The sequence below is a fragment of the Dendrobates tinctorius genome, unplaced genomic scaffold, assembly GCF_039654945.1.
Source record: "Dendrobates tinctorius isolate UK_male_01 unplaced genomic scaffold, ASM3965494v1 ptg000019l, whole genome shotgun sequence".
NCBI classification, from domain to species: Eukaryota; Metazoa; Chordata; class Amphibia; order Anura; family Dendrobatidae; genus Dendrobates; species Dendrobates tinctorius.
In genome coordinates this window covers 58,728,121-59,015,298 of record NW_027361687.1, presented here as the reverse complement: position 1 = coordinate 59,015,298, position 287,178 = coordinate 58,728,121, and the positions used below count along the sequence as shown (strand labels likewise).

The window sequence follows — 287,178 nt, the reverse complement described above, 5'->3', positions numbered from 1 at the left end:
GAATAAGTAACAGCTATTTTTCAGGGGTTAAATGCCTTTGGGCCACTGATCTAACAACTGATTTACATACCTACTGATGCCCCACATGAAATCCATGTCACTCCAGCCTGGCACAAATGGGTTCTGGGCATCAAAACTGGCATCAAAGTGGGCAAATCACCCATTTTCACAGATTTGAATAAGTAACAGCTATTTTTAAGGGGTTAAATGCCTTTGGGCCACTGATCTAACACCTGATTTACATACCTACTGATGCCCCACATGAAATCCATGTCACTCCAGCCTGGCACAAATGGGTTCTGGGCATCAGAACTGGCATCAAAGTGGGCAAATCGCACATTTTCACAGATTTGAATAAGTAACAGCTATTTTTAAGGGGTTAAATGCCTTTGGGCCACTGATCTAACACCTGATTTACATACGTACTGATGCCCCACATGAAATACATGTCAATCCAGCCTGGCGCAAATGGGTTATCGGCATCAAAACTGGCATCAAAGTGGGCAAATCACACATTTTCACTGATTTGAATAAGTAACAGCTATTTTTAAGGGGTTAAATGGCTTTGAGCCACTGATCTAACACCTGATTTACATACCTACTGATGCCCCACATGAAATCCATGTCTCTCCAGCCTGGCACAAATGGGTTCTGGGCATCAGAACTGGCATCAAAGTGGTCAAATCACCCATTTTTACAGATTTGAAGTAACAGCTATTTTTAAGGGGTTAAATGCCTTTGGGCCACTGATCTAACACCTGATTTACATACGTACTGATGCCCCACATGAAATACATGTCAATCCAGCCTGGCGCAAATGGGTTATCGGCATCAAAACTGGCATCAAAGTGGGCAAATCACACATTTTCACTGATTTGAATGAGTAACAGCTATTTTTAAGGGGTTAAATAGCTTTGGCCCACTGATCTAACACCTGATTTACATACCTACTGATGCCCCATATGAAATCCATGTCTCTCCAGCCTGGCACAAATGGGTTCTGGGCATCAGAACTGGCATCAAAGTGGTCAAATCACCCATTTTCACAGATTTGAAGTAACAGCTATTTTTAAGGGGTTAAATGCCTTTGGGCCACTGATCTAACACCTGATTTACATACCTTGTGATGCCACACATCAAGTTCATGTCAATCCAGCCTGGCAAAAATGGGTTATGGGCATCAAAACTGGCATCAAAGTGGGCAGAGAACCAATTTTCACACATGTGAATAAGTAACAGCTAAATTTAAGGGGTTAAATGGCTTTGGGCCACTGATCTAACACCTGATTTTCATACCTACTGATGCTCCACATGCAATCCATGTCTCTCCAGCCTGGCACAAATGGGTTCTGGGCATCAGAACTGGCATCAAAGTGGACAAATCACCCATTTTCACAGATTTGAATAAGTAACAGCTATTTTTAAGGGGTTAAATGGCTTTGTGACACTGATCTAACACCTATTTTACATACCTACTGATGCCCCACATGAAATCCATTTCACAGCAGCCTGGCACAAATGGGTTCTGGGCATCAGAACTGGCATCAAAGTGGTCAAATCACCCATTTTCACAGATTTGAAGAAGTAACAGCTATTTTTAAGGGGTTAAATGCCTTTGGGCCACTGATCTAACACCTGATATACATACCTACTGATGCCCCACATGAAATCCATGTCACTCCAGCCTGGCACAAATGGGTTCTGGGCATCAGAACTGGCATCAAAGTGGTCAAATCACCCATTTTCACAGATTTGAATAAGTAACAGCTATTTTTCAGGGGTTAAATGCCTTTGGGCCACTGATCTAACAACTGATTTACATACCTACTGATGCCCCACATGAAATCCATGTCACTCCAGCCTGGCACAAATGGGTTCTGGGCATCAAAACTGGCATCAAAGTGGGCAAATCACCCATTTTCACAGATTTGAATAAGTAACAGCTATTTTTAAGGGGTTAAATGCCTTTGGGCCACTGATCTAACACCTGATTTACATACCTACTGATGCCCCACATGAAATCCATGTCACTCCAGCCTGGCACAAATGGGTTCTGGGCATCAGAACTGGCATCAAAGTGGGCAAATCGCACATTTTCACAGATTTGAATAAGTAACAGCTATTTTTAAGGGGTTAAATGCCTTTGGGCCACTGATCTAACACCTGATTTACATACGTACTGATGCCCCACATGAAATACATGTCAATCCAGCCTGGCGCAAATGGGTTATCGGCATCAAAACTGGCATCAAAGTGGGCAAATCACACATTTTCACTGATTTGAATAAGTAACAGCTATTTTTAAGGGGTTAAATGGCTTTGAGCCACTGATCTAACACCTGATTTACATACCTACTGATGCCCCACATGAAATCCATGTCTCTCCAGCCTGGCACAAATGGGTTCTGGGCATCAGAACTGGCATCAAAGTGGTCAAATCACCCATTTTTACAGATTTGAAGTAACAGCTATTTTTAAGGGGTTAAATGCCTTTGGGCCACTGATCTAACACCTGATTTACATACGTACTGATGCCCCACATGAAATACATGTCAATCCAGCCTGGCGCAAATGGGTTATCGGCATCAAAACTGGCATCAAAGTGGGCAAATCACACATTTTCACTGATTTGAATGAGTAACAGCTATTTTTAAGGGGTTAAATAGCTTTGGCCCACTGATCTAACACCTGATTTACATACCTACTGATGCCCCATATGAAATCCATGTCTCTCCAGCCTGGCACAAATGGGTTCTGGGCATCAGAACTGGCATCAAAGTGGTCAAATCACCCATTTTCACAGATTTGAAGTAACAGCTATTTTTAAGGGGTTAAATGCCTTTGGGCCACTGATCTAACACCTGATTTACATACCTTGTGATGCCACACATCAAGTTCATGTCAATCCAGCCTGGCAAAAATGGGTTATGGGCATCAAAACTGGCATCAAAGTGGGCAGAGAACCAATTTTCACACATGTGAATAAGTAACAGCTAAATTTAAGGGGTTAAATGGCTTTGGGCCACAGATCTAACACCTGATATACATACCTAGTGATGCCCCACATGAAATTCATGTCACTCCAGCCTGGCACAAATGGGTTCTGGGCATCAGAACTGGCATCAAAGTGGTCAAATCACCCATTTTCACAGATTTGAATAAGTAACAGCTATTTTTAAGGGGTTAAATGCCTTTGGGCCACTGGTCTAACACCTGGTTTACATACCTACTGATGCCCCACATGAATTCCATGTCAATCCAGCCTGGCACAAATGGGTTCTGGGCATCAGAACTGGCATCAAAGTGGTCAAATGACCCATTTTCACAGATTTGAATAAGAAACAGCTATTTTTAAGGGGTTAAATGCCTTTGGGCCACTGATCTAACACCTGATTTGCATACCTACTGATGCCCCACATGAAATCCATGTCAATCCAGCCTGGTACAAATGGGTTCTGGGCATCAGAACTGGCATCAAAGTGGGCAAATCACACATTTTCACAGATTTGAATAAGAAACAGCTATTTTTAAGGGGTTAAATGCCTTTGGGCCACTGATCTAACACCTGATTTACATACCTACTGATGCCCCACATGAAATCCATGTCAATCCAGCCTGGCACAAATGGGTTATCGGCATCAAAACTGGCATCAAAGTGGGCAAATCGCACATTTTCACTGATTTGAATAAGTAACAACTATTTTTAAGGGGTTGAATGCCTTTGGGCCACTGATGTAACACCTGATTTACATACCTACTGACGCCCCACATGCAATCCATGTCTCTCCAGCCTGGTACAAATGGATTCTGGGCATCAGAACTGGCATCAAAGTGGTCAAATCACCCATTTTCACAGATTTGAATAAGTAACAGCTATTTTTAAGGTGTTAAATGCCTTTGGGCCACTGATCTAACACCTGATTTACATACCTACTGATGCCCCACATGAAATCCATGTCAATCCAGCCTGGCGCAAATGGGTTATCGGCATCAAAACTGGCATCAAAGTTGGCAAATCACACATTTTCACAGATTTGAATAAGTAACAGCTATTTTTAAGGGGTTAAATGCCTTTGGGCCACTGATCTAACACCTGATTTACATACCTACTGATGCCCCACATGAAATACATGTCATTCCAGCCTGGCGCAAATGGGTTATCGGCATCAAAACTGGCATCAAAGTGGGCAAATCACACATTTTCACTGATTTGAATAACAGCTATTTTTAAGGGGTTAAATGCCTTTGGGCCACTGACCTAACACCTGATTTACATACCTACTGATACCCCACATGAAATCCATGTCTCTCCAGCCTGGCACAAATGGGTTCTGGGCATCAGAACTGGCATCAAAGTGGTCAAATCATCCATTTTCACAGATTTGAAGTAACAGCTATTTTTAAGGGGTTAAATGCCTTTGGGCCACTGATCTAACACCTGATTTACATACCTTGTGATGCCACACATCAAGTTCATGTCAATCCAGCCTGGCGCAAATGGGTTATCGGCATCAAAACTGGCATCAAAGTGGGCAAATCACTCATTTTCACTGATTTGAATAAGTAACAGCTATTTTTAAGGGGTTAAATGGCTTTGAGCCACTGATCTAACACCTGATTTACATACCTACTGATGCCCCACATGAAATCCATGTCTCTCCAGCCTGGTACAAATGGGTTCTGGGCATCAGAACTGGCATCAAAATGTTGAAATCACCCATTTTCACAGAATTGAATAAGTAATAGCTATTTTTAAGGCGTTAAATGCCTTTGGGCAACAGATCTAACACCTGATTTACATACCTACTGATGCCCCACATGAAATCCATGTCAATCCAGCCTGGCACAAATGGGTTCTGGGCATCAGAACTGACATCAAAGTGGTCAAATCACCCATTTTCACAGATTTGAAGAAGTAACAGCTATTTTTAAGGGGTTAAATGCCTTTGGGCCACTGATCTAACACCTGATTTACATACCTACTGATGCCCCACATGAAATCCATTTCACAGCAGCCTGGCACAAATGGGTTCTGGGCATCAGAACTGGCATCAAAGTGGTCAAATCACCCATTTTCACAGATTTGAAGAAGTAACAGCTATTTTTAAGGGGTTAAATGCCTTTGGGCCACTGATCTAACACCTGATTTACATACCTACTGATGCCCCACATGAAATCCATGTCACTCCAGCCTGGCACAAATGGGTTCTGGGCATCAGAACTGGCATCAAAGTGGTCAAATCACACATTTTCACAGATTTGAATAAGTAACAACTATTTTTAAGGGGTTAAATGCCTTTGGGCCACTGATCTAACACCTGATTTACATACCTACTGATGCCCCACATGAAATCCATGTCACTCCAGCCTGGCACAAATGGGTTCTGGGCATTAGAACTGGCATCAAAGTGGTCAAATCACACATTTTCACAGATTTGAATAAGTAACAGCTATTTTTAAGGGGTTAAATGGCTTTGTGCCACTGATCTAACACCTGATTTACATACCTACTGATGCCCCACATGCAATCCATGTGTCTCCAGCCCGGCACAAATGGGTTCTGGGCATCAGAACTGGCATCAAAGTGGTCAAATCACCCATTTTCACAGATTTGAATAAGTAACAGCTATTTTTAAGGGGTTAAATGCCTTTGGGCCACTGATCTAACACCTAATTTACATACCTACTGATGCCCCACATGAAATCCATTTCACAGCAGCCTGGCAAAAATGGGTTCTGGGCATCAGAACTGGCATCAAAGTGGTCAATTCACCCATTTTCACAGATTTGAAGAAGTAACAGCTATTTTTAAGGGGTTAAATGCCTTTGGGCCACTGATCTAACACCTGATTTACATACCTACTGATGCCCCACATGAAATCCATGTCACTCCAGCCTGGCACAAATGGGTTCTGGACATCAGAACTGGCATCAATTTGGTCAAATCACCCATTTTCACAGATTTGAATAAGTAACAACTATTTTTAAGGGGTTAAATGCTTTTGGGTCACTGATCTAACACCTGATTTACATACCTACTGATGCCCCACATGAAATCCATGTCACTCCAGCCTGGCACAAATGGGTTCTGGGCATCAGAACTGGCATCAAAGTGGTCAAATCACACATTTTCACAGATTTGAATAAGTAACAGCTATTTTTAAGGGGTTAAATGCCTTTGGGCCACTGATCTAACACCTGATTTACATACCTACTGATGCCCCACATGAAATACATGTCAATCCAGCCTGGCGCAAATGGGTTATCGGCATCAAAACTGGCATCAAAGTGGGCAAATCACACATTTTCACTGATTTGAATGAGTAACAGCTATTTTTAAGGGGTTAAATAGCTTTGGGCCACTGATCTAACACCTGATTTACATACCTACTGATGCCCCATATGAAATCCATGTCTCTCCAGCCTGGCACAAATTGGTTCTGGGCATCAGAACTGGCATCAAAGTGGTCAAATCACCCATTTTCACAGATTTGAAGTAACAGCTATTTTTAAGGGGTTAAATGCCTTTGGGCCACTGATCTAACACCTGATTTACATACCTTGTGATGCCACACATCAAGTTCATGTCAATCCAGCCTGGCAAAAATGGGTTATGGGCATCAAAACTGGCATCAAAGTGGGCAGAGAACCAATTTTCACACATGTGAATAAGTAACAGCTAAATTTAAGGGGTTAAATGGCTTTGGGCCACTGATCTAACACCTGATTTTCATACCTACTGATGCCCCACATGCAATCCATGTCTCTCCAGCCTGGCACAAATGGGTTCTGGGCATCAGAACTGGCATCAAAGTGGTCAAATCACCCGTTTTCACAGATTTGAATAAGTAACAGCTATTTTTAAGGGGTTAAATTGCTTTGTGACACTGATCTAACACCTATTTTACATACCTACTGATGCCCCACATGAAATCCATTTCACAGCAGCCTGGCACAAATGGGTTCTGGGCATCAGAACTGGCATCAAAGTGGTCAAATCACCCATTTTCACAGATTTGAAGAAGTAACAGCTATTTTTAAGGGGTTAAATGCCTTTGGGCCACTGATCTAACACCTGATATACATACCTACTGATGCCCCACATGAAATCCATGTCACTCCAGCCTGGCACAAATGGGTTATGGGCATCAGAACTGGCATCAAAGTGGTCAAATCACCCATTTTCACAGATTTGAATAAGTAACAGCTATTTTTCAGGGGTTAAATGCCTTTGGGACACTGATCTAACAACTGATTTACATACCTACTGATGCCCCACATGAAATCCATGTCACTCCAGCCTGGCACAAATGGGTTCTGGGCATCAAAACTGGCATCAAAGTGGGCAAATCACCCATTTTCACAGATTTGAATAAGTAACAGCTATTTTTAAGGGGTTAAATGCCTTTGGGCCACTGATCTAACACCTGATTTACATACCTACTGATGCCCCACATGAAATCCATGTCACTCCAGCCTGGCACAAATGGGTTCTGGGCATCAGAACTGGCATCAAAGTGGGCAAATCGCACATTTTCACAGATTTGAATAAGTAACAGCTATTTTTAAGGGGTTAAATGCCTTTGGGCCACTGATCTAACACCTGATTTACATACGTACTGATGCCCCACATGAAATACATGTCAATCCAGCCTGGCGCAAATGGGTTATCGGCATCAAAACTGGCATCAAAGTGGGCAAATCACACATTTTCACTGATTTGAATAAGTAACAGCTATTTTTAAGGGGTTAAATGGCTTTGAGCCACTGATCTAATACCTGATTTACATACCTACTGATGCCCCACATGAAATCCATGTCTCTCCAGCCTGGCACAAATGGGTTCTGGGCATCAGAACTGGCATCAAAGTGGTCAAATCACCCATTTTTACAGATTTGAAGTAACAGCTATTTTTAAGGGGTTAAATGCCTTTGGGCCACTGATCTAACACCTGATTTACATACGTACTGATGCCCCACATGAAATACATGTCAATCCAGCCTGGCGCAAATGGGTTATCGGCATCAAAACTGGCATCAAAGTGGGCAAATCACACATTTTCACTGATTTGAATGAGTAACAGCTATTTTTAAGGGGTTAAATAGCTTTGGCCCACTGATCTAACACCTGATTTACATACCTACTGATGCCCCATATGAAATCCATGTCTCTCCAGCCTGGCACAAATGGGTTCTGGGCATCAGAACTGGCATCAAAGTGGTCAAATCACCCATTTTCACAGATTTGAAGTAACAGCTATTTTTAAGGGGTTAAATGCCTTTGGGCCACTGATCTAACACCTGATTTACATACCTTGTGATGCCACACATCAAGTTCATGTCAATCCAGCCTGGCAAAAATGGGTTATGGGCATCAAAACTGGCATCAAAGTGGGCAGAGAACCAATTTTCACACATGTGAATAAGTAACAGCTAAATTTAAGGGGTTAAATGGCTTTGGGCCACTGATCTAACACCTGATTTTCATACCTACTGATGCTCCACATGCAATCCATGTCTCTCCAGCCTGGCACAAATGGGTTCTGGGCATCAGAACTGGCATCAAAGTGGTCAAATCACCCATTTTCACAGATTTGAATAAGTAACAGCTATTTTTAAGGGGTTAAATGGCTTTGTGACACTGATCTAACACCTATTTTACATACCTACTGATGCCCCACATGAAATCCATTTCACAGCAGCCTGGCACAAATGGGTTCTGGGCATCAGAACTGGCATCAAAGTGGTCAAATCACCCATTTTCACAGATTTGAAGAAGTAACAGCTATTTTTAAGGGGTTAAATGCCTTTGGGCCACTGATCTAACACCTGATTTACATACCTACTGATGCCCCACCTGAAATCCATGTCTCTCCAGCCTGGCAGATATGGGTTCTGGGCATCAGAACTGGCATCAAAGTGGTCAAATCACCCATTTTCACAGATTTGAAGTAACAGCTATTTTTAAGGAGTTAAATGCCTTTGGGCCACTGATCTAACACCTGATTTACATACCTTGTGATGCCACACATCAAGTTCATGTCAATCCAGCCTGGCACAAATGGGTTATGGGCATCAAAACTGGCATCAAAGTGGGCAGAGAACGAATTTTCACACATGTGAATAAGTAACAGCTAAATTTAAGGGGTTAATGGCTTTGTGCCACTGATCTAACATCTGATTTACATACCTACTGATGCCCCACATGCAATCCATGTCTCTCCAGCCTGGCACAAATGGGTTCTGGGCATCAGAACTGGCATCAAAGTGGGCAAATCACCCATTTTCACAGATTTGAATAAGTAAAAGCTATTTTTAAGGGGTTAAATGCCTTTGGGCCACTGATCTAACACCTGATTTACATACCTACTGATGCCCCACATGAAATCCATGTCAATCCAGCCTGGCACAAATGGGTTCTGGGCATCAGAACTGGCATCAAAGTGGTCAAATGACCCATTTTCACAGATTTGAATAAGAAACAGCTATTTTTAAGGGGTTAAATGCCTTTGGGCCACTGATCTAACACCAGATTTGCATACCTACTGATGCCCCACATGAAATCCATGTCAATCCAGCCTGGCATAAATGGTTTCTGGGCATCAGAACTGGCATCAAAGTGGTGAAATCACCCATTTTCACAGATTTGAATAAGTAACAGCTATTTTTAAGGTGTTAAATGCCTTTGGGCCACTGATCTAACACCTGATTTACATACCTACTGATGCCCCACATGAAATACATGTCACTCCAGCCTGGCACAAATGGGTTCTGGGCATCAGAACTGGCATCAAAGTGGTCAAATCACCCATTTTCACAGATTTGAATAAGAAACAGCTATTTTTAAGGGGTTAAATGCCTTTGGGCCACTGATCTAACACCTGATTTACATACCTACTAATGCCTCACATGAAATCCATGTCAATCCAGCCAGGCGCAAATGGGTTATCGGCATCAAAACTGGCATCAAAGTGGGCAAATCGCACAATTTCACTGATTTGAATAAGTAACAGCTATTTTTAAGGGGTTAAATGCCTTTGGGACACTGATCTAACACCTGATTTACATACCTACTGATACCCCACATGCAATCCATGTCTCTCCAGCATGGTACAAATGGATTCTGGGCATCAGAACTGGCATCAAAGTAGTCAAATCACCCATTTTCACAGATTTGAATAAGTAACAGCTATTTTTAAGGGGTTAAATGGCTTTGGGCCACTGATCTAACACCTGATTTACATACCTACTGATGCCACACATGAAAACCATGTCTCTCCAGCCTGGCACAAATGAGTTCTGGGCATCAGAACTGGCATCAAAGTGGTCAAATCACCCATTTTCACAGATTTGAAGTAACAGCTATTTTTAAGGGGTTAAATTCCTTTGGGCCATTGATCTAACACCTGATTTACATACCTTGTGATGCCACACATCAAGTTCATGTCAATCCAGCCAGGCACAAATGGGTTATGGGCATCAAAACTGGCATCAAAGTGGGCAGAGAACCAATTTTCACACATGTGAATAAGTAACAGCTAAATTTAAGGGGTTAAATGGTTTTGGGCCACTGATCTAACACCTGATTTACATACCTACTGATGCCCCACATGCAATCCATGTCTCTCCAGCCCGACACAAATGGGTTCTGGGCATCAGAACTGGCATCAAAGTGGTCAAATCACCCATTTTCACAGATTTGAATAAGTAACAGCTATTTTTGAAGGGTTAAATGCCTTTGGGCCACTGATCTAACACCTGATTTACATACCTACTGATGCCCCACATGAAATCCATGTCACTCCAGCCTGGCACAAATGGGTTCTGGGCATCAGAACTGGCATCAAAGTGGGCAAATCGCACATTTTCACAGATTTGAAGAAGTAACAGCTATTTTTAAGGGGTTAAATGCCTTTGGGCCACTGATCTAACACCTGATTTACATACCTACTGATGCCCCACATGAAATACATGTCATTCCAGCCTGGCGCAAATGGGTTATCGGCATCAAAACTGGCATCAAAGTGGGCAAATCACACATTTTCACTGATTTGAATAACAGCTATTTTTAAGGGGTTAAATGCCTTTGGGCCACTGACCTAACACCTGATTTACATACCTACTGATACCCCACATGAAATCCATGTCTCTCCAGCCTGGCACAAATGGGTTCTGGGCATCAGAACTGGCATCAAAGTGGTCAAATCATCCATTTTCACAGATTTGAAGTAACAGCTATTTTTAAGGGGTTAAATGCCTTTGGGCCACTGATCTAACACCTGATTTACATACCTTGTGATGCCACACATCAAGTTCATGTCAATCCAGCCTGGCGCAAATGGGTTATCGGCATCAAAACTGGCATCAAAGTGAGCAAATCACTCATTTTCACTGATTTGAATAAGTAACAGCTATTTTTAAGGGGTTAAATGGCTTTGAGCCACTGATCTAACACCTGATTTACATACCTACTGATGCCCCACATGAAATCCATGTCTCTCCAGCCTGGTACAAATGGGTTCTGGGCATCAGAACTGGCATCAAAATGTTGAAATCACCCATTTTCACAGAATTGAATAAGTAATAGCTATTTTTAAGGCGTTAAATGCCTTTGGGCAACAGATCTAACACCTGATTTACATACCTACTGATGCCCCACATGAAATCCATGTCAATCCAGCCTGGCACAAATGGGTTCTGGGCATCAGAACTGACATCAAAGTGGTCAAATCACCCATTTTCACAGATTTGAATAAGTAACAGCTATTTTTAAGGGGTTAAATGCCTTTGGGCCACTGATCTAACACCTGATTTACATACCTACTGATGCCCCACATGAAATACATGTCAATCCAGCCTGGCGCAAATGGGTTATCGGCATCAAAACTGGCATCAAAGTGGGCAAATCACACATTTTCACTGATTTGAATAAGTAACAGCTATTTTTAAGGCGTTAAGTGGCTTTGAGCCACTGATCTAACACCTGATTTACATACCTACTGATGCCCCACATGAAATCCATGTCTCTCCAGCCTGGCACAAATGGGTTCTGGGCATCAGAACTGGCATCAAAGTGGTCAAATCACCCATTTTCACAGATTTGAAGTAACAGCTATTTTTAAGGGGTTAAATGCCTTTAGGCCACTGATCTAACTCCTGATTTACATACCTTGTGATGCCACACATCAAGTTCATGTCAATCCAGCCTGGCACAAATGGGTTCTGGGCATCAGAACTGGCATCAAAGTGGTCAAATCACCCATTTTCACAGATTTGAATAAGAAACAGCTATTTTTAAGGGGTTAAATGCCTTTGGGCCACTGATCTAACACCTGATTTACATACCTACTAATGCCCCACATGAAATCCATGTCAATCCAGCCTGGCGCAAATGGGTTATCGGCATCAAAACTGGCATCAAAGTGGGCAAATCGCACAATTTCACTGATTTGAATAAGTAACAGCTATTTTTAAGGGGTTAAATGCCTTTGGGACACTGATCTAACACCTGATTTACATACCTACTGATATCCCACATGCAATCCATGTCTCTCCAGCATGGTACAAATGGATTCTGGGCATCAGAACTGGCATCAAAGTAGTCAAATCACCCATTTTCACAGATTTGAATAAGTAACAGCTATTTTTAAGGGGTTAAATGGCTTTGGGCCACTGATCTAACACCTGATTTACATACCTACTGATGCCACACATGAAAACCATGTCTCTCCAGCCTGGCACAAATGAGTTCTGGGCATCAGAACTGGCATCAAAGTGGTCAAATCACCCATTTTCACAGATTTGAAGTAACAGCTATTTTTAAGGGGTTAAATTCCTTTGGGCCATTGATCTAACACCTGATTTACATACCTTGTGATGCCACACATCAAGTTCATGTCAATCCAGCCAGGCACAAATGGGTTATGGGCATCAAAACTGGCATCAAAGTGGGCAGAGAACCAATTTTCACACATGTGAATAAGTAACAGCTAAATTTAAGGGGTTAAATGGTTTTGGGCCACTGATCTAACACCTGATTTACATACCTACTGATGCCCCACATGCAATCCATGTCTCTCCAGCCCGACACAAATGGGTTCTGGGCATCAGAACTGGCATCAAAGTGGTCAAATCACCCATTTTCACAGATTTGAATAAGTAACAGCTATTTTTGAAGGGTTAAATGCCTTTGGGCCACTGATCTAACACCTGATTTACATACCTACTGATGCCCCACATGAAATCCATGTCACTCCAGCCTGGCACAAATGGGTTCTGGGCATCAGAACTGGCATCAAAGTGGGCAAATCGCACATTTTCACAGATTTGAAGAAGTAACAGCTATTTTTAAGGGGTTAAATGCCTTTGGGCCACTGATCTAACACCTGATTTACATACCTACTGATGCCCCACATGAAATACATGTCATTCCAGCCTGGCGCAAATGGGTTATCGGCATCAAAACTGGCATCAAAGTGGGCAAATCACACATTTTCACTGATTTGAATAACAGCTATTTTTAAGGGGTTAAATGCCTTTGGGCCACTGACCTAACACCTGATTTACATACCTACTGATACCCCACATGAAATCCATGTCTCTCCAGCCTGGCACAAATGGGTTCTGGGCATCAGAACTGGCATCAAAGTGGTCAAATCATCCATTTTCACAGATTTGAAGTAACAGCTATTTTTAAGGGGTTAAATGCCTTTGGGCCACTGATCTAACACCTGATTTACATACCTTGTGATGCCACACATCAAGTTCATGTTAATCCAGCCAGGCACAAATGGGTTATGGGCATCAAAACTGGCATCAAAGTGGGCAGAGAACCAATTTTCACACATGTGAATAAGTAACAGCTAAATTTAAGGGGTTAAATGGTTTTGGGCCACTGATCTAACACCTGATTTACATACCTACTGATGCCCCACATGCAATCCATGTCTCTCCAGCCCGACACAAATGGGTTCTGGGCATCAGAACTGGCATCAAAGTGGTCAAATCACCCATTTTCACAGATTTGAATAAGTAACAGCTATTTTTGAAGGGTTAAATGCCTTTGGGCCACTGATCTAACACCTGATTTACATACCTACTGATGCCCCACATGAAATCCATGTCACTCCAGCCTGGCACAAATGGGTTCTGGGCATCAGAACTGGCATCAAAGTGGGCAAATCGCACATTTTCACAGATTTGAAGAAGTAACAGCTATTTTTAAGGGGTTAAATGCCTTTGGGCCACTGATCTAACACCTGATTTACATACCTACTGATGCCCCACATGAAATACATGTCATTCCAGCCTGGCGCAAATGGGTTATCGGCATCAAAACTGGCATCAAAGTGGGCAAATCACACATTTTCACTGATTTGAATAACAGCTATTTTTAAGGGGTTAAATGCCTTTGGGCCACTGACCTAACACCTGATTTACATACCTACTGATACCCCACATGAAATCCATGTCTCTCCAGCCTGGCACAAATGGGTTCTGGGCATCAGAACTGGCATCAAAGTGGTCAAATCATCCATTTTCACAGATTTGAAGTAACAGCTATTTTTAAGGGGTTAAATGCCTTTGGGCCACTGATCTAACACCTGATTTACATACCTTGTGATGCCACACATCAAGTTCATGTCAATCCAGCCTGGCGCAAATGGGTTATCGGCATCAAAACTGGCATCAAAGTGAGCAAATCACTCATTTTCACTGATTTGAATAAGTAACAGCTATTTTTAAGGGGTTAAATGGCTTTGAGCCACTGATCTAACACCTGATTTACATACCTACTGATGCCCCACATGAAATCCATGTCTCTCCAGCCTGGTACAAATGGGTTCTGGGCATCAGAACTGGCATCAAAATGTTGAAATCACCCATTTTCACAGAATTGAATAAGTAATAGCTATTTTTAAGGCGTTAAATGCCTTTGGGCAACAGATCTAACACCTGATTTACATACCTACTGATGCCCCACATGAAATCCATGTCAATCCAGCCTGGCACAAATGGGTTCTGGGCATCAGAACTGACATCAAAGTGGTCAAATCACCCATTTTCACAGATTTGAATAAGTAACAGCTATTTTTAAGGGGTTAAATGCCTTTGGGCCACTGATCTAACACCTGATTTACATACCTACTGATGCCCCACATGAAATACATGTCAATCCAGCCTGGCGCAAATGGGTTATCGGCATCAAAACTGGCATCAAAGTGGGCAAATCACACATTTTCACTGATTTGAATAAGTAACAGCTATTTTTAAGGCGTTAAGTGGCTTTGAGCCACTGATCTAACACCTGATTTACATACCTACTGATGCCCCACATGAAATCCATGTCTCTCCAGCCTGGCACAAATGGGTTCTGGGCATCAGAACTGGCATCAAAGTGGTCAAATCACCCATTTTCACAGATTTGAAGTAACAGCTATTTTTAAGGGGTTAAATGCCTTTAGGCCACTGATCTAACTCCTGATTTACATACCTTGTGATGCCACACATCAAGTTCATGTCAATCCAGCCTGGCACAAATGGGTTCTGGGCATCAGAACTGGCATCAAAGTGGTCAAATCACCCATTTTCACAGATTTGAATAAGAAACAGCTATTTTTAAGGGGTTAAATGCCTTTGGGCCACTGATCTAACACCTGATTTACATACCTACTAATGCCCCACATGAAATCCATGTCAATCCAGCCTGGCGCAAATGGGTTATCGGCATCAAAACTGGCATCAAAGTGGGCAAATCGCACAATTTCACTGATTTGAATAAGTAACAGCTATTTTTAAGGGGTTAAATGCCTTTGGGACACTGATCTAACACCTGATTTACATACCTACTGATATCCCACATGCAATCCATGTCTCTCCAGCATGGTACAAATGGATTCTGGGCATCAGAACTGGCATCAAAGTAGTCAAATCACCCATTTTCACAGATTTGAATAAGTAACAGCTATTTTTAAGGGGTTAAATGGCTTTGGGCCACTGATCTAACACCTGATTTACATACCTACTGATGCCACACATGAAAACCATGTCTCTCCAGCCTGGCACAAATGAGTTCTGGGCATCAGAACTGGCATCAAAGTGGTCAAATCACCCATTTTCACAGATTTGAAGTAACAGCTATTTTTAAGGGGTTAAATTCCTTTGGGCCATTGATCTAACACCTGATTTACATACCTTGTGATGCCACACATCAAGTTCATGTCAATCCAGCCAGGCACAAATGGGTTATGGGCATCAAAACTGGCATCAAAGTGGGCAGAGAACCAATTTTCACACATGTGAATAAGTAACAGCTAAATTTAAGGGGTTAAATGGTTTTGGGCCACTGATCTAACACCTGATTTACATACCTACTGATGCCCCACATGCAATCCATGTCTCTCCAGCCCGACACAAATGGGTTCTGGGCATCAGAACTGGCATCAAAGTGGTCAAATCACCCATTTTCACAGATTTGAATAAGTAACAGCTATTTTTGAAGGGTTAAATGCCTTTGGGCCACTGATCTAACACCTGATTTACATACCTACTGATGCCCCACATGAAATCCATGTCACTCCAGCCTGGCACAAATGGGTTCTGGGCATCAGAACTGGCATCAAAGTGGGCAAATCGCACATTTTCACAGATTTGAAGAAGTAACAGCTATTTTTAAGGGGTTAAATGCCTTTGGGCCACTGATCTAACACCTGATTTACATACCTACTGATGCCCCACATGAAATACATGTCATTCCAGCCTGGCGCAAATGGGTTATCGGCATCAAAACTGGCATCAAAGTGGGCAAATCACACATTTTCACTGATTTGAATAACAGCTATTTTTAAGGGGTTAAATGCCTTTGGGCCACTGACCTAACACCTGATTTACATACCTACTGAAACCCCACATGAAATCCATGTCTCTCCAGCCTGGCACAAATGGGTTCTGGGCATCAGAACTGGCATCAAAGTGGTCAAATCATCCATTTTCACAGATTTGAAGTAACAGCTATTTTTAAGGGGTTAAATGCCTTTGGGCCACTGATCTAACACCTGATTTACATACCTTGTGATGCCACACATCAAGTTCATGTCAATCCAGCCTGGCGCAAATGGGTTATCGGCATCAAAACTGGCATCAAAGTGGGCAAATCACTCATTTTCACTGATTTGAATAAGTAACAGCTATTTTTAAGGGGTTAAATGGCTTTGAGCCACTGATCTAACACCTGATTTACATACCTACTGATGCCCCACATGAAATCCATGTCTCTCCAGCCTGTTACAAATGGGTTCTGGGCATCAGAACTGGCATCAAAATGTTGAAATCACCCATTTTCACAGAATTGAATAAGTAATAGCTATTTTTAAGGCGTTAAATGCCTTTGGGCAACAGATCTAACACCTGATTTACATACCTACTGATGCCCCACATGCAATCCATGTCAATCCAGCCTGGCACAAATGGGTTCTGGGCATCAGAACTGACATCAAAGTGGTCAAATCACCCATTTTCACAGATTTGAATAAGTAACAGCTATTTTTAAGGGGTTAAATGCCTTTGGGCCACTGATCTAACACCTGATTTACATACCTACTGATGCCCCACATGAAATACATGTCAATCCAGCCTGGCGCAAATGGGTTATCGGCATCAAAACTGGCATCAAAGTGGGCAAATCACACATTTTCACTGATTTGAATAAGTAACAGCTATTTTTAAGGCGTTAAGTGGCTTTGAGCCACTGATCTAACACCTGATTTACATACCTACTGATGCCCCACATGAAATCCATGTCTCTCCAGCCTGGCACAAATGGGTTCTGGGCATCAGAACTGGCATCAAAGTGGTCAAATCACCCATTTTCACAGATTTGAAGTAACAGCTATTTTTAAGGGGTTAAATGCCTTTAGGCCACTGATCTAACTCCTGATTTACATACCTTGTGATGCCACACATCAAGTTCATGTCAATCCAGCCTGGCACAAATGGGTTATGGGCATCAAAACTGGCATCAAAGTGGGCAGAGAACCAATTTTCACACATGTGAATAAGTAACAGCTAAATTTAAGGGGTTAAATGGCTTTGGGCCACAGATCTAACACCTGATATACATACCTAGTGATGCCCCACATGAAATTCATGTCACTCCAGCCTGGCACAAATGGGTTCTGGGCATCAGAACTGGCATCAAAATGGTCAAATCACCCATTTTCACAGATTTGAATAAGTAACAGCTATTTTTAAGGGGTTAAATGCCTTTGGGCCAATGACCTAACACCTGATTTACATACCTACTGATGCCCCACATGAAATCCATGTCAATCCAGCCTGGCGCAAATGGGTTATCGGCATCAAAACTGGCATCAAAATGGGCAAATCGCACATTTTCACTGATTTGAATAAGTAACAGCCATTTTTAAGGGGTTAAATGCCTTTGGGCCACTGATGTAACACCTGATTTACATACCTACTGATGCCCCACATGAAATCCATGTCTCTCCAGCCTGGAACAAATGGATTCTGGGCATCAGAACTGGCATCAAAGTGGTCAAATCACCCATTTTCACAGATTTGAATAAGTAACAGCTATTTTTAAGGGGTTAAATGCCTTTGGGCCACTGATCTAACACCTGATTTACATACCTACTGATGCCCCACATGAAATCCATGTCTCTCCAGCCTGGTACAAATGGATTCTGGGCATCAGAACTGGCATCAAAGTGGTCAAATCACCCATTTTCACAGATTTGAATAAGTAACAGCTATTTTTAAGGCGTTAAATGCCTTTGGGCCTCTGATCTAACACCTGATTTACATACCTACTGATGCCCCACATGAAATCCATGTCAATCCAGCCTGGTACAAATGGGTTATCGGCATCAAAACTGGCATCAAAGTGGGCAAATCACACATTTTCACAGATTTGAATAAGTAACAGCTATTTTTAAGGGGTTAAATGCCTTTGGGCCACTGATCTAACACCTGATTTACATACCTACTGATGCCCCACATGAAATACATGTCAATCCAGCCTGGTACAAATGGGTTATCGGCATCAAAACTGGCATCAAAGTGGGCAAATCACACATTTTTACAGATTTGAATAAGTAACAGCTATTTTTAAGGGGATAAATGCCTTTGGGCCACTGATCTAACACCTGATTTACATACCTACTGATGCCCCACATGAAATACATGTCAATCCAGCCTGGCGCAAATGGGTTATCGGCATCAAAACTGGCATCAAAGTGGGCAAATCACACATTTTCACTGATTTGAATAAGTAACAGCTATTTTTAAGGGGTTAAATGGCTTTGGGCCACTGATCTAACACCTGATTTACATACCTACTGATGCCCCACCTGAAATCCATGTCTCTCCAGCCTGGCAGATATGGGTTCTGGGCATCAGAACTGGCATCAAAGTGGTCAAATCACCCATTTTCACAGATTTGAAGTAACAGCTATTTTTAAGGGGTTAAATGCCTTTGGGCCACTGATCTAACACCTGATTTACATACCTTGTGATGCCACACATCAAGTTCATGTCAATCCAGCCTGGCACAAATGGGTTATGGGCATCAAAACTGGCATCAAAGTGGGCAGAGAACGAATTTTCACACATGTGAATAAGTAACAGCTAAATTTAAGGGGTTAATGGCTTTGTGCCACTGATCTAACATCTGATTTACATACCTACTGATGCCCCACATGCAATCCATGTCTCTCCAGCCTGGCACAAATGGGTTCTGGGCATCAGAACTGGCATCAAAGTGGGCAAATCACCCATTTTCACAGATTTGAATAAGTAAAAGCTATTTTTAAGGGGTTAAATGCCTTTGGGCCACTGATCTAACACCTGATTTACATACCTACTGATGCCCCACATGAAATCCATGTCAATCCAGCCTGGCACAAATGGGTTCTGGGCATCAGAACTGGCATCAAAGTGGTCAAATGACCCATTTTCACAGATTTGAATAAGAAACAGCTATTTTTAAGGGGTTAAATGCCTTTGGGCCACTGATCTAACACCAGATTTGCATACCTACTGATGCCCCACATGAAATCCATGTCAATCCAGCCTGGCATAAATGGTTTCTGGGCATCAGAACTGGCATCAAAGTGGTGAAATCACCCATTTTCACAGATTTGAATAAGTAACAGCTATTTTTAAGGTGTTAAATGCCTTTGGGCCACTGATCTAACACCTGATTTACATACCTACTGATGCCCCACATGAAATACATGTCACTCCAGCCTGGCACAAATGGGTTCTGGGCATCAGAACTGGCATCAAAGTGGTCAAATCACCCATTTTCACAGATTTGAATAAGAAACAGCTATTTTTAAGGGGTTAAATGCCTTTGGGCCACTGATCTAACACCTGATTTACATACCTACTAATGCCCCACATGAAATCCATGTCAATCCAGCCTGGCGCAAATGGGTTATCGGCATCAAAACTGGCATCAAAGTGGGCAAATCGCACAATTTCACTGATTTGAATAAGTAACAGCTATTTTTAAGGGGTTAAATGCCTTTGGGACACTGATCTAACACCTGATTTACATACCTACTGATACCCCACATGCAATCCATGTCTCTCCAGCATGGTACAAATGGATTCTGGGCATCAGAACTGGCATCAACGTAGTCAAATCACCCATTTTCACAGATTTGAATAAGTAACAGCTATTTTTAAGGGGTTAAATGGCTTTGGGCCACTGATCTAACACCTGATTTACATACCTACTGATGCCACACATGAAAACCATGTCTCTCCAGCCTGGCACAAATGAGTTCTGGGCATCAGAACTGGCATCAAAGTGGTCAAATCACCCATTTTCACAGATTTGAAGTAACAGCTATTTTTAAGGGGTTAAATTCCTTTGGGCCATTGATCTAACACCTGATTTACATACCTTGTGATGCCACACATCAAGTTCATGTCAATCCAGCCAGGCACAAATGGGTTATGGGCATCAAAACTGGCATCAAAGTGGGCAGAGAACCAATTTTCACACATGTGAATAAGTAACAGCTAAATTTAAGGGGTTAAATGGTTTTGGGCCACTGATCTAACACCTGATTTACATACCTACTGATGCCCCACATGCAATCCATGTCTCTCCAGCCCGACACAAATGGGTTCTGGGCATCAGAACTGGCATCAAAGTGGTCAAATCACCCATTTTCACAGATTTGAATAAGTAACAGCTATTTTTGAAGGGTTAAATGCCTTTGGGCCACTGATCTAACACCTGATTTACATACCTACTGATGCCCCACATGAAATCCATGTCACTCCAGCCTGGCACAAATGGGTTCTGGGCATCAGAACTGGCATCAAAGTGGGCAAATCGCACATTTTCACAGATTTGAAGAAGTAACAGCTATTTTTAAGGGGTTAAATGCCTTTGGGCCACTGATCTAACACCTGATTTACATACCTACTGATGCCCCACATGAAATCCATGTCAATCCAGCCTGGCGCAAATGGGTTATCGGCATCAAAACTGGCATCAAAGTGGGCAAATCACACATTTTCACAGATTTGAATAAGTAACAGCTATTTTTAAGGGGTTAAATGCCTTTGGGCCACTGATCTAACACCTGATTTACATACCTACTGATGCCCCACATGAAATACATGTCAATCCAGCCTGGCGCAAATGGGTTATCGGCATCAAAACTGGCATCAAAGTGGGCAAATCACACATTTTCACTGATTTGAATAAGTAACAGCTATTTTTAAGGCGTTAAATGGCTGTGAGCCACTGATCTAACACCTGATTTACATACCTACTGATGCCCCACATGAAATCCATGTCTCTCCAGCCTGGCACAAATGGGTTCTGGGCATCAGAACTGGCATCAAAATGGTCAAATCACCCATTTTCACAGATTTGAATAAGTAACAGCTATTTTTAAGGGGTTAAATGCCTTTGGGCCACTGATATAACACCTGATTTACATACCTACTGATGCCCCACATGAAATCCATGTCAATCCAGCCTGGCGCAAATGGGTTATCGGCATCAAAACTGGCATCAAAGTGGGCAAATCGCACATTTTCACTGATTTGAATAAGTAACAGCTATTTTTAAGGGGTTAAATGCCTTTGGGCCATTGATGTAACACCTGATTTACATACCTACTGATGCCCCACATGCAATCCATGTCTCTCCAGCCTGGTACAAATGGATTCTGGGCATCAGAACTGGCATCAAAGTGGTCAAATCACCCATTTTCACAGATTTGAATAAGTAACAGCTATTTTTAAGGCGTTAAATGCCTTTGGGCCACTGATCTAACACCTGATTTACATACCTACTGATGCCCCACATGAAATCCATGTCAATCCAACCTGGCGCAAATGGGTTATCGGCATCAAAACTGGCATCAAAGTGGCAAATCACACATTTTCACAGATTTGAATAAGTAACAGCTATTTTTAAGGGGTTAAATGCCTTTGGGCCACTGATCTAACACCTGATTTACATACCTACTGATGCCCCACATGAAATACATGTCAATCCAGCCTGGCGCAAATGGGTTATCGGCATCAAAACTGGCATCAAAGTGGGCAAATCACACATTTTCACTGATTTGAATAAGTAACAGCTATTTTTAAGGGGTTAAATGCCTTTGGGCCACTGATCTAACACCTGATTTACATACCTACTGATGCCCCACATGAAATACATGTCAATCCAGCCTGGCGCAAATGGGTTATCGGCATCAAAACTGGCATCAAATTGGGCAAATCACACATTTTCACTGATTTGAATAAGTAACAGCTATTTTTAAGGGGTTAAATGGCTTTGGGCCACTGATCTAACACCTGATTAACATACCTACTGATGCCCCACATGAAATCCATGTCTCTCCAGCCTGGCACAAATGGGTTCTGGGCATCAGAACTGGCATCAAAGTGGTCAAATCACCCATTTTCACAGATTTGAAGTAACAGCTATTTTTAAGGGGTTAAATGCCTTTGGGTCACTGATCTAACACCTGATTTACATACCTTGTGATGCCACACATCAAGTTCATGTCAATCCAGCCTGGCACAAATGGGTTATGGGCATCAAAACTGGCATCAAAGTGGGCAGAGAACCAATTTTCACACATGTGAATAAGTAACAGCTAAATTTAAGGGGTTAAATGCCTTTGGGCCACTGATCTAACACCTGATTTGCATACCTACTGATGCCCCACATGAAATCCATGTCAATCCAGCCTGGCATAAATGGTTTCTGGGCATCAGAACTGGCATCAAAGTGGTGAAATCACCCATTTTCACAGATTTGAATAAGTAACAGCTATTTTTAAGGGGTTAAATGCCTTTGGGCCACTGATCTAACACCTGATTTACATACCTACTGATGACCCAGATGAAATCCATGTCAATCCAGCCTGGCGCAAATGGGTTATCGGCATCAAAACTGGCATCAAAGTGGGCAAATCGCACATTTTCACTGATTTGAATAAGTAACAGCTATTTTTAAGGGGTTAAATTCCTTTGGGCCACTGATGTAACACCTGATTTACATACCTACTGATGCCCCACATGAAATCCATGTCTCTCCAGCCTGGTACAAATGGATTCTGGGCATCAGAACTGGCATCAAAGTGGTCAAATCACCCATTTTCACAGATTTGAATAAGTAACAGCTATTTTTAAGGCGTTAAATGCCTTTGGGCCACTGATCTAACACCTGATTTACATACCTACTGATGACCCACATGAAATCCATGTCAATCCAGCCTGGCGCAATTGGGTTATCGGCATCAAAACTGGCATCAACGTGGGCAAATCACACATTTTCACAGATTTGAATAAGTGACAGCTTTTTTTAAGTGGTTAAATGCCTTTGCGCCACTGATCTAACATCTGATTTACATACCTACTGATGCCCCACATGAAATCCATGTCCCTCCAGCCTGGCACTAATGGGTTCTGGGCATCAGAACTGGCATCAAAGTGGTCAAATCACCCATTTTCACAGATTTGAAGTAACAGCTATTTTTAAGGGGTTAAATGCCTTTAGGCCACTGATCTAACTCCTGATTTACATACCTTGTGATGCCACACATCAAGTTCATGTCAATCCAGCCTGGCACAAATGGGTTATGGGCATCAAAACTTGCATCAAAGTGGGCAGAGAACCAATTTTCACACATGTGAATAAGTAACAGCTAAATTTAAGGGGTTAAATGGCTTTGGGCCACAGATCTAACACCTGATATACATACCTAGTGATGCCCCACATGAAATTCATGTCACTCCAGCCTGGCACAAATGGGTTCTGGGCATCAGAACTGGCATCAAAATGGTCAAATCACCCATTTTCACAGATTTGAATAAGTAACAGCTATTTTTAAGGGGTTAAATGCCTTTGGGCCAATGACCTAACACCTGATTTACATACCTACTGATGCCCCACATGAAATCCATGTCAAGCCAGCCTGGCACAAATGGGTTCTGGGCATCAGAACTGGCATCAAAGTGGTCAAATGACCCATTTTCACAGATTTGAATAAGTAACAGCTATTTTTAAGGCGTTAAATGCCTTTGGGCCACTGATCTAACACCTGATTTACATACCTACTTATGCCCCACATGAAATCCATGTCACTCCAGCCTGGCACAAATGGGTTCTGGGCATCAGAACTGGCATCAAAGTGGTCAAATCACCCATTTTCACAGATTTGAATAAGAAACAGCTATTTTTAAGGGGTTAAATGCCTTTGGGCCACTGATCTAACACCTGATTTACATACCTACTGATGCCCCACATGAAATCCATGTCAATCCAGCCTGGCGCAAATGGGTTATCGGCATCAAAACTGGCATCAAAATGGGCAAATCGCACATTTTCACTGATTTGAATAAGTAACAGCTATTTTTAAAAGGTTAAATGCCTTTGGGCCACTGATGTAACACCTGATTTACATACCTACTGATGCCCCACATGCAATCCATGTCTCTCCAGCCTGGTACAAATGGATTCTGGGCATCAGAACTGGCATCAAAGTGGTCAAATCACCCATTTTCACAGATTTGAATAAGTAACAGCTATTTTTAAGGCGTTAAATGCCTTTGGGCCTCTGATCTAACACCTGATTTACATACCTACTGATGCCCCACATGAAATCCATGTCAATCCAGCCTGGCGCAAATGGGTTATCGGCATCAAAACTGGCATCAAAGTGGGCAAATCACACATTTTCACAGATTTGAATAAGTAACAGCTATTTTTAAAGGGTTAAATGCCTTTGGGCCACTGATCTAACACCTGATTTACATACCTACTTATGCCCCACATGAAATCCATGTCACTCCAGCCTGGCACAAATGGGTTCTGGGCATCAGAACTGGCATCAAAGTGGTCAAATCACCCATTTTCACAGATTTGAATATGAAACAGCTATTTTTAAGGGGTTAAATGCCTTTGGGCCACTGATCTAACACCTGATTTACATACCTACTGATGCCCCACATGAAATCCATGTCAATCCAGCCTGGCGCAAATGGGTTATTGGCATCAAAACTGGCATCATAATGGGCAAATCGCACATTTTCACTGATTTGAATAAGTAACAGCTATTTTTAAAAGGTTAAATGCCTTTGGGCCACTGATGTAACACCTGATTTACATACCTACTGATGCCCCACATGCAATCCATGTCTCTCCAGCCTGGTACAAATGGATTCTGGGCATCAGAACTGGCATCAAAGTGGTCAAATCACCCATTTTCACAGATTTGAATAAGTAACAGCTATTTTTAAGGCGTTAAATGCCTTTGGGCCTCTGATCTAACACCTGATTTACATACCTACTGATGCCCCACATGAAATCCATGTCAATCCAGCCTGGCGCAAATGGGTTATCGGCATCAAAACTGGCATCAAAGTGGGCAAATCACACATTTTCACAGATTTGAATAAGTAACAGCTATTTTTAAGGGGTTAAATGCCTTTGGGCCACTGATCTAACACCTGATTTACATACCTACTGATGCCCCACATGAAATACATGTCAATCCAGCCTGGCGCAAATGGGTTATCGGCATCAAAACTGGCATCAAAGTGGGCAAATCACACATTTTCACAGATTTGAATAAGTAACAGCTATTTTTAAGGGGATAAATGCCTTTGGGCCACTGATCTAACACCTGATTTACATACCTACTGATGCCCCACATGAAATCGATGTCAATCCAGCCTGGCGCAAATGGGTTATCGGCATCAAAACTGGCATCAAAGTGGGCAAATCGCACATTTTCACTGATTTGAATAAGTAACAGCTATTTTTAAGGGGTTAAATGCCTTTGGGCCACTGATGTAACACCTGATTTACATACCTACTGATGCCCCACATGAAATTCATGTCTCTCCAGCCTGGTACAAATGGATTCTGGGCATCAGAACTGGCATCAAAGTGGTCAAATCACCCATTTTCACAGATTTGAATAAGTAACAGCTATTTTTAAGGCGTTAAATGCCTTTGGGCCACTGATCTAACACCTGATTTACATACCTACTGATGACCCACATGAAATCGATGTCAATCCAGCCTGGCGCAAGTGGGTTATCGGCATCAAAACTGGCATCAAATTGGGCAAATCACACATTTTCACAGATTTGAATAAGTAACAGCTATTTTTAAGGGGTTAAATGCCTTTGGGCCACTGATCTAACATCTGATTTACATACCTACTGATGCCCCACATGAAATTCATGTCTCTACAGCCTGGCACAAATGGGTTCTGGGCATCAGAGCTGGCATCAAAGTGGTCAAATCACCCATTTTCACAGATTTGAAGTAACAGCTATTTTTAAGGGGTTAAATGCCTTTGGGCCACTGATCTAACACCTGATTTACATACCTTGTGATTCCACACATCAAGTTCATGTCAATCCAGCCTGGCACAAATGGGTTATGGGCATCAAAACTGGCATCAAAGAGGGCAGAGAACCAATTTTCACACATGTGAATAAGTAACAGCTAAATTTAAGGGGTTAAATGGCTTTGGGCCACTGATCTAACACCTGATTTTCATACCTACTGATGCCCCACATGCAATCCATGTCTCTCCAGCCTGGCACAAATGGGTTCTGGGCATCAGAACTGGCATCAAAGTGGTCAAATCACCCATTTTCACAGATTTGAATAAGTAACAGCTATTTTTAAGGGGTTAAATGGCTTTGTGCCACGGACCTAACACCTGATTTACATACCTACTGATGCCCCACATGCAATCCATGTCTCTCCAGCCTGGCACACATGGGTTCTGGGCATCAGAACTGGCATCAAAGTGGTCAAATCACCCATTTTCACAGATTTGAAGAAGTAACAGCTATTTTTAAGGGGTTAAATGCCTTTAGGCCACTGATATAACACCTGATTTACATACCTACTGATGCCCCACATGAAATCCATGTCACTCCAGCCTGGCACAAATGGGTTCTGGGCATCAAAACTGGCATCAAATTGGGCAAATCACCCATTTTCACGGATTTGAATAAGTAACAACTATTTTTAAGGGGTTAAATGCCTTTGGGCCACTGATCTAACACCTGATTTACATACATACTGATGCCCCACATGAAATCCATGTCTCTCCAGCCTGGCACAAATGGGTTCTGGGCATCAGAACTGGCATCAAAGTGGTCAAATCACCCATTTTTACAGATTTGAAGTAACAGCTATTTTTAAGGGGTTAAATGCCTTTGGGCCACTGATCTAACACCTGATTTACATACCTACTGATGCCCCACATGAAATCCATGTCACTCCAGCCTGGCACAAATGGGTTCTGGGCATCAGAACTGGCATCAAAGTGGTCAAATCACCCATTTTCACAGATTTGAATAAGAAACAGCTATTTTTAAGGGGTTAAATGCCTTTGGGCCACTGATCTAACACCTGATTTACATACCTACTGATGCCCCACATGCAATCCATGTCTCTCCAGCCTGGTACAAATGGATTCTGGGCATCAGAACTGGCATCAAAGTGGTCAAATCACCCATTTTCACAGATTTGAATAAGTAACAGCTATTTTTAAGGCGTTAAATGGCTTTGTGCCACTGATCTAACACCTGATTTACATACCTACTGATGCCCCACATGAAATCCATGTCAATCCAGCCTGGCGCAAATGGGTTATCGGCATCAAAACTGGCATCAAAGTGGGCAAATCACACATTTTCACAGATTTGAATAAGTAACAGCTATTTTTAAGGGGTTAAATGCCTTTGGGCCACTGATGTAACACCTGATTTACATACTTACTGATGCCCCACATGAAATACATGTCAATCCCGTTTGGCGCAAATAGGTTATCGGCATCAAAACTGGCATCAAATTGGGCAAATCACACATTTTCACAGATTTGAATAAGTTACAGCTATTTTTAAGGGGTTAAATGCCTTTGGGCCACTGATCTAACACCTGATTTACATACCTACTGATGCCCCACATGAAATACATGTCAATCCAGCCTGGCACAAATGGGTTATCGGCATCAAAACTGGCATCAAAGTGGGCAAATCACACATTTTCACTGATTTGAATAAGTAACAGCTATTTTTAAGGGGTTAAATGGCTTTTGGCCACTGATCTAACACCTGATTAACATACCTACTGATGCCCCACATGAAATCCATGTCTTTCCAGCCTGGCACAAATGGGTTCTGGGCATCAGAACTGGCATCAAAGTGGTCAAATCACCCATTTTCACAGATTTGAAGTAACAGCTATTTTTAAGGGGTTAAATGCCTTTGGGCCACTGATCTAACACCTGATTTACATACCTTGTGATGCCACACATCAAGTTCATGTCAATCCAGCAAGGCACAAATGGGTTATGGGCATCAAAACTGGCATCAAAGTGGGCAGAGAACCAATTTTCACACATGTGAATAAGTAACAGCTAAATTTAAGGGGTTAAATGCCTTTGGGCCACTGATCTAACATCTGATTTACATACCTACTGATGCCCCACATGAAATACATGTCAATCCAGCCTGGTACAAATGGATTCTGGGCATCAGAACTGGCATCAAAGTGGTCAAATCACCCATTTTCACAGATTTGAATAAGTAACAGCTATTTTTAAGGGGTTAAATGCCTTTGGGCCACTGATCTAACACCTGGTTTACATACCTACTGATGCCCCACATGAAATCCATGTCTCTCCAGCCTGGCACAAATGGATTCTGGGCATCAGAACTGGCATCAAATTGGTCAAATCACCCATTTTAACAGATTTGAAGTAACAGCTATTTTTAAGGGGTTAAATGCCTTTGGGCCACTGATCTAACACCTGATTTACATACCTACTGATGCCACACATCAAGTTCATGTCAATCCAGCCTGGCACAAATGGGTTATGGGCATCAAAACTGGCATCAAAGTTGGCAGAGAACCAATTTTCACACATGTGAATAAGTAACAGCTAAATTTAAGGGGTTAAATGGCTTTGGGCCACTGATCTAACACCTGATTTTCATACCTACTGATGCCCCACATGCAATCGATGTCTCTCCAGCCTGGCACAAATGGGTTCTGGGCATCAGAACTGGCATCAAAGTGGTCAAATCACCCATTTTCACAGATTTGAATAAGTAACAGCTATTTTTAAGGGGTTAAATGGCTTTGTGCCACTGATCTAACACCTGATTTACATACCTACTGATGCCCCACATGCAATCCATGTCTCTCCAGCCCGGCACAAATGGGTTCTGGGCATCAGAACTGGCATCAAAGTGGTCAAATCACCCATTTTCACAGATGTGAATAGTAACAGCTATTTTTAAGGGGTTAAATGCCTTTGGACCACTGATCTAACACCTATTTTACATACCTACTGATGCCCCACATGAAATCCATTTCACAGCAGCCTGGCACAAATGGGTTCTGGGCATCAGAACTGGCATCAAAGTGGTCAAATCACCCATTTTCACAGATTTGAAGAAGTAACAGCTATTTTTAAGGGGTTAAATGCCTTTGGGCCACTGATCTAACACCTGATTTACATACCTACTGATGCCCCACATGAAATCCATGTCACTCCAGCCTGGCACAAATGGGTTCTGGGCATCAAAACTGGCATCAAATTGGGCAAATCACCCATTTTCACAGATTTGAATAAGTAACAACTATTTTTAAGGGGTTAAATGCCTTTGGGCCACTGATCTAACACCTGATTTACATACCTACTGATGCCCCACATGAAATCCATGTCACTCCAGCCTGGCACAAATGGGTTCTGGGCATCAGAACTGGCATCAAAGTGGGCAAATCGCCCATTTTCACAGATTTGAATAACTAACAGCTATTTTTAAGGGGTTAAATGCCTTTGGGCCACTGATCTAACACCTGATTTACATACCTACTGATGCCCCACATGAAATCCATGTCAATCCAGCCTGGCGCAAATGGGTTATCGGCATCAAAACTGGCATAAAAGTGGGCAAATCACACATTTTCACAGATTTGAATAAGTAACAGCTATTTTTAAGGGGTTAAATGACTTTGGGCCACTGATCTAACACCTGATTTACATACCTACTGATGCCCCACATGAAATACATGTCAATCCAGCCTGGCTCAAATGGGTTATCGGCATCAAAACTGGCATCAAAGCGGGCAAATCACACATTTTCACTGATTTGAATAAGTAACAGCTATTTTTAAGGGGTTAAATGGCTTTGAGTCACTGATATAACACATGATTTACATACCTACTGATGCCCCACATGAAATCCATGTCTCTCCAGCCTGGCTCAAATGGGTTCTGGGCATCAGAACTGGCATCAAAATGGTCAAATCACCCATTTTTACAGATTTGAAGTAACAGCTATTTTTAAGGGGTTAAATGCCTTTGGGCCACTGATCTAACACCTGATTTACATACCTACTGATGCCCCACATGAAATCCATGTCTCTCCAGCCTGGTACAAATGGATTCTGGGCATCAGAACTGGCATCAAAGTGGTCAAATCACCCATTTTCACAGATTTGAATAAGTAACAGCTATTTTTAAGGCGTTAAATGCCTTTGGGCCACTGATCTAACACCTGATTTACATACCTACTGATGCCGCACATGAAATCCATGTCAATCCAGCCTGGTACAAATGGGTTCTGGGCATCAGAACTGGCATCAAAGTGTTGAAATCACCCATTTTCACAGATTTGAATAAGTAACAGCTATTTTTAAGGCATTAAATGCCTTTGGGCCACTGATCTAACACCTGATTTACATACCTACTGATGCCCCACATGAAATCCATGTCAATCCAGCCTGGTACAAATTGGTTCTGGGCATCAGAACTGGCATCAAAGTGTTGAAATCACCCATTTTCACAGATTTGAATAAGTAACAGCTATTTTTAAGGTGTTAAATGCCTTTGGGCCACTGATCTAAAACCTGATTTACATACCTTGTGATGCCACACATCAAGTTCATGTCAATGCAGCCTGTCACAAATGGGTTATGGGCATCAAAACTGGCATCAAAATGGGCAGAGAACCAATTTTCACACATGTGAATAAGTAACAGCTAAATTTAAGGGGTTAAATGGCTTTGGGCCACAGATCTAACACCTGATATACATACCTAGTGATGCCCCACATGAAATTCATGTCACTCCAGCCTGGCACAAATGGGTTCTGGGCATCAGAACTGGCATCAAAGTGGTCAAATCACCCATTTTCACAGATTTGAATAAGTAGCAGCTATTTTTAAGGGGTTAATGGCTTTGTGCCACTGATCTAACATCTGATTTACATACCTACTCATGCCCCACATGCAATCCATGTCTCTCCAGCCTGGCACAAATGGGTTCTGGGCATCAGAACTGGCATCAAAGTGGGCAAATCACCCATTTTTACAGATTTGAATAAGTAAAAGCTATTTTTAAGGGGTTAAAAGCCTTTGGGCCACTGATCTAACACCTGATTTACATACCTACTGATGCCCCACATGAAATCCATGTCAATCCAGCCTGGTACAAATGGATTCTGGGCATCAGAACTGGCATCAAATTGGTCAAATCACCCATTTTCACGGATTTGAATAAGTAACAGCTATTTTTAAGGGGTTAAATGCCTTTGGGCCACTGATCTAACACCTGGTTTACATACCTACTGATGCCCCACATGAAATCCATGTCAATCCAGCCTGGCACAAATGGGTTCTGGGCATCAGAACTGGCATCAAAGTGGTCAAATGACCCATTTTCACAGATTTGAATAAGAAACAGCTATTTTTAAGGGGTTAAATGCCTTTGGGCCACTGATCTAACACCTGATTTGCATACCTACTGATGCCCCACATGAAATCCATGTCAATCCAGCCTGGCACAAATAGTTTCTGGGCATCAGAACTGGCATCAAAGTGGTGAAATCACCCATTTTCACAGATTTGAATAAGTAACAGCTATTTTTAAGGGGTTAAATGCCTTTGGGCCACTGATCTAACACCTGATTTACATACCTACTGATGCCCCACATGAAATCCATGTCACTCCAGCCTGGCACAAATGGGTTCTGGGCATCAGAACTGGCATTAAAGTGGTCAAATCTCCCATTTTCACAGATTTGAATAAGAAACAGCTATTTTTAAGGGGTTAAATGCCTTTGGGCCACTGATCTAACACCTGATTTACATACCTACTGATGCCCCACATGAAATCCATGTCAATCCAGCCTGGCACAAATGGTTTCTGGGCATCAGAACTGGCATCAAAGTGGTGAAATCACCCATTTTCACAGATTTGAATAAGTAACAGCTATTTTTAAGGGGTTAAATGCCTTTGGGCCACTGATCTAACACCTGATTTACATACCTACTGATGCCCCACATGAAATCCATGTCACTCCAGCCTGGCACAAATGGGTTCTGGGCATCAGAACTGGCATCAAAGTGGTCAAATCTCCCATTTTCACAGATTTGAATAAGAAACAGCTATTTTTAAGGGGTTAAATGCCTTTGGGCCACTGATCTAACACCTGATTTACATACCTACTGATGCCCCACATGAAATCCATGTCAATCCAGCCTGGCGCAAATGGGTTATCGGCATCAAAACTGGCATCAAAGTGGGCAAATCGCACATTTTCACTGATTTGAATAAGTAACAGCTATTTTTAAGGGGTTAAATGCCTTTGTGCCACTGATGTAACACCTGATTTACATACCTACTGATGCCCCACATGCAATCCATGTCTCTCCAGCCTGGTACAAATGGATTCTGGGCATCAGAACTGGCATCAAAGTGGTCAAATCACCCATTTTCACAGATTTGAATAAGTAACAGCTTTTTTTAAGGCGTTAAATGCCTTTGGGCCACTGATCTAACACCTGATTTACATACCTACTGATGCCCCACATGAAATCCATGTCTCTCCAGCCTGGCGCAAATGGGTTATCGGCATCAAAACTGGCATCAAAGTAGGCAAATCACCCATTTTCACAGATTTGAATAAGTAACAGCTATTTTTAAGGGGTTAAATGCCTTTGGGCCACTGATCTAACACCTGATTTACATACCTACTGATGCCCCACATGAAATCCATGTCAATCCAGCCTGGCGCAAATGGGTTATCGGCATCAAAACTGGCATCAAATTGGGCAAATCACACATTTTCACAGATTTGAATAAGCAACAGCTATTTTTAAGGGGTTAAATGCCTTTGGGCCACTGATCTAACACCTGATTTACATACCTACTGATGCCCCACATGAAATACATGTCAATCCAGCCTGGCGCAAATGGGTTATCGGCATCAAAACTTGCATCAAAGTGGGCAAATCACACATTTTCACTGATTTGAATAAGTAACAGCTATTTTTAAGGGGTTAAATGGCTTTGGGCCACTGATCTAACACCTGATTTACATACCTACTGATGACCCACATGAAATCCATGTCTCTCCAGCCTGGCACAAATGGGTTCTGGGCATCAGAACTGGCATCAAAGTGGTCAAATCACCCATTTTCACAGATTTGAAGTAACAGCTATTTTTAAGGGGTTAAATGCCTTTGGGCCACTGATCTAACACCTGATTTACATACCTTGTGATGCCACACATCAAGTTCATGTCAATCTAGCCTGGCACAAATGGGTTATGGGCATCAAAACTGGCATCAAAGTGGGCAGAGAACCAATTTTCACACATGTGAATAAGTAACAGCTAAATTTAAGGGGTTAAATGCCTTTGGGCCACTGATCTAACACCTGATTTTCATACCTACTGATGCCCCACATGCAATCCATGTCTCTCCAGCCTGGCACAAATGGGTTCTGGGCATCAGAACTGGCATCAAAGTGGTCAAATCACCCATTTTCACAGATTTGAATAAGTAACAGCTATTTTTAAGGGGTTAAATGGCTTTGTGCCACTGACCTAACACCTGATTTACATACCTACTGATACCCCACATGCAATCCATGTCTCTCCAGCCTGGCACAAATGGGTTCTGGGCATCAGAACTGGCATCAAAGTGGTCAAATCACCCATTTTCACAGATTTGAAGAAGTAACAGCTATTTTTAAGGGGTTAAATGCCTTTAGGCCACTGATATAACACCTGATTTACATACCTACTGATGCCCCACATGAAATCCATGTCACTCCAGCCTGGCACAAATGAGTTCTGGGCATCAAAACTGGCATCAAATTGGGCAAATCACCCATTTTCACAGATTTGAATAAGTAACAACTATTTTTAAGGGGTTAAATGCCTTTGGGCCACTGATCTAACACCTGATTTACATACCTACTGATGCCCCACATGAAATCCATGTCTCTCCAGCCTGGCACAAATGGGTTCTGGGCATCAGAACTGGCATCAAAGTGGTCAAATCACCCATTTTTACAGATTTGAAGTAACAGCTATTTTTAAGGGGTTAAATGCCTTTGGGCCACTGATCTAACACCTGATTTACATACCTACTGATGCCCCACATGCAATCCATGTCTCTCCAGCCTGGCACAAATGGGTTCTGGGCATCAGAACTGGCATCAAAGTGGTCAAATCACCCATTTTCACAGATTTGAATAAGAAACAGCTATTTTTAAGGGGTTAAATGCCTTTGGGCCACTGATCTAACACCTGATTTACATACCTACTGATGCCCCACATGAAATCCATGTCAATCCAGCCTGGCGCAAATGGGTTATCGGCATCAAAACTGGCATCAAAGTGGGCAAATCACACATTTTCACAGATTTGAATAAGTAACAGCTATTTTTAAGGGGTTAAATGCCTTTGGGCCACTGATCTAACACCTGATTTACATACTTACTGATGCCCCACATGAAATACATGTCAATCCAGTTTGGCGCAAATAGGTTATCGGCATCAAAACTGGCATCAAATTGGGCAAATCACACATTTTCACAGATTTGAATAAGTTACAGCTATTTTTAAGGGGTTAAATGCCTTTGGGCCACTGATCTAACACCTGATTTACATACCTACTGATGCCCCACATGAAATACATGTCAATCCAGCCTGGCACAAATGGGTTCTGGGCATCAGAACTGGCATCAAAGTGGTCAAATCACCCATTTTCACAGATTTGAAGTAACAGCTATTTTTAAGGGGTTAAATGCCTTTGGGCCACTGATCTAACACCTGATTTACATACCTTGTGATGCCACACATCAAGTTCATGTCAATCCTGCCTGGCACAAATGGGTTATGGGCATCAAAACTGGCATCAAAGTGGGCAGAGAGCCAATTTTCACACATGTGAATAAGTAACAGCTAAATTTAAGGGGTTAAATGCCTTTGGGCCACTGATCTAACACCTGATTTACATACCTACTGATGCCCCACATGAAATACATGTCAATCCAGCCTGGTACAAATGGATTCTGGGCATCAGAAGTGGCATCAAAGTGGTCAAATCATCCATTTTCACAGATTTGAATAAGTAACAGCTATTTTTAAGGGGTTAAATGCCTTTGGGCCACTGATCTAACACCTGGTTTACATACCTACTGATGCCCCACATGAAATCCATGTCAATCCAGCCTGGCACAAATGGGTTCTGGGCATCAGAACTGGCATTAAAGTGGTCAAATGACCCATTTTCACAGATTTGAATAAGATACAGCTATTTTTAAGGCGTTAAATGCCTTTGGGCCACTGATCTAACACCTGATTTGCATACCTACTGATGCCCCACATGAAATCCATGTCAATCCAGCCTGGCATAAATGGTTTCTGGGCATCAGAACTGGCATCAAAGTGGTGAAATCACCCATTTTCACAGATTTGAATAAGTAACAGCTATTTTTAAAGGGTTAAATGCCTTTGGGCCACTGATCTAACACCTGATTTACATACCTACTGATGCCCCACATGAAATCCATGTCAATCCAGCCTGGCGCAAATGGGTTATCGGCATCAAAACTGGCATCAAAGTGGGCAAATCGCACATTTTCACTGATTTGAATAAGTAACAGCTATTTTTAAGGGGTTAAATGCCTTTGGGCCACTGATGTAACACCTGATTTACATACGTACTGATGCCCCACATGCAATCCATGTCTCTCCAGCCTGGTACAAATGGATTCTGGGCATCAGAACTGGCATCAAAGTGGTCAAATCACCCATTTTCACAGATTTGAATAAGTAACAGCTATTTTTAAGGCGTTAAATGCCTTTGGGCCACTGATCTAACACCTGATTTACATACCTACTGATGCCACACATCAAGTTCATGTCAATCCAGCCTGGCACAAATGGGTAATGGGCATCAAAACTGGCATCAAAGTTGGCAGAGAACCAATTTTCACACATGTGAATAAGTAACAGCTAAATTTAAGGGGTTAAATGGCTTTGGGCCACTGATCTAACACCTGATTTTCATACCTACTGATGCCCCACATGCAATCCATGTCTCTCCAGCCTGGCACAAATGGGTTCTGGGCATCAGAACTGGCATCAAAGTGGTCAAATCACCCATTTTCACAGATTTGAATAAGTAACAGCTATTTTTAAGGGGTTAAATGGCTTTGTGCCACTGATCTAACACCTGATTTACATACCTACTGATGCCCCACATGCAATCCATGTCTCTCCAGCCCGGAACAAATGGGTTCTGGGCATCAGAACTGGCATCAAAGTGGTCAAATCACCCATTTTCACAGATGTGAATAGTAACAGCTATTTTTAAGGGGTTAAATGCCTTTGGACCACTGATCTAACACCTATTTTACATACCTACTGATGCCCCACATGAAATCCATTTCACAGCAGCCTGGCACAAATGGGTTCTGGGCATCAGAACTGGCATCAAAGTGGTCAAATCACCCATTTTCACAGATTTGAAGAAGTAACAGCTATTTTTAAGGGGTTAAATGCCTTTGGGCCACTGATCTAACACCTGATTTACATACCTACTGATGCCCCACATGAAATCCATGTCACTCCAGCCTGGCACAAATGGGTTCTGGGCATCAAAACTGGCATCAAATTGGGCAAATCACCCATTTTCACAGATTTGAATAAGTAACAACTATTTTTAAGGGGTTAAATGCCTTTGGGCCACTGATCTAACACCTGATTTACATACCTACTGATGCCCCACATGAAATCCATGTCACTCCAGCCTGGCACAAATGGGTTCTGGGCATCAGAACTGGCATCAAATTGGGCAAATCGCCCATTTTCACAGATTTGAATAACTAACAGCTATTTTTAAGGGGTTAAATGCCTTTGGGCCACTGATCTAACACCTGATTTACATACCTACTGATGCCCCACATGAAATCCATGTCAATCCAGCCTGGCGCAAATGGGTTATCGGCATCAAAACTGGCATCAAAGTGGGCAAATCACACATTTTCACAGATTTGAATAAGTAACAGCTATTTTTAAGGGGTTAAATGACTTTGGGCCACTGATCTAACACCTGATTTACATACCTACTGATGCCCCACATGAAATACATGTCAATCCAGCCTGGCTCAAATGGGTTATCGGCATCAAAACTGGCATCAAAGTGGGCAAATCACACATTTTCACTGATTTGAATAAGTAACAGCTATTTTTAAGGGGTTAAATGGCTTTGAGCCACTGATATAACACCTGATTTACATACCTACTGATGCCCCACATGAAATCCATGTCTCTCCAGCCTGGCTCAAATGGGTTCTGGGCATCAGAACTGGCATCAAAATGGTCAAATCACCCATTTTTACAGATTTGAAGTAACAGCTATTTTTAAGGGGTTAAATGCCTTTGGGCCACTGATCTAACACCTGATTTACATACCTACTGATGCCCCACATGAAATCCATGTCTCTCCAGCCTGGTACAAATGGATTCTGGGCATCAGAACTGGCATCAAAGTGGCCAAATCACCCATTTTCACAGATTTGAATAAGTATCAGCTATTTTTAAGGCGTTAAATGCCTTTGGGCCACTGATCTAACACCTGATTTACATACCTACTGATGCCCCACATGAAATCCATGTCAATCCAGCCTGGTACAAAAGGGTTCTGGGCATCAGAACTGGCATCAAAGTGTTGAAATCACCCATTTTCACAGATTTGAATAAGTAACAGCTATTTTTAAGGCGTTAAATGCCTTTGGGCCACTGATCTAAAACTTGATTTACATACCTTGTGATGCCACACATCAAGTTCATGTCAATCCAGCCTGGCACAAATGGGTTATGGGCATCAAAACTGGCATCAAAATGGGCAGAGAACCAATTTCCACACATGTGAATAAGTAGCAGCTAAATTTAAGGGGTTAAATGGCTTTGGGCCACAGATCTAACACCTGATATTGTGACGGGAGTGTTCTCCAGAGCAAGGAGGGACAACAGGCCTGGGAACGATCCAACAGATTTATTGACCAGAACACAGGAACAACACGAAGGTAATTTGCAGAGTCCCAAAATAAGTCCACAGGAAACTGATTCGGGGGCACCTCCCGACAATCCTTGTGCCAGATCACAAAACCATAGTCCTTTTAGAGTCCCAGAAATCCGCCACGATCACACTAAGGCCGAGGCTTCCTCAGACAGCCTCGCCCTTCTCTTTCAGCATCCAACTCACATCTGACTGAGTTGCACAGGGATCTAGTGTCTCTGCTCCTGGATCAGCCCATGTGTGTAGTGGAGGAGGGTTCCACTCCTCCTATGCAATGGTTTGGCCCACAGCAAGGCACCGCTGTGTCTAGGAGAATGTGCATTGTGAGTCCTCCCCCTGCTGAGGAGAACAATGGTGATTCCCCTAGCTGTGTTGACCCAAGCCTGAATTCAATTATGGTCTAGATACACAAGTCTTGTGGAAAGGAGACAGGTTACTTACATAATTACATTATAGTCCCAGAGACACAGGCAATGGGGGAAGGAAACATATTGTTACAGGTACACACAAGACATTGCAAAGTATTGGGGAAAAATACATATCATGACAGATATACATACCTAGTGATGCCCCACATGAAATTCATGTCACTCCAGCCTGGCACAAATGGGTTCTGGGCATCAGAACTGGCATCAAAGTGGTCAAATCACCCATTTTCACAGATTTGAATAAGTAACAGCTATTTTTAAGGGGTTAATGGCTTTGTGCCACTGATCTAACATCTGATTTACATACCTACTCATGCCCCACATGCAATCCATGTCTCTCCAGCCTGGCACAAATGGGTTCTGGGCATCAGAACTGGCATCAAAGTGGGCAAATCACCCATTTTTACAGATTTGAATAAGTAAAAGCTATTTTTAAGGGGTTAAATGCCTTTGGGCCACTGATCTAACACCTGATTTACATACCTACTGATGCCCCACATGAAATCCATGTCAATCCAGCCTGGTACAAATGGATTCTGGGCATCAGAACTGGCATCAAATTGGTCAAATCACCCATTTTCACGGATTTGAATAAGTAACAGCTATTTTTAAGGGGTTAAATGCCTTTGGGCCACTGATCTAACACCTGGTTTACATACCTACTGATGCCCCACATGCAATCCATGTCTCTCCAGCCTGGTACAAATGGATTCTGGGCATCAGAACTGGCATCAAAATGGTCAAATCACCCATTTTCACAGATTTGAATAAGTAACAGCTATTTTTAAGGCGTTAAATGCCTTTGGGCCACTGATCTAACACCTGATTTACATACCTACTGATGCCCCACATGAAATCCATGTCTCTCCAGCCTGGCGCAAATGGGTTATCGGCATCAAAACTGGCATCAAAGTAGGCAAATCACCCATTTTCACAGATTTGAATAAGTAACAGCTATTTTTAAGGGGTTAAATGCCTTTGGGCCACTGATCTAACACCTGATTTACATACCTACTGATGCCCCACATGAAATCCATGTCAATCCAGCCTGGCGCAAATGGGTTATCGGCATCAAAACTGGCATCAAAGTGGGCAAATCACACATTTTCACAGATTTGAATAAGTAACAGCTATTTTTAAGGGGTTAAATGCCTTTGGGCCACTGATCTAACACCTGATTTACATACCTACTGATGCCCCACATGAAATACATGTCAATCCAGCCTGGCACAAATGGGTTATCGGCATCAAAACTGGCATCAAAGTGGGCAAATCACACATTTTCACTGATTTGAATAAGTAACAGCTATTTTTAAGGGGTTAAATGGCTTTGGGCCACTGATCTAACACCTGATTTACATACCTACTGATGCCCCACATGAAATCCATGTCTCTCCAGCCTGGCACAAATGGGTTCTGGGCATCAGAACTGGCATCAAAGTGGTCAAATCACCTATTTTCACAGATTTGAAGTAACAGCTATTTTTAAGGGGTTAAATGCCTTTGGGCCACTGATCTAACACCTGATTTACATACCTTGTGATGCCACACATCAAGTTCATGTCAATCTAGCCTGGCACAAATGGGTTATGGGCATCAAAACTGGCATCAAAGTGGGCAGAGAACCAATTTTCACACATGTGAATAAGTAACAGCTAAATTTAAGGGGTTAAATGCCTTTGGGCCACTGATCTAACACCTGATTTTCATACCTACTGATGCCCCACATGCAATCCATGTCTCTCCAGCCTGGCACAAATGGGTTCTGGGCATCAGAACTGGCATCAAAGTGGTCAAATCACCCATTTTCACAGATTTGAATAAGTAACAGCTATTTTTAAGGGGTTAAATGGCTTGGTGCCACTGATCTAACACCTGATTTACATACCTACTGATGCCCCACATGCAATCCATGTCTCTCCAGCCCGGCACAAATGGGTTCTGGGCATCAGAACTGGCATCAAAGTGGTCAAATCACCCATTTTCACAGATTTGAATAAGTAACAGCTATTTTTAAGGGGTTAAATGCCTTTGGGCCACTGATCTAACACCTGATTTGCATACCTACTGATGCCCCACATGAAATCCATGTCTCTCCAGCCTGGCACAAATGGGTTATCGGCATCAAAACTGGCATCAAAGTGGGCAAATCACCCATTTTCACAGATTTGAATAAGTAACAGCTATTTTTAAGGGGTTAAATGCCTTTGTGCCACTGATCTAACACCTGATTTACATACCTACTGATGCCCCACATGAAATCCATGTCTCTCCAGCCTGGCGCAAATGGGTTATCGGCATCAAAACTGGCATCAAAGTAGGCAAATCTCCCATTTTCACAGATTTGAATAAGTAACAGCTATTTTTAAGGGGTTAAATGCCTTTGTGCCACTGATCTAACACCTGATTTACATACCTACTGATGCTCCACATGAAATCCATGTCAATCCAGCCTGGCGCAAATGGGTTATCGGCATCAAAACTGGCATCAAAGTGGTCAAATCACCTATTTTCACTGATTTGAATAAGTAACAGCTATTTTTCAGGGGTTAAATGGCTTTGGGCCACTGATCTATCACCTGATTTACATACCTACTGATGCCCCACATGAAATCCATGTCTTTCCAGCCTGGCACAAATGGGTTCTGGGCATCAGAACTGGCATCAAATTAGGCAAATCACCCATTTTCACAGATTTGAATAAGTAAGAGCTATTTTTAAGGGGTTAAATGCCTTTGGGCCACTGATATTACACCTGATTTACATACCTACTGATGCCCCATATGAAATACATGTCACTCCAGCCTGGCACAAATGGGTTCTGGGCATCAGAACTGGCATCAAAGTGGTCAAATCACCCATTTTCACAGATTTGAATAAGTAACAGCTATTTTTAAGGGGTTAAATGGCTTTGAGCCACTGATCTAACACCTGATTTACATACCTACTGATGCCCCACATGAAATCCATGTCTCCCCAGCCTGGCACAAATGGGTTATCGGCATCAAAACTGGCATCAAAGTGGGCAAATCACCCATTTTCACAGATTTGAATAAGTAACAGCTGTTTTTAAGGGGTTAAATGCCTTTGTGCCACTGATCTAACACCTGATTTACATACCTACTGATGCCCGACATGAAATCCATGTCTCTCCAGCCTGGCGCAAATGGGTTATCGGCATCAAAACTGGCATCAAAGTAGGCAAATCTCCCATTTTCACAGATTTGAATAAGTAACAGCTATTTTTAAGGGGTTAAATGCCTTTGTGCCACTGATCTAACACCTGATTTACATACCTACTGATGCCCCACATGAAATCCATGTCTCTCCAGCCTGGCGCAAATGGGTTATCGGCATCAAAACTGGCATCAAAGTAGGCAAATCTCCCATTTTCACAGATTTGAATAAGTAACAGCTATTTTTAAGGGGTTAAATGCCTTTGTGCCACTGATCTAACACCTGATTTACATACCTACTGATGCTCCACATGAAATCCATGTCAATCCAGCCTGGCGCAAATGGGTTATCGGCATCAAAACTGGCATCAAAGTGGTCAAATCACCTATTTTCACTGATTTGAATAAGTAACAGCTATTTTTCAGGGGTTAAATGGCTTTGGGCCACTGATCTATCACCTGATTTACATACCTACTGATGCCCCACATGAAATCCATGTCTTTCCAGCCTGGCACAAATGGGTTCTGGGCATCAGAACTGGCATCAAATTAGGCAAATCACCCATTTTCACATATTTGAATAAGTAAGAGCTATTTTTAAGGGGTTAAATGCCTTTGGGCCACTGATCTTACACCTGATTTACATACCTACTGATGCCCCACATGAAATCCATTTCACAGCAGCCTGGCACAAATGGGTTCTGGGCATCAGAATTGGCATCAAAGTGGGCAAATCGCACATTTTCACAGATTTGAATAAGTAACAGCTATTTTTAAGGGGTTAAATTTGCCTACTTTGATGCCAGTTCTGATGCCCAGAACCCATTTGTGCCAGGCTGGAGAGACATGGATTGCATGTGGGGCATCAGTAGGTATGTAAATCAGGTGTTAGATCAGTGGCCCAAAGGCATTTAACCCCTTAAATTTATCTGTTACTTATTCACATGTGTGAAAATTGGTTCTCTGCCCACTTTGATGCCAGTTTTGATGCCCATAACCCATTTGTGCCAGGCTGGATTGACATGAACGTGATGTGTGGCATCACAAGGTATGTAAATCTGGTGTCAGATCAGTGGCACAAAGTCATTTAACCCCTTCAATACCATACCTCAGTGCCCACTTTTGTGCCAGCCTTCTATTTTTTTTATGTTTTTAAGTGTATTCACAAAAGGACACATGATTGCATATTATTATTTAGAATGTTTTATTTTTATTGAAAAACCTGAAAAAAAACAGAAAATAAAAAATAGCCGAATAAGAAACCAACTTCAGCATCGTCTCTTGGTGGGTATACTCTGATCATGCAACATTCGAGGGGGAGGACTAAAGGCAGCAATAGCTACAGAAATCAAGTACTAAACTGGTAGTCATGCCCAGATTATAAGTACAGCCGGGAAAATAACCTGGAGACACAGGATGTCTATACCCAGCATGATCCGTATATAGCAGAGTGAGGAGTGATATCATGTATATAGACCTGTGGTACAGGTTAAGTATACAGCACAGGAATAGAGCCTTTACACATATACCACATATATAGTGAGTAACCTGGTTACACGGGATCTGCACACCTAGCATCAAAGTATGTAACAGAGATGAGGTCACATACAGATCATCAGACTCCATAACTGGGAAGGGGGGTAATCCGCACACAGCAGGGTCAGTATACAGTGCACTAACATGAAGTGCAGCCTCTCATCATCATACATATACCATCCCCCGACTGCCCCTCTCACCAGTGTCTCTAATACATGTGACTGCCCCGCTCCACCATAGTAATGGCAGACACTGCATGTGTCCCTGCTCTGTCCTATCATACATAAACCCAGAACTCATGAAGACTCTGTATAATACAGCAGTAATGTGGTATATCAGAAATGTCCGCAGGGAGGTCACACAAACGCTGCCTCTGCAATAAGTGAGGGAACATGGCAGCTAAATGAATTACTGAGGTAATCTTGATCCCAGATATGATGTAGGAGCTGATACTACCCTAGTACACACTACACAATGTCTGAGGTGAATGCAGAGTAGTATATGAAACATGTCTGCAGGGAGGTCACACAGAAGCTCACAGTCTGTGAGGAAAAATGCAGCATGCACATGAGGGACATGGCAGCTGCATGAATTGCTGAGGTAATATTAATCCCATACATAATGTAGGAGCTGATACTACACTAGTACATGATGTCTGAGGTGAATGCAGAGTAGTATATGAAACATGTCTGCAGGGAGGTCACACAGAAGTTGTCTCACAGTCTGTGAGGAAAATGTAGCATGCACATGAGGGACATGGCAGCTACATGAATTGCTGAGGTAATATTGATCCCATACATAATGTAGGTGCTGATACTACACTGGTACAGGATGTCTGAGGTGAATGTGCTCCTATCATCTGTCGTGTGAGGTGATAACCCCAATATTATACTCCCTGAAACTGCAGACATGCTTCCTCCTGTTCATCCTGTGTAAGAAAGAGGAAGAGACACAGATTTCCTGCTCTATATAAGCCCCACCCTCCTCACAGTAACCCCCCAGGCACAGACATACTGGGCTTATTACTCTGAAAGCAACATCCCTCGTGCTTAAAAATCTACACCACTATACGAAAAAAAGCTGCAGGAGTAAGGCTAAGTGCACACGTACCGGAACTCTCGCGGAAATTACCGCGAGAATTCCGGAATTCCAGTCCGCGGGAAAATCGCATTTTAAATTCCCGCGATTTTCCCGCGGAAAAACTAGCATTTTGCAAGCGTAATTAGCTTGCAGAATGCTATCGTTTTCCAAGCGATCTGTAGCATCGCTTGGAGAACTGATTGACAGGTTGGTCACACTCGTCAAACATAGTGTTTGACGAGTGTGACCAACTTTTTACTACTGAGGCCGCCTTTGCAGCATCAGTAGTAAAAGATAGAATGTAAAAAATAATAATAAAAAAAATATATATTGTTATTCTCACCTTCTGACGTCCCGCGCAGCCTTCCCGCCTCTCTCCACGCTCCCGGTCCCAGTAATCCTTTGCGACAATTACCGCGATGATGTCCGTTCTCGCGGGATCGAGACGTCTCGCAGTCATTCGCGATGACGTCGCGCGAATGACCGCGAGACATCGCGATCCCGCGAGAACGGACGTCATCGCTCGCAAAGGCTTACTGGGACCAGGAGCGTGGAGAGAGGCGGAAAGGCTGCGCGGGACGTCGGAAGGTGAGAATAACAATATTTTTGTTATTCCGCGGTAATTTCCGTGAGAGTTCCGCTACGTGTGAACCCTGCCTTACACCTGAACACACTAGTCCCTACTACTGTTCCATCATCGGCTCATGCTGTCACTGTAGCAGGTATAGCCAGATGGGACTAGTAGTCCCATCAGATGATGCCTGCCTACACACAGACACACACACACAGCCCCGCAGACCCCCGCACATGCGGACACATACACCGCACACAGACCCGCCCACACACAGTCTTCCCACATACTCTTCCTCCTCCTGATATGCAGCATTTTTAGCACCCACATCTGCAGCAAAACCGCAGATCTTTTTTAAACTTGCGGTTTTGATGCAGATGTGCCTGACTCAATGGTAGTCAATGGGTGCAGAAACGCTACAGATCCACAAAAAGAATTGACATGCTACAGAAAAAAAACACTGCAAATCCGTGCGTATTTTTCTGCAGCATGTGCACAACAAATCTCTATTTCCCATAGATTAACATTGGTAGTGCACTACACCGGATTTGATGCAGTTCCTCACGTCCACAAACGCTACGGAAATGCGTCTAAATCTGCAACATGTGCACATAGCCTAAGAATTTGGCATCTTAGCAAAGGACAATTGCAGAAGTCAACAGCAGCCTCCAGTGGTAATGAATTAAATTGCAGCATAATTATTAAGGTGAACAATAACAGCCACTAGTGGTCAAACTGTAGAATGACAACATGAATCCTGACTCCTCTACACCAGGGAGCATGCCTGAGATGTTAACTTCACAACTACACATGACCTTAGACCATGCCTGCAATGTTCACCTCTCTACATCAAGGACCTTGCGTAAGGTGTTTACCTCTCCATACCTAGGACCATGCCTGACATCTTGACCCCTCAAAAACTGGGACCATGCCTGAGATGTTCACCCCTCCACACCATAACCCATTCATGCAATGTTCACCCCTCCACAAAAGGGACCATGCCTGACATGTTCACCCTTTCACAATTGAGGCCATGCCTGAAAAGCTGACTTCTCCACACAATGGATCCTGCCTAAAATGTGATCACCCACAACACTATGGATCATGCTTGAGATGTTCACATCTCTATATTGGGGCCCATGCCTGATATATTCACCCCTGCACACCACACCAGGGACCATGCCTGAGATGTTCACCCCTCCCCACCTGCGATCATGCCTGAGATGTCCATGCTCAGGTCCGCTATCCGTTGGACCCCCTAGAAGAGCGGGTACTGTCATATTTCCACCCCTCAGTGTATCTGGGATGCAGTTACTGACAACTCAGCCATCCAATCAGGCACAGAGGTGAACTGAAGCTGTCAGTACTTTAATTAACAGCTCTGTCATTTAGTCTGGTGCTAGGGCATGCTGAGCTGTCGGTGGGTTGATTGGGAGGCACTGGCCATCTTCAGCTGTTCATTATCTCTAGTGATTGCCATGCTGCTTAACTGAGCTGTTAATTCCAGACCTCTGCCAAATCTACATTCAGCGTCTGTGTGGTTTGTCTCTGTATGCCTAGTGTTCTGTGTTTTGATCTTTCATTGCCTGACCTTGGACCTCGTTCTGACCATCCGTTTAACCCCTTCTGCTCTGATTCGCTATCTCCTCATATTCTGACCTTGGAACATTATCTGACTACACCTTTGTCTCTGTCTTCTCTTTATGACGTACCCTCCTGGCTTCTGACCTCGGACTCCTTCACTATCCCATTTCACGGCTTGTCTGCAAAAAGTGACTCAGCGTCACACCATGCCTGAAATGTTCACCCTTCCACACCAGAGAGCATGCCTGACATGTGTTCACCCCTCCACACCTGGAACCATGCCTGAGATGTCCACCCCTTAACTCTAGGGACCATGCATAAAATGCTCACCCTGCATAATTGGGACCATTTCTGCAATGTTGACCTCCACACCAGAGATCATGCCTAAGGTGTTCATCCCTCCACACTTGAGACCTTGCCTGCAATGTTGACTTCTCCACACCAGGGATTATGACTGAGGTGTTCAGCCCTACACACTTAGGACTATGCCCGAGATGTTCACCTCTCCACACCAGGGACCATGCCTGAGAGATTCACCACTCCATGCCAGGGAGCACCATGCTTGAGATGTTAAATCTTTCGTAACACATACCAGGGACCATACCTGATGTTATAGTCGGGGAATAAGAGGCGGAGATATTATTTTCAATTCCATAAAAAAAAACTTGATCTGCTCATTACCTACTTTGTACCAACAACCCATGATATGTTAATGGACCCCAGAGCTGTCCTACCATATTCCCTGCTGAAAATCATATAAAGGAAAGCACCATAAAGAACCAAGTAATAAAATATGAAACTTCATTGAAAACAGCATTGTAAAAACAATACAGTATAGCTTACAGTAAATGAGGATATGACAGTGGTAAGCAAAAAAGGGTGGAACCACAGTAGAGGTCAGGTAAACCAGCAGGTGTGCAGATAAATAAAATACAATAAACAATTTTGCTCAAAAGTGCAAGTGCATTTGTGCAGTAGCCTGTACCCAATGGTAAAATCTGGATGATAAGTATATCCAGACCAGAGGGTATACAAAGAAGCAGAACGTGTCCAGGAAGGCTGTCTACCAAATCTAGGACCAAAAGTGCTGAGCAAAAAAGGGTGTGGGCAAATAATACAAAAGTACGGTACCCTTTTTGGCTTACCACTGTCATATCATTATTTACTCCAAGCTACGGTATATGTTTTTAGAATACTGTTTTCAATGAACTTTCACATTTTCGTTATTTTGCTCTTTATGGTGCTTTCCTTTATATGATTTTCATGACTTTTGCACTGAACTTTTGCTTTACCTATCTTTACACCATTCACACTAACCGGTTGATCAGGTTTTCATTGTGGGTGTCAGCCTGATTATAGGCTTTATATTCCCTGCTCTTAGGGGAGACTTACCAATACTAGACATGCTAATGTACTATGATGGAGATACATTTCGGTACAGTGTAGCTGAAATAATAAAATCTAAATCCCCTGTTGTGATAAAATAAAGTAAAAAACTTTAAATAACCATTTAAAAAGAAAATTTACCAATGCATTTTTTAAAAATTAATACTTTATTAAATATAAAGTCCCACAACATTGACTTGGTTTTGTCATGTCCGTAACAACTTGTCCAAAAATGTCGATACATAGCAAAATATGAAAATGAAAATAAAAAAGCACCTGAATAGATTATTTTTCATGTATTTTCTGCCCCCCCCCAAATAAAAGTAAAATAAATTAATCACTAAGGTACATGACCTCTACATAGAGTACAAAAAATAAATGTAATTATAACAAATAAAATATATTTACATTATTGCTATTAGAACGCAAAAAAAATATAAATAAAAACATAAATACATTTGAGGTTTTTTTTTGGATGGTCTTTAAATCCAGGAGTTATGCTCCGCCCCTAGGACTTGTACGAGACATAAAACAGTATACTAGTTTTGCCTTTAGTTTTGCTTTAAGAATCATTTTTACAGGAGAAGTACCGACTAGAGTCACTCCAGGTTTTTTCTGCACCCAATGGTAGAGGTGGGATTTTAATATAACCACCTACTACACAGATGGATTCAGTTCCTAGGGGACATACTGTAATATCTGTTTTAATTTATTTTTTTCACATGGGTTGGCTGACAACTGCGCTATATACAGTTTCTTTGCTGTGTTCTTCATTTTTAGGTCTGGCTCTCTGCTATAAGGAAAAACAAAAAAAAAGTAATATTTTTATAAGAATTATTAGAGTTGCATACAGCTACCACTAGAGGGAGCTTGGGAGCTTACTGCACACAGATACAGCTGAGAATACAGAAAGCTCCCCCTAGTGGTGACTGCAGGTAGCCAGAATTTTATCATTCAATTCAAAAGTCACTGCAGGGAAAGTGGACCTGTGTTGTAGAAAAAAAAACTGCTTTTTGGGGGTTTGAAATATTTTGAATTAGGTTAAGGATCAGTCCAAAATAATATCCATAGATATTGGATGCTGATTGCTGACCAATGAGTCAGGTTTGTGATTTAGCAGCATTCAATTGGGGGTGTGATGTGAAATGTTTGGGTCGGAAATATTTTTTGGATGCGTAGTCTTACCCGTTCACAACTTTTGGTTCCCAGAGCAAGATCGGCGTAATGGAGTTCTGACATTTCCTTAGACTCTACTGAAAGAAAAAGTCAGTAAAAGCATGAAAGAACTGGTATATTTCCCATAATATGCCACAATTAAAAAAATATTTCTAGAATGGGAGTCTCCCTTGATTTAATATCCTATAGTGAAGTTGGAAGGAAAAATGGTCAGAATTTTGGTGATCTTTTTACAAGGTTAAATTGCTGTAATTATGTAGATCATGGACCATAAAAAAAATCCCAACACAAACAATAATTGTATTTCAACAAGACATGTTATAACTATGTGATCAGTGGGGATCTACTTCTCCAGGAAACGATGGACTCAGGTTTGCACAATAATCTATCAGGCGTTTATGGCATCTTGTACTGGGAAAACTCCTCTAATTGGGTATTCTGGGCTCCATAAATTATCACTTGTCCATTAGATAGGTGATAATTTTTAGACTTAGCTATCACATCACTAGATTTGTTTCCCCAACACAAAACGAGGCTAGAAGGAATTGAACGGAGCGGCAAGTGGCGCATGTGATCTTCTGCTCCATTCTAAGTAGAAATGGGTGGATTGATGAGCAGCAATTCGGTCCATCAAGAAGGTTGTTAGTCTGGTTGGGAGGTTCGTGAAACGCTTACCTTCTGGGATTCCCATTACGGCTTTTGATTAGTCGGGCTGACATACAGTTGTGGCCAAAAGTATTGACACCCCTGCAATTTTGTCAGATAATACTCAGTTTCTTCCTGAAAATTATTGCAAACACAAATTCTTTGGTATTATTATCTTCATTTAATTTGTCTTAAATGAAAAAACACAAAAAAGAATGAAGCAAAAACCAAAAATTGATCATTTCACACAAAACTCCAAAAATGGGTCAGACAAAAGTATTGGCACCCTCAGCCTAATACTTGGTTGCACAACCTTTAGCCAAAATAACTGCGACCAACCGCTTCCGGTAACCATCAATGAGTTTCTTACAATGCTCTGCTGGAATTTTAGACCATTCTTCTTTGGCAAACTGCTCCAGGTCCCTGATATTAGAAGGATGCCTTCTCCAAACTGCCATTTTTAGATCTCTCCACAGATGTTCTATGGGATTCAGGTCTGGACTCATTGCTGGCCACCTTAGAAGTCTCCAGTGCTTTCTCTCAAACCATTTTCTAGTGCTTTTTGAAGTGTGTTTTGGGTCATTGTCCTGCTGGAAGACCCATGACCTCTGAGGGAGACCCAGCTTTCTCACACTGGGCCCTACGTTATGCTGCAAAATTTGTTGGTAGTCTTCAGACTTCATAATGCCATGCACACGGTCAAGCAGTCCAGTGCCAGAGGCAGCAAAGCAACCCCAAAACATCAGGGAACCTCCGCCATGTTTGACTGTAGGGACCGTGTTTTTTTCTTTGAATGCCTCTTTTTTTCTCCTGTAAACTCTATGTTGATGCCTTTGCCCAAAAAGTTCTACTTTTGTCTCATCTGATGAGAGAACATTCTTACAAAACGTTTTAGGCTTTTTCAGGTAAGTTTTGGCAAACTCCAGCCTGGCTTTTTTATGTCTCGGGGTAAGAAGTGGGGTCTTCCTGGGTCTCCTACCATACAGTCCCTTTTCATTCAGATGCTGACGGATAGTACGGGTTGACACTGTTGTACCCTCGGACTGCAGGGCAGCTTGAACTTGTTTGGATGTTAGTCGAGGTTCCAACATCCGCACAATCTTGCGTTGAAATCTATTGTCAATTTTTTTTCCTTCCAAATCTAGGGAGGTTAGCCACAGTGCCATGGGCTTTAAACTTCTTGATGACACTGCGCACGGTAGATACAGGAACATTCTGGTCTTTGGAGATGGACTTGTAGCCTTGAGATTGCTCATGCTTCCTCACAATTTGGTTTCTCAAGTCCTCAGACAGTTCTTTGGTCTTCTTTCTTTTCTCCATGCTCAATGTGGTACACACAAGGACACAGGACAGAGGTTGAGTCAACTTTAATCCATGTCAACTGGCTGCAAGTGTGATTTAGTTATTGCCAACACCTGTAAGGGTATGTGCACACGTAGTTTTTAGTCTCTGCGGATTTTGTAGAGAAAACCGCAGGAAATCCGCAGGACAAAGTGCTGCGGTTTTTCTGCGGTTTATCTGCGGATTATCTGCGGTTTTGCCCTGCGGTTTTACACCTCATAATGGATGAGGTGTAAAACCGCAGCGTTTCTGCACCAAACAATTGACATGCTGCGGATTGTAAACCGCAGCAAAACCGCGCGGAAAAAAGCGCAGCATGTGCACTGCTTTTTTTTATTTCCATAGGAAATAAAGGTACTGTACAACGCAGCAAAATCTGCTGCGTTTCTGCAGAGCCAAAAACGCTGCGGAAACGCAGCAGAATCCGCAGCGTGTGCACATACCCTTAGGTGCCACAGGTAAGTTACAGGTGCTGTTAATTACACAAATTAGAGAAGCATCACATGATTTTTCGAACAGTGCCAATACTTTTGTCCACCCTCTTTTTTATGTTTGGTGTGGAATTATATCCAATTTGGCTTTAGGACAATTCTTTTTGTGTTTTTTTTAATTTAAGACAAATTAAATGAAGATAATAATAACAAAGAATTTGTGTTTGCAATCATTTTCAGGAAGAAACTGAGTATTATCTAACAAAATTGCAGGGGTGTCAATACTTTTGGCCACAACTGTAATTCACAGATGTGTTGGGCAGCCAAGGCTAAACAGAAGCCGTGCCGAGGATTCCAGAAGGTTAGAGGTTCCCAGAGCTCCCATCCTGCATCCCAAAAATCGATCCATCCATTTCTAAACATATCTCAAAGGCCCAAAAAAGAGAGCACTTCCCCTATCTTAAGCACTATTAACACTGAACTGTGTTTGAATCCCCATAGATAAGTGTTGGCGGAGTTCTCTCTTCTCTCCCAACTCTCCCATACCCCACGACTACTCGTTTATGCTCCTGTGCTTGGAGACCCAATGGAGGCAGCTTATCTCGAGGGAGAACAAAACCATCTGACGTGCAACAGCCCCGATCGGTCTCTACTCCAAAGTCTCAGTAGGCCCCCATACACATTAGACTTTTGTCAGAGCCCACCGATATTGAAGGGTTCTGCCAATATTAGCCCAATCTAGTGGCCTTGAGAGTGGAGCAACCCTGGTACATGCGAAACCTTACACACCAGTCAACTCCTCCAGGCCCCTACATATCATTATAGTTATATTATGATAATAAAATAGAGATAAATAATAGTTGACAGAACCTAGATTACCGCTTCTATAGGCAAGTAAAAAATGGCACCCGCCTAAGGTGTAGTGCCAGATTGCCAGTGGGATATGTTATCTTAAACATTACAAGTAATTACACTCCCGCAGGGGCAGGTAATGGTGTGCATTGGGTGTGTGTATTCTCTGCTTTAAAAATATGAAAGGAGAAGGGTGTGAACAGTTAGCAATTATACTCTTCACATCCCCGATTTAGAGCGGAGTACAGTGAGTATATAATTCTAGGTACAAAATATATATATATATATATATATATACACAAGGCAGATAAATGCAATAAGCAAAGTGTATGGATTTAAGATGTCACATGCTAGACTAGAGACTGTACTGCTAATAACATTTAATTTTTATGTATATTCATAGAAAAGAGTAGAATAAACAAATTTGCATTCAGTTACATTCATAAATTAAAAATGGCGGGTACATATAAAATCAGTGAAGAGATACCCAGGATAATAGGTCAGGACACAAATAGAATAATAATATCAGTAAAAGCCAAGGAAAAGTACTTGTGATATATATATGGATATAAAGGGCAGTTACCCATTGTGTCTGTCCTGCCTGCACCTCGTTCAAGATACGCGTTGCGTGTAATATTGCTTCCTCAGGGGGAAAACGCGCGTTGGGGATCTTGGACGAGGTGCAGGCAGGACAGACACAATGTGTAACTACCTTTTATACCTATACTCATATCAAAAGTACTTTGCCTTGGCTTTTACTGTTTATAAAAATGATGGATACCATTCATAAAACTTAGGATTCCAGTGTCATACTTTATGTTGTCAACTTTAAAGGCAACATTTATACCCTGGTCTTAGCGTCATATGTGCTTGTATATGAATTGGTATCCTTTGTTCTATATAGCCACACTACAGGATATGAATCTAATGTTCTTTTGATATTATTAATCTAATTGTGCCCTGATCTGACCCTCTACCAATTATCCGGGGTGTCTCTTCACTGATTTTATATGTACCCCCATTTTCAAATATGAATGTAACTGAATAGAAATTTGCTTATTCTACTCTTTTCTATGAATATAAATAAAACTTAAATGTTATTCATAGTACAGACTCTATTCCTCCTTATTGGCAGATTATGTTGAGTCGCTAAATATATGGGTACGTTATAACAAGATGCTGAACTGGTATTTGTTTAAAATTCTTATTCCTAAATATCTAGTTTTGCCTTGTCTTAGGATGGGGGATAACTTGCCTATCACTGGTGTCCGAATGTCGGAATTCCCAACATTTCTGAGGACGGAACTCTGCGGAACACCATCTTGAATGAATCAGAGATGTGCATCCTCAGCCTCTGCTCTGTTCATTGCTCATGGGTCTGTAAGAAATGGTGAATAGCGGTACTCAGCTTTCTCCAGCAGTCACCTAGACAACGAATGCATGGTGGTCTTAAGAGTGCATGGTTGAGCGTGCACATCTTTGATCCTTTCGAGGTGGTGTTCTACATAACTGTCATGTCGGACGCTATTCACACCACAGCGTCCGGCAGGCAGCGGTAGTTCCATCTCCGTCCACTATAGCCTCAGTGGCGCCGGCTTGATTTTACTCAGGTTATCTGGGGTTAATCTAGCTGGAAATCAGGTGGGATGTTTGGTCACGCCCACGGTCTTTAAATAGTCGTGCTGGCCTGTGGGCGTCGCCGATTATAGCTTGTGTTTTATGCCAAGTGGTTCCGGTCTGGAGAGGAGGTGTTGGAGAGAGAAATTCATATCTGGTGTCGTATGATCCGTTGTTACCTTTTCGCCTTCCTATATTTGTGCTTTGTTTTGCCCTGTTCACATTACGGTATTATCCTGTGTGTTTGCGGCGCGGTGTGGTTTAAGTTCTCCCTGTCTGTCATTACTGTGTGGGCTTTGGTGGTTTGACAACTCACTGGGTGGAGGGTGGAGGGTTCAGCTTAGGGCTGAGCAGGAGATAAGGAAAGGCTGGAAGCTCAGGCATTTGCACCATTAGCAAAAACCCTGGGTTGAGGGTCAGACAGGGTTTTCCCTAGTTTGAGGGACTCTGCAGGGGCCCCGGGTATGTCAGCCTCCTTTGACCTAAGCCCCGCATAACAATAGCCCTATTCTCAGGGTTTAGAATTCCTTTTTTTGGGGTCAATTGGGCTTCTGCAGTTGGATTCCATTGATGAACAAGTTATCTCCAGAGGATGGGACTTGTTTTTTATTTTTTTGATGAGGAATAACTCTTTAATGTAATCTGTATGGGAAGTATGTATTAGTAAGCTGCCAAACAGGCAGATCTCTTCAGCGACGCAGCAACGATCCAGCGATCCATATAATGACCTCGGCGGTCGTTGGTACCTTGTAACACAGCAGCTATTCTGAACGATTCCAGCCTGCGTCCCTGAGTTCTGCGTCGCCAACGAAGTCACTCGTCGGTGTCAAACACAGCGATGCATGCTGGTCAGCGGCACGCCGACGATCAAAAAATGGTCCAGAACATTCCGGCACGATCAGCGATATCCAGCGGGGGGACCGGTCGCCGCTACGTGTCACAAGTAGCGAGATCGTAGGCGAGATCGCTGTTGCGTCACAAAATCGGTGATGCTTTAGTGATCTCGCTAGCGATCTTGCTATGTGAGACGGGGGCTTAAGTCATGTAGCAAGGCACGTTTAAGTGTCACATATTAATGGGTCTTTCTGGTTTCTGAAAAAACCATATCCCCTGGCTGTAATGGTTCTTTAAAAAAAAAAACCCTGTGTTTTTCTCACCCTTCATGAATCCACCACTGAGTATCCACCACTACGTCCGTTATTATCTGCAGCGCTGATGACACGTTGAAAATGTTGCAGCCAATCAGCAATCTTAGCAGCTCTGATTGGCTCGTATCATCAACTTGGGCACAGCTGCTGAGCTCAACGATTGGTTGTAGAGCTGTTGAACTGCAATAACAGACACCAGGAGCAGCACTGGACCTGAGGAGCATGAGGAATATACTGTTTATTTTTCTTTAAAAACTGCACCTAAAAGTGGAAAACCAGGAGAAGGCTTTACTTCCCTCCTTTCGGGGATAGTTGCAATGGGTATTTGGAGCAGCTACCTGGTAGAGCCTGCAACCTGTAAGTGGGTAGATGGCACTTTTTAATTGATGTGTTGCCCCAGGTTATGGAGTGGGGGAGACATTTTGCCCCAGTGACTTCTGGATGGAGTAAGCGATTCCCAAAGAGTGAGGGTATTGGAGCTTAATGAGGGTGCCACCAACATTAAAGAGGAACTGTTTTTTCTGACACGAAGGGCAGCTCCACCGCACGTCTAGTTATTTATCTGGACACGACCACTGGGACAGTTCCTAGGGACAAACTGTTTCATAATCTCAACCATGTCTGACTATTCCATATACAGTTAGGTCCATATATATTTGGACAGAGAACATTTTTCTAATTTTGGTTCTAGACATTACCACAATGAATTTTAAACAAACAATTCAGATGCAGTTTAAGTTCAGACTTTCAGCTTTCATTTGAGGGTATCCACATTAAAATTGGATGAAGGGTTTAGGAGTTTCAGCTCCTTAACATGTGCCACCCTGATTTTAAAGGGACCAAAAGTAATTGGACAATTGACTCCAAGGCTATTTCATGGACAGGTGTGGGCAATCCCTTCGTTATGTCATTCTCAATTAAGCAGATAAAAGGCCTGGAGTTGATTTGAGGTGTGGTGCTTGCATTTGGAAGGTTTTGCTGTGAAGGAAACACACGGTCAAAGGAGCTCTCCATGCAGGTGAAACAAGCCATTCTTAAGCTGCAAAAACAGAAAAAAAACCATCCGAGAAATTGCTACAACATTAGGAGTGGCAAAATCTACAGTTTGGTACATCTTGAGAAAGAAAGAAAGCACTGGTGAACTCATCAATGCAAAAAGACCTGGGCGCCGACGGAAGACAACAGTGGTGGATGATCGCAGAATAATCTCCATGGTGAAGAGAAACCCCTTCACAACAGCCAACCAAGTGAAAAACACTCTTCTGGAGGTAGGCATATCAATATCCAAATCTACCATAAAGAGAGGACTGCATGAAAGTAAATACAGAGGGTTCACTACACAGTGCAAGCCACTCATAAGCCTCAAGAATCAAAAGGCTAAACTGGACTTTGCTAAAATAACATCTAAAAAAGCCAGCACAGTTCTGGAAGAACATTCTTTGGACAGATGAAACCAAGATCAACCTCTACCAGAATGATGGAAAGAGAAAGGTATGGCGAAGGCGTGGTACAGCTCATGATCCAAAGCATACCACATCATCTGTAAAACACGGCGGAGGCAATGTGATGGCTTGGGCATGCATGGCTGCCAGTGGCACTGGGTCACTAGTATTTATTGATGATGTGACACAGGACAGAAGCAGCCAAATGAATTCTGAGGTATTCAGAGCCATACTGTGTGCTCAGATCCAGCCAAATGCAGCCAAACTGATTGGTCGTCGTTTCATACTACAGATGGACAATGACCCAAAACATAAAGCCAAAGCAACCCAGGAGTTTATTAAAGCAAAGAAGTGGAGTATTCTTGAATGGCCAAGTCAGTCACCTGATCTCAACCCAATTGAGCATGCATTTCACTTGTTAAAGACTAAACTTCAGGCAGAAAGGCCCACAAACAAACAGCAACTGAAAACCACCGCAGTGAAGGCCTGGCAGAGCATCAGAAAGGAGGAAACACAGCGTCTGGTGATGTCCATGAGTTCAAGACTTCAGGCAGTCATTGCCAACAAAGGGTTTTCAACCAAGTACTAGAAATGAACATTTTTTTTTCAATTATTTAATCTGTCCAATTACTTTTGGTCCCTTTAAAAACAGGGTGGCACATGTTAAGGAGCTGAAACTCCTAAACCCTTCATCCAATTTTAATGTGGATACCCTCAAATGAAAGCTGAAAGTCTGAACTTCAACAGCATCTGAATTGTTTTGTTTAAAATTCATTGTGGTCATGTCTACAACCAAAATTAGAAAAATGTCTCTGTCCAAATATATATGGACCTAACTGTAAATATGTCATGTCCATATTGAACGATAAGGGACCCCCGGTGGGTACAAATACTTTCAAATGCAAGCCATGAGCCATTAGAATAAGTAGAACAGACCCAAACATATCGTTACCGATCATCATCATTGTTCTACTTCAGATAAAATTACCTTTCCACCTTTTCTTCTCTTTTTCCCTTTTTTTATAGAGCATTAAAAGAAACAGTCCAGAAATCACCACCAAAGCCAAGGCAATTAAAAGTAGGATGTAATAGTGACGTCTGTCATCTGTAAAGAGAAAGGAAAGGTAAGTAACTATGTACAGCTGAAACCAGAAGTTTCCATCCACTATATAAAAAGACACATCTTTATGTTTTTCTCAATATCTGACATGAAATCAGAATAAACCTTTCCCGTTTTAGGTCTATTAGGATTACCATAATCTATATACTGTATAAAGCTGAGTGTGTGTGTGTGTGTATCCAGCCACGCCTACTCCAAAAAGCCCCGCCCACTCTGCATAGCCACACTCATTCCACACACAAAAATCCATCCACACGGTCCACGTTGTTAGCGCATTCACCTAAAAAAACACCCTGCAAAACTCACTGGCTGTGACGTCCCAGCCTCTGCGAGCTACAAACAGGGCTGCTGCCTTCAGAGTATGAGAGCGCGGCAGGCACAGGCCACATCTAGCTCCGTCATGTCTAGAATGGAGTTGCTCCTGTGAGGCATGATGTCATGGGAAGTTACTGTGCACGTGTGAGGGGAAGAGAAGAGTGAGGTGAAAATGAGAGGAGTGAGGGGAAAATAGTGGAGTGAGGGGAAAATAGTGGAGTGAGTGGAAAATGAGAGGAGTGAGGGGAAATAAGTGGAGTGATCTGAAAATGAGAGGTGTGAGGTGAAAATGTGAGGAGTGAGGGGAAAATGAAGTACAAATACTGACCAAATAATGTGTGAACTAGGTCTAAAGGAGAAAAGTGTGGTTCTGCAGAATAAGAAGGCTGTGTATATGATATGCTATATTGCAATCAGTGCAATTTCTCTCAGGATCAAGTGTTTCCAATTGTATATGGAAGAAGAGTGTGAGGTGCTGCCTGAGGAGGCGACTATAATGGACAAAAGCTGTGCTGCAGAAAAATGCTATGTATAAAGGAGGAGCGTGTGGTGCAGGAGGAGGCTGTATAAAAAGGAGCATCAGGTGCAGAAGGAATAAGGCCCCTTAACTGCCACCGATAAAAGTCGTATTGACAGTCGTTAAGGGGTTATTATTGCGTTAAAAAAAAAAATTTGCTTCAACAAAATGGCGTTGGTTGTGTTCCATGTACCAGTGCGGGAGCGTTGCTATGTACAACAGCAACAATGTATGCAATATAATCATTTTAATTTGTTATAACTAACCACAGTTGGTTACTATGCCCAGGCAATGCCGGGCTCTTCAGTTAGTTATTAATATTTGCCAAATTCCAGAATAATGAGAGAGAAAGAATGTTTTAAGGCATTTTTATTACTTACTGCAAAGTCAATAGTTTTTATACACTAAGATTACTGTGCCTTTAAACAATTCTGGACTGCCCATATGATGATGTCATGTGTTTGGAAGCTTATGTTTTTTTTTGGCGATATCTAAGTTAATTAGAGACTCACCTGTGGATGTATTTTAATGCACACCTGAAACACACTGCTTCTTTGTGTAGCATGATGGGAAAGTCTAAAGAAATCAGCCAAGTTATCAGGAAGAGAATTGTGGACTTGCACAAGTCTGGCTCATCCTTGGGTTCGATTTCAAGATACCTGAAGGTGCCTCATTCATCTTGTACAAACAATTATATGCAAGTACAAACAAAATGGGAATGTGCAGCCATCATATTGCTCAGAAAGGAGACGGGTTCTGTGTCCCAGAGATAAACGTGCTTTCGTCTGACATGTGCATATCAACCCATGGACAAAAGCAAAAGACCTTGTGAAGATGATGGAGGAAGCTGGTAAGATTTTGTTAATATGCACAGTGAATTGAGTACTGGATCAACATGAGCTGAAGGCCATTCTGCCAGGAAGAAGCCATTACTCCAAAAGAAACATAAAAAAGCCAGATTAAAGTTTGCAAATGCACACAGGAACAAAGACTTTAAGTTTTGGAGACATGTCCTGTGGTCTGAGGAAACTAAAATTGAACTTTTTGGGCATAATGACCATCATTACGTTTTGAGGAAAAAGGGAGAAGCTTGGAAGCCTAACATCATCCCAACTGTGAAACATGATGGTGGCAACATCATGCTGTGGGGTTGTTTTGCTGCAGGAGCGACTGGTGCACTTCACAAAATAGATGGCATCATGAGAAAAAAATATTATGTGGCAATACTGAAGCAAGATCTCAAGACATCAGCCAGGCGGTTAAAGCTTGGGCGGAAAATGGACAATGACCCGACGCATACTGCCAAAATGGTAACAAAGTGGCTTAAGAATAACAAAGTCAATGTTTTGGAGCGGCCATCACAAAGCCTGATCTCAATCCTACTGAAAATTTATGGGCAAAGCTGAAAAGGTCGGTGCGAGCAAGGCGACCTACAAACCTGGATCAGTTACACCAGTTTTGTCAGGAGGAATGGGGCCAAATTCAGACCAACTATTGTGAGAAGCTTGAGGAAGGAGATCCCAAACATCTGACCCAAGTCATTCAGTTTAAGGGCAATGGTACCAAATACTAATGAAATGGATGGAAACTTTTGACTTCGCAGTAAGTAATAAAAATGCCTTAAAACATTCTCGGTCTCTCATTATTCTGGCATTTGGCAAATATTAATAATTATGGTAATCCTAAATGACCTAAAATGGGAAAGGTTTTTTCTGATTTCATGTCGGATATTGAAAAAAACATGAATGAGTCTTTTTATATACTGGATGGAAACTTCTGGCTTCAACTGTATTACAATACTCTGTATACAATACTGTATAAATGACGGTAGTACTTGTACATCAAGTCATGGCAGCAATTGTTAGTCCATGGCTACCATAGTGAAGTATGTGCACCCCTCAATCCTCAAACAGAATGTATAGGTGACAAGGAGGGGGCTGATATTTGTGTACCCCCTAAGACGCTATAGCCAATAATGATTCTAAAGCCCCCGTTACACACTGCGATATCGCTGTAAAGTCACCGGTTTTGTGACGTTGCAGCGATATTGCTAGCGATATCGCTGCATGTGATACTTACCTCCGACCGGCTCCCCCGCTGGCTATCACGCGAGATCGGCCTGGTCCATTTCTCGTCAGTCACTTCCTGAGGCGCTTCCTGTGGCGCCGACGAGCGACGCGTGGAGCCGGGCGGGAGGACGTCAGGATCGCCTCGTCTGACAGGTAAGTAGCGACCCCCGACCCCTGCGATGTCGCTGGTGAGATCTTCCTGTGTGGCAGCTCACTAGCGACCACTTAGCGATGCACCAGCGATCCTGACCGCGTCATATCGCTGGTCGGGATCGCTGGTGCATCGCTAGGTGTAACGGTACCCTAACACCTAAGGGGTTTAACAGTTATTATTGAAAGAATCTCTGAGTCTGATCCCAACCATACAGTGTACGGTCAGCTGTCACATTTGCTATGTTCAACCACAGCCATACTATTCCCGGTCTTTACATGCATGATAGGGTTTTGGGTTAAAGATATAATCATTATGGTTTTCAGATCCTTGGGTATTGCAGAAATATAAATCACCTCTTTCTTACCACTTTTACTTTGCTTTAAAATTACACAGTGAGGGCAGATGTGTCGTACATCAATGGAGACGTTTTTCTGGTCGGCCAGGTTCTGGACAATACATAAGAACTCTGTGTAAAGTTGGTCCGGGGGTACTGATATCTGGATGGTGCTTCCATTACTATACAGCTGATATGTAGAGTCCTGGTGTCTGGATTTCCAGGTGTAGGAGACATCTGATGAGTTCGATAGGATAGAACAATGGAGGGTGATGTTACACTGATCTGTAGTATTTATATGGCATTTCTCTTTTATAGCAGGTGATGGAACAGGGTCTGTATTAAGAAAATAGAAAATTACATGTTACATTTTTTAGGGTATTAAAGGGAATCTGTCAGCAGTTTTTTGCTATGTAATCTGAGAAAAGTATGATGTAGGGGCAGAGACCCTGATTCCAGTGATGTATCACTTACTGCTCTCCATCCTTGGTGTCATTTTGATACAATCACATTTTTCTTTTCTACAAATCTAGCAATGCCCTGAATGCTGAGCTCTTCATAACCCCACCCACATCACTGATTGGCAGCTTTCTTTGTAGACTGTGCATAGGCAGAAAGCCGAAAATCAGTGGTAGGGAAAGGATAAACACAGCAGGAGAACTAAGTAGCAGGAGACGACTAGTTCTGTAGTGATAAAACGATGATTTTATTGAAAGAACAACAAGTAGGTTGGTAAGTGAAACATGACACTAATCAGGGTCTCTGTCTCTACATCATGCTGCGCTCAGATTACATATCACAACCCAGTGGAGAGACTCGACTTAATAAAATAAAATCACCAAGAACAACAGAAATACTATAAATATATGTATGGAGAATTACTGCTCATATATATGTACGTCTATATAGTGTGTGTGTATATATATATATATATACACAGTACAGACCAAATGTTTGGACACACCCCTTCTCATTCAAAGAGTTTTCTTTCTTTTCATGACTGTATATATATATATATGTGTATATATATATATATATATATATACAAAAATTAATACATACACTGGTGCTTAGGTGAGGACAAAGTGGTGACCACTCAACATATAGGAACTAGCAAAAACATCTGAACAATTGGATATGCCAAGGAAAACGAGACAGATTATAATTAATTAATTAATTTTATTAAATGAATCAGTGGCAAGAAATAATAGTATATCACAAAAACTTTGTGCACTTATACAGGGCAAAGTTATATAAAAAACAAATATGGTTGACCCATAAAGGATAAAAATCTAAATAACCTCATATACTGGTATATGTGAGAAGTGATTTGTGAGAATAATTCCTGTTGTAATTAGTCTCCAGAATCATTGGATCGTTGTGTGTAATAAATAGTGCTTTTTTAATAAATCTGTACATGCGCACTATACTGACCATCGACTTGTGATTGCGCACAATACAGGAGGAACGCATTTGCGTTTGACGCTCATTCAGAGAGCCAGAAAGAATGCCTTCATGCCCGTGGTCACATAATCTGCTCATGCACAATACATCTGGAGAGCATTTACTTTCTAGTTTCACACTAGCGTATGGAGGAGCTGCGGAGGGATGCAGACTTCTGCAGCGTTCTGTAATGCTGTAGATAAGCCCCCGATGTAACCTGAAAGATAAGAAAAATGAATTATATTATACCCACCTAGGGGCGGTCTGGGTCCGGAGGGTGTCGCGGTTCAGTTCGGCGCCACCCAGCTTCTAATGGTGACGTCCTCTTCTTTCCTTCCCGTCACGGCTCCTGCACAGGCGCGCTTCTCTGCCCTGTTGAGGGCAGAGCAAAGTCCTGCAGTGCGCAGGCGCCGGGAGAGGTCTGGCACCTACGCACTGCAGTATTCTGCTCTGCCCTTGTAGGGTTCAGCAGGTTCGCAGGATGCAGTGACGAGACACGAGACTGGGTGTGGTTTGTGGAAATAACTTTTATAAACTGTAGCCGCTGGGGCTATATTGAGCAAACAAAAAGTATTAACAACAACCAGTCCACGCAGGGACTCAACAAACCTAACAACACTTTCTTTTGGTAAATGCGACTAACCCGGTTGGTCCGGGAGCTATAGGTCATGTATGACCAAACTGGGGGTCCTTATCTCCTATAGTACATTATCTTTCCAGGGGTCTGTCAGGATCACAGGCGTGGCCACGTAGAGGTCGCTGATGTGGCTGCCTTGACGCCTCGATATTCCGGGATGAAACTGGACTCGACAGGCCCTTGAAGAAACGATGACGGTGGGGCGCAACAGGCCCTGAAGAAACGATGCCGGTGGGGTGCAACAGGTCCTGAAGAAATGATGTCGGTGGGGTGCAACAGGTCCTGAAGAAACAATGACGGTGGGGCGCAACAGGCCCTGAAGAAACTGTGCCGGTGGGGCACAACAGGCCCTGAAGAAACGGTGCCGATTGGCGCAACAGGCCTCTCCTTGCGGCTCTCGTCTCACCACGGAGTTATGACGCAATCTCTAAATATAACCGTTCACCAACCTCTGCTCAGGGTCCCTTAGCAAACCGGACGGGGGTCTCTACGGTCGCCTGTAGTGAGGTGACGTCCCCAGGGGCCAGTGATGACAGGGCCGCAACTGGGGGAGAAGGCAGGGGGGCAGTATCCTGACCGCTGTAACGGAATGGTCTGTAGTCGCAGCAGTCACTGGGGGAATTGTCACAGCCGGGAGGGAAACAGCGGGGGCGGCTGTATGCGTCTGTATGAAGGGAGCGGCCGCCGGTGAAAGTCTCTCACGTGTCACTTGTCGGTGAGTGCGCAGCTTTCCTTTCACAGACCCCTGTCGCTCTCTCCAGAACACACCGTCCGCTCCCTCGGTCCTCTCTGTCTCACACGGCTTCCTGCCTGTGATACCTATGTGATATGTATGGTGTGTGCATGAAGAAGATAGGTGTCCAGATTCCAGATTAGGTGATCACGGGTCTTATTATTCCTTTTTGCATTTAATTCAGCACAGTTTAAGATGGCTGAAGTGGTTGACCGCTACATGACCTGATAAAAGCATAGGGGTTTCGGTGAAAAAAAAACAATTATACAGCACCTGCGTGACATGAGCTGATTACAAGCTCAAGAATTAACCACGCAGGCGCCAAGCAGATAGCTGAAAGGGTTGACCGCTACATGGCCTGATAAGAGCATGGAGGTTTCGGTGGGAGACAACTATACAGTGCCTGTATGACATGAGCTGATTATGAACTCAAGAATTAATCATGCAGGCGTCAAACGTAAACATGTTATATGAGTATTACTTACAAAAAGTGTACTGCGCATGACTGAACTGATATCTGATCGTAAACAGCATATAACAAAGGGGGTTCTCACTGGTGAGCAGGGACAATCCAGGAGATTTTATGGACGCATAACTTCTGTGATGATGTGCTGCTGGATATTTCCTCCTCACTAGTCAAGTCCCCCAATGGAGGAGTGATGCTGCAATATCTGGTAATATATATTGATGCTTACTTTCTCTATGTTATAGATGATGACTTTCTCTATGTTATAGATGATGATGATGATGATGATCATGTGATGTTAGACTAGTGCTGCTATAATTCATGTGCCTATAATACATATATATTGGACTATTATATTAATAAACTATAAATTGTTTTACCGATATAAAGACCTAGTAGTCTTCTTGCCTAATTAGGATATTAGTGAGCGCTACGTACGTAAGGGGCTTGCCCCTCTTAAGGTGAAAACTCGGTAAGACACTGCCTGTTGTCTGGCTCTCTGTCAACTGACACCAGAGCGCGCCCCCTGCTCCTTTTATCCTAGCCCCGCCCCCTGTTGCTCTGACACCCTTACTCGTGTCTCTCCCTTTGTCATCCCCCTGGTGTGATTCCTTCAGGAACCCTGATGGCGGTCCCCCTTGGTTCTGGCCCAATCACTATATGGGGGTCCTCCTCCCCACACCCTCAACAGGGCAGAGCAGTGCACCTGGAAGGAAAGAAGAGGATGCCACCGTTAGAAGGCAGCAAAGAAGAAGACGTCACCATTAGAAGAAGGGAGGCGCCGGACCGGACCATGACATCCATCGGACCAAAACCGGACCCGGACCGCCCCTGGGTGAGTATAATATAACTCATTTTTCTTATCTTTTGGGTTATATCAGGGGCTTATCTACAGGATTACAGAATGCTGTAAAGTAGATAAGCCCCTGATGTCGGTGCCGGCAGCTGATAGGCGAAAAATAGGGTGACAGATTGCCTTTAACACTTGTTGGTCATTAATAGTATATTAGCTATGCATCGTATGTAAATGATTACATTGTCGTTCCCTCATGATACATTGCAAGGTTATGGGTGCCAAGAAGAATTTTCCTGACCTCCCTCTTTGTGCTTTACCCTCTGTCTGATATTTGCACTATGGTCTATAAAGATCTCCCCATGATAAACCTACCATACACAGTCAGGATAAAGGAGGCAGAATCTCGATTCCTGTCCGTATATTGCACAGTTACGTGGTAAATGCCGCTATCCTCCTGCCTCAGGTTATTAATCCTGAGTATGGAGCCATTTTCCAGTATTTCCAGTCTATTATCAAACTTCGGGTTTTTTATATCCACTTGATTATTATGGAAATGAGCCAGAATGAAGTATTGGAAATTCCAGTAGATTTCTTTCACGGCACCTGTCCCATTTATTTGCAGTATCAGATCCACAGATCGGTCTGTTATTTCATGGACCGTGAGAGGGACGTCGGGTTTTCCTGGAAACATAATACAGAGTAGTGAGTGTCTGATGTACAAACCATTATCTTACCAGTTCCCCTTCCTCCCACATTACGCTGTCTGGATAACTATGGAATACTAGACTGCCAATCCATTGTGCTGCCAGTTAACCTTAGGCTAGTTTCACATTTGCGCTTTTGAGCGCAGCGACGGCTTGCGCACGGCCGCCACTAAGCCCCGCCCCTGCCACGCCTCCGCCGGTAGCTCCTCTTTATCACTGGGGGCGCAGGCCGTGCGCAGTATGCATTTGACGGTGCATGCGTCCTTTTCACGGTGTGCCGACCAGCGCCAAACGCAACCTGCTGCAGTTTGGTTGCGCTAGGCGCACCGTGAAAAGGACGCATGCGCCGCCAAACGCATACTGCGCACGGCCTGCGCCCCCAGTGATAAAGATAGGGGACGCAGGACGCATGCAGCGTCATGCGCCGGTAGGCGGAGCTACCGGCGGAGGCGTGGCAGGGGGCGGGGCTCAAAAGCGCAAATGTGAAACTAGCCTTACACCTGGCTTTCTCTGCCAGTCCCTGTAGTACCTGCCCCTTGCCCAGCAAATACTGTACAGTCAACTACTTGCCCGCTCCATATAGAAATGCCCAAATCCCCAACACATAATCTCTAGTTTTAGTAGGAGCTTCTGTAAATGATAATGATCTCTTCTGTACAACCATGAGGTTTCAGAGCATAATGCCCTTGTTCCTCTTCTCTACAATCCTCGGTTTGTGAAATCACTCAGGAAATCCTTGTGGTGACAGAAGATTGTCACAACGAAACACGCACATAATGCAACTACAGATTACTGGAAATGCAACCCTGAAGTGAACACCAGCCATGGGAGCCATTGGTGTGGTCTTTTTTGCATTATGTCTAGAAGTCAATTAGAAGTAATATTTCTTTTCATGGAGGACTGTCTACTCCATGCTCACCGATAGAGATGTTGAAAAGATACAGACTTTATTGATGTATCGAAAGTTATAGGGGAGCAAAGAGAGCAGACACATCCAAAACTACAAATCTGTAAGGGAAGTCAGATACATATGTCACATAATGGCCTGATGGAAGTTGAGAAAACTGTTAGTCATTTCGCATTAGGGCAGGGTTAGTATCAGAATCATGGAGGTCACTGGCCAGATAAACTGAGAAGAACTATCCCAACCTTACCTGGACTTACCTACAGCAAAGGGTGTAGAAAATGTTTAGCAGATCCTCAAATCAGCACTTGCATCCTATAATCCAACTTGCAATGGTACCCATGAACTACAAGACCCATCTCTACTAGACCTAGTACTAGACATTTCGGCTCCTGACTGACCACCACACGTGAATGTTACAAGGCTAAATGCAGGACTCGACTTCAGGAACAAGAAAAGATGTGTTGCTACATGTTCCAAATGAGGCAATGACTTGTTCCTGGCTCGGGTCAGATAATGGTGAATCTCCTTGAAGTTTAGTACAGGAGAAATTCTTAACATTCCCTCTACCCCTGCTCCGACGAGCAGTACACAATGGTACTCTACTAGTTTGTTCAAAGCCACAAGGCTAGGTGACAGTAAGCTGGAGACAGTAAGGGTATGCTCCCACGGTCAGGAATTGCTCAGAATTTGCTCCGGATTTGACACAGGTAAAATCTGCACCAAATCTGCATCTGAGGTCACTGGCAGATCGTATCGTATCGTATCGTATCGTTTTTCATTGCATGCTTTTTTTGTCATTTGAAATAAAGCTAATTGAAAGTTGTCTTCTGGGAAGGAAAAAAACGTGATTTCTTGTTTGCAGATATATTGAGGTATGTTCCCACGGTCAGTAAACGCTGCAAGTTGGACGTTGTGTACATCCGCAAAGTCCAACCTGCAGCATCCAGCTGTTACAGCATAGTAGATGGCATTTCAAGAAATCCCATGCCCACTATGTGTGCACCAATGCCGTGGATGGCCTGCGGAGACGGACATGCTGCGCATTTTTCCAGACTACAGCATGTCTGTTTATGTAGTGGAGATGCTCCGTCTCCGCTGCATAAATTACCCATACACTTTCATTAGATGTGGTAAAACCGCATTTTCTTCCTAGTCACATGTGTGACGCCCCTGAGGCTTCAGTCGCCACAGAGGTACTGCACCTTCTCTTAAGGTGTAGTGCCCTACCATCCAGGTAAGGTGGGAACTCCTGACCATGCTCCACACCTGCATTCCACACACAAGATAGTTCAGTGGGGCCACCTAACAGCTTCATGCTGGGGGTTAGCAGAGCACCCCTCGTGGAACCCTGCTTCGTAACACGAGATGTGCTGGGAGGCGGGTGGAGTGTGATGATACAAAAGAGAGGGAAAGTGTAGGATTGGAGGTCAGTCTGACAGGAGGTCAGTCAGTCTGGGGTGAGTCCCAGAGAAGGAAGTCAGACGTGGGTCTGAGAGAGAGCAGGCTGACAGCAGGTCAGCCTGAGAGGAGCTCAAGGCGGACGAAGGCAGTCGGTCAGGAGAGGCTGAGGACTGGTCTTAGTGGATCGAGCTCCTCAGGGAAGGAAGAGAAGGAGAAAGAGACGTAGACTGAAGACTACAGATTCCATCAGAGAGATAGAACAGATCGGAACGAAGGAGAATAGAAGGACGGTGGGAAGCAGGTTGAGAAAGAGAGAGAACCCTTCCAGTCCAGAAAGCGCAAAGGCCGGGGCCCGGTCCCTGAGGTTGATTGGATCTTTATGTCCGGCAACAGACACCGGAGGAGTAGTGAGCCGCTAATGCCTTGCTCCCACCATAGACTTGGGACACAACAGCAACTGAATAGTGAGCCGGGACTCTGGAGCTAGAGTTCCTCGAAGCAGGCTACAGCTGTCTGTCATACAAGTAAAGACTAGGAACACCTAGAGAGAGGCATTCCAGGGTAACAAAGTACTGGTGTGCTTCGCACCTAAAGGCGCATTGGAGGAATCGTTCAGTAAGGTACATGTTGGTGGAGTGTGGAAGGGAGAATCCTATCCTGCCTGGAGAACACAGTACGGAGGCAGGCAGTTGTGTGAACTGCAAACAGTGAGTAAAGCTTTGGAACCGCATACTCTGGTGTCCTCCAGTTATTCCCGCACCGCTACACCTGGGTACCAGCATTCATACCATTCTGCACCTCTCCTCATCCATTGCACCTACACTGCCCTGGGACTACAGCTCCACCTGTGGTGAGCTACACCATCTTTGCTGCACCACACCATCAGTCCCAGCGGATCTGCATGCAGCGTTGGCCTAACACCATACTTGCCAAATACCACGGGTGGCGTCACAAACTATTCTAATAAACTCTAACACCATTAACATCACCGCCATGGATATTGGGCGCCCAGGGCCACGGACCGGGTCGCCGCTGCTGTGACACCTCCCCGCCTCGACACCGGCCCTGTACCGGGTAACCCCTGCTGCCCTGGGAGAGCCAGAGTGGGGAGCCCCACATGCATATTAAGTGCCGTTATGCAGCTAACTACGCATGTGTACTAATTTACATAATGGTGAATCTTGTGACATGGCCGGAAGTACATGACACAGAAAGTGGAGGAAAGCACAGTGAAAAGTCCCCTCCTTTTTAATAAATAAACAATATTTAAAATAAAGGCATGGAGTCCCCCTGTATTTGTTAAACCAGCCAGAGTAAAGCAGAGTACTAGGACTGGTATTTCAGGCTGGTGAGGATCCTATCTCCATGAACCTTACCAGCCTGATAATACCATGCTGCAGCAGTCTGCTGACCTTGGATGGTTAGCAAAAATAATGGGATCCCCTCCAAAAGACAGCATGGGGTTCCCCTATTTTTGTTAACCAGCCAAGAAAAAAGCAGACAGCTGTGGCCTGGTATTCTCAGGCTGGCGAGGGATATGGATTTTGTCCCTCACCAGCTTAAAAATAGCAGCCCGCAGCCATCCCACAATTGGCGCATCCAAAGATGCACAAATTGTAGTACTTTACCTGACTCTTCCCACTTGCCCTGTAACGATGGATAGTGGGGTAATATTTGTGGGGTTGATGTCACCTTGGTATTGTCAGGTGACATCAAGCGTCTATAAGACACCTATCCATTACTAATCCTATAGTTACATGGTAAATAAAGCCACAGCCAAAATATTTTAATTGAAATAATGACACAGACTCCTTTAACTTCTTAACGACTGCCGATACGCCTTTTAATGCCAGCAGTTAAGGGTACTTAATTCTCCGTGCCGCTTTTTAACGGCACTGAGAAATAAGTGTATAGCGTCCCCCAGTGTCGGAATTTCTCTGGGGTTTTGGCTACCAGGGGTAGCTGAGACCACAGAAAACATGATTCGGGTCGATTTTTACAGACCCCACTGTTGCGATCTCTGTTATTCACTGAATAACAGCGACCACAAAAAAAGTCAGATTTCCCATTTCTTCCTCTCTCCTCTGATGTGATCTAGCACATCCTGATGAAGGAACCTACCGAAACGCGCATCGGGGCGTGCATCCGCACCTTCCTGGGACTATCACCCTTATTAGGTAATTTTTCCATGCTGTATACAATTTGGCACTTACTGTTGTTGCCTCTTTTTTCACTTCATGTTTTAAAGCCATACTTACTGTGTTTTAATTTTGAGATTGAGCATTAGCAATTATTTATTCATATATATTTTTTGGCTTTTACTTTTGTACTTTATCACAATTTTTCACCAGTTTAGTATATTAATTGTTATATTTTAATTATCATTATATGCTCTATTTTTTAATCACATGGCTCATCGGTATTTATTAGAAAGAAATATTTTTATAATAGCATGAACTTTATCTAATGGTATTTAAGTATTTTCATCCAAGGTCAAATAAGGAATTTATTTAGTTAATAATTATTTAGATAATAATTTATATGTTTTTACCTTGAATTAATTATTCCAATATTGTCCCGGATATATTTTATATTTTTTGATTATTTATTGTTATTTTTTGTGTATATTGTTGTTTATTTGTGCGGTGCACCTTTTTTTAGCACTTGTTGTTGACAACAATCTTAATAAAAGCATTATTTTATATTAATTTATTTTCCCTGTCTTGGTATTTATATATTAATTCATTTATTTTTAAACAGAGATTTATATTCTTCCTGGTGTCTTTAAACCATCTCCTAGTTTTTAGGTTTACTATTATTTTTATGGTGTTCACTCAAGGGGTTAACTAGTGGGACAGTTTTAAAGAGCGGGTCATTACTGACGTGGCGATACAAAATATGTGAACCTTTATTGTTTTTTTTTTGTTTACATGAATAAAATTATTTATTGGCAAAATATTTCTTTTTTTTCTTCATTTGGGGATTTAAAAAAAATTTTTTTTTACACGTTGCTTCTCTATGCCGCTGTCACTACTGACAGCAACAACAGAGGGGTTAAATGCCCGCGATCGGTGCTAGCACTGATCGTAGGCATTGCTGCAAGGTTTCAGCTGTCAGTCACAGCAGACACCTGCACTGGATCACCACAGCGCTCAGCATGAGGCCGTGACGATAGCGGCGCTGTCCTAATACTGCTCCGGGCACAATCGCAGCTCCCGCAGAGCAGTACTAGAAAGGCGCATGTCAAGAAGGGGTTAATATTCTCAATTAAATCATTCTTACCGCATCGCCTAATTTCACTGAAGCCCTCAATCTCCTTTAAGAGAAATAAAATAAAAAAGCAACAGTATACCACACCTGTCCACCGAGAAGATATACAGTACATCCTGTCCCATGACAAGTCCAGCTCTGCTACATCTGGATGCCTTTGGCTGAACAGTGGCATTATGCCACCACTCAGCCTGACATCCAGACACAGCGGAGTTTGTAGATGACCACCGGAGATAACTCGATCTCCGGCGGTCAGATGAACTGCAGTTCTCACGGTCAGCTGACCAAGAGAACTTGCCTAGTGACCGGTCATAACCACGGTGGTCATGTGCATGGCAGTTTTCACGGTCAGCTCAGCTCATCGCGAGAACTGCAGTGTATGTGAACTTCCGGCTGTGACACAAGGTAAGACATTATTTAAATTAGTACACATGCATAGTAAGCTGCATTCCAGCTCTTAATACGCATGTGATTATAAAGATAATGCAGTTTTAACGCACCTAATGATAGTCTATGGGAAATGTATGCTGCAGAGACTGAGCGTCTACGAAAAAATATAAATAGACATGCTGTGGTCTGTAAAGACGCGCCACATGTCCATTTACGCAGGGAAGCCGCAGACGTCTCTGAACGCATAGTGGACATGGGATTTCATGAAATCCCAACCACTATGCTGTAACATCTGGCCGCGGCGGGTTTGACGGATGTGTGCAGCTTACAACCTGCAGCATTTACTGACCGTGGGAACATACCCTAGGGGTATGCACAACAAAATATATGGTCCATTTTGCCCTGTTACCCTTGCAAAAGTAAAAAGTTAGGTCTGAAGGAAAATTTTTGTGAAACAAAAGTAAATGTTTATTTTTTCCTTACACATTCCAAAAAATTTCCTGTTAAGCACCTGAAGGGTTAATAAACTTCTTGAATGTGATTTTGAGCACCTTGAGGGGTGCAGTTTTTAGAATGGTGTCACTTTTATGTATTTTCTTTCATATAGACCCCTCAAAGTGACTTCAAATATGAGGTGATCCCTAAAAAAATGGTTTTGCAAAATTTGTTGAAAAAAATGAGAAATCGCTGGTCAACTTTTATAACTTCCTAACAAAAAAAATTTGGGATCCAAAATTGTGCTGATGAAAAGTAGACATGTTGGGAAATGTTATTTATTAACTAGTTTGTGCGATATGACTCTCTAATTTAAGGGCATAAAAATTAAAAGTTTGAAAATTGCAAAATTTTAAACATTTTCACAAAATTTTCTTTTTTTTCACAAATAAATGCAAGTCATAGCAGCTAAATTTTACCGCTATCATAAAGTACAATATGTCATGGGAGAACAGTCTCAGAATCACCGGGATCTGTTTCGGTAGGTTCCTTCCTTTCCCCTGACGAAGGAACCTACCGAAATGCGTGTCAGGGCGTGCATCCACACCTTCCTGTGACTATCACCCTTATTAGTAATTTTTCTATGCTGTATACAATTTGGCACTTTTACCATTGTTGCCTCTTTTTTCACTTCATGTTTTAAAGCCGTACCCACTGTGTTTTAATTTTGAGATTGAGCATTTGCAATTATTTATTCATATATATTTTTTGGCATTTACTTTTGTACTTTATCACAATATTTTATGTACTATTTTTTAATCACATGGCTCATCGGTATTTATTAGAAAGAAATATTTTAATAATAGCATGAACTTTATCTAACTTTATTTAAGTATTTTCATCCAAGGTCAACTAAGGAATTTATTTATTAAATAATTATTTAGATAATAATTCATATGTTTTTACCTTGGATTAATTATTTCAATATTGTCCCGGATATATTTTATGTTTTTTGATTATTTATTGTTATTTTTTGTGTATATTGTTTTATTTGTGCAGTGCACTTTTTTTAAGCACTTGTTGTTGCCAAAAATCCTAATAAAGGCATTATTTTACATTAATTTATTTTCCCTGTCTTTGGAATTATATATTAATTCATTTATTTTTAAACAGAGATTTATATTCTTCCTGGTGTCTTTAAACCATCTCCTAGTTTTTAGGTTTACTAATTTTCGAGTAGTATCCACTAGAGTTGAGCGACTTTTGGTTTTTTAGGGTCGCGTTTCGTTTCGTGAAACCCGACTTTTCCAAAAGTCGGGTCGAGCAAGATCGTCCGATTATAGGGAAAAGTCGGGGTCGTCCCGAAACACGAAACCCAATGTAAGTCAATGGGGAATAAAAGTCGGCAGTGAGAGGAGGACAGGAAACACACCTACAGTGCCCATTTGAATGCCAAAAGCATCAATTCTTCTTACTTAAGCTTGTCAACCTTAATTAACTTCATAATACAAGTTACGCACTGAAAAATGGGGGTTATTTGGCTAAAGTTGTGGGGGGGGGCTGGCTCCAGGTTTTCATGTGCCCTGGGCGAAAGAACGCCCCTTTAACACATACCACAACTCATCATGCTCCGATACGGCAGAGAAATAGCGGTATAGTACAATGAAAAATACTTCACTTTTTACATCTCATGACAAGGCCCATCTATTTCTCCATACAGAATCATTGGTCCCATATAATGTTTGAAACAGTATATGATGAGCTCCACATAATGCTACAGTATATGTTGGTCCCCATGGATGAAGCTCCACTGTCTTATGGGCCCAAATAATGCTCCAAACATAATGGGCCCCATTTCTAATGCTCTAGTGTATAATGGGCCCTGTAAATGCTGCTCCAGTGTCTGATGTCCACCTTTGGAATGTTCCAGTGTATGGTGGGCCCCATCTATCATTCTCCAGAGTATAGTGCTCCCCAAAAATTGCTGTCCCAACATTGAAAACAATCAAATAAGTCTCCTCGCTAGGGAATCCCTGTACTAGTCTGGACTCCTCGTCGTCCCCATCTTCCATCTCACTGCACAGTATTTCAACCTTGCAAGTGCTGTGATCCTGAGAAAGCAGGGGGGGCACACTCGTTGGCGACGGCACTGGCACAGGGCCTCTGATAGTACGGTGGTGTGTCTGATGGCGGGTGGGCCGAACCTGCACTTTCATCTGCAGCTTCCTCTTTGTCACCGTGTGAGATGGAACTGTATATGGGAAGGGTAACCTGAGTTTCATCAGGGTCAGATTCAGGCCGTGTAGCGTGCGAGGGGAATGTAGTGGTCTGGGTCAATGTACCAGCAGATTCATCGAGCAGTGGCTGGGCATCAGTGCACTTGTGTCGCCCCCAGGAGTACGGTCGCCACAGTGGCATTACCTTCTTCCTAGGGAGTGTGATGTCATGCTTGGGAGCAACGAACGATCTCTCTAGCAGGTTAACTGATTGGGCGGCGTTATTCCCACGAGTCATGACCCTCCAAACAGCGTTCATGAAGGCAAAGTGTTTGTTTTACGTGGGCAGTATGGTTGCAAAGCTGAACCTTAAAGGAATGTCCAGAAGGGCACCACCAGGAGTGGAGCCTACGGTTAAATTCGACTCCACCTGGGAAACCTCAACCATGCCAGCTACAGAACAGATGCACACATTGCAAGCTTAATTCCGTTAACGAACGAGACTCCGTCATGCCCCGCGGTCCGAGTCCGGCTTACTAGAGGGACACGTGAGGCTCTGGAACATGAGATTGGCCAATAACTGGTGTGTCATGCCCTTACATGTCCGTGGCTGCATGTGCGCTACACTGAAAAGGCCAGCGTTTGTCGCTTACAGGTGCAGATAACCCGCTGAACAACGTTAGTGATGGGGATCACTGATTACAATTATTACCCGCGAACAATGATTTCCCAGTAAGTGCAGGTCAACTGCAGTTCCGGAATTAGGCCTAACCGTCATTCCTGAAAAAATGAAAAACTTACGTGTGCAAACCACAGGTGCTGTAGCTTGCTTAACAGCTCGCCAGCCGTTCTCACGCCCAGTATGGATTACACGTGATTGCACAAAGGTTAGAAAGGGTACCGTATCCCCAGATAACATGTATGGATAGCGTACACATTCAAAATATATGTCTCAGGAGGCAGGCTCAGACGGTGTTAGGCCCAGTATGGATTGCACGTGATGGCACAAAGGTTAGAAAGGGTACCGTATCCCCGGATAACATGTATGGATAGCGTACACATTCAAAATATATGTCTCAGGAGGCAGGCTCAGACGGTGTTAGGCCCAGTATGGATTGCACGTGATTGCACAAAGGTTAGAAAGGGTACCGTATCCCCGGATAACATGTATGGATAGCGTACACATTCAAAATATATGTCTCAGGAGGCAGGCTCAGACGGTGTTAGGCCCAGTATGGATTGCACGTGATTGCACAAAGGTTAGAAAGGGTACCGTATCCCCGGATAACATGTATGGATAGCGTACACATTCAAAATATATGTCTCAGGAGGCAGGCTCAGACGGTGTTAGGCCCAGTATGGATTGCACGTGATTGCACAAAGGTTAGAAAGGGTACCGTATCCCCGGATAACATGTATGGATAGCGTACACATTCAAAATATATGTCTCAGGAGGCAGGCTCAGACGGTGTTAGGCCCAGTATGGATTGCACGTGATTGCACAAAGGTTAGAAAGGGTACCATATCCCCGGATAACATGTATGGATAGCGTACACATTCAAAATATATGTCTCAGGAGGCAGGCTCAGACGGTGTTAGGCCCAGTATGGATTGCACGTGATTGCACAAAGGTTAGAAAGGGTACCGTATCCCCGGATAACATGTATGGATAGCGTACACATTCAAAATATATGTCTCAGGAGGCAGGCTCAGACGGTGTCAGGCACAGTATGGATTTGACGGCCCAGATTACACAGCGGAGGAGCAGGGAGAGGTAAAGATTGCAAATGCTGGGGCCCTGCCCAAGCAAGGGGGGCCCACTCGTGGGCGTCGGTACTGGCACTGGGCCCCTCATAGTACAGCGGTGTGTCTGACGGCGGGTGTGCACCACCACCGTCAGAGACACTTGATTGCACTATGAGGGACCCTGTGCCAGTACCCGCGCCCAAGAGTCGGCCTACCCACCTTTCCAGGGCAACGGCACTCGCACGGTGTCGTGCGCTAGGTGGTGACCCCGGCCATGGGGGGGGAGGCAGCACAGTTAGGGAGTTTTAGAAAGTGGCATATGTTGATGTTGGACATTCAGCTGATGCAAAAGGCGAAATAGGTCAAGTCCCAGGAAGAGGTGGACCAAAGCAAGCCATTTTTCTGTCACCCTATGTGTCATCAGGGGAAGGTGGGACAAAATCCTTGGAAACCCATGCATGGTTCATTTTAATGAAGGTTAGATCATCCACATTTTGGGTTGACAGACGGGTCCTTTTTTCTGTCAGGATTGATCCAGCTGCACTGAAGATTCTTTCCGATAGCACACTTGCAGCTGGGCAAGCGAGCTCCTGTAAGGCATATTGTGCCAATTCAGGCCAGGTGTCCAGTTTAGCGGCCCAATAGTCAAAGGGGAATGACCTGTGTGGGAGAACATCGATATGGGAGGAAAAGTAGTTTGTAACCATGGTTGACAACTGCTGTCTCCTGTCACTTTCCATCGATGCAGTATTACCAGTTGTGTGAGCGGTATTTGAAAAATCAGTCCACAACATTGTCATGAAACCCCTGTCTCCAACGCCACTTCTGCTGTGTGCACCACGAACACCTCTGCCAAGCTGCCCCCGGCCCGTACGGCTCGTGTGAGAACCATCACCGCTGCTGTGTGCTGGGAATGCCTCAAGCAACCGATTTACCAGAGTTGCTTGTTTATTAGCCAATATTAGGTCAAGGTTCTCCTGTGGCATGATGTTTTGTAATTTGCCTTTATAGCGTGGATCCAGGATGCTGGCCAACCAGTAGTCGTCATCGTTCATTATTTTGGCAATGCGGGGGTCCCTTTTTAGGATCCGCAAGGCATAATCTGACATGTGGGCCAATGTTCCCGGTGTCAATGATGCACTGCGAGTGCTGGTTGGAGGTGCACTTTCTGGCAAATCCACATCCCTCCAGTCACGCACAAACCCTGTACCAGACCTTGCCACGCCAACATTTTCACTTGCCCCACGAGATGCATCCTCCTCCCCTAAGTAATCATCCCCATCATCATCCTCCTCCTCCTCTTCTTCCTTCACCTCGTCCAGTAGAGGTCCCTGAGCAGACAATGGCTGAATGTCATCAAGGATTCCCTCCTCCTCTTCCTCCTCATCAACATTGGCTGCAGACGCCTGCTCCTTAAGGTGCGTCAAAGTTTGCATGAGCAGACGCATAAGTGGGATGCTCATGCTTAGGATGGCGTCGTCTGCGCTTACCAGCCGTGTGCATTCCTCAAAACACTGAAGGACTTTACAGAGGTCTTTCAGCTTCGACCACTGCACACCTGTCAACTCCATGTCTGCTCTCAAAGTGCCTGGCCGTGTATCCTCCCACAAATGCATTATGGCCTGCCTCTGCTCGCACAGCCGCTCCACCATGTGCAGGGTGGAGTTCCACCTTGTTGCAATGTCGATAATGAGGCGGTGGTTGGGAAGGTGGAGCAATCGCTGCAGCTTCTGCATACGAACGGAGTGTACAGGCGACCGGCGGATGTGCGCGCACAGTCTTTGCACCTTCTGGAGCAGGGCTGTTAACTCCGGATAATTTTTGAGGAAGCACTGCACCACCAGGTTCAAGGTGTGAGCCAAGCAAGGTATGTGGCTGAGTTTTGAAAGGGCTATGGCTGCCAAAAAATTACGGCCGTTATCACTAACTACCTTGCCTGCCTCAAGATGTACACTGCCCAGCCATGACTCAGTTTGTCGCTTCAAGTACTCGGCCAGCACCTCGGCGGTATGTCTGTCGCCCAAACACATCATCTGCAACACAGCCTGCTGACGCTTTCCACTAGCTGCTCGATAGGGGGACACATCGTGTGCAACAGTGGCAGCTGCAGATGGAGTGCTCGTACGACTGCGCTCTGTGGACGAGCTTTCGCTTCTGGAGGAGGAGGAGGAGGAGGAGGGTGGAACGCCTACAGCCAACTGTTTCCTATACCGTGGGCTAGGCAGCACTGTCCCACCACCGCTGTCCCCTGTGGACCCTGCATCCACCACATTAACCCAGTGCGCAGTGATGGACACGTAACGGCCCTGGCCATGCCGACTGGACCATGCATCAGTTGTGAGGTGCACCTTTCCGCTCACTGACTGCTTGAGTGCATGGACAATGCGGTCTTTCACATGATGGTGGAGGGCTGGGATGGCTTTGCGAGAGAAGAAGTGGCGACTGGGTAGGTCATAGCGTGGTACTGCATAGGCCATGAGTTCGCGGAAAGCTGCGCTTTCCACCAACCGAAAGGGCATCATCTCAAACGAGATTAGTTTGGCAATGTGGGCGTTCAAACCCAGTGTACGCGGATGAGAGACTGAGTACTTTCTTGACCTACTCATAGTGTCTGGGAGGGTGAGCTGGACTTGAGAGCTGCATATGGTGGAAGTAGCGGTGGACAGGGCGGACTGAGAGAGGGTTGATGATGGTGATGGAGTTGGTGTTCTTTCTGATGGCCTAGAATCAGTCTTTCGTTGATATAACAGTGGGATTCCCTGACTGCTGTGGCCTTGCAACGACACCTCAACATTTGCTGCTGTGCTGACCGGTGGGCTTACAGTGGGGGAAACAATGTAGCGTTGATGACTACCTTCGTTGCGATCAGTTGCACATGTGGCACTTGAGGTTTGGTGTTGTGTCCACGCTTGCAAGTGCATGCTGGTTAAATGTCTAAGCATGCAACTGGTATTCAAATTTTTCAGATTTTTCCCTCGGCTAAAGGTCTTTGCGCACTTCTTACAGATAACCTTGGCCTGATCATGAGGATTTTGTTCAAAAAAGTGCCACACTGCACTCTTCCTACTTTGGCAGACATTTTGCGGCCTAGCACGCTGTGATCTTTTGACCCTCTGGACAAGCTGTCCAGCAACTCTTTTGATGTTTGGAACCTGTCTTTGGAGTGCTCCGGGCCTGCCAGATAACAGCTGTTGCGATGTCGATGTCTGCTGTGGATGCTCCTCATCTGAGCTATTTGAAGCAGCACCCTCTTCCCCCAATGGATGCCAATCTGGGTCAACAACTGGGTCATCCATCACCTCCTCTTCTATGTCATGTGCACCTTCCTCTGTGTCACCGTGTATGGTGGTATAGTGTGCGGGAAGGGGCACCTGAGTCTCATCAGGGTCAGAATCTGGCTCTGTACACTGCGAGGACAATGTAGTGCTCTGAGTGAATGTACCAGCAGAATCATCCATCAGCGGCTGTGCATCAGTGCACTCCATGTCAGATTCATCTTGGCCTGGGTAATTCACCATTTCACTTGATAATCCAGGCATGGAATGTGAAAACAGCTCCATGGAGTAATCAGTAGTATGGCCTGCGTCATCCTTCAATCTTGGTTGGGGTGAAGGACACAAGGAAAGGTGTGGTTCATGAACATGAGCCTCCAATGACGACTCAGTGCTTTTACTTTTTACAACTGAAGAAGAGGAGGCGATAGAGCTGGAGGCTGAGTCAGCAATGTAAGACAAAACTTTTTCCTGATGCTCTGGCTTTAAAAGCGGTTTGCCAACTCCTAGAAAACTAAGCGCTCGAGGCCTTATGTAGCCAGACGATGACGCAGGCTCAACACCTCCTGCATTCGGTCCTATTTTGCTCTTGCCACTACCATCAGATCCACCACCAACACCATCATTACCAGCTGCCAACCCCCGCCCAATTCCACGGCCTCTTCCACCAGCCTTCCTCATTTTTGGTAGAAATGTAGACAAAATCCAACAAACTATATAGTAATGTAAAACAAGGTACAAGGTGTCTATAGGACAGGGGAGATTTTGAATTTCTGCACACACTTTTGGACACTGGACACTTTTGGATTGTGTGAGGCCCACTGATATCTGAGCGCTATGTGACAGGCTCGATGGCACAGCTGTGACCTAAGTGACTAGAGGATAAGTGAGATTTTGAATCTCTGCACACACTTTTGGACACTGGACACTTTTGGATTGTGTGAGGCCCAATGAATATCTGAGCGCTATGTGACAGGCTTGATGGCACAGCTGTGACCTAAGTGACTAGAGGATAAGTGAGATTTTGAATCTCTGCACATACTTTTGGACACTGGACACTTTTGGATTGTGTGAGGCCCAATGAATATCTGAGCGCTATGTGACAGGCTCGATGGCACAGCTGTGACCTAAGTGACTAGAGGATAAGTGAGATTTTGAATCTCTGCACACACTTTTGGACACTGGACACTTTTGGATTGTGTGAGGACCACTGATATCTGAGCGCTATGTGACAGGCTCGATGGCACAGCTGTGACCTAAGTGACTAGAGGATAAGTGAGATTTTGAATCTCTGCACACACTTTTGGACACTGGACACTTTTGGATTGTGTGAGGCCCACTGATATCTGAGCGCTATGTGACAGGCTTGATGGCACAGCTGTGACCTAAGTGACTAGAGGATAAGGGAGATTGGATTGCTTTTAAAAAAGCAGTTTGCGGAGCAGTGGGTAAACAGCAATGCCAGCCTGTCAGGAAGCCTTAAAAGGCAGCCCAACAACCAACACCACTGAGACACCACAATATAGCCTCCCCTTGCACTGCACACACAGTGACTGGTGTGTTGTGCAGGCCAAATTGCTATCAGCAGCAGAAGCAGTTTTTTTTTCTTCTCAGCAGGACAAAATAAAAAAATTGGGATTGCTTTTAAAAAAGCAGTTTGAGGCCCAATGAATATCTGAGCGCTATGTGACAGGCTCGATGGCACAGCTGTGACCAAAGTGACTAGAGGATAAGGGAGATTGGATTGCTTTTAAAAAAGCAGTTTGCGGAGCAGTGGGTAAACAGCAATGCCAGCCTGTCAGGAAGCCTTAGAAGGCAGCCCAACAACCAACACCACTGATACACCACTATATAGCCTCCCCTTGCACTGCACACACAGTGACTGGTGTGTTGTGCAGGCCAAATCGCTAGCAGCAGAAGCAGTTTTTTGGTCTTCTTCCCTGCCTAACGCTCTCCCTACAGAATCAGCAGCAACCTCTCCCTATACTGAGATCGGCAGAAGTAAGATGGCGGTCGGCGTGCACGCCCTTTTATACCCCCTGTGACGCCCACCAAAGCAAGCCAATCACTTGCATGCCCTTCTGAAAGATGGTGGTGACCCGTGCCTATGTCATCACGTTGCCCACAGTGTCCGTTGATCCTGATTGGCTGAAAAAGAGCGCAAAACAAACTTTTGAAACGCGACTTTGGCGCGTAAGTCGCCGACCTCGTGGCCGACCTCATCCTAGGGTCTGGTTTCGTTTCATGAAACCCGACTTTGCTAAAAGTCGGCGACTTTTGAATTTTTTTGACCCGTTTCGCTCAACTCTAGTATCCACTTTTTTCTTTCTTTTTGGTTGGGCACATAAATCTCTTCTTATATTCAACTCTATTTGTGTGTATATATATATATATATTTTTTTTTTTGTGTGTGTTTGTATATATATATATATATATATATATATATATACACACACACATACATTTAACTCTCATTGCATTGAATCTCAGGATATTTATTTATATAATTTTTAGTATATTTTCATTTTTGCATCTTTCCTATTTGGTTGTCTACCGTAAAAAAAATAAAAAAGGAGGCAAAAAACAATGCCCTATCATCATACCGCAAAATAAAAAGTGCAATAAAACGCGATCAAAAAGACGGATATAAATAAAAATTGGACCGCTGAAAATGTCATGTTGCCCTACAAAAATCAAGCCGCCATACAGCTCCATCAGCAAAAAAAAAAAAAAAAAAGATATAGCTCTCAGAATAAAGCGATGCAAACTATTATTTTTTCTATAAAATAGTTTTTATTATGTAAAAGCAACAACAAAATAAAGATATAAACGAGGTATCGCTGTAATCGTACTGACCCAAAGAATAAAGCTGTCTTACCAATTTTATTATACACAGAACGATATTAAAAAAAAAAACAAAAATAATTCCTGAATTGCTTGTTTTTGTTCATTCTGTCTCCCAAAAATCGGATTAGAGAGTAATCAAAAAATGTCATGTGCCTGAAAATGGTACCAATAAAAACGTCTGCTCGGCCCACAAACATCAAGCCCCCACGTGACTCTGTTTGCCGAAATATGGAAAAATTATAGCTCACAAAATATGGTGATGCAAAAACTAGTTTTTGCAATAATAAGCGTTTTTTAGTGTGTGACAGCAGCCAAACATAAAAACTCGATATAAATCTGGTATCGCTGTAGTTGCACCGACCCGAAGAATAAAGTCGCTCAATCACTTATACCACATGAGGAACGGCATAAAAATTAAATAAAACCAATTATTCACATGCTGTTGATTGTTTCATTCTGCCTCCCAAAGATCACAGTAATTCTCGGCGGACATTTATCCTGCGCTCTGAGCTGAGTGCTTATACTGGGGTTTCCATGTAAATCTCTGAAATACATGATTCAGACAGAAACCCCAGGGGAAAATTCCCTATGTTGAGGCAGGTGGAGGCACTGTGGATGCCATAGGACCTGTAATCTGTGGTTGTCCGTCTTTTTAGGATTGTATAAAAGTGCCTTCGGCCACAGTTTTGTGCACTTCTGAAAAGGGCACCGCTGAACAGAGGCCAGACTGAGTCCAGAGTAACACTGCTGCCTCATTATAGTGAATGGATCCCTCAGGGGTTTCATCTGAATCAAGTCACTCAGAGATTTAGATGGAAACACCAAAGTAAGTGCTCAGCAAAGAGTGCTGGATAACTGTGATCCAAACCGTTATGTAAAATGTGTAAGAGGGTGAACTGTGATTACGCCAGGAGAGCACTAGGACCCTGTGGTGTATGCCTGCTGCAGCTAAGAGCAGGTGCTGCGAGTGCCCAGGAATCTGTGTGTGCTGGGGGGTGGGGCCCAGTGTCGGCTGTCTAGAGTTGTAAGTCAAGCTTCCAGAAGAGAAGAGAGACTGCCCTGAGAGACACTGTGTGTGTAGCAGCTTGTGAGAAGCAAAGAGATTGAATGCTGTAAGAGACTGTGTACTTCAACCCTTCATCTTGGGAGCCTGAGACATTGCTGTGGAACAAAGACTGAGCATTACTGAGAGCTGTGTGACTGTGGAGCTCTGTGGAGTCCCTGTTGTGATGAGCTGAGAAGCAATATTGGACAGACATTTTATACAGAAACAGGCGTATTGCTTCTAGGAGGATTTGTGAGGACTACAGGAGGAGAGACAGAATCTTGAGGCTACAGAACTATAATTCCCGGCATTTGGGGTCGGCACCTGCTGACAAGATGAGGAACCTTGTGTTGCTGCAACTGATTGGCGCTGAAAATTTGGGACTGGCTGCATCCTATGCAATCTATATGCCTGAGAGAAGACTCACCTCGGGTTAAAGGTACCATAGTTATAGATACCCATGCATCCCTAGTAAAACGCTTAAGGACCTTTGTATTATATTTATATGTATTGTTATTGTAGGTGTTAGGAATGGCGGAACTCACTAAATAAAAATATAAATTAAGTGCGTTCGCCGCTCGGGGTCCACCGTGCAGTAGGTGAAATAACCTCTGCTAAGTGGTGGCAGGAGCAATATGGCGGAACTGCACACAGGGTTAACCTCCACCCAGGTGTGCAGAGCAATCTCAGTTAAACTCACGGAGATGCCAAAAGTACAAACACAAATAACTGAGCCTGTTGTAGTCACAGTACTAAGTAAAAAACGCACACAAGGTATACGGTCACAGGAGTAGCCCAAGACGGCGGCACTACGTCCGTCTAGACCTACCGTGTGCACGGCGTTGCAACTGCAAATGCAAAGGAGGCTGCTACTGCAGCGCGTCGTGGACACTGCTGCCAAACAAAGGCAAGGCGCAGGCGTAATGTCGGACGCTAGCAGCTGTGCAAGTTGAAGCAGAGGAGCGCTGGCGCTGATACTAACTCAGTCCCTATTCACATGCGTAATATCAGAGGGAAGGGGTTTCAAATGAGTCAGTCACCAGAATCATGCATCCGCCCTCATGCACACAGCAGCAAGTATGAACAGCCATGCGCGCCTTTTATAGCAGCCGGGACCTTCTGCACCCTTCCAGATCTCGGAGATGAACCAATGAGAACTGGAGCGGGACCTGAGCACATGACTCCCGATCTCCAATGGGAGATCGTCCCATGAGCATACTCAGTAAGAGGACAGAAGAACCTAGCCTCAGGAGAGATTTGCTGCAAGGCAATCTCCTCTGCAATCTCCTCTGCAGTGGAAAAATAGGAGGAGAGTGCAGAATGTGAGGATCTGGATCCCTGCTGAGTAAACACAGAAATCCGACTCCTAAAGGCCCCTTTACATTTAGAGATGCACCAGCAATCCCGACCACGATACGACCTGGTCAGGATCGCTGGTAGATCGCTAAATGGTCGCTAGTGAGCTGCCACACAGGCAGATCTCACAGCGATGCAGCATCGATACAGTGGTCGTTACTTACCTTTCACACGCAGCGATCCTGGCGTCCTCCCGTCCGCGTCCACGCGTCGCTCGTCAGCGCCAGCAGGAAGCCCAGCAGGAAGCGCCCGAAGAGAAATGGAGCTGCGCGATCTCGCTCAATCAGCGACAGACATCGGGGGAGCCGGTCGGAGGTAAGTATCACACATACCGATATCGCTAGCAATATCGCTGCTGCGTCACCAAATCGGTGATGCTTTAGCGACATTGCTAGCGATATCGCTATGTGTAAAACCCCCTTTACAGTAGGTTTGTATAGGTTATACTCAGTGTGCCATTCCAGGGGGTCCCTTGATATCACTACATTCGATTTACACCTGCTCTCTGAGTACCTGAAATGACTTTTCTGATAGGTAAATTTATTTCAAATCCCTGTGTAATACACTCTTCAGGGAACCTTGGATTGGCATAGTGATTTCAGCTGCGGCTGAGAGAGTGTACTGTACAGTTGTGGCCAAAAGTATTGACACCCCTGCAATTCTGTCAGATAATACTCAGTTTCTTCCTGAAAATGATTACAAACACAAATTCTTTGGTATTATTATCTTCATTTAATTTGTCTTAAATGAAAAAAACACAAAAGAGAATGAAGCAAAAAGCAAAACATTGATCATTTCACACAAAACTCCAAAAATGGCCCAGACAAAAGCATTGGCACCCTCAGCCTAATACTTGGTTGCACAACCTTTTGCCAAAATAACTACCACCAACCTTCTTCCGGTAACCATCAATGAGTTTCTTACAATGCTCTGCTGGAATTTTAGACCATTCTTCATTGGCAAACTCTCCAGGCCCCTGATATTTGAAGGGTGCCTTCTCCAAACTGCCATTTTTAGATCTCTCCACAGGTGTTCTATGGGATTCAGGTCTGGACTCATTGCTGGCCACATTAGAAGTCTCCAGTGCTTTCTCTCAAACCTTTTTCTAGTGCTTTTTGAAGTGTGTTTTGGGTCATTGTCCTGTTGGAAGAACCATGACCTCTGAGGGAGACCCAGCTTTCTCACACTGGGCCCTACATTATGCTGCAAAATTTGTTGGTAGTCTTCAGACTTCCTATTGCCATGCACACGGTCAAGCAGTCCAGGGCTAGAGGCAGAAAAGCAACCCCAAAACATCAGGGAACCTCCGCCATGTTTGACTGTAGGGACCGTGTTCTTTTCTTTGAATACCTCTTTTTTTCTCCTGTAAACTCTATGTTGATGCCTTTGCCCAAAAAGCTCTACTTTTGTCTCATCTGACCAGAGAACATTGTTCCAAAATGTTTTAGACTTTTTCAGGTAAGTTTTGGCAAACTCCAGCCTGGCTTTTTTATGTCTCGGGGTAAGAAGTGGGGTCTTCCTGGGTCTCCTACCATACAGTCCCTTTTCATTCAGACACCGACGGATAGTGCGGGTTGACACTGTTGTAACCTCGGACTGCAGGGCAGCTTGAACTTGTTTGGATGTTAGTCGAGGTTCTTTATCCAACATCTGCACAATCTTGCGTTGAAATCTCTTGTCAATTTTTCTTTTCCGTCCACATCTAGGGAGGTTAGCCACAGTGCCATGGGCTTTAAACTTCATGATGACACTGCGCACGGTAGACACAGGAACATTCTGGTCTTTGGAGATGGACTTGTAGCCTTGAGATTGCTCATGCTTCCTCATAATTTGGTTTCTCAAGTCCTCAGACAGTTCTTTGGTCTTCTTTCTTTTCTCCATGCTCAATGTGGTACACACAAGGACACAGGACAGAGGTTGAGTCAACTTTAATCCATGTCAACTGGCTGCAAGTGTGATTTAGTTATTGCCAACACCTGTTAGGTGCCACAGGTAAGTTATAGGTGCTGTTAATTACACAACTTAGAGAAGCATCACATGATTTTTCGAACAGTGCCAATACTTTTGTCCACCCTCTTTTTTATGTTTGGTGTGGAATTATATCCAATTTGGCTTTAGGACAATTCTTTTTGTGTTTTTTCATTTAAGACAAATTAAATGAAGATAATAATACCAAAGAATTTGTGTTTGCAATCATTTTCAGGAAGAAACTGAGTATTATCTGACAGAATTGCAGGGGTGTCAATACTTTTGGCCACAACTGTATAAGGGTATTCAATCTGTTTCTTCCATATACTAAGTTCTACTTTATCTGCTGTTTGAGTAAAGACTCTTTTGGGATTTCTGCCTCAGTCTCGGTGTGTGACCCACTGGATCTTATTTGGACCTCTGGTCATTAAATTTTTGGTGTAGTCGGCAGGAACCAGTGTTTGTCATGGACGGAGGTGAGGAAAGAAATGACCCCGCTGTAACCTGCATCCCCCTCAGGAGTTGAGGGTCCCCTGGCAGCCGCGGCAACTCCGGGAGGGTATGTGCCTGTAGGAGCTTTACTTCAGCACATGCCGAAATATGATGGGCGCAACATAGCGCTGCAGGATTGAGCCAAGAGCGTCTGGAGTATTCTGCATTTGTGTAATCTGCCCCCCAAGCTGGCATTAAATGCACTAGAGGGTGATACCAGGCTGATGGTGATGGTGTACCCAGAATCAGAGAGGGATACATTAGAGAAGATTTTGGAACTGTTAGAGGGGAGTTTGGGAGCCAGAGGTCATGTGACCCAGCTTTGGTCCCTATTCTTTAATCGCCCCCAAAGGGAATGTGAGTCTCTGATGCAGTACTCTAATATCTTGCATGAGACATTGAATGAGATGCAGCAACTGGGGGCATTCCGGGATCAATTCATCACCGGGTTGGCCAATAGATTTCTCCGAGACAAACTGATGGAGATGGCCCGGACTGCACCGTAATTATCTTTCTGGCAGATTTATCAAGCCATGGTGGAAAGGGAGGAGGAGTCTGCCCTGGTGCCTGAGGGGTCAGTGAACAGTGACCAGCTGGAGGGAAGCTGGTCGTCAGTGTCAGGAGGAGAAGGGCTGGTAAGCGTGGAATAAGCTCTGCGTGCCGAGTTGAAGGAGCTGAAACTGGAAGTGTCTAAACTTAGAGCAGGGCCCGCGTCAACCCCCGCAGGGGGACCATCTGACATACTTCCTGGTACGGTGGTCACACAGATGGCCAGGTTGCCCTCCCAGAATGAGTCAAGTCCTTGTTCGCGAGAAGCAGTCATCTGCTGGAAGTGTGGATGCCGGGGACACATCACTCGTTACTGCCAGATGCCTGTAGCCCCAGAGGCCCCGTCACCAGCTTTAGTCTCCCAGCTGCTGCCATGAGAGGGTAAGCAGCAGTGGCCTCACACCCACAAAGCCCTCAATGGGATGAGCAAGATTTGTTTGCATGCAGTCCAGTGATGGAATCAGAGATTGAAGGGTGGAAGATGAGGTGTTTAGACGACACAGGATCCGAATGTACTATAATGCCTTTAGAAGTGTATGAGAGATACTTCAGTCAACTAGTGGTTCCAGAAGATGGCCGAGTGATACGACTTACCTCCACAAATAATGACCATCTGTTGGTTAAGGGGATCATGTGGATGCAGCTAAAATGTTTGGTCAATAGCTGGGACTGAAAGGGATTGTGCTGGTGGATCACCCCCCCCAGAAGAGGGATGGAAGTGACGCTCGGAATGAGCGTGCTGCGAGATTTGAACCACCAGATGTATGCCAGTGAGGGACCCATGCTACAAGCCACCGACCCACACAGAGAATGTTACACCATTTAGTGCTGAGCTGCGACTTGCTGAAAAGTGCAATCTCAGGGGACCGGGTGGGCCTGGTCTGAGTGCCATCACGTACCCCGATCCTGCTGGCACCCAGACAAGGGAAACTCTTAATACTGCCGGTGGGAGCTGCACAGAGATTGAATGGGCTTGAAGTGCTACTCGAGCCAGCCCAAGAGAAGTCCTCATTTGTCAAGGTACATGTGGCCCGGTCTCTGGCGATTGTGAAGAATGGACGGGTGCGGGTCCGATGCATCAGTGTTTTAGATAAGGCTGTTATAATTACCACTGGGACCATTCTGGCTGAACTGTTTGTGCCGGCGGAAAAGGTGCCTGACAAGGCAGGATTCGAACTGTGCCCAGACCAACAGTCATCCTGGACACTGGCGGTTGAGGTAGGCCAGACTGAACCCCCTACCGAATTATGAAATGGTTGTGTGATCATGGAACAGATGGGCGTGGATCTGGAGAACCTGACCTCTGTGCAGTTGGAGCAGTTGGAGAGTGTTTTGTGGAGCATCAAGAGACCTTTTTGCGACATGGGGAGGACTTCGGATGTGCCCGGACGATTGAGCATGAGATCCCCATTGGGGATACTCCACCCATTAGGGAAAGATATCGTCAAATCCCTCCGGCGCTCTATCAAAAGGTGAAGGGCATGGTTGCCAGTATGCTGGACAATCAAGTGATCCGAGAGAGCCGGAGTCCCTGGGCGGCTCCAGAAGTCTTGGTCCGGAAGAAGGATGGGATCCGTCGATTTTGTGTGGACTATCGAAAATTGAATTCCCACACGGTCAGGGACACATATCCTTTACCCCGTATTGAAGAATTCCTGTCAGCACTGGGTCAGGCCAAGTATTTCTCAATGTTGGATTTGGCAAGGTACGAATGGCCGAAAAAGTTCGGGCCAAGACAGCATTTGTCTTGCCAATGAGGCTCTATGAGTTCAACCGGTTGCCCTTCGGACTCGCTACCGCCCAGGGAACCTTTCCAACATCTGATGGAACATTGCTTAGGCGATCTGAATTTTGAATCAGTCCTGATATATCTAGACGACATCGTGGTGTTTGGGACCTCATTTGAAGATCATCTTGAAAAGCTGTGTCAAATTCTCCAGCGACTCAGTAGCTACGGCCTGAAAATAAAGCCAAAGAATGTCAACTGTGCCAGAGTCAGATTGAGTATTTGGGGCACCTGGTGACCCCGTACGGGTTGCTACCTGTGGCCAGTAAGGCTAAGGCGGTACAAGAGTGGCCACCTCCTCGCGACCTGCGAGAAGTGTGGGCCTTCCTGGGCCTAGCAGGATACTATCGGCGGTTTGTGCCTAAATTCTCACAACTGGTGGGTCCCCTAAATGAACTTTTAAGTGGGAAAGCGCTGGGTCCTTGAAGCCGCCCCATTCAATGGGGGCTCCAGCAGGAAAAGGCGTTTGATGAAGTGAAAACCGCCCTAATGAGTGCCCTGTTGTTTGGCATATGCCCGGTTTGACAGCCCTTTTTTGCTGTACGCAGATGGTAGTCTTCATGGATTAGGGGCAATACTAGCACAGGTGCAGGAAGGTCGAGAGTGAGTGATTGCCTATGGCAGCAGGTCTTTAAGAGACTCCAAGCGAAATCCTGCTAACTACAGCTCATTCTGGCTGGAATTGCTGGCTCTGGTGTGGGTGATGACAGAACACTTTGCCGAGTATCTAACAGCAGCTGAGGTGCTAGTCATGACAGATAACATCTCGCTGGATCACTTAGAGAATGCAAAACTGGGAGCGTTGGAGCAGCGGTGAGTCGCCCGCCTTGCCAAGTTCAATGATCGCATTAAATTCCGCTCTGGCCGAGAAAACGGAAATGCAAATGCATTGTCATGGGTACCCTGGGATCCTCGGGGGAAGATGTTGATGACCAACTTGAGGACACTGAAACTTTGGTCTTGGGGCAGATACCTATCTTTCGAAGTATGGTACACTCAAGTGGTGTGTTCACCCTGTGTCCTGGTAAAACTCCCTCAGATTGAACAAAGGTCCAGGATGAGTGCCCGGACATTGCACTTGTGCACCGTTGAGCATAAAACAAGGTCTGGCCCAGTGCAGAGGACAAGGCTCAACTGTCCACGGAAGGAATTAAACTATTTCGACAATGGGACAAGGTTCCACACACTTCTTGTCCCATTGTCGAAATAGTTTAATTCCTTCCGTGGACAGTTGAGCCTTGTCCTCTGCACTTTTGTATCGTAAGGTGTACCTATTATCTGAGCTGCAGCACCGGTACCAACTGATAATCCCTGTGTGGATGGGTCTGGTGGTTGGTCGTGAGGGGCATGAGAAGGGGGCTAACTTTGGAAGTGAAATGGAGTGGTTGCAGCGAGTCCTCTATTGCCCTGAGTTGGTAGGGATGGTGGCAGACGCGTGTTGGCCGTGTCGGGTATGTGGGCTCAGCAAAAGCAATGAGCAGCGGGCTCCCAGGCAGTCTATTAAGACTTTCGCTCCACTAGAGCTACTCATGATTGACTACGTTTTGATAGGGTACTCCTATTGCCTGGTAATGACAGATCACTTTACCAAGTATGCTGTAGCTGTGCCGACAAGAGACCAGACGACAAAGTTGGCAGCTGAGGCCGTGTGTCGACATTTCTTCCAAGTATTTGGGTGTCCGCAGAGAATACATTCGGATCAAGGGGCATGCTTCCAGGGGACGCTGATGAGGGAGCTGCACCAGCTGTATGGTATTGAACAGTTGAGAACAACGCTTTATCACCCCAGGATAATGGGGCATGTGAGCGTTTAAATCGTACCCTGTTGCAAATGTTGAGGACATTAGAGGGTCAACAGCAGGCACGCTGGCCTGAGTATCTCCCCGAATTGATGTAGGCCTACATAATAGAGTACACAACACTACTAGCTATTCACCGCACATGTTGATGTTTGGGAGACACGGCCGGTACATTGAGGGTTTGAACATGCCGGATCCCTCCTCCAATCCCCCTCGGACTGCATCCGAATGGGTATGAGAACATCGGCGGCGGTTGAGGGTAGTGCATCAGGTGGTGGGTGATCGCCTTCGGCAGGTGGCCCATAGGGACATGCGACTTGTGAAATCAGAGCTGTTTTCTCCGGGAGATAGTGTTGGTGATGGTCAGGAAAGCTGAGTGACCGATGGGAGGCGACTCCGTATCTCATAAAAAAAAACTGGTGAATCCTGAAATTCCAGTGTGTGAGGTTGAACCGGTGGGGACAGGGGGGGCCAGCCCATAATTTGCACCGTAACACGCTACAGCGGTGCTCGTTTGAAGATTCGGCTCCCATTCCCATGGAGCCAGAGGCCGTGTCCCCAGGGATGGGTACTCTTAATGATCTTACTTGCCCCTTTCACCAATCTGTCCCCGTGTGACGAGAGTGTTGAGAATGTGGTGGATCCTGCTGAGGAGAGAGCATCAGGTCAGCTGCTTGGTCGAGACGCTGTGTCACAGGACGCCGTGCCGCAGGAGGAGACAACCTCACTTGCGCCCTCTGGCAACTCCACAGAAGAGCCTTCCACTCCCTCTGGGGCAGCGCCTGTTGGAATAGGCCTTAGGAGAACTACCCGATCTATGGCAGGAATACCACCCCAGCGATATGCTCTGACAACTTTGAGTGGGAGGTATGTCGGGGACGCCAACCTCTAGTGGAGTGGCATGTAAGAGGGTGAACTGTGATTACACCAGGAGAGCACTAGGACCCTGTGGTGTTTGCCAGGTGCTGCGAGTGCCTAGGAATATGTGTGTGCTGGGGGGTGGGGCCCAGTGTCGGCTGTCTAGAGTTGTAAGGAAAGCTTCCAGAAGAGAAGAGAGACTGCCCTGAGACACACTGTCTGTGTGGAGCAGCTTGTGAGAAGCAAAGAGATTGAACGCTGTAAGAGACTGTACTGCAACCCTTCTTCTTGGGAGCCTGAAACCTTGCTGTGGAACAAAGACTGAGCGTTCCTGAGAGCTGTGTGACTGTTGGGCTCTGTGGAGTCCCTGTTGTGATGAGCTGAGAAGCAATATTGCACAGACATTTTATACAAAAACAGCCGTATTGCTTCTAGGAGGATTTGTGAGGACTACAGGAAGAGAGATGGCATCTTGATGCTACAGAACTATAAGTACCCGGTGTTTGGGCTCGGAACCGGCCGACAAGACGAGGAACCTTGTGTTGCTGCAACTGATTGGCGCCGAAGATTTGGGACTGGCTGCAGCCTATGCAATCTATGTGCCTGAGGGGAGACTCACCTCGGGTTAAAGGTACCATAGTTATGGATACTAGGGTATCCCTAGTTGAAGCTCTTAAGAACCTATGTATTATATTTATATGTAGTTATTGTAGGTTTGCATAGGTTATGCTCAGTGTGCCATTCTAGGGGGTTTCTTGATATCACTACATTCGATTTACACCTGCTCTCTGAGTACCTGAAATTACCTTTCTGATAGGTAAATTTATTTCAAATCCCTGTGTAATAAACTCTTCAGGGAACCTTTGATTGGTATAGTGATTTCAGCTCCGGCTGAGTGAGTGTACTGGATAAGGGTACTCAATCTGTTTCTTCCATATAAGTACTAAGATCTACTTAAGGCTAGGTTCACACTTGCGGTTCAGTCTGCAGCGTATCGTCCGCAACCGCAAACGCATGCAAAAACACATGCAAACGCATGCTAATGCATTTGCAGTTGCGTTCAATAGGCCAATGCTATTTCCAGTCAATTTTTTTTACACAAGCCACACTCAATGGGCGTGGATTATGTAAATTCTGGTGTACGTAAAGCGTACGCATGTCGTTGCTTATGCTTATGTTCCCATAGATAGTAATGCGTTTTTTTACGGACTTCATCTGCAGTTATCTGCATGCAGATGACTGTGGATATTTGACGCCGCAAAAAATGCAACATGATGCGTTTGCCACGCACTGCCGCACACCGCGAAATGACGCACCCGTACGCAAACGCAGGCAAATGCATGCAAACGCATGTCCATGCGTACACCATGTTAAAGATAGGTACGCGTGACGTATGCGGATGTATGTGGATGAAATGCTGCAGACACAACCGCAAATGTGAAACTGGCCTTATCTGCTGTTTGAGTAAAGACTCTTTTGGGATTTCTGCCTCATTCTCAGTTTGTGATCCACTGGATCTTATTCGGACCTCCGGTCATTACAAATGTTCCAAATAAAAGCTTCCACTAAATCCACAAAAAAACAAGTCCCCACTTAGGTCTGTCATCTGTTAATGGAAATATAGGGACTTCAATGTTACTGGTAGCACAAAGGCTCTGGAAAAGCGAAATGGCTCCTCACCCGCCAAAACAAATTCAGCAAATTCTCTGCTTCCAAATCCAAATGCCTCGCTCCCTTCTGAGCCCCAGGGTGCCTAAAGAACATTTAGCTCCCACATGTTTCGCATTTCTGTAGTGATGATAGCCTGACTAATTTACAGGTGCCTGTCTCCAGAAGTACGGGCTAAGCATAATGTACTGGTCCCTACAACGTACAGGTCACTACAACGGCAGTTTGCAATTTTCACTCAGCAACATCCACTGCTGCCTGTTTCTGGAAAACACTGATGGAGTCAAAATAGTCACTACATCTGTAGATAAATTCCCAAAGGGCTGTAATTTCCAAAATGGGGTCACTTGATGGGGATTCTGCTTTTCTAGCACTTAAGGGCTCTTTATATGGAATCCACAAACTAGTCTAGGAAAATCTGCGCTTTAGTAGGCAAATAGCGCTCAGTCCCTCCCAAGTCACTCCGTATGGCAAAGTAGTACTGTACAGCCACATATGAGGTATTTCAACATTCAGCAGAAATTGTGGGACAAATTCTGATGCCATTTTTACCCATTTCCCAGTGTGAAAATGTAAAACTTGGGGCTAACACACAATATTGGTGTTAAAAATGTAAATTATTTTTTCTTCACTACCCAATGGTATAAAAGTCTGTAACACACCTGTGGTGTCAATATAGTCACTGCACCCCTAGATGAATTCATTGAGAGGTTTAATTGGTAAAATGGGGTCACTTATGGGGGGTTCTGCTGCTCTGGCACCTCAGGGGCCCTGCCAGTGTAACATGGCACCTTCAAACAAGTCACTAAGCAGCAAAAAGAGGACTTAAACACCCTTCAAAAAATTGAAAAACCAGCAGAAAAAAGGCAGAGATGTTTACCTGCCCAGGCCTCCAAACAAATGCTCTAACAGGATGCAGTGGACCCATTTAACACAGGTGCAAAAATGCCGATGAGACAACCACTCACAGCCTGCCAATCCATGGAGGGGGTGGTTGTTTGGCATATTAATGCACAAAAAGTCTGTATGTGGCTCTGTTCACGCACAGGTGATGCAGAGAATCTGGCTTACAGCCTATTGGTGACGCCCATACTATTAGGTTAGGCGGGCTGACCAGTGCTATCCAAAATTCATCCCATGTGAACAGATACCACAGCTTACAGAGCCAAATGGGCCCAACTGCACCCTGAAAAATAAAGTGCAAAAAACACATACAAAAATATGTGTGGTGGGGATATAAAAATGTATTCGAAAATTATCGCAGACAGATTGAATAACATTCTTCCTCGTATTATTGTCAATGACCAGATAGGTTTTATGGAGGGACGCCGAGCTCCGGATGGCACCAGGAGATTTTTTAATATATTAAACATGATCAAAACAAAGGGTACTCCCTCAGTTTTTCTAACTCTCGATGCGGAGAAGGCGTTTGATAGGCTTAATTGGCAATATTTGAGAGACATCCTGACCAAATTTGGTTTCAATCAAAAAACACTCTCCTTAATCTTCGCCTTACATTCAAGTCCTAGCGCAAAAATTTATGCCAACAACAACCTATCTGAATCCTTTCCCATATCAAACGGTACCAGACAAGGTTGCCCTCTCACTTCACTCTTGTTCGCACTGGCCACTGAACCTCTGGCCGATAAGATCAGAAATAGCCCATCTGTCTCTGGCTTTAAAACTGACTCGAGAGAATTCAAAATCAGCCTATTCGCTATGATATTTTCTTAACACTGACGGATCCTATCAAATCAATTGAGGCTTAATTATCTACTTTGGATTTCTTTTCGACAATTTCTTATTTCAAGATCAATTATCAGAAATCCAAAGGTTTATACTTCTTCATTAATAACCAAACCATCAATCATCTTACCAAGACTGCAAATTTTGAATGGGTGGAGAGAGAGGTCACCTATCTTGAGATAACTATTTCCAAGAATTAGGATCTAACTATATCTTCCAATATGGCATCTATTTTAAAAATTATTGTTAACAATCTAAAACATTTCGGAAAATTTGTTCTCTCTTGACTGGGAAAGATATTAGTTATAAAAACTTTCATCCTTCCGAAAGTCTTATATATCTTTAGGACCTTACCCCTAGCTGTTCCTGCACATTTTTTAGACAGAATCCAAGCAACTGTTATTTCATTTGTTTGGAATGGGAAGAAAGCTAGGGTGGCGTCAGACATTTTATTTAAATCAAAAAATAATGGTGGCATTGCGCTTCCCAACATTAAAGCCTATTATTTATCTAGTTTGGTTAAACATAGTGCATACTGGTTTAACAAAAATAACTCTCCCGCATGGACCCATCTAGAAGATTTGATTAATAACCACTGCCCCCTACAGGACATAATTATTAATCACCTTTTTAGACCACACCTACCTAATCCTAAATCTCCTATCTTCCAGGCGTTGACTAGCACTTGGACTATATTAGTTAAACCTAACAAGAGAAGAAACAAACTAGAATTAACAACACACTTCCCAATTTCCTTGCTCTCTACCATCTATAAAATCGATCTTCCGGAAAATTGGAAGCAATTGGGAATCAAAAAAGTAAGAGACTTGCATAATGGGCTGAATTTTATAACCTTTAAAGAAGTCAAAGAAAAATTTAATCTAACCTCCCAAGACTTTATGTTCTTTTTAATTTTAAAAGATAGCATTCGTAAATTTATAAGCAACAAAAATCCGAAGGCAGAAATTATTGCTATATTCTTAGAAAATCCTAATAATACATTTTTAAAGAGGATCAAAAATCTTTATAGCTATTTAAAAACTCGTGTATGGTAAAGTGGGAATCAGAACTAAATTTTTCTATTAACCACGAACAAACGAACAATGGGAAAACGCTATCAGAAACTTATATTCGTCCAACATTTCTATGATCCTTCACGAGGCTTACTATAAAACCCTCGTTAGATGGTATTACACCCCTTCTCGCCTAGCTCATATTGACCAAAAGAACTCACCCTTATGTTGGAGGAATTGCGGACTACACGGTAATCTCCATATTTTTTGGAGTTGCCCTAAAGTTAAAAGTCTGTGGAAACAGGTATTGATATATGTTGACTTCCTTCTCAAGAGGCATTACCCGTTAACTCCAAAGGCCGCTCTTCTCTCTATTGACCTTGAAGAGTTTGACCCTTCGATAAGGTTTGTTATAATACATATTTTCCTGGTGGTTAGGAATTCCCTGGCATTGTACTGGAAAAGAGTGGATGTGCCAAAGTTTTCAGACATTTTTGGAGAAAATCTCTTCGCACTACTCTTTGGAACTACGCTTCGCTATTATTAATAATAACTTAAAGAAACACGCAAAGAAATGGGACAAATGGAAATCAATTCCTGTTACAGCTTAAACCAAAGATAAACTTTATTGTTCAAATAATAAACGACACCTGCGAGACAGTACGGCAAATGGAATACTCCCACAGATCTGGTCAACACACAACCCTTTATTTTTTTTTTTTACTATACTGGTCATTAAGTGCCTACAGTTTTTTTATGATATAAACTTAAGTTAGATACAGTTTATACAGTTTACATCTGCATTAATTTCATATGCAAAGCTATGTGTCACGGTCACGCATGGCTGGACACAGCGCCTCCAGCAGGGCGGATTTAGATGACATGCGTGACCCTGGATACACCGCCTCCAGTTGGGCGAATTCAAATAATAAAACGTGCAGCTGGATACGCCGCCTCCAACAGGCAAACTTAGGTAATACACATAAAATGTAAATCTGGAAACCCTGCCTCCAGTAAGGCAAATTTAAACAATAAGGGGAAAACCTGGGTAACAATAACAATGGTGGCCCTGCGATAGGGAATGGGGATGTGGAGACCTCCTGCACTCCCATGAATCAGTGTCTCTACACTCCTAACGTTCCCTAGGCCGGTTCCGCAGAGACCAGCAAATGAGTCCAGCTTTTCTGCTAATGAGTCCAGCATTTTGAGTCCAGCTTTCCAGCAACTAAGTCCAGCATCATGAGTGCAGGTCTACACCATAGCTGCCACTCCACCAAGCCATGCAGGCACTCCTTGCTGACACCATAGCTGCAACTCCACCAATCCATGCCAGTCCTCCTTGCAGACACCATAGCTGCCACTCCAGGATTCTCTCTGAACTGCCCGGGACTCTCCTTCAGCTCCATCCTTCACCCAGGCTTGCTTGTAACTGAGGAACTATCACCAACAGTGATTAACACACCTGATACTCTTTTATAGAGCAATCACACCTGTTACATAATCACGTGCACAAACTAAGGCAACCAGAGTGCAATGACCCTAATGGCCACTAGGGGGAAAACTACCTGAAATCACCACAGTGCAATGACCCTAATGGCCACCGGGGGGCAAAACCACCTTTGGCACACAGCCAAAGGAAAAAAAAGGTTACCTTGTGCATTTAATCTGTCAGATCCAACCAGGATCATGACAGTACCCTCCCCTTAATGAGGGGCCTCTGGACCCTCAAGACCACTCCTCTTCAGGGCACCACCTACAGCGGAGATGCCTAGATCCAGAGTTCACCCCAACCACTACCTGCACTTCAGATTTATGACAAGCGCACCGCTGGTATTGGAAAAGTATGTTCTGGAGGCACCACTCATCTCCAAAGCGCCGACCTGGGGAACGAGTTATGTATGTGTATGTTCGGTATGAGCTGGTAAGACTCCACAACACACTTCTACAGGACGTTTTTTGGTGGCCACCCATACATGCTCATTCACACACTGGTCCGGACCTGAACATTTATTACCACACATTCGTTTGTAATAATTAAGTGAACTCATTCTGGGATCGACAACAGAGGCGTCCCCCTGTGTCACCACACTCACACCCCCGCTATTCACCAAGGGAAAACCACCCTCCAACCCTTTACACCACGAGGTCTGCGCCTCCCATGGTTGGCTAATGGCGAGGGTTGAGATTTGCCCCTACTCCCCTGCAGCACACCTGCTGCTCACACTGGAGAGGGAGGCGCCTGGGATATGGAGGAAAAATACACTCCCTGGTCGCCTTCCTCCGAACGACCAGGAGGGGCGGCTGCTTCGGTGGTATGGAAGATTTGGCATAAACCCTCCGGACTATAACACCAGTCTGCTCACTACAGGGACGCACCCCTTCACCTCGGGGAACCCCAGACAGCACCATGGGGACCAACTCCACCCACCTGTCTGGGTACGTCCGCCTGTATGAACAAGTCCTGCTCCCCAGCATCAACTCTAGGGGGCTTCTTTGCTGGAGCCGCAATTTTGATTTTCTGGTTGAGCCAGAGGGAAGGCCCCAGACCCAGATTACTGCTGCTGGAACTGCTTCTACACCATGCAGGTCCTCACTCACCTCAGTGAGGCCCAGCGGCAATTGCTCACAGGTCTCCACATGGCCAAGGCTCACCAGAAAAAAAATGTAAGGTTGGTGATAATGTCACGGTCACGCATGGCTGGACACAGCGCCTCCAGCAGGACGGATTTAGATGACACGCGTGACCCTGGATACACCTCCTCCAGTTGGGAGAATTCAAATAATAAAGCGTGCAACTGGATATGCCACCTCCAACAGGCGAATTTAGGTAATACACATAACACGTAAATCTGGAAACCCCGCCTCCAGTAAGGCGCATGTAAACAATAAGGGGTAACCTGGGTAACAATAACAATGGTGGCCCTGCGATAGGGAATGGGGACATGGAGACCTCCTGCACTCCCCTGAGTCAGTGTCTCTACACTCCTAATGTTCCCTAGGCAGGTTCTGCACCAGGCACCACTCAGGATACCTTTAAACCCTAGCTCGCCCTGCACCTAAGCCCTCACCAGGGAAATGGTCGGTGCGGAAACTAATCCCACCACTGCACTAAACACACATAAGGAAAAGTGACAAAACAGGGGAAACACCACTTAGCTTTGCTCTGTTGCTTACGCTCCTAGCAACAGAGCCCACCACCTGCGTGCATCTTTTCCTCCGACCGGATCCAACACCATAGTGCAGCCTTGGAGCAACCAGAGTCCACCACCTCCATGCAGCTTTCCAGAGACAGAATCCAGCAAATGAGTCCAGCTTTTCTGCTAATGAGTCCAGCATTTTGAGTCCAGCTTTCCAGCAACCAAGTCCAGCATCATGAATGCAGCTCTACAGCATAGCTGCCACTCCACCAATCCATGCAGGCACTCCTTGCTGACACCATAGCTGCAACTCCACCAATCCATGCCAGCCCTCCTTGCAGAAACCATAGCTGCCACTCCAGGACTCTCTCTGAGCTGCCCGGGTCTCTCCTTCAGCTCCATCCTTCACCCAGGCTTGCTTGTAACTGAGGAACTATCACCAACAGTGATTAACACATCTGATACTCTTTTATAGAGTAATCACACCTGTTACATAATCACGTGCACAAACTAAGGTAACCAGAGAGCAATGACTCTAATGGCCACCGGAGGGAAAACTAACTGAAATCACCACAGTGCAATGACCCTAATGGCCACTGGGGGGCAAAACCACCTTTGGCACACAGCCAAAGGAAAAAAAAAATTGTTACCTTGTGCATTTAATCTGTCAGATCCAACCTGGATCATGACACTATGGAAATGTATATTTGGAGTTTTCTAGTTTTTATTGTCACCCCGTTTCCCTTCCCCTCCCTTTCCTCCCCCTCTCCTAATTGTACCTCCTCCCCCTTTTCCTAAAACCTTACATTTCCCTCCTCACTCTTCCCCTTATTAAAACTTCAAAATCAATACAAACAGTTAAATACAAAAATATGTGTTGTGTCTGTTTACATGGGATGAAATTTGGATAGCACTGGGCAGCCCACCTAATCTAATAGTATGGGGTCACCAATAGGCTGTAAGCCAGATGCTCTGCATCGCCTGTGTGTGAACAGCACCGCATACATACTTTTTTTGTGCATTAATATGCCAAACATCTGCCCCCTCCATGGATTGGCAGGCTGTAAATGGTTGTCTCATCGGCATTTTTGCACCTGGGTTAAATGGGTCTACTGCATCCTGTTAGTGCATTTGTTTGGAGGCCTGGGCAGGTAAACATCTCTGCCTTTTTTCTCCTGGTTTTTCACCCTCAAACAAGTGCAGCAAAAACTGCACTGTAATATGATGCTATTTTCCTTCTGAGCTTTGCATTGTGCTTCAAAACCAGATATTGACCACATATGAGGTATCGGTGAACTCAGGAGAAATTGCACAACAAACTTTGGGGTCCATTTTCTCCTTTTGCCCTTGTGAAAATACAAAATTTGTAGCTAAAATAGGTTTTTGTGGGAAAAATTTGATTTTTTTTTTTTACTTTCATGGCTTAACGTTATAAATTTCCATGAAGCACTTGTGGGTTCAATGTGCTCAATACACATTTAGATAAGTTCCATAAGGGGTCTAGTTTCCAAAATGGTGTCACTTCCAAGCCCTGCCGTGCACCCAAACAGTAGTATTCCCTCACATATGGGTTATCGGCATACTCAGGAGAAATTGCACAACAAAATGTATGGAGCAATTTCTCCTGTTACCCTTTTTAAAATGCAAAATATAGAGCTAAAAAAGATTTATTTGGGAAAAATGTGATTTTTTTTTTTATTTCCACTGCTCTACGCTTTAAACTTCTGTGAAGCACCTGTGGGTTCAAGGTGCTCAATACACATCTAGATAAGATCCATAAGGCATCTAGTTTCCAAAATGGTGTGACTTTTGAGGGTTTCCACTGTTTACGCACATCAGGGGCTCTTCAAATGTGACATGGCGTCTGCTAATTATTCCATCAATTTTTGCATTCTAAAAGTCAAATAGCGCTCCTTCACTTCCAAGCCCTGCCGTGCGCCCAAACAGTTGTTTTCCTCCATATATTGGGAATGGCGTACTCAGGAGAAATTGCATAACAAAATACATTTGCTGCATTCAACCTGCAGCAGCTTCCAGATGTTACAGCATAGTGGATGAGATTTCAAGAAATCCCATGTCCATTATGCGTGCACCAACGCCTGGGGCTCACCCATGGAGATGGACATGTGGCACATCTTTTCAGACTGCAGCATATCTATTTATCTTGCGGAGATGCTCAGTCTCTACAAGATAAATTTCACCGGTGCAATGGTTCAGTGAACACATGTGGGACGCCCTCACACACAGGGCCGTGCGGTACTCGGTACCGGGCTCGATGAACCTCAATGGGAGATGTCACAGCAGCTGGGACCCGGCCCGTGGCCCTGGGCTCCCATTGCTTAAGGGGGAAAATGTTCAGTGTGCTTATGATGATTAGGCCGGGGTCACACTGGCGATTAAAACGGACGAATGCAATGCGATAAAAAATCGCATTGCATTCGTCCCAATGTTATTCTATGGGGCAGCTCACATCATGCGATTTTTGATCGGATCCGATCCTCGGACCGAGACAATCGCAGCATGTTGCTATTGTCACTGATTTTCGGATCGGATTCGACAATGCAAGTCTATGGGGGCGTGAAAAAATTGGATTGCAAACGGACCCGATGTGTGAGTTGCGATAAAATCGCACCAAAAACCGGCATTTTTGTTTCCAAAATCCAGTAAAATCACAGTGTCCGGTTAAATAAAGAAACGAATTAATAGATCTTGACTCATTAAATAAATATATATATATATATATATATATATACGTATATATTTCATACATGTCATAGAGACAAATTTATATATATATTTCTAATTCATACAGTTCTTCATTGCAGAATAGCCGCAGAAACATTAGCCGGTTTTTGTATAACATTCTCCTGCCCGACATGAAATGACACATGGTTTACATATAGTTAACCATTTCATTTCATGTTTTTTTTTTTTTTATGTCTATCACTATTATTTATATGAGGGCTTGTGGGTAAAATTTTGGAGTTGTAGGGGTTCATTTAAGGGGTTAATTCGTTGTATTAAATTGCGGGGACTCCCGCTGACGTCACTGAGGCTGCAACTTCTATTCCTCCGGTGTCTGCTGCAGGACCAATAGTATCCATAGAACCTCGGGGACCGGACCCCGGTCATGTGCTGTGAACTTGAGAAGGGTTCTGCTCTAACCCTAATTCTTAGTCCTCCTCTCCTTACGTTCCGTACTAATCCTTCTTTCTTATGGAGAGAGTCAGGCTTCCCTTCAATGTCTCTTTCCTGTGCCAGCGGACCCAGGTCACTGAGGTCGGCTGCAGCACTTCCTTCATCCATCCCACTCAGGGGATCTTCACTCTTCCACTGACTCTGTCAGACTGCCCAAATCCTAAACTCTTCCCGCTCTTTTGATGCAAAACCTAACCTCCACCCGCCTCCCAGCACGCTTCGTGTTCCAAGCAGGGAGCCACCAAAGGGTGCTTTGCTACACTACTATGTTGTGTGGGATGCAGGTGTTGGAGTGTGGTCAGGGGTCTCCACCTTACCTGGATGGTGTGGTACCACACCTCAGGAGGAGGTGCAGTACCTCTGTGGCGACTGAACCCTCAGGGGCGCCACACATGCGGATTCACCTGTGTTCAAAAGCCGGTACCGTTTTGGACGCAGTGGACATGTGCTGCATCCAAAGCACTGCCGATTACTGACTGTGGCGATGTAGCCTAATAGTCAGCTGTGATCGCACACTTAGTTTCCCACAGACAGCAGCATGTAATGTTAAACGTAAGTTGCAGTGATGATTATGCTGCATAATCATCTGATGAAGGAAAATTCGGTGTTTCTGAAATGCGTAAGGGAGAAGTATGGCACCACTAGACACCCTTATTTCAGAGACCGTGTTCTGGCATGCGGGGTTTTCAAGTTTCAGGTGAATCCCCGGCTGACACTCCTTAAATACTTCAGCACACATCCACCACCGAGGTCTCCAGCATGGGCAAATCCAAAGGTTTCTGCCTATACAGGACCGTTCTTCTAAGCAGTTAGTTTTGTCATGGACTATTGCCTTGAAAGTACTTGTGTGTTTAGCATATGTTCTGCCCTTGTCCAAAAGCATTAGGGTTTAATGCCTGCCTAATTATTGGTGTTTGTCTGTAATGTGACCATTGTATTGATGTTCACTTGTGATATTACTATTACGCATACCAAACAGGAGACTTTATTACAACACTTTTTTTTATAAGGCAATAATTATCACTTATTATGGATTAATCGTATGTATCCTGGTTGGTTTATCTCTGTTTGTTTTTGGCAATGTTTTTACAGACTGTTTTTTTCATGTTTATGTTGCAACGTATGTCAAACAGTTTACGCTGCTGTCTGTGGGAAACTAAGTGAGCGATCACAGCTGATTATTGCAAGCTCACGTTATATATTTTCTGGTGTCAATTTTTTCGTTTGCTCTGGTATTCACTTGAGCAATCCTCGAGGGGGTGTTTATGTTAATTATTATTAGTTATTTTCATTTTCTCACGGTCCACTGACTAAATATACCAAAAAACAGGGGTGTTTGTTCCACTTTCAGCTTTAAGGTTTCTCAATCCCTTTATTTTGAGTGAGTGCAGGTACAATGGTACTATGCAAACTATTTTTTGTTTTTCACCTTTTTTCTTTTCCGAAAATAAAATGTTTACATTGCTTTTAACTTAGTCTTACACAGGACAGGAGGAAGCACACATGTCATGTCTCTCCTGTCCCTGCAGCCTTTCGCCTCCCCAGTGTCCTCCTCTCTCCTCCTTCCATTTGGTTAGGTCAGGAGAGGCGGCATTGTAACAAGCTGTATCTTAGCTTGGATCACAGTTACAGGAGCAATATGGTTATCCTTCTAAAAACCGAGACCAATCATGTCACAAGTTGGCAATATCAAGTATAGTGCAAGCTGTTACACATCCTACAGCTCTCACTTTAACCCCTGATATCTCAGTTTGGGACGCAAGGACATCGACTCAATTTTAGGGCTCATACTCACTTGCGAGAGACTTGCACGATTCTCGTGCAAGTCTCTCGCATGAAAACCTGGCACTGCCGCCGGCACTCGGACCGGAGCGTGCGGCTACATGCATTGCTATGCAACCGCACGCGTCGGTCCCAGTGCTGGCGGCAGTGCCAGGTTATCATGCGAGAGACTCGCACGAGAATCGTGCGAGTCTCTCATAGAGAGTATGAGCCCTTAAAATGATCCTTTGATTGCTGCTGTAGCTCAGATATTGCCATTAGTAGCTAAGAAGTATCCAATGATGCTGCCCTATATGCACGTATGAGATATGTCTTTGGCAGGAAAAGAATTAGTTCTACCTCTTGGGCTACAACATACTTTTCCATTATACACTGGCTTGAAATAGCGCGTGAAGTATTCAAAGTCACTTGACCAACCAGTTGGTAGGTATGAATTTCTTTTAAGACTCGAAGCTCATGGCTGGAAATTTTTGGCACATCAATGCTGAAATAAGTATTGAAAAATCCCACTCTATCTTTTACTCAAAAAGACACTTGATGCTTGGTTTCTAAAGAGTAGGACGAGAAAGGGGTACAAAAAAAAGAAGTAAAAATTAGTCTACTCCTAAGAGTTTATTGCATTTTGTTACACGCTTTTCCAAAATCACAAGAAAACATGAAGCTTAATGGGGAGAATTCATCAAGCAGCTTTTTATCACTTTCTTGGTGTCAAAAAGTCAAATACAATTATATAAATTGTTGTTGAATAAAATTTTTTTTTGGTGATTTTTCACCGTTCTCATCACTTTCAAAATTGTTGGTAATCTGGACTTGGCTAGATATGAAAACATTATTTAAAAAGTCACAGTAAAAATAGCCAAGTGCTGAATGACATAACAATGTGCAAATTGATATATTTTTACCCTCCTCCTCTACCATAAAAAAAAAATAACGCGTCCCCTCACCAGGAAAAAAAAGACTTAAGGCCTCGTCACACACAGAGATCGCTGATTTTGTGACGCCACAGCGATCTCGCCAACAATATCGCTGTGCGGCGTGACATGAATCAGCGACCGGCCCCCCTGCCGGGTATTGCTAATTGCGCTCGAACGTCCTGGGCCGTTTTTTGATCGTTGGTCTCCCACTGGCCAGCACTCATCACGCGGCTCTTAGTTATCCGCTGTTTGCCTTGGAAACCAGCTTGCTCGCTGGTCCTGATTGCTGGAGGGGTTGTCAATGTGACAGCTCACCAGCGATAAGCTAACTATGTCCCAGCGATCCCATCCACGAAGGATCGCTGGTGGGATCGCTGGGACATTGATACGTGTAGCGGGGCCCTTAGGTTGGAGACATGCTAGAGATTTTCAAATCAGTCCGATTTTGATGCAGAAGAGTCGGGCGAGTGTAATGCAATTGTCATGCGAGTGTCATTTGTTTTTTATGCGAGTACAATCCGATTTACATCAGAATGCAGTGCGACTGCTATCTGATTGTAATGTGATTTTAACATGAGCATTTACATATAGCAATTGTACAGTGTCCATTTTAGGACATGATCATATATCAAAATCAAACATCAGAAATACTCTGTCTGATACCTGATTCTCATACCTGATAAGTGATAACTGATACCTGATAACTGATAACTGATACCTGATGTCTGATACCTGATACCTGATACCTGATAACTGATACCTGATAACTGATACCTGATAATTGATACCTGATGACTGATACCTGATGACTGATAACTGATACCTGATAACTGATACCTGATAACTGATACCTGATACCTGATAACTGATACCTGATACCTGATGACTGATAACTGATACCTGATACCTGATACCTGATAACTGATACCTGATAACTGATACCTGATACCTGATGACTGATAACTGATAACTGATAACTGATACCTGATGTCTGATACCTGATACCTGATACCTGATAACTGATAACTGATACCTGATAACTGATACCTGATACCTGATGACTGATAACTGATACATGATAACTGATACCTGATAACTGATACCTGATAACTGATAACTGATACCTGATGTCTGATACCTGATACCTGATACCTGATAACTGATACCTGATAACTGATACTTGATACCTGATACCTGATACCTGATAACTGATACCTGATAACTGATACCTGATAACTGATACCTGATAACTGATACCTGATGTCTGATACCTGATACCTGATAACTGATACCTGATAACTGATACTTGATACCTGATACCTGATAACTGATACCTGATACCTGATAACTGATACCTGATAACTGATACCTGATAACTGATACCTGATAACTGATACCTGATAACTGATAACTGATACCTGATGTCTGATACCTGATACCTGATACCTGATAACTGATACCTGATACCTGATACCTGATAACTGATACCTGATACCTGATACCTGATGACTGATAACTGATACCTGATAACTGATACCTGATACCTGATACCTGATAACTGATAACTGATACCTGATACCTGATACCTGATAACTGATACCTGATAACTGATAACTGATACCTGATACCTGATGACTGATAACTGATACCTGATAACTGATACCTGATAACTGATACCTGATACCTGATAACTGATACCTGATACCTGATACCTGATAACTGATAACTGATACCTGATACCTGATGACTGATAACTGATAACTGATAACTGATAACTGATACCTGATAACTGATACCTGATACCTGATAACTGATACCTGATACCTGATAACTGATACCTGATAACTGATAACTGATACCTGATACCTGATGACTGATAACTGATACCTGATAACTGATATCTGATAACTGATACCTGATAACTGATACCTGATACCTGATACCTGATAACTGATACCTGATAACTGATACCTGATAACTGATACCTGATACCTGATACCTGATACCTGATGACTGATAACTGATACCTGATAACTGATACATGATAACTGATACCTGATACCTGATACCTGATACCTGATAACTGATACCTGATAACTGATACCTGATACCTGATGACTGATACCTGATACCTGATAACTGATACCTGATAACTGATACCTGATACCTGATGACTGATAACTGATACCTGATAACTGATACATGATAACTGATACCTGATACCTGATACCTGATACCTGATAACTGATACCTGATACCTGATACCTGATGACTGATACCTGATAACTGATACCTGATAACTGATACATGATAACTGATAACTGATACCTGATAACTGATACCTGATACCTGATACCTGATAACTGATACCTGATAACTGATAACTGATACCTGATACCTGATGACTGATAACTGATACCTGATAACTGATACCTGATAACTGATACCTGATAACTGATACCTGATACCTGATGTCTGATACCTGATACCTGATACCTGATACCTGATGTCTGATACCTGATACCTGATACCTGATAACTGATACCTGATAACTGATACCTGATACCTGATACCTGATGACTGATAACTGATACCTGATAACTGATACCTGATACCTGATACCTGATAACTGATACCTGATAACTGATACCTGATACCTGATACCTGATACCTGATGACTGATAACTGATACCTGATAACTGATACATGATAACTGATACCTGATACCTGATACCTGATACCTGATAACTGATACCTGATACCTGATACCTGATGACTGATAACTGATAACTGATACCTGATAACTGATACATGATAACTGATAACTGATACCTGATAACTGATACCTGATAACTGATACCTGATACCTGATGACTGATAACTGATAACTGATACCTGATAACTGATACATGATAACTGATAACTGATAACTGATACCTGATAACTGATACCTGATAACTGATACCTGATAACTGATACCTGATACCTGATGACTGATAACTGATACCTGATAACTGATACATGATAACTGATAACTGATAACTGATACCTGATAACTGATACCTGATAACTGATACCTGATACCTGATACCTGATAACTGATACCTGATAACTGATACATGATAACTGATACCTGATACCTGATAACTGATAACTGATACCTGATAACTGATACATGATAACTGATACCTGATAACTGATACCTGATACCTGATACCTGATACCTGATGACTGATAACTGATAACTGATACCTGATAACTGATACATGATAACTGATAACTGATAACTGATACCTGATAACTGATACCTGATAACTGATACCTGATAACTGATACCTGATACCTGATACCTGATACCTGATACCTGATGACTGATAACTGATACCTGATAACTGATACATGATAACTGATACATGATAACTGATAACTGATAACTGATACCTGATAACTGATACCTGATAACTGATACCTGATACCTGATACCTGATACCTGATGACTGATAACTGATACCTGATAACTGATACATGATAACTGATACCTGATACCTGATACCTGATAACTGATACCTGATACCTGATACCTGATGACTGATAACTGATACCTGATAACTGATACATGATAACTGATACCTGATACCTGATACCTGATAACTGATACCTGATACCTGATACCTGATACCTGATGACTGATAACTGATACCTGATAACTGATACCTGATAACTGATACATGATAACTGATAACTGATAACTGATAACTGATACCTGATAACTGATACCTGATAACTGATACCTGATAACTGATACCTGATACCTGATGACTGATAACTGATACCTGATAACTGATACATGATAACTGATACCTGATACCTGATACCTGATAACTGATACCTGATACCTGATACCTGATACCTGATGACTGATAACTGATACCTGATAACTGATACATGATAACTGATACCTGATACCTGATACCTGATAACTGATACCTGATACCTGATACCTGATACCTGATGACTGATAACTGATAACTGATACCTGATACATGATAACTGATAACTGATACCTGATAACTGATACCTGATAACTGATACCTGATACCTGATACCTGATACCTGATGACTGATAACTGATAACTGATACCTGATACCTGATAACTGATACATGATAACTGATAACTGATACCTGATAACTGATACCTGATAACTGATACCTGATACCTGATACCTGATACCTGATGACTGATAACTGATACCTGATAACTGATACATGATAACTGATACCTGATAACTGATACCTGATACCTGATAACTGATACCTGATACCTGATACCTGATGACTGATAACTGATACCTGATAACTGATACATGATAACTGATACCTGATAACTGATACCTGATACCTGATAACTGATACCTGATACCTGATACCTGATGACTGATAACTGATAACTGATACCTGATAACTGATAACTGATACCTGATAACTGATACCTGATAACTGATACCTGATAACTGATAACTGATACCTGATGACTGATAACTGATAACTGATACCTGATAACTGATACATGATAACTGATAACTGATAACTGATACCTGATAACTGATACCTGATAACTGATAACTGATACCTGATAACTGATACCTGATACCTGATAACTGATAACTGATAACTGATAACTGATAACTGATACCTGATAACTGATAACTGATACCTGATACCTGATACCTGATACCTGATGACTGATAACTGATGACTGATAACTGATACCTGATAACTGATACATGATAACTGATAACTGATAACTGATACCTGATAACTGATAACTGATACCTGATACCTGATACCTGATGACTGATAACTGAAAACTGATACCTGATAACTGATAACTGATACATGATAACTGATAACTGATAACTGATACCTGATAACTGATAACTGATACCTGATACCTGATGACTGATGACTGATAACTGATACCTGATAACTGATACATGATAACTGATACCTGATAACTGATACCTGATAACTGATACATGATAACTGATACCTGATAACTGATACCTGATAACTGATACCTGATAACTGATACATGATAACTGATAACTGATACCTGATAACTGATACCTGATACCTGATGTCTGATACCTGATACCTGATAACTGATACATGATAACTGATAACTGATAACTGATACCTGATAACTGATAACTGATACCTGATACCTGATACCTGATGACTGATAACTGATACCTGATAACTGATACATGATACCTGATACCTGATACCTGATACCTGATGACTGATGACTGATAACTGATACCTGATAACTGATACATGATAACTGATACCTGATAACTGATACCTGATAACTGATACCTGATAACTGATACCTGATACCTGATGTCTGATACCTGATACCTGATAACTGATACCTGATAACTGATAACTGATACCTGATACCTGATACCTGATGTCTGAGACTTGATTGCTATCAAAAATCAAGCATCAAAATGCTTTTCAGATACAGTACTTGAGTGGATCATTTCATAAGGGAAGAAAAAGGATTCTTAAGCAGGCTGGTGAGCTGTTGGCTGACTGGTTAAGCAACTCGTTCATGGAATATGAAATTTGTGGGTTCTAATCCCACATCAGATTTTTAATTATTTACATATATATATAGTATAGTAATTATTTACATATATATATATAGTAAGCATGTCAGATATTAAAAGTGAAGCACGATAGGATTTTGTGTGGTAATCTGCTAGTTAAAAATATATATATATTATTTATATATATATATTTTTAACTAGCAGATTACCACACAAAATCCTATCGTGCTTCACTTTTAATATCTGACATTCTTACTATCTTCCTCTCTTGTAATAAAATAATCTATAGTCTAAGGGTGAACCATCTGCATTCCACTTTTAATATCTGACATTCCTGTTATCCTCCTGATTTCTAGTTAAATAATCTTCTATAGCCTAAGGGTGAAGTATCTGGATGAAAAATAGTTTTGGTGTAAAATAATAAGAAAAATTATAAAAATGAAAAATTAAGTTCCACTGCTAGAATTGTTTCACAACCCCTTGTTTATAATCCTATACACTGTACATTACCACTACACTATAGTGGCAACTGCAAACTTGTTCAGGATGAGTCTGATACTTGACTTAATTGTTTCAAATCTCAAACATCGAAATATTTTCGTCTGATACCTGATACTTGATACTTTATCAAACATCAAACATCAGAATGTTTTTGTCTGAGACCTGACACTTGACCAGTCAAAGATCAAAATCAAAATGTTTTTCAAATACACCTCACTATAGTACTTGCATGGTTCATCTCATAAGGGAAGAAATAGCATTCTATCACAACCTGTTAAGCTGGTGGCTGAGTGGTTAAGCAACTGATTTTTGGAATGGGAAACAAGGGTTCGAATCCCACATTTTGTTTTTTTGTTTTTATACAGCAGATTACCACATAAAATCCAATCGTGCTTCACTTTTAACTTTTTACCACACAAAATCCTATCTTGCTTCACTTTTAATATCTGACATTCTTACTATCTTCCTCTCTTGTATATTATATAATATATATATATATATTAGATAGATAGATAGATAGATAGATAGATAGAAAGAAGAAAAGCCGGTAATGCAGCAGTCACGGCAGAGTGACATCACAGCAGGAGCCGCCAGGATAGAAGAGATGGATTACATACAGTAAATACACACAGGATAGGCAGATGTATGGATGTATGTGACATATACAATTAGTACAGCGTGTGTGCAGCTTACTGTACTTGTTTTTAATTAATAAAAGATTATTTTCCTAGCAAAAGTGGCGTGAGCTCCCGTGCAATTTTTGCAACCAGCAGAAGGAAAGCTGATGACTGAGGGCTGTTTTTTATAGCCTGTCAGTGATCTGACATTACATAGTGATGTCCCATACTGGGACAATGTAAAAAAATTAAAAAAAATTACAAACCATAAAATTTTTTTTTTACAAATCCTTAAGGCTATGTGCCCACGTAGGGTTTTTCATGCGATTTTTTTCCTGATCAGAAATGCATGCCCTTGCCAGGGAAAATACATACGCTTTTTGACACGCGTTTTTGACGCGATTGTCAAGTGTTTTGACATGCGTTTTCCCATGCGTTCTTGCCCATATAATTGATGGTATGCGGAATCGCTGGTGATTCCGCAAAATTAATGAACATGCTACGTTTTTTACCGCTAAGCGATTCCGCAGCGGTAAAAAACGCACCATTGGAACAACATGTGCGTTTTCTATTACAAATGCATGTAATGCTTTTTTAAGCATTTCCGCGGCAGAATCGCACGTTTAAAAACGCAGCGGAAACGCTTAAAAATCGCATCATGGACTCACAGCCTAAATAAAGAAAAAAAGTTTCCAATAAATACATTTATTTATGTAAATAATAAAAAGTAAATAAAAGTACGCATATTTGGTATCGCCACGTCCGTAACAATCCACTCTATAAAACAGTCCCACTAGATAACCTCCTAACTGCACACCGTAAAAAAGTAATAATAAGGACTCTATCAGTTAAATGTAACACATTAAATAGAGGTCACCATTGGTAATTTAACCAAATGTAAACAATATAAATCACTCCAAATCAATAAAGTGCCATCAAAAGGGGGAGTTCTTACCCATATAAGTCCCAGTATACCATGCACACAGCAGCCCCAATGCGCGTTTTGCGTTGGCTTCCACAGGGGGCTGTGCTCGTACTGTGTGTTTCACTATATATATATATATATATATATATATATACACACACACATACAAACAGCTGTTCCAGTAACGTGGAAGCCCCCTATATTTCTGTTTACAGATGATGGACCTGAGTGGGGACTTGATTTTTTTGTGGATTGAGTGGAAGCTTTTATTGGGAACATTTTACATAACATTTGGGATCACTTTTTACCTGGCGCTCTACGCTGAGCACTTACTTTGAGGTTTCCCTCTAAATCTCCGAGTGACGTGATTCAGATGAAGCCCCTAATTAATCTATTCACTATAATGAGGCATCAGAGTTACTCTGGACTCTGTCTGGCCTTTGTTCAGCGGTGTCCTTTTCAGAAGTGCACAAAACTTTGCAATCCTAAAAAGACGGACACCCCCGGATCACTGGTCCTATGGTGTCCAGAGTGACTACATCTGCCTCATTATAGGGAATTTTCCGCCGGGGGTTCTGTTTGAATCACTTGTTTCAGAGATTTACATTGAAACCCCAGTGTAAGCGCAGAGCGCAGGATAAATGTGCACCGAGCCTTACTGTGATCTTTGGGAGGCAGAATGAAAAAATCAACAGTAGGTGAAGAATTGGTTTTATTTACTTTTTACGCCGTTCCTCGAGCGGTATAAGTGATTAGGCGACTTTATTCTTCAGGTCAGTGCGACTACAGCAATGCCAGATTTATCTTGGGTTTTTATGTTTGGCTGCTGTCGCACACTAAAAGACGCTTTTTATTGCAAAAAATATTTTTTGCATCACTATATTTTGAGAGCCATAATTTTTTCGTATTTCGACTGACAGTCGTTTGAGGGCTTGTTTTTTGCAGGACGAGCTGATGTTTTTATTGGTATCATTTTCGGGCACATGACATTTTTTGATCGCTTTATATTCTGATTTTTGGGAGACAGAATGAACAAAAACTAGCAATTCAGGAATTGCGTTTTGTTTTTTTAAACCATTCCACGTGTAGTATAATTGGTAAGACAGCTTTAACCCCTTCCTGACATCCGACGTACTATCCCGTCCACGGTACCCGGGCCCGTATGACCGTGGACGGGATAGTACGTCGGGCTAGAGTTGAGCGACTTTTGGTTTTTTAGGGTCGAGTTTCGTTTCGTGAAACCCGACTTTTCCAAAAGTCGGGTCGAGCAAGATCGGCCGATTATAGAGAAGAGTCGGGGTCGTCCCGAAACACGAAACCCAATGTAAGTCAATGGGGAATAAAAGTCGGCAGTGAGAGGAGGACAGGAAACACACCTACAGTGCCCATTTGAATGCCAAAAGCATCAATTCTTCTTACTTAAGCTTGTCAACCTTAATTAACTTCATAATACAAGTTACGCACTGAAAAATGGGGGTTATTTGGCTAAAGTTGTGGGGGGGTAGGGCTGGCTCCAGGTTTTCATGTGCCCTGGGCGAAAGAGCGCCCCTTTAACACATACCACAACTCATCATGCTCCGATACGGCAGAGAAATAGCGGTATAGTACAATGAAAAATACTTCACTTTTTACATCTCATGACAAGGCCCATCTATTTCTCCATACAGAATCATTGGTCCCATATAATGGTTGAAACAGTATATGATGAGCTCCACATAATGCTACAGTATATGTTGGTCCCCATGGATGAAGCTCCACTGTCTTATGGGCCCAAATAATGCTCCAAACATAATGGGCCCCATTTCTAATGCTCTAGTGTATAATGGGCCCTGTAAATGCTGCTCCAGTGTCTGATGTCCACCTTTGGAATGTTCCAGTATATGGTGGGCCCCATCTATCATTCTCCAGAGTATAGTGCTCCCCAAAAATTGCTGTCCCAACATTGAAAACAATGAAATAAGTCTCCTCGCTAGGGAATCCCTGTACTAGTCTGGACTCCTCGTCGTCCCCATCTTCCATCTCACTGCACAGTATTTCAACCTTGCAAGTGCTGTGATCCTGAGGAAGCAGGGGGGGCCCACTCGTTGGCGACGGCACTGGCACAGGGCCCCTGATAGTACGGTGGTGTGTCTGATGGCGGGTGGGCCGAACCTGCACTTTCATCTGCAGCTTCCTCTTTGTCACCGTGTAAGATGGAACTGTATATGGGAAGGGTAACCTGAATTTCATCAGGGTCAGATTCAGGCCATGTAGCGTGCGAGGGGAATGTAGTGGTCTGGGTCAATGTACCAGCAGATTCATCGAGCAGTGGCTGGGCATCAGTGCACTTGTGTCGCCCCCAGGAGTACGGTCGCCACAGTGGCATTACCTTCCTCCTAGGGAGTGTGATGTCATGCTTGGGAGCAACGAAGGATCTCTCTAGCAGGTTAACTGATTGGGCAGCGTTATTCCCACGAGTCATGACCCTCCAAACAGCGTTCATGAAGGCAAAGTGTTTGTTTTACGTGGGCAGTATGGTTGCAAAGCTGAACCTTAAAGGAATGTCCAGAAGGGCACCACCAGGAGTGGAGCCTACGGTTTAATTCGACTCCACCTGGGAAACCTCAACCATGCCAGCTACAGAAAAGATGCACACATTGCAAGCTTAATTCCGTTAACGAACGAGACTCCATCATGCCCCGCGGTCCGAGTCCGGCTTACTAGAGGGACACGTGAGGCTCTGGCACATGAGATTGGCCAATAACTGGTGTGTCATGCCCTTACATGTCCGTGGCTGCATGTGCGCTACACTGAAAAGGCCAGCGTTTGTCGCTTACAGGTGCAGATAACCCGCTGAACAACGTTAGTGATGGGGATCTGTGATTACAATTATTACCTGCGAACGATGATTTCCCAGTAAGTGCAGGTCAACCGCAGTTCCGGAATTAGGCCTAACCGTCATTCCTGAAAAAATGAAAAACTTACGTGTGCAAACCACAGGTGCTGTAGCTTGCTTAACAGCTCGCCAGCCGTTCTCAGGCCCAGTATGGATTACACGTGATTGCACAAAGGTGAGAAAGGGTACCGTATCCCCGGATAACATGTATGGATAGCATAGTGTACACATTCAAAATATATGTCTATACATCAGGAGGCAGGCTCAGACGGTGTTAGGCCCAGTATGGATTGCACGTGATTGCACAAAGGTGAGAAAGGGTACCGTATCCCCGGATAACATGTATGGATAGCATAGTGTACACATTCAAAATATATGTCTATACATCAGGAGGCAGGCTCAAACGGTGTCAGGCACAGTATGGATTTGACGGCCCAGACTACACAGCGGAGGAGCAGGGAGAGGTAAAGATTGCAAATGCTGGGGCCCTTCCCAAGCAAGGGGGGCCCACTCGTGGGCGTCAGTACTGGCACTGGGCCCATCATAGTACGGCGGTGTGTCTGACGGTGGGTGTGCACCACCACCGTCAGAGACACTTGATTGCACTATGAGGTACCCTGTGCCAGTGCCCGCGCCCAAGAGTCTGCCTACCCACCTGTCCAGGGCAACGGCACTCGCACGGTGTCGTGCGCTAGGTGGTGACCACGGCTATGGGGGGGGGAGGCAGCACAGTTAGGGAGTTTTAGAAAGTGGCATATGTTGATGTTGGACATTCAGCTGATGCAAAAGGCGAAATAGGTGAAGTCCCAGGAAGAGGTGGACCAAAGCAAGCCATTTTTCTGTCACCCTATCTGTCATCAGGGGAAGGTGGGACAAAATCCTTGGAAACCCATGCATGGTTCATTTTAATGAAGGTTAGATCATCCACATTTTGGGTTGACAGACGGGTCCTTTTTTCTGTCAGGATTGATCCAGCTGCACTGAAGACTCTTTCCGATAGCAAACTTGCAGCTGGGCAAGCGAGCTCCTGTAAGGCATATTGTGCCAATTCAGGCCAGGTGTCCAGTTTAGCGGCCCAATAGTCAAAGGGGAATGACCTGTGTGGGAGAACATCGATATGGGAGGAAAAGTACTTTGTAACCATAGTTGACAACTGCTGTCTCCTGTCACTTTCCATCGATGCAGTATTACCAGTTGTATGAGCGGTACTTGAAAAATCAGTCCACAACATTGTCATGAAACCCCTGTCTCCAACGCCACTTCTGCTGTGTGCACCACGAACACCTCTGCCAAGCTGCCCCCGGCCCGTACGGCTCGTGTGAGAACCATCACCGCTGCTGTGTGCTGGGAATGCCTCAAGCAACCGATTTACCAGAGTTGCTTGTTTATTAGCCAATATTAGGTCAAGGTTCTCCTGTGGCATGATGTTTTGTAATTTGCCTTTATAGCGTGGATCCAGGATGATGGCCAACCAGTAGTCGTCATCGTTCATCATTTTGGCAATGTGGGGGTCCCTTTTTAGGATCTGCAAGGCATAATCTGACATGTGGGCCAATGTTCCCGGTGTCAATGATGCACTGGTTGGTGGAGCACTTTCTGGCAAATCCACATCCCTCCAGTCACGCACAAACCCTGTACCAGACCTTGCTACGCCAACATTTTCACTTGCCCCACGAGATGCATCCTCCTCCCCTAAGTAATCATCCCCATCATCCTCCTCCTCCTCTTCTTCCTCCACCTCGTCCAGGAGAGGTCCCTGAGCAGACAATGGCTGAATGTCATCAAGGATTCCCTCCTCGTCAACATTAGCTGCAGACACCTGCTCCTTAAGGTGCGTCAAAGTTTGCATGAGCAGACGCATAAGTGGGATGCTCATGCTTAGGATGGCGTCGTCTGCGCTTACCAGCCGTGTGCATTCCTCTAAACACTGAAGGACTTTACAGAGGTCTTTCAGCTTCGACCACTGCACACCTGTTAACTCCATGTCTGCTCTCAAAGTGACGGTCCGTGTATCCTCCCACAAATGCATTATGGCCTGCCTCTGCTCGCACAGCCGCTCAACCATGTGCAGGGTGGAGTTCCACCTTGTTGCAATGTCGATAATGAGGCGGTGGTTGGGAAGGTGGAGCAATCGCTGCAGCTTCTGCATACGAATGGAGTGTACAGGCGACCGGCGGATGTGCGTGCACAGTCTTCGCACCTTCTGGAGTAGGGCTGTTAACTCCGGATAATTATTGAGGAAGCACTGCACCACCAGGTTCAAGGTGTGAGCCAAGCAAGGTATGTGGCTGAGTTTTGAAAGGGCTATGGCTGCCACAAAAATACGGCCGTTATCACTAACTACCTTGCCTGCCTCAAGATGTGCACTGCCCAGCCATGACTCAGTTTGTCGCTTCAAGTACTCGGCCAGCACCTCGGCGGTGTGTCTGTCGCCCAAACACATCATCTGCAACACAGCCTGCTGACGCTTTCCTCTAGCTGCTCGATAGGGGGACACCTCGTGTGCAACAGTGGCAGCTGCAGATGGAGTGCTTGTACGACTGCACTCTGTGGACGAGCTTTCGCTTCTGGAGGAGGAGGAGGAGGAGGGTCGAACGCCTACAGCCAACTGTTTCCTATACCGTGGGCTAGGCAGCACTGTCCCACCACCGCTGTCCCCTGTGGTCCCTGCATCCACCACATTAACCCAGTGCGCAGTGATGGACACGTAATGGCCCTGGCCATGACGACTGGACCATACATCAGTTGTGAGGTGCACCTTTCCGCTCACTGACTGCTTGAGTGCATGGACAATGCGGTCTTTCACATGATGGTGGAGGGCTGGGATGGCTTTGCGAGAGAAGAAGTGGCGACTGGGTAGGTCATAGCATGGTACTGCATAGGCCATGAGTTCGCGGAAAGCTGCGCTTTCCACCAACCGATAGGGCATCATCTCAAACGAGATTAGTTTGGCAATGTGGGCGTTCAAACCCAGTGTACACGGATGAGAGACTGAGTACTTTCTTGACCTACTCATAGTGTCTGGGAGGGTGAGCTGGACTTGAGAGCTGTATATGGTAGAAGTAGCGGTGGACAGGGCGGACTGAGAGAGGGTTGATGATGGTGATGGAGTTGGTGTTCTTTCTGATGGCCTAGAATCAGTCTTTCGTTGATATAACAGTGGGATTCCCTGACTGCTGTGGCCTTGCAACGACACCTCAACATTTGCTGCTGTGCTAACCGGTGCGCTTACAGTGGGGGAAACAATATAGCTTTGCTGACTACCTTCTTTGTGATCAGTTGCACATGTGGCACTTGAGGTTTGGTGTTGTGTCCACGCTTGCAAGTGCATGGTGGTTAAATGTCTAAGCATGCAACTGGTATTCAAATTTTTCAGATTTTTCCCTCGGCTAAAGGTCTTTGCGCACTTCTTACAGATAACCTTGGCCTGATCATAAGGATTTTGTTCAAAAAAGTGCCACACTGCACTCTTACTACTTTGGCAGACATTTTGCGGCCTAGCACGCTGTGATCTTTTGACCCTCTGGACAAGCTGTCCAGCAACTCTTTTGATGTTTGGAACCTGTCTTTGGAGTGCTCCGGGCCTGCCAGATAACAGCTGTTGCGATGTCGATGTCTGCTGTGGATGCTCCTCATCTGAGCTATTGGAAGCAGCACCCTCTTCCCCCAATGGATGCCAATCTGGGTCAACAACTGGGTCATCCATCACCTCCTCTTCAATGTCATGTGCACCTTCCTCTGTGTCACCGTGTATGGTGGTATAGTGTGTGGGAAGGGGCACCTGAGTCTCATCAGGGTCAGAATCTGGCTCTGTACACTGCGAGGACAATGTAGTGCTCTGAGTGAATGTACCAGCAGAATCATCTATCAGCGACTGTGCATCAGTGCACTCCATGTCAGATTCATCTTGGCCTGGGTAATTCACCATTTCACTTGATAATCCAGGCATGGTATGTGAAAACAGCTCCATGGAGTAATCAGTAGTATGGCCTGCGTCATCCTTCAATCTTGGTTGGGGTGAAGGACACAAGGAAAGGTGTGGTTCATGAACATGAGCCTCCAATGACGACTCAGTGCTTTTACTTTTTACAACTTCAGAAGAGGAGGCGATAGAGCTGGAGGCTGAGTCAGCAATGTAAGACAAAACTTTTTCCTGATGCTCTGCCTTTAAAAGCGGTTTGCCAACTCCTAGAAAACTAAGCCTTCGAGGCCTTGTGGAGCCAGACGATGACGCAGGCTCAACACCTCCTGCATTCGGTCCTATTTTGCTCTTGCCACTACCATCAGATCCACCACCAACTCCATCATTACCAGCTGCCAACCCCCGCCCAATTCCACGGCCTCTTCCACCAGCCTTCCTCATTTTTTGTAGAAATGTAGACAAAATCCAACAAACTATATAGTTATGTAAAACAAGGTACAAGGTGTCTATAGGACAGGGGAGATTTTGAATTTCTGCACACACTTGTGGACACTGGACACTTATGGATTGTGTGAGGCCCACTGAATATCAGAGCGCTATGTCACAGGCTCGATGGCACAGGTGTGAAAAAAGTGACTACAGGATCACAGAGATTTTGAATTTCTGCACACACTTGTGGACACTGGACACTTTTGGATTGTGTGAGGCCCACTGAATATCAAAGCGCTATGTCACAGGCTCGATGGCACAGGTGTGAAAAAAGCGACTACAGGATCACAGAGATTTTGAATTTCTGCACACACTAGTGGACACTGGACACTTATGGATTGTGTGAGGCCCACTGAATATCAAAGCGCTATGTCACAGGCTCGATGGCACAGGTGTGAAAAAAGTGACTAACAGGATAAGGGAGATTTTGAATTTCTGCACACACTAGTGGACACTGGACACTTTTGGATTGTGTGAGGCCCACTGAATATCAGAGCGCTATGTCACAGGCAGAAATTGGCTAGTGTATCACAAACTACAAGGTGTATGTAGAATTGGGCAGAATAGGAATCTCCCTAGAGTGTAGGTCTGTAAGAACGGAACAAGTCCTCCACTTATCCTTCCACAGTGACACACAGATAGCTTCACTGTGGCCGTGATAACAGCTGTTACACGGTACTGAGAGGAGCGTGCACGTACACGGCTGTCCGGTGTACGTAAAATTGTCAAGCTCCGTGTTTTTTAAGTATACGGACTGACACACGCTGTCTCTCTATAGTTTTGAATGTGATCAAACAGCAAATATATTTAACTGTTTGAAAGCTAGACAAAACTAGTAGGTGCAGGTCTGTAAGAACGGAACATGTCCTCGACTTATTTTCACAGAGTGACACACAGATAGCTTCACTGTGGCCGTGATAACAGCCGTTACACGGTACTGAGAGGAGCGTGCACGTACATGGCTGTCCGGTGTACGTAAAATTGTCAAGCTCCGTGTTTTTTAAGTATACGGACTGACACACGCTGTCTCTCTATAGTTTTGAATGTGATCAAACAGCAAATATATTTAACTGTTTGAAAGCTAGACAAAACTAGAAGGTGCAGGTCTGTAAGAACGGAACACGTCCTCGACTTATTCTCACAGAGTGACACACAGATAGCTTCACTGTGGCTGTGATAACAGCCGTTACACGGTACTGAGAGGAGCGTACACCGCTGTATGGTGTGAAAAAATGCAAGCTCAGTACCTCAGCAGGACAAAAAAAAAATTGGGATTGCTTTTAAAAAAGCAGTTTGCAGAGCAGTGGGTAAACAGCAATGCAGCTGTCAGGAAGCCTTAGAAGGCAGCCTAACAACCAACACCGCTGATCCACCACAATATAGCCTCCCCTTGCACTGCACACACAGTGACTGGTGTGTTGTACAGGCAAAATCGCTAGCAGCAGAAGCAGTTTTTTTTTCTTCTTCCCTGCCTAACGCTCTCCCTACAGAATCAGCAGCAGCAACCTCTCCCTATGCTAAGATCGGCAGAAGTAAGATGGCGGTCGGCGTGCACGCCCTTTTATACCCCCTGTGATGCCCACCAAAGCATGCCAATCACTTGCATGCCCTTCTGAAAGATGGTGGTAACCCCTGCCTATGTCATCACGTTGCCCACAGTGTCCGTGGATCTTGATTGGCTGAAAAAGAGCGCAAAACAAACTTTTGAAACGCGACTTTGGCGCGTAAGTCGCCGACCTCGTGGCCGACCTCATTCTAGGGTTGGGTTTCGCTTCATGAAACCCGACTTTGCCAAAAGTCGGCGACTTTTGAAATTTTTCGACCCGTTTCGCTCAACTCTACTCACCACACATCTAGATAAGTTCCTTAGGGGGTCTAGTTTCCAAAATGGGGTCACTTGTGGGGGGTTTCCACTGTTTAGGCACATCAGACTCTCGTCAAACGTGACATGGCGTCCAATCTCAATTCCAGCCAATTTTAGGTTGAAAAAGTCAAACAGGGCTCCTTCCCTTCTGAGCTCTGCCATGTGCCCAAACAGTGGTTCCCCCCACATATTGGGTATCAGCGTACTCAGGACAAATTTGACAACAACTTTTGGGGTCCAATTTCTCCTGTTACCCTTGGGAAAATAAAAAAATTGTTGCTAAAATATTATTTTTGTGACTAAAAAGTTAAATATTCATTTTTTCCTTCCATGTTGCTTCTGCTCCTGTGAAGCACCTGAAGGGTTAATAATCTTCTTGAATGTAGTTTTGAGTAGCTTAAGGGGTGCAGTTTTTAGAATGGTGTCACTTTTGGGTATTTTCTGCCATATAGACCCCTCAAAGTGACTTCAAATGTGAGGTGGTCCCTAAAAAAAATGGTTTTGTAAGTTTTGTTGTAAAAATGAGAAATCGCTGGTCAAATTTTAACCCTTATAACTTCCTAACAAAAAAAAGTTGTTTCCCAAATTGTGCTGATGTAAAGTAGACATGTGGGAAATTTTATTTAGTAACTATTTTGTGTCACATATTTCTCTGTTTTAAGGGCATACAAATTCAAAGTTTGAAAATTGCAAAATGTTCAAAATTTTCGCCATATTTCTGTTTTTTTCATAAATAAACGCAAGTTATAGCGAAAAATTTTTACCACTAAAGTGAAGTACAATATGTCACGAGAAAACAATCTCAGAATCGCCTAGATCCGTTGAAGCGTTCCAGAGTTATTACCTCATAAAGGGACAGTGGTCAGAATTGTAAAAATTGGCTCGGTCATGAACGTGCAAACCACCCTTGGGGGTGAAGGGGTTAATCTTCAGGTCAGTGCGATTACAACGATAACTCATTTATGTTTTTTTATGTTTTGGCGCTTTTACACAAATAAAAAAAAAAATTATAGGAAAAAAAAATATTTTTGCATCACTTTATTCTGAAAGCTATAACTTTAATATTTTTCTGCTGATCGAGCTGTATGGCGGCTTGTCTTTTGCAGGACAAGATGATGTTTTCAGCGGTACCATTTTTTTTTACATCTGTCCTTTTAATCGCTTTTTATTGCACTTTTTTTTTTGCTTTTTTACATTGTCCCAGTATGGGACATCACTATGTAATGTCAGATCACTGACAGGCTATAAAAAACAGCCCTCAGTCATCAGCTTTCCTTCTGCTGGTTGCAAAAATTGCACGGGAGCTCACGCCACTTTTGCTAGGAAAATAATCTTTTATTAATTAAAAACAAGTACAGTAAGCTGCACACACGCTGTACTAATTGTACAGTATATGTCACATACATCCATACATCTGCCTATCCTGTGTGTATTTACTGTATGTAATCCATCTCTTCTATCCTGGCGGCTCCTGCTGTGATGTCACTCTGCCGTGACTGCTGCATTACCGGCTTTTCTTCTTTATCTATCTATCTATCTATCTATCTATCTATCTATCTATCTATCTATCTATCTATCTAATATATATATATATATACATATATACATATATGTGTGTGTCACTGACAATTTTATATATCTATTCCATCTTTTCTATTGTAACTAGTGTTGAGCATTCCGATACCGCAAGTATCGGGTATCGGCCGATACTTGCTGTATCGGAATTCCGATACCGACTTCCGATATTTTTTCAATATCGGAATTCGGCATCGGAATCGGAAGTTCAGTTGATTGACGGCCTGACGTCATCATGATGCGCGGTGTGTGCGCATCATGATGCGCCGTCATTTCGGGCCTTCCGGGGGTCTCTGCCGGCCTGCCGGGGGGCTGTGCCGGCCTGCCGGGGGGCTGTGTGGACTGCCCGGGGTCTCTGCCGGCCTGCCGGGGGGCTGTGCCGGCCTGCCGGGGGGCTGTGCACCCTGTGGGGGTCTGTACCGGCCTGCCGGGGGGCTGTGCCGGCCTGCCGGGGGGCTGTGCTGATGTCCGGGGGTCTGTGCAAGCATCGTCCGATGGGACTACAAGTCCCATCGGGCGATGCCTGCTACCATGACAGTGATTGACACATTAGCCAATGATGGGACAGTAGTAGTCCCATCATCCGGCTAATGTGTTAAATGTTAAAAAAAAAAAAAAAAAAAAATACTACATACATACTACATGCTACATACATGCTACATACATACTACATGCATGCTACATACATACTACATATATACTACATACATACTACATACATACTGCATGCTACATACATACTACATACATACTACATACATACTACATGCATGCTACATATATACTACATGCTACATACATACCACATACATACTACATGCATGCTACATATATACTACATGCATGCTACATACATACTACATATATACTACATGCATGCTACATACATACTACATGCTACATGCATGCTACATACATACTACATACATGCTACATATATACTACATACATACTACATATATACTACATGCATGCTACATATATACTACATACATACTACATATATACTACATGCATGCTACATATATACTACATACATACTACATATATACTACATACATGCTACATACATACTACATACATACTACATATATACTACATGCATGCTACATATATACTACATGCTACATACATACCACATACATACTACATACATGCTACATATATACTACATGCATGCTACATACATACTACATATATACTACATGCATGCTACATACATACTACATGCTACATGCATGCTACATACATACTACATACATACTACATGCTACATACATACCACATATATACTACATACATACAATACATTCATACAATACATACATAGACATACAGTACATATAACATAGAGTAACATACTTACCAATACTTGTCACATTGTTCCCCGAAGCCATTGTCTTTCCGGAATAAATATTAACATAACAAACCACAAAAATACTCACCCACGATCCGAAGCAGTCCACGAGTGTGTCCCACGACGATCTTGGGTAGAGAACGGCAGCATCAGATGATGCTGCCGTTCTCTACGGGCTGCAGGAATCCAATGACGGAAGGTAGGTATCCTTCCGCACTGTATTCCTCCGCCACTTAAAAAAAAAAAAGTCCCTAGTCTCACTTTATGCCATTGCTGTGTGGGAAATTCCCACACAGCAATGGCATAAAGTGAGACTAGGGACTTTTTTTTTTTTTAAGTGGCGGAGGAATACAGTGCGGAAGGATACCTACCTTCCGTCATTGGATTCCTGCAGCCCGTAGAGAACGGCAGCATCAGCTGATGCTGCAGTTCTCTACCCAAGATCGTCGTGGGACACACTCGTGGACTGCTTCGGATCGTGGGTGAGTATTTTTGTGGTTTGTTATGTTAATATTTATTCCGTAGACGACAATGGCTTCGGGGAACAATGTGACAAGTATTGGTAAGTATGTTACTCTATGTTATATGTACTGTATGTCTATGTATGTATTGTATGAATGTATTGTATGTATGTAGTATATATGTGGTATGTATGTAGCATGTAGTATGTATGTAGTATGTATGTAGCATGCATGTAGCATGTAGTATGTATGTAGCATGCATGTAGTATATATGTAGTATGTATGTAGCATGCATGTAGTATATATGTAGCATGTATGTAGTATGTATGTGGTATGTATGTAGCATGTAGTATATATGTAGCATGCATGTAGTATATATGTAGTATGTATGTAGCATGTATGTAGTATATATGTAGTATGTATGTAGTATATATGTAGCATGCATGTAGTATATATGTAGTATGTATGTAGTATATATGTAGCATGCATGTAGTATATATGTAGTATGTATGTAGTATATATGTAGCATGTATGTAGTATGTATGTAGCGTGCATGTAGCATGTAGTATGTATGTAGCATGCATGTAGTATATATGTAGTATGTATGTAGCATGCATGTAGTATATATGTATCATGCATGTAGTATGTATGTGGTATGTATGTAGTATATATGTAGTATGTATGTAGTATATATGTAGCATGTATGTAGTATGTATGTAGCATGCATGTAGCATGTAGTATGTATGTAGCATGCATGTAGTATATATGTAGTATGTATGTAGCATGCATGTAGTATATATGTAGCATGCATGTAGTATATATGTAGTATGTATGTAGTATATATGTAGCATGTATGTAGTATGTATGTAGCATGCATGTAGCATGTAGTATGTATGTAGCATGCATGTAGTATATATGTAGTATGTATGTAGCATGCATGTAGTATATATGTAGCATGCATGTAGTATATATGTAGTATGTATGTAGTATATATGTAGCATGTATGTAGTATGTAGCATGCATGTAGTATATATGTAGTATGTATGTAGCATGCATGTAGTATATATGTAGTATGTATGTAGCATGCATGTAGTATATATGTAGCATGCATGTAGTATATATGTAGTATGTATGTTGCATGTAGTATGAATGTAGCATGTATGTAGTATGTAGTATGAATGTAGCATGTATGTAGTATGTAGTATGAATGTAGCATGTAATTTTTTTTTTTTTTTTTTTACATTTAACACATTAGCCGGATGATGGGACTACTACTGTCCCATCATTGGCTAATGTGTCAATCACTGTCATGGTAGCAGGCATCGCCCGATGGGACTTGTAGTCCCATCGGACGATGCCTGCACAGACCCCCGGAGCCTGCACAGACCACCGGCAGGCCGGCACAGCCCCCCGGCAGGCCGGCACAGCCCCCCGGAGCCTGCACAGACCACCGGCAGGCCGGCACAGACCACCGGAGCCTGCACAGACCCCCTGGCAGGCCGGCACAGCCCCCCGGCAGGCCGGCACAGCCCCCCGGAGCCTGCACAGACCACCGGCAGGCCGGCACAGACCACCGGAGCCTGCACAGACCCCCTGGCAGGCCGGCACAGCCCCCCGAAAGGCCCGTACAGACCCCAGAGAGGCTGTACAAGGGCAGGAAAGGGTTTTTCTTATTCCGATACCGGAAGTCCCATAGACTTGAATGGGACTTCCGGTATCGGAATCGGCGATACCGATACTTTTTTTAAAGATCGGCCGATACCATCCGATACGATACTTTGAAGTATCGGATGGTATCGCTCAACTCTAATTGTAACCCGTCAGTGTGATTTTACTGTATGCGGCACATGAATTGCTGTTTTTTCAAAGGACACTGGTGCATAGAAATCGGACAGGACTTGCACGGTGCGAGTGCTGTGCGATTTTTTTCTCGCACCCATAGACTTGCATTGGCGAGTCTCATCCGAATCTTGGTGCCAATCGCAGACTGCTGTGATTTTACACGCACACTGAATACGCCTGATAAAATAAACGCTGATGGGAGCTGCCCCATAGATTAACACTGGGCCGATGTTTTCTCACATAGCACTCGGCCGTATTCTACGGTATTGTGTGACGCCGGCCTTACAGAGAGAACCGATGCTCCGCAGATCTGTGAGATGGCAATGAACAGACGCACGTCCCCTGCAGAACCAGGCAGTGTAGGACACACCCAGAGCTCCGTTTTTTGCTGCTACAGGAGGACCATGCCTTGTACACAGGGGATTAGAGACACCACCTAGTGCTCATGAGTTTGTAGCCAGTTCTTGGGTGAATGCAAAGAAAAAAAATCTATGAAGTAATTTGATCATTAGACACAGCATGTCCGAAACTCTTTACTAACACATGAGGAGGATAATAAGAATGTCAGATGTTAAAAGTGAAGCCCGATTGGATTTTATGTGTTAATCTGCTGTACAAAAACAAAATGTGGGATTCGAACCCTTGTTTCCCATTCCAAAAATCAGTTGCTTAACCACTCAGCCACCAGCTTAACAGGTTGTGATAGAATGCTATTTCTTCCCTTATGAGATGAACCATGCAAGTACTGTAGTGAGGTGTATTTGAAAAACATTTTGATTTTGATCTTTGACTGGTCAAGTGTCAGGTCTCAGACAAAAACATTCTGATGTTTGATGTTTGATAAAGTATCAAGTATCAGGTATCAGACGAAAATATTTCGATGTTTGAGATTTGAAACAATTAAGTCAAGTATCAGACTCATCCTGAACAAGTTTGCAGTTGCCACTATAGTGTAGTGGTAATGTACTGTGTATAAGATTATAAACATGGGGTTGTGAGTTCAAATTCTACCAGTGGAACTTTATTTTTTATTTTTATAATTTTTCTTATTATTTTACACCAAAACTATTTTTCATCCAGATACTTCACCCTTAGGCTATAGAAGATTATTTAACTAGAAATCAGGAGGATAACAAGAATGTCAGATATTAAAAGTGGAATGCAGATGGTTCACCCTTAGACTATAAATTATTTTATTACAAGAGAGGAAGATAGTAAGAATGTCAGATATTAAAAGTGAAGCACGATAGGATTTTGTGTGGTAATCTGCTAGTTAAAAAAAAAATATATATATATATATATAAATAATTAAAAATCTGATGTGGGATTAGAACCCACAAACTTCATATTCCACGAACAAGTTGCTTAACCAGTCAGCCAACAGCTCACCAGCCTGCTTAAGAATCCTTTTTCTTCCCTTATGAAATGATCCACGCAAGTACTGTATCTGAAAAGCATTTTGATGCTTGATTTTTGATAGCAATCAAGTCTCAGACATCAGGTATCAGGTATCAGTTATCAGTTATCAGTTATCAGTCATCAGGTATCAGTCATCAGGTATCAGTCATCAGGTATCAGTTATCAGGTATCAGGTATCAGGTATCAGTTATCAGGTATCAGGTATCAGTCATCAGGTATCAGTCATCAGGTATCAGTCATCAGGTATCAATTATCAGGTATCAGTTATCAGTTATCAGTTATCAGGTATCAGGTATCAGTTATCAGGTATCAGTTATCAGTTATCAGGTATCAGTTATCAGTTATCAGGTATCAGTCATCAGGTATCAGTCATCAGGTATCAGTCATCAGGTATCAATTATCAGGTATCAGTTATCAGTTATCAGGTATCAGTTATCAGCTATCAGGTATCAGGTATCAGGTATCAGTTATCAGGTATCAGTCATCAGGTATCAGTTATCAGGTATCAGGTATCAGGTATCAGGTATCAGTCATCAGGTATCAGTCATCAGGTATCAGTCATCAGTTATCAGGTATCAGGTATCAGGTATCAGTTATCAGGTATCAGTTATCAGGTATCAGGTATCAGTCATCAGGTATCAGTCATCAGGTATCAGTCATCAGGTATCAGTTATCAGGTATCAGTTATCAGGTATCAGGTATCAGTTATCAGGTATCAGGTATCAGTTATCAGGTATCGGTTATCAGGTATCAGGTATCAGTCATCAGGTATCAGTCATCAGGTATCAATTATCAGGTATCAGTTATCAGTTATCAGGTATCAGTTATCAGGTATCAGTTATCAGGTATCAGGTATCAGTCATCAGGTATCAGTTATCAGGTATCAGGTATCAGTCATCAGGTATCAGTCATCAGGTATCAGTCATCAGTTATCAGGTATCAGGTATCAGTTATCAGGTATCAGGTATCAGGTATCAGGTATCAGTTATCAGGTATCAGGTATCAGGTATCAGGTATCAGTTATCAGGTATCAGGTATCAGTTATCAGGTATCAGTTATCAGGTATCAGGTATCAGTCATCAGGTATCAGTCATCAGGTATCAGTCATCAGTTATCAGGTATCAGGTATCAGGTATGAGGTATCAGGTATCAGTTATCAGGTATCAGTTATCAGGTATCAGTTATCAGGTATCAGGTATCAGTCATCAGGTATCAGGTATCAGTCATCAGGTATCAGTCATCAGGTATCAGTCATCAGTTATCAGGTATCAGGTATCAGGTATGAGGTATCAGGTATCAGTTATCAGGTATCAGTTATCAGGTATCAGTTATCAGGTATCAGGTATCAGTCATCAGGTATCAGTCATCAGGTATCAGTCATCAGGTATCAATTATCAGGTATCAGTTATCAGTTATCAGGTATCAGTTATCAGGTATCAGTCATCAGGTATCAGTTATCAGTTATCAGGTATCAGGTATCAGTTATCAGGTATCAGTCATCAGGTATCAGGTATCAGGTATCAGACATCAGGTATCAGGTATGAGAATCAGGTATCAGACAGAGTATTTCTGATGTTTGATTTTGATATATGATCATGTCCTAAAATGGACACTGTACAATTGTCTGTCATTTACATATCGTTTTCAAAGGAAATATTCTTCAACATGCACATATACATACATATATACAGTGGGGCAAAAAAGTATTTAGTCAGTCAGCAATAGTGCAAGTTCCACCACTTAAAAAGATGAGAGGCGTCTGTAATTTACATCATAGGTAGACCTCAACTATGGGAGACAAACTGAGAAAAAAAAATCCAGAAAATCACATTGTCTGTTTTTTTTTCATTTTATTTGCATATTATGGTGGAAAATAAGTATTTGGTCAGAAACAAGCAATCAAGATTTCTGGCTCTCACAGACCTGTAACTTCTTCTTTAAGAGTCTCCTCTTTCCTCCACTCATTACCTGTAGTAATGGCACCTGTTTAAACTTGTTATCAGTAGTGTTGAGCATTCCGATACCGCAAGTATCGGGTATCGGCCGATACTTGCTGTATCGGAATTCCGATACCGACTTCCGATATTTTTTCAATATCGGAATTCGGCATCGGAATCGGAAGTTCAGTTGATTGACGGCCTGACGTCATCATGATGCGCGGTGTGTGCGCATCATGATGCGCCGTCATTTCGGGCCTTCCGGGGGTCTCTGCCGGCCTGCCGGGGGGCTGTGCCGGCCTGCCGGGGGGCTGTGTGGACTGCCCGGGGTCTCTGCCGGCCTGCCGGGGGGCTGTGCCGGCCTGCCGGGGGGCTGTGCACCCTGTGGGGGTCTGTACCGGCCTGCCGGGGGGCTGTGCCGGCCTGCCGGGGGGCTGTGCTGATGTCCGGGGGTCTGTGCAAGCATCGTCCGATGGGACTACAAGTCCCATCGGGCGATGCCTGCTACCATGACAGTGATTGACACATTAGCCAATGATGGGACAGTAGTAGTCCCATCATCCGGCTAATGTGTTAAATGTTAAAAAAAAAAAAAAAAAAAAAAAAATACTACATACATACTACATGCTACATACATACTACATATATACTACATACATACTACATACATGCTACATACATACTACATGCATGCTACATACATACTACATGCATGCTACATACATACTACATGCATGCTACATACATACTACATATATACTACATACATACTACATACATACTGCATGCTACATACATACTACATACATACTACATACATACTACATGCATGCTACATATATACTACATGCTACATACATACCACATGCATGCTACATATATACTACATGCATGCTACATACATACTACATATATACTACATGCATGCTACATACATACTACATGCTACATGCATGCTACATACATACTACATACATGCTACATATATACTACATACATACTACATATATACTACATGCATGCTACATATATACTACATGCATGCTACATATATACTACATGCATGCTACATATATACTACATGCATGCTACATATATACTACATACATGCTACATATATACTACATGCATGCTACATATATACTACATGCTACATACATACCACATACATACTACATACATGCTACATATATACTACATGCATGCTACATACATACTACATATATACTACATGCATGCTACATACATACTACATGCTACATGCATGCTACATACATACTACATACATACTACATGCTACATACATACCACATATATACTACATACATACAATACATTCATACAATACATACATAGACATACAGTACATATAACATAGAGTAACATACTTACCAATACTTGTCACATTGTTCCCCGAAGCCATTGTCTTTCCGGAATAAATATTAACATAACAAACCACAAAAATACTCACCCACGATCCGAAGCAGTCCACGAGTGTGTCCCACGACGATCTTGGGTAGAGAACTGCAGCATCAGATGATGCTGCCGTTCTCTACGGGCTGCAGGAATCCAATGACGGAAGGTAGGTATCCTTCCGCACTGTATTCCTCCGCCACTTAAAAAAAAAAAGTCCCTAGTCTCACTTTATGCCATTGCTGCGTGGGAATTTCCCACACAGCAATGGCATAAAGTGAGACTAGGGACTTTTTTTTTTTAAGTGGCGGAGGAATACAGTGCGGAAGGATACCTACCTTCCGTCATTGGATTCCTGCAGCCCGTAGAGAATGGCAGCATCAGCTGATGCTGCAGTTCTCTACCCAAGATCGTCGTGGGACACACTCGTGGACTGCTTCGGATCGTGGGTGAGTATTTTTGTGGTTTGTTATGTTAATATTTATTCCGTAGACGACAATGGCTTTGGGGAACAATGTGACAAGTATTGGTAAGTATGTTACTCTATGTTATATGTACTGTATGTCTATGTATGTATTGTATGAATGTATTGTATGTATGTAGTATATATGTGGTATGTATGTAGCATGTAGTATGTATGTAGTATGTATGTAGCATGCATGTAGCATGTAGTATGTATGTAGCATGCATGTAGTATATATGTAGTATGTATGTAGCATGCATGTAGTATATATGTAGCATGTATGTAGTATGTATGTGGTATGTATGTAGCATGTAGTATATATGTAGCATGCATGTAGTATATATGTAGTATGTATGTAGCATGTATGTAGTATATATGTAGTATGTATGTAGTATATATGTAGCATGCATGTAGTATATATGTAGTATGTATGTAGTATATATGTAGCATGCATGTAGTATATATGTAGTATGTATGTAGTATATATGTAGCATGCATGTAGTATATATGTAGCATGCATGTAGTATATATGTAGTATGTATGTAGTATATATGTAGCATGTATGTAGTATGTATGTAGCATGCATGTAGCATGTAGTATGTATGTAGCATGCATGTAGTATATATGTAGTATGTATGTAGCATGCATGTAGTATATATGTAGCATGCATGTAGTATATATGTAGTATGTATGTAGTATATATGTAGCATGTATGTAGTATGTATGTAGCATGCATGTAGCATGTAGTATGTATGTAGCATGCATGTAGTATATATGTAGTATGTATGTAGCATGCATGTAGTATATATGTAGTATGTATGTAGCATGCATGTAGTATATATGTAGTATGTATGTTGCATGTAGTATGAATGTAGCATGTATGTAGTATGTAGTATGAATGTAGCATGTAATTTTTTTTTTTTTTTTTTACATTTAACACATTAACCGGATGATGGGACTACTACTGTCCCATCATTGGCTAATGTGTCAATCACTGTCATGGTAGCAGGCATCGCCCGATGGGACTTGTAGTCCCATCGGACGATGCCTGCACAGACCCCCGGAGCCTGCACAGACCACCGGCAGGCCGGCACAGCCCCCCGGCAGGCCGGCACAGCCCCCCGGCAGGCCGGCACAGCCCCCCGGAGCCTGCACAGACCACCGGCAGGCCGGCACAGACCACCGGAGCCTGCACAGACCCCCTGGCAGGCCGGCACAGACCACCGGAGCCTGCACAGCCCCCCGGCAGGCCGGCACAGCCCCCCGGAGCCTGCACAGACCACCGGCAGGCCGGCACAGACCACCGGAGCCTGCACAGACCCCCTGGCAGGCCGGCACAGCCCCCCGAAAGGCCCGTACAGACCCCAGAGAGGCTGTACAAGGGCAGGAAAGGGTTTTTCTTATTCCGATACCGGAAGTCCCATATACTTGAATGGGACTTCCGGTATCGGAATCGGCGATACCGATACTTTTTTTAAAGATCGGCCGATACCATCCGATACGATACTTTGAAGTATCGGATGGTATCGCTCAACTCTAGTTATCAGTATAAAAAGACACCTGTGCACACCCTCAAACAGTCTGACTCCAAACTCCACTATGGTGAAGACCAAAGAGCTGTCAAAGGACACCAGAAACAAAATTGTAGCCCTGCACCAGGCTGGGAAGACTGAATCTGCAATAGCCAACCAGCTTGGAGTGAAGAAATCAACTGTGGGAGCAATAATTAGAAAATGGAAGACATACAAGACCACTGATAATCTCCCTCGATCTGGTGCTCCACGCAAAATCCCACCCCGTGGGGTAAGAATGATCACAAGAACGGTGAGCAAAAATCCCAGAACCACGCGGGGGGACCTAGTGAATGAACTGCAGAGAGCTGGGACCAATGTAACAAGGCCTACCCTAAGTAACACACTACGCCACCATGGACTCAGATCCTGCAGTGCCAGACGTGTCCCACTGCTTAAGCCTGTACATGTCCGGGCCCGTCTGAAGTTTGCTAGAGAGCATTTGGATGATCCAGAGGAGTTTTGGGAGAATGTCCTATGGTCTGATGAAACCAAACTGGAACTGTTTGGTAGAAACACAACTTGTCGTGTTTGGAGGAAAAAGAATACTGAGTTGCATCCATCAAACACCATACCTACTGTAAAGCATGGTGGTGGAAACATCATGCTTTGGGGCTATTTCTCTGCAAAGGGGCCAGGACGACTGATCCGGGTACATGAAAGAATGAATGGGGCCATGTATCGTGAGATTTTGAGTGCAAACCTCCTTCCATCAGCAAGGGCATTGAAGATGAAACGTGGCTGGGTCTTTCAACATGACAATGATCCAAAGCACACCGCCAGGGCAACGAAGGAGTGGCTTCGTAAGAAGCATTTCAAGGTCCTGGAGTGGCCTAGCCAGTCTCCAGATCTCAACCCTATAGAAAACCTTTGGAGGGAGTTGAAAGTCCGTGTTGCCAAGCGAAAAGCCAAAAACATCACTGCTCTAGAGGAGATCTGCATGGAGGAATGGGCCAACATACCTACAACAGTGTGTGGCAACCTTGTGAAGACTTACAGAAAACGTTTGACCTCTGTCATTGCCAACAAAGGATATATCACAAAGTATTGAGATGAAATTTTATTTCTGAACAAATACTTATTTTTCACCATAATATGCAAATAAAATGAAAAAAAAACAGACAATGTGATTTTCTGGATTTTTTTTCTCAGTTTGTCTCCCATAGTTGAGGTCTACCTATGATGTAAATTACAGACGCCTCTCATCTTTTTAAGTGGTGGAACTTGCACTATTGCTGACTGACTAAATACTTTTTTGCCCCACTGTATATATATTAGATTAAAAGTCGGAAATGATCTGCAGCGTACAGCATAATCACAGAGTGAAAGGTTAGAATAGAATAGGTATATACACATAGAATAGATGTGTATATATGTCAGTGACACACACATATATACTGTATATACTCGCATACCTCCCAACTTTTGAAGGGAAAGAGGGACAAAGCCTGTGGCGCGCGTAGCACGCTGCACCAAATTTTAGGCCATGCCCCCTAACCACACCCATTTCAGTAGTCACTCCCATGTCCACGCTCCCAACCACACCCATTTAGCACTGCTGATCACATGTGAACAGCTGTATATAGCTGGTACACGTGTATACAGTGTGTGGATGGCTGTATATTGCCGGTACACATGAATACATTTTGTGGACGGTTGTATATAGCTGACACAGTGCGTGGACGGTTGTATATAGCTGGTACAGTGCGTGGACGATCGTATATAGCTGGCACAGTGCGTGGACAGTCGTATATAGCTGGCACAGTGTGTGGACGGTTCGTATATAGCTGGCACAGGACAGTTTCTTGTCAGTTCTTGGCCATTCCAGTCTCTGTGAGGAAAAGTAACAAAAGGATTAAACCTGACAGAGCAGGGGCAGGAGGAGAGAGGGAGTCACGTGTCGTCATGGACACCAGCTCATACACTTCCGGCAATCTGAGTCAACAACAATCCCTCCCCAGTGAGCGCTTCCTACAGCACCAGGCTCTCACGCTACTCCATATGATCCCAGATCCTGTCTTTCTCGTTCTCACATGCTGCCGCTCCATACGCCACGCATCAAGCACCGCGGCAGCATGTGACAGAGAGAGACAGACAGGATCTGGGATCATATGGAGTAGAGTGAGAGCCGGGTGGTACTGGAGCGCTGATGCGCTGCCTTGGCCGCCGGTTCTGTCCTCCCGGAGTCCTGAACGATTGCCTCCTCCTGACGTGCTGTAAGCTGACCACCGGAAATAAGGTCAGCAGTCATTTCTGACGGTCAGCTTACAGCATGTCACTTCCAGTGGAACGTGATGTGCGACTCAGAGTTAGACTGCTTGTATTTTGCAGTCATCTGACCGTGATCGCGGGAAAGAAAGCATCCCGGCCGGGACGGCAGGATACGGACCCGAAATTGGGAATGTCCCGCAGGAATCGGGACGCTTGGGAGCTATGTACTCGTGTATAAGCCAAGATTTTCAGCACATTTTTTTCTGCTGAAAACGCCCCTCTCGTCTTATACACGAGTCATTGCCAGTGGAGGAGGGGGGTGGGGGAGCAGAAGACATCATACTCACCCTCCTGGGGTCATCGCTGCATATCAGTCCCTCCCTGCATCTCAGTCCGGGTGCTGGCATATCTCTTCCTGTTTTCCTTCCAGTGCTGAGCGGTCACGTGCAGCGCATCTTCATTACTTTAATTAGCGGTACCACGTGACCGCTCAGCAGGGACGGTTTTAGGCAAAGTGGGGCCCTAGGCAAAGTTTAAAATGGGGCCCCAAATGCCAACATATTGCACATCACACAGAAGCATTTTGATTGTATTTACATGCGCTGAGTTCAGGACGCTAAATGAGTGTGATCGACAATATTGAAGTCGTTCACACTTGTTTCCCGGCCTCTTTCCATCATCTGAGAAAGAATGATGGGAACAGAACAATCACTAATTGATCACTAACAGATCACAATACAGTATCATGTTATCAGCAGCACATCTACAGTTTACACCCCATAGTCCTCCATATAATATAATGTCCCCTATAGTCCTCCATATTGTATAATACACTCCCTATAGTCCTCCATATTATATAATGTTCTCCATAGTCCTCCATATAATACAATACACTCCTCAGTCCTCCATATAGTATAATACACTCCCCATAGTCCTCCATACAGTATAATACACTCCTCCTAGTGCTCCATATAGTATAATGCACCACCATAATCATCCATGTAGTACAATTCACTTCCCATAGTATAATGTACCCCATAGTTCTTCATATAATGTATTCCCCATAGTCCTTGATACAGCATAATGTAGCCCACATATTGTATAATGCAGCCACCCCACAGAGTATAAAGCAGCCCCGCCATACAATATAATGTAACCCCCATAGAATATAATGCAGCCACCCCTTAGAGCATAATGCAGCTACCCCTCAGAGTATAATGCAGCCACTCCACAGAATATAATGTAACCCCCCCAGAATATAATGCAGCCCCTCCATAGAATATATGGCAACCCCCTCATAGAGTATAATGCAGCCCCTTATACAGTATAATGTAGCCCCTCCATAGAATACAATGTAGCCCTCCTCAAAGTATGCAGCCCTATATAATATAATAAAGCCTCCATACAATATAATCTAGCCCCCCATAGAATATAATGCAGCCCCCCATAGAATACAATGTAGCCTTCTCATATAGTATAATGTAGCCCCCTCATAGAGTATGATGTAATCACCCCCCATAGAATTTAACAAATATAATACAGCCCCCCCATAAAATATAATGTAGCCCCAAATAGAATATAATACAGCCCACCTCCCCATAGAATGTAATGTAACACCCCATATTACAGTTGTGGCCAAAAGTATTGACACCCCTGCAATTTTGTCAGATAATACTCAGTTTCTTCCTGAAAATGATTGCAAACACAAATTCTTTGCTATTATTATCTTCATTTAATTTGTCTTAAATGAAAAAACACAAAAGAGAATGAAGCAAAAAGCAAAACATTGATCATTTCACACAAAACTCCAAAAATGGGCCGGACAAAAGTATTGGCACCCTCAGCCTAATACATGATTGCACAACCTTTAGCCAAAATAACTGCGACCAACCGCTTCCGGTAACCATCAATGAGTTTCTTACAATGCTCTGCTGGAATTTTAGACCATTCTTCTTTGGCAAACTACTCCAGGTCCCTGATATTTGAAGGGTGCCTTCTCCAAACTGCCATTTTTAGATCTCTCAACAGGTGTTCTATGGGATTCAGGTCTGGACTCATTGCTGGCCACCTTAGAAGTCTCCAGTGCTTTCTCTCAAACCATCTTCTAGTGCTTTTTGAAGTGTGTTTTGGGTCATTGTCCTGCTGGAAGACCCATGACCTCTGAGGGAGACCCAGCTTTCTCACACTGGGCTCTAAATTATGCTGCAAAATTTGTTGGTAGTCTTCTGACTTCATAATGCCATGCACACGGTCAAGCAGTCCAGTGCCAGAGGCAGCAAAGCAACCCCAAAACATCAGGGAACCTCCGCCATGTTTGACTGTAGGGACCGTGTATTTTTCTTTGAATGCCTCTTTTTTCTCCTGTAAACTCTATGTTGATGCTTTTGCCCTAAAAGCTCTACTTTTGTCTCATCTGACCAGAGAACATTCTTCCAAAATGTTTTAGGCTATTTCAGGTAAGTTTTGGCAAACTCCAGCCTGGCTTTTTTATGTCTCGGGGTAAGAAGTGGAGTCTTCCTGGGTCTCCTACCATACAGTCCCTTTTCATTCAGATGCCGACGGATAGTACGGGTTGACACTGTTGTACCCTCGGACTGCAGGGCAGCTTGAACTTGTTTGGATGTTAGTGGAGGTTCTTTATCCAACATCCGCACAATCTTGCGTTGAAATCTCTTGTCAATTTTTCTTTTCCGGCCACATCTAGGGAGGTTAGCCACAGTGCCATGGGCTTTAAACTTCTTGATGACACTGTGCACGGTAGACACAGGAACATTCAGGTCTTTGGAGATGGACTTGTAGCCTTGAGATTGCTCATGCTTCCTCACAATTTGGTTTCTCAAGTCCTCAGACAGTTCTTTGGTCTTCTTTCTTTTCTCCATGCTCAATGTGGTACACACAAGGACACAGGACAGAGGTTGAGTCAACTTTAATCCATGTTAACTGGCTGCAAGTGTGATTTAGTTATTGCCAACACCTGTTAGGTGCCACAGGTAAGTTATAGGTGCTGTTAATTATACAACTTAGAGAAGCATCACATGATTTTTCGAACAGTGCCAATACTTTTGTCCACCCACTTTTTTATGTTTGGTGTGGAATTATATCCAATTTGGCTTTAGGACAATTCTTTTTGTGTTTTTTCATTTAAGACAAATTAAATGAAGATAATAATACCAAAGAATTTGTGTTTGCAATCATTTTCAGGAAGAAACTGAGTATTATCTGACAGAATTGCAGGGGTGTCAATACTTTTGGCCATGACTGTATATAACACAGCCTCCCCCATAGAATATAATGTAAAATGTACCCCCCTTGGTATATAACACAGCCGCATAGTATATAGCACAGCACCACATGGTATATAGCACAGCACCACATGGTATATAGCCCAGCCCCACACGGTATATAGCCCAGCCCCACACAGTATATAGCACAGCACCACACGATGTATAGCACAGCACCACACGGTATATAGCACAGCACCCCATGGTATATAGCACAACACCACCATGGTATATAGCACAGTACCACATGGTATATAGCACAGCCCACCATGGTATATAGCACATTACCACATGATATATAGCACAGCTCACCATGTTATATAGCCCAGCATGGTATATAGCCCAGCACCACATGGTATATAGCCCAGCACCACATGATATATAGGCCAGCATAGTATATAGCCCAGCACCACATGGTATATAGCCCAGCATGGTATATAGCCCAGCACCACATGGTATATAGCTCAGCATAGTATATAGCCCAGCATGGCATATAGTCCAGCATGGTATATAGCCCAGCATTGTATATAGCAAAAAAAAAAGAAAAAATATTCAGCCTACCGTACATCAGTGTTCATATAGTCCATAAGCGGTCTGATGCCAGGAGATGTCCAGTGCGGTTCAACTGGCGCTATAAATCCAAAGAAAAAAGAGGGGGTCTCCAGCACCAAAAATTAGTGAAAAAAGATAAAACTCACATTTATTAGGAAGGTTTTAAAATCATATTAATAAGCCACCATGACAGGCCAGGCTACCTTACGCATTTCAGACAGATATTACATGTCCTTAGTCATAGGTATATCTTATCAAAACTAGGAAGCTTAAATAAATGAATACATGAGGGGACTGCAAAGTGAACACCCAGTTTCAGGTAATTAATTAGCTCCACCCTATTCAGACCTAAGTAATTAATGTTGCTAAACAAAGCTAACATATACACTCACTGGCCACTTTATTAGGTACACCTGTCCAACTGTGTGTTAAGACTTAATTTCTAATCAGCCAATCACATGGCGGCAACTCAGTGCATTTAGGCATGTAGACATGGTCAAGACAATCTCCTGCAGTTCAAACCGAGCATCAGTATGGGGAAGAAAGGTGATTTGAGTGCCTTTGAATGTGGCATGATTGTTGGTGCCAGAAGGGCTGGTCTGAGAATTTCAGAAACTGCTGATCTACTGGGATTTTCACGCACAACCATCTCTAGGGTTTACAGAGAATGGTCCGAAAAAGAAAAAAAATCCAGTGAGCGGCAGTTCTGTGGCCGGAAATGCCATGTTGATGCCAGAGGTCAGAGGAGAATGGGCAGACTGGTTCGAGCTGATAGAAAGGCAACAGTGACTCAAATTGCCACCCGTTACAACCAAGGTAGGCAGAAGAGCATCTCTGAACGCACAGTGCGTCGAACTTTGAGGCAGATGGGCTACAGCAGCAGAAGACCACACCGGGTACCACTCCTCTCAGCTAAGAACAGGAAACTGAGGCTACAATTTGCACAAGCTCATCGAAATTGGACAGTAGAAGATTGGAAAAACGTTGCCTGGTCTGATGAGTCTCGATTTCTGCTGCGACATTCGGATGGTCGGGTCAGAATTTGGCGCAAACAACATGAAAGCATGGATCCATCCTGCCTTGTATCAACGGTTCAGGCTGGTGGTGGTGGTGTCATGGTGTGGGGAATTTTTTCTGGGCACTCTTTGGGCCCCTTGGTACCAATTGAGCATCGTTGCAACGCCACAGCCTACCTGAGTATTGTTGCTGACCATGTCCATCCCTTTATGACCACAATGTACCCAACATCTGATGGCTACTTTCAGCAGGATAATGCGCCATGTCATAAAGCTCGAATCATCTCAGATTGGTTTCTTGAACATGACAATGAGTTTACTGTACTCAAATGGCCTCCTCAGTCACCAGATCTCAATCCAATAGAGCATCTTTGGGATGTGGTGGAACGGGAGATTCGCATCAGGGATGTGCAGCCGACAAATCTGCGCCAACTGTGTGATGCCATCATGTCAATATGGTCCAAAATCTCTGAGGAATGCTTCCAGCACCTTGTTGAATCTCTGCCACGAAGAATTGAGGCAGTTCTGAAGGCAAAAGGGGGTCCAACCCCTTACTAGCATGGTGTACCTAATAAAGTGGCCAGTGAGTGTAAATAGGAAATATATGTTTGCAGACATAAATGAATACATGCAAAAACAGCAATAAACCATAAATCACAATAGACGTAAATAGATGAGTATTGCAAAAAAACAAAAAGACAAAAAAAAACCCATATTACATTACATATTGCAAATCTGATCTATAATTTAAACCTTTCGGTGCACGAGCATCAAGAAGCAGGATCCATTTAGCCTCAGCTGATAATAGTGCAGCAAACCAATCACCACCTCGCTCCGCTCTGTTAATTTTCTCTATGCCCCTCACGGACAACGTAGACAGATCACCTCCATGCACTTCTGAGAAGTGTTTTGATAAACCAGAGCTAGGTCTTTTATTGCTATAGCGATCAGTAGTCTCCACAAGGGCAGAAGCAGAAATATGTTCAGCTCATCGTTTCTTTAACTGACGTGATGTTCAACCAGCATAATATTTGCTGCATGCTTCACAACTAGCTAAATACACTACATAAGTTGTTGAACAGTTTATAAATGTTTTTATCTTATAAATTTTACCATTATTAGCCGAAAACTCTTTACAATTAGCCATATATCTGCACAGATTACATTTGGAGGTACCACACCTAAATGAACCCACTGTTCTGAGTCACATATTACTGCTTCTAGGGGTGATATACAAACTTGGTGATAGCAAATTGCCCAAATTTGTGGATTTTCTAGCTACAACGTTCACACCATTTGACAGAATTTCCTTCAGAATTGGATCCTGTTCCAACATAGGTATATATTTAAGAAAAAGCCTTTTTTATGTTAATAAAATCCAGACTATATGGGGTAGAAAATGTAAGCTGATTTTTATCATCTAATCCTGGTTCATTATCCCTCAACAAATCTGATCTTGATTTTTTAGTAGCAATAAATAAAGCCCTCTTAAGAGATTTACTAGAGTACCCTCTCTGCTTCAATCTATCAAATTTAACTCCACATTCTGAATGAAAGGAAATTTCAGTCAAACACAATCTACGTGCCCTCACAAATTCACCAATAGGTAAATTGCGGATGGTATTAGCCGTGTGTGAACTAGTAGCATGTAATGTAGAATTACCGCTTGTAGATTTTCTATATAAAGCAGTGGTGATCAAACCGGTCTTATCATCTCCATGTTGAAAAACATCCAAAAAGGAGCAGAATTTTTAGGAATACTCTACTCTAGTAAATCTCTTAAGAGGGCTTTATTTATTGCTACTAAAAAATCAAGATCAGATTTGTTGAGGGATAATGAACCAGGATTAGATGATAAGTATCAGCTTACATTTTCTACCCCATATAGTCTGGATTTCATTAACATAAAAAAGGCTTTTCTTAAATATATACCTATGTTGGAACAGGATCCAATTCTGAAGGAAATTCTGTCAAATGGTGTGAACGTTGTAGCTAGAAAATCCACAAATTTGGGCAATTTGTTATCACCAAGTTTGTATATCACCCCTAGAAGCAGTAATATGTGATTCAGAACAGTGGGTTCATTTAGGTGTGGTACCTCCAGATGTAATCTGTGCAGATATATGGCTAATTGTAAAGAGTTTCCGGATAATAATGGTAAAATTTATAAGATAAAAACATTTATAAACTGTTCAACAACTTATGTAGTGTATTTAGCTAGTTGTGAAGCATGTGGAGTGCCCCGCGGGGCCTGGGGGTACTCGGTACCGGGCCGTCGACTTCCATGGGGGACAGTGTCACGGCGGCAGCGACCCGGTCTGTGGCCCAGAGGCGTCCAGTAATAAAATAGGGGAAAGTTGTGTGGTATTTATGAGGTAAAAATGAAAATAAAGTTATTAGATGGTGAAATAAGTGACGCCACCTGTGGTATTCTGGTCAGAGGTGACCAGCGCTGCGGTGTTGCTTCTCTGGGATGGATGTTGGGCGCAGGTATGATGTTGTAGCCCTCCACAGGTAGGGCTGTAGTCCCAGGGTAAAGATGTTAAATAAATAGTAAAAATGGCTGTAAACGTTGGGGTGCAGATGAATGAGAGAGACACAGAGAGGTGCAGTTTCTTTACCTTTTACTGGTAATAGGTTGCAGTCCGGAGTACCACATACAGGTAATGGAATGAGTCCGGCTCGCCTGGAGGCATTCAGGGGATCCACCTTGCCAGGTGGTGATTTAGGACCTTCCTTTCTGCGCTTTGTGTGTGGGTCTCCGCTGTATATAACTATGCTGCGACCCTCTTTGTGATGGTTTCACTAACCTGTACGGCTGTCAGCGTGAGCCTATTCCACGGGTACCGTTCTCTTCACCGTTGGCCCCGGGCTCCTTATCCGCTGACGGGCCCTCAGGTGTTCAATGTGCACAGGAATTTACAATCCCCTGTACTTTCAGATTCGGCTATCAGGGCGTACAGTTCCTGTCAGCCTAGGACTCTGATGTCCCTTTTCTCTTTATTAGTGCTTCACTCAGGGGTCTGCTATATGCAGTATTTTAGCTTCCCTAGAGTCTCTCAGTCTCTGCTCTTGTCCTTTCCCTCTTCACAGATCAGCTGCCTGTCTTGAACTGCCAGGATCTTCCAGAAATATCTCTTTACCTCATGTCCTCACGTTTAACTGTCATCATTTCTCCTCACAGCTCACAGCTGTTTCGTTTCCATGACAACCCCCTCAGCTGACTTCTAGCTGACTCACCAACCCCCTCTGCTGGCCAGAATTTATAAGGCATCTCCCTTTTCTGACCAGCAGCAGGAAATTGTGATATTTAATCTCTGTTACCTGGCATGGGGTCCCTTTCTGCCTCCAAGCATGACCACCTCTTAGAGGGAGGTGATGTCACTGTGACAACCGGACTCTGGGGTGTCACATTCCCCCAGTTAAGTTCAGTACTCCTGGACTGAGGAAAATATAACAAGAATTGTTAACAACAACAATTAGTGCAAATCTACAAAGTCTTAAAAATGTAAAAATTATCAAAAACCAGACAAGAAAAAGAAACCAGAGCACAGTTACTGTAGCGAACAGTCCTTACGCTGCTGTCTAGGAATTGTCTTTGTGCTTGTACCTGGAGTTCGGTTGGTGGGACCCGCCTTAGCCCACTTTGTATGTTGTCCATGAACCTTTTTAAGTATACGCAATAACCAGTTTAAGGACAATTGGGCCACAGGACTTTGTGTGGTCAGAACTGTATTTGTAAATAGTTACTCCAAAAAGGCCTTGGAAATAAGCCGCCGGCGTGGCCGAAAAACAGGTCCATCTACAGAGTGCACTGTAGCCACGCCGGCAGCTTATTTCCAAGGCCTTTTTGGAGTAACTATTTACAAATACAGTTCTGACCACACATAGTCCTGTGGCCCAATTGTCCTTTAACTGGTTATTATGAATACTTAAAAAGGTTCATACAGTAAGTCTCTGTAGGCTCTCATGCTTAACGGTTACAACTATACATTCTTATTACTTTATTTACATTATGTAATCTCTGTAACGGGCAGGGATTTGACCTCTAGTACTACGAGTGGATCTACGCAGTATAGGTATTTCTGATGACCTGACCTGTTCTCTGATGTCTACTGTTGGTGCATTAGTCACTATGCTATAAGTAGACTTGTGTAAGATAGGTATTCTAGACTGCCTTCTCTCTACTCCTAGACTCACGATGAGATTGTCAGATTCGCTGTTAGCAGGGGACAGATTTCCGCATTCCTCTGCAGATGTGGTATCTGTTACTGGAGCCATTTCATTTAGAGTCTCTTCTTCATCTGGTGCAGTAGTCAGATGAAAGGTTAGGACTGGTACTACTATTGCCTGATTTACTTGTGTCCATGTCCGAGGAAATTCTCCAAGTATAGTTTGAATCTTTTCTTCCACCTCTACTGTAGGCTGTGGAGTGTCTTGGACTTCTTTCTTGTCCTTCAATTGATCAGGGCACATCTTTAGATGATCTCTTGAGACTGCTTCGAAGGTTTCTCCTCCATCTTTGCTGATGATATATACTTTGGTGTTATTAAAGTCTGAAGGTATCACGGTGTATGGCTCTGCTTCCCACTGGAAGAAAGAGACGTTTGTGAACACGTCTCTTTCTTTTAAGTACTTGTTCTCCTGGTGTCAAGGGAACTGCAGGGATGTGTTGGTTGTAATTTCTTTCCTGCCTCTGTCTTGCTTGGGGCAAACTTTTCTCCACACATTCTTGTACTTTGTGGTATTGTTGCTGCCGCTCTGTATCCCAGTCTACATCTGGTGATGTTGTCTCAGGTGTTAAGACTCCCATGTCTAAATCAATGGGTAACTTGCCAGGTCTTGCTCTCATCAAGTAGGCCGGAGTGCAATTTGTAGAGTTTACCTGTATATGATTATATAGGTCTACCAAATCTGGCAACTTCTCTGGCCACTGGTTTCGTTCTTCCAGAGGTAAAGTCTTCAATAAGTCAATGACCACCTGGTTCATCTTCTCACACATGCCATTTGTCTGTGGATGGTACGGCGTCGTTCTGATTTTCTTGCAATCGTACATGTTACAGAACTCCTGGAACACTTCTGCCTCAAAGGCTGGACTTTGGTCAGTGAGCACTTGTTCAGGGTATCCGTGTGGTCGACAAAAGTGTTGCTGAAATGTCTTGGCTGCTGTCTTCGCTGTTTGGTCTTTAGCAGGCACAACTACCAAGAACCTCGAGTAATGGTCCACGATGGTCAAAGCATAGGTGTAGCCATTCCTACTTGGAGTTAATTTCACGTAATCCAAGGCTACCAGTTCAAGCGGCTGTTTTGTGATGATCGGCTGTAATGGGGAATATCTGGCTGTTTCGGTCTTTTCTGCGCAGGTTGCATGGACCACATTCTCAGCACCACTTCTCAATGGAACTCCTCATGCCAACCCAGTAGAATCTTTCATGAAGTAGAATTTCCAACTTCTTCCAGCCAAAGTGTCCTGCTCCATTGTGGTACACCTCTAATACCATTGGCGCATCCCTCTTCGGGACTACCACCTTCCAGACCAGTTTGTGTGTGCACGAGTTGATGTTCCTCCGACAAAGTTTACCCTCGTAGATGAACTTGCCTCTCTCCTTCTATAGCTGCTGTGCTTCCTGTGGGTCATCTGGACCAGGGTGTGCATCAGCTTCTGCCAAGCACTCCTTTACTAGGCGAACAGCTGGGTCACTGTCTTGTGTCTCTGCCCACTCATGATGGGGTAATGGGTTCAGCGTTACCTCTCGTACGACAAAGCGCTTATTCCACACTCCTTGAGAGCGCTGGGCTGCAATTAGACGGTGGAAGGCTGGTAACTCCATCTCTTCGAGTTCTTTTGGATCTTCTCCCCCGTCTGGTGAATTAGGCATTCTGGACAACGCATCCGCATTAGCGTTCTTATGTCCTGCTCTGTACTTGATGGTGAACTCGTAGTTGGACAGCCGGGCCATCCATTGCTGCTCAAGTGCCCCGAGCATTGCCGTTTCAAGGTGAGTTAGCGGATTATTGTCCGTGTAGATGATGAACTTTGCTGAAGCCAAGTAGTGCTTGAAGCGCTCTGTTACTACCCAGACTATGGCGAGGAACTCCAACTTAAAGGATCTGTAGTTGTCAGGGTTCCTCTCAGTGGGACGAAGCTTCCTGCTGGCGTAGGCAATCACTCTCTCTCTGCCTTTCTGCACTTGTGACAGCACTGCTCCCAATCCCAATTGATGGCGTCAGTGTAAAGTACAAATGGTTAGTCATAGTCAGGGTAGGCCAGGACCTCATCTCCTGTGAGGGCCAATTTAAACTTGGTAAAGGACTCTTCTGTCCTTTTGTTCCACTCGAATGGAAGACTCTTGTTCTTGGCCTTCTTGGAATGGCCCACTAGAAGATCATGCAGCGGTGCTGCTATCTTGGTGAAGTTCTTGATAAATCTTCGGTATTAGCCAACTAACACAAGAAATTGCCTCACTTCATGGATAGTGCTGGGTCTTTTCCAGTCCCGGATAACGGTGACTTTGTCAGGATCGGGTGCCACACCTTCCGCGCTCACCACATGGCCTAGGTACTGCACCTTGGGTTTCAAAAGGTGACATTTGGATGGTTTTATTTTCAGGACAAAGTTTGACAGGGCTTCGAATACCTCAGCTAGGTGCTTCAAATGGTCTTCGTAGGTTTTGGAGAAGACGATGATGTTATCCAGGTACAGCAGAACGGTTTCAAAGTTTTAATGTCCAAGGCAGCATTCCATTAACCGCTGAAATGTTCCTGGTGCATTGCTGAGCCCGAACGGCATGTAGTTAAACTCGCATGTAGTTAAACTCGCAGAGGCCCATTGGTGTTGAAAACGCTGTCTTCTCTTTGTCTGCCTCTGCCACAGGAATCTGCCAATACCCACTGGTGAGATCTAAGGTAGAGATATAATTAGCAGTTGTCAGTGCAGCTAGTGATTCCTCAATTCTAGGCAATGGGTACGCGTCTTTATGTGTAATGCTGTTAATCCGCCTGTAGTCTACACACATTCTCATAGTACCATCTTTCTTCTTAATGAGGACTAATGGAGCTGCCCAGGGGCTACAACTATCTCTGATTACCCCAGCCTCCTTCATCTCTCGTAACATACTCTTGGCACATTGGGGGTACAGGCTGGTGCCTCTCTTTAATGGGTGGATGATCTCCGGTGGGGATATGATGTTGAACCCCTTTTGCCTGCCCAAAATCTAGAGGATGCTTGCTGAAGACCCGTTCAAATTCTCGAGCCACCCGGTAAGCCACATGCTTTTGGTGTGAAGGGGTGGAGTCGGTGCCTACGTGTAGCTGCTGACACCAATCCTCCTGTTGCCCTTCAGAGCCATTCTCTTCCACCTTGTCAGACGGAAGCAAGGGTTCTAGTGCCTCTATTGCATTGTTACTGACGGTGAACAATTTAGCAAGGGTGGCAAACCGGGGTAACTGGACCTCTCTCTCCCCACAATTTAAGATGTGTATTGGTACTCTCCCCTTGCGGACATCAACTACCCCTCTGGCTGTCAGGATAGTGGGCCTACTATCAGAATGCATGGGTTCTACCAGGGCTTGGTAATCTTGACCCCTTAGACCTATTGCTGCCCTACACCAAATTAACATTTCACTTCTGGGAGGTACTGCAATGGGGAAAGGATCACTTACTCTGACACTGCCGACTTCTCCACCAGACAGCTCTACCTGTTGTCTCTGCATCAGGGCTCTGATCTCCTTTTGCAGGACCCGTTGCTGACTGGAGCTGGCGGTCTTGGCTACCTGTTGTAACAAAACAATAATTTCTCCAAGACAATTTTCAATTACATTAGTGCCTAAAGTGATCATAGGATGGCATTCTCATTTGTCAATATCAACTATTATCAAACCTTGCAATTGCAATTCTACTAGGCCAATCTTGATGGTCACCTCTTTATACCTCATTTGAGGCAAGGGCTGACCATTGCTGACAAAAATGACAAGGTCTTTTTCTGGGCGGTGAGTAATGTCTGAATCAGCCCAGTACTGCTTAAAAAGAACATATGGTATCGTTGTCACCTGGGAACCGGTGTCCAGTAAAGCGTTCATCGGAAAACCGTCAATCACAACAGGCAAGACTGGTCGTCCTCCTACGTACTTGTCTCGCCAATTTGGTGGGCCTGGTCGTCTTACTCCGGAGGGTTGGCCCTTTGCCCCAGGAGTTGCTTGTTTAAATGACAGTATCTTGCTAGGTGTCCTGCCTTGTTGCTGAGGCGACAGATGGGCTGTCCGTCCTCGTCATAGCGATCGCTGTCTCTTCCTCTGGTCGGGGGGATCCTCTTCTGCTGTCGCCACGGGACGTCATCTGCACTGGAGGCCAGCTGGATCTTCTTCTTTGGAATCACTTGCAGGGACTGCACAGTTTTTGCGGGTGTAGCCACACTTTTAGTTAGTTCCTTGACTTGGAAACGTAAGTCTGCAGCAGAATCATCATCTTGGGATGGCTTGTCAGTCTCAATAGGGGTCTTTTGAAAGGATGCTGTCTCCTGCTGGTATGTAATTGCAGGATGCTTAGAGGGCTCTGTGATGCTAGGGTTCAGTTCACGCAGCACTCTGATGGCTCTATCCTTAAAGTGTGCAAAGTCCATTTCAGGATTTTGTAGGGCCATTATGCGCAGCTGTGTCCTTTGATTGGTAGACTGGAGTCCCTCTATGAACTGCTCTGTTAATAATCTATCTTCATCTTGCACGCTCTCAGGATCAACCTGCTTTACAGCCCGTAGTGCCTCCTGAAGATTAAGGGCATAGTCCCGTATACTGTCCTGCACTCTCTGTTTGCACCCAAAAAATCTCATTTTCATCTCTGTTGCAGTACGGGTATCAAAAGTGTCTTTCAGTCTGGCTAAGATTTGTTTGACAATCGCTCCTGGTATATATGGCATTGATAGCGGCATTATGGAGGCTGCAACTGCGACCGCTGCTGAATCTTCACCCACGTTGAGCATTTTCTTCCTGCTTTTTCACTTGCTCACTAACGTCAGAGCACGGGCAGGCACTTTGCGTCGTGCTTTATTTCTGGCTCTGTCAACAATTGCACGTCCCTCTCTGCTTACACGTGCTGTATGACGCAGTTATATCGGTTATTTGACAGCTCATTAAAGTCTTTAGCACACAATTTAATAAAGTCTATGGTGCACAGTACCCAGCTTTGCTAGGCTCGCTAAATCCTGTTCGTGACGCCAGTTGGAGCACCCCGTGGGGCCTGGGGGTACTCGGTACTGGGTCCGTCGACTTCCATGGGGGACGGTGTCATGGCGGCGGTGACCCGGTCCGTGGCCCAGAGGCGTCCAGTAATAAAATAGGGGAAAGTTGTGTGGTATTTATGTGGTAAAAATAAAGATAATGTTTATAGATGGTGAAATAAGTGACGCCATCTGTGTTATTCTGGTCAGAAGTGACCAGCGCTGCGGTGTTGCTTCTCTGGGATGGATGTTGGGCGCAGGTATGATGTTGTAGCCCTCCACAGGTAGGGCTGTAGTCCCAGGGTAAAGATGTTAAATAAATAGTAAAAATGGCTGTAAACTTTGGGGTGCAGAGAAATGAGAGAAAGACACAGAGAGGTGCAGTTTCTTCACCTTTTACTGGTAATAGGTTGCAGTCCGGAGTACCACATGCAGGTGATGGAATGAGTCTGGCTCACCTGGAGGCATTCAGGGGATCCTCCTTGCCAGGTGGGGATTTAGGACCTTCCTTTCTGCGCTTTGTGTGTGGGTCTCCGCTGTATATAACTATGCTGCGACCCTCTTTGTGATGGTTTCACTAACCTGTACGGCTGTCAGCGTGAGCCTATTCCACGGGTACCGTTCTCTTCACCGTTGGCCCCGGGCTCCTTATCCGCTGACGTGCCCTCAGGTGTTCAATGTGCACAGGAATTTATAATCCCCTGTACTTTCAGATTCGGCTATCAGGGCGTACAGTTCATGTCAGCCTAGGACTCTGATGTCCCTTTTCTCTTTATTAGCGCTTCACTCAGGGGTCTGCTATATGCAGCATTTTAGCTTCTCTAGAGTCTCTCAGTCTCTGCTCTTGTCCTTTCCCTCTTCACAGATCAGCTGCCTGTCTTGAACTGCCAGGATCTTCCAGGAAGATCTCTTTACCTCACGTCCTCACGTTTAACTGTCATCATTTCTCCTCACAGCTCACAGCTGTTCCGTTTCCATGACACCCCCTTAGCTGACTTCTAGCTGACTCACCAACCCCCTCTGCTGGCCAGAATTTATAAGGCATCTCCCTTTTCTGACCTGCAGCAGGAAATTGTGATTTTTAATCTCTGTTACCTGGCATGGGGTCCCTCTCTGCCTCCAAGCATGACTTCACCTCTTAGAGGGAGGCGGTGTCACTGTGACAACCGGACTCTGAGGTGTCACACATGCAGCAAAAATTATGATGGTTGTACATCACGTAAGTTAAAGAAACGATGAGCTGAACATATTTCTGCTTCTGCCCCTGTGGAGACTACTGATCGCTATAGCAATAAAAGACCTAGCTCTGGTTTATCAAAACACTTCTTTGAAGTGCATGCAGGTGATTTGTCTACGTTGTCCATGAGGGGCATAGAGAGAATTAACAGAGCGGAGCGAGGTGGTGATTGGTTTGCTGCACTATTATCAGCTGAGGCTAAATGGATCCTGCTTTTTGATGCTCGTGCACCGAAAGGTTTAAATTATAGATCAGATTTGCAATATATAATGTAATATGTTTTTTTTTTTTTTTTTGGCAATACTCATCTATTTACGTCTATTGTGATTTATGGTTTATTGCTGTTTTTGCATGTATTCATTTATGTCTGCAAACATATATTTGTTATTTATATGTTAGCTTTTTTTAGCAACATTAATTGCTTAGGTCTGAATAGGGTGGAGCTAATTAATTACCTGAAACTGGGTGTTCACTTTGCAGTCCCCTCATGTATTCATTTATTTCAGCTTCCTAGTTTTGATAAGATATACCTATGACTAAGGACATGTAATATCTGTCTGAAACGCGTAAGGTAGCCTTGCCTGTCATGGTGGCTTATTAATATGATTTTAAAACCTTCCTAATAAATGTGAGTTTTATCTTTTTTCACTAATTTTGGTGCTGGAGACCCCCTCTTTTTTCCTTTGGATTTGGAATGTATATAGCCCAGCATAGTATATAGCCCAGCATAGTATAGCCCAACATGGTATATAGCCCGGCATAGTGTATAGCCCGGCATAGTATATAGCCCAGCATAGTATATAGCCCAGCATAGTATATAGCCCAGCATGGTATATAGCCCAGCATGGTATATAGCCCAGCACCACATGGTATATAGCCCAGCATAGTATACAGCCCAGCATGGTTTATAGCCCAGCACCACATGGTATATAGCCCAGCATAGTATATAGCCCAGCATGGTATATAGCTCAGCATAGTATATAGCCCAGCATGGTATATAGGCCAGCACCACATGGTATGTAGACCAGCATAGTATACAGCCCAGCATGGTTTATAGCCCAGCACCACATGGTATATAGCCCAGCATAGTATATAGCCCAGCATGGTATATAGCCCAGCATGGTATATAGCCCAGCACCACATGGTATATAGCCCAGCATAGTATATAGGCCAGCATGGTATATAGCCCAGCACCACATGGTATATACCCCAGCACCACATGGTATATAGCCCTGCATAGTTTATAGCCCAGCATGGTATATAGCCCAGCATAGTATATAGACCAGCATGGTGTATAGCTCAGCATAGTATATAGCCCATCATAGTATATAGCCCAGCATGGTATATAGCCGCCCCCCGAATGGCCCCACAGTCCAGTACTCACACTATGTTAAAAAAACAAACACTCCTCACCTCTCCTCGTGCCCACGCTGCTGGCTGCTCCCGGCTCCTGTCTCCTGCTCTGCCTGGCACACAGTGAGAGTGCGATGATATTATCGTGCACCCGCTGTGTCAGAGGCAGAGCGTGGAATGATGGGAGAGGGAGCGTCAGCTGACACTCTCTCCTCCATCATTGCTTTGAACTGTACCGGCAGTCGCCGGTATAGTTCAATGCGGCGGCGGTGGGGGAGTCGTCGTATGGGGCTGGTGGGCCCCCCTGCCTCACAGGTACCCCATAGTGGCTGCGTGATGTGCTGCTAGCTGGTGACCCCTGGGGGAGCGGGGGCCCTAGGCAGCTGCCTGATCTGCCTGCCCCTAACGCCGGCCCTACCGCTCAGCACTGGAAGGAAGACAGGAAGAGAGATGTTGGTGCCCGTCCTGGACTGAGATGTTGCAGGGCCAGGAGGGTGAGTAGGATTGGGGGAGGGTGAGCCATGCAATATTCACCTGTCCCGTTCCACTGCCGGGCTGTGTCTTCCGGGTCCTCTGGCTGTGGCGTTCAGGTCAGAGTGTGCAATGACGTGTTTACTGCTCACCCTCTGCCTGAACAGTCACTGCACAGACCCGGAGACACAGCGGCGCATGGTGGTGGAAAGGGGACAGGTGAATATCTCAAGTGCCGGGGGCCTGAGTCAGCGGCGACATCGGCACTTGGCCCCCAGCGACAAGAGGTGAGTATCTAATTTATTTATTTATTTTTTTCAATTGCAGCAGCAGCATATGGGGCACATTTAGAAAAGAGGGAATTTTATGGGGCCATCGTTAACCTTTGTGCAGCATTATATGGGGCATATTTTAATATGGAGCATCTTATGGGGTCATCATTAACCTTTGTGCAGCATTATATGGGGCATATTTTTCTATGGAGCATCTTATGGGGCCATCATTAACCTTTATGCAGCATTATATGGGGCATATTTTAATATGGAGCATCTTATGAGGCCATTGATAACCTTTGTGCAGCATTATATGGGGCACATTTTTGTATGGAGCTTCTTATGGGGCCCATCATGAACTTTATGGAGCATCTTATGGGGCCTATCATGAACTTTATGGAGCATTACATGGGGCGTATTTTGTATGGACAATCTTATGGGGCAAACATGAACTGTATGGAGCATTATATGGGGCTCCTGATTCAATATGGATATTCAAAAACATTTAACCTACTGATATCTCAATTAATTTTACTTTTATTGGTATCTATTTTTATTTTTTAAATTTACCAGTAGCTGCAGTATTTCCTACCCTAGGCTTACACTCGAGTCAATTAGTTTTCCCTGTTTTTTGTGGCAAAATTAGAGGCCTCGGCTTATACTCAGGTCAGCTTATACTCGAGTATATATGATATGTATTTATATTGCATAGAGCGATAGATACAAGAAAAGCTGGTAATTCATCTGCCGGGTTCTGTAAAATCACAGCAGGAGCCGACAGGATAGAAGAGATGGATTACATACAGTAAATACAAATGGAATAGATAGATACAGTATATAGATGTCAGTGACAAATACAATTAGTGCAGTGTGTGTGCAAATTACCAGACATGTATTTAATTAATGAAAAAGTATTTATCGGAAAAAATGGCGTGGGCTCCCGAGCAATTTTCATAACCAGCAGAGGGAAAGCCAGCAACTGGGGGTAAATGTTTACAGCCTAGGAAAGGAGGTAATACCCATGGAGCTTCCTAGGCTATTAATATCAGCTCACAACTGTATACATAACCTTTACTGGCTATTAAAATGGGGGACCCCCCAAAAAGGTAAGGGAGAAAACAAGGGGAACTGCTACCTTGGATCTAATCCTTATAAACAGGGAGGAAATGGTTGAGGAGGTAAAAGTGGCTGGGACCCTAGGAGGTAGCGACCATGCTATTTTAGAATTTTGGATAACTAGAGGTGGAAGACCTGTGAAGACTCAGACGTCAAGGTTAGATTTCAGAAAGGCAGATTTTAAGGGATTCAGAAATAGAATTGGAGGGATCCAATGGCTGGATATCCTTAAAGACAAAAATGTCCAGGAAGGATGGGAAATCTTGAAAAATGAAATTCTCAAAGCACAGTTGTTAACAATTCCGAAAAGAGGGAAGAATAGGAAGCATTTAAGGAAACCAGGATGGATGAACACAGAACTTAAGCACATGCTAAAAAGGAAGAAAAAAATGTTAATAAAATGGAAAGAGGGAGGCATATCTAAAGAAGAATATAATGCTGTCTGCAGAACCTGCAGGGCACAAATCAGATTAGCTAAAGCTGAAAATGAACTGAGGCTTGCAAGAGATGTCAAAAGCAATAATAAAGGATTTTGGGGATATGTCAAAAGTAAAAGAAAAGTCAAAGATGCTATAGGATTTTTACAGGATGAAAATGATGAAATGGTAAGACAGGATGTTGAGAAGGCTGAACTTTTAAATTCCTATTTTGCATCTGTTTTCTATCAGAAAGGAAATGCAACATCAACTGTTATTCACTGTCCTATTAAGGGAATAGAAGAATCCAGGATATCTATAAACAGAAAGATAGTGAGGAAACACTTAGCTAACCTAAATGAATTCAAGTCTCCAGGTCCAGATGAATTACACCCCAGAGTACTGAAGGAGATAGCAGAAGAAATTTTTGAACCCCTCTCCATAATCTTTGAAAATTCTTGGAGAACAGGAGAAGTGCCAGAAGACTGGAGAAGAGCAAATGTTGTTCCTATCTTCAAAAAGGGGAAGAAGGTGGACCCAGGCAACTATAGGCCGGTGAGTCTGACTTCTATACCAGGAAAGATCTTTGAACAAATTATTAAACAACATGTATGTCAATACCTGGATAAGAATGAAGTGATTAAACAGAGTCAGCATGGGTTTCTAACTAATAAGTCATGTCAGACTAACTTAATTTCCTTCTATGACGGTATCACTGATTGGGTGGATCAAGGAAATGCTGTAGATAGAGTATATCTTGACTTCAGCAAAGCATTTGACAAAGTCTCTCATACAATCCTTATTGAAAAAATGACTAAGTATGGAATGGACAAGGCAACTGTTAGGTGGATTCATAACTGGCTTAGTGATCGGACCCTAAGAGTGGTCGTAAATGGCTGCACATCCAGTTGGAAGAATGTCTCAAGTGGGGTACCACAGGGCTCTGTCCTGGGCCCTGTATTGTTCAACATCTTTATCAACGATTTAGATGAAGGAATTGAGGGTAAACTGATTAAATTTGCTGATGACACAAAGCTAGGAGGGATAGCTAATACTAGAGAAGAGAGAGAGAGGATTCAAAAAGATTTAAATAAACTGGAGAAGTGGGCAGCAACTAACAGAATGGTTTTTAACAGGGAGAAATGCAAAGTACTACATCTGGGCAATAAAAATGAAAAAAGCATATATAGAATGGGAGGAATAGGGCTAAGTGACAGCACATGTGAAAAAGACTTGGGTATACTAATAGATCACAGACTGAATATGAGTCAACAGTGTGATGCAGCAGCAAAAAAGGCAAATGCAATTCTAGGATGTATTAACAGAAGCATACAGAAGTCATTATTTCCCTCTACTCCTCTTTGGTCAGACCTCATCTGGAATATTGTGTCCAGTTTTGGGCACCACATTTTAAAAAAGACATCAACAAACTGGAGCAAGTTCAGAAAAGAGCGACCAGAATGGTGACCGGTCTGCAAACCCTGTCTTATGAGGAAAGGTTGCAGGATTTGGGAATGTTTAGTTTGCAAAAGAGAAGACTGAGAGGAGACTTAATAGCTGTCTACAAATATCTAAAGGGCTGTTACATTGCAGAAGGATCAACTTTATTCTCATTTGCACAAGGAAAGACTAGAAGCAATGGGATGAAACTGAATGGGAAGAGACACAGATTAGATATTAGAAAAAACTTTTTGACAGTTAGAGTGATCAATGAGTGGAACAGGCTGCCACGAGAAGTGGTGAGTTCTCCTTCAATGGAAGTCTTCAAACAGAGGCTGGACAGACATCTGACTGGGATGATTTAGCGAATCCTGCTTTGAGCAGGGGGTTGGACCAGATGGCCCAGGAGGTCCCTTCCAACTCTACGATTCTATGATTCTATGATTCTATGAAAAAAATTACGTGGGGTCCCCCCTATATTTAATAACCAGCAAATGCTATGCAGACAGCTGCAGGCTGATTTTAACAGCCTAGGAAGGGGCCTTGGATATTGCCCCCCAGCTAAAAACATCAGCTCTCAGCCACCCCAGAAAAGGTGCATCTCTAAGATGCGCCCATTCTGGCACTTAGCCTCGCCCTTCCCACTTGCCCTGTAGCGGTGGCAAGTGGGGTAATAGTCGGGAAGGTTGATGTCACTGGCAGGTTAATGATGGCCCCATAAGATGCTCCATATTAAAATTTGCCCATTTGCTGCTGCTATTGAAATAAATAAATGAGATACTCACCTCTCGTCGATGGGGGCCAGGTGCCAGTGTCGCCGCTGGCTCAGGCTCCCGAACTTGCGATATTCACCTGTCCCCGTTCCACCACCATGCGCCGCTGTGTCTCCGGGTCTGTGCAGTGACTGTTCAGGCAGAGGGCGTGCAGTAAACACGTCATCGTGCCCTCTGACCTGAACGCCACAGCCAAAGGACCCAGAAGACACAGCCCAGCGGTGGAATGGGGACAGGTGAATATTGCATGGCTCACCCTCCCCTAGTCCTACTCACCCTCCTGGCCCTGCTACATCTCAGTCCAGGACGGGCGCAGACATCTCTCTTCCTGTCTTCCTTCCAGTGCTGAGCGGTCACGTGGTACTGCTCGTTAAAGTAATGAATATGCGCTCCACGCCTATGGGAGTTGAGACGCATGCATATTCATTACTTTAATGAGCGGTACCACGTGATTGCTCAGCACTGGAAGAAAAACAGGAAGAGCGATGCCGGCGCCCAGACTGAGATGCAGGGGGGGACTGATATGCAGCGATGACACCAGGAGGGTGAGTATGATGTCTTCTGCTCACCCACCCCTCCCCAACCGGCAATGACTCCTGTATAAGATGAGAGGGGCGTTTTCAGCACAAAACATGTGCTGGAAATCTCGGCTTATACACGAGTATATACAGTATAAATGTGTGTGTCACTGACATATAGATACATCTATTCTATGTGAATATATCTATTCTATTCTAACCTGTCACTCTGTGATTATACTGTATGCGGCAGATCATTTGCCAGCTTTTAGTCTATCTAATATACAGTGGGGCAAAAAAGTATTTAGTCAGTCAGCAATAGTGCAAGTTCCACCACTTAAAAAGATGAGAGGCGTCTGTAATTTACATCATAGGTAGACCTCAACTATGGGAGACAAACTGAGAAAAAAAAATCCAAAAAATCACATTGTCTGTTTTTTTTCATTTTATTTGCATATTATGGTGGAAAATAAGTATTTGGTCAGAAACAAGCAATCAAGATTTCTGGCTCTCACAGACCTGTAACTTCTTCTTTAAGAGTCTCCTCTTTCCTCCACTCATTACCTGTAGTAATGGCACCTGTTTAAACTTGTTATCAGTATAAAAAGACACCTGTGCACACCCTCAAACAGTCTGACTCCAAACTCCACTATGGTGAAGACCAAAGAGCTGTCAAAGGACACCAGAAACAAAATTGTAGCCCTGCACCAGGCTGGGAAGACTGAATCTCCAATAGCCAACCAGCTTGGAGTGAAGAAATCAACAGTGGGAGCAATAATTAGAAAATGGAAGACATACAAGACCACTGATATTCTCCCTCGATCTGGTGCTCCACGCAAAATCCCACTCCGTGGGGTCAGAATGATCACAAGAACGGTGAGCAAAAATCCCAGAACCACGCGGGAGGACCTAGTGAATGAACTGCAGAGAGCTGGGACCAATGTAACAAGGCCTACCATAAGTAACACACTACGCCACCATGGACTCAGATCCTGCAGTGCCAGACATGTCCCACTGCTTAAGCCTGTACATGTCCGGGCCCGTCTGAAGTTTGCTAGAGAGCATTTGGATGATCCAGAGGAGTTTTGGGAGAATGTCCTATGGTCTGATGAAACCAAACTGGAACTGTTTGGTAGAAACACAACTTGTCGTGTTTGGAGGAAAAAGAATACTGAGTTGCATCCATCAAACACCATACCTACTGTAAAGCATGGTGGTGGAAACATCATGCTTTGGGGCTGTTTCTCTGCAAAGGGGCCAGGACGACTGATCCGGGTACATGAAAGAATGAATGGGGCCATGTATCTTGAGATTTTGAGTGCAAACCTCCTTCCATCAGCAAGGGCATTGAATATGAAACGTGGCTGGGTCTTTCAACATGACAATGATCCAAAGCACACCGCCAGGGCAACGAAGGAGTGGCTTCGTAAGAAGCATTTCAAGGTCCTGGAGTGGCCTAGCCAGTCTCCAGATCTCAACCCTATAGAAAACCTTTGGAGGGAGTTGAAAGTCCGTGTTGCCAAGCGAAAAGCCAAAAACATCACTGCTCTAGAGGAGATCTGCATGGAGGAATGGGCCAACATACCAACAACAGTGTGTGGCAACCTTTTGAAGACTTACAGAAAACGTTTGACCTCTGTCATTGCCAACAAAGGATATATCACAAAGTATTGAGATGAAATTTTGTTTCTGACCAAATACTTATTTTCCACCATAATATGCAAATAAAATGAAAAAAAAAACAGACAGTGTGATTTTCTGGATTTTTTTTTCTCAGTTTGTCTCCCATAGTTGAGGTCTACCTATGATGTAAATTACAGACGCCTCTCATCTTTTTAAGTGGTGGAACTTGCACTATTGCTGACTGACTAAATACTTTTTTGCCCCACTGTATATGTGTGCGGGTTGAAGAATATTTCGTTTGAAAACGATGTGTAAATGACAGCGAATTGCTGTATGTAAATGCTCACGTTAAAATCGCATTGCAGTTGGATAGCAATCACACTGCATTCTGATGTAAATCGGATGCTAGGTGTGAAAAATCGGATTGTACTCGCAGAAAAAATGCATGATTACATTCGTCCGACTTTCCAGCATCAAAATTGGACCAATTTAAAAATTGCTAGTGTGTCGGGGACAAACTTGCGATTGCAATGCGAGAAACTCGTGCAAGTCTCTCTCCTCAATACCTGGCACTGCCACCGGCACTCGGGACCGGAGCGCTCAGCTGCATAGAAATACATGCAGCTGCACACTCCGGTCCCGAGTGCCGGCAGTGAGGTGAGACACTTGTGTGAGTTTCTCACTTGTGGAGTTTCTTGCGTTGCACTGGCAAGTGTGACCCCGGCTGTAGGAAAATAAAGCAGCTGAAAATCCTCCAAAGACATCAACACCCTGAGGGGTTAAAGAGTCTTTGCATTCTTGAAGTTTAACCCCTTAATCACTTCTTGTACACTTACAGCTGTAAGACAATATTTTTTTGTTGCTTTCCCTTTTTCCAGTTCACTTGCTTTTTTGTGCTTCTTAGGCTTTTTATTTTTTCTTTATTAAAAATGTGTATGTGTGCATTGACTTTTTGGTTGTATTTTTCACAATCCAATTCACATGGTTTCATGAGGAATGTTGGAATCACTGGTGTATGCAGTAAATCACACAGATTTATATTCAAAACATTCATTTAAAAAATGTCAAAAATGCAGAAAAAAAATATTGACCCTGGGTGTGAAGCTTAGTTTAGGCTACATCTACATCGGGAATGGTATGAGGCAGATTTAGCTCCCCTGAATTCGCGCAGAACTTTTAAGGCCGGGGTCACACTGGCGAGGAATACGGCCGAGTGAGAGGCGCTAAAATCACGCATTACACACGGACCAATGATTCTCTATGGGGTCCCTCGCACCAGCCGTATATTTCTCATCCGTATTCTACGGTCCGTGCCAATCGCAGCATGTTGCGATTGTCAGCGTACTACGCTCGTAATACGCCAATGCAAGTCTATGGGTGCGCAAAAAATCACATTACACATGGACCACACATGTGACCTGCGAGCAATACGCACCCAGTGTCTTTTAGCAATGCTGGAAATTCAGTACGCTACACAGTAAACTCACACTGACAGGTTTAATAAAGAAACGAAAGAATAGATATAGACACATATATATATAACGACAGAGCAAAGTCCAGCAATAACGTGAGCAATCCAGGATGCTGTTAAAAAATTATTTTCTCTTTCTTTTTATTGATAAATCCATTAAAATACAATGGTCCAAGCAGTTCAAAACAGCAATAACGCAGGAAAGTAGTGCAGATAGGACTACGCGTTTCAGCGGTAGAACCCGCCTTCTTCACGGTCCAAAATCTGATCTGCTTTCCAAACATGGAACCTTATATACATCCCACTCCCATCAGGGTAATTATAAACATATGTGAGAGACTAAAAAACATGTGTTATAAAAGCAGATCAAACATATAAACTATCCACATATTGATCAGTATACAACATGCATAAGAATTATAAAGAAAGGATTCAACATATTAGAGAGAAATACATTAGGAATGTCCAATAACCTGACCATAAGATTTAAATGGTACAAGATCACATAACTATAGTACTAACCAGTGTTGTATAGTACAAATATATCAATAGTGCATAATAATATCCAGGCGGTTATTAAAGCCCTGTGGCATATGTGTCCCCAACTCAAATATCCACCTACTTTCTCTTGCAAGCACTTTTTTGTGAAAATCTCCACCCCTCAATGTTTTTTTTACATGCTCAATACCCATAAAGGAGAAACCACGTAAATCTCCATTATGTTTTTTTGAAAAATGTCGGGATACTACTGATGCACCAACCATAGGCAGATTACTAGCGTCTGACAGGTGTTTGCAGATTCTAGTTTTAAGGGGATTCATCGTACAACCTACATATTGCATACGGCATATATTGCAATTAATTAGATACACTACATTCTCCGTATTACAGTTTATAAAAGAACAAACATTAAACTGTTTTTTATTGGAGATAGATGTAAATATTTTAGATTTATTAGCAAAACCGCAGCACTTACAAATGTTGGCACCGCATTTCAAAAATCCTGTTGTTTTTAACCAATTGCTAGGGGAAATTTTATCCGGATCTTTAAACATGCTGGGTGATAATAATGTAGCTAAAGTCGGGGCTCTTCTTGCCACAAAGGCAATATCATTATTTTCCACAATATTTTTCAAAACATCGTTCTGAGACAACAAAGGAAGATATTTTTTGATGATTTTAACAATAGAATTAAACTGAGGACTATAATTGGTACTGAAAACCACCCTAGATTTTTTAGAGTCAAACTGTCTTTTTTTTCTCACTAGATTCCAACAGCTTAACCCTATCCATGCCTGCTACCATTTTCTTGGCTCTCTCCAAGGACCAATTAGGATACCCCCTTTTTTTTAAATTATTACAGGTCATTTCAATTCCTTCCTCCAATTTGTCACTAGATGTAGTATTCCTTTTTAGTCTAATAAGCTCCCCCACAGGAATATTCTGAATGACATGTTTGGGATGATTAGAGGAAGCCATTAAAATACTATTACATGCAATAGATTTTTTATAGGGAGATATCAGAACCCCATCATTGTCCAGATTTGCGGTCAGTTTCAAATCCAAGAAGTTAATTGATACCTCCTGACCACTACTAGTAAATTTTAAGTTGAAATCATTCAAATCCAAATAGGAGAAAAAACTTTTTGCAAACGAGAGACTACCCCTCCAGACAAATATCAGATCATCAATAAATCTCCCCAGCCAAACAATATTATCCTTGTATGGGTTATCAATATTAAAGATATAATTTTCTTCCCACACAGACATAACCAGGTTAGCTAGGGAAGGTGAGAACTTGGCACCCATGCTCACACCCTGTGTCTGGAGGAAATATCTCTCATCAAACATAAAATAGTTGTGTCTTAAAAGAAATTGAATTGAGGAAACAATAAACCTCTGGATGGAATCCTTGTAATTACTGTATCTGGACAAATAATATGTGATGCATCGTATCGCGACGTGATGGGGGATGGAAGGATATAACCCGACCACATCGCAAGATAACCACACATAATCAGATTGCCAGTGAAATTTTTCCATAATCTGTATTATAGTTTTGGAATCTTTAAGATGTCTTGGTGTTAATGGCACTAAAGGTTGAAGATAAAAATCCACCCACTCCCCTAGTTTCTCACTGAATGATCCAATCCCAGACACAATGGGTCTGAGAGGGGGAGGAAAAACCTCTTTATGAACTTTAGGGAGTGAGTGGTATATTGGAACAATCGGTGTTTCACAAAAAATAAACGTTTAATTCTGTCTGAGATAGCACCCTTACTAATATATATATATATGCATTCTATGTGTCTATATCTATTCTATCGTTTGTGTTATAAAACCTGTCATAGGGCTCCATTATATGTCCATTTTGCAAGCCTGCGAGAAAGTCTCGCCATACGGATTACATACGGATGCTGACATGCGCAAAATACGCGACCACACCTTGATTACGGATGACATACGGAGCACTGTTTAGGGGCCATTCATCCGTATTACGCATGTAAAATACTGACTGTATTTTGCGTCGGTTAGTGTGACCCTGGCCTAAGAAATATTATCCACACACTTTGGAAAAAATATCTCACACCAGTAAGTGAAGGACGCTGAGGAACCAAAATCTGCAGATTGCCATTTTTATGTGGCTGATTTTCACCTTTTGCTTCCAGTATGAAGCATTTTCACAGCAATTTTGGTTAGTTTCATGCCAATTTTTTACTGTGGGAAAAGTCCTCCATGATATGGGAACAATATATGCTTCATGATCGCATGGGGAAACAGAATTCAGGGACATATGCAATACAAAAAGATATAATCCTAAGGATCATTGAGGATAGCACACATTAGACAAGTCATAGGAGAAGCGATGGGAATAACAAAAAGCCAAACATTTCTTAACTTGTCTTGACTAGAGTTGAGCGAAACGGGTCGAAAAAATTCAAAAGTCGCCGACTTTTGGCAAAGTCGGGTTTCATGAAACGAAACCCGACCCTAGGATGAGGTCGGCCACGAGGTCGGCGACTTACGCGCCAAAGTCGCGTTTCAAAAGTTTGTTTTGCGCTCTTTTTCAGCCAATCAGGATCCACGGACACTGTGGGCAACGTGATGACATAGGCACGGGTCACCACCATCTTTCAGAAGGGCATGCAAGTGATTGGCTTGCTTTGGTGGGCGTCACAGGGGGTATAAAAGGGCGTGCACGCCGACCGCCATCTTACTTCTGCCGATCTTAGTATAGGGAGAGGTTGCTGCTGATTCTGTAGGGAGAGCGTTAGGCAGGGAAGAAGACAAAAAAACTGCTTCTGCTGCTAGCGATTTGGCCTGCACAACACACAAGTCACTGTGTGTGCAGTGCAAGGGGAGGCTATATTGTGGTGTATCAGTGGTGTTGGTTGTTGGGCTGCCTTTTAAGGCTTCCTGACACGCTAGCATTGCTGTTTACCCACTGCTCCGCAAACTGCTTTTTTAAAAGCAATCCAATCTCCCTTATCCTCTCGTCACTTTGGTCACAGGCAGCTGTGCCATCGAGCGTGTCACATAGCGCTCAGATATCAGTGGGCCGCACACAATCCACAAGTGTCCACTGTCCACAAGTGTACGCAGAGATTCAAAATCTCCATTATCCTCTCGTCACTTTGGTCACAGGCAGCTGTGCCATCGAGCGTGTCACATAGCGCTCAGATATCAGTGGGCCGCACACAATCCACAAGTGTCCAGTGTCCAAAAGTGTACGCAGAGATTCAAAATCTCCATTATCCTCTCGTCACTTTGGTCACAGGCAGCTGTGCCATCGAGCGTGTCACATAGCGCTCAGATATCAGTGGGCCGCACACAATCCACAAGTGTCCAGTGTCCAAAAGTGTACGCAGAGATTCAAAATCTCCATTATCCTCTCGTCACTTTGGTCACAGGCAGCTGTGCCATCGAGCGTGTCACATAGCGCTCAGATATCAGTGGGCCGCACACAATCCACAAGTGTCCACTGTCCACAAGTGTACGCAGAGATTCAAAATCTCCATTATCCTCTCGTCACTTTGGTCACAGGCAGCTGTGCCATCGAGCGTGTCACATAGCGCTCAGATATCAGTGGGCCGCACACAATCCACAAGTGTCCAGTGTCCAAAAGTGTACGCAGAGATTCAAAATCTCCATTATCCTCTCGTTACTTTGGTCACAGGCAGCTGTGCCATCGAGCGTGTCACATAGCGCTCAGATATCAGTGGGCCGCACACAATCCACAAGTGTCCAGTGTCCAAAAGTGTACGCAGAGATTCAAAATCTCCATTATCCTCTCGTCACTTTGGTCACAGGCAGCTGTGCCATTGAGCGTGTCACATAGTGCTCAGATATCAGTGGGCCTCACACAATCTACAAGTGTCCAGTGTCCAAAAGTGTACGCAGAGATTCAAAATCTCCATTATCCTCTCGTTACTTTGGTCACAGGCAGCTGTGCCATCGAGCGTGTCACATAGCGCTCAGATATCAGTGGGCCGCACACAATCCACAAGTGTCCAGTGTCCAAAAGTGTACGCAGAGATTCAAAATCTCCATTATCCTCTCGTCACTTTGGTCACAGGCAGCTGTGCCATCGAGCGTGTCACATAGCGCTCAGATATCAGTGGGCCGCACACAATCCACAAGTGTCCACTGTCCACAAGTGTACGCAGAGATTCAAAATCTCCATTATCCTCTCGTCACTTTGGTCACAGGCAGCTGTGCCATCGAGCGTGTCACATAGCGCTCAGATATCAGTATGCCGCACACAATCCACAAGTGTCCAGTGTCCAAAAGTGTACGCAGAGATTCAAAATCTCCATTATCCTCTCGTCACTTTGGTCACAGGCAGCTGTGCCATCGAGCGTGTCACATAGCGCTCAGATATCAGTGGGCTGCACACAATCCACAAGTGTCCACTGTCCACAAGTGTACGCAGAGATTCAAAATCTCCATTATCCTCTCGTCACTTTGGTCACAGGCAGCTGTGCCATCGAGCGTGTCACATAGCGCTCAGATATCAGTGGACCGCACACAATCCACAAGTGTCCAGTGTCCAAAAGTGTACGCAGAGATTCAAAATCTCCATTATCCTCTCGTCACTTTGGTCACAGGCAGCTGTGCCATCGAGCGTGTCACATAGCGCTCAGATATCAGTGGGCCGCACACAATCCACAAGTGTCCACTGTCCACAAGTGTACGCAGAGATTCAAAATCTCCATTATCCTCTCGTCACTTTGGTCACAGGCAGCTGTGCCATCGAGCGTGTCACATAGCGCTCAGATATCAGTGGGCCGCACACAATCCACAAGTGTCCAGTGTCCAAAAGTGTACGCAGAGATTCAAAATCTCCATTATCCTCTCGTCACTTTGGTCACAGGCAGCTGTGCCATCGAGCGTGTCACATAGCGCTCAGATATCAGTGGGCCGCACACAATCCACAAGTGTCCACTGTCCACAAGTGTACGCAGAGATTCAAAATCTCCATTATCCTCTCGTCACTTTGGTCACAGGCAGCTGTGCCATCGAGCGTGTCACATAGCGCTCAGATATCAGTGGGCCGCACACAATCCACAAGTGTCCAGTGTCCAAAAGTGTACGCAGAGATTCAAAATCTCCATTATCCTCTCGTCACTTTGGTCACAGGCAGCTGTGCCATCGAGCGTGTCACATAGCGCTCAGATATCAGTGGGCCGCACACAATCCACAAGTGTCCACTGTCCACAAGTGTAAGCAGAGATTCAAAATCTCCATTATCCTCTCGTCACTTTGGTCACAGGCAGCTGTGCCATCGAGCGTGTCACATAGCGCTCAGATATCAGTATGCCGCACACAATCCACAAGTGTCCAGTGTCCAAAAGTGTACGCAGAGATTCAAAATCTCCATTATCCTCTCGTCACTTTGGTCACAGGCAGCTGTGCCATCGAGCGTGTCACATAGCGCTCAGATATCAGTGGGCTGCACACAATCCACAAGTGTCCACTGTCCACAAGTGTACGCAGAGATTCAAAATCTCCATTATCCTCTCGTCACTTTGGTCACAGGCAGCTGTGCCATCGAGCGTGTCACATAGCGCTCAGATATCAGTGGACCGCACACAATCCACAAGTGTCCAGTGTCCAAAAGTGTACGCAGAGATTCAAAATCTCCATTATCCTCTCGTCACTTTGGTCACAGGCAGCTGTGCCATCGAGCGTGTCACATAGCGCTCAGATATCAGTGGGCCGCACACAATCCACAAGTGTCCACTGTCCACAAGTGTACGCAGAGATTCAAAATCTCCATTATCCTCTCGTCACTTTGGTCACAGGCAGCTGTGCCATCGAGCGTGTCACATAGCGCTCAGATATCAGTGGGCCGCACACAATCCACAAGTGTCCAGTGTCCAAAAGTGTACGCAGAGATTCAAAATCTCCATTATCCTCTCGTCACTTTGGTCACAGGCAGCTGTGCCATCGAGCGTGTCACATAGCGCTCAGATATCAGTGGGCCGCACACAATCAACAAGTGTCCACTGTCCACAAGTGTGTGCAGAAATTCTAAAACTCCCCTGTCCTATAGACACCTTGTACCTTGTTTTACATTACTATATAGTTTGTTGGATTTTGTCTACATTTCTACCAAAAATGAGGAAGGCTGGTGGAAGAGGCCGTGGAATTGGGCGGGGGTTGGCAGCTGGTAATGATGGTGTTGGTGGTGGATCTGATGGTAGTGGCAAGAGCAAAATAGGACCGAATGCAGGAGGTGCTGACCCTGCGTCATCGTCTGGCTACATAAGGCCTCGAACGCTTAGTTTTCTAGGAGTTGGCAAACCGCTTTTAAAGCCAGAGCATCAGGAAAAAGTTTTGTCTTACATTGCTGACTCAGCCTCCAGCTCTATCGCCTCCTCTTCTTCAGTTGTAAAAAGTAAAAGCACTGAGTTGTCATTGGAGGCTCATGTTCATGAACCACACCTTTCCTTGTGTCCTTCACCCCAACCAAGATTGAAGGATGACGCAGGCCATACTACTGATTACTCCATGGAGCTGTTTTCACATACCATGCCTGGATTATCAAGTCAAATGGTGAATTACCCAGGCCAAGATGAATCTGACATGGAGTGCACTGATGCACAGCCGCTGATGGATGATTCTGCTGGTACATTCACTCAGAGCACTACATTGTCCTCGCAGTGTACAGAGCCAGATTTTGACCCTGATGAGACTCAGGTGCCCCTTCCCGCACACTATACCACCATACACGGTGACACAGAGAAAGGTGCACATGACATAGAAGAGGAGGTGATGGATGACCCAGTTGTTGACCCAGATTGGCATCCATTGGGGGAAGAGGGTGCTGCTTCCAATAGCTCAGATGAGGAGCATCCACAGCAGACATCGACATCGCAACAGCTGTTATCTGGCAGGCGCGGAGCACTCCAAAGACAGGTTCCAAACATCAAAAGAGTTGCTGGACAGCTTGTCCAGAGGGTCAAAAGATCACAGCGTGCTAGGCCGCAAAATGTCTGCCAAAGTAGGAAGAGTGCAGTGTGGCACTTTTTTGAACAAAATCCTCATGATCAGGCTAAGGTTATCTGTAAGAAGTGCGCAAAGACCTTTAGCCGAGGGAAAAATCTGAAAAATTTGAATACCAGTTGCATGCTTAGACATTTAACCAGCATGCACTTGCAAGCGTGGACACAACACCAAACCTCAAGTGCCACATGTGCAACTGATCACAACGAAGGTAGTCAGCAACGCTACATTGTTTCCCCCACTGTAAGCCCACCGGTTAGCACAGCAGCAAATGTTGAGGTGTCGTTGCAAGGCCACAGCAGTCAGGGAATCCCACTGTTATATCAACGAAAGACTGATTCTAGGCCATCAGAAAGAACACCAACTCCATCACCATCATCAACCCTCTCTCAGTCCGCCCTGTCCACCGCTACTTCCACCATATGCAGCTCTCAAGTCCAGCTCACCCTCCCAGACACTATGAGTAGGTCAAGAAAGTACTCAGTCTCTCATCCGCGTACACTGGGTTTGAACGCCCACATTGCCAAACTAATCTCGTTTGAGATGATGCCCTTTCGGTTGGTGGAAAGCACAGCTTTCCGCGAACTCATGGCCTATGCAGTACCACGCTATGACCTACCCAGTCGCCACTTCTTCTCTCGCAAAGCCATCCCAGCCCTCCACCATCATGTGAAAGACCGCATTGTCCATGCACTCAAGCAGTCAGTGAGCGGAAAGGTGCACCTCACAACTGATGCATGGTCCAGTCGGCATGGCCAGGGCCGTTACTTGTCCATCACTGCGCACTGGGTTAATGTGGTGGATGCAGGGTCCACAGGGGACAGCGGTGGTGGGACAGTGCTGCCTAGCCCACGGTATAGGAAACAGTTGGCTGTAGGCGTTCGACCCTCCTCCTCCTCCTCCTCCTCCAGAAGCGACAGCTCGTCCACAGAGCGCAGTCGTACGAGCACTCCATCTGCAGCTGCCACTGTTGCACACGATGTGTCCCCCTATCGAGCAGCTAGTGGAAAGAGCCAGCAGGCTGTGTTGCAGATGATGTGTTTGGGCGACAGACACACCGCTGAGGTGCTGGCCGAGTACTTGAAGCGACAAACTGAGTCATGGCTGGGCAGTGTTCATCTTGAGGCAGGCAAGGTAGTTAGTGATAACGGCCGTAATTTTGTGGCAGCCATAGCCCTTTCAAAACTCAGCCACATACCTTGCTTGGCTCACACCTTGAACCTGGTGGTGCAGTGCTTCCTCAAAAATTATCCGGAGTTAACAGCCCTGCTCCAGAAGGTGCGAAGACTGTGCGCGCACATCCGCCGGTCGCCTGTACACTCCGTTCGTATGCAGAAGCTGCAGCGATTGCTCCACCTTCCCAACCACCGCCTCATTATCGACATTGCAACAAGGTGGAACTCCACCCTGCACATGGTGGAGCGGCTGTGCGAGCAGAGGCAGGCCATAATGCATTTGTGGGAGGATACACGGCCAGGCACTTTGAGAGCAGACATGGAGTTGACAGGCGTGCAGTGGTCGAAGCTGAAAGACCTTTGTAAAGTCCTTCAGTGTTTTGAGGAATGCACACGGCTGGTAAGCGCAGACGACGCCATCCTAAGCATGAGCATCCCACTTATGCGTCTGCTCATGCAAACTTTGATGCACCTTAAGGAGCAGGCGTCTGCAGCCAATGTTGATGAGGAGGAAGAGGAGGAGGGAATCCTTGATGACATTCAGCCATTGTCTGCTCAGGGACCTCTCCTGGACGAGGTGGAGGAAGAAGAGGAGGAGGAGGAGGAGGATGATGGGGATGATTACTTAGGGGAGGAGGATGCATCTCGTGGGGCAAGTGAAAATGTTGGCGTGGCAAGGTCTGGTACAGGGTTTGTGCGTGACTGGAGGGATGTGGATTTGCCAGAAAGTGCTCCTCCACCCAGCACTCGCAGTGCATCATTGACACCGGGAACATTGGCCCACATGTCAGATTATGCCTTGCGGATCCTAAAAAGGGACCCCCGCATTGCCAAAATGATGAACGATGACGACTACTGGTTGGCCAGCATCCTGGATCCACGCTATAAAGGCAAATTACAAAACATCATGCCACAGGAGAACCTTGACCTAATATTGGCTAATAAACAAGCAACTCTGGTAAATCGGTTGCTTGAGGCATTCCCAGCACACAGCAGCGGTGATGGTTCTCACACGAGCCGTACGGGCCGGGGGCAGCTTGGCAGAGGTGTTCGTGGTGCACACAGCAGAAGTGGTGTTGGAGACAGGGGTTTCATGACAATGTTGTGGACTGATTTTTCAAATACCGCTCACACAACTGGTAATACTGCATCGATGGAAAGTGACAGGAGACAGCAGTTGTCAACTATGGTTACAAACTACTTTTCCTCCCATATCGATGTTCTCCCACACAGATCATTCCCCTTTGACTATTGGGCCGCTAAACTGGACACCTGGCCTGAATTGGCCCAATATGCCTTACAGGAGCTCGCTTGCCCAGCTGCAAGTGTGCTATCGGAAAGAGTCTTCAGTGCAGCTGGATCAATCCTGACAGAAAAAAGGACCCGTCTGTCAACCCAAAATGTGGATGATCTAACCTTCATTAAAATGAACCATGCATGGGTTTCCAAGGACTTTGTCCCACCTTCCCCTGATGACACATAGGGTGACAGAAAAATGGCTTGCTTTGGTCCACCTCTTCCTGGTACTTCACCTATTTCGCCTTTTGCATCAGTTGAATGTCCAACATCAACATATGCCACTTTCTAAAACTCCCTAACTGTGCTGCCTCCCCCCCCATGGCCGGGGTCACCACCTAGCGCACGACACCGTGCGAGTGCCGTTGCCCTGGACAGGTGGGTAGGCCGACTCTTGGGCGCGGGCACTGGCACAGGGTCCCTCATAGTGCAATCAAGTGTCTCTGACGGTGGTGGTGCACACCCGCCGTCAGACACACCGCTGTACTATGAGGGGCCCAGTGCCAGTACCGACGCCCACGAGTGGGCCCCCCTTGCTTGGCCAGGGCCCCAGCATTTGCAATCTTTACCTCTCCCTGCTCCTCCGCTGTGTAATCTGGGCCGTCAAATCCATACTGTGCCTGACACCGTCTGAGCCTGTCTCCTAAGACATATATTTTGAATGTGTATGCTATCCATACATGTTATCCGGGGATACGGTACCCCTTCTAACCTTTGTGCAATGACGTGCAATCCATACTGGGCCTGACACCGTCTGAGCCTGCCTCATGTTGTATAGACATATATTTTGAATGTGTACGCTATCCATACATGTTATCCGGGGATACGGTACCCCTTCTAACCTTTGTGCAATGACGTGCAATCCATACTGGGCCTAACACCGTCTGAGCCTGCCTCATGCTGTATAGACATATATTTTGAATGTGTACGCTATCCATACATGTTATCCGGGGATACGGTACCCCTTCTAACCTTTGTGCAATGACGTGCAATCCATACTGGGCCTAACACCGTCTGAGCCTGCCTCATGCTGTATAGACATATATTTTGAATGTGTACGCTATCCATACATGTTATCCGGGGATACGGTACCCCTTCTAACCTTTGTGCAATGACGTGCAATCCATACTGGGCCTAACACCGTCTGAGCCTGCCTCATGCTGTATAGACATATATTTTGAATGTGTACGCTATCCATACATGTTATCCGGGGATACGGTACCCCTTCTAACCTTTGTGCAATGACGTGCAATCCATACTGGGCCTGACACCGTCTGAGCCTGCCTCATGTTGTATAGACATATATTTTGAATGTGTACGCTATCCATACATGTTATCCGGGGATACGGTACCCCTTCTAACCTTTGTGCAATGACGTGCAATCCATACTGGGCCTAACACCGTCTGAGCCTGCCTCATGCTGTATAGACATATATTTTGAATGTGTACGCTATCCATACATGTTATCCGGGGATACGGTACCCCTTCTAACCTTTGTGCAATGACTTGCAATCCATACTGGGCCTAACACCGTCTGAGCCTGCCTCATGCTGTATAGACATATATTTTGAATGTGTACGCTATCCATACATGTTATCCGGGGATACGGTACCCCTTCTAACCTTTGTGCAATGACGTGCAATCCATACTGGGCCTAACACCGTCTGAGCCTGCCTCATGCTGTATAGACATATATTTTGAATGTGTACGCTATCCATACATGTTATCCAGGGATACGGTACCCTTTCTAACCTTTGTGCAATCACGTGCAATCCATACTGGGCGTGAGAACGGCTGGCGAGCTGTTAAGCAAGCTACAGCACCTGTCCAGACAAGTACAGGGATTCCCTAGCGAGGAGACTTATTTGATTGTTTTCTATGTTGGGACAGCAATTTTTGGGGAGCACTATACTCTGGAGAATGATAGATGGGGCCCACCATACACTGGAACATTCCAAAGGTGGACATCAGACACTGGAGCAGCATTTACAGGGCCCATTATACACTAGAGCAGTAGAAATGGGGCCCATTATGTTTGGAGCATTATTTGGGCCCATAAGACAGTGGAGCTTCATCCATGGGGACCAACATATACTGTAGCATTATGTGGAGCTCATCATATACTGTTTCAAACATTATATGGGACCAATGATTTTGTATGGAGAAATAGATGGGCCTCGTTATGAGATGTAAAAAGTGAGGTATTTTTCATTGTACTATACCGCTATTTCTCTGCCGTATCGGAGCATGATGAGTTGTGGTATGTGTTAAAGGGGCGCTCTTTCGCCCAGGGCACATGAAAACCTGCAGCCAGCCCTCCCCCCCCACAAATTTAGCCAAATAACCCCCATTTTTCAGTGCGTAACTTGTATTATGAAGTTAATTAAGGTTGACAAGCTTAAGTAAGAAGAATTGATGCTTTTGGCATTCAAATGGGCACTGTAGGTGTGTTTCCTGTCCTCCTCTCACTGCCGACTTTTATTCCCCATTGACTTACATTGGGTTTCGTGTTTCGGGACGACCCCGACTTTTCCCTATAATCGGACGATCTTGCTCGACCCGACTTTTGGAAAAGTCGGGTTTCACGAAACGAAACGCGACCCTAAAAAAGCAAAAGTCGCTCAACTCTAGTCTTGACTTATCTCAGAAGCTAAGAATATAGAATTCCAGGAAGGAGGGAGAGAAGCTCCAAGGGGAAGATCTCAAGATCATCTCTCAGCTGAACCCTGAGACCCAAGAATTACATTCTGGTTCATGTTTGAAGGATGTCCAGGAAAACCATCATTAATGACTCAACCTCTGCACATTTATGAAAGTCTTGATAATATTACCTTCTAAGAAGTGATCTAAAGCTTTTTTCAAGCCATAGGCTGATTCTGATGTGACCAGATCTCAAGATAACTATTCCACAGATCCTCTGACCTTAAGGTACCGTCACATTTAGCGATGCACCAGCGATTCCGACCACGATACGACCCAGTCAGGATCGCTAGTGCATCGCTAAATGGTCGCTAGTGAGCTGCCAAACAGGCAGATCTCACCAGCGATGCAGCAGCGGTCGGTGGTTGTTACTTACCTGTCAGACGCGGCAATGAAGAAGTCCTCCCGCCCATGTCCATGTGTCGCTCGTCGGCGCCAGCAGGAAGCCCAGCAGGATGTGGCCGACGGAAAACGGCCCAGGACGTTCTCGCACGATCAGCGATAGACAACGGGGGAGCCGGTCGGAGGTAAGTGTCACACTTAGCGATATCGCTGCTGCGTCACAAAATCGCTAACGCTTAAGCGATATCGCTAGCGATCTCACTTAGTGTGACGGGGCGTTAACAGTAAATAAAACTAATGGTTTCTAACTATCAAAAAACAGTTTATTCTCAATGAAAGCGTCCAATGTTCTCCCACTTCAATAACACGAAACAACATAAAAATAAGAGGTGTTCCCATCTGGGACATTTGTGGAAAAGATTGCTCATACATTTCCCCCATTCAGGATATCCCCCATTGCTTGGAAACCTTTGTAAAATACATATTTTAATTTATAGTCATAGTGTGAAACGCGCGTCAGGAGGTCTGGTGGTAACTATTATGTGGTTCATTTCCTTTTATGGCTAACATTTTCTCCCAAGTGCTTCAAATCCCACCAAGGACAACATCTGCAAGGAGTTTGTATGTTCTCCCCATGTTTGCATGGGTTTCCTTCCAGGTTCTCCAGTTTCCCACCACACTCCAAAGACATAATGATAAGGAATCTAGATTGTGAGCCCCATTGGGGATAGGGATGATAATGTTTGTAAAGCGCTGTGGAATTAAGGCGCTATATAAGTGAGTAAAATAAATGAATTCTGTACACAGATGTACTGAATACTGGCATTATATCTACTTACCCCCTAGGGGGAGATATTGTCGTGTATTATTATTATGCTCATGTGTCTATTAACCCTTTCTCAGGTTTGTTCTTATAATCTGATGTTAGATTTTTGTTTTCTCTATGTGAACTATATTTTCACCTTCTTACTAGACACTATTCACAATTTTTAGAACATTCAAAAAATTTATTTTGAGTCAATTTGAGCCTCGGGAGAATATTTAACTAGTGAGAGTCATACTAATTTCACACTAATATTATGAGTATTATTTTTTCTCAGCAGTAGCATTTAACTGGTTTTATTCTGTATACGTACTTAATAAAGATTGATTTTTTATTTTTTATTTACCACATGGAAGGAGTATTTGGCTAAGTATTGTTAGTTTTGTAGACTCTTATTAACAGGTTTGACTGTTTAGGTTATTGGTTTGTAGCACAGTAGGGGCTAGTTTCACCTGTAACAAGGGCTAATATAATGCCCCAGTCACGGTGGAAAAAATAAACTAAAATAGATAATAAAAATTTTAAAAAATAAACAATAACGAATAAAATGTACCAAACTGATAATTGGAAATTATATACATATTTAACAAATTGGATATTTTTCATGTTCAATACATTTCATTACGTACGTAAGATAAAAGAGAAGTACACATAGTACGTACCCATAAGACCAATTACTGTTTATCATGAATATTTAAAATATAAAGAAAAAATATATATTTTTCTATTTCTGCATAGCAGAAAAAAAATTAAAAAATTATATATATATATATTTATTGCACCGTAACTTATATGTACCCCCAAAACAGGGCTAAAAAGTAATACAATTTGTCCCACATTAAAAAAGCCTCAAACATCCACATCAATATGAAAGCATATTTTAAAAAAATGACGGCTGAAAAAGAGAAGAGACAAAACGAAAAATAAAATAAATAAATATTGTTGGTCATTATGGTTCTTTGACATATGGTCTTTAAATAGTTAATGGAACAGAAATGTAAAAAAAAAAAAAAAACAAACCCACGAACAACATAACAAAGGAAATAATTGCACTGACTGTTCAGATCTAATTTTTTATTGTATTTTTTACAAGTGAAAGACAGACGGCAGGTTCAGGACTTCGTTAGCAGCTTAAAAAACCCTTTAGGGTAGAAGGAATATAATACGCACCTTCTAAGATGGTGAGGATGGCTGCCAGCAGAATGCACAGAGTCTGTATGATCCGTCCCAGCATTGCGGCTCCTGTCAGCACCAGAATCAGGGACCAGGACAGAGTATAGGTCAAAGATCTCCAAGTGATCAGTGATCAACAGAAACCCCAGCAAACCCTCCCAGCATGGCAATGATCATTCAGTGCTGGTAACGCTGGGAAGAACATGATAAAAAATGGTTAATAATGTAGAAAAGCAAAAATAATATAAAATAAATCAATATTTAAAAGAATGAATGTGATCACATGCAGAGGACTGAAGTGAAATGAAAAGAGAAGGTTGTGTGCAGAAAACACAGGAGGAGGAGGAGGAGGAGGAGGAGGAGGAGACAGCGGAAACTGTCTGAACAGAATGGATTATTGCATCTCCAGAAAAGTAGAACAATAAGGCTATGTGCACACGCTGCGATTTTTGCTGCGATTTTGGCCTCTGCGGATCTGCAGCAGTTCTGCAAACAGTGAACAGTAACATGTTAATCTATAGGATTTACAATCTGCTGTGCACATGCTGCGGATTTTTAACTGCGGAAAAGCTGCGGTTTTGAATCCGCAGAAAGAAATGACATGTCACTTCTCTTCTGCGGATTCTGCTGCGGTTTACCATCTCCTCCATTGTAGAGGTGATAAACCGCAGGGGAAAACCGCAGGCCAATCCGCAGGTCATTTTACCTGCGGTTTTACCTGTGGTTCCGCAGATAAAAAAACCGCAGCGTGTGCACATAGCCTAAGGCTACGTTCTCACCATGAGCTTTTCAGTGAGTTTTTGATGTAAAAACATACACATCATCAAAAACTCACCAAAAGCTCATCATGGGAACCTAAGCTAAAACTCAACGATTCGCAAAAATGACGAGGATTTGAAGAGAACAATGTGAACGGATTACAACATGTTAAAGGTTAGAGGAGAAACTGGTCTGACACATTTTTTTTTATTAAAAAAATAAACGTGGATAGCGGCCCTTTAAAAAAAATAAAAAATGGGCACTGGCCCTACCCACCCCGTATTAATACCATGCTGTTTCTTTCATATATGATGACTAAAGTCGTGATGGGCATGAAGGATGGGAAGTAATACCCCTTTTTACTTGGTCACACACCTCCCATCCTGGGCTAGTCCCAATCATTTAACTATATCATTCACTGTACCTATCAATTACACACTAATAAAGCCCACTACTACCTACCTTGCTCTATCTGTCACTACACTGGGCCCTAAATCCTAATCTATAAAGTCACTAAACTACATCCACCATACAGCTGCACGACCAACTCTACCCTCACCTATTGTATTCTCACCCTGCCCTTGTAGATTGTGAACCCTTATGGGCAGGGTCCTCTCTTCTCCTGTACCAATAGGTGACTTGTATTGCTCATAATTAGGCTGAGTTCACACGTGGCTTTTTTTCGCGTTTCCGCGGCGGTTTTAACCGCGCGATTTTGCCGCGAAAACGCGAAAAATAAGCATCCCATGCATTCCTATGGGATTCCGCAATGCTATGCTAATGCTGCGGTTTTTACCGCGGCGGAATCGCTTCGCGGTAAAAACCGCAGCATGCTCATTAATTTGCAGAATCGCGGCGATCCCGCACCCATAGGAATGCATTGTTCCGCTTACTTCCCGCATGTGGCTGTGCACACCATGCGGAAAGTAAGCAGAACAATTGCGAATGGTAGCCACGGTCCGGAGGAGAGGAGACTGTCCTCCGGGCTTTGGGTACTATATCCCTGTAGAAATAGAATTTAAAATAAAAAATATTGTTATTCTTACCTTCCGGCGTCCCGCACAACATTCCCGCCTCTCTCCACGCTCCCGGTCCCAGTAAGCTATTGACGAGTGTGACCAACCTGTCAATCAGTTCTCCAAGCGATGCTACAGATCGCTTGGAAAACGCTAGCATACTGCAAGCTAAATACGCTTGCAAAATGCTAGTTTTTCCGCAGGAAAATCGCGGGAATTTAAAATGCGATTTTCCCGCGGAATGGAATTCCGGAATTCTCGCGGTAATTTCCGCGAGAGTTCCGGTACGTGTGCACTAGCCTTATGGTACTTGTTTCTGTCACGTATACCCCTTTTCACATGTAAAGCTCCATGGAATAAATGGCGCTATATTAATAAATAAAAATAATTTCGATTGCAACATTATGTGGGTCTGTGTTGGGAAGGCAGTGCACTTTCCACAAAACAGTGGATACCACGCTGCCCACCATGCATTGTTGGATTGCTATCACAAACTAACAATAATCCTTTTTGAGTCACAAGCGAGTGTCAAGTTTATATTATGATTTACGGGATAGGCCCCTACCTGAGCACCAAGTCACTTGAAGTCCCGTTCTGAGTCTTCCACTCAAGCATGTTATATGAAGCAGATGGCCTACCTCTCTATTTACCTTTCTACCGTTTATCTGTATTTGCATGCAGGCACCCCCAGGGGGGAGCAGTATAGCATTTTTTAGATTTTTTTGATCAATCAATACAAAGAAATGTTTGTAAGACAGAAGCTTTGATAAAGTCCTTTTCTCTGTGTCTATAAGTGTATATTTTTCACCATCATGTATCATACATCATGTCGATATTATTTTTGTGAAAACCCTTATAATTGCTCTACATTTATTTATATCATTGTTTATCAATGACTAACAATGATTAATAATATGAACCATAAAAATCATACATCTAATGACTTACAAAATGCATTGGTCATTATACACATATATATATATACAAATTCACTCAGAATAAAACTCAATTGAGTTTTTTTGTTATATACGATCTGAAAGAGCATTATATGTGGGTTCAGTAAGACATTTTTATAATTTTTCTTTTTCATGGTTTTGTTTTTTCACTTATTCACTTTTGTATAACACAGCATTATTTGCTGACACATATGTTTCCACTTGCACTTAATTTCCCCTATCAAAGAGGGGGTATATAGTGGAACTGGCAACATTCACTAGTTGTTATGATTAAGGGCGTCTAGCCAGAAACGCGTAAACAACATTCTGTTGTCTGAACAGCATTCAATAAATCACCAGAGCACTCAGCTGGATCGCTTCTTCTTTCATTATTGCTGTGCGGCCAGGGCAGGGCCGGATCTGAGTCTGAGGTGCGGTGAGGTCAGACGTGGGTGAGCTGGACTTCTATATAAATTTCTACATTGCCTTCCGTGCTCCCTAGTTGACCAGAAATCTTTTAATGCATTCAAACAACTTTGTGGAGAAACTCTCCTCTTGGTTCCATGAAGCAAGCACTTTCTTAGGCTACTTTCACACATCAGGTTTTCGGCGTCAGGCGCGATCCGGCGTCGTGCCGGAATGCCGGATCCGGCAAATGTTTTGTAAAACCTGAAGTGCCGGATCCGGTTTTCTGCCGGATCCGTCTTGTTCTTGACAGACAAAACCGGATCCGTCTCATCCGGTTCATCCGTTTTTCTATCCGTTTTTCTATCCGTTTTTCGACGGATTACGCCGGATCCGGTTTTTAAAATTGACCCTTGTGGCCTTCCGAACGGGATTGGCTACTGGAAAACTAGATATAGCATGTTCCTACAGCCCTTCTTTGACAGGTTGTAGAGAAGAAAGTGCAGGTTGGAGAGAAGAGCAAGTTACTGGCGAAGATGGATGTTGTCATTGGAAATATTACCACTAGAAGTTCTTTGACGGTTTCAGTAATGAGGGACAATTTTCCACTATACTTTATGTCACCTCAAGGCAGAGTACACTGGCAGGATGACAGAGTGTGAAAGATTTGTGCCCTAAACTTGAGTACCTTCTGGACCAACAGTATATACCTTTGCCAACCAAAGTTGGCTATCTTGTCATGGTCTCTATTTTTAGCTTTAGGCCACAGGTGTGTACCTGGTTGTGTTTTATGCAAAGTATTTCACCTTTTAACAAAAGTTGTGTACATTGTTAGGAAATCACCAACAATAAACACAACTTTTTAGGTGAAATACTTTGCTTCAAACACAACCAGGAACACAACTGTGGCAAAAAGCTAAAATTTACCCACAGTTATATACCTGGTTTTGAATACCTTTTTACCTTTGAAATACCCTGTATTTAACCTTTTTTTAAAACATAGTTCGCCGCAGAAAGAAATGACAGACAACCATTGTGAAACGAATTTAACTTTTATTTAAATTTTTTTTTTTTTTATGTTTTTAAAGTGCAAAAAACTTTTTTAATAAAGGTTTTAAACCCAATGGGCATTTTTATTACAACAAAAAAACATTACAAATCTGTGTACTGTGGGGTGGAAATACTGCTGGAGGGGCTGCGGGACACTTCGACACTGGGTGTGTGGAGAGAGGACTGGGATCGTGGTGGGGAAGGAACAGTTAGAGGTGAAGGTGTGGAAAAAGCTACAGAATGGGTGGACATGTGGGAGGCAGAAGAGGTGGTGGGCGGTGGAGTGGAGGGTTGGGCTGGGACTGTAGGAGCAGATGATGTTGATGGAAAGTTGTATGGGGAAGGAGTTTGGTACGGGGAAGGAGTTTGGTACGGGGAAGGAGTTTGGGACGGGGCAGGTTGCTGGAAGTGGGGAGATGTCTGGTACTGGTGAGGTTGCTGGTATGTAATAGGAGGGGGAGGATGGAAAGTGGCTGGAGGGGGTGCAGATGTAATAGGAGGGGGAGGATGGAAAGTGGCTGGAGGGGGTGCAGGTGGAGGAACTACAGTGGTGGGAGGTGGAGGTTGGGAGGTAACCTGCTGTAGAGCACCGTGGCACGAATGCATTACATGCATCTGCTGGGTAGGAGATAGTGTTGCCATGCGCTCCACAACAGACCTGAAAAAGGTGTGGTTTGGTGAAGATCTTGCTTCTGAATGCATGGTTTGCAGAAGTGTCTTCACCTCCAGAATGCTGGAGTTGATCTGCTGAAAGCCTGCGGCGATTTGCTCTGACAAGACTTTGAGACAGTTCTGGAAAGATGCATTCAGATGCAATAACTCTTGCGCATAACTCTTTTCCTGACCCCTCTGCCGCTGCCGCCCAGTACCCGCAGGTGTACTAGAGGCGGCAGGGGCAGAAGGGTGGGGTAAAGGGAAAGCGATCTCCTCACCAGCAGCTTCATGTAATGTAGGCGGCCACGATGCTCCTGTGCTGGTGGATGGGACAGATGGGTCGAATGTGTGGGAAGGCTGGGAAGGTGCAGATGTACCAGGGCGGTCGAAGTGTCCCTCGGTGCCGGTCTCCTCAGGGATCGCCTCAGAAGGGTCCAATCGTGCAGGCTCCCGAGTGCTGCTCACCGTGCTGTGTAATAAAGAGAAAAAAAAACAATTAAAATGCTGACATGGTATGGCCCTGGCTGAAAAAAAAAAGTTACATCTAACATTTTTTTCACATGTGGTGTGTAATATTTACCTTCTGGTGAGCATTGTTTCCCGGAGGAACGACAGGGCTTGTGCGTACTTGTACTTGCTCCTGCGTCCTCCAGATCCACTCGGGGCCCGCATCTCTTTATTGAACTCCTTCTTGAAACGATCCCTCACAGACCGCCACCGATTCACAATTCTGTTCCCTGAAACGAGAAAGGAGTGGTTAGTATACAACATCAGTGTTTCACAAACTCCAGTCCTCATGGTCCCCAGGGGTCATGTTTTCAGGATTTCCATAGTAAATAGAAATCCTGAACACATGATCCGTGGGGACCACGAGGACTGGAGTTCGGGAAACACTGGTTTACATCAAGCAACCGTTACTGTATATACTTACGCTCTTTAATCTGGGCCCGAGCTTCGAGGTCCTCCCAGCGGCCCACAAGGAGAGAACAGATTTCCTCCCAGAGTCGTCGGGTAATGATCAGGTCAGCGTGGCGGCGGTCAGTCATATTCCAGAGCGGCTCCCTTTCTCTGACGAGATCGATGAGGCGGTCCACATCAATCCCTCCATCCTCACCGTCAGAGTCGGGAGCACGCTGTGAAGGCTGTTAAAGAAAAAGACAAAAATAACATAATTAGCCTCCACAAAAGAAATGAAATAAAAAGTGCAAAAAAACAAAGCAAAAATATTTATACTTACACGCTGGTGACCGCCGCGTTGCTGTCGCCGACGACCCTGGGAGGCACTGCGAGGACCTCTTGGCCGAGCACCAGATTGGGAAGACTAGAGAAGAAAACAAAAAATGTTATGTCTTTGGATGTAGGCATTTGTTTGCTGTGTGTGGTCTGCAGAACATTGTTTTCTATGTGTTGTGTGTAGTGTGATGTTGTGTTTCTGCGTTTGATGCAAAAAACTTACCAATTGTGAGCCCACTCCAGGTGTCTGTCCACCCCTTCCTTCTTCTTCTGGGAGCTCCTCTTCATCTTGTGATTCCTGTTTTGAAATAAAAGGCAATGAATAGACATATATTACAGAGATGATGGATTTTGGAAATAAAAACTTACCGTCAAACGCTGACGATGCGAGGGAGGGCTCCCAGAAGAAGATGTGCTGTCCTGTTGATGGCCAGACTCCATGGCTGTGGGTATTGCTGCTGCCAGTGATGCCATTTCTGCTGCTGCTGCTGCTGCTGCATCTCTTTGGCGGCTGTTGAATAAAGAGAAACAAAGGGCCAATGAATATCTTGATATTCCATGGCCCTAGTTTGGAGGAATGGGGGATTTGATAATTACCGTCTCTCATCTGCTTCTGGACTCCCCTCCCGTTCAGCATGCTGCTCCATTTGGGGTGGTGCTGATGGTGCTGCTGCTGCATCTCTTTGGCGGCTGTTGAATAAAGAGAAACAAAGGGCCAATGAATATCTTGATATTCCATGGCCCTAGTTTGGAGGAATGGGGGATTTGATAATTACCGTCTCTCATCTGCTTCTGGACTCCCCTCCCGTTCAGCATGCTGCTCCATTTGGGGTGTTGCTGATGGTGCTGCTGCTGCAGATGTCTGCTGCCTTCTCCTGCTCCTGGTTCTTGGCTTGGGTGGCATGTTGGGTGCGGCTGAGGGTCCCATTGTCTTGCTTTTATATATCTCCTGTGGGCAGAGCTACTGAGCATGCTCAGACCAAAAAAACCGGATCCGGCGCATTGCGGCGCTCATAGGCTTTCATTGTGTGAAAAAGCCGGACGCGCCGGATCCGGCGTGTCCGGCTTTTTCGCCGGAGACAAAAAACGTTACAGTAGACGTTTTTTCCAGACGCCGGATCGCGACACATTGCCGGATCCGGCGAAAACCGGATGAAACGCATGGTCATCCGGCGCGATCCGGCGCAAATGCAAGTCAATGGGGGGGAAACCGGATCCGGCATTGCATTTCGCCGGATCCGGTTTCTGTCAAAAGCGCCGGATCGCGCCTGACGGCGAAAACCTGATGTGTGAAAGAGGCCTTAAGGTAACAATTTAAACCTTATAATGGATTATCGCCAGCAGAGAAGTGAGCGAGCTAGGGAACTATTCACCAAACTGAATGATAACCCTAATAATCCAAATAATGAAAGTGCAATAACCAAGATTATCAAGTCAGCAGAGAAAGAAAATCGCCTTTGGTGGAACTTAACATCACTTAAGAATTACTCTGACAAAATGATTATTCCAAGAGGTCTAAGACTGAAAAAAGTCCCCAGTCATGTTTATTCAGAGGACTTTGTGACACAATGGAACTCAATCTTGTCGGATTGCTCCTTTAAATTAATCAGTTTGATTATTAAATATGAAGAAGAAGAGCTTAAAAAAATCCAAGAGAATTTGGATATACTTAAACAAGATTATATAAAGGATGCAACAAAGATACAAATTGATGAACTGGAAACGAATATTAAAAAATCTGTTGACAAAGCAGAAAACAAAATTATGGACATAAAGAAGAGGAAATTTAACAGGAATTCGTATGATTATACCAACAACCAAGTATATGAATGGGGTCGCTGGGAGAATCCCCAAAGATCAATATTGAGAACCCCACGTACCAATAAAAACAGAAATAAAAATTGGAATAAACTGCAACCTACTAGAGTCTCATTCAGCTCAACTGAGCTTGACACATCAGTAAGTCAAAACGATGACTCTGAATTGGACCAAGGAAACCATCAGCAAGCCCAACCTTCAAGTTCCAAAAAACTATTATTTCAGGAAAAAAACTTTCCCAAAAAGAAAAACAGAAGAAGAGGAGGGAGGAAACATCGATCCAGGAATTTTCCAGAAGCGGAATTTACGGCGTCGCAAGATATAGGAAAGTATGACATTATCAATCTGTCTGATTTTCATCTCAATGACGAACAAAATAAGGTTCTTTCTTTAGGATTGAATTTTGCTCCCACCTGTAATTTTGATTTATTTGCAACAATTTGTGATATTAATAAGTTTGTAAGAGATTTGGTTTTGAGAAAACATTTTTATAATGAGGATAACATGAGTGTCAGTGCAGATGGTGCCACAAGTATAGACCTTGATAATTCGTTCGAGTCATTTAATTTTAAGGATCAGGTTGCCCTCTCTTGTCTTAAAGATCTAGCAAGAGAATCAAGTGTAGAAATTAGTAATATCATAGAAAAAAATCATCTTAAGGTTAAGAATAAAAGATTTTATCCAGCGCAGGACCGTTGCCCTGCCATGGATAAATTTCAAACCACCATGGAGCGGGATCTTAGAAATTTATCACTCCGTAATAGTGAATGTCAAAAAATTGTATCAAATAATAATCTGTCTGTTGAGGCAAGAACTGCACTAAAACAACTAAAGGATAATTTGGACATAACGATCAAATGTTCAGACAAGGGGGTTCGGTGGTTGTGATGAACACTGTGGATTATATCCAATGGATAATGAATATGTTGAGTGACACCAGCACTTATTCACCTCTACCATCGGACCCAACAAATAAATTAAAAATACATCTGGACAAACTTATAGATGAAGGTTTTTCTTTGGGTTGTTTTGATAACAGAGAAGCTAGATTTCTCAAACAAACAGAGGCCATTACCCCTATCATGCACGCATTACCAAAAACACATAAAGGAATTTTACCTCCTCCCATGCGTCCAATTATATCAGGGATTGGTTCCATTAGTGAACAACTAGGGGAATGGCTAGATAGAATATTACAACCTTTCGTCCGCAGGGTTCCTGGTTATCTTAAAGACACTTCTTCTGTCATCCAAAATATGAAACAAATAAGGTGGTCTCCACGATATTCATGGCTAACTATAGATGTGGTGTCTTTATATCAATCCATACCCGTGGCTGTGGCACTATCTGCACTCAAACACCATTTAATTACCTATTCTGATATGACTATGGACATCATAAATTACATCGTAGATGTTGTCCAATTTCTTATGCTTAATAATTATTTCTATTTTAATGGCAAATATTTTATTCAGAGTGCAGGAGTTTCAATGGGAGCAAAGTATTCACCCTCTGTAGCAAATTTGACCATGAGCTGGTGGGAGGGATTGTATATTTATAATCCATTGAATCCCTTTTTGAAGGATGTAATTTGGTACGGCAGATTCATAGATGATATGCTAATCATATGGATGGGCTGTGAAGCTGCCGTACAGAATTTCATTTTTTATTTAAATAATAATATTTTCAATCTTGAATTTAAAGTTCAACATAATCACAATGTCACCCAATTTTTGGATCTGACCTTGGAGGGGAGGATGTTTTCTAGGATTTTCACTAAAACTTATAGAAAGCAGATAGCTGGCAACACTATTTTGCATGCTACCAGCCACCATCCAGCACATACAAAGCGATTCCATTGGGTGAGATTATCAGAGCAGACCATAATTGTAACACCCCTGATTCTTATATTGCAGAAATAAATAGCATTGAAAATCGCCTACAAGCTAGAGGATATAAAAATTGGATGATCAATAGAGCCAAAAAAATAGTAGATTCTAATAAAAAATCAAATAAATTAAAGAATTCAAAAAATCCAATAGGATTACAACCAAATCAAAAATCTAAAAAGTGGAAGAAGAACTATATGTCACAAAATAGCTCACTTACACTTGTTTTGAAATATAGTAATCAATTTGATATCATCAAATGTATGTTTCATAAAAATATTTCCATCTTGAGAGAAGATAATATCCTAAATAATATTTTACATAACAACTACAAAGTAGTATATAAAAAGGCTACCACACTAGCCAATATTCTTTCACCCAGTGCTATCAGATCTTCTCAATCTATAGGCAATTGGTTATCATTGAGGGGTTTTTACAAGTGTGGTTTGCACAACTGCAAAATGTGCACAGTGGCTAAGAAATGTAAGTTTTTTACCAACACAACTAATAATAATAAATATCAGATCAGTTCCTTTTTGAAATGTAATACTCGGTGGGTCACCTATATCATAGAGTGCACAAAATGCAATCTCAGATATGTTGGTAGCACAAAACGTTCAGTTCGCACCCGAATTAAGGAGCATCTTCATGATATTGTTAAATATAACCCAGCAAAAAATACATCACAGGCTTCTAAACACTTTATTCAAAAACATGACAAAACAATTGAATTTTTTTCTGCATATGCGATTGAAAAACTTCACAAAAAATCCAGACATGGTTTCAATCTAAATGATCTGAGAAATAGAGAGGCTTGGTGGATTTTTCAATTGGACACTAGAGTCCCACAAGGCTTGAATCTTAGACGAGATATCATGTTGCATTATTAGTAGAGTTGAGCGATACCGTCCGATACTTCAAAGTATCGGATCGGAATGGATCGGCCGATCTTTAAAAAAAGTATCGGTATCGCCGATTCCGATACCGGAAGTCCCATTCAAGTCTATGGGACTTCCGGTATCGGAATAAGAAAAACCCTGTTTTTGCCTTGTACAGCCTCTCTGGGGTCTGTACGGGCCTTTCGGGGGGCTGTGCCGGCCTGCCAGGGGGTCTGTGCAGGCTCCGGTGGTCTGTGCCGGCCTGCCGGGGGGCTGTGCCGGCCTGCCGGTGGTCTGTGCAGGCTCCGGTGGGCTGTGCCGGCCTGCCGGGGGGCTGTGCCGGCCTGCCGGGGGGCTGTGCAGGCTCCGGGGGGCTGTGCCGGCCTGCCGGGGGGGCTGTGCCGGCCTGCCGGTGGTCTGTGCAGGCTCCGGGGGGCTGTGCAAGCATCGTCCGATGGGACTACAAGTCCCATCTGGCGATGCCTGCTACCATGACAGTGATTGACACATTAGCCAATGATGGGACAGTAGTAGTCCCATCATCCGGCTAATGTGTTGAATGTAAAAAAAAAAAAAAAAAAAAAAAAAATTACATGCTACATACAGGCTACATACATACAACATGCATACTACATACATGCTACATTCATACTACATATATACTACATGCAACATACATACTACATATATACTACATGCATGCTACATACATACTGCATGCTACATACATACTACATGCTACATACTACATATATACTACATGCATGCCACATACATACTACATGCTACATACTACATATATACTACATGCATGCTACATACATACTACATGCTACATACATACTACATATATACTACATGCATGCTACATACATACTGCATGCTACATGCATGCTACATGCATGCTACATACATACTACATGCTACATACATACTACATATATACTACATGCATGCTACATACATACTACATGCTACATACATACTACATATATACTACATGCATGCTACATACATACTACATACATACTACATGCATGCTACATACATACTACATGCTACATACATACCACATACATACTACATATATACTACATGCATGCTACATACATACTGCATGCTACATACATGCTACATACATACCACATATATACTACATACATACAATACATTCATACAATACATACATAGACATACAGTACATATAACATAGAGTAACATACTTACCAATACTTGTCACATTGTTCCCCGAAGCCATTGTCTTTTCCGGAATAAATATTAACATAACAAACCACAAAAATACTCACCCACGATCCGAAGCAGTCCACGAGTGTGTCCCACGACGATCTTGGGTAGAGAACTGCAGCATCAGCTGTTGCTGCCGTTCTCTACGGGCTGCAGGAATCCAATGACGGAAGGTAGGTATCCTTCCGCACTGTATTCCTCCGCCACTTAAAAAAAAAAAAAGTCCCTAGTCTCACTTTATGCCATTGCTGTGTGGGAATTTCCCACGCAGCAATGGCATAAAGTGAGACTAGGGACTTTTTTTTTTGGTGGATTTTTCAATTGGACACTAGAGTCCCACAAGGCTTGAATCTTAGACGAGATATCATGTTGCATTATTAGTAGAGTTGAGCGATACCGTCCGATACTTCAAAGTATCGGATCGGAATGGATCGGCCGATCTTTAAAAAAAGTATCGGTATCGCCGATTCCGATACCGGAAGTCCCATTCAAGTCTATGGGACTTCCGGTATCGGAATAAGAAAAACCCTGTTTTTGCCTTGTACAGCCTCTCTGGGGTCTGTACGGGCCTTTCGGGGGGCTGTGCCGGCCTGCCAGGGGGTCTGTGCAGGCTCCGGTGGGCTGTGCCGGCCTGCCGGGGGGCTGTGCCGGCCTGCCGGGGGGCTGTGCAGGCTCCGGGGGGCTGTGCCGGCCTGCCGGGGGGCTGTGCCGGCCTGCCGGTGGTCTGTGCAGGCTCCGGGGGGCTGTGCAGGCATCGTCCGATGGGACTACAAGTCCCATCTGGCGATGCCTGCTACCATGACAGTGATTGACACATTAGCCAATGATGGGACAGTAGTAGTCCCATCATCCGGCTAATGTGTTGAATGTAAAAAAAAAAAAAAAAATTACATGCTACATACAGGCTACATACATACAATATGCATACTACATACATGCTACATTCATACTACATATATACTACATGCAACATACATACTACATATATACTACATACATACTACATATATACTACATGCATGCTACATACATACTGCATGCTACATACACACTACATGCTACATACTACATATATACTACATGCATGCCACATACATACTACATGCTACATACTACATATATACTACATGCATGCTACATACATACTACATGCTACATACATACTACATATATACTACATGCATGCTACATACATACTGCATGCTACATGCATGCTACATGCATTCTACATACATACTACATGCTACATACATACTACATATATACTACATGCATGCTACATACATACTACATGCTACATACATACTACATATATACTACATGCATGCTACATACATACTATTTGGAAATTCCCACACAGCAATGGCATAAAGTGAGACTAGGGACTTTTTTTTTTTAAGTGGCGGAGGAATACAGTGCGGAAGGATACCTACCTTCCGTCATTGGATTCCTGCAGCCCGTAGAGAACGGCAGCATCATCTGATGCTGCCGTTCTCTACCCAAGATCGTCGTGGGACACACTCGTGGACTGCTTCGGATCGTGGGTGAGTATTTTTGTGGTTTGTTATGTTAATATTTATTCCGGAAAAGACAATGGCTTCGGGGAACAATGTGACAAGTATTGGTAAGTATGTTACTCTATGTTATATGTACTGTATGTCTATGTATGTATTGTATGAATGTATTGTATGTATGTAGTATATATGTGGTATGTATGTAGCATGTAGTATGTATGTAGTATGTATGTAGCATGCATGTAGCATGCAGTATGTATGTAGCATGCATGTAGTATATATGTAGTATGTATGTAGCATGTATGTGGTATGTATGTAGCATGTAGTATGTATGTAGCATGTAGTATGTATGTAGTATGTATGTGGTATGTATGTAGCATGTAGTATGTATGTAGCATGCATGTAGCATGCATGTAGTATGTATGTAGTATGTATGTAGTATGTATGTAGCATGCATGTAGCATGTATGTAGTATGTATGTAGTATGTATGTAGTATGTATGTAGCATGCATGTAGCATGTATGTAGCATGCATGTAGTATGTATGTAGTATGTATGTAGTATGTATGTAGCATGTATGTAGTATGTATGTAGTATGTATGTAGCATGTAGTATGTATGTAGCATGTAGTATGTATGTAGCATGCATGTAGTATATATGTAGTATGTATGTAGCATGTAGTATGTATGTAGCATGTAGTATGTATGTAGCATGCATGTAGTATGTATGTAGTATGTATGTAGTATTTTTTTTTTTTTTAACATTTAACACATTAGCCGGATGATGGGACTACTACTGTCCCATCATTGGCTAATGTGTCAATCACTGTCATGGTAGCAGGCATCGCCAGATGGGACTTGTAGTCCCATCGGACGATGCTTGCACAGACCCCCGGACATCAGCACAGCCCCCCGGCAGGCCGGCACAGCCCCCCGGCAGGCCGGTACAGACCCCCACAGGGTGCACAGCCCCCCCGGCAGGCCGGTACAGACCCCCACAGGGTGCACAGACCACCGGCAGGCCGGCACAGCCCCCCGGCAGGCCGGTACAGACCCCCACAGGGTGCACAGCCCCCCGGCAGGCCGGCAGAGCCCCCCAGCAGGCCGGTACAGACCCTGGGCAGTCCACACAGCCCCCCGGCAGGCCGGCAGAGACCCCCGGAAGGCCCGAAATGACGGCGCATCATGATGCGCACACACCGCGCATCATGATGACGTCAGGCTGTCAATCAACTTTGAACTTCCGATTCCGATGCCGACTTCCGATATTGAAAAAATATCGGAAGTCGGTATCGGAATTCCGATACAGCAAGTATCGGCCGATACCCGATACTTGCGGTATCGGAATGCTCAACACTAATTATTAGTTACCGCAATAACAATCTGTTTGGTATAATGTCTTTAGTTAAAGCCTTACACTGTCATTATTTGATTTTAATACAAACATATTTAGATTCTGTGACAATTTAACTGGGTTAATTGTGCACTTTATTTAGTGAACTTGCACATGCATTGATACTTCCAGGTGCTAAAGTTTTAATCACTGCGACAATACGTGTGGTTGTGCAGTGATTGTAAGAAAAAAAAAAAAAAAAAAAAATTTTTTTCATGATCAACTTTGGCACTTTATCTTATGACAGTGTTCACTAACATGACTTTGTCGATAACCAATAATTCTTGCATTTTACAGATATACATCTGAAAATATCATTGGTTTTTTATAATCATGGAAATAATCCTTAAATTGAGTGTTATAGGATTTATTTATGTCTATCCATGATTATTCGAAATTGTGACCATATTTGGCTCGGAAGGTTTTTATGGAGATTTTTGTCCTCGATGTCGGGAATGATCTGTTGCAGGACATTGTTCACACTTACTTGCGTTGGTTTGGTCATTCCCACAGTGATCGATTTGGAAAAAAAAATAAAAAATTTTGAGAAAGGAACATGTCTTCAATATCGGAATTGACCATTATGGAACTTTGTTCATACTGATCCTGAAAATAACTCATCCATTTTTGTCTTTGCTTTTTGTTTCCAGTTCTTAGGATTTTATTCATATATAATGATTGTCTATAAGTGTATATTTTTCACCATCATGTATCATATATCATGTCGATATTATTTTTGTGAAAACCCTTATAATTGCTCTACATTTATTTATATCATTGTTTATCAATGACTAACAATGATTAATAATATGAACCATAAAAATCATACATCTAATGACTTACAAAATGCATTGGTCATTATACACATATATATACAAATTCACTCAGAATAAAACTCAATTGAGATTTTTTGTTATATACGATCTGAAAGAGCATTATATGTGGTTTCAGTAAGACATTTTTATAATTTTTCTTTTTCATGGTTTTGTTTTTTCACTTATTCACTTTTGTATAACACAGCATTATTTGCTGACACATATGTTTCCACTTGCACTTAATTTCCCCTATCAAAGAGGGGGTATATAGTGGAACTGGCAACATTCACTAGTTGTTATGATTAAGGGCGTCTAGCCAGAAACGCGTTAACAACGTTCTGTTGTCTGAACAGCATTCAATAAATCACCAGAGCACTCAGCTGGATCGCTTCTTCTTTCATTATTGCTGTGCGGCCAGGGCAGGGCCGGATCCGAGTCTGAGGTGCGGTGAGGTCAGACGTGGGTGAGCTGGACTTGTATACACTTTTCTCTGTGTGTATACAGGACTTGTCTTTGGTCTGCAGGAGAATTTTAGGTAAGTCCACCAAGAAAAGGAACATCTTCGATACATCCTCCCTCTGTTCTGGATTATGAAAGAGGGGTCCCTTAATCTCTGTGAATTTGTCAAGGGTAGAGAAAAGAGTTCTCACAAAACCTGTAACAGGCCAGAAAGTTATTTAACCTATTAGTCATATGCAGATATCTCGTAATATAGGAATGAGTACCAAACATGAAAGCGTTTCGCTTGTACGGTTACATTTGGTGGTCAAGCTCGTTTCTTGCTGACATATGGAGTTAAATGCCAACACTCACTACATCTAGGGAAATATATGTAACTGTGTCATGAGCCAAGATTTCCTTCTCTGTATCTCCTGGCACAGCCTGGTGCAGACACTCTATATATATAACGTCGTTATATATATCGCTTCTATCTAGTGCTCTATATTCTTTTTTGGCTCCCACATGTTTTGTACATAATAAAATGAACACTTGTTGGCATTATATTTCTCTGAGTGTGCGGTGATTCTATATTATTATTGGTAATAGGACCTACAGGTCCGTTACACCTGCACCTCAATAATAAGACTTGAGTGCACGCTATTTTCCTTGATTACGTTGTTACATTGGCGCTTGCACCAGTCTATTCCCTATTTCTACATGTCTACTGACACGTTTGCATATGATTTGGCCACTTGTTCCAATATCTTGGCTCAAGTTACTAGTTCCAATGAATTCTTGAGAACTCCGGTCCAAGAACTAAGGACTAGAGACTACGAAAAAGCAAAACGCAAACTAATTTCATATGACCTGCATTGTACCACATTAGCTGAATACCATAGACAGAGTAAAATTCCTAGGGGACTCAGGAGCAATCTCCGCCCCACTCTCTTCTCTGATAATACAGAGTATTGTGATAAATACAAAAAAATACTCAACAAGTGTTCCTTAGACATCATTATATTGACAGTAGAATATCTTCAGAGGGCTATTGTGGAAACTAAGCAGAATATACAGGCTATTGAAGCGCAACTTTCCACCTCTATTTCCTCAACTGAGTGGTCATCATTGAAATCCAAAACCGATAAAATCCTGTCCGAACATCAAAAGTCTCTACAGGAATGTAAGAGACAGAAGTTTCAACGTGACTCAGACGATTATTCTATGAACAGAGTATACAGATGGAACGATACATCTGCTACTACGGGCCAATGGCGCAGATCCCGTTACCAACGTGGAAATGGGTCCTTCAGTTCCGGGAGCGAGTCCTCCATGAATTCTGGCAGACAACGTTTTTTAGGACGGGGCCGTCGAGGGGACCCGCGAACCACAGACCCACCAGGCGAGGCAGGAGAAAGAATGGCAACGCGTTCACAGGTGAGACACCAGATGCAGTATCAGACCTGGTGATCAACATTTCGGACTATCTCCTCTCTCCCTCTGAGCTCTCTTTGCTTCAGAAGGGACTATCTTTCTGCCCCACTCCTAAGTGGGATGCATTTCAACGTGAGAAGGATCTCAAGAGGTTTTACCGGACAGTTAGACTTAAAACCCACTTTGGCTTATCTCCTAACCCTATGGGCGAGAGATCTCCAATACCGGGTGATGTTCAGATTCCGGAATTGTCTATTTCTACACTTGGTCTTCGCAGTCCAAGTAAATTTTGTCCTCCTTGCACATATCATGCGACGGAGACATTTATTTCATTAGTGGACCGTGAGGTTAAAATGCTGTCCCACCAGGCACAACTCGGTCTCTTCCCTACTCACTCCAATCTATCACCTGCTGAGAAACAGGCTCTTAACTCTATTAACAGCAATAAGAACATTATAATTAAACCGGCTGATAAAGGCGGTGCCTTAGTTGTCATGAACTACATGGATTACAACAGGGAAGTGAATAGACAACTATCTGATACCAGCACTTATGGGATTATTCCTAGGGATCCGGTTTCCACTATCACTCACAAGATTAGGAACCTTACTAAAACATACTTGGACCATCACACAATTGATCAAAAAACTGCCAGTTTCCTTGTGAACCCTCATCCAATTACACCAGTGTTTTATATACTTCCAAAGATACATAAATTTCTAGAAAATCCGCCAGGCAGACCGATTGTCGCATCTACCGACTCTGTCTTATCCCCACTATCCATCTTTCTCGAGAAAATATTCACACCCCTAGTTAAACAGACTAGATCCTTCCTTCTAGATACGGGTCAATTCCTAAATATCATTAAACAGCTAGGCAAGGTACCCCCGGGCAGTATTCTCACCACCCTCGATGTCAATAGCCTCTACACTTCAATCACCCATGACAAAGGGATTGAAGCTGCAAAATTTTTACTCAATTCCTCAGAACTGTCAACAGACTCAATACAGTTTTGTCTAGATCTTCTCAGTCTTGTATTACATGAGAACTACTTTTTGTACGAGGATACCTATTATATACAGAAGTGCGGGACTGCGATGGGCGCGAACATAGCGCCAGCGTATGCTAATGCCTACATGAACTACTTCGAGATCAATCATGTGTTCTGTAATGATCTTTTTTTACAATATGCTATAGAATATCACCGCTATATCGATGATATCTTCTTTATTTGGACAGGAACCACATTATCATTACATGACTTCTACCTACACCTCAATTCCATCCGTCCAGAATTACAGTTCACACTACATTTCAATATGGAATCGGTCCCTTTTCTAGATACAAAAGTTTTACAAGATAGTGAGGGGAATCTCTCCACAGATTTATACTGTAAACCAACGGATGCCAACAGTCTTCTACACTATTCGAGTTGTCACCCAAAGGCCACCAAGAATAGTCTTCCACGCTCACAATTTAATAGGGTGGCACGTATCGTCTCTGATCATGATATTCGTAATGAGAAACTTGATATTATGACAAAAAAATTTAAGGACAGATGTTATCCAGCAAAACTACTTGAGGTTGAAAAACAACGGGTATTAACCCCTTCATCTCCTCTACCGAGGACATGTGCAAAAGAAAGAATCCCATTTGTACATACTTCCATCCACTAATGCCCAGAGTTTATTCTATTATCAAAAAACACTGGCCCCTCCTCTTTAAGGCTTACCCTGACGTCGGCTCTTTTGAAGCACCAGTTTTAATTTGCACTAAACGCCCTACTAATATTCGCGATAAAGTGGTTAGGGCTGACATAGGCAGTAAACTTCCTACAACTACGCAGAGGCTAATTGCCCCTCGCCGTTGCGGCACATTCCCTTGTCTGAGTTGCGCAGCCTGTTCGAATGTGATTAGGTCAGACAGTATTACTCATCCAAGGACAGGTAAATCCTTCCCTATACGTGGCTACTATACATGTGATTCGAACTTTGTGGTTTACCTGGTAAAATGCCCATGTGGCCTCCTCTACGTAGGGGAAACAACCCAGCATGTTAAGGACCGCATTGCCAGCCACAAATCAACAATTAGGTGTCAAAAAAACTGGTTACCTTTACCTGAACATTTCACTAAATATCGACATTCAGTGGCACAATTAAAATTTCAGGTAATCGAGCATGTACCACGCCCAAGGAGAGGGGACGACCATGTTAAATTATTAAGAGAGAGAGAAACCTATTGGATACACAAGTTAGACACTCTAGCCCCTAAGGGGCTGAATAGGGAGATAGACTGGCTCCTATAACTGCTAATAACCTTTTCCCTGCTTCTTCTGTTATTTTTCAGACTCGCTAACATGCTATTACCCTAGGTGAGTTTTGCTCCGCCCACTGGACTCTTATTTTGGATTTTTTATTTTTTATTTTTTATTTTTAATTTTCATTTTTTAGTCTTTTATCTTTTATTTTCTACTTTATTTTCTTCATAACCCTATATATACAATGCATGCATATTTAACTAGTTGCGCATGGTCAGCAACATTGTTGGTTTTTTATTTTTATTTTTATTTTTTATTTATTTTATTTCCATTTTGTTTTTTCATTTTTCATTCCCTATTTTTATTTTTATTTTTACATTTCATTCGCTTATTCCTCTTATTTACCATTTTTGTTTTTTGTTTTCTATTATTCTCTGTTTTTCCTTTTGCATATTTCATTTTCTTTTCATGGTTTATTGTTTTCCATATGCCTGCTTATATATTAGCTTCTCTTATTATTATTTTTTTGCAATACTATATTTTTTTGCAATACTATGATGTTGTCCACATGTCATACAATTATAGCCTCTACGCACTTTACACACACTATTCGGCGCTATCAGATAAACTACAGGGACGCCAATCTGCTGATCACCCTGACAACCATCACAGACATGCGCAGTGTCTATACTAAGACAGCGCGACGTCACTTCCGGTTCAGGGGTTTTACTTCCGGCCGGATGCGGCCACCTGGGCTCCCATATAAATACAGCCACATACAGAGGGTTATAGCATGACGCCATTGCAGCCAGGCGCGGGAGCGCCGCTTTACAGCACTAAAATCACAGGTAACTCTCCTTCCAAATGACATCTATATTAGAGCGCTATTACATAGTAATTTACTGACATTTTGCACATTATGCGCAACACACATAGTAATGTGAGATGTCCTGCATTCTTTTAAGAGCGTTGCTTAAAATGGCCATCTTGTGTGGATTTATTTATCTCATTATACTATTTAGACACTCTGTGGGCAAGTACTTTTTGATGACATTACCATATACTTAGTCCTTTTTAATATCATCATGATCAATAGGAGCATAAGTCTTCTCATCACAAGGATGGTATTTATGCTTTTCTCCCCATAATGCTGATGCACTATACACCACACACAGATAACCAAACCAGAATAACTACGGTTACAACTTTATCTATTTTTCTATTTTTACTAACCATGATGTTGACGAATTCCTTTCAGCCGTTTTACTTGGGCTTTTCTCTTGGGAGTTCTCTTGCAATCTATTCAAAAGATTTGAAAACGGATTCAGGTAATCCTTTTCTTTCCCCCTATTCCCCTTATTCTATTGAGTATGGTACTAGTTTTCTGGGCTTTTGCTCCAGCTTCGTACATCCATGTTCTCTGTGAAAGCAGTATAATGTCTATGTATATATGTTTTTATCACTGTATTATATTTGGATGATGTTTATTTGGTGTTGTATATTCTCTTTTCTGTTTTTTCTGCAATTGTTTTTTGGTCTCTGTATATATTTTGATGTATTTTTCTCTATTTTGCAGCGATAAACTGATAAAGGCTCGGGCTGAGCCGAAACGTCGTTATATATATCGCTTCTATCTAGTGCTCTATATTCTTTTTTGGCTCCCACATGTTTTGTACATAATAAAATGAACACTTGTTGGCATTATATTTCTCTGAGTGTGCGGTGATTCTATATTATTATTGGTAATAGGACCTACAGGTCCGTTACACCTGCACCTCAATAATAAGACTTGAGTGCACGCTATTTTCCTTGATTCAGACACTCTATGTGGCACCCAATAGAGCGGTGTTGGTAGATCCACAACATATTTTTGCTACATTTACACGGCATCATTTTCTAGTTGTTTCTAACCGAGTATGAGATCTGCAAAACTGGAAATTACCTGCAGAGGTACAAATTGACCAGGAGGGAACATGTTGAGTGGAAGAGATTGATATCAATGGGTAGGCAAGGGAAATGCACAACGGGAATGTGCTTCCCATACCCAAATTATCTCCTACAGTATTTCCATGATATCAGCTTTCATAGACTTGGGGTTTCATTTCTTTTTCCTTAACTTTTTAAAAAGAATCTGTCACTATGAAGAACTTATCAAGATAACGATATTTTTTTTTTTATTTTTAAATTCTTTAATTAAGTTTTACAAATGACAAAGAAAATAGAACAAACATCGACTGACATCTGATTGCTTTAATCAGATGTCAGTCGATGTTTGTTCTATTTTCTTTGTAATGGAGTGGCAGGGTGATACAAACCCGCCAATAAAATGAAAAAACAGCCGATGAAAGTCGTTAAATGGATGTAACACAACAATACAACTTTCAGGTATATCGTAATGTAGAAACAGACTTAGCTCCGGGGCACGTGAATACGAGAACCAGAGCCTATTTTAGGGCTGAGACATAGTAAATCAAATAAGGCATGAAAATTCAAGTTGGAAGCATGGTGAGTACAGGAGAGTAAAATGCAAGCAATGCTACGAAAGCAAATTTAAATTAAGATTTCGGGTCCAATCACTGCGACTCAAGGGCAATACAAAAAGACAAAAATACTTGAACCAATGGGGGAGGAGCACCAGACTCAAGTAAGCTAAGAGTTGAAACGTATCCTTGGATGCTATATAGAGAGGAATTTATCATGTGTTTGTGAATCCCAACTGGACAATTCTTCCATCCTACGAATATCCTGGACTTTAGTTATCCATTCACTTAAAGAGGGGGGGACGTTTGTCTCCAATGTAATGAAATCAGGTGTTTTGCTGCAGCCACCAGTAGAGGGAGCAATTTACGTTTTTTAGGATTGTAGGAGTTTGAGGGGAGAGATAACAGAACTTCCTGGGGAGTTAAATTTTTTTTTATTATTCCCAACTGGCGAATGTATCTAAATATTTCGTCCCAGTAAGTGCCAATTATTGGGCACTGCCAAAAGATATGTATAAAAGACCCTACTGAGCTCAAACGTCTCCGACAGGGGAATCTGAAAGGCCTAAGTGATGGAGTCTTTCCGGGGTTCTATACCAACGTGAAAGGATTTTAAATGCGTTTTCCTGTAAGAGCACACATCTGGAAAAACCATGTGAGTTACCCAGAATCTGTTTAGTCTCACGAGGAGACAGGGACAAGTTAAGCTCCGTTTCCCATGAGGAAAGATAGAGCGGTTTGAAATGAGGGGAGGGAGAAATAAGGTTAGCATATATTTTAGAGATAAGTTTAGGAGGTAGCGATTTTAACTTAATACCGATTGGCTCTGGCTGGAGCTTTTTTTTATGTGTGACTTTGGACTTGAATTTGGAGACGATATGCTTTATATGATATTTTTGTATGAAGTCTCGAGGTCGTTTTTAGCACCCCGTGGCCACTCATCATCACATTGAATCTGATTAGAGAGAAGATGTGAGATAGGGAGATTGGGTAATGTTTCCCACAAATAAAATGCATCCACATAATTCGAGTCCATAAGCCAAGGGATAATTTTTAAGGGGATGTTGTCCAGGAACAGACACTGCGGTAGTCCATTGGGGATAAGGCCTCGTCTCATGGCTAGAGTGTTGCTTGTTATTGCATCTATTGAGTGGGGAGGGGGGACAGAAGAGGTCCAAAGATAAATCTCCGCTTTCTTACCTAAAGCTGGAGTCACACATAGCGACTTACCAACGATCCAGACAGCGATACGATCAGATAAGGATCGTTGATGCATCGCTGTGTGATCGCTGGTGAGATGTCACAGGCCGATGTGCCCAACAATGCAGCAACGATATGGTGACATATAACGACCTTAGTAACGATGTCAAAGGTCGTTGTAACCCTGTCACACTACCTTTTTCTTCTGACGATGCAGTAACCGATGAGGGTGGTACTCTGTGATGTTCCAGGCACCCGGGAGTGGATTAGCGTTGACATTTCCGCGCCCCCAAGCTCCGATTGGTGGTCGCTACAGCGTTCTGATTGGCGGAGTTTTGTTCTTTGTTCAAGACCCCATTAAAAGGCCGTCGCATTGATTCTGTTCATTGTTCCCGCCAGTGTATACAGATCGCTGCAGTGTACTTTGTCCCTGTCAGCGTGTATCACGGATTACAGTAGCGTTGTTTGCCCTGCAAGATCACAGTAGCGGTTTCTGGCTGCAACATCAGACCAATTGGATATCCTTTTATTTGTGTTCATTTACTTATTGGACAATTATATTGCATGGTAGGTGTATTTTTCGTATTGAAAGTGCTCTATTTAAATCAACATTTACTTTATCGATTGTAGTGATGGTTAGCGGGCGTGTCAAGTTGCGCATATTAAAAAAAAATTTTCTCTTTGTTTTTTAAAAACAATTTAATTCAAATTTATTCCCATGTCTTTAATTTTTTTAAAAAATTTAAAGTTCTCTGCTTTCATAACTCTTTAGGTCTATGGTTTTCTTTTTCTTTTTTTTTTTAACGGGCAGCCATTTTAGGTGAACTTTGTTGTGCACACCCTTATCCAGTAAAAAAACTGTGCTTGACTTCTAACTTAATTATTTTATTTTGAACTGTTTGAAAACATTGCTAACTGTATTGAATTCTTTCTTTCAGATGTCTTACAATACCGAAGAATTCATTCGTGAACTGATAGAATTGTATAGGTCTCTTCCATGCCTTTGGAAAATTAAGTCGTCCGAATATAGTAATCGTATCAAAAAACGGGAGGCATACCAGAAGATGATTGCCCTCTTCCAGCGCCGTAATCCGGATGAGAAGGTGGATGAAGGTGTAGTTAGGAAAAAAATCCAAGGTCTCCTCACTGTCTATAAAAAGGAGGTAAACAAAGTTGAGAAGTCAAGGAAGTCAGGTGCCGGCACTGAAGAGGTCTATGTGCCTTGGTTATGGTACTTTGACTTGCTTGACTTTACCCGTGACCAGGAGATACCACGGCCATCTGTCTCATCGGTGCGTCAGACCTTGGATGAAGACCCCCTGATCCACTTGGATCAAGATTCTCCAGATGCAGATGCAAGTTCCTTCTTAAGTCATCCAGATTATATAAATGTAGAAGTGTGTGCATTTCTATCACTTAATTGAAAAAAGTAATGGTTTAACCTGTTTGATTCTGCAGTTTTCACGCGTTCACCCTGGAAGTTCAGATAAGTACACCAATTAAAAATTAATTTTTAGTGCTCTGCATGACTGTGGACTGCATGATGTCCTGTGATTACTTTTTTGATTTCTTTAACCGTACTTTTCTTTCTCCGCAGCCCCATCAGCAAGAACTTTGCACTCCAACGACTGCTTACCTTACGGAGAACAGTATGGAGGACCCTTCCGAGGGTTCAAGTCAAGACCCACCGGCCTCAAATGTACCTCGGCGACACCCGCTTTCCAGAAAAAGAAAGTCATCCGTGCAGCCATCGCCAGACCTCCTATGTTTGGCGAATCAAATAATGGCTATTCAGGCAAAGAACAACGTGGACCTCTTTGCACAGTTTATGGCTGAGAGACTGGGAAAGCTGGATCCTCGGCAAAGAAAACACGCCGAAAGGGTCATCTTTGAAACGTTGAGTCAAGCAGATGAAGGACAACTGGATGACTCTTCAACTGTCTGACGTTTGCACGACCATGATCCATCAGAACACACATGGACTCAAAAGTTCCAGCCACTGCGTAGCTCGCCTGTTCGTCATGTTGTTCCACCACAAAACCGTGCGTTACCAAACCCTCCCCCCCAGTATTCAGATTATTCTCAATCTTTTTTAACACAACTGTCTACTCCGCCTGGGCGTGGTTATTCCACAGAAGAGTTCCAGTACCAGGATTTATAGCAACCGTATACTATCTGTTTATATTTGATTTGCAATAATTTACATTATTGGTTGTTTGTGTATATTGTGTTTTTATTTTCTGTTTAATAAATATATTTTTCCCTTATTACTTGAAATCTGCATCAGCTTATTTCCATGACAACCTTGTGTTTTTAAAACGTGGTTGGTTAGGGCCATGTATTTACATGCAAACATGAAATGTATGATATTTGATGGAATGTGTGTGGTTAATGTTGCGTTTCAAACACGTGTGTTAATTGGCCCGCACGGGATTGCAACGGAGTCCCCTCATCATGTGCCCCCCTTCACACCTCCTTCCCGCTCCTGTCACCTCATCCCAGGTCCTTCGTCCTGCCTTTGAGAAAAAGAATAGCAAAACAAAAAAAGAAAAAAAATAATTAAAAAAAAGACAACTTGAAAGCGAATAAGAAATAAAATTTTTTTTTATTTTTGGTCCAAAACAAAGGCCTGAAATGTGAACAATATTTTCATAAACAAACATATTAAACCACAATTTAGTTGCGGCGGCTACCGCCGTCATCTTCTGCAGCCGCTGAGCGCATCAGCAGGGCTCTGTGTGCTTGTAAGGCCTCAATGGCTCGGTCCACTGAGGCCACTAGTTCTGCAGTAGTGGGGTTTTCTGTTAAACAAAATAATACTGTAAATATAAATTTAGGTGCCATCATCAAATTATTTTGCACAGTTTAATTTATGTTACACTTACGAACGTGTGGTTCCACCTCCTCCACACTACCTTGCGTGCCACTGGGTGGTGATGGGCTTATGGACCATCCCAAGGGCCTTGCATCCTGATGTGGTGGGGTGGCTGTTGAATCCCCCTCTTCCAGCTCACTGTCCTCTTGCGCCAGGTCTGCAGGTGTGGGAGAAAAGAAAAAGCGCATTATGAAACTGGTGCAACACTGTCTCATAACCCCCATAAACAATACAACCAAATATGAGGGTCTTATGGATGCTGCAACAGTGTCGGATGTCCCCCACTCTTAATGCCCCAGTATATGAAAGGGAATGTAAATGGTGGAGCAATGTCTCATGAACCCCATTAACAATGCTCCAGTATATGAAGTGGCCTTATGGATGATGCTACAGTGTGTGATCTCCCCCACTATTTATGCTCCAGTATATGAAGAGGGCTTAAGGATGTTGCAACAGTGTCGGATGTCCCCATTGTAACTGGAAATAGTATATAAAGGGCCTTTTGGAATGGTGTGATTAAGAACTTTCAATTATTTTTTTTTTTTATTTCCTTTTTTTAAATCCATATTGTAACTAAATATCCAAATATCTGTGATTTATATCTGTTAACTCTAGGAAATAGGCACGATGAAGGAAAAGTGATGGCGTCTAAATATGTCAACACTCACCATGATGTGATGCGCTCCGTGACCGTATGTTGTCTCTGCGGCCCCGAGATCTATACCGCAGATCAGCTATTTTCTTCCTTATCTGTGTAGTGCTGCGGTTTATGCCAAATTTTGTTGACAGGCCTCGCTTCAACCTGCGCAACACAGCCTGCTTGTGCAGGACCGGGTGTTCGTACAGCTGTGCACAGAAATAATCTTGCGCCTCCATTTCCTCTACCAGGTACCGCACCTCAGCCTCCCCCCAGGGCGATGCACGTCGCCTGGCCTCCATTTATATGCTCTTGTACAAGTAGTAGGCCGCAGCAGCGTTTCTAGACACGCCCACAACGACCCCGCTCCGCCCACGGCTGTTGACAAGCGGCGGTGCTTTGGTAATGCTAATGCGTCGTCGAGTAATTTTTTACGACGCTACTGCGTCCATACATTTGGCTACCTTTACATATCCAAAAATGTGTACCTACATAACTGTTTGTGGGTTCTATTTTGTATTTGAGAGTGAGAGTTCAGTATATTTGCCCATGTAAAACCACACCCTTCTCAAATATGTACATTGACTGTGTCCCACTCCCACACTTCCACCAACCCCCAAATATTGGTTAACCATTCTGCTGGCCTGGGACAACACCCAAAGTCAAATGGATTTTATTTCCAAGTGCCGACCTTACCAAGAGAACCAAAGAAAAGTTTTGGTACATGAAATGAACAAGCATATTACACAAAGATTTTTTAAACACTTGAAAAGAACAAGTTTATTGCACACCGAATTTTTAAACACTTTTAAAGTACAAGTTAATTGCACACTGATTTTTTAAACATTATACAAACTTAAGTTAAAGAAATAAATAACATTAAAATATAAAATGTCCAAAAAATACATATTTTCAAAGAAAAAAGTAATGTAAATGAGGAAATCGCTGTGGACTATATATTCTGTTGCTGCCAATGAACAGCACCGGGTCCATTAAAAAAGGCACAGTAATTGTCTCTGCAGGTCTTCGCATCCTGAGTGCTATTTCCGGGTCCCAAAGGACGTAGGCCTGCAATAACATTTTCGTTTGCCCGCCATTCACCAAGCTGAAGTTCTCCGCTCTGGTTCACAGTGTCCACAAAACCTGGCGGACAATAAGAATTTGAATCCCGGCGCCGTAGGAAATTGTGAAGCACACAACATGCCAAAACTACAGAGTCAATAGAGTCCAGTTTTAGGTTGATTGGGTGTGTGCAGAACCCGGAAGCGATTTGCCATAATCCCAAATGCATTCTCCACAACACGACATGCCCTTGATAGCCGGTAATTGTAAATTCTCCGTTCTGGTGTCAGAGTTTTTTGCGGGAACGGTTTTATTAGATTTGGAAAAAGTGGAAAAGCCTCATCTCCAATAAAAACAAAGTTCATGTTTCCTGTTGTGTTTGCATTGGGAGGCAGGTGGAGTTCAGAGTTATACAAGCGCTCTCCAAAAAATGTATTCTCCAAAACACCACCATCGGAAACTCTTCCATTCATGCCAACGTCCACATAAATAAATTCGTAGTTGGCATTTACAAGGGCCATCAGTATGATGCTAAAATAGCCCTTGTAGTTGTAAAAATATGATCCGCTGTTGGGGGGCTGAGTAATACGGACATGTTTTCCGTCCAAGGCCCCTCCACAGTTTGGGAACTGCCACAAAAGATCAAAATCTTTGGCGATGTTGCTCCATTCCGCCTCCGTCTTGGGAAACTCCATAAAGCTGCAAAGACAAGAAAAAATGGCCTTGCACGTTTCAGGTATGAGAACGCTCAACAGCGGCCTGGAAATGGTGGAAGAAAAATGCAAATCCTGCAATGAGCGTCCGGTGGCAAGGTAGCGCAGCGTGACTGCCAATCTCTCATCTACTGGGATGGCAGCATGCATGACTGTATACTTGCGTTCGATAAGTGGGGTTATTTTTTCTAATAAAAATGCGAATGCCTCCTCTGACATTTGCAGATAATTGCGGTAATCATGTGGGTTTTTCTCCTGAAGCTCTTTCAGCAACTGCATGTGGGACAATTCGGACCTCCTCTGCAGCCAATCTCTTGTCCACATGCGACGCCTTCTTTTGGAGCGCCTCTCCTGCATCCGCGATTCTTCTTGACAACGATGTTCCTCAACAAGTAATGCAGCAACCACGACAGCACACTCTGCATTATTCATTATGATGCAAACTGGGGAAATAAATAAAAAATTAGTTATTTTGTATGTGTTATCTCCTCCAAAAATAGGCATGAAAGCTAATAACTTGCTATGTTCTGTCAAGTTGTTAAAATGGAAACGCTGTAGAGAACACAAATGATACCTACTGTGATCAGGAGAACCGTAAATAAGGTCAGTCTGGATTCGCAGCCAGAGAATGGAAGATCTGTGACCGGCAGGAAGGTGAAAGCTGCAAAAAATAAAAAAAATACAATAGTTGTTTTGTTGGGGGTTGGGTGCCTGCACACAAAAGACCGCCAAAAATGGCGGACCAGGCAAACATATGCACAAAGATACCACACCCTCCCTCCTAATGAAAGGTGATATGTTGCAATGATCTGTAATATAGTAAAAATGAAAACGCTGTAGAGACCACAAATGATACCTACTGTGATCTGGAGAACCGTAGATAAATTAAAAGGTCAGTCTGGAATCGCAGCCAGAGAACTGTAGATCAGAGACAGGCTATAATGTGAAAGCTGGAAAAAAAAATTAAAAAAAAAAAACCTTGTTTGTTTGGGGGTTGGGTGCCTGCACACAAAAGACCACCTATGGCTGACCACATATGCACAGACAACAAAAACCGCACCCACCCTGTGGAAATGGAAACGCTGTAGAGACAATAACCTACAAGACAAATACAATAGTTGAAAGCTATGATAACTGTTCCATTGCAATTTTCTGGAAACTTGTCAACATGGGAATGCTGAAGAGACCACTAACCTACTGTGAACAAGAAAGCCGTTGATGTTTTGATGTTGCGGTGTGGAATCGCAGCCTGAGATATGTACTGGATGTGTGACCTGCAACTACGGAGAACGCTGCTATGCTGCCTACTTCACAGGCTCCGGGACAATGAAGAAAAGCGCCACAAGAGGACAAGGGCGCCAATCAGATCATAGTAGTGACCACCAATCAGCTCTAAGGGGGGCGGAAAGTGCGCCGCTTAAACACGCCTGTTGTTTCTCTTTTCAAGTCGCTAGCAAGGTCTTTGGCTTGGTGTCACACAGAACGATGCATGCTACCCAGCGGGGCCTCAATGATCAAAAATATGTCCAGACATTTCTGAACCGACCAGCGATCTCACAGCAGGGGTCTTGTCGCCGCTACAAGTCACGCTTAGCGAGATCGTTTGCAAGGTCGCTGTTTTACGTCACAAAACTTGTGACTCAGCAGCAATCTCGCTAGCGATCTCGCTATGTGTGACTCCAGCTGTGTGACAACAGAATAAGTTTCAGGTTGGGAGCTTTGCGGTCAGGCCTAGGCTTCACTAGGGTCAACCATCGGGCAATGTGTATTGCATGGTAGCACATCTTAAAGTTGGGGAGGCCGAGACCTCCAGCATTTTTAGGTAAGGAGAGGATTTTGAAAGGAAGTCTGGCTCTCTTAGCTCTCCATACAAATTTGGATATTAGTTTATTTATCAAGGAGAAGAACGCGTTAGGGAGAGCAATGGGGATCATATTCATAAGGTAAAAAATTTTGGTGAGGATATAGGATTTGATAATATTAATCCTGCCGATCCAGGAAAGGTAGGGCAAATCATATGATTTGAGTAGAGCTTGTAATTTATCTAGCAGAGGAGGGAAATTATGTTTGTATAACGTAGAAGGGTCTGTTGTAAGGAACACACCGAGGTATTTCAGAATACCATATAAAGGCCATATAAAAGGGGTGCATTGTTTAAGCCTGGAAACAACCGCCCTCGAAGTCGACACGTTCAAGGCTTCGGATTTATCCATGTTAACTTTGAAGATAGAAACAGATCCGAACTCTTCAAGCAAGGTCAGTAGGGAGGTAGGGAAAAGCCGCTTCAGGGTTTGAGACCAAGAGCAAGAGGTCATCAGCAAAGGCTGCTGTCTTAAATTCGAATTGGTCTATTACAAGACCTCTAATCGCCGTCTCTTGTCTCAGCCTCTGAATCAGGGTCTCCATCACCAGCACAAAAAGGGTAGGGGATAAAGGATAGCCCTGCCTGGTGCCATTTCCTATCGCGAAGGGACCCGAGAGCAAGCCATTAATCCGGACCTTAGCAAGATAAGGATATTTTAAAAGGGTTGTTTCATTACATTAGATCATGATCCCCGTCTATAAGTTGCTATAAGACGTGACGTACTCATGATGCAGTGGTTCACCAGCGAGTCTCGCCGATTCTCCTGATGTCCGTGGTGATGATGACATGTCAATCAGTGAGCTCAGTGACTCTGAGTGAGGTGTTTTGTTGACACAGGCAGAGCTGATCTCACTGATTGGCTGCTTCGCTGTTAACATGACATCAATGCCACAGCCAATTCCATTTATTACCAATTCCCTAAGGCAGATAAATGCTAAGGCTAGTTTCACTCTAGCATTACCAGGCGCAGCGCAGGGCCGCTGCTAAGCTCCGCCCCGGCCGCGCCCCCTCCGGTCAGCTCCTCCTCCAATCGCATGACGCTGCATGCGATCAGTGTACCCTATACTTAGCGTTGGGTACGCTGGTCGTGCGCTGGTACACTTTTGCCCGCACATCCGCCCTTTTTGTGCTGCGCCGACGTGCACCAAATGCACTGTGTTGCACTTTTGTGCGCTCGGAGCAACGCAAAAAGGGCGGATGCGCGGGCAAAAGTGTACCAGCGCAGGACCAGCGTACCCAATGCTAAATATAGGGTACACTGATCACATGCAGCGTCATGCGATCGGAGGAGGAGCTGACCGGAGGGGGCGTGGCTGTGGCGGAGCTTAGCGGCGGCCCTGCGCTGCGCCCGGTAACGCTAGTGTGAATCTAGCCTAAGGATTCTGTAATGGGGATTAAAATGGAACTTTTGTTTATAGACTTAATTTAATCATGTGCAATAAGATTAGAAAAACACTATGTTGTAGGAGTCACTACTGAACTGATATTGCTTTTACAGTGTCAGTAATTTTATGTTCATGGACATCTCCTCCTGATTTGACATTATTTCAACTGTATATATAGGTTTAGTCAGTCCAGTAGGAGCCTTGTAGACTCAGTTCTCTGAAGAAGCCGACAATGGTGAAACATGTTGGGGAGGCAGCTGGTCATATGCTTTAATAGCAATTGTTGTTCTGGTCATGAAACATAACAAGTGATAGTTTATAGCCACATAATGAAGAGGAACATTACAATGAATCAGTCCTGAGGGCTCGTGTATAAAGACCTAGGCATAGGTTAGTGGGGCAAGTAGACAGTGGCACATCTTATAACATCAGATTGAAACAATTAATAACAGATTAATTAAGGGGTTTGGCGATAACTCTAATAAGATAATGAAGCTCTACTGAACAATATGAGTCAATAAGATGAGCCATTACATACTAATAAATAATTAGTCCCATTTCCTATGGTGGGTCCTACTGAACTGACCCTAAGCTGATTCTTTTTGAACAGTTGAGATGCAGCCAATTCCAAACACTGGAAGCAAAAACGAGACTCGTCAATGGACTCGGGGATGAGATTTGATGATAGTCAACGACCCCCTTAAGTTAAAAGAGATAACTTCCCCCTTTGTTCATAAAAGAGGACCATGGCTGGGGTATTTATGGTATGTCTAGCCAAGTAACCTCTCTAATAACAAAAAAATCCTTCCAAAGGGGTTGTCCAGTTTAATATTTTTCATTTATTTGTTTTAGTTCCTTGGCTTCCTAAGTATAAAAGTAAGAAAGACGGTTATACTCACTCTATTTCTGCTTTCTTACCAGCTCCTCACACTAGCCTCCAGTCTTTGATGTTATGGCTAGAGCGATGACTTCACGTAAACACTGGAACCAATCACTGGGTTCAGCGGTTTTCACCATGACTATTGAGACCAGTGATCGCCTGCAGTGGTTATATGAAGTTCATGGGAAGCACGGCTGCAGCCATATCTACAAAGAGCGGAGATTACAGGGGGAGAGCAGGCATGGAAGCAGCAGCGGGTAAACAGAGATATCTTTATTTCTAAGAAAGTCAACGGTGAAAAAAAATATAAGACGAGCAGAAAACAATTTGTGTGTAGAAAGTCTCATTAGAGATAATATGTTAGGAAGGACAATATAGTTCTTTATCATATTCCCCCTTCTCTGGTTGTGTGGGCTTCATGTGACTGTCCATGTCTACATACATTATGACTTCATCACATGATACTGTAGATAAGATCGGTGCTTCCTTTTTCTCAAGTGGTTGAAAAAAGTAACTTATTTCAGCACAAAACATACTGCATGCTCCATATTACACTGTATACCGTTAATGTTCCTTGGTGGTGCACCTATTCTTGGGAGTCACCACTTAAGTTCGTTCTGCAGCTCAAGCCCTAGCGGGGTTCACTGTGTTTTCCTGCTAGACTGCAAGTCTCTCTCTGGCGTAGTCTATTAAAGCACTTTGAGACTCCCACACACCAACCAGCCCCCTCCTAACCTGCTGTCCTAATCCTAGCCGACCCCGGTACATAGGTTATAGCTGGAAGTGATGGTTCTGCTCACTCATTGTCCCACCGCAATTGCAGGTATGCCTGTCCTGGGCTAGTCTCCTTGCGGATCTTTTTGTCTTCATTGTCGGCGGAAGTCTCTTGGGTTTGGTGTAGAAAGGACTGGGTCTCGACTCCTGATAGTTGATATCTGGTCTCTGAGGCTTGATCGGCAAGGGGCACAGGTCCTGGTGTTGACTGTCGCAGTCTGAACTCTGAGTCTCACTGGGCCTTGTCCACACCTTGTCTGCAAGCAGCCAACACCCTGCTTGGCACACGCTTCCTGCTGGGGCCTGTCACTTTGGCTGCAGTGTCTTCTCCTGTGCACATCTGCACCTTGCACTCTCTTGGCGCCAAAGCCTCTTGCGACTTAGAGTGCAGGGCTTTTATATCCCGGAATTCTGTCATGCAAGGTACCTGACCGAGTCCACCACAAGAACACGCTCACTCTGCAATTATTCTGGTGCAATTTGGTTTCACTTGATTTCGCCTAGCCAGCAGATGGCCATCTCTCCTCATTAATTGCACATTCTTCAAGGGCTCTTCAGGGAAATCATTGCTTAAAACATTCTTCCCCCCTCGATTTCAAAGTTTCTCCTGTTGTGAGCTCATTTTCGGGTTTGCCCCTGGCTTCTGGTGAGGGTTGTGGAGCTGGCTGTGCTGACAGAGGAGTAGTGAGTTCTCTATCTGGACTCCCTCTGTTGGTGAAGGGAGGTAATGAAGCTGATCTAAATGGCAGAGACCGGCCACCTGAGGAGGAGGACTGCGATTGGACATCAGGAGTTTCTGATTGGTTTTAAGGCAGCTGACTCCCTAGTTTCTTGTTGGTGATTTTTCCTGACTGTTGCTCCTGGTTTCCAGTTTGGTTCCTGCCTTCCTAAAGCTAAGCTTTCTCTGCTATTGCTCTTATGAGTTTTTGTCTGGTTTACTTAGTTTTTGTGTTCAGCCAGTCCTGGCTGGGACTGGGCTGAATCCCCATTTTGTCTCTGATCAGTTGATCTCTTTTGCTCTGTCTTCAGAATATACCTGAGTGCTGATATAGTGATTTGAAGTCTAGCGACTTCAGGGCCTTTTTCTATCAGACGTGTTGGACATTCTTTTTGGCAGGGTTTTTGGCGTGATTGCAGACAGCAGCTTTTCTTTCCTGTCCTTTCTAGTTAGCGAGGGCCCCATCGTTTGCTCAGCCTATCTTTCTACCTGTGTCTGTGTTTTCATCTTGTTTCACCGACAATACATGTTGGGGGCTGTCTATTGCTTTGGGGTCTGCTCTGGGGCAGTTTAGATTTTCCCTTTCTTTCTTTAGGCTTATTTAGTTCTCCGGCCGTGACGAGGCGTCTAGGACCACCGTAGGCATGCTCCACGGCTGCTGCTAGTTGTTGTGGATAGGATCAGGGGTCTGCAATCCGCTAGTTACCAACCTCTCCGGTTTTCTGGGCTTAGCTTGTTTTTTGTTTTTTCCTCCTCGGTGACTCATTCATAATATTCTCCATATGTAGCCCGAGTTTAGCCAACAGTTGAGTTCACTCCTTGGTTTTCTGCTATATCTGGGACCAGAAAAATTTATCCTGCGCATACTGGTTGGCCCACTCAGCCCTACAGAACTCATCCTATAGAGGCGCTTCTGGGGTATTTGAAGACTAAGACACTAGAGACTGTAAGTTGACTTGGTTTGCTTTCTGTCCCACTCAAGAGTGGCATCGGCATCTCCGGTGAACTCAACGGCACTGCAAGTCATTCTTCCTACTCCTTTAAGGCTCTGCTTTGTAGGACATTGGCCATCTTCTGCTTCGGAACAGCAGGATCACAGCATATTTCGGTGCACCACTCAAGGTACTGCGGTGTAATCTCCCTCAGGTCTAACCGGATGGTAGAGTACCACCTCCCAACAGTGATCCAGCTTATTCAGTGCTTGGCCAGCACTAGCACATGGTCCCCTGGTTGGAAGTGTCCACTTGACATCAGGGATTGACTTGAATACTCCACTTCCCGAAACTTCTGTTCATCCAATTTCCTTACTGTATGAAATCGGTGTCGGTGTTCTCCGATCCAAGCACTTGGACTACTGAATCTAGCTCCAATTCAGTGATCTCTCATCTGCTCATCCAAACAGTGGAATGTAAAGAGTGTACCCGGTGGTTGCGTGGACTCGATTGTTATAAACCCACACCAACTAAGACACAAATTCAGGCCACCTCATCTTCTTGTCCAAGGTCTGTAACATTTGTAACAGGGTCCGGTTGAAGCATTCAGAGGCGCCGTTCTTTTGTGGTTGACACAGCGTGGTTCAGGACATTGATTCCGTAGATACAATACAGCTCGTCCATCACTCGCCCCTGAAAGCAGGTCCCTTGGTAGAAGTGAATTTGCTTCGGGCACTCATATATGAGGATGAAGTCCCGACAGATGGCTCTGGCTGCAACTACGGCTGTCTAATCCCAGGTGGGGCTCACCACCGTGAACTTGGTAAAATGATAGGTCATCACCAAGCAATAACCATAGCCGTTGTATGCAGTCATCAAATAGTTGATTATCAGGACCTCCAAGGACGCTGAGGTTCGGATAGCCTGAATAGGAGCTCTGTGTTCTGGGAGTTTGTTCAGCTCACACCAGCAACATCTTCGGCAAATACCTTAACCCCTTGTCACAGTTGAGGCCAGTACACCAGTCATTGCAACCATCGGAAGGTCTTCTCTACATTGAAGTGAGCACTAGTGATGATCGAGCGTACTCAGTAATGCTCAGTACTCGCCTGAGCATCGCGGTACTCAGCGAGCGTTGAACATTTCCGGGATTGTTCGGTGGGAGTTTGGGTTCCCTGCCTGCATGTTTGGTGCTCTTTAGAGCGCCAATCAACATGCAGGGATTGTCTGCCACCAGGGCCGGCGTTAGGGGCAGGCAGACCAGGCAGCTGCTTAGAGCCTCCGCTCCCCAGGGGCCCCCAGCTAGCAGCACATCACGCAGCCGCTATGAGGCCTGGGGGGCCCGCCTGCCGCAAGCACCGACTCCCCCCCGCATTGAACTATACCGGCGTCTGCCGGTACAGTTCAAAGCAATGATGGAGGAGAGAGCGTCTGCTGAAGCTCCCTCTCCCATCATTGCCCGCTCTGCCTCTGACACTGCGGGTGTGCGATGACGTTATGGCGCACCCACTGTGTGCCGGCAATGTGCCGCTGAGGCAGGAGCAGGGAGCAGCACGGGCTAGAGGAGAGGTGAGGATAGTTTTTTTTTTACTATGACAGTGAGTACTCGACTGTGGGGCCATTCTCGGGGGAGATGTGGGCTGTGCTATATACTATGCGGGCTGTGCTATATACTATCCGTGCTGTGCTATATACTATGTGGGCTGTGCTATATACTATGAGGGTTGTGCTGTATACTAAGTTGCCTGTTCTATATACTATGTGGGCTGTACTGTATACTATGCTGTCTGTGCTATATACAATGCGGGCTGTGCTATATACTATACAGGCTGTGCTATATGCTATGAGGGCTGTGCTATATACTATGCGAGCTGTGTTATATAATATTCGGGCTGTGTTATATACTATGCGGGCTGTGCTACATACTATGTGGGCTGTGCTGTATACTATGTGGGATGTGCTATATACTATGTGGGCTGTGTTATATACTATTTGGGCTGTGCTATATACTATGTGGGCTGTGCTATATACCATGAGGGCTGTGTTATATAATATCTGGGCTGTGTTATATTCTATGCGGGCTGTGCTATATACTATGCGGGCTGTGTTATATACTATGCGGGCTGTGTTATATACTATGCGGGCTGTGCTATATACAATGCAGGCTGTGTTATATACTATGTGGGCTGTGTTATATACTATGCGGGCTGTGTTATATACTATGTGGGCTGTGCTATATACTACATGGGCTGTGTTATATACTATGAGGGCTGTGCTATATACAATGTGGACTGTGCTATATACTACATGGGCTGTGCTATATACTATGTGGGCTGTGCTATATACTATGTGGGCTGTGCTATATACTATGCAGGCTGTGTTATATACTATGCGGGCTGTTTTATATACTATGCAGGCTGTGTTATATACTTTAGAGGGTATATTGTGTTCTATGGGGGGAGGCTGTGTTATATACTATCTGGCAGTGTTATATACTATCTGGCTGTGTTATATACTATTAGGGGGTACATTATATTCTATGGAGGAAGTTGTGTTACATACTTTGGGTGGTATGTTATATTCTATGGGGGAGGCTGGGTTATATACTATGTGGCTGTGTTATATACTATTGGAGGGTATATTATATTCTATGGGGGAGGCTGTGTTATATACTATGGGGGGAATATTATATTCTATGGGGGAGACTGTGTTATATACTATCTGGCTGTGTTATATACTATCTGGCTGTATTATATTCTATGGTATTGGCTGTGCTATATTCTATGGGGGCTGAATTATATACTATGGGGAGGTGGGCTGTATTATATTCTATGGGGACTACATTATATTCTATGGGGGGGCTGTATTAGATTTTATGAGGGAAGATTGCATCATACTCTTTGATAGGGCTACATCATATTCTATGGGGGACCGTATTATATTTATATTCTATGAGGGGTGATTGCATCATACTTTATGAGGGGGCTACATTATACTATATGAGGGGGGATGCATTATATTCTATGGGCGGGTTACATTATTCTCCGTGGGATGGCTGTATTATGCTCTATGGGGTGGCTGCATTATACTATATGTGGGCTGCATTATACTGTATCGAGGACTATGGGGAATACATTATACTATATGAAGAACTATGGCGTGCATTACACTATGGGAAGTGAATTGTACTACATGGATGACTATGGCGGTGCATTAAACTTTATGGAGCACTATGAGGAGTGTATTATACTACATGGAGGACGATGGGAAGTGTATAATACTATATGGAGGACTATGGGGCATATTATATTATATGGAGGACTATGGGGTGTGCATTTTACAATATGGAGGACTGTGGTGCACATTATAATATATGGAGGATTATGGGGTGTATTATACTAAGCAAGCAAAATACTGCATATTCATCAAGTGATTGTGTAACGAATGGAAGCGGAGGCAGAGATGGTGAAGTTCACATTCGTTTTTTATTTTTAAAATGGAACCTCGGGGGCTCCGAAGGGGGCGTGACTAGTGAGCCCCGGGTACCCGTAGTAAAACCCCTCAGACAGGACCAGAATAGAATACCTGGAGGACACAGGTGCTACCTCCAGTTAGACCCCGGACAAGTGGCAGCTGTCCCAGGGGGACCAAAAGGGATGCCAGAAGTTACAGCAGAGTCCCTAATGAGATGGGTCCTGGATCCGGGTAGTTGATAAGTAGTTGGTTCCAGTGACCTTCACTCAGTCCTCGGACTCGGATGGCTGTTGGCGGAATGGGATGGCTTTCGCCCAGATGGTTGCAGATATAACCAGGAAGATCAGGACACTGATACTCTGTGGAGACAAATAGCATTAGAGAATGCACAGAGACTGCAGACGCAGCGCAGACAGGTTAGCAAGAGAACCGGATGTAGCAATGATTGATACTCGTTGCTCCGGCGCTGTCCCTATGGAGGAGAGGCCAGAAATAGCAGCCAGTGCGCTGCCATTGGTTACTTGCACTTTTTGAAAAATGCACGCTGTCCCTTTAAGAAGGCAGGAGAGCGGGCGGGCATGCCCTAATAGCTTTTGTTACAGATCTGCCGACAGTATGCCAGGAGGTGGAGGCAGGAGGGAGGCCAGAATGCAGAGCAGCAGCATGAGACCCAGAGGAGGCCAGCTGCTGCCTGAGGACAGCGTGCAAGGCTGGAGGTGAGTGCCCAGAGCGAGGGGCAGCGGCAGACCTGGGCACCGTGCCAGGACAGGAACGGGGTGTAACAGATTGGATTGTTTATGCCGGAACAAAAATCATTGCTTTCAGCAGCACATTGCTGGTGTAATCTTAGATGTGCTGCTGATAACATGATACTGTATGGGGACAGATTGATCTCTTAGAGATCATTCTGTCCCATCATTCTTTCTCAGACGGTGGAAAGAGGCTGGGAAACAAGTGTTGAGCGATTTCAATATTGTTGATCACACTCATTTAGCGTCCTGAACTCAGCGCATGTAATTACAACCGAAATGCTTCTGTGTAATGGGCAAAATGTTCGTATTTGGGGCCCAGTTTTAAACTTTGCCTAGGGCCCCACTTTGCCTATAACCGGCCCTGTCTGCCACGCACTGTAATGCTGCAGCCATGTTGGTTGTGGCATTACAGTGATTGGTTGGCCGCACTGCATCATCAGGTCTATATCTGACCTGGTGCCACCCTGATTGTCCCAGTAAGCTCTGAAATCACCTGTGTAGGGAGAATTGTTGCAGTTATAGGGACAGAATAGGTGAGGTATCAGTTTCTGTGGGTATACCATAATTGAATACACAAATACAGCTAAATCAACAGTCATTCAAAGGACTATTTATGGGGTATATAGATTGCAGTGCTAGGTAGGCAGGGAGAGAATGTGGGTATATGACTGGTCTGTCATTCCAAGGATGTCATTTTAAGGATAACAATTGAAATATGCCAGACGAATAACTCCCTGCTATAGATGCTTCATTGTTTTGTCACTATGCTTCACTATTGGTATCAATCTGACAATCAATCTGCTTCATCCTCAGGTATGTCCCATGGCTGCAATACCTTCAGCACCCATCTTTCCTGAACCCCAATCACTCCTGTATCTGTCTGCTATCAATGGTCTATCTGTCATGTTGGATCTTTTTTTTGTTTTTTTCTCCCTTCCTGGCTTCTAATTAATCCCCTTCTGTGTGTGCAACCAGTGTCCCTGCTGCCCCTCCCTCCTGATCCCACCTGGCTTGTTTGATGTGCATTTGAGTTGTTATAAATTCAGACCCATTGGTCTGTGTAGACCCTGGTCTGTCATTCCAAGGATGTCATTTTAAGGATAACAATCGAAATATGCCAGAAATGAGCCAGAAGTTGTTAGGCATCGGGTTCCTGCAGCGGCTCAACAGGAATCCAGAGCCTCACATTCTGCAGTCTCCCATTATCTATCGACCGCAGAGGAGATTGCTCAGCAGTCCCGGCATCCCAGATGCTCTGCCCAATCCTGCTCTGTGGGTCTGGCAGTTGCTGCACCTTTGGGTCAGCAATAGCAATGCAGGCTGCTCAGCAGCAAATCGCTCCAGAGGCTAAGTCCCTCCATTGCTCTATTGGGCATGCTCACAAGATGATCTCCCATTGGAGATTGGGAGTCACATGCCCAGGTCCTTCTCGTGATCTGATTGGTCCATCTCAGGAATCTGGAAGCTTCCGGAAGGTCCCGGCTATAAAAGGTTCGCATGGCCACTCGACCATGATATAGAAGAGTTAATGGTTTGCTTTATATCCCTTTTTAATTACCTTTAAGACTTTGATTGCCTTTTGCCTATTATTGCTATGTGTTATTCTTATGTAGACTATTAGTCTCTGTCTTCAAGGAAACTATACTTGTTATCATATTTGTTCTCAACAACATGTTCTGGGTACATTGTAAACAAGGTACGACCCAGAGGTGATGGTGGGGGGCCAAATGAGCTCCATAGAGTCACATATTGTTGTAAATGGTATAAAAATATTGCCTTTGCTGCATTACGTCAGATAAAGTGATTTGACCACGGCTTGTGTGTTGAAGTCTCTGTCTCCAAGCGCTTGCAACAGAAAGGGCGAAAAACCTCACAATTCGGACTCACTGGTGAAATGGCAGAACTGGTCAGAACGAAAACAGCTACTACAGTTTTTGGTGCCCAACGTGGGGCCGTGGAAACCAGCCTATTCGGAATCCATATGTGGGAGCTTCCTGGGAGGTTGAATATGCAGAATCCAGGCTGCAGCAGGTGAGAACATTTATTCTTACATTGATTCTGCATCTGCAGCCTTTCTAAGGATGTCCACATATCTCTGGGTAAGACTGTACAAACACGGTTCAAAAGAACCCACATCACCAGTGAGTGGTGAGTATGTCTGTATGAGAGTTGAATAATAGAGTAATAAGATAATAATTGTCATCTGTATTATCTGTTAATCTGTTCTGGTAAAATACTAATATACTAACTGGTTGTGTACTGGTGTACTGTGTAGCATAAAGCCTGGGATAGACTCTGTGCGGCGTCTATTTTGGATTGGCAGTAAATCATGTGAGCTGTATTTTGTATAGGGCTGTGGTTTTTGGTTGTTTTGGACCTCCTGATGTTGGTTTGGTTTTCATTGATTCTTGTTGTTTAAAAAGTTGGCTTTGGTGTTCTCAGAGTGTCAGTGGACACTGCTGTAGGTTAAGGTGTCAAATCCAAAGCGCATGATAGGCAGTCTGTGTGAATCCTTGTATGTATGTCTATGAGAACCTCTGAATGAGATGAGAGATGAGTAATTGAGTATAAGGGATATAAATAAATCCCTGATTGATGAGGGGTTCCATTAGAAGTAGTCCTCTGTATGTGACAGAGGACATTATTCAACTCACTTTGAGCTGAATTAGGTGGAGCGAGTGATTGAGATAAGGGATTTTTGTTATCTTCTCTTTGTAAAATCAAATGACCGCTGAAAAGTGATAGAAAAAAAATCCCTGAATGAGCACGTATGAATGAATCATCACACATCATTTTTGTGTTAAGAGATTTGTTACCTTTCTAGTTGTGGGGAAATCCCGAACAAATGCATTATAGATATTTCAAATCTACATCTGAGACTGAATGAATTGAGTAATGATATAGCTCGTGTTATATGTGGCATTACATTGTAAAGTTTCCTGAATGTATTTGGCCAGAAAAAGGGCAAGACTCAGTTAATCTCATTATACAGTTATCTGCTCTTACAGTGAAATCCTGTGATTTTGAGTTTTCTTTGTAGAAAGTGAAATTGATAAGTCTAAAGAACTACGGAATTCTGTGAAGGACACTACATTCTGATGGGAGGGGGAAGGATGGCGCTGCGCACTTTCTCTTCTCCCCTTATCTCTGTAAGAGGATTCACAGAGCGGCGCTCAGATTCTCTGTGGTTCTGAAATGGTCGCTATTTGATTTGTGCATTTTAAAGCAACAGTACTTAATTGAAGTGGAATGAAATTTTGTAAGTTGAAGTTGAAATTAAAATATGGTGCCTAATTTAGAAGGAAATTGTAAGTGATTGTTTGGTCATTAATGTGTTTTGAACCTGCTTATAGTTGTGTGATTGATTTGTATAGCAAATTGTGGATCAACAAAGGAGGTAGCCGACTGTATGGCTGATAAAGTAGGTCAGAGGACTATCACACCTGGGCCTTCTTACTTTAGTCAGCGGGGTTTTTTTTGTGGGTGAGAGGCGAGGGCAAGGAGCCCTCTGGATATACCTTGGCAGGCTCACTCTGACTTGCTATGTGTGGGCTGTAAGACAGAGGTCCAGACACACAGAAGGGCATTTCAGAGGCAAGATGAGCTGTCTAAGTTGAAGTAGCCTTCCCACAATCCATGGAGCTGGGCTGGAAGGAAAAAGGCCTATTCCTATTCCAGCCAGCTGATCTAACGGGTGAGAGGCAGAGAGCCTTCTCGTTACATCCTGTAGGTCTACTGGGTGAGAGGCAAGGAGCCTTCCCGCTACACCTTGGCAGGCTCTTTCTGACTTGCTAAGTGTGGCCTGCAAGACAGAGGTCCAGGCACACTGGGAGTGCATTTCAGAATAAAGGTGAGCTGTCGGCAGAAAAAGGTTGAAGCCATGGCAACTTTTTCTGTATACGGTCGGTGCCCCCAATGGGATCCAAGGACAGCTATGCAAATTGAAAAAGACAGAGAAGAAAGGAAGCAGTAGAACAAGTGGGACCAATATTGGAAAAGGCAAAAATACCAGAGTGTGATTGTTTGGATGTACAAAAAGGCACAGACAAGGGAAGAAAATAGCAAGTGAATAAATGATGCTTGAGAATGTACTGCAGTATGAAAGGTGTATTATGAATGTTTTGATTGACAAACGTTAACCAGAGACCCAGACAAAACAGATGGACTTGTAAACACTGTGATCAGACTCCGACAAACCCAGACTGAATAGCTACTTGTGTGACCTGTGCTACTGACCTAAGCAAATTGCACTAAATCCTATCCAGACAAGATCATAAGAAGCTGACATAATAGTGTGGATAGTGGGCAGTGGGGACATTGACCTTTGATGAGTAAGCTGACAGTAGACATCAGACGACTAACCACATCAGGTCCTAGAAGGGCGACTAGAATAAGAAAGATGCAGGTGTATTATCCCTGGAGCCCCTCTGATCAGCTAGCTTTGTTGAAGCAGTTGCCTGATCCAGAAGACCAACCATTCCCATTTTACAGACACATAGAGGAAATACAGCAGACATATAAGTGTACCTGGGCAGACCTAGAGAGGTTGGTGAGTTTAAAGGCAGGTGACGTACTAGGACATATAATTAAGACACACACAGATGTGGCAAAGAATCAGGCTTGGGGCATGGATGATAAATCTGCATGATCTGGGGAGACGTACTGTGAGTCACTAAGTCAATGGGCTACAGTGGAACAATCAGAGCAGTCCATACTCCCCCACGTTTAACCCGAGGATTGCTGCTGCCGTTTGCCTTGGCTGCACAGGTTCAAGGACTAGGGGCTCAACGGGTAAAACCGGAGACCGCCCATTGCCACCAGAAGATGGATCATAGTTTGAGGGACCCCATCTCTGGACATCTCCCCGGCTGTTGCCGGTTCTATAACCCCCATGGGATCATCTGTGGTGGAGGAACATAAAGGACACGATAATTTTAATACTGTAATTGGACTGTTACTATTCTGCACTTGCTTTTTACCATTTAACCATCTATCTCCCTGCAAGCAGTTTATCTACCCTGTTAATTAAATTGTTAAATCTGTTAACCATTGCTCTGCCTCCTTTACGTCACTGCATCCCGCAACCTGCTTACACTGACTTAGTCTATTAAAGCCCGTTGAGCCTTCCACACACCAACTGGCCCCCTCTCAACCTGCTGTCCTAATCCCAGCCAACCCAGGTACTGTAGGTGAGATGGCCATGCTCACTTGCTTGTCCCTCTGCTATTGCGTGCATCTCTTTGGGCAGTCTCTTCGGTATCTTGTCTGCTTGCCTCAAGCCCAAGTCTCTTGTGTTTGGGGTGGAAAGAACTAGGCCTCGGCTCCTAGTAGGCAAAGTCAGGTCTCCGAGGCTTGATCGGCATGCGGCACAGGTCCTTGTCTTGACCGTCGCAGTCTGAACTCTGAGTCTCACCGGGCGTCGCCAGCATCTTTGTAATAGAGTGCAGGAGATGAGTATGTCACCATGGAACAGACGGAACAACAGTTGAAGGGAGGTTTATTTACAGGGAATAACACTGGAAGAATTAACAGTGTAGATATGAATATAATGAAAATGAGTTAAGCAAGCAGCCAAAAAGCATGAACAGTATTGAACAGTAATAAGGGTAATTTTATCAGTCTGCAGGGGTCTTGATTGAAGGAGTCACTCTTCTCCAAAGTTGGCGCCGAATCACCAGCAGCACTTGTCGTCTGAAGTACTCTGTATCCTGTGACATTAACAATGTCCAGCCCAGGTATGAGGGGTTTACTGCGGCAGCCAGAGGGGCATGAGACAAACGATATCCCCTATGCTCCAGGTCCTTCGTTCCTACTCCGCAGCGGTGCTTTACCACCGGAATCAGGGGCTCTGCATTAACACAAGGGTCACCGGAACTTCATACGTGGTTCAGTCTCTCTAAGCAGGTCACAGCTCTGTCACTGGGTGCAGTCTCTTTGCAGGGAAAAGTCTCAGCACAGAACGCAGCCTCTTTGCAGGAAAAGGTCTTAGCACAGAGCGCAGTCTCTTTGCAGGGAAGCATCTTGCCAGAGAACACAGTCTCTTTGACTCTGGTGGTTGTCCCGGAGATCATCTCTCCCTCTCCCGGTCTGTGTCAGCATCCTTCCCTGTCTGATGTCTGTGTGTCGCTCTCCCAGGGCCTTGGGGTACTCGGTACCGGGCCGGTGTCAGGGGGATGTGTCACAGCGGCGGTGACCCGGTCCGTGGCCCTGGGCGCCCAATATCAATATGGTTTTTGGTGTTAATGGGATAATAGTTCGTGACGCCACCTGTGGTGCTTGGCAAGTAAGATGTTAAGCCAACGCTGCTTGCAGATCTGCTGCGACTGATGGTGTGATGCAGCAAAGATGGTGTAGCTCCCCACAGGTGGAGCTGTAGTCCCAGGGCAGTGTAGGTGCAATGGATCTGGAGAAGTGCAGGATGGTGTGGATGCTGGTACCCTGATGTAGCGGTGCTGAAGGTGTTAGTGACGAATGAATGGAGGACACCAGAGCTTGCAGTTTCAAAGCTTTACTCACAGTTCGTGGTACGCACTGGTGCATGCCTCCGTGCCGTGTCCTCTGGGGTAAAGACTCAATCAACATCCCGGGCAAGTCAGGGATCTCCTCTCCAACACTCCGCCAACATAAACCTTCCTGAACGACTGCGCCAATGCGCCTTGTGGTGTGAAGCACTCCAGTACTTAGTTACCCTGGAATACCTCCTGTCTAGGTGTTCCTAGAACTCTACTTGTATGACAGACAGCTGTAGCCTGCTCGGGGATGCTCCTGGATCCAGGCTCTCTATCCGTGTTGCTGTTGTGTCCCAAGTCTTGGATGGGAGTAGTGCATTTACAGTCAACTACTCCACTGGTGTCTGCTGCAGAACCATAAGTGTCCATACAACCTCAGGGAGCGGGCCCCGGTCTTGCGCTGAGAACCTATAGGCAGGGTTCCTATCCAACCCACTCCTCCTCTCTGTTCTCTGTACTTGTCTCTCCTTCTGATGGATGCTTAGGTTACAGGTCTACGTCTCTCCACCTTTCTTACTTTCACGTGCCAGCTGGCTATGGTCACTGAGGCAGCTGCAGCACTCCTCAGACTCTCCTGACTGACTGTCCTCCTCCTCCTCTGGGACTCACCCCAGACTGACCTGTAATTCTAAACCTTCCCAATCTTTTATATGGGTCTAAACTCCACCCGCCTCCCAAAACATCCAGTGTTCCATGCAGGGAACCACCACAGGTGCTCCTAATATATAGGAGAAGAGAGGACCTCGATGAGATGTGCAGAACTACCCTGTTGTGTGGGATGCGAGTGTTGGAGTGTGGAAAGGAGTTCCCAACTTACCAGGATGGTGGGGTACCGCACCTTAGGAGAACTTGTGACTCAGCAGCGATCTCGCTAATGAGATCGCTATGTGTGACGGGGGCTTAATGGGTGGGATTGTGAAGGGGATTCATGGTGTCAAGATATTATCTTAAATAAAAAAAAAAGTAATTCTTGTTTTTTTGGGGGGTGGTACCCCCTCGTATTAGTCTGATGTTTCCAGTTTTCTCCAGGATTTATATTACTGGAGGCCCAGATAAGGTATCAGCACACCCCAGGCTCACTGATAAGGATCTGTAGCATTGCCTTGTACTTACACAAGGGGACTTCCTAGGGACTGTAAAGCCCCCGTTACACACTGCGATATCGCTAGCAATATCGCTGTAAAGTCACCGATTTTGTGACGTAGCAGCGATATTGCTAGCGATATCGCTGCATGTGATACTTACCTCCGACCGGCTCCCCCGCTGGTAATCGCTGATCGCACGAGAAGCTCCTGGACCATTTCTCGTCAGTCACTTCCTGCTGCGCTTCCTGTGGCGCCGACGAGTGAGGTGTGGAGCCGGGCGGGAGGACGCAGGATCGCCTCGTCTGACAGGTAAGTAGCGACCCCCGACCCCTGCTATGTCGCTGGTGAGATCTGCCTGAGTGGCAGCTCACTAGCGACCACCTAGCGATGCACCAGCGATCCTGACCGCGTCATATCGCTAGTCGGGATCGCTGGTCCATCGCTAGGTGTAACGGTACCCTTAGGGTCCTGTTACATTTAGTGATGCATCAGCGATCCCGACAACGATACGACCCAGTCAGGATCACTGGTGCATCGCTAGGTGGTCGCTAGTGAGCTGCCACTCAGGCAGATCTCACCAGCGACATAGCAGCGATAAGCGATCCGTCGGCGGTCGCTCTTACCTGTCACACCGCAGTGATGATGACGACTTCCGCCTGCGTCCATGTGTTGCTAGTCGGCGCCAGTGGGATGCCAACGAGGAAAAAATGACCCAAGACATTAGAGAGCGATATCCAGTGTGTGTGTGTGGGGGGGGGGGGTCGCAGGTACGTGTCACACAAAGTGAGATCGCTAGCGATATCGCTATTGCGTCACAAAATCGGTGATGCTTTAGTGATATCGCTATGTGTAGAATGCCCTTAATTGTCAACTGACATTTCTCTATCAATTGTTTCCCATTTATTGCAGCTGCCATAAAGCACACATCCACAGTTTTCCCAGGGTGTACCTGGCTTTCCCAAGCCATCTATTATCTACACTCCCAATTAAAAAATGATTGGTCAATTAGCTTCTATAGACTTGGTGGTCGACAGGAGGGGATATCACATAATGACCTTAAAGGGTTACTCAAAAGGAAAGTTGTCCCTTATCCATATAATAGCGGATAACGTTGAAGTCACTGAGGTCAGGCTGCGAGGGTCTTGAAAGAAGGGGGCTGTACATCGGAGATAGTTGAGCATACGCATCTCCGCTCATGCAGAGCACTGTTCTAAGGGTTCCAGAGTCCGTAGTATGGGTCCACAGGGGGTCCCAGAAATCACAGAGTTGTCCCCTGTATGTGTTTCTCTAGTGTTATGAGCCTTCTCAAAATCCACATGGGCACACTGTGAGACCAATGCCTGACATAGTATTGGTTTGGATTGTGTCCATAATATCTCTAAGTCCCATGGCACTAATTGAGCACAGGTACCAGCTGCTGCTCATTATTTCCCTCTACCCAGAGATTAGAGCAGGATATCACATTTCATGGTCATAAAGGCCAATCTCCTGTTCTCGGCAAACACTAACCTACAGGAAGAGAGGATGGGGGAGTCAGGAGATGCCATGCAAAAGAAAAGCAGGAAATTACTCCCCCCCCTCTGCGGTTGGAACTCAGCTGACTGCTAGCAAACATGTCAGACCAGTGTTTTGTGGTGCTCTGTGGTGGGCTGGATTTTTATGGAAAGGACGTGCCCACGACCCACGTGGGCATTTGACGCTGACCTGAGTTTCTTGTCTTGGTTAGGGTTAGATAGTTGAATTTCTTACTTGGCGAGCATGGATGCCAGATCCCACTTTTTGGATAACGAAAAGATGTTAGTGAGCCACAAGGAATTTTGTTGCATTAAAGGGGTTGTTTGAGGAGATAATCCTTTAATTTTCCTCCTGGCACCATCAGAAATAGCACCACTCTTATCCATATGCACTATCACATCTCTAAAAAAAGATTATTATATAACTACTACTGTAAGGGTGCGGACTGATCATTGATTTATACTTGAAATGTGTAATACTCAATTTTGCCTGCTGAGGCACTGCAGGGAAATAGAACACATTGTCAGCTTCTTCTACTTTTTGCTGTGGCTCTTTCCTCATATGCAGGCATTGCAGGACCTTAGGTATCCATGGTTATGGCCACTAATAAAGTGACAGTTAGTTAGCTAGTTGCTAGTGGTTTGTAACCATGGATACCTAAGGTCCTGCAAAGCCTGCATATGAGGAAAGAGACATGGCGAATCAGACAAGCTATACTCCATTTCTAATTGGAGGTATTTGCTAATATTATTATTATTACACCTACTACATATTGGGATAGGGTTTTGGAGATGAGAATACCCCTTTAATTATTAAAACATAAATGCGCATAGTCAAGAGCCGATCTACTTAGTCTTCGCAAAATATATGTTTAATCAGCTGCTGTTAACAGAGGCCTGGATTCTGCTCAATGTCTCTATCCACAGAGAAGTGAGGAATTTATTTATTTATTTTATTTATTATTGTGGATTATGGTGGATTTTGCATTCAGACATCAACTGTACACTGTGGGGGCGGTGCTTGACACAGGAAACACCCATGAGAAAACCCCTGTGCCATGCTCCGCCCCCTAGGATTCCGACTCAGCTGTTTTCCCTGGAATATTCTTTTTTATTGAGGGGGAAAAAGTAATTTCCATTTATTAGCATAAAACATTTTGGTAAAGTCCCAGTAATATTAGACAACGTGCTGTTGGGGCTCAGAGAACTATCCGTTGCTGAATCCTTCGGTCTCATGTAATGGATCTGTATCGATTGCTGCAGGACATCATGGAGATAAAGCTATTAACTGAAAGACGGATGTATTACAGAAGAACACTGACTCATCTCATCTGCTGTTTCCAGGCACTGACGTCAATGGACATAATGGGCCATATCGTCTCTGCTTGTTTTTCCATAACAGGCAAGGGACCATTAATAATTCACATAATCTCCATTATGCTGTCACAGATTCTGAAAACTGAGCAACCGCCCAGGTCTTTCGTGAAAAGCTCCGTAAGTTTAATATTTTACCTTGAGCTTCGCTTTCTCCCCATTTCCAAGATCCCTGCTTGATGCCAGTGAATAGAAGCATTTACACTGAGTGGAGTAACCCCATCTTGAATAGAGTAGAAGAGCGCTTGCATGGCCTCCACTCCATTCATTGTCAACGGGACTGCAGGAAATAAAGGAGCGCTGTAGTCTACTATCTATGGCAGTCCAATAGAGGATTAATGGAGCTGAGGCAGATCATATGCTCCATGCAAAACGGTGGCTCAGCAGAGTCGTGTTTTTGGGGTTCCAAAGCAGCAATCTCAGGATCACTGGAATGATCTTTTAAAGACCAGTCAAACATGACTTGTAATACACAGGTTTCAAAATAAATTATCATACTAATGGTGTAAAAAAAAAAACCCCTTAAAAATCCCCTAAGTTGAGGGAAAAAAAATGTAATACATTTTTAAAACAATGATATAAAAAACAACAAAAGAAATAAAAAAAAGATATTAAAATTATATACAATAAAATAAATAACAAAAAAGTTGAAATGCAAAAACTAAACCCCACTGATCGAATCTTGATGATCTTTTCCAAAGATAGGTCAACAATAGTCTGGACAACCCCTTTAAGGTGTTAAAGATTTTTTTTAAGCGCATAATAAAAAGTCAACTTCATAATATACTTGAGCTTTAATATAAAGCAATAGCAGAAGTATTTGTCTCACAGCCGGGAAGATTTGCATCGGCAAAGAGGGATTGCTGAGTACTTGCACCCCCAGTATCAGGCATTTATCCTATATCCACAGGATATTTATTAACTACCCTAAAAGGAAATGCACTTTATTCTGTGGCTGGCGGACAGTATATATAGATGAAATTAGGAATACTGCTCAGGAAATAATAAATAAGGTGTAATTTTATATACAAGTGTCTACCAGTCATGGTTAAAGGGGTTCTCCGACGTCGCTCAGCTCCCTACCCACGCTCCCTACCCACAGCACTTTACAGACATCACTGTCCCTAATAAAGCTCATGATCTAAAGTCTCTAATTACACGTAATCTTTCAGCCTACACCCTATAAACTCCCAGTAAACAGAAGGTGATTGAATCGGTGATGTGTGATTAGGAACAAAAATGCATAGATGAGCTAAGTATGATGACCTCATGATGTATGATACTGGGTGAATTCATTAGTAAAGCCCCTGAGCAATCAGTAAGGATTAAAGAGACACTACCTCTCTATTCTGGTGTTTGACTAAATAAATACTCATCACACACTCACCTAAGTCTGGAAAGGGTTGGTCATTTTTGGATTTTCTAACCCAAAAGTAAACCTCTCGCTGCTGTAATCCCTGATGATCACCCATAATCTGTAGTGAGAAGTATTCAGTTTCCCAACAGCACTACCGGTGGAGAAATGAGGTACTACACAGTTTCTAATGAAATGTATAAACATGCCGGGTCCTCCAAAGATAAGGACAGCTCTTCTTGGCTTTTTCCAACCCTAGATAAAAGTTAATCCTCCTCATAAAAATCCAGAAACCAGGTGGTACCAACGTTTGTTCCCCTTGGGTTCTCCATATCGTGTCTCTGACCACTGCATGGCTGCCTGATCTCCAGGGCTTGTAGATATATGGGATGGGTGACATACAAGTTACAGGTATATGATGGAGGAGAATCCAGTAAAGCCAGTGGATATAACATATGATTACTGGGGCGCAGGCAGAACAGCTCCAGTAACAGCGCCTGTAGCATGGAGGAGTGCCGAGTGTGCACACGACTTGTGTTTCTCCATAGCAGGTGATGCTACATCTTAATTTCCCACGCTCTCGCGTATCATAGCTATCGCATGTACTTCGGTTGTGGATGTTGCAGCGTGGTGTACACCGTTTCCACTTTCACCTTTTGCGGAGAAGGCATTCCGATATAGTGATCATTTTCCATATTGATTATCTGAAGAAAAAAACAAAACCGGAGAAGATTCAGTATCACTAACACATATAAGGGTGGGGGTGACATATTAAACCTACCAAAAACAAGAAACCATGTTCAGATTACAACAGCCGGCCAAGGCTTAGAAGATAACAGCTGCCACTCTGGTTACAACATCATTAGCTTGTATTAAAGGGGAAAAATCATCAGAAAATCACTTTTTGTTTAAATCAGGTTTTTGTTTTAAATGCATTTTTTTAAAATTTGACATTTTTTTTTCATATTACAATCCGTATTTAAAAAAAATACAATTCTTCCAATTTTTATACTGGCTGCTAGGGATATTTTTCACTCATACCTGCTGTTCTTTACTAGAGACTTTTCAGAAGTCTTATTATCATCACAGACTGGATTACAATGACTGGTAACACCTCTACATATAGTAGATAACACAGGATCCACCATTCACAATAGGCGATGTTACAGCTCACTTCCTCCCCTTTCTGTACAATGATTGATAACAGCTCTATATACAGTAGATAACAGGATCCACCATTCACACTAGGTGATGTCACAGCTCCCCTGGTCTCCTTCCTGTACAATGACTGATAACACCTCTATATACAGTAGATAACAGGATCCACCATTCACAATAGGTGGTGTCACAGCTCCCCCCTCCCTTTCCTGTTCAATGACTGATAACACCTCTATATACAGTAGATAGCACAGGATTCACCATTCACGATAGGTAATGTTACAGCCCACCTCCTCCTCCTCCTGTACAATAACTGACAATGCAGGATCCACCATTCACAATAGGTGATGTCACAGCTCACCTCCTCCTCCTGTACAATGACTGACAACACAGGGTCCACCATTCACGATATGTGATGTCACAGCTCACCTCCTCCTCCTGTACAATGACTGAAAACACAGGAGCCACCATTCACAATACACAGTGTCACAGTTCATCTCCGCTTCTTCCTGTACAATGACTTACTACACAGGATCCACCATTCACAATAGGTGATGTCACAGTTCACCTTCTCCTCCACCTGTATAATGACTGACAAAACAGGATCCACCATTCACAATAATAAGTGACTTCACAGCTCACCTCCTCCTCCTGTACAATGACTGACAACACAGGATCCACTATTCATGATAGATGATGTCACAGTTCACCTCCTCCTCCACCTGTATAATGATTGACAACACAGGATCCACCATTCACAATAGGTGACGTCACAGCTCACCTCCTTCTCCTCCTCCTGTACAATGGCTGACAACACAGGATCCACCATTCACATTAGCTGACGTCACAGCTCACCTCCTCCTCCTGTACAATGACTGACAACACAGGATCGACCATTCACAATAGGTGACATCATAGCTCACCTCCTTCTCCTCCTCCGGTACAATGACTGATAACATCTCTATATACAGTAGATAATACAGGATCCACCATTCACAATAGGTGATGTAAAATTTCACCTGCGCCTCCTCCTGTATAATGACTGATAACACAGGATCAACCATTCACAATTCATGATGTCACAGCTCACCGCCGACTCCTCTTGTACAATGACAGACATCACAGGATCCACCATTCACAATAGGTGATGTCACAGCTCACCTCCGCCTCCTCTTGTACAATAACTGACAACACAGGATCCACCAATCACAATGCGTGATGTCACAGCTCACCTCCTCCTCCTGTACAATGACTAATACCAGCTCTATTATGGTTACTAAGAGTGTCGCAGTCTCTGGCGGACCTATCTTATCCTGCATTAATAGGTAATCTTCGGAGATGGGACTGTTTGTGATCAGTCTATTATTGCGGGAGCTTCTAAAATGCAGGGACTGTCCAAAGTGCAGCGAGACCGACCGTGCTGTGAGGGAGCTACAGAACAGTTGCAGGATCTGTGTCTAGCATATGTCTCCTGGCCCTGTGGTCGGATGTTATTGAGTCCAGACTGTATGCAGGACTGCAGATATTTCTACTGTTTGTTCCCTTGTGGTCGTTTCTCCTTCCCCCTGTTCTGGTGTAGAAAATAACATGTGCAGATGTTCTTGATTTGCGCTTCCACATCTGGATGGTGACTTGCAGTTGTGACTCCGGTTGGACATATGCTATCTAGCGGACTGTCGCTTCTCGTGTATGTAAATAGTGTCACGATGGAGCCGTGTGACCTGGGATATCCCACTCCTAGCGCTTTAGGCTCTGAAGTCGAGAAGGGCAGATCACTTACATGAGCTCAAGAAAGCCGAATCGTTTGCTATGTTCACAAGCTTAGAAGCTTTGAAGCTGAAGCTGCTTCTATAACCATTGAACCACTTCAAAAGCCGAATTGTTAAGTCGATCATTTACAGAAACTGAGCTACAAAGGATCTGAATGGGGTGGATCACTCCCAACATTAGTTTGATGTTAAAAGAGCTTGTGCTCTATGTTACGCCCCAGTCTGGTGCTGACGTAGTCTTTGCACCTGAGCCATGGTGCCAGTTCATAAAAATGGTTTTCAGAGTCCTGATCCGGTGTATTACTAGTCTACCATACACTCAATGGTTGGGAAAAGAGATTGCACTCTCCTATGGCAAGAGTCCCACCTGATTGTGATGTAGTAGTTGCACCCAAGGTCTGGTGCCTACACTGTGTTCCAAATTATTATGCAAATGATATTTTTCTCTGATTTTCCTAAATAGTCAGTACAAATGACAGTCAGTCTAATAAAAGTCATCACCCGTTAGAGTATGCATCGAATTTTATTGAAGAAACCTCCCAATGATAACAGTATAATCTCCAAAATGAATAAAAACTCAAATTGCACTGTTCCAAATTATTAGGCACAGTAGAATTTCTAAACATTTGATCTGTTTTAAAGAACTGAAAATGCTCATTTCTGGAATTTGCAGCATTAGGAGGTCACATTCACCGAACAAAAAAGGTATTTAACTCCAAAACATCCTAACAGGCCAAGTTACATACTGTAGGAACCCTTCTTTGATATCACCTTCATAATTCTTGCATCCATTGAACTTGGGAGTTTTTGGAGAGTTTCTGCTTGTATTTCTTTGCATGAAGTCACAATAGCCTCCCAGAGCTGCTGTTTTGATGTGAACTGCCTTCCACCATCATAGATCTTTCGCTTGATGATACTCCAAAGGTTCTCTATAGAGTTGAGGTCAGGGAAAGATGGTGGCCAAACCATGAGTTTATCTCCTTTTATGCCCATAGCAGTCAATGACTCAGAGGTATTCTTTGCAGCATGAGATGGTGCAGTGTCATGCATATAGAGGATTTTGCTCCTGAAGGCACATTTCTGCTTTTTATACCATGGAAGACAGCTGTCAGTCAGAAACTCTATATACTTTGCAGAGGTCATTTTCACACCTTCAGGAAACTTAAAGGGCCCTACCAGCTGTTTCCCCATGATTCCGGCCCAAAACATGTCTCCTCCACCTCCTTGCTGATGTCGCAGCCTTGTTGGGACATGGTGGCCATCCACCAACCATCCACTACTCTATCCATCTGGACCATCCAGGGTTGCTCGACACTCATCAGTAAACAAGACTGTTTGAAAATTAGTCTTCATTTATGTCTGGGCCCACTGCAACCATTTCTGCTTGTGGACACTGATAAGGGGTGGTCGAATAGTAGGTTTATGCACCATAGCAACCCTTTGCAGGATCCTACACCTTGAGGCTCGAGGGACTCCAGAGGCACCAGCAGCTTTAAATATCTGTTTGCTGGTTTGTAATGGCTTTTTAGCAGCTGCTCTCTTAATCCGATGAACTTGCCTGGCAGAAACCTTCCTCATTCTGCCTTTATCAGCACAAACATGTCTGTGCTCAGAATCAACCACAAATCTCTTAACAGTGCGATGATTACGTTTAAGTTTTTGGGAAATATCTAATGTTTTCATCTCATGACCAAGGCATTGCACTATTTGATGCTTTTCAGCAGCAGAGAGATCCGTTTTCTTTCCTAAATTCCTTGAAACCTGTGCCCTGCTTAATAATGTGGAACATCATTCTTAAGTAGTTTTCCTTTAATTGGGCTCACCTGGTAAACTAATTATCACAGGCGTTTGAGATTGATTTCAGTCATCCAAAGAGCCCTGATACGCAATACCATCTATGAGTTTATTTGAAAAACAAAAAATTACATCTTTATGACACTTAAATCCAATTTGCATAATAATTTGGAACGCAGTGTAAAGGGGCTGTTAAATAAAATGGGGGTCTGTTACCACCAATACTTGCTGAAAGTCATAAGAGGTTGATCACCCTATGGCAATGCACTTAGGCCATGGAGCTTATGGGAGATGTTCAGTAGGATGATGTTTAATGTCCTCATGGGGTCTATAACCACTAGATGGTTGTGAATGCAGATTGTACCACCTATACATGATCCTGATGCCTAAGGGAGATGGTCGGTAGGGTGGTGTTTAGAGTCTTAACGAAGGCCATATCTGTCAACCCTAGTAGGTTGTGAAAATAGTTTTCACCCCCTTTGGCTACAGTCCAGCCTGATATTGATGTAGTAGTTACACCTGAACATGGTGCCTAAGGGAGATCTTCATTAAGATGGGGATCTATAACCACCAACACTAGATGAATGTCATAAGAGGTTGTCTTCTCTATGGTAAATGCACACAATTCATGGAGCCTAAGGGAGCTGTTCAGTAGGATGGCATTTAGAGTCCTCATGGGGGTCTATAACCACCAACCCTAAAAGGATGTGAAAGTAGCTTGCATTCCCTATAGCTATGCCTGGCCTGTTCCTAACATAGTAGTTGTACCCAAGCCTCGTGCCTAAGAGACCCATTCATTAAGATGGTGTTTAGAGTCCAAAACTAGAAGGTTGTGAAAAGAGTTTTGCACTCCCTATGGCAATGACCCCGCCTGGTGCTAAGGTAGCAGGTGTACACAAGCCATGGTGCCTACAGAAGTTGTTTATGAAGATGATTTTGACAGCCCTACTGGAGTGTACCACTCTCGGCACTAGATGGTTGTGAAAAGAGTCTGCACACCATATGGCAAGGTCCCAGCCTTGGACTGAGACAGTGCATGGTTCCTAAGGAGGACCAAAAGACTCTTCTACATAAAGTATAAAATTCAGTCCTGATTTTCTTATTCCATCTTATTCCATAGGTGGTCTTCTCAAAGAGGTTCCACCAACTGGATGTCAAAGGGAAGATTGGTTTGATCATAAATGGACAGACCCAAAATGATGTAGGCCCATCCTGCAAGCAATTGTATAACTTTTACAAAGCAGTCTGAGCTTATTCTAGACTTATAGTTGAACATTTTCCAGAATACATGTCACACACCGTTACTGCCAGGAACATCTACAGAATTTTCCAAGGGGATTTTCCCAATGTGTTCATTCTAACAGAATGTGTTAAAAGCTCCCTATATCTGTTCTCAAACTGATCATCACCAAACTCAGGTTTCGGTCGAAAACAAAGCTGTCAGAAAGTTGCCTACTGTTCATTCTTAGACAATTATGTCCGTCTGATATATGAAAGTCTGACTAATGGGATATTCTCTGAACGAGAGTGAAAGAGCCTTAGGAAATGACCACATTCAGATAATTCTTTTAGCTGTGGAAGATCTGGGTATTAATATGTCTAAAAATGATTTCTGCCAGAGCCTCAAAAGGGCTTTTTGTTCTCATCAAAGCTTAATGGTGAAAGGAAAGATGATGATCTCAAGACACAAAAAGTTGTCTGAAGGCCATCACACAAGCATTCAAAGTACAGACCAAAGCCTTAAGCCACGCCATACACATTCGACTAAAGTTGGCCAGACATACCGATATTGATGGGTTCGGCCGACAATCTAATGTGTATTGGGGTGCCAGGCAACCGATTGTACGGGAAGATATTGTTCTGGCATGTCTGATTTTGGACTGCCGATTGCTTTGTCCTCCCAAAGATGCGCCTGGCCAAACCAGTGCTCCAGTGTATGTGAGAGTCGGCTGAGTTGGCTTTTGTCTGAACGATCTGTTAAAGTTTTGCTTGGTTGACAATCCACTAATATATATGGCTTGGTTTAGGCTGTTTACAGATGGCGACATGTCTTCTTCTCACATGTACCAAGATTTTGGCACTAACCAGTTTACCCTTTTAATGCATCAGATCCTTGAGAATTCTGAGAAGAACCCTTACATTACTCTTGCCCATGAAAGAGATTGACCTTCGAGGGCAATTCATATTTTGAACATTAATGGCATAATCTTTAGGATGTGTTGTTTATTTTTCATCCTCTGTCCAAATATCAAGCTGCACTTGGCTTTCTGTAACTCATTATTGGCTTCTGTGGGGCCATGCGTAGTGTTCTTTTTTCTACCAGGTCCTGACCTTAATGTTCTAAAGCAGCAGATATACCGGCATGAACCCTTTTAGTATCCTGGATCAATAGATTACTAAGATTTCCTTTATTTACATTGGTTGATACCTTTTAATGGCTAACTGAAAAGATGGTAACACATTGCAAGCTTTCGAGACTACTCAGGTCTCTTCTTCAGGCTAGACTAATACAAATATTAGTCTAGCCTGAAGAAGAGACCTGAGTAGTCTCGAAAGCTTGCAATGTGTTACCATCTTTTCAGTTAGCCATTAAAAGGTATCAACCACTGAGGACTCTCAATTCTGAATATTTTTCTATCTACTGGCTAACACGGTCCAAAGATATACATCTTTCCTTTATCTACATTGATCACTTAACATATGCATGGCCAAGTTAACTGTTAGGCTAAGTGCACACGTAACGGAACTCTCGCGGAAATTACCGCGAGAATTCCGGAATTCCAGTCCGCGGGAAAATCGCATTTTAAATTCCCGCGATTTTCCCGTGGAAAAACTAGCATTTTGCAAGCGTAATTAGCTTGCAGAATGCTAGCGTTTTCCAAGCGATCTGTAGCATCGCTTGGAGAACTGATTGACAGGTTGGTCACACTCGTCAAACACAGTGTTTGACGAGTGTGACCAACTTTTTACTACTGAGGCCGCCTATGCGGCATCAGTAGTAAAAGATAGGATGTAAAAAAAAATAAAAAATGGTGTTATTCTTACCCTCCGACGTCCCGCGCATCCGTTCCCAGTAATCCTTTGCGAAAATGCCCGCGATGACGTCAGTTCTCGCGGGATCGCAACGTCTCGCGGTAATTCGCGATGACGTCGCGCGAATGACCGCGAGACTTCGCGATCCCGCGAGAACGGACGTCATCGCGAGCATTTTCGCAAAGGACTACTGGGAACGAGAGCATGAAGAGAAGCGGGAAGGCTGCGCGGGACGCCGGAGGGTGAGAATAACAATATTTTTTATTTTTAAATTCTTTTTTTTACAGGGATATGGTACCCAAAGCCCGGAGGACAGTCTCCTCTCCTCCGGACCGTGGGTACCATCCGCAAATGTTCTGCTTACTTTCCGCATGGTGTGCACAGCCACATGCGGGAAATAAGCGGAACAATGCATTCCTATGGGTGCGGGATCGCCGCGATTCCGCAAATTAATGAGCATGCTGCGGTTTTTACCGCGAAGCTATTCCGCCGCGGTAAGAACCGCAGCATTAGCACAGCATTGCGGAATCCCATAGGAATGCATGGGATGCTTATTTTTCGCGTTTTCGCGGCAAAATCGCGCGGTTAAAACCGCCGCGGAAACGCGAAAAAAACGCTACGTGTGAACTCAGCCTTAAATGCAAAAGCCTCACCTCTAAAGTTCCTGAGAAACCTTGATGCCCCAGTAGAAGGCCTGAGTTAGCATGTTTCGTATAGAATAGGCCACCACCAGGAAACACAAGGGTGGACATTTTATTAGAAAAGGGCTTCAGAATTTTAGCTCAAATTTTGGTAAAAGTCTTAAATCAGATTTATTATGTGGTTTTGAAAACTTTTCACTAGGTAGTCTTGAAAGTATCTGGAAAGTTTAGTGATTAGGTGAGTTTAAAAAGTGCCAAATTATTGGTCTGAAGTAACCAGCCAATAGTTGGCATAAGAAGAAGAAAAGTGTCGAGCTAGAAGAGATCACACAATTCTGCCTACTAAAGTTTATGGAGTGTGAAAGTAGGAGGAGCAGAGAGATCAACCATCTAGTAAGTGTTTTGTCTCACTTTTGAGCTGGATTCACAGCTACATTGCTGCGTTCTGGTGTAAAGTGGCTTTCATACATGTACTGCAGAGAGACAAGAAACCAGGAATCACTGTGTGTGCATTAAAGGGGTATTCTCATCTCCAAGATCCTATCCCAATATGTACTAGGTGTAATAATAATAATAATATTAGCAAATACCTACAATTAGAAATGTAGTATAGTTCTTCTGATTCGCTATGTCTCTTTCCTCATAAAGCATTGCAGGACCTTAGGCATCCATGGTTACTTACACTAATAAAGTGACAGCTAGCTAGTTGCTAGCGGTGGTAACCATGGATACCTAAGCTACTGCAATACCTGCACATGAGAAAAGAGACACAGTGAATCATAAAAACTATACTACATTTCTAATTGTTGGTATTTGCTAATATTATTATTATTACACCTACTATATATTGGGATAGGATCTTGGAAATGGGAATACCCCTTTAAATCAGCTAGTCTCAACACTCTAGCTCAGAGACAACTGAATAAGAAATGGAGCCTACAGAGGAAAAACGGGTGTAAAATGCAAGATGCAAATTAAATGATGGCCAACAAAAAAAGTGTTATTCCTCATGTAATCTGAAACGTTCCATGAAAGAGCATGTACTCTATAGGCTATCTTTCTTTAAAACAGTAATGATAAATCTTCCAAAATGTATTCAGCCCATCGCCAAGTTTCACATTTAAAATTTAGCCTTAAGATGCCTTTTGTGCAGTCTCAGCTTTTGAGTCTGTACATTTATGTTAATAGTCTAGAATATAGGTGCAAAAGATATCTAGAAACACATGTGTACAGCTTTCCCAAACTGGGCCCCTCTTTGTATGACCAAAAATTCTAGGAATGTGGCGTTCCCGTATGAACAGGAAGGAGCTCACACGCAGCACATAGTTCAGAGACATTCTCTTGTGGTGCTCCTTGCCTGGAAAATGTAACTCGCTCACAAAGAAATTGAATTGTGTGTAATTTAATGTTCTGGTCAACGTGACCATCTGAAATTGAGAAGAGAAGTCATACTGCTGAAGGCCCTTCCCTGCTTTCCCACAGCTGTCGGGTGGTCAGCTGATAAGGCAGCCGCAGTTTTATTGTTTGCCATCACTCACAACAGTAAAAAAAAGGGAACTTTCCGATTTTTATGTGTTGTAATATGCAAACTCACATCAATATCTGTCATCATAAAAGGCCAAAAGTAAAGCTGAAGAACAGAGACCATCAAAGGGTCACTAAATGTTAAGCTTTTTAGATCTGTTATAGGTGGAGGGTTCAAGTCCAGATATCCTCAAATCAGCAATCGGTGGGATCTCAAGACCCAGACCCCCACCAATAAAAAGTTAATTTACGATTTAAAATGTAGGTGTAAGATGCTTTTTTGACTTTGCGTCTTGTGGACACCGAACGGGGCCAAAATGTTCTTGGTGATCACCATCGATCCAGAATACGCGGGTGGTTGACTACTCGTTTCTATGGAGAAATGGTCACATATGAAAGGACTTTGACACAATACAAAGAATGGTTTTCTGAAACAAAGTCTTTCTCGTCACCAAACATAATAAGAATTTAGATTTAGTTGTGGGTGACACCTCTGGAACAGATTAACAGCCAATCATTGAATGGAAGAAAAAATTTAAACGAAGGAATCCTATAGGATATGAAAACTACAAAGTTTGTATCCAGATGGACTAATGATGTTGAAGGTTGTATATATATGTACTCCTATTATGGTTGGTTCGTCGTAGTATTATACCTACATGTCTTCTCTGCGTGGAGGCGTTTATATGAACAACACTTTCCACATTGTTTAGAGCCATCTGGGCTTCCGTAGCTCATCTATCAAGGTGACCACACCAGTATTTCACATTTCTATTTTGACCATTTATTATGGGGATAAGTGCGGAACTTGTTGACTACTTGTGCACAGTTGGAATTGTCAATATGTGTTTACTTTTTCATCTTTACCTTTTAGATTTTAGAATTATATTTTCATTACATTTCATTTTTTATTTAGCCCAATGTTATATTTTGTATATTTATTGATTTAGGATGTATTTATTAATTATTTATATATTTAGGGTGGTTAATTATCAAGAAAAATTGGATTAAAAAACAGTATGTATTTGATTAGTTGTTATTGCCACTCCTTTTGGGATGGGGAGAACTTTGCATTTTGCTTGTCGACACCTGATGAAGTCTGCTTATAGGCGAAACACTGTGTGTTTTTATCATTGTTTTTATTAAAATACCCTTGTTTGGAGCAACATAGTTATCAACATAGTTATTGACCCAAGGGCTAGGATACCTCCATTCTGTGGCCACTACACTTCCTCCTCCACTTATGAGTCATGACCTTACCAGATCATCCGTTAGGTCATATGGGATATCTCAAGGATACCCACACTGTTTTGGTTTTCTAACTTGACAAGGCATGCCCAGATTAGTGAGGTTCCAGGTCCAGAAACCCCATCGAACACTCCTCAAAACACCCAAATCGGTGGGGTTCTCACGACCTAGACCTGTCACCATCTCAAGGGCAATTCATGCCCCACCTGCATCAGGCTTATGTAATATCATTAGAAACCACACTGCATTTTTCACAACATCAATGACCCAATCACTAATAGAAGAGGAGGAACTACCAAGGCCTGTATAAAAGCCAAGACAGGGAATATAGCAGCCATCTTATGGTGAATCTGGAAATTGATAGGACGTCATAGCTAAAAAATCAGCAATAAAGTTAGCAAAAAGAAGGTATAAACCACTGAATAAACATTACTGATCATGTTTGACAGCACCGAAGTGAAGAATAGCTACTATCCATTTACCCATAATCTAGACTGGTTAGCACCCTTAGAGGATAATCTCTCACCTGATTGTCTTCTCGTCGTTGTGTTGTCACCTCAATGTAATCTATTTCTGCATTCCTATTTCCTTTGGGTTCTAGTTAAAAAAATAAACATATTTTTTTGTGTTACGATAGAAATATAACAATAAGTGTGGAAGAAGAAGCACCGACTCCACATATCCTCATACCAACCACAACACATGGACCCACTGCAGGTCTTCAGAACTGAGCTTAGATATTTACAGAACCCTACGCTTAGAAACCTTCTAAGTTCTGTCCTGTAGACCAGGGTTCCCCAACTCCAGTCCTCAAGGCCCATCAACAGGTCATGTTTTCAGAATTTCCCTTGTATTCTACAGGTGATGCAATTATCACCTGGGCAATACTAAGGAAATCCTGAAAACATGAACTCTTGGTGGGCCTTGAGGACTGGAGTAGGGGAACCCTGCTGTAGACCTTTGGTGGGATGTCGTGGTCCGAAGAGATAAGGCTTATGAAATACCCCATTATACTTGCACTTGGGCATGACCAAGTGCCCAACTATCTAAAGGTCTGAATGGGCTCAACTAAGAGCAAGAAAAAAGACCAGAATCCTGAACAATGATGCAACAACATGACATAAAGCACACAGCATATAAAACGAGGAAGCCCCGTCCTGACTTCCCAATTATGGACTCATCTATTGGGTATGGTTATTTTGAGAATAAACTGTAACATTTACTAATTATTTATCCACGTTTCGCCAGGATTATTAGCTTCTTCTAGGGAGCAGTGATACGCGCCATCTTTTTTCCCTTCTTTCCCTCTAAAGTTATATTCATCGAAAGCATTATACAATAATATGAATGACATTATGAGAAAAGTGAGATCATAGCACTTTAAGCGGACTACTACTGTTTCACTTACCTTCATCTAGACACAGCTATCCTCAGTGTCTCCAATTTGTTTACTTTGCCTACTGAAGTAGGAATTGAATTGATATCCACCTCCTGTTGGATCGGAGGCTCCTCGATGCCTTCTTTATATTTTGTTCTGTAGCTCTGATTATTCAGATTGGCTCCTACATGTAAGCACCAGCCCACCACAAGCCCAACAGTGAAGCTACATCGCAGTAAGGACAGACTGGTTATAGACCCCCAGTGATAAATGGTAAATTGTTAGGTATTTGTTGGTGGCATTTGATCATCACTAATTGGGAGTGAGTCCGCAGCCCAAGAACCAACCAAGCAAAACAAGTCACCTTGAAAATGACAGTATGGAATATCTATGGCCAGCTCAAGTCAGAGATCAAAACAGAAAGGACACAGGACAGTGCATCAAACAATGAACAGAAGTGCATGCGAGTGCAAGGAGCTGCAAGTGCAAAATGTTACTCTGCACACAGAAGTCTGTGTTCAAGATCCTAGAAGAACATTGCAGGAAGAGTGGTGTTTATTTACAAAATTTATTAAAAACAATTTTTGCAATTGGAATTCAATAAAAATTTGCACAGTTTAAACGTCTTCTCCCTAATCTCCATGCTAGTCAGCAGAAGGAGTTAAGTAAGAATTTGTCAGTGAGCTCATTCTGCTGAAGGGAGACTTTCTGTGTTGCACTGATTATGGCTCAGTTGCAGAATGAGTGAACTAATTGTTCACCAATGAGCAGGGAGAGTGTTTGTCTATTTCCAGTCTGCAAAATGAGTTAACTGAGATTCTGTGAGTGAGCTCTCGCTGAAAGGAGAGTCTCCATGTTGCACTGTCTATTTTTCAACACAACACAGATGAATATGCGGAGAAACAAAAAGACTGTAAAAGCAAAACAAAGCAAACTTGTTTTCTATAGTTTGTGTATTATCATGTCTGTTGCTACAGGCTACAGAATTAGTTAACCAAGAATCCGTTAGTGAGCTCATCATTAATTGAGATTGTGTCTGTTGCACTATCTATTGCTATGGTGCAGAATGAGTTAACTGAGAAACTGTCAGTGATCTGGTTCCGAAGGGATAGTGTCTGTAATGCACTGCAAAGTGTTGATCTGTGGATTTAGATCATGGACAACCCATCAATGAGCTCATAGTGATGGGAGTGCCAGCATATTGCACTGCGAACTGCAGAATGAGCTAAATGAGAAACTGTCAGTGAACGCGTTCTGACAGAAGAGTTTGCAACTCCTTCATCTGACCTTTGTGAGCGCTAAACTCACTTATAACCACAAACTACATGAAAGTTGAATGTGCAGGTAAACGATAAGCCCGTAAAAGCAAAATAGTACAACATTTTTAGTGGCGCCCGACCGAAAAAAGTTAGATTTAGTCCAAAACATATCCATTTAAGTAACAAAAAAAGGCCCCAAAAGTTGAGAACCGTTGTAACAAAAGCATATTAGGAAAACTTTGCCTAAAATAAATTATACAGTGCCAAAAAAATTAGACAAATTTAAATTATAAAATTCTGTCCGCTTTCAGCTGACACAAGGGGGCGCTCACAGCATAGTTTATTATTATTATTGAGCATTGTATTTACATGTATGATGATGTGCCAGTTATAATGCTGGTGTTATAGAGGAGCCTTTAGGCCTCTTATAGTCTGGGTTCAACAACTATTACTGGAGCCAAGTTCCAGCCTCTCATAGTGATAGAAATCACCATCTATGACCGAAAAAGTACATTTATACCAAGGTGCCATACCCAGCTTTTACACAGTGTGGTATAGCCAGGACATGTTGATCAGAAACCATGGGTTCATAGATCATGAAGGCTGGAACAACAGAAAAAAGCACAGGAGAGGCAGCAGGCAGTGCCGTATGCAGCAGCATGCTTGCCACAAGCAGCGTGCAGGCTCCATATTTAAAATATTGAATGTTATCTTTTCTTTATGCACGGCCAAACGATTGACACAATTAGCACCAAATTTGGCAAACCCTTCAAATCAGGTACTAGGCCAAATGCCTGGCCTAATCTGCTTCAAATTTGTCACTCGGGTATATGAGACATTTCAGAAGTTTTTACCGCAGGATTCAGCTTTCTCTATAACCGATATGTTGACTTCATATCAGCAGCAAGCAGAGTTTTTAACCTCAAACAGCAAACATGAAAAGGAACCGTGCAAAGCCGCGGAATCTTATCAGTATGTGATGATGCAGAATTCTCGACCATTTGTGACAGTGAATACAAGTATCATACAGACAATTCTTACCGCTGATTCCCTTGTGCTTTATCCTGATATATGTTACTGCCATTGTAATACATAAGATTAGTGTGGTGATTGAAACTAGTATGATAATATGATTCCTAGAGATCGGAGTAATGGCTCTTCTCCCTGAAAGGAAGAAAAAGAATGCAAAAAGTGTACAAAGTGTTACTATTTACATCAAACATCAAAGTACAATGTTCTCTAGAGATTTTTACTGTTACTAAAGAGAAATATTCCAAAGTGCCTCATTATCCATACATATAATTACACAATCCCTTTCTCCAGACCCTGTAGTGTGGCCTATATATTTAGTTGCATTCTAAGGGGTGCATGCAGTGTGGGGTGCTTGCACGCGCCTCCCCTCCACAAAGCATCCCCCATTGGTTAAGCATCCAGAAGAAGCAGTTATTCCATGGCAGTTAGTCAGGGCAGGAGTCGGGTAACCCACATTTTGTACTTCCTTTTATCCATGTGCTTTATTTCTATCGTTCTGTGTTCTCTTGCCTTCCACATTCACCGCCCCATTCCCCCTCCATTACAACTCATACACATCAGCCCCTCTCTCCTTCTCTCTTCCATGTACAGCTCCCATACACTTCTCACGTTCCTGAAATACCTCAGCCCATCTTGCCCAAACACATTGCAGAAAAAAACTTCTTACAATTCCAATAACTACTTGCTCTTTATCTTCCAACTCCTACTGATTTTAAGGGACATCTCCCCCAACCCTGGTCCACCATCCCTAAAAACCTACCCTACCTCACATCGAAAACTTACTAACCTTATTAATATTATTTGCACTCCTTCATCTCCTTCTTTTAATTGTGCCCTCTGGAATCCGCCGTCTGTATGTAACAAGCTTCCTTTACTGCGCAACTACTTTCTGAACAACTCTCTTAATCTGTTGGCCCTCACTGAAACCTGGATTCAGGATTCTGACACTGTCTCCCCTGCTGCCATCTCCCATGGTGGCATACAATTCTCCCATTCCCCGAGACCCACAAACAGACTTGGTGGTGGAGTCGGCATACTAATGTCCCCACAATGTCCCCAAGTCATCCCCCAGCTCCATCACTCTCATTCCCTTCTTTTGTGTTCCACACCATCAGGCTCTTCCGTCCCATCTCCCTCAGAGTAGCGGTCATATACCGGCCCCCCAGGCTCACTCACCCAATTCCTTGACCACTTCTCAGCCTGGCTGCCGCACGTCATGTCCTCAGAACTCCCAGCCCTTATCCTGGGAGAGTTCAACATTCCCATTAACAGCCCCACTTCCACATCTGCATCCCAGCTTCTGTCACTAACCACTTCTCTTGGCCTCTCACAGCTCTCAACCTCCGAGACACACAAAGACGGTAACACCCTTGACATGATCTTTGTCCGGCTCTGTTCAATCTCCTACCTAGATAACTCACCGCTTCCCCTCTTTGACCACAACATTCTCTCCTTCATGCTCACAAATCCTCGCACGCCCCTACCTACCACACTTTCAGAAATCTACAAGCCATTAACCCTCATACACTTGCAGACTCCCTACACTCATCATTGTCCCCAATCTCCTCTTTTTCCTGTCCTGATCTGGCTGTACATCACTACAACAACACTCTCAGAAGCACCCTTGACCAAGTAGCTCCCCTCACCTGCAAAACCTCCAAGCACAGAGTAAAACAACCCTGGCTCACATCGCAAACTCGACTTCTCCAGCGATGCTCTAGGAGTGCTGAACGTTTATGGAGGAAAACTTGCACACCAGAAGACTTCACCCACTTCAAATTCATGTTAAGAGCCTATAATTCTGCTCTTTACCTTGCCAAATAGACCTACTTCACCACCCTGATCTCCTCACTATCCAACAACCCCAAGAAACTTTTTGACACTTTTCACTCCCTCCTCAGGCTGAAAGCACAAGCCCCTATCACAGACATTTGTGCTGATGACCTGGCCTCCCACTTTATAAACAAAATAGATAATATCCATCAGGAAATCCGCTCCCAGCCACCAAGTGCAGTGACTCCCATCCCTCCCTGTATTTCCCATGGCTCACTCTCCACATTTGATCCCATCACAGAAGAAGAAGTCTCCAGGCTCCTCTCTTCTTCTCGTCTGACTACATGCACTACTGACCCCATTCCCTCACATCTCCTCCAGTCTCTCTCTCCAGTTGATATAACTCTTCTAACTACAATCTTTAATCTCTCTTTCTCCTCGGGCATTTCCTCATCTCCTTCAAACACTATCATTACTCCATTATTAAAGAAACCCGCTCTCGACCCATCCTGCACGAACAACTACAGACCAGTCTCCAATCTCCCCTTCATCTCTAAGCTCTTGGAGCATCTGGTTTACTCCCGCCTTACCCGTTACCTCTCCACTTACTCACTCCTAGACCCATCCGGTTTCCGCCCCCTACATTTGACAGAAACTGCACTCAAAGTGACCAATGACCTTCTGACAGCAAAATGTAACGGTGACCACTCTCTGCTCATTTTCCTCGACCTTTCTGCAGCTTTTGACACTGTTGACCACCATCTCCTACTCTCTAGGCTCCAGTCACTAGGCATTAAGGACACTGCTCTCTCCTGGTTCTCTTCCAATCTTTCTGACCGCTCCTTCAGCATCTTATTCGCTGGCTCCACATCATCTCCTCTTCCTCTCGCTGTCGGGGTACCTCAGGGCTCAGTCCTTGGCCCCCTTCTATTCTCTCTCTACATGGCCCCAATTGGACAGACTATCAGCAGATTTGGGTTTCAGTACCATCTTTATGCTGATGACACACAACTATACACGTCTTCCCCTGACCTTACCCCCACTGTACTACAGAATGCCAGTGACAGTCTGTCCGCAGGCTCCAACATCATGTCCGCTCTCTATCTGAAACTCAACCTTTCCAAAACTGAACTTCTTCTACTTCTGCCACCTACCAACCTCCCTAAATCTGACATTTTCCTCTCTGTGGGTGGCAACATAACAACACCCCGGCAGCAGATGCGCTGTCTGGGTGTTATGTTTGACACCAATCTCTCCTTCACCTGACATATACAATCTCTTGCCACTTACACCTAAAGAACATCTCTAGAATCCGCCCTTTTCTCACCATGGAAACAACAAAAACCCTCACTGTTGCCTTTATCCACTCCCGCCTGGACTATTGTAAAGCTCTATTAATTGGCCTCCCCAACACTCGATGTTCCATCCTTAATGCAGCAGTCAGGGTCATCCATCTGGCTAATCGGTACTCGGTCGCGTCCGCTCTTCGCCAGTCATTGCACTGGCTGCCCATTCATTATAGGATCCAATTCAAAGTACTTGTTCTCACCCACAAAGCTCTCCAGTGTGCAGCACCCCCCTACATCTCCTCCCTCATTTCTGTCTATTGGCCTAACCGACTGCTGCACTCTGCAAACGACTTTCGACTAACCTCTGCACTAATCCGTACCTCACACTCCTGACTCCAAGAATTCTCCCGCGCTGCACCAATCCTCTGGAATGCTCTACCCCAAGAAATTAGGACCAGCCACAACTTGCACAGTTTTAGGCGCTCCCTCATAACACATTTGTTCAGGGCAGCCTATCTTGTTCCCTAATCAGTCATTTTATGTGTAAGTGTGCGTGTGTAGCCCATTCACTATCTCTGTCTATCCCCCACTCCCTCGAGATGGCTGGACCATCATTGTAAATACATAATTGTAAATACACACCTGTACTTTGTATCTCCCCCACTTCATTGTAGATTGTAAGCTCTCACGAGCAGGGTCGTCTTATTTTGCTTTAATCACTGTATTACTGTTAGCGTTGTTACTTATGACTGTTGTGTTTGAAACTGTTAAAGGGAATCTGTCACCCCTTTTTTGAGATATCATATAATGATATCATTCAATTGTGTGTCACAAAAGGATTCTCTTAGTACTTTTACTTCCCCCTGAGCCCGCACCTTTCATGCATAAATACCTTTTTATATCGGTTCAGATGTACGTAAACTGCCAAGGTCCGGTCCGCTGGGCGGGGCTTATTCACCTGCTCCTCCCCTCCCTGTCTTGCTCTACACAAGAAAAAATGCGTAGAGCAAGACAGGGAGGGGGGAGCAGGTGAATAATCCCCGCCCAGCGGACCGGACAGCGTCAGTTTACATACATCTGAACCGATATAAAAAAGGTATTTATGCATGAATGGTGCTGGGTCAGGGGGAAGCAAAAGTACTAAGAGAATCCTTATGTGACACACAATTGAATGATATCATAATATGATATCTCAAAAAAGGGGTGACAGATTCCCTTTAAATTGTAAACCGCTGTGGAATATGTTGGCGCTATATAAATATTATTATTATTATACACTGATAGAAAGTAATATCAGAAAGAAAACATAAGCAGTGCAGTGTGTGTAAACATTATATGTGAACATGGTATGTGATGATATTATGGTCTTCACTGGAGAATGAAAAAGAAGAGGTTGGACTAGAAATGACATCACAATTCTTTTATTTTTGTTTTGCTAAATAATATATATTTATTTAGCTTACAAATCCGCTTTATAAACACAACAAAAACGCATAAAAAATGCGCGGATTACCATTGCGTTTTTCTGCCAAGAGATGCAGAAACCTTGCAGAAATTTCTATAACCAACACATAGCAAGCTGCAGGTGAGAAAGGACTAGTTCAAGTGCACACAAATCAGAGAAAAGCATTGTCTTCTACATTCACAGTGTACTGTATATACTCGTGTATAAGCCGACCCCCCCTAATTTTGCCACAAAAAACTGGGAAAACTTATTGACTTGTGTATAAGCCTAGGGTGGAATCCATAGACTATGCCCCCATATGCTGCTCCATAGTTTATGCCCCATATGCTGCCCCATAGACTATGCCCCCATATGCTGCTCCATAGTTAATGCCCCCATATGCTGCCCCATAGACTATGCCCCCATATGCTGCTCCATACACTATGCCCCCATACGCTGCTCCATAGAATATGCCCTCATATGCTGCTCCATAGAATATGCCCCATATGCTTCTCCATAGTTTATGCCCCCATATGCTGCCCCATAGAATATGCCCCCATATGCTGCTCCATAGAATATGCCCCATATGCTGCTCCATAGACTATGCCCCATATGCTGCTCCATAGACTATGCCCCCATATGCTGCTCCATAGAATATACCCCCATATGCTTCTCCATTGATTATGCCCCCATATGCTGCCCCATAGTTTATGCCCCCATATGCTGCCCCATAGTTTATGCCCCCATATGCTGCCCCTTAGACTATGCTCCCATATGCTGCTCCATAGAATTTGCCCCCATATGCTGCAAGAAAAAAAGCTAAACTCACCTCCCCTGGGTCCATCGCCGCTGTTTGCCGCTTCTTGTGTCAGTGACTGTTCAGCCAGCAGAGGGGTGAAGCGCACTAATCACGTCACCATGCCCCCTGCTGCCTAAACGTCACTGACACAGGATGCAGCAGAGACAGCGGTGAACAGCGATGGACCGGGGGACAGGTGAATATCGCTATACTCACCCATCCTGCCGCTGTCTCTGCAGCCTCGCTTCTCCACTGTCTCCCTTCCTGTCTTCAGCAGTCACGTGGTACCGCTCATTACACTCATGAATATGCGCATATTCATTTGTGTAATGAGCGGTACCACGTGAACGCTGAAGACAGGAAGGGAGACAGTGGAGAAGCAAAGCTGCCGCTGCAGAGAACGCGCCAGGACTGGTAAGTATGATCTCTAACACCCCCGCTCCCCCGCCGACCCCCAGGTATATGACCCGGGTATAAGCTGAATGGGCTGAAAATCTCGGCTTATACACGAGTATATACAGTAATTCAGTTCTTAGCAGGGGCTGATCCCCTACACAGCTCTGGAGTATAATACAGGATGTAACTCAGGATCAGTAATGCAATGTACAGTATGTACATAATGACTGCACCAGCACAATAGTGAGTGCAGCTCTGGGGTATAATACAGGATGTAGCTCAGGATCAGTAATGTATGTACACAGTGACTGCACCAGCAGAATAGTGAGTGCAGCTCTGGGGTATAATACAGGATGTAACTCAGGATTAGTAATGTAATGTATGTATACAGTGACTGCACCAGCAGAATAGTGAGTGCAGCTCTGGGGTATAATACAGGATGTAGCTCAGGATCAGTAATGTAATGTATGTACACAATGACAGCAATGGCCGGAGCCGAGCCTCCCCCTCCCTCACGGAAGAGGCGTGGGCGGAGGCCAACATGACGGGGGGTTGGAAGGAGAGGGTGGGGGGAGCGTTTTTGGGGGAAGGGGCGTCGCACATATATAAGGGGGTGCGGCGGGCCTTCCTCCCTCTCTGTTCCCGCTTTTACCGGACAGCTTGTCACCAGTCCTCATCATGTCGGACGTGGATCGGGCCTTGGAGTGCCTCCGGGAGGCGTCCTTGTCGCAGCCACCGGGTTGGTTGGCGGCACAGCTGGCCTCCATCACACCTGGGACCCCTGAGCAGGCGGCTCAGCCGAGGATGAGGGAGTGACGAGCAAGAAGGGTGAGGCCTCCCGAGCGGCTCTCCCCTGAATCGGCTCCCCGGGCCTCGCGACGGCACAGGAGCCCCTCTCGGGACCCACCAAGCCGGGCACCGTGCGCTCCCCCTAATAGCGGGTCCCGGCTTGGGAGGAATCCGCATGCCCAGCGGTGTCCAGCCCGACGTCTCGTTCTGCTCAGGGGGCGGGGTTGACACGCGCCGGGCGGCGCTGCTCCACAAAGGCATCGGGGGGCTGTGTGGATGGCTCTCCCGCTGCACAGCCTGCTTCCCGCTCCGGGCCGTGGTCAGCCAGCTCCAGGACGGCGGCCTGCCAGGCGGCAGGGCCCAGCGCTTCACCCCTCACCAGGAGGGGGGGTGCCCGCAACGTGGTCTGCCTCTCACTCTGGGCGGTACGACAGGAGGTCCTGCAGCAGGGATCCAGAGGCCTGCAGTGCGGCAGGGCCTATGGCTTCCACCCCCACAGACGGTGGCAGGGGGTGCACTTCTGGGGCACATGCCTCATCACCGGGGGCCATTTCAGCGCGGTCAGATGGTGGGGGATCCAGGACCCTCAACGCGGCGACCCAGGCAGCGTGGTCACCAGGAGATCAGCAAGCGGGATCCCCCCTGGGTTTCGGGTCCTGCATCCCGGTTCCTCTGGGGGGAGTCCTCGGCGTCAGCGTCAGTCCAGTGATGTCAGCATCGCTACCAGAACAGGTGGAACCTCATCCGTGGATCCTGGTCGTTCGGCTGGAGGGCCCACAGCCCCCTCGCAGCCCGGTGAGTATGCCTCTGTGTCTACTGTGTGTCAGCCATTTTTGTCTTCCTCTTCGGCAGGTGTGGGCTCCCCGGCGGATGGTACTGGGGTGGGAGGGGGCGTAGTTGACATGTTAGGGGACGTGCGCAATTTACTGTCACGCTTAGAATGGGGTTTTCTCGCGTCATCGCCATTGGAGGCTTGGGTGGGGTCACAGGCCAGGGGGCAAGCGTGGCCGTGCGGGTCAGAGCCGACCGGGCGTGCATGAGACCCGATGTCAGTGTCTGTGCAAACGGAAAAAGAAAAGGAGTGTCATGTGCACTTGGATGACAGGGCTCATGGGGAGGTATACGTATGTTTTGAAGGCCCTCTGGGGGCTCATTTAAAAAAAGAGGTAAAGGAGAGCATTTGAAAGGATGAATACGTGGAAATTTTCTCATTGTTGCCTCTCGAGAAATTTAATTTGGACAAGAGTAAGAGGATAGCAAAAAGGAGGAGAAGCGTAGGTGTCGACTCATTCCTCAGACTTTGTGAATTGGCAGCAGGCGTTTGCCATTTTTGCAAGCGTCATCGGAGAAAAGGCCCCAGATAATTGCTCAGCATTGTTTTGTTACCTGGATGCGATCGGGGAAGCTTACAGAGTTTATGGGGGTCAGGCTTGGCTGCGGTATGATGAGCAATTCCGGCAGAGGAAGGCCGTTCGGTCAGCCATTCGTTGGGACCAGAAGGATATTGGGTTGTGGATGCGCGTCATAGCGCAAAACAAGTTTGGGAGTTCCTTTCATGGGGGGGCTGGCAGCACCAGCCAGAGCAGCGGAAACGCCAGCGCCACAAGTGGAAGCGGGCAGGGGCAGTCAGGAAATCACAGGTTGGGGATTTGCTGGCAGTTCAACGACGGGCAGTGCAAGTTTGGGGCTAACTGCAAATTCAAACATCTCTGCTCCACCTGCAACGGTGCCTCACACGGAGCATCTAAGTGTTTTAAGAAAGGGAAGCCAGGAGCCGGGGGCGGTAATTCAAAAGGGGGAGACTCCAGTGAATCTGGAAAAGATGGTCCCTTATCTAAATAGATATACGGACAGAGAGAAAGCGGCATTGTTATATGCCGGTTTTAAGGACGGGTTCGTTATTCCTCAGCCCCCTTTCGTTATTCCGCTTGTTCTAAAAAATTTGCGTTCTGCGCTGCTTCATGCCTCAGTCGTTTCGGAAAAAATTGAAAAAGAGGTTTCTTCGGGCCGAATGGCGGGCCCTTTCGAGTCCCCCCCCCCGTTTCCGGATTTGGTGGTTTCCCCTCTGGGTGTGGTTCCGAAAAAGGAGCCAAATAAGTTTCGGCTTATTCAACATTTGTCGTTTTCTCGGGGGAGGTCGGTCAACGATGGGATTGATCCGGAGATTTGTTCAGTGGTCTACTCGTCGTTTGATGAGGCTGCTCGGTGGGTGCGGAGCTGCGGTCGGGGGGCACTCCTGGCTAAGACTGACATTGAAGCCGCGTTTCGCTTATTAACCGGTTCATCCAGACAGCATGAGGCTGCTGGGTTGTTTTTGGGACGGCAAGTTTTTCGTGGACAGGTGTTTACCAATGGGTTGCTCGTTGTCCTGCGCGTATTTTGAGGCATTTAGTTCTTTTCTGGAATGGGTCGTTCGAGAGGTTTCCGGTTTGGACTCAGTCATCCATTACTTGGATGATTTTCTTTGCGTCGGTCCCGCAGATTCGTTGCGTTGTCAGAGAATTCTCCAGGCTATTGAATGGGTTGCTGAGCGATTTGGCGTACCGCTGGCGCCCGGTAAAACGGAGGGCCCGAGTACGTGTCTGCGTTTTCTGGGGATTGTCATCGACACTGTCGCGTGGGAGTTCAGGCTACCTGAGGACAAGTTGGTGGATTTGAGGGCGGAAGTGGTTCACCGCGTCGTTTGAAGAAGATATCGTTGCATGACCTCCAGTCGGTGTTGGGGAAGTTGAATTTTGCGTGTCGGGTGATGCCGATGGGGCGAGTTTTTTCACGTAGGCTGGCAAGCGCTACTGCAGGGATTCAAGCCCCCCATCATTTCATCAGATTGTCGTCGGATCTCAGGGCAGATTTGGCAGTTTGGGAGTCTTTTTTAGACGGCTACAATGGCCGCTCTTTGGTGATGTCTGAGGTCGTTGGCAATGATGTCTTGGAACTGTTCATGGATGCTGCTGGCGGTATTGGCTTCGGTGCTTCCTTCAGAGGACAGTGGTGCGCGTCTTGTTGGCCCGATGAGTGGATCGCAATCGGTTTGGTGTGTAACTTTACGTTGTTGGAGATTTTTCCGATCCTTGTGGCTGTGCATTTGTGGGGGTCTGAGTTTCGGGATCGGCGCGTGCGTTTCAATTGTGACAACATGGGCATTGTGGGTGCAATTAACGGTCTTACCGCGTCGTCCCCTCCAGTCGTTCGAGTGTTGCAACAGTTGGTTTTGCTATGCTTGTCCTTGAATGCGCATGTGACTGCGTCTCATGTTCCTGGAGTCAAGAATGACATAGCTGACTCTCTCTCTCATTCGCAGTGGGATCGTTTCCGCTCGTTGGCACCAGAAGCGGAGGTCGAGGGTTTAGCTTGTCCGGAGGAACTGTGGTGCTTGGCTTACTGGCCGCAGAGTCGCTGATTGAAGCTTCCTTGGCGCCTAAAACTTAGGAGACTTACCGGGCAGTGTGGCGGATGTGGGAGGAAGTTGTTATGGCTGGCCCGGTCGATGGTTTCAGGCAAGATCAGGAAGGGATGTTGTTGGCCTGGTTGGGGCGCGGCTCCGTTGAGGGCTGGTCGTGTTCGAAAGTTTTGCGTGTTTTGGCCGGTTTGTCCTTTGGCTTTCGCTTACGCGGCAGTCGGGATTTGACAAAGACGTTTTTAGTCAAACAAGCGGCGAAGGGTTTTCGTCGGTGTCGAAGCAAGGGGGATTTGAGGAGGCCGGTATCCTTTAATTTATTGGAGCATTTGGGTCTTACTCTGGAGTCTGTGTGTTCTACGCGTTACGAGGTCTCGTTGTTTCGTTTGGCTTTCTCGTTCGCATTTTTTGGGGCTTTACGGGTTGGTGAACTTGCTTCTTCCAGTAAAAAATTGGTGGGTGGGTTATTGGCCAGGGATGTTGTAATGACTTCGGGCGGGGTTGAATTTTGGTTGTGACGTTCCAAGACGGATCAGTCGGGAAGAAGTCGCCGGGTGGTGTTGAGCAGGGTGCCTGGTTCTTCAATGTGCCCTTCTCAGTGCCTAAGGAATTTTTGGGACTTTCATCCCAGCTTGACTGGTTCCTTGTTGTGTCATGTTGACGGCGGTAGTTTGTCCCAATATCAGTTTGGTGCCGTTTTTAAGAAGTCCGTTCGGTTGCTGGGCCTGGATGACTCTCGCTTTGCTCCTCATTCCTTCAGAATAGGGGCGGCGACGGAAGCGGCAGTGGGGGGTTTGGATCTGGCTTCTATAATGCACATTGGTGGTTGGAAGTCTAACCGATATCGGAGTTACGTTAGGCCTTAGTTTTGGGGGGTGGTTTTTCGGGTTAGAGCATATATGGAGGACAAGGAGTGTTAAGTTTGGCTTACATTGGTGGTTTATTTTGTGATGTTAGCACTCCTCCTTTTTTGTTGCAGGTGTCGAACCTTTGCTGGTTTGGATTTTTGGGCACTCCTTCATTCATTGGGGAGCCTTGCGAGCCGATGTCAGAAAGGAAGGCAGACAACTGGGCTTCCCCAGGAACACGGCGGTGCTGCGGTGGCTTGGCTTCAGGGGAATGGAATGGCAGAGGGTTTTTCAGGAAATTCATGTGTGTGCCCAGTTGGACCGTGCACCTGACATTCTTGTTCTTCATGTCGGGGGCAATGATTTGGCGGTCAGGCCGTTTCGGGAACTTATAAAGGACATCAAGCAGGATTGCTTGCGGTTGTGGTTGTTGTATCGGGGGGGTCACCATTGTGTGGTCCGAAATCATTCCACGCAGGCAGTGGCGTTCCATGAGGTCCCTGGTGAAGGTCAACAAGGGCAGGATTAAAGTTAACAGGGCGGTCTTCCTTTGTGGTAAGGAACGGGGGTGTGGCTGTGCGCCATTTTGATCTGGAAAGGGGCGAAGGTGATTTTTGGTTGGCGGATGGGGTTCATTTGAATGGGGTTGGCTCCGACATTTGGACTCTCGGTCTTCAGGAAGGCATTGAGCGGGCCATAGCATGGCGTGTTCGGGGGGTCTCGGGCCCTTGAGATGTTCAAGGTCCCTCTTTGTGGTGTCTTGGAAGGGGGGGAGTCCTTGTAGTCGTTTGGAAATTGGTTTTGGAGATTCACTGTATAGGGTCTCCTCCGTTTATAAGTTGGTGGTGGTGATCTGGTGAAAGGTGGATGGGGAGTTTCCGTAAAGAGTGCGGATCCCCTAGTTGCCTAGTGGACAGATGTGTTGGTGGTTGGTGCTCCTGAGCCTGTGGGGTAATGGCTGGGAGTAATATGTTGGGTTCTGTCCACAGCATTTTTGGAGTCGATTCACCTAGATCTTGTGGCTTCAAGGACTCCTCCTCCGGGTTCAAGTTATTGTATTTATGTTATTCATAATACTTTGTTATTATTGTTGTTTGTTTAATAAAAGGCTGCTGTGGCCATATAAATTCCAAAAGAAACCTTTGGTCTTTGGTGTTATTATGCGGCGTATGGGGTTTAATACGAGTTGGAGGGGGGGATGCGGGGGTTTAGGAGGGTCCCGTCTCCCCTGCTAGGAGCAACTTGACAATACCAACGTCATGCACCAGCAGAATAGTGAGTGCAGCTCTGGGGTATTATACAGGATGTAACTCAGGATCAGTAATGTAATGTATGTACACAGTGACTGCACCAACAGAATAGTGAGTGCAGCTCTGGGGTATAATACAGGATGTAACTCAGGATCAGTACAGGATCAGTAATGTAATGTATGTACACAGTGACTGCACCAGCAGAATAGTGAGTGCAGCTCTGGAGTATAATACAGGATGTAACTCAGGATCAGTACAGGATCAGTAATGTAATGTATGTACACAGTGACTGCACCAGCAGAATAGTGAGTGCAGCTTTGGAGTATAATACAGGATATAACTCTGGATCAGTACAGGAAGTTACTGTATGTATGTGTAACACGTGGATCATGGACTCACTGTGCCATGGGCCAGAGATAGCCTGGAGAGGTGTAACTAGGTGACACCTGGGTTTTCACTAGAGCCCCTTTTGATGGGATTAGACTTGGGCTACATGAGGTGCTACTCCAGGACATATCCCAATACTGCGGCATCTGACCCCAAAGGTCAGGACAGAAAAAACGGACTCTGAGTCCAAGGTGAGACTGAAGAATTGTGTAACAGGTAGTAGTGTTAGCCCAGATAGGATAGGGCAGTAAGCGTAGGTTCACATGCTGTCTGAGCGGGTTCAGGGACCATCAGAGCAGTTTCGAGTTCAGGTACCGTCAAAGTGTTTCGGGTTCAGATACCATCAGAGCAGGTTCACACACCACACCAATCATCAGGCTCAGGTATCGTAGATGTGGTTTCAGGTACACATACCACCAGAGCGGTCTTGGATTCAGGTACCGCCAGAGTGGTTTCGAGTTCAGGTACCACAAGAGTGATCTCTGGCTCACATACCACTGGATCAGTTTCAGGCACAGGTACCACAGGTGCGGTTTCAGGTTCTTAGTACAGAAACAGATCAGACTGGAGCAGGTAACAGAAAAGAGATAGGTTCAGGGACCTGACAAAAGCCATGCAGCTAGCATACTGCAATACTTAATTGTTGCTCAGGCACCTCCCTACAAGTGCCTTCCAGCTATTTGCTGGGGACACCAAAGGATTGCGCACTCTGTCTCTTTAAGTGACCGGGAGTGCATGCGTATGCGTCGTAAGTGCACCGCTAGCGGAGCAGTGCAGCATGCGCCTAGACTGGGACGCGGGAGTCGGAGCAGGGGACATTAAAGGGCAGCCTGGGAGGTGAGTAAGCCCCCCGTCACACATAGCGACGCACCAGCGATCCCGACAATGATATGACCTTGTCAGGATCGCTGGTGTGTCGCTACATGATCGCTGGTGAGCTGCCAAACTGGCAGATCTCACCAGCGATCAGGACCAGCGACGACGTTTAGAAACCCGCTGTTTACCTTGGATATCAGCTCCTAGCACCAGCACGCTAAGTGACGCGCGCCCTTAGTTACCCGCTGTTTACCTTGGATACCAGCTCGCTGATCGATGGTCTCCCGCCTGCCACACGCAGCGATGCGTACTGGCCAGCAGGAGACCAACGATCAAAAAAATGTCCAGGGAATTCGAGCACGATCACCGATACCCGGCAGGGGGTCCGGTCACTGATAGGTGTCACACACAGCGATATCGCTGGTGAGATTGCTGTTGCATCACAAAACTTGTGACTCAGCAGTGATCTCGCTGTGTGTGACGGGGGCTTAAGTCTGCATCCATGCCGGGAGGGAGGAGCTGAGGCATGCAGGACACCTGCATTACAGTATGTACAAGGTGAGTCACAGACACAAGATATAGACATGACACTTGTGTGACTACTCACCTGTATCAGTGCAGGACATTACACTGATAGAGACGTTCTTCTGGTCGGCTGGGTTCTGGACGATACACAGGAGCTCCATGTCCTGGTGGTCCGGGGGTACTGATATCTGGATGGTGCTTCCATTACTATACATCTGATATGTAGAGTTTTGGTGTCTGTATTTCCATGTATAGGAGACATCTGATGTGTGTGATGGGACGACAGAACAATTTAGAGTAACATTACATTGTTCTCCGGTTCTCTCCTTTACATGAGTTGTTATGGTTGGCTGGGGAGCAGGCTCTGCAATGAAAGAACATATTATCGGCCTCTGTAGACCTTTTTCTTTAGAAGTTGAAGCTCCGGCCACACTTATGGCCACCAGGTGCTGTCACCGTGGCTGCTGGCTCTCCTCTCCCTTTTGGATACAGATTAGAGTCTATTTCTAAGTAACGTATCCTCTGCATTGATCAGACCATAATTCATATTTCCTAACAAATGAACCTTTACTAAACACATTTACTTTCAGAAACCATCTGTCCTCAAGCAAACAAATCTAATAGATAAGAAGCATTATCTGGCACGGAGTGTGACATCTGCTGCCGTTACCACAGTTGCGCGACAATGCATTTTAAGGCTGTTTACTCTAGCAGCTGAGAAAAGACGAGCCCGACCTCTAATCCCACCATAGTGCATCCTAAAAAAGCCCATCAGCCTATTTGGCACAAATGTAGGCAAAATCCACATTCGGAGCCAATCATTTGCCACTTAAATACATTTGGGATTACTCACACATGACCTATATTATTGACAACATTGATAATATGTCTTGGATGGGCAATAAGATGACAATGTAACTAAGCGTCACTGCCCTGCCCTCTATAGATGGTGGGTAAACTTCCATGGTCATTTCCACTGGTGGAAACATGGTCTGAAGCTATAAAGACGTACCATAGACGGTGACATTGAATGAATAGGAATCTGTTCTCCCATTTGTATCCGTAGCATCAATACTGTAAATCCCTCCGTCCTCCATGGTCAGATCCTTTATAGTCATTGTATACAAGTCCTCAGATATCAGTAGACGGTTCCTGAACTGAGAGTCATATATATAAAACGGCTTCTCTGTGGTGTCCAATATCAGGACGCGTTCTTCGCACTTATCAAACCTCCAGGTAATTGTCCTAATTGTTCCCGTCTTCTGTGATGGAGAATGAGAAATACTGACAGACCTGTGTAGTAGAGCCGGATGGTGGACCAGGATATTGGCTTCTCCTATAGACAAAAAGAACATTACAGACACTGTTATAATAAATGATATTATATGTACTGACTGTAGGCCTGAATGATTCCCATCCAATTTAATATACTCTTTAAGTCCCACCCATATTCTGCCTGAGCCAGTCCTAGAAACGCCCCTTTATATGCAAATCATCACAAGGCCCACCTCTTTGCTGTCCTAGTTATTGAAACAGAAAAAGCTCTCTCTGGAGTAATGAGACATTCTCTATCTTAGATGAGAGACCCCTAGGAACAGTCATCACTTCCCAATAAGAAGAAATCTACTGAGTAAATATCTATTTGTTATGGGAATGAGAAGGATTGAACAGAAAATCAGATACCGAGAAACCAGAGAAAAAGGAGTACTAGGTGATATAATTTCTTTGAAAAATGGTATAAATTTTATTCAGCTCATATAAAAAGTCACACAGTAACAAAGTAACTAAAGTGCACCAAAGACAATACAGACAGGAGGGAAACACCCCTAATGAAATGCCACCACAAGATATAAAAAAGTCATAGTCAAGTGACCGATAGATGCATGGTAATGCTAATGTGGAAAATGTTCCACAATAAACACAAGTTAAGGCTTACCAAAGAAGTGGAGGCATAAGAGAGGTGATCCCAGGGCCAGATGTCCACCCCGACGCGCGTTTCGCTGGCACAATGCCGCTTTCTCAATACAGAATTCCAAAACAATATATGGCATAAGACAGAAATAGGCAAATCATATATAAGAATTATTGCATTTTTTACTCTTTGACCCTTTATATGAGGAGAAGTAAGCAGGCTCCTTGCATCTTCTCGCCCAACCACTTGCACCAGTGACCCATTTCCGTCACATCTCCTCCAGTCCCTTTCCCCTGCTGTCACCCCTCACCTAACTAAAATATTTAACCTCTCTCTCTCTTCTGGTATTTTTCCCTCCTCATTTAAGCATGCCATCATACATCCACTACTTAAAAAACCATCCCTCGACCAAAACTGTGCCGCTAACTATAGACCTGTCTCCAATCTTCCCTTCATCTCTAAACTCCTGGAACGCCTGGTCCACTCCCGTCTAATCCGCTATCTCTTTGATAACTCTTCTCGACCCTCTCCAATCCGGTTTCCGCTCTTTACACTCCACTGAAACTGCCCTCACTAAAGTCTCTAATGATCTACTACCAGCTAAATCAAATGGTCATTACTCCATGCTAATTCTCTTGGATCTCTCTGCAGCATTCGACACTGTGGATCATCAGCTCCTCCTCACTATGCTCCGTTCCATTGGCCTCAAGGACACCATTCTCTCCTGGTTCTCCTCCTATCTCTCTGACCGCTCCTTTACTGTATCTTTTGCCGGTTCCTCCTCCTCTCACCTTCCCCTTACTGTTGGGGTTCCTCAAGGATCAGTTCTAGGCCCCCTCCTCTTCTCCTTGTACACTGCCCCTATTGGTCAAACAATCAGTAGATTTAGTTTCCAGTACCATCTCTATGCTGATGACACCCAATTATACGCTTCTTCTCCTGACATCACGCCAGCCTTTCTAGAAAACACCGGCGATTGTCTAAACGCTGTGTCTAATATCATGTCCTCACTATATCTGAAACTGAACCTGTCAAAGACTGAACTCCTTGTGTTTCCTCCCTCTACTAATATACCTATACCCGACATTGCCATTTCTGTGTGTGGTTCCACTATTACTCCCCAGCAACAGGCCCGCTGTCTTGGGGTCATACTTGATTCCGAGCTTTCCTTTGCCCCCCACATTCGATCACTGGCTCGCTCTTGTCATCTGCACCTCAAAAACATTTCTAGAATTCGACCTTTTCTTACTTTTGACTCAGCAAAAACTCTTACTGTATCTCTTATTCATTCTCGTCTCGACTATTGTAACTCTCTTCTAATCGGTCTCCCTCTTACCAAATTCTCCCCTCTCCAATCTGTCTTGAATGCCGCAGCCAGGATCATATTCCTCACCAATCGTTACACCGATGCCTCTACCTTGTGCCAGTCATTACACTGGCTACCCATCCACTCCAGAATTCAGTATAAACTTATTACCCTCACCCACAAAGCCCTCCATGGCTCAGCACCACCCCACATCTCCTCCCTTGTTTCAGTATGCCACCCTACCCGCGCCCTCCATTCTGCTGATGACCTGAGGTTAGCATCCTCAATAGTCAGAACCTCCCACTCCCGTCTCCAAGACTTTACATGTGCTGCACCAATTCTTTGGAATGCACTTCCCAGGTCAATACGATTAGTCCCCAATTCCCACAATTTTAAGCGTGCCCTAAAAACGCATTTATTCAGACTGGCCTACCGCCTCAACACATTAACCTAATCTATCCCTGTGTGGCACAGTCAAAAGTTTTACCATAACCAGGTTCCCCGCATCATGTTCCCACATGCTTTATGCATCCATTAGCCCTCTGTGCTTGTACTGTTACACACTTAACATTATGGCTGGTCCAAACAATCAGGGCAATTGTTACCACCCACCTTTCGTGTCTACCTCTTTCCTCATAGACTGTAAGCTTGCGAGCAGGGCCCTCTTTCCTCTTGGTATTTGTTATAATCTACTGTATGTGATTATTGTTATGCTGTAATGTCTATTGTCTGTACAAATCCCCTCTGAAATGTAAAGTGCTGCGGAATATGTCGGCGCTATGGAAATAAAATATTATTATATATTATATTATATAATGAGGAAGTAAAAATGTTCACAACCTGTTGACACACAGTGATAATGGAGTTGAATGAACAGTACAGAAGTTTTCTATATGAATGTGGGTAATGACGGATTATCTAAGCATATTTATAGGGTTTTCCATAAAGGCTTGACATGTGTGTCCCCCAATGCTCTGTATAACTTCCAGTATTTTGTGACTCTACCTGCTGCCGCAGATCAGCCCCATCTGCGTGACTGGAGGATAAGCAGTAGCACCAGACAAAACCTCAGACACTATGTCATGAGAAGGCGTAGTTACTGGAGGGGGACTGTGAACTAAGAAGTAAAAAATCACTCAATTCTGGTCAGGACCAAGGCAAAAGAACAAGACCGCGATTACTCATAAAGGAAGTTATGTATCAGGGAACGCTGCGGTGGACATGTTCTCTCCTATTGTCACACTATGGGCTCTGTGTAGTCACCATTTTCATAGGGTTCTACAATATCCTCATCACACTATTATTGAAAGTGGCAGAGCTTCTCCTTCTTAGAGCAGGGACGTTCACCAACATAATTATTGGGCACTGAATAGCAGTATTATTCACAAAGTATATGGCAGAGTTATACATGCACTGTAGGGTAGGGTCATTTGGGTGCAGGATAAAGTTAGCAGTTAGGTATAGTACGGTGGTTGGAATTTCTTCACGTAAGGTCAAGCCGGCTACACTGCCTATAACTGTGGTCGTGCTAGAGGAAGGGACAATGGTCCTGCAGACAAATAGTGAAAACCTCAGCACCAACAATGAGAAACGAGGATGGATTTGCTGCAAATGTGATTTTATTTTGATCCTGCACCAGTGAAACCACAGATATTGTCCAACGTTTCACCCAGCTTGTGGTCTTTATCAGGGACATCTGTGTGGATAGTGGCCGAGTGATAGTATATGGAGCCCGATGTGTCAGATGTTCTACATAAACACTCACCCGGCCACTATCCACACAGATGTCCCTGATAAAGACCACAAACTCAGCGAAACTTTGGACAATATCTTTCATTGGTGCCAGATCAAAATGAAATCACATTTGCAGCAAATCCATCTTTGTTTCTCATTGTCGGTGCTGGGGTTATCGCTATAGGTTGGGGTTGTTTCAGCATCGAATAGCAGTATTGTATGGGCATTTATGGCGGATTTATTTATTATTGTTTACATATTTGCGAAAAACAGCTTATATGTGATCTGTCAAGCATGCACACAGTCATGGTAGGGATTTCTTAAAATTAAAAGATAATTTACAACAGATGTCTTAATTAAAGAAGATTCTGATCCGATTCACTGGAAGCACAATTACCGACATCACCAGAATGGGGGACTTTTACGTCAGCTCTACTTTGGTTGCAAGACTACAGGTAGATGGAGTTGTATGGAGCCACATGTTGGAGATGGAGATTGGCTATCTTCTTATCTGACACGTCTGTCTTGTGGTCAGGGGAGAACCAGGAGAGAATAGGGAGCAGAAGTCCCCAGTTCTAACCATCTCTGGATATCTCAGCAGTAGGACCCGCATTGACCTACCAGTTCTCACCACACCAGTACCACAGTGTTATTCAGACACCGTGTGACTGTGTTGGGTACCACATGGTAAAGCAATAAGAAGAGTTTACGAGGCGGATATCTCATCTTTCCTTGTTTTGGGTATGACCAAATGACTTCCCCGACAGACGGTGTCGAGGTCTGAATTATAGGATACATTTTCCTAACAGGCCAACTATATTTGCTTTTTGTTCCCCTTTACTTACTTTGTGTCTCTTGTGAAGACGAGACTTCTCAAAATGCAAACATGTAAAAATGCTGAACAAGTAGGGAACGTTGGTAAATTATTTCACAACAAATACTGTACATATATATTTTTTCGGACAGTTTTTCCTTAGTTACAGCATTTACTTATCCAGAGCTGCAGGTTTCAGGGCTAAAATGTCACGTTATTCCTTGCTTGTGTAGGGTATGCAAAATTCTTGATATGGTCATTTGCAATTTGGGATGTTTGCCTCTAAACCAGGCACTGTTGTAAAGAAACAGAACAAAAACCCAGTAATCATAGCAGCCTGTAACAGGGGTCACAATAGCCCACCTTTCCAGTAGTCTCAGCAACCTCCATTTCACAGTAGCCACAGCAGCTTTACCCTCAAAACAGTCACAGCAGCGTGCCTTCTTATAGCAGTCTTCAACTCACTATAATGATAGTTACAGAAAATTCCTCTCAATGTGGTCAAAGCAGCCCGCCCATCCCACAGCAGTAGTCATAGTAGTTCTTCTACACCTTAGCCATTAGTTATAAAAACCTTCCTCGCTCCGGCTTCAATTATTTATTACTATAGGTGTCAACACTACCCCACCTGTCTGCCCCTCGCCACCTGCTCACTCCTGACTCACTTCACAATGTGCCATCTGGTTTCAGATAGCTATGTAGAATAGCCTATTGTCATCTGCAGTATGAAGCTCCCAATATTGGTCTCTGCTCCTTTCCCGAAGGAGTGATGGAGCTCTTGAACAACACTAAGCACCATGAAATTGGTGCCCATCTACCAAAAAAATGAAAGTCAAGAAATAATACATGGTCACTTTTGTTCAACAAAGTATATACTCTGCTCACATGGAATTTCAAGTAAAAAAATGAAAATGGAAAAGGTCTAGTCAGTGGCATCAATGTCTTTTGTCATCCTGGAATTGCAAACACATTTTGGCCACGAGTCCGGGCATTGTCTTGCACCAGGAGGAACCCAGAACTCACTGCACCAGCATACAGTTTGACAATGGCACTGACTATACCCAACAATAGCCTAGCTACTGCTGAATATCACGTGGAGTTTTGTGTGACCCTCCAAGGATATATCTTTCCAGACCATCACTCACTGACCCACAGCCAAGCCACTCACAGTGGACAATGTTGTATTCAACACAATGGTCATCATTGCATTTCTAGACTCTTTAATGTGCGTTATCGATTACACAAATACACATCCAATATTACAGGACAACCGGCAGCTTCTCCATTGTGATAATTACTATTAACTAAGAGTCAGGCAGTTTACAGTGAGACCAAAGTCTCTTTGCATGTTTCCTCTTTAGGAAAGAGGTAGTAACAGGTAGGAAAGATAATTACCTCCAATGTATACTGGACGTCTCTAGTCTATAACAGGGACATCACATGGCACAGTGAAAATGCAATATTTCATGCCATATCGATATCTGCTGTCAACACAATCCATGGATATATCTGTGAATGAGGGAGGGATAGGTGAGATCGTACATAATCACTTCTGTGGATCCAAGAGTCAGGATTTTTGGCCTTGAGAGATGTATTAACAAGCCAAATTATGACTGTATCAGAGTTATGTTTGGTGTGTTTTCGGATGGATAAAGGATGTTTGGAAATATTTTGGTTATATTATTCCACTAGGAGGTTCTTGTGTAAAAACATGACATAATTTAGAATTTTGACCTATACTCATCTTTCCTTGCATATAATTACCATCTTCCTTTCACCTGACTTGTAAAGAAGTGGTATGAGGCGGTGAATGAGACTCCTTAGGCCTGTTTCACACATCAGTTTTTTCCCATCAGTCAAGATCTGCCAATTTTTAAAAAAAACGGATCCGCCAAAAAAAGGGGCAGATCCATTTTTTACACCCATAGACTTACATTATTGGCGGATCCTGACTGACGGTCGTCCGTCACACCCTTTATTGTACGGATCCGTCAAGATTTTAGCGGCTCCCGGGCGGATGAGACGGACCCTGCAATGTTTTTTTGCAGTGACGGTCCGCTATTTTCACTCCGGGAAGCATTTTTACCCTTAACTACCGTCCACCCGAGAGCCGCAAAAATCTCTCTCTCTCTTGCGATAATCGTGATCGCGCGAATCAGGCGGGATCGCTCACCAACTCCCGTGATGATCGGGAGGGATCGCGCACCAACTCCCGCGATGCTCGGGCGGGATTGCGCTCCAACTCACGCGCAATCGCGCTCCAACTCACGCGCGATCGCGCTTCATATCCCGGCCGCAATCTACATCCAAATCGCGATCACCGGATCATGCCGGCGAGTTCCCCGCTCTCTTTTCGCGGCCCCGCTACATCGCCGGTAAATTTTTTTTACAGGACCGCGGTTCCTTTAACGCTCCTAGATCGGCGGATCCCGTCACACCAATGGTCCGGTCGCTCCCGTTGGTGTTTCGATTGTCATGGATCCGTTCTCCGCCTTTTTGGCGGCTGGCAACTGACTGCAGAAATGTAAGTGTGAAACAGGCCTTAGAAATAATGTGGAGAAAAAATGTGGATTTTTCACTCTGCTGATAAACTGATGAAAGGGTCCAGGATACACAGAACTGCGTTAAATGCGGTTTTATTATAGTCAAGTTTCGAAGTTGACACACTTATTTTTCAGGATATAACCACATGTAGAAACATTAACAGGAGATTTTTTTGTAAAGCTCTGGCAGTGCTCCTCTGGTTTCATGCCGGTTTGGCTACTGGGTTGATGCTCTTCTATGGCATTATTTGGCTCTATTCTTGCAATAACCCATGTTCTGGTTTCTGTTTCATGCTCTCCAGACTGTGTTGGGAGACACTGAAAGACTTTTAGTGACAGCACATATGGATGTGCCATTTTGGAGAAACTAGACTACCCGTGCAACCGGAATGAGCTGCAGGTACAACCTCATGCTACCAAGCCACCATTCTGTTTTTGAGGGTGTCTTTCCGTTCTTCTTCAGGACTCCTATTGTAATTTAAGCAAAAATTGATGACATGGATTCACAATCACTTCTGCTGCTAAACTTTATAGATCCTTGACAATAAACAGACCTGGAGCCATATTGTGATGTACAAGTGTATCCATAGTCTATTGAGCAGAATACTAGATGGGGGCATAAGGATCGTGATGCAAAGAATGAGACCGCAACTGGGCCCAGAGGAATAAGGGGACCAGGAACCAGCAATAGCAATTGTTCTCTCTGTAGTCAAAGTAAGCAGTGTGTACAGAAGCTAAGATGTATTTCAGTGGGAGGCAGAGGCTCTATAGGGGGCCCGGGCCACCACAAATACATCTTGAAAGCAGAAACAGTGCAGTGCCATGCCAGCATTTCCTATCTCTTGAGTCACTCCAAAAGGCACAGGCACAGCACTGCGATGAAATCTACAACCCGGCACATAATGCAAGTAAAGGATTGAGCTGTATTCTACAACAGTGCAAGTAATATCAGTGGATACATTTATATTGCACTGAGTTTGCCACTGATAGACAAGCACGGTCGCACTTCTGGTGTCATGGATATATGAGGCAACACATATCTCACTCAGGCTTAGTGAACACTGAGTGTTTTTGCTGAAACTGAGTGGAAACTCATAGTATTTGAGGAGTTTTGAGATTTGTAGGAGGATTTGGAGTTTTGATGCATAGCGGAGCTTGGCCTTGTTTTCATGTAGAAGGTCTAGTTTTTGGCCACAATTCTTTGAGGAAGACAACTTCTGGCAAGACTTCCCCGAACAGTTGATTGGTGCAGCTAGGTGCCTTTGGCTGCTGTCACTTCTGAGCTGATGGCACTACAGGACATCTTTCGATCTGAATTGGAAGTATGATTTGTCTTTCATTTGCTGCATTAAGTTTCCTTGGCCTACTATTGGGTCTACAGTCAGCAACATTTCCCATCTTCTTCAAAAAAGCTTGAAACGCACATTTGGACACCACAGTCTCCTTTGAAGTCTTTGCTTGGGAGACAACTTGCTGATGCAGTATAACTACTCTGTGTCTTGTTGCTGTTTTAAGACTTACCATGGGAACACAAACAGCCTGTTGCAAATGGAATAGTGTCCCCTTTATTTTTTTGAGCAGTATATTTACTGCTCAAAGAAATTAAGGGGACACTAAAATACCGCATCCTAGATATCACTGAAAGAAATATTCCAGTTGCAATTCTTTATTCATTACATAGTGGAATGCATTGAGAATAAAAATTAAAAATGATCAATGTAAATCAAAATTAACATCCCATGGAGGTCTGGATTTGCAATGATACTCAAAGACAAAGAGGAAAATCAAATTACAGACTGATCCAACTTCAGTGGAAATGCCTGAAAACAAGGAAATGATGCTAAGTAGTGTAAATGCTCTCACCACTAGAGGTACTGTATAGTAGTTTTACACAATGAACACACAGAAGTTTCTCAGATAGTGCACAGGCTAGTTAACGAGTAGATGTGGAGGGTGCCGTTGGCGGAAAAGCTAGAGCAGGATCCATACCTCCTCCTTTGTACAAAGAAGAATGGGAGGAGCAGTGCCAGAGCCTTACAAAATGACATCCAGCAGGCCACTAACATTAACATCCATGTGTCTGCTCAAACTGTCAGAAACAGACTCCATGAGGGTGGTTTGAGGGCCCGACGTCCACAAGTGAGTGTTGTGTTTACAGCCCAACACTGTGCAGAGAACCCCAAGGTTGTCAGGTTCAACATTGTTGCACTGTGCTCTTCATAGATGAGAGCAGGTTCACACTGAGTTCATGTGACAGACATGACAAAGTCTGGAGATGTCATGGAGAATATTCTGCTGCCTGCAACATCTTCCAGCAAGACCGGTTTGGCAGCAGGTCAGTAATGGTGTGGGGAGGCATTTCTTTGGAGGGCCACACAGCCCTCCATCTGCTAGCCAGAGGTACCCTGACTGCCATTAGGTGCTAGGATTAGATCCTCAGATCCAATATGAGACCATATGCAGGTGCAGTGGGACCTGGGTTCCTTCTGATGCATGACAATGCTAGGTCTAATGTGGCTGAAATGTGTCAGCAGTTCCTGCATGATGAAGGCATTAATACTATGGACTGGCCTGCCCGTTCTCCAGACCTGAATCCAATCGAGCACATCTGGGACATCACGTCTTGTTACATCTATCAATTCCAAGTTGCACCATAGACTATCCCGGAGTTGACTGATGCTTTAGTCCAAGTCTGTGAGTAGATCCCTCAGGAGAATATCTGCCACCTCATTACCATGCCCAGGCATTGTAGGGAGGTTGCACAAGCATATGGAGGCCGTACACACTACTGAGCATCATTTCCACTGAAGTTGGTCATGTCAGATGGTCCTGTGTTATGAATGAGTCACCGGAGGAGGAAAAAACAAAAATACAAGCTAAGTTCAGATAACCGGAGAGGTTGGTAGCTAGCGGATTGCAGACCCCTGATCCTATTCACAACAACTAACAGTAGCCATGAGGTGTACCTACGGTGGTCCTAGACACCTCATTCACAGCCGGAGAACTAAATAAACCTAAAGAAAGAAAGGGGAAATCTAAACTGCCCCAGAGCAGACCCCAAAGCAATAGACAGCCCCCAACATGTATTGACGGTGAAAACAGATGAAAACACAAACACAGACAGAAAGACAGGCTGAGCAAACGATGGGGCCCTCACTAATTAGATAGGCAGGAAAGAAAAGAAACTGTCTGCAATCACGCAAAAACCCTGCCAAAAATAATGTCCAACACGTCTGATAGAAAAGGCCCTGAAGTCACTAGACTTCAAAATCGCTATATCAGCACTCAGGTATATTCTGAAAACAGAGCAAAGAGATCAACTGATCAGAGACAAAAATGGAGCTCAGCCAGTCCCAACCAGGGCTGGCTGAACACAAACACTAAGTAAACCAGACAAAATCTCATGGAACAATAGCAGAGCAAAAACTTAGCTTTAGTAGACAGAAATAAACTGGAGGCCAGAGCTCAGAGCAGAGAGGATCACCAGCAACCCAGCAGGGCGTCGGCGGCCTTATATCCACTCAGAGATTCCGGATGTCCAATCACACTCCACCTGTTCAGATGACAGGTTTTTCCCATCCAAATCAATTTCACTACCTCCTTTCACCAGCAGAGGGAGTTCATCGGACATCAAAGGTGAAGGAGAAAATAAGATCATAACAGTACCTCCCCCTTGAGGAGGGGTCACCGAACCCTCATCCACGCCACCAGGGCGATCAGGATGGGCCCGATGAAAAGCACAAACCAATCTTTCGGCATGGATATCGGATGCAGAGACCCAAGAATTATCCTCCTGGCCATAACCCTTCCACTTAACCAAATACTGGAGTCTCTGTCTAGCCAGACGAGAATCCAGTATCTTCTCAACCTCATATTCCACATTACCTTCAACCAATACAGGGTCAGGAGGTGCCACCACAGGAACTACTGGCTCAACAAACCTCTTTAACAGAGACTTATGAAACACGTTATGGATCTTGAATGTAACAGGAAGAGCCAATCGAAAAGAGACCGGATTAAGAATCTCCAAAATCTTGTAAGGTCCAATAAATCTAGGTTTAAACTTTGGAGAAGCCACCTTCATAGAGATATTCTTTGATGACAACCAAACCATATCACCCACCTTAAACCGGGGACCAATGGTCCTATGCCGGTTGGAAAACCGCTGGGCCTTTTCCTGGGAGAGAGACAACTTATCCACCACTTGGTCCCAGATCTGGTGCATTCTCTCCACCACAGTGTCAACACCTGGGCAGGCAGAAGACTCCACCTGCCCTGAAGAGAATCGAGGATGAAACCCAAAGTTACAAAAAAAAAGGTGACATCAAAGTGGCAGAACTAGCTCTATTATTTAAAGCAAATTTGGCCAAGGGCAAAAATGAAACCCAATCATCCTGATCAGCAGAAATAAAACATCTCAAATAAGACTCCAAAATCTTGTTTTTTCTCTCCGTCTGCCCATTGGTCTGAGGGTGAAACACAGAGGAGAAGGACAACTGAATTCCCAGTTTGGAACAAAAAGTCCTCCAAAATCTAGAAACAAACTGAACTCCTCTTCAGACATTACTCTCTTCCTCCGCTGGTCAGGAACATACAATTTTCCAATGGGACAGGTTTGTCCTCCTGAAACTCTTCCAGAGCACGTCTCAAATCGGGCGAGATGGCAGAAAGAACTACCCCCTCACCTAAGATGGTAGCAGGCTTGGTCACAATAGGAGAATCAGCAAAGAAATTCCTAGAGAGGGCGTCTGCCTTGACATTCTTAGTGCCCGGAAGAAAAGAGACCACAAAATCAAAACGTGTGAAAAACAAGGCCCACCTAGCCTGTCTAGGATTCAAGCGTTTGGCCGACTCAAGGTAAATCAAATTCTTGTGGTCAGTAAGGACCACGACTTGATGTTTAGCTCCCTCCAACCAATGTCTTCACTCCTCAAATGCCCATTTCATGGCTAACAGTTCCCGATTCCCCACATCATAGTTGCGTTCGGATGGGGAGAACTTTCGGGAAAAGAAAGCACAGGGATTCATTTTAGATGTTACCGAATCTTTTTGGGACAAAACAGCTCCTGCACCAATCTCAGAAGCGTCCACCTCTACCTGAAACGGGAGTGAGACATCAGGTTGCCGCAAAACTGGAGCAGAAGTGAACCTCCGCTTCAGCTCCTGAAAGGAAAAAACAGCCTCTGGAGACCAATTCAGCACATCAGCACCCTTCTTAGTCAAATCAGTCAATGGTTTGGCAATACCAGAAAAATTAGCTATAAATTTACGATAAAAATTAGCAAAACCCAAAAACTTCTGGAGGGCCTTCAAAGAAGTGGGCTGAACCCAATCATAAATGGCCTGTACCTTGGCCGGGGCCATTTCAATAGTTGATGGAGACAAAATAAATCCCAAAAATGAAATCCTCTGTACACCAAAAAGGCATTTCGATCCCTTAACATACAGGGAATTCTCCCTCAAAATCCGGAACACAGTCCGAACATGTTCCACATGAGAGTCCCAATCCCTGGAAAAGATCAAAATATCATCCAGATAGATGATCAAAAATGTATCCACAAAGTCCCGGAAAATATCATTCATGAAGCACTGGAAAACAGAAGGGGCATTTGTGAGCCCAAAACGCATCACCAGGTACTCAAAATGTCCCTCCGGAGTATTAAACGCCGTCTTCCATTCATCCCCCTGCTTAATGCGAATAAGATTATACGCCCCCCTGAGGTCAAGCTTGGTAAACCAGCAAGCACCTTTAACTCTGGAGAATAGATCAGAAATCAGGGGTAACGGATACTGATATTTAACAGTAATTTTGTTGAGGGAACGATAGTCAATACAAGGCCTTAATGAACTATCTTTCTTGGCCATGAAAAAAAACCCAGCACCCAAGGGTGAAGAGGATGGTCTAATATGACCCTTCTCCAATGACTCCTTAATATAAGATCGCATAGCCTCGTGCTCGGGTACAGATAAATTGAAAAGTCGACCCTTGGGAAATTTACGCCCAGGGCTCAACTCTATTGCACAGTCATAACTCCTATGAGGAGGCAAAGACGCAGACTTATTCTCACTAAATACATCATAAAAATCAGCCAAATAGTCAGGAACATCATGCGACTGGGGAGAGGTGGAGAAAACAGGAGCGTCAACAAGAGCACACCGACAACCCCAACTCACCACAGACACAGATTTCCAATCCAAAACTGGATTATGGATTTGCAACCAGGGAAATCCCAGAACAATGGTATCATGCAAATTATGCAACACCAAAAATCTGCAATTTTCTTGATGGTCTGGGGCGACCCGCATTACCACCTGGGTCCAAAACTGAGGTTTATTCTTCGCTAAAGGAGTAGCATCAATACCCCTCAAAGGGATAGGCGTCCGCAGAGGTGTCATAGGAAACCCACAACGTTTAGCAAAATCCAAGTCAATCAGGTTCAGAGCCGCTCCCGAATCCACAAAAGCCTTAGCGGAAAATGTGGACAGGGAGCAGATCAGAGTAATTGCCAGAAGAAACTTAGGTTGAACACCACCCACAGCAAATGTGCAAAACGTTTCTCTCGTTTAGGGCAGACAGAAATCATATGAGAGGCATCTCCACAGAAAAAACACAGCTTATTACGCCTTCTGAACTCCTGACGTTGCGCCCTAGACAAAACTCTATCACATTGCATAGGTTCAGACATTTGTTCAACAGGTGGCAACATTTCTCGTGTACTTTTACGTTCACGTAAACGCCGATCAACCTGAATGGCTAATGACAAACAATCGTCAAGACCAGAGGGAACAGGAAATCCCACCATAGTATCTTTTACGGTTTCTGACAAACCCTTCCGAAAAAGAGCTGCCAAGGCACCATCATTCCAGGTAGTAAGGACCGCCCACTTTTGAAATTTTTGACAGTATAACTCTGCAGAATCCTGACCCTGGCTCAATGCCAACAGGGCTTTCTCAGCTTGATCAATAGCATTAGGTTCATCATACAACAACACCAAGGCTTGAAAAAATGCGTCCAGATTAGTTAGAATAGGATCATCAGGTGTCAAAGAAAATGCCCAATCCTGGGGATCGCCGCGCAGCAAAGAGATGACAATTTTAACCTGCTGCGCAGAGCTCCCCGATGACTTAGGCTTCAAGGCAAGAAATAATTTACAATTATTCTTAAAATTCAAAAATTTAGACCGATCCCCAAAAAACACATCAAGAGTAGGAATCTTTGGTTCAGCAGCATGTGAATGAGCAAGATAGGCGGAAATTCCCCGCACTTCAGCAGCCAGCTGCTCCACACGATCAGACAGTTGCTTAATCTCCATTAAGAAAATTCCTCCTACGGCCCCAGAGAAAAAGAGGAAAAAATATACATAAAAAAAGAATTCTGACACTTTTTTTTTTTTACAATTCTTTCCTGCTATTGAGTACCCTAGAATCTGCGGTATGACTGGTGATTCTGTTATGAATGAGTCACCGGAGGAGGAAAAAACAAAAATACAAGCTAAGTCCAGAAAACCGGAGAGGCTGGTAGCTAGCGGATTGCAGACCCCTGATCCTATTCACAACAACTAACAGTAGCCGTGGGGTGTTCCTACGGTGGTCCTAGACACCTCGTTCACAGCCAGAGAACTAAATAAACTTAAAGAAAGAAAGGGGAAATCTAAACTGCCCCAGAGCAGACCCCAAAGCAATAGACAGCTCCCAACATGTATTGACAGTGAAAACAGATGAAAACACAAACACAGACAGAAAGACAGGCTGAGCAAACGATGGGGCCCTCACTAACTAGATAGGACAGGAAAGAAAAGGTGAAGGAGAAAATGAGCTCATAACAGTCCTGGTCCCAAAGCTTGGTGGTGAACGGAGGTTCTGTAATGACTATCAAAAGTGGAATGAGGTCTCCAAGTTCGACGCATTTCCCATGCCACGCATCAGTGAGCTAATTGGGAGACTTGGGCCCACAAGGTACATAACCACCCTGGATTTGACGAAGGGATATTGGCAGATCCCCATGGCACAGGAAGCCAAAGAGAAGACTGCATTTTCTACGCTAGATGGATGCTTACAGTATGTCCGGATGCAGGGGGCTCCAGCGACCTTCCAGAGAGCTATGGATAGAATCTTTGCACCCCATAAGTAATATGGCTCAGCATATCTGGACAATATTGTTATCTTCAGCCTGGACTGGGAGAGTCATCTGGAAAAGGTCCAGGCGGTGTTTGATGCTCAAAGGGTGACAGGGTTTTCAATAAACCCAAAGAAATGTTCCTTGGGGAAAGAAGAAGCCAAATACCTGGGATATGTAGTGGGTAGAGGCGAGCTCAAACCCCAAATCAGTAAAGTGGAGGCAATTCAAACAAATTAGAGCCTTCCTGGGGATCATGGGATACTACAGGAGGTTCATCCCGAACTTCATCATGATGGCCGTGCCCCTGACCTACTTCTTTAAGGGGACATAATTGGTAATGGTCAAATGGTCTGAAGAGGCAGAGGCGGACTTTCACAAAATGAAAGGGGCTCTGTGTAAGCAACCTGTTCTGGTGGCCCCTGACTTTAAGAAAGAGTTAATACTCTAAACAGATGCCTCAGATGTCAGTTTAGGAGCAGTCCTTTCCAAGGAGATACACGGGGAGGAGCACCCTATTCTCTGCCTGAGTAGGAAGCTATCCTCATGTGAGAGGAATTATTCGGTCGTAAAGAAGGAGTGCTTGGCCATAAAATGGGCGGTGGACACATTACGCTACTATCTGGTAGGATGTAAGTTTAGATTGGTATCCAACCATGCCCCACTCAGATGGATGAAGGAAACAAAGGGGAAAAATGCTAGGGTCACCCGTTAGTTCTAAGCCCTGCAAGATTTCAACTTCCATGTAGACCACAGAGCAGAGAAGCTATATGGTAATGTCAATGCCCTCTCGAGAATACCTAGTCTGGTGGTAGAAAGTGCCAAGCCCCACGGCTTTAGGCAGAGGGGGAGGTATGTAATGTGGCTAATGGTCACGTAGTCGATGGGAGGTATGTGTCACAGAGATGGCTTGTCTCTATGATGTAACTGTCACGTGTCCCATCCTGAGTGACACGGCCAGCAAGCCGGTAACTGATACAACAGGACGCGGCACGTGTAATTGTCCTATGTGACGCGGCCCGCAGGCTGGTAACTAATACAATAAGACAAGGGAATAGGGAAAACCTGGGAAACAATAACAAAGGTGGCCCTGCGATAGGGAACGGGGGACGTGGAAACCTTCTGCACTCCCCTGAGTCAGTGTCTCTACACACCTAACGTTCCCTAGGCCGGTTCCGCACCGGGTGCCGCTCAGGATACCTTTGAACCCTAGCTCGCCCTGCACCTAAACCCTCACTAGGGAAATGGTTGGTGTGGAAACTAATCCCACCACTGCACTAAACACACATAAGGAAAAGTGACAAAACAGGGGAAACACCACTTAGCTTTGCTCTGTTGCTTACGCTCCTAGCAACAGAGCCCACCACCTGTGTGCATCTTTTCCTCTGACCGGATCCATCACCATAGTGCAGCCTTGGAGCAACCAGAGTCCACCACCTCCATGCAGCTGTCCAGAGACAGAGCCCAGCAAATGAGTCCAGCTTTTCTGCCAATGAGTCCAGCATTTTGAGTCCAGCTTTCCAGCAACCAAGTCCAGCATCATGAGTGCAGCTCTACACAATAGCTGCCACTCCACCAAGCCATGCAGACACTCCTTGCTGACACCATCGCGGAAACTCCACCAATCCATGCCAGCCCTCCTTGCAGACACCATAGCTAACTCTCTCTGAGCTGCCCAGGACTCTCCTTCAGCTCCATCCTTCACCCAGGCTTCCTTGTAACTGAGGAACTCACAATCTCACCAACAGTGATTAACACACCTGATACTCTTTTATAGAGCCATCACACCTGTTGCATAATTACGTGCACAAACTAAGGTAATCATAGTGCAATGACCCTAATTGCCACCGGGGGGAAAACTAACTGAAATCACCACAGTGCAATGACCCTAATGGCCACCGGGGGCAAAACCACCTTTGGCACACAGCCAAAGGAAAAAGAAGGTTACTTTGTGCATTTAATCTGTCAGATCCAACCTGGATCATGACAGTACCCTCCCCTTAATGAGGGGCCTCTGGACCCTCAAGACCACTCCTCATCAGGGCACCATCTACAGCAGGAACGCCCAGATCCAGAGTTCACCCCAACCACTACCTGACACTTCAGGTTTATGACAAACGCACAACTGGTATTGGCAATGTGTTCTGGAGGCACCACTCATCTCCAAAGTGCCAACCTGGGGAACAAGTTATGTATGTGTATGTTCGGTATGAGCTGGAAAGACTCCGCAACACACTTCCACAGGATGTTTTTTGGTGGCCACCCATACATGCTCGTTCACACACACAGGTCCGGACCTGAACGTTTATTGCCACACATTCGTTTGTCATATTTCGGTGAATTCATACTGGGATCAACAACAGAAGCATCCCCCTGTGTCACCACACTCACACCCCCGCACTCCACCAAGGGGTACACCACCCCCCAACCCTTTCCACCACGAGGTCTGCACCTCCCAGGGTTGGCAAATGGCGAGGGTAGAGAGTTGCCCCTACTCCCCCGCTGCACACCTGCTGCTCACACCGGAGAGGAAGGGCCTGGAATATGGAGAAAAAATACACTCCCTGGTCACCTTCCTCCAACACGACCAGGAGGTGGCGGCTTCTTCGGTGGTATGGAAGATTTGGCGTAAACCCCGCGGACTATAACACCAGTCTGCTCACTACAGTGACGCACCCCTTCACCTCGGGGAACCCCAGACAGCACCATGGGGACCAACTCCACCCACCTGTCTGGGTACGTCCGCCTGTATGAACAAGTCCTGCTCACCAGCAGCGACACTAGAGGGCTTCTTTGCCGGAGCCCCAATTTTGATTTTCTGGTTGATCCAGAGGGAAGGCCCCAGACCCTGATAATTGCTGCTGCAACTGCTTCAACACCATGCAGCTCCTCACACACCTCAGTGAGGCCACGCAGCAATTGCTCACAGGTCTCCACATGGCCGAGGCTCACCAGAAAAAAAAAAGGAAGGTTGGTGATAATGTCACGTGCCCCGTCCTGAGTGACACGGCCAGCAGGCTGGTAACTGATACAACAGGAAGCGGCATGTGTAATTGTCCTATGTGACGCGGCCCACAGGCCGGTAACTAATACAATAAGACAAGGGAATAGGGAAAACCTGGGAAACAATAACAATGGTGGCCCTGCGATAGGGAACGGGGGACGTGGAAACCTTCTGCACTCCCCTGAGTCAGTGTCTCTACACTCCTAACGTTCCCTAGGCCGGTTCCGCACTGGGTGCCGCTCAGGATACCTTTGAACCCTAGCTCGCCCTGCACCTAAACCCTCACTAGGGAAATGGTCGGTGCGGAAACCAATCCCACCACTGCACTAAACACACATAAGAAAAAGTGACAAAACAGGGGAAACACCACTTAGCTTTGCTCTGTTGCTTACGCTCCTAGCAACAGAGCCCACCACCTGTGTGCATCTTTTCCTCCGACCGGATTCAACACCATAGTGCAGCCTTGGAGCAACCAGAGTCCACCACCTCCATGCAGCTGTCCAAAGACAGAGCCCAGCAAACGAGTCCAGCTTTTCTGCCGATGAGTCCAGCATTTTGAGTCCAGCTTTCCAGCAACCAAGTCCAGCATCATGAGTGCAGCTCTACACAATAGCTGCCACTCCACCAAGCCATGCAGGCACTCCTTGCTGACACCATCGCTGCAACTCCACCAATCCATGCCAGCCCTCCTTGCAGACACCATAGCTGACTCTCCAGGACTCTCTCTGAGCTGCCTGGGACTCTCCTTCAGCTCCATCCTTCACCCAGGCTTCCTTGTAACTGAGGAACTCACAATATCACCAACAGTGATTAACACACCTGATACTCTTTGATAGAGCCATCACACCTGTTGCATAATTACATGCACAAACCAAGGTAACCAGAGTGCAATGACCCTAATGGCCACCGGGGGGAAAACTAACTGAAATCACCACAGTGCAATGACCCTAATGGCCACCCGGGGCAAAATCACCTTTGGCACACAGCCAAAGGAAAAAAAGGTTACTTTGTGCATTTAATCTGTCAGATCCAACCTGGATCATGACAGTAACCCAGTGTATTTTATCTAATGAATGAAAGTACTTAGAAGTTCATTTGTTGCACCTGGGACTGAGTAGCTGTGAGAGATGGGTGGGTCTGGCTACCCACCTACCTCACCTCTGAGTGTCGTTACAGACTATAAAATGGAGGCTGTTTGGCACATGGTCTGTGTGTTGGGAGGGAGAAGGCCTCCTATGTGTTGGACACCAGAATGAGCCTGAGTACTGGACATTACCCCAGCCTGTGTGCCCACAAGCCTGGTGAAGCAGATCCCTGCTATGGACATTTGTATTTTCTTTGCCTGATCTGATCTAAAGGCTATTTGTTTTCTGTTTTTGCTTCTGGGGTTTATGAAGCAATAAACCCCCATGAACTTTTAAAGGAATAAGCCTCCTGTTTTCCTCCCATTGCATTCAAGTGAATAATGCCGCTACAATATACACATATACATATATATATATACCATATAGTTCTGGCAAAAATTAAGGGCCCACCACATCAAAACCCTATCATGGGCAGCCCGTTCTCCAGACCTAAACCCCATTGAAAGCCTCTGGAATGTAATCAAGGGGATGATGGCTAGTCACAAACCATCAAACAAAGAATTGCTTAAATTTTTGCATCAGAAGCAGTGTGAGAGACTGGTGGCAAGCATGCCAAGATGCATGAAAGCTGTTTTTAAAAATCATGGTTTTTCTACAAAATATTGATTTCTGAACTCTTCCTGAGTTAAAACATTAGTATTGTTGTTTCTAAATGATTATGAACTTGTTTTTTTATTTGAGGTCTGAAAGCACTGTTTTCTTTTTTTTAAAATTTTGACCATTTCTCCTTTTCAAAAAAAAAAAATTATTGTTTGGAAATTCATCGACAAGTTGTCAGAAGTTTGTAGACTAAAAGAACAATTTACATTTTGCTCAAGAAGTGGTCTCTTAATTTTTGCCAGAGCTGTATGTGTGTATATATATATATATATATATATATATATATATCTCCACTGTACTCACTTGCTTACACTAAATTATTCTCTGCTGTTACCGCATTAGTCTATTGTTTGGATACTTTCCGTTGTTTTTCTACTATGTTTCCTTCAATTGTTTCACTGACGTTGACCCGCTTTGCTTTGAATACGCCTACGGCATGGTTGCCTCTGCCTGTGACATTTAACAGGATTTCCTCAAGAAAAAAAACAACCATAAACCTCATTCTTTATATAAAAGAACCCAAAAATATGTCCATGGTGTAGAAAAGCTGTTTTCATGATTTCATATACTATGCCATTCGAGGTCATTTTGAAGTGGTAGACTTATTTTAACTATTTTCAGAGGTCCTATAGAAGTAAACAGAAAGAGACATTTATGTGAATATGCCATAAATGTCCGATATGGGAATCCCCTTAAACTTAATTTTAGTTATAATACTAAATTAGACTTTTCTTTTTCCAGCATCCAACTGGAGAGGATATGGGGGTGTAGAATATGAGTCAGCTACTCTTAGCCAATCAGCTGCAAGGATAATTTTCTTCAGTGATTAGACTCCTCCCTCCATCTCCTTTTCAGCTGGCTACCAGTCACTATATCCAGATGTTTAGGACAGGGCAAATTATGTAAAATCCTTTCATCTTAATTCTGTAATTATACGGATTGCAGATCAAACATGGGACCAATGAGAAACACACAGTTTAAAGAAGAACGCTTTGACCGCAATGACTCTTCCACTTTTTTCATCTGTTATATGATGTTATGGAGCATGAGAGAAACCAAAGTAACCAGCAAATGGACAGATGGAATAGATTACGCAAGTATTATGGTTAATTTTCAGAATCCTCAATGCTAAAGGGCATGTACAAAATTAGAATATACCTTTTCTTCCATTAGTAGCACCCCTTTTCTACATAGGATGGTATCCCAACCCCTCCATATTCACTTAAATGATTTTAAACTGTAAAACCAGAGGTAGAATGTGACTTTTTTTCATTTCATATATTCTAATCTCATACAGCCACTGTAATTAAAGTAGTAATTAGAGTTGAGCGATACCGTCCGATACTTCAAAGTATCGTATCGGATGGTATCGGCCGATCTTTAAAAAAAGTATCGGTATCGCCGATTCCGATACCGGAAGTCCCATTCAAGTCTATGGGACTTCCGGTATCGGAATAAGAAAAACCCTTTCCTGCCCTTGTACAGCCTCTCTGGGGTCTGTACGGGCCTTTCGGGGGGCTGTGCCGGCCTGCCAGGGGGTCTGTGCAGGCTCCGGTGGTCTGTGCCGGCCTGCCGGTGGTCTGTGCAGGCTCCGGGGGGCTGTGCCGGCCTGCCGGGGGGCTGTGCAGGCTCCGGGGGGCTGTGCCGGCCTGCCGGGGGGCTGTGCCGGCCTGCCGGTGGTCTGTGCAGGCTCCGGGGGTCTGTGCAGGCATCGTCCGATGGGACTACAAGTCCCATCGGGCGATGCCTGCTACCATGACAGTGATTGACACATTAGCCAATGATGGGACAGTAGTAGTCCCATCATCCGGCTAATGTGTTAAATGTTAAAAAAAAAAAAAAATACTACATACATACTACATGCATGCTACATACATACTACATGCTACATACATACTACATATATACTACATGCATGCTACATACATACTACATGCTACATACATACTACATATATACTACATGCATGCTACATACTACATGCTACATACATACTACATATATACTACATGCATGCTACATACATACTACATGCATGCTACATACTACATGCATGCTACATGCATGCTACATACATACTACATGCTACATACATACCACATATATACTACATACATACAATACATTCATACAATACATACATAGACATACAGTACATATAACATAGAGTAACATACTTACCAATACTTGTCACATTGTTCCCCGAAGCCATTGTCTTTTCCGGGATAAATATTAACATAACAAACCACAAAAATACTCACCCACGATCCGAAGCAGTCCACGAGTGTGTCCCACGACGATCTTGGGTAGAGAACTGCAGCATCAGATGATGCTGCCGTTCTCTACGGGCTGCAGGAATCCAATGACGGAAGGTAGGTATCCTTCCGCACTGTATTCCTCCGCCACTTAAAAAAAAAAAGTCCCTAGTCTCACTTTATGCCATTGCTGTGTGGGAAATTCCCACACAGCAATGGCATAAAGTGAGACTAGGGACTTTTTTTTTTTAAGTGGCGGAGGAATACAGTGCGGAAGGATACCTACCTTCCGTCATTGGATTCCTGCAGCCCGTAGAGAACGGCAGCATCATCTGATGCTGCAGTTCTCTACCCAAGATCATCGTGGGACACACTCGTGGACTGCTTCGGATCGTGGGTGAGTATTTTTGTGGTTTGTTATGTTAATATTTATCCCGGAAAAGACAATGGCTTCGGGGAACAATGTGACAAGTATTGGTAAGTATGTTACTCTATGTTATATGTACTGTATGTCTATGTATGTATTGTATGAATGTATTGTATGTATGTAGTATATATGTGGTATGTATGTAGCATGTAGTATGTATGTAGCATGCATGTAGTATGTATGTAGTATGTATGTAGCATGTATGTAGCATGCATGTAGTATATATGTAGTATGTATGTAGCATGCATGTAGTATGTATGTAGTATGTATGTAGCATGCAGTATGTATGTAGTATGTATGTAGTATATATGTAGTATGTATGTAGTATATATGTAGTATGTATGTAGCATGTAGTATGTATGTAGCATGCATGTAGTATGTATGTAGCATGTAGTATGTATGTAGTATGTATGTAGCATGTATGTAGCATGCATGTAGTATATATGTAGTATGTATGTAGCATGCATGTAGTATGTATGTAGTATGTATGTAGCATGCAGTATGTATGTAGTATGTATGTAGTATATATGTAGTATGTATGTAGTATATATGTAGTATGTATGTAGCATGTAGTATGTATGTAGCATGCATGTAGTATGTATGTAGTATTATTTTTTTTTTTTTTATTTTTTAACATTTAACACATTAGCCGGATGATGGGACTACTACTGTCCCATCATTGGCTAATGTGTCAATCACTGTCATGGTAGCAGGCATCGCCCGATGGGACTTGTAGTCCCATCGGACGATGCTTGCACAGACCCCCGGACATCAGCACAGCCCCCCGGCAGGCCGGCACAGCCCCCCGGCAGGCCGGTACAGACCCCCACAGGGTGCACAGACCACCGGCAGGCCGGCACAGCCCCCCGGCAGGCCGGTACAGACCCCGGGCAGTCCACACAGCCCCCCGGCAGGCCGGCACAGCCCCCCGGCAGGCCGGCAGAGACCCCCGGAAGGCCCGAAATGACGGCGCATCATGATGCGCACACACCGCGCATCATGATGACGTCAGGCCGTCAATCAACTGAACTTCCGATTCCGATGCCGAATTCCGATATTGAAAAAATATCGGAAGTCGGTATCGGAATTCCGATACAGCAAGTATCGGCCGATACCCGATACTTGCGGTATCGGAATGCTCAACACTAGTAGTAATCCATCAATTTTTTTTTTATTGTTACCACTTTCCCAATATATTTGTGTAATTTGTTTCATCCAATCTCAGCTGCATCTCACACATAGATATTCTCTTGAGAAAGACAAAACCACAGTTTTAATTTCTTAAATATTTAGGTTTCAGGTTTTTTAACCTTTTGCTCAATTACGGTAATCATTAGGACCCCAGCTCCATTCATTTACAAATCAGACAAAGCCCTCCTAATAAATGTTTCCCCATAAATCTGGCTTCATCAGGTGTCATAGCCTCATAGTCCATGATGAAGCCCGGTCCCTGGTGAAACATACCGAGAATTTTAAAATGTGATTTTAGTTTGCAATGCAACAGTTGCATCGGCAGTGCAGATTTAAAGGCAGTTACTTTGCAATTTGAGATAATAAAGGTTATTTTCTACCTCCCGCCTAACATTCATAATACACTTATATTTGTAAGCTCTATAATTTTTCTTTGGGAACGCATCTAAACCTAAATTTTTTCAACTAAATAGCCTATTTAACTACAAATGTCTTAAATGAAAGTAGCTACTGGTGATGTGGATACCGCTAGATCTTGGTTTTCCTTGGGGTTAGTGAAAAGGCTACTTCCTTTGCACAGTTTTCCAACCTAAAGACCATCGACAAGATGGGAATGTGTCATTAACAAAACCCTAATTTAGCAAAAACCACAGACAACTTAAATTAGGTGCTACCACCACCATTCACTGCAAAAATGATATATCTTGCCGCCCCAATTATTTGGTTAGCAGCGATCTCTTACAGCCCCCCCATGCACAGGAACTCTCAGCCAAGTGCTCCCGTGTTCTCTCTGCTTTCCCCACCAAATAAAATGTTGTTATAGTTTAGGGAACTACGATGAGTCATGTACTACCGAGCATGTATAAGATTGAATAATACTCAATGTTCCTTGTTCAATTGTTAATTGGTTTATTATTTATGTAATAATATGAAACTTGTATAACCTTAGTTTATTGTGCAAAGCTTATTGTCCATCTGTAAGTGCTTTGTATGATACACGAACATGTACATTCTGTTTCCTGTTTAGTACTATATACAAGTGTGTACATTCTATTTTCTTTTGCTTAATAAATGAATTTAAAAAAAAAAAAGAAAGATCAACCAAGTCATATCATCTTTTGAGGAAGAGCCAGGATTGTGGTTGGCCGATCCAACCAAAATTAGTGGACTAGGCTGACTTTGATCTCATGCATATGGAAGCCTTAGCCTAGTGGAGACACACCATACCATTATATAGTGCAAAAATAATACCACCACTTAGTGACCATATAGCTGTTAAAAAAAAGTCTAATTATAGTGCAATACGAAGCGGAAATATAATTAATTGTATAGCGGTAATAAGTTTTGTAGGTCTGACAAACCACAATGCGGAATCGTCTGCGATGACCCCCAGTGGCTGATGCCCCCTGTCTGCCCGCTAACAATAGAATATAGCATGTGATGTTGCAATTTTTCAGAATGCTTGAAGGACATCAAGGTACGGTATTGGTCCAGAACATTAAATGGAGCATTTTTCTTCAGATAAAGTCTGAATATGATTGCACCTAGAGCGAAAAGCATTCTGCACACCCTCATACAATGCCCCCATATAGCACCATACTAAGGTTTTGTTCCTATATAATACTTGCATGGTCTTGTACGACGCGATTATATCTCTAGGGAAAATCAAACTGAAGTATAACGTAAGATCCTAAGGCTCTGTAATCATATCCAATATCTGTTTCACATTTCAATGACGACACCAACATTTCAGATCATGAAATGTAAGATTTGGTGATTTTTAGGGAAATTAATAACATTAATATAAATAAAATGTAGAATTGAAATTCTATTTAAAGGACATTAAAAGAAATTAAAATAAAAAAGCTCAATAAAAATAGAAACAAACTGATTGAAGTTGTTAGAGTGAGATGTGAAGACGAGATGCTCTTTGGAGCGTATATAATATATATATATATATATATATATGCTGTATATACGCTATATATATATAATCGTTATCTTTCCCTACAACTGAGTCTCAAAAAAAATCATACAGAATATGCTAACAAATGCGGGAAGTTTTCTTTCTCCTGTAAAGGAAATCTTCAGTACAAATAGCCCTTAACAAATATGAGTCTTCACCTACAAAAACTTGGAAAACTTTCCCCCCTTTCCCCCTTTTGCCCCAGCTAAAATCATTTTTTTGCATTATCTCCTTATATAAAATAGCAACAGCAATGTGTGCTGCAGGTTTACAGGGTGCACGAACCCCTGTGTGCTGCTCCCTTTAAAAGTCAGACACATTCCTCCTGCACATATATCTATATATCTATAAAGGGAAACTTACCTAGAGGAAACAGAATCAGTGCAGCAAGACCAAAAAGGTTCTCCAGATTCATAGTGAGGATTTTTGCAGGACAAAGAGTGTGAATGCGAGCATACATACACTGCAACTCACAAGTCACAGCTGAAAATCCTCCCACCCCGCACAGCTGCTTCCCCTCCTTCCAGTTCTTTACACAAGATGGCTGCTGCTGCAGGATCTCTTAGGCTACTTTCACACTTGCGTTTTTTGCTGCACGTTTTTTGCGCACACAAGCGCATGAAAAAAACGCATCATGCGTTTACGTGCGTTTTTTTGCGGGGTTTGGTGCATTTTTTAAAAAAAAACACATGCGGTTTTTTTGCGCATACGTGCGCATTACAATGCGCACGTATGCACACCCATAGACTATAATGGGTGTTTTGCTGTAAAAAAACGCATTGCGTGCGCATACTTTTTTTGGGGCAAGTCGGACGCACAAAAAATGCAACAGGATGCATTTTGTGCGCCCGAGCACACACCACAAAAAAACGCATGCGCATACAAACGCATGTGTATGTGCACCTATGCGCACCCATGTTAAGGTATGGGGAAAAAAACGCATGCTTTTTTTGCGCTAAAAAACAGCGCAAAAAAACGCAAGTGTGAAACCAGCCTTACCTTCCAAACAAAGATTTGCCCCTACATAAAGACATTAAAATAGCACAATAACAGGGGCAAACTATTACTTGTCATGCATTAGTCTTTCCTCCATCCCTAGCTAGTAGAATGCAACAGTCAAGTAGAAGAGCAGCTATGGAATCAGCAGAGGTAACAGTTTCAATTGGGCCCTGGTACCTAATGCCTAAAGGGCTCTGACAAACCCAGTTCTGCTATTACCGCTTGGCTCTACTATAGTGCACCTCCTTGTTATATAGGAACCTCCTGACAACCTAGCGATGCTATGACACCTGGTCTCCTCTACGTTCAGCTCTTCTATATCTGCTGGATTATGCTACATTCACTAATTGAGTCTCCTGACAAAACCAGCTCTGCTACATCACTGGTCTCTAGTGATGGGCGAGCACTAAAATGCTCGGGTGCTGGTTGCTCGTGTCGAGCCAATTGGGATACTCGGGTATTCGGACTGAACAATGAGCCCAATGTAAGTGTATGGGAGACCCAAGCATTTTTACTGCGATCCCCCCGGGGGTCCTTTTAAGGTGTTAAAACGTCTGAAAATGATGGAAACACTGCTCAAATGACACGGGGACATCATGGGGATCACCCCTGGAAGCATTCCTGATTCCAAGTTCACCGGTGCACCGAAAAACATACCAAAACGAAACCAACACAGATTTTGCTGGGAAATATGTTAAGGTACATCCTTTTCAGATTAATGACTTGTATATAAGGCAAAATAAATAACCCCAGACCAAAATGTTCCTCCCCTACTTGGGCAATGTTCAGACACAGCGTTTTTGAGGCGTTTTTCAACTTTACCATTGCTTTCAAACAACACAAATGCATTCACTGGGAAATGTCATTGTAATATTTACCAACCCTAGCTGGCCATGTGGTGTGTGACACATCATCAGACACATCCTGTTTCATTTAGTCACAGAGCCTATTATTCGAGGGGCATCAGGCGGCATTAATATTCTTAAAGGGCAATTATTAAACATTGGGTCTCCTATACCTTTAATGCCTATGCAGTGAGTAGCTGGGCTGCCAAAAATTAGGACGCACGCCAATATCCCTTACACGAGACGTACAGGAGGGCCTCCTGAAAAAATGATGCATTGAATGCAAGGCCTGCCCTGGACCAAATGTATATGCACCCCAATTACCCATTCAGCAGATGTACTTGAATCAACTCAATCAGGTAGGGGGGTCACTCCAGGTGACAAGAAGCGAATCCAAACAAAATTAGAATAAAACAATGTATTTTTATTAATTTAACAAAATTTAAAAATGATTTAAAAACACAGGGCAAAAAAAGGCCTCCAGAAAAGGAGGGGAAACACCGCAGACGATTGCTAGTAGATTTAAGTAAAAGGCGAGGAGTCAAAAGAAGTAGAAGGATAGGGGTCATGATACTCATACACTGCTATTCCAATGCAAGTAGGAAGCCAACAAAATAAATAGAATAGAAACATACTGGTGTAAGGGGTTACAAGATCATTCATTATTTATTTCCGCGGACTGTATACAACTCATGTGTAAATAATGTTATGTCCTTTATCATTGTTTATATGTAAAATACTTGTACTAGGGATAGTGCAGTACCTAGATAGTCCACAAGATGGGGACCTAATAGTGTGTAGTTATACAACACTCTGTACATAGTTAACTTAAGAGGAGCCAGCCATGGGTAAGCTAGGGGAATTTCCTGTTTTCAGTCAGTGAAGCTTGGGACCTGAGACAGGCTAGTCGGACCTGTGAGCCCAGAAGGGCCAGGGGGCCCGTGTAGGGCGGCTGGACTCCGTAACATTCAAGAAAGATAGCCCATCCATCCAGGACCTGTAGTGAGCAACAGAGACAGCAGCAAAGACAACAGCAGTAACAGCAGTGTGGATCAGAAGCTAGAGAAGAGGTCCTAAGCAGTACGGGGATGCAGGTCACTTATCATGTGGCAGATTATCACATGGGCTGATGCCCTCAGATCCATGGCAAAATGGCTGAGGGAACCCCCAAGCACAGAGTCTGAACAGGGAGGATGCTTGCGTTACCGCAAGC

The 287,178-nt window shown here is 43.9% G+C and overlaps 2 protein-coding genes and 1 long non-coding RNA gene across 3 annotated transcripts; all 3 read right to left on the bottom strand.

Moving 5' to 3' along the window:
• Nucleotides 1-48,832: 48,832 nt before the first annotated feature.
• Nucleotides 48,833-58,434, bottom strand: LOC141082978 (uncharacterized). Its single transcript, XR_012230620.1, has 2 exons — nucleotides 58,325-58,434; nucleotides 48,833-49,937 (listed from the first exon to the last, which is right to left on the bottom strand). It is a non-coding gene; the product is annotated as an uncharacterized lncRNA (long non-coding RNA).
• A 3,298-nt stretch (nucleotides 58,435-61,732) lies between these two features.
• LOC141082653 (CD48 antigen-like) lies at nucleotides 61,733-177,520 on the bottom strand. The gene is made up of 3 exons (XM_073566604.1): nucleotides 177,244-177,520; nucleotides 66,293-66,601; nucleotides 61,733-62,181 (listed from the first exon to the last, which is right to left on the bottom strand). The coding sequence occupies exons 1-3, from the start codon at nucleotides 177,305-177,307 to the stop codon at nucleotides 61,733-61,735; spliced, it is 822 nt and encodes a 273-aa protein (XP_073422705.1). The 5' UTR covers nucleotides 177,308-177,520.
• A 49,167-nt stretch (nucleotides 177,521-226,687) lies between these two features.
• On the bottom strand, nucleotides 226,688-284,625 carry LOC141082977 (SLAM family member 9-like). Its single transcript, XM_073567070.1, has 6 exons — nucleotides 284,485-284,625; nucleotides 258,121-258,444; nucleotides 257,191-257,472; nucleotides 243,405-243,527; nucleotides 240,253-240,323; nucleotides 226,688-229,263 (listed from the first exon to the last, which is right to left on the bottom strand). Exons 1-6 carry the CDS (start codon nucleotides 284,579-284,581, stop codon nucleotides 229,153-229,155), a joined length of 1,008 nt encoding a protein of 335 aa, XP_073423171.1. The 5' UTR covers nucleotides 284,582-284,625; the 3' UTR covers nucleotides 226,688-229,152.
• Between the last annotated feature and the right edge of the window lie 2,553 nt (nucleotides 284,626-287,178).

Excerpts from the sequence above, each read along its gene's own strand:
- LOC141082977 (XM_073567070.1), bottom strand. The coding sequence starts at position 284,581 with ATGTATGCTCGCATTCACACTCTTTGTCCTGCAAAAATCCTCACTATG. Across the intron at positions 257,473-258,120 it reads ATTCAATGTCACCGTCTATG|AGCCTGCTCCCCAGCCAACC; the intron begins GTACGTCTTTAT and ends CTTTCATTGCAG. Across the intron at positions 240,324-243,404 it reads AAAGCACAAGGGAATCAGCG|AACCCAAAGGAAATAGGAAT; the intron begins GTAAGAATTGTC and ends TTTTTTAACTAG.
- LOC141082653 (XM_073566604.1), bottom strand. The coding sequence starts at position 177,307 with ATGCTGGGACGGATCATACAGACTCTGTGCATTCTGCTGGCAGCCATC. Across the intron at positions 66,602-177,243 it reads CATCCTCACCATCTTAGAAG|GAAAACCCGACGTCCCTCTC; the intron begins GTGCGTATTATA and ends TTATGTTTCCAG. Across the intron at positions 62,182-66,292 it reads CTTTATCCTGACTGTGTATG|ACCCTGTTCCATCACCTGCT; the intron begins GTAGGTTTATCA and ends TTCTTAATACAG.